Consider the following 222,678-nt stretch of genomic DNA (forward strand, 5'->3'; position numbering starts at 1 on the left):
CAGTTGCTTTTCCAATTAGATGTTATACATTTTCTTCCATCTTTTCATTCTTTAAATTCTGTTTGACTGATTCTTAATGTCTCATAGAGTCATTAGCTTCTAATTGCCCAATTCTAATTTTTATCAAATTGTTTTCTTCGGTTAACTTTTGCATCTCCTTTTCCATCTGTCCAATTTTTCCTTTTAAGGAGTTATTTTATCCAGTTAGTTTCTGTGCTTTCTTTTCCATTTTTCCAATTTTCCCAGTTAGAGTTTGTGTTTCCCTTTCCATTAGCCCAATTTTCCTTTTAAATTCTTCCATGATTTCTTTTTTCATATTTTTAAAATCATTGGCCAGTTCTTCTTCAACTCCCTATTTAGCTTTTAAAATCCTCCTTGAACTCTTCCAAGAGTGCTCTTTGGACTTGAGACCAGTTCATATTGCCTTCTGAAGTTTCAGATGGGAGTACAGTCTCAATGCTGACCTCTTTGGTATTCGTGTTTTGATCCTTGTCCTCATAAAAAGATGCTATGGTCTTATCTTTTCTGCTTTGCTTCTTGCTCATGATGATCACCCTTTTCCTGGTTTTTAAAGTGGGTCTCTGCTTCTGGGGCACAGGAGGCACTGTTCAATGGATCTTGTGCTTAGAACTTGAGGCTTTGTGTATTGTGGCCTCTGGCTCTTTCATCTAGAAGCCAGAATGCTGTAGCTTACCTGGTGCTGAGCTGCCTGATGTGCCAAAGTAGAGACCAGGTGATATCTTTCTGAGTTTCCCCAGAGTTACCCTGGAGCTAGCAGCTTTAAGTGTGGGGGAGGGGTGGTCTGGCCATAGGAATTCTCCTGTCCTGAGCACTGGCAGGCTCAGTGGTTGGTGAACCATATTTGCACTAGTGTCTTCCCTATTCTCCTGGCTGTGCTGAGGCACACCTGGGGTCCTGTTGTTGATGACTGCAGGCTACATCTGCCTGGGGTTCAGGATCTCTCCCAGTTTGCTGAGGTGGGACTGTCTGGGATGGCTCTGGTCCTGCACTGGTCCCCTTTAGCCACAACAAGAAGGACACCCCCCTCCTTTGCGATTTTCCTAGCCTCATGGGCTAAGAGACTGTTTACCCCTTTGCCTCATCCCACTGTTCTAGGATTTTTCCTAGGGAAATATTCTCTGAGTTTTTCAAGGTCAACAAGGGGAGGGGTAGAGCATTTACCAATCACCGTCTAGGCTCCCAGAAGTTCAAGTAGATGACTTACAGACATTTAATCTGTGAGCTGATAGTCTCAGGCATGGCTGCTGCAGTTACCTGGGTTTCTGCAGTTCTCTCTTGCTCAGTTCCACTGGACTCCAGTCCTAGGCTGATATGTTTAAGATTCTTCAGGGCTGTTGCTTCTTTAGACCACCTGGGGCTTCCTGCTTGGCTTTGCTATGGTGGGGTCTGCACTGGTACAGCCTGTGTACTGTGTGCTCCTCCTGTCCCATGCAACAGATCCTTCCTGTAGACCTTCCAGTTTGTTCTGGGTTGGAAATCTGCCACACTCTGTTCCCTATTGGATTCTGCCACTCTAAAATTTGTTCAGATTCTCTTTTTAGAGGTATCTGAAGGAGTTTGTCTTAGAGCTCAGGTAAGTAGTTGCTCTCACTCTGCTATCTTGGCTCCGCCTCCCTTAACAATTATTTGTTAAATAAAAGTATGATCCTTTCTATCACATTATAGATTTAGGTTTGCAAAACTAACATTTTGTAAATCTATTCCCTTCTAGTTACTATCCCTGCAATTAGAGTAAATTGTGACCAAGCATATCAAGTCATTGGTCTTAGGATCTGAGCAGACTGACTTCATGTAGGTATGATGAATGTACTGAGGTCGAATCCTGTTACAACAAATACCATTGGAACAAAAATATGAAACATGAAAATCATTTCCAAGCCTCAGTCAGTGACCTTTTCATTTCAGGCAAGTTTTAATTTCACAAAATTACAGCATAATAATAAATCATATAGAAAATATTATAGCTGAAAAGTATATCTAGTCTAATTTCCACTCATCGCCCTTCTCCCAGTTATACAAATGAGAAAATTGAGTCTCAAGAAGGTTGACTAAGATCACACAACATTTAGTAGTCTTTATTCCTTGAAGTATATTTTACTGAGATTTGACCTCTTTGGAATAACTTCTTGCAACATTTGGCAAATTTATGACCAGTAAGCTTAGGATTCTCCACCATCTTCATTATAAATCTCCACATGCATAGGCTGACTATAGGCACCCAAACAGCATTAACCTCCAAAATCTATCAGTCATCTCCAAGAGATGATTGAGGCAAAAGTCAGGAAAAAAATAAGGTCTCATCAGAATGATTTACCATTCTATGATTGAAATTTATGAAGATCCAGACTTGGGGATTATTAATAGGAATCGTTCCCAGAAGCAACCTGCACTATAGTAACAATCGTAACAGCAACACCAACAACTAATAACATCTGAGAAGTGTAGTGCTTTAAGGCAGCAAAGCTTTAATGCATTATGTCATTTGATCTTATAATATCCCTGTGAAATTTACATATGAGGAATCTGATGCTAGGGAGAATTTAAGTGATTTGCCTAAAGTCATGTAGCTAAATGGGAATAAGAAATGGCTTTCTTGATAATATGATTATATATTTAAGACACAATTATTGCAAAATAACACAAACATAGAAACTATGAAATTATGAGAAAGTATATTGAAACAAGGGAATTGACAGGAGTTCAACAGATTCTTTAATTGATTTATTGACTAGAATGACAACTATGAATGGGGTAGCAGTCATTATAGAGTCTAGAAAAGAAAAGCTGGAGAGTAAGAATTTATCAGGATTTCAAGCTTTGTAGGATATAAAATGTTCTTTGACTGAGAAGGCTACCATGAAAATATCTCTTAAAAATATCCAGTTCTCTCTGTTCTGGCTCTATATTTATCAAGAAGTTAAATTTCCCAAGTAGGTTTCACTTGGGTAGAAAAATTCTCTGACTGTTCAGACATTCCTATCTGTTTGATCATATTCCTTATAAATCAATTAATTCATTTTCTGACCAATAAGCCATTCCCTTGGGAGCTCACTAAATTTGAATCTGTTCACAAATCACCTTGGAGTGAATTGATAAAAAGCAACCTCATGAACCTGAGAAGATGAAAATTAGGTAATAGTGGAGCAGAAGGCAAGACAATTTGTGAAGTCCAATGTGACCCAACAAGTCTCCCTGTGTATCTTACTTCACCTTTGTGTTCTAGAGTAATAGGAACCTAGAACCTAGTTACATTGTTGTTATTCAGTTGTTTCAATTGTGTCAAACTCTTTGTGATCCTATTTGAATTTTCTTAGCAAAGATGCTGGAGTGGTTTGCCATTTCCTTCTTTGGTTCATTTTACAGAGGAAGGAACTGAAGCAGAGTTAAGTGACTTGCCCAGGGTCACACAGCTAGTAAGTGTTTGATGCGATATTTGAACTCAGAACCTGGTTATAGGAACCTAGAATTTAGAGTTGCAATAAATGTTAAAGGTAATCTAGTTCAATCCCTTAATTTTACAAATAAGGAAACTGAGACTCATACAAGTGAAATGGCTTGCCTAGGAGCACATCATTAGTAAGTGGCAAGTCAGGATTCAAATTGCGTCTCTTAATTCTGAAGTCCTCCCCTTATTTTGGTATGCTGTGTTTTTGTCCTTTGTTTTTGAAGAGGATAATGACATCAGGGAAATGATGACATGACTTGCAGTTGACTTTGATTTGAGTGAGGGAGGGCTATGCAAGATCACCAACTTCACTTTTTCCTCCTGAGCCATCTGGATCCAGCAACCAGATATTCATCAAGATGACTGGAGATGGTCCAGGATGCAAGGGGAGACCCTTGACCTTATAGGATAAGGCCTTTTCAGGTACTTACTTAAAGTGAGGTAATGCCCATTCAGGCAATAGGTTTCATCTCTTTAAGAAGTGAGTTAAGGGTTGGCCCCTTTAATGAAAAGAAAACAAAACAAAAAAATCAAGCTGGGAGGGGAAGACCCTCAGGGTTGGTGTTCCAAAGAGAAACAGTTACCATTGACATTTACTGTAAATTCACTCAAAGTCAGGAGGGTTCAAAATACAGTCAGGAAGGAAAGGAAGGAAGGAAGGAAGGAAGGAAGGAAGGAAGGAAGGAAGGAAGGAAGGAAGGAAGGAAGGAAGGAAGGAAGGAAGGAAGGAAGGAAGGAAGGAAGGAAAGAAGGGAAATGTAGAAAGCAACTGGAAGGTATTGAATGATGATGAGGGACTTATATTCTAATGTAAGAGATTGTATCTCTAGAGGAAATAGGTGTGTTCTGACTTCAAGAGAGATGGACAGTAGCTGCTCTCTCCCTTTCTCAAAAGGCAATCAGGATTAAGTGACTTGCCCAGGTCACAACTCAGATCCTCTGACTCCAGGGCTGGTGCTCTATTCACTGCGCCACCGACCTGTTCCTTTTTCTCTATTTTTTTTTATTCATTTTTCCTACAAGTTCCCCTACTGGGAAGAGAATACATCTGGCTAACACAAACATTCCCATTTACTTAGTTATGGCTTATGTTTCATATATCATAGTTCTTTGAATATGTAGCCATGATGTTCCATACTTATTGTTTCATACAGAGTAATATGATGCAGCTCCCAGGCTGAGGATGGAAGCTTTGTGAATTACAGAGCAAATTAATTTCAATAAAGATTTTCACTTTTAAAAAAATTAAATGAAAATAGATGTTAGAATTTTAATAGCCTTCAAGGGAACAAATTTAGAGATTCTGCACATCACAATATTCTGTTCTTACTTTTGGCACTTACACAGGATAGCAGATGTATTACTGTAGGTCCATGGAGTGGTTCAAAACTTTCCTCTCATGTGGTGGGCACATACTTCATGTCTTGGACTTCAGCTTTATGGTTCAATTTGTGTTCCCTAGAAACCATCTTCCTCTAGCTTCAGTAACCCTACTTTTCTGAAATAAGACAGGCATATATTACTCAAACCATTCCCCACCCCACCCCAATTCTTGCCTTATTACTCCTTAGAAATACCATGCAATTTTTTGTAGTAGCCAATGATCTTAAACAAAGCAGATGCCCATGAATTGGGCAATGACTAAACAAATTGTGACTTTTAAAGTGCCTATCACACAATTTTGTAAGGGTAGGCTTCTATTTTGGCTAGATTTAGTGCAGTACACTGAGAAAAGGAAATATCTTATTATTTTCCTTTAGAACAGAGAATACTGAGAAATCTGTCAGCATCTGATGAATCAGGCCTCAGAATCAATAGGCCAATTCAGAGAGAAAAATATAGTGGTAATATAATCTGCCTGCCAGCAGTCCATCCTACTCATGAGTGCTTTGTTAGTAGGCCCAGAGGTCACAAACCTCACTGTGTACATTAAGGGTTGATTGAGCATGGTGGATTTCAAAAATATAGTGACCAATTGGTCATTTTCTAATTTTTTAATTTTTTCCCTAGAGGAGGCAGCATAGTATAAGGAAAAGAGTGCTGACCTTGGGGTCAGGAGAGACCTAGGTTCGGGTCCATCTGATTAGATGTGTAATTTTGGACAGTGCTTAACCTTGACATCTCAAACTCAATGTGTCTAAAACACAACTCTATCTTTCCCCTTTTTTCCAAATTTTTCGATTTCTGATTCTTTCAGTCTCCTAAATCTCTAATTTGGCATTTTATTCAAATCCTCACTCTCCCTAGACAGATGTATCCAATCAATTGTCAAATCTTGCTATTATTAACCCTACAACATCTCTTCTATCCAACTCCTTTTGGGGGGCTACGCATAGAGACACCATCTTAATGGTCTCCCAATTTGTCTCTCTGCTTCGGATCTCTTTCCATTCCAATCTGTTTCCCCATACACAATTGCCAAAGTAATTTACCTTAAATGGAGATCTCATCATGTTACTACTGTACTCAATAAACTCCAATGGCTTCCTATTCCCTTGAAGGTAAAATATAATATGTACTTGGATTGCCTTCACAATCTGACCCCATCCCACCTTTTCACTCTTAAACTATTATATCTTTTTCCTATAAAGATGTGAGTCACTGAGTCAGTAGATTAATTACCCCCACCCTACCTAAAATAAGTAATAATATGCTACATACTCCCTCATACCTTAACAAAGTGAAAACATGTCTCAATCAATCCCTCAGTCATAGGCTTTGGACAGTGACCAACTATGACTTTGCACAGGAAGTATATTCAGATTGGCTGAGGGAACTTGGTCAGCATCATAAACTTCAGAAGTCCAGAGGATTTTAGACTTCCCATATTCTCATTGACATCCTAACATGAAAGAATAGCTGAGGGCAGTGTCTTCATTGGGAGTTAAGGACAGACCGACTCAAGTTCAAGGCTTCAGAAAGGGCCAAACAGAAAATCTACACCATACCTAACTGGACCATCTTGAACATGTTCTTTCGTCATTTTCCACCAGACTGCACTCCTCTGGCCTTTTCCATCATTCCCCTACTCCTGATCCCTTCTTCCCCCAATCCCTTTCCTCTTCCTTTATAAAGTATCTTCCCCATTAAAATGTAAACTACTTGAAGGCATGGGCTCTTTCTATTTGCTTGTATTTTTTTTTCTATTTGCTAGTATTCCAGAACTTAGCATAGAGCCTGGCATGTAATAGAAGTGGTTGACTAATTGATAATTAACTAGTAATCATGGCAGGAACTAAATTGGTTTTGGCTAGTGAGCTATAGCTTAGTTAAGACACCTCACTCCCACTCTCAAGCCTTCAGGATGAACCCTAGAGCTCTGAGAGGACTAAGTTGGGATGCTCACCCTAAAGCACATGCTACACTGCCTTTGCCACACTCTAAGGTCCATCCAAACTCACCTTGTCTCTGTACTTCGTAGATGGAACTCTATCTCTGGAGATAGTTGTGCAGAATATTCATGGCATTCAGGAAGCTCAGAACCTCCAAACTAAGCAAAATATTTTACTATCCGTAGCCACTGAACAGACTGGTCTTTCTATTCTATAACACACACACACACACACACACACACACACACACACACACACACACACACACACACACACACACACCTCTGCTCACTAATGTTTTCCCTTACCCATTTCTCTATAGCAAGCACTTGTTAGAATACAATAAAAGTCAACTTTTCTTTATCTGAAGACAAAATTCATTATAAAACTACACACAGGAAATACACACGGTTTAAAAGAGCAAGAAACTCCAAAAAGGTATGAAATGGCAGTTCATCAGGAAGCAACTAGGGGAGTGGAGGAGGAGGAAGTAGAGAGCAGATGAGTTCACCAAGACCCAGCAGCTCCGGAAGGCAGATATCTTGAAGCATACAGCAAGTTCTATTCAGGCACATCACTCCTTAACCACATCAGCAAACTCTACTTGATCAACATTATAGAGTGGCAATGCCTTTCACTTGCAATAAGCTTCCAGCGCAAGCAGCTATTGACTCTGTGATATTCCATAAAGCTCCCTGCTCTAACAATCCTTCAGCCTGTTCTTCAAGCTGGCAAAATTATATTTATCAGCAGATCTTGTTGCAGATATAGGGCTACATTCTTTGGGCATTTTTACCACACTATAACCTATTCAGCCAAAATATTTCGGGAAATGATACAAATATTCACTGGTGTTTTGAAATTAGACCCCCTGCGCCCAAAAAAGCCTTTTGAGAAAGTGATACAGAGAACAAGTAGTAGGTATGTTTCTTTGATATTATTACTTTCTGTGACCATGCTTAGTATACTGCCCAAAGTCTGGGATACAGTCTTGTCTTAGATAGTCTGTGATAAGTATGTTTCAAATTTACTGAAAGCTGCTTATCTAATTGAAAAAACTCCTTCTTTTAGGATATACTCATAGGGGTTGAGGGGACATGACAATTAAACCAACTCTTAGGATGCAGATTTCTACACCTTGTTCCCCAGAAGATTTAGCATTTGTTATCTAGAGACTAGAGAAGCAGTTGCAAGATTTGTAAGCAATGACCATGCACCAAAAGAATAGTGTATATATATATCACATTGGTAAGTCTGGCCTATAATAGGATATAAGCATCAACACCTCTTATTTGAGCCCACTACAGCAGCCCTGACTATCTCTTGGGGACATGGGATTAAAGATCCAGCTTTACTTGGCTAGTATGATCTACAATTTCACATGTATCAGGTCAATCTGAGGGTACTCACTTTTTCAAACACTACTCATTGAACTTCCATTACACTAGTTGTCCCATCTTTCCAATTTATCCTTTTCTATTGCCTTTACTAGTTTCTTCTTTAAAAAAAAACAACTTTTTTTAGAAATGTCTGTCATTACCTAGTAATTATCCCTCCCCACAGAACTGTCCATTATAACAAAAAAAGTTGAGCAAAAGGCCAACAAAAAATCCACTGACCATGTCTGACATCATTTCCCTCATTCCATAACTATAGTCCACCACTTCTCCACCAAGAGGAAGGTGGTATTTTTTGTCATTAGCTTTTTAGATTTAAGATAAGTGTTTTTATTGATTTGCATTATAGAATATTTTACAAAAATTGACCGTGTATTAGGGCACAGAAATATTGCAAACAAATATAAAAAAAGACAGAAATGGTGAACACGAAAATATTGTCTCTTGGTTTTGTTTATGTCACTGTCATCGGTTGCTTTAATTCCCTCAGGTTTCTTATTTCACAATATTTTATTCTTTCCTCTTTTCCTCGCATCTGTGTGACTGCTCTTTCTCAGTATCCTTTGGTAGCTCAATCATGTTTTACTTTTCATGTATGTATATCTCCCAAGGCTTCATTTTCAGCTTTCTTTTCTCTATACATATCGTCTCTCTCAGTGGTCTCATCAACTCTCATACATTCAGTTATCATTTCTATGAAGATGACTCCAGATCTATCTAGCTCTAGTTTCTCTCCTAAGTGCCAACTCCAAATGACCAAGTCCTATTGGACATCTCTCCATTGACATTGGGTGTCAAACTCAAATGGAAACACGGCCACTAATCTGTATGTAAGTATTCCTACAGGTCACATATTGACTTAGTTTTAAGTGTAATATTATCTATGTTTAAGTGTATTTTTATTCATTTTGTTAAATATTTCCCAATTACATTTTAATCTGGTTCAGGTTGTACTTGTGAGTGTTGTAAACCATTGTAATTCCATAAGGAATGCAGAGAATACAGAAGTAATAAGTATAAGAGCCATGAGTCAAAGATTAAAAGTCTAAAATAGACTGGGAAGATAAAAAAGAATGAGAAAGCGAAATCTTTTTTTAAAGGCTCAGAAAATTAAATTTAAAAATTAACAAACAAAACAAATTAAAGAAAGAAGAGAAGACTGAAGATTTTACTTGACTACTTAACTGAGAGAAAAAAAAGAAGAGGAGAATTAGGTCACTTGACAAAAGGAAGAAATAAAAAAATTAATAAGTTAAGCAAAACTCCATAACTATGGAAAAGGGTAACAAAAAAGTAGGGAAGCAGCTTGTAGGTGAGAAAAAAGCCTGTGGGAATAGGGTTGCCTCCTAGTAGGAAGCTAAAATAACTGAAGAGACAAAGTACTGTCTTTACTGAAGAAGAGAGGACAATATTTAATACAACCCTCCCCCCAAAATCCAACCCAATGTTAGAGATAAGTGAAAGAAAATTTAATCCTAAACCTCATAACTTTAAATGTGAATGCAATAACCAACTCCTCAAAATGGAAAGAATGACAGATTGGATAGAAAAACTAAAACTTTATACATGTTGCTTATAAGAACACACATAAAAATAAAGAAATACATGGATCAAAAATGAAAGGCTGGGACAAAATTTACTATGCATCAAGTGAATAAAACAACAGAAGTTTCAATCATTCTATAAGACAAAGCAAAAATAAATGTTCACGACATAAAAAGACATAAGGAAACTCATATGCAACAAATAAATATCAACATTAAACTTATATGTTCCAAATGTCATCAAATTCATGAAAGAAGCATTAACGATTTCAAGAAGATAAGGACAATGATACAATAGTAGCAAGAAATTTCAATGTCCTCTCAGTTTTGGACAAATATAATAAAAAGATAAACAAAAGAGAAAATAGAGAATTGAACACTTTGCTGGAGAAAATAGAACTTAATGATTTATAGCTTCTTTTAAATGGGACTGGTAAAGAATATACATGCAACCACACGCAACTTTTACAAAAATTGACCATTTGTTAGGGCACAGAAATACTACAAACACATATGAAAAAAGACAGAAATGGTGAACACAAAAATAGTAAACTTTTCAGAGCGAATAAACAAAAGACATAGACTCAAATGAAGGCTTGACAGTAAAATCCTAAATTATAAATGATCAAACAAAAAATAATAAAAACAATTAATAATTGTGTTATAGAAAATGATGATTAAACAACATACCAAAATATCTATGTACTTATCCCACGGGGCTGTTGGGAAGCTGGAAAGATAAGCTGGGGCCAGGTGGTATATGGCCAAACCCAAAGCCACCTCCATGCCATGATAAGACATTAGAATAGGACTTTGGGGGTGGGGCAGAGCCAAGATAGTGGAGTAACAGCATGCACTTTCTAGAACGCTGTCCCCAAGCCCAGCCAAATACCTGTAAAAAATGGCTCCAAACAAATTCTGGAGCTGCAGAACCCACAGAATGATGGAGTGAAGCAAATCTCTAGGCCAAGACAACCTGGAAGATTGTTGGGAAGTGTCTGTCACACCATGCTGGGGCAGGATGCAGTCCAGTGTGGGCTGCACAGTCCCAGATAGGATATGAACAGGCCTTGGGGAGACTGAATCTCTACACCTGTGGCAGTTTCCAGACTTCAGGACCCCAAAACGCCGAAGACAAATTAGAAGGTCAGTAAATAAAGCCTGTGGGACCAGTGTGGGAGAATGGAGTGGTCCAGCTCCAGACCCAGGGCAGCAGAGGGAGGAGGGGACAAAGAAACCCACTGCAGCCACAGCAGCAGGAGACGCAGAGACAACTACTATTTCTGGAGCTCTAGACCCCACAGATTGTTTGTGGGGGGATCAAGCGACTGACAGCACACCCCCCACACCCACTGAAAACAGAGAACTACCTTGACAAAGAGCTCGAAAGTCAAGTAAATGGCTGGGGAAATGAGCAAAAACTGGAAAAAGAATCAGACTATAGAATCTTACTTCAGTGACAAGGAGAACCAAAGCATGCAAACAGAAGAAAACAAAGTTAAAGCACCTCCATCAAAAAGCCTCCAAGAAAAATATGAATTGTGGTCTCAGGTCATGGAAGAGCTCAGAAAGGATTTTGAAAATCAAGTAAGAGAAGTAGAGTAAAAATTGGGAAGAGAAATGAGATTGATGCAAGAAAATCATGATAAGTGAGTCAACTGCTTGATAAAGGATACCCAAAAAAGTGCTGAAGAAAATAACCCTTTAAAAAATAGACTAACCCAAATGGCAAAAGAGATCCAAAAAGCCAATGAGAAGAATGCCCTAAAAAGTAGAATTGGCCAGATGGAAAAGGAGATCCAAAAGCTCACTGAAGAAAATAATTCCTTAAAGATTAGAATGGAGCAGATGGAAGCTAATTACTTTATTAAAAATCAAGAAATTATAAAACAAAACCAAAGGAATGAAAAAAATAGCAGACAATATGAAATATCTCATTGGAAAAACAACTGACTTGTAAAATAGATCCAGGAGAGACAATTTAAAAATTATGAGACTACCTGAAAGCCATGATCAAAAAAAGAGCCTAGACATCATCTTTCATGAAATTATCAAGGAAAACTACACTGATATTCTTTTGCATAACTACACATGTAAAAATTACATTGAATTACTTGCCTGCTCAATGGGGATGGGTGGAGAAGGAAGAAAGGAGAGAAGTTGAAACTCAAAGTTTTAAAAATGAATGTTAAAAATTGTTTTTACATGCAAATGGGAAATAAGAAATACAGGTAATGGGGTATAGAAACCTATCTTACCCTACAAGAAAATAAAGGAGATAGGCATAAGGGAAGGGAGGGGTATGATAGAAAGGAGGGCAGATTGGGGGAAGGGGTAATCAGAATGCACAGTGTTCTGGGGTGGGGGGAGGGGAGAGATGGGGAGAAAATTTTAAACTCAAAATTTCGTGGAAACTAAAAATAAATAAATAAATTTTAAATGTAAAAAAAAAGAAGCTTCCTAGCTGTGTGATCCTGGGCAAGTCACTTGATTCTGTTTACCTCAGTTTCTCCATCTCTAAAAAATGATCTAGTAAAGGAAATGGCAAACCACTCCAGTATCTTTGCCAAGAAAATCCCAAATGAGGTCATAAAGGAGTTGGATATGAATGAAATGACCAAACAACAAAAAATAGGAATAATAACTAGTACCTATTTGCTGCATGAATTAAATAAGATATTTGTAAAGCACTTTGCAAACCTTAAAATGCTAAATAAATGCTATCATTCTCATAAAAAAAAATAGAATAGGACTTTGTGAAGGACAATTTTATAACATCACTGATAATTTTATTAATTATAACTAACATTTAGGTAATTGTAACTTCACTTTAAGGTAAACAAAGCTCTTTCCCCAAAAGAGCACCATGAAGTAAGGATTTTTTTTATCCCCACTTTACTGGTCAAGGCTTACAAAGTTTAAGTGGTCACACTTATGGTCACACAAGCAAATATCAGCGTCAAAATTTGAGCATATATATATCCAAGTTTAGTATTTTTTCCATTTCACCACACTGCAAAGTGCTAGCTGAGGTCTGAGAGAGAAGTTTATAGTCTAACAGGGAAAGACCTCACTTATGTAAAGTAAATATAGAGGATCCTAGGTACCACTTAAACATAAATTTTAAAATGAAGGCAACTCATCAGACAAATAATATATTCTTACTTTTATTTGAAATGTAAGTAATCTGAGGTTCTTGGTTGAGTAGTTGTCTTTTTCATTTCTTTCTTTTCTTTTCTTTTCTTTTTTTTGCCATCCTCCCCTCTCCAAATACAATGAGTTTTAGGTCAGAGGGGTGGAGCTATGTTCCAGTGTCTATTGCCAGCATTACCAAGATAGACTACAGGTATCCTGGCTGCCCAAAGCATAGTTTGCTCTCTTTTTTCCTTTTTACTAACAAAAATCAGTCAATGTCTAGCAGAATGGCTAGTATACCTGGGAAATGGATGTCATTAATTGGAGTCAGTCTCATCTGTTTTAAGATGGTAAGTTCAATTAATTTCTTGTTGCAGTTATTTTTGTGGTAAAGAAACATTACACATTATTAATTTTTTTAAAAAAGTGATTAGAACACTTTAGACCATTCTAAGATCTTACAATATTGTTAGTTGTTTTTTTAAACTCTCTTAAATATTACAAATACACTAGAGAAAGTAACATTATCATTTTATCTTTAGAACAAAGAATGTTTAAAAAAAAATCTTTCAGTAACCACTGACTCAGGCTTCTGAATCAATAGAGAGATTCAGAGAGAAATGAGAAATTGTAATGTGATCTACCCAGCAAGGTCCCCTCCACCTTGTGATCGTTTTGTCAATGGATCCAATAGTCACAAACCAATTTGTGTAAATAGATGCATTGCATTGATTTAGGGTACAAAGTATGTGAGAAAAATATAGCAGATCATTTGCATCATCTCATTTTATTTGATGATTTTCCTCAAAATGGCAGTCTTCTTTGTGGTTCTAATCTAATTTTCTCTTTTCAGATTGCTTCATCAAATGCAGGTAAAACTCTCTAAAAAGCAGGATCTCCCCATATATTGATTTTAATTTCAATTGTTTTCTTTGTGGACTCACCTGAAACATTTAAATTATATCAAGATATGAATTCAACAGCTGGTAAGATAAATTAACAAATAAAAGCAACAAGATCTGTCCAAATGTAATATCCCTAGTAGTGCCATTTCTGAAGTAACATAGAGCTAGTTATTTCTTTATCTACAGGTTAATTCATTGGTATGACTTGAACCAAAAAATGAGTTTTTATGAAAATAAGAACAATTCAAGGCAAAAATACATTTTAATAGCCCTCAGAAGGATGACATTATTCATTGGAAATGTTAATCATTGTTGTATTATTAACCAATTTATTTTTTTATGAAAAGAAGTAGGATGTTGTCTCATTCACAATTGGTTAAAAAGCTAGAGTATGAGATTTTTTTTAATCATTTGCGGAGAACTGGAGGAGTAAATTAGAAATTTTAGTCTCTGATCATATTTTAAAATGTTTAATTAATGCTTTTAAAAATACAACTATTACTTCTTGAAACCCCATTCCCCATAATATGGTCCCTTGTAAGAGTAAAAAAGCACAACTGATCAAAACAAACCATTACAACACTTTTCAGGATATGTAATATTCTCCATTTAATAATAGCTAGCATTTATAAAGTCCTTTAAGGTCTGCAAAGTGTTTTATATATATTATCTCATTTGATCCTCAAAACAGCCCTAAGAGGTAGGTGCTTTTATTATACTCATTTTACAGATGAGGAAACTGGGGCACAAAGAGGTTTAGTGACTTGCCCAGGGGAAGATTCAAATTCAAGTCTTCCTGGTTCAAATCCCACACTCTATCTACTGTACTGCCTAGCTGCTCATTTATAATACTATCTTACTATATAATAATTATATAATCTTATAATATAATCACATAATCTTATGGTATGTCACTTCTGTACTTCTAGGAGAGAAATATGTTTGCTCACTAGAGATCTGAAACCAAAATCGGTAAATGCATTTGATCATAATTCTGATGGCTTCTAATGTTTTCATTTATACTATTGTACTCATAGTATATTGTTTCTTGGTTCTGCTTTCTTTGATTTGCATCAATTCATATGAGTTTTCCCACTTTTCACTAAATCCATATATTCATTGTTGTGGTGGTCGTTATAGGATGCCATAATATTCCATTATACTCATTAACCACAATCTATTTAATCATTTCCAACTCTGGAAAACATAAAGAAAAAAAATAGATCATTCTCTTTCTTAGATAGTCTCCCCATTAGGTTTTTTCCAAAGGCAGGAGATTGAACTAGATGATTTCTCTTGGTGTATCTTATATTTCTAAAATTCTACAGTTCTAAGGCATAGAGCTGAAACTTTAAATCTAGAATGGCTCGGTGATTATATGTGACTTTCATATAAGCTTCACTTTCAAATTTTAAAACTATATATATTGCAGTTTAAAATTATAAAGGACAACATTTTGGTTTATCAACAGTGACTATAGCACAAAGTACAATGAAAAATTAGCAGTTATTGAATTATTTGATCAGCATAGATGGATAGCCAAAGTACATAATTCAGTACCCCCCACAAAAAACACACTAGCTTTCTTCTCTCTGTCTCTCTCGCTCTGTCTCTCTCACTCTGTCTCTCTCTTCTTTTCTTCTCTCTACTTTTCCTTCTCCAGAAGTATTAAGAGTTGACTACAATAATGATGGCACCTGGCACCACTAGGTTAGGAGTCCATACATCTACTAATGACTTGACACTCCTAACCCAATGCTACCAAAGGCAATTGGGCACGGATCCCAATTCACCCTGTAGTAATCAAGGATGTTCCTTAAGCCTATAATACTCTTTTAGCTTTGGGCAGAAGCTCTTTGTTTACCAGCGTGTGTGCTTGAATGTGTTTATGTATCACAGGAGGCTTCTTGTCTAACACATGTTTTATCTGTATAAACCAGATTTTCCTACTTTTCCCCCGAAGTATAGCTATGGAAGGAGAGGGTCATAATCTTTCCCTTGTCTATATTATTATAGCTCTTATTAAAATTGGTATTCATTGTATGCTACCCATGTTTCAGAGAAGATAGAGTTTGGTCAAGTTGTTTGTGTTCACTCCCCCTTTCTCCCCAACTATACCCTACCCCCAAGATGCAATACAACTAAGAAAGAGCAGTAATGGCTTATTTCATTCTGATGGAGGGCAATATTTTTTGCTTTGAAGAGTCCAAAACCACAAGGTATCAATGTCAATGAAGAAGTAAACAGTTAAATTGTCAATACATATCATTCTTCTTGAGGCAGCTAGGTAGCATAGTGACTAGAGTGATGGCCTTGGAATGAGGAAGATAAATTCAAATCCTGCCTTCAGTTCTTACTAGCTTAATGACCCTGGTTATGTCTTTTAACCACTTATGGTTTCTTCATCTGTAAAATGGAGATAATAGCATCTAACTCACAGTATTATTGTGAAGATCAAAGAGGTACATGTGTATATATATATATATATGTGTGTGTTATGTATACTTGTGTGTATATGTATGTGTATATGTGTGTGTATGTATCTTAGTTGTAATTGTCCTTCATTCTCAAAGAGAACCATGACCTCAAGATGATGACATGACTTGCAGTTGACTTTGATTTGAGTGAGGGAGGGCTGTGCAAGGTCATCAACCTCACTTTCTTCTCCTGAGCCATCTGGGTCCAGTGGCCTGATATTCATCAGGATGACTGGAGATGACCCAGGATGCAATGGGAGACCCTGGCCCTTTCAGGCTAAGGTCTTAACACATTCTCACTTTGAGTGATATACACCCATTCAATGAATAGGCTTCTTTAAGTAGTTACTCAAGGCATGGATCCTTTAATTAAAAAAAAATCAAACTGGGAGGGGAAGACCCTCAGGGTTCCTGGGTAAAAAAGAAACAATTGCTATGTACCTTAGTAAACCTTAAAGCTCTATATAAATGTTGGCTATTATTATTATTGACAGATATATGGTCAGCTTTGCTTCAAAACATCTTTCACAAACAAAGATAAGGCCCCATACTATATCCCATGTCCCAAACTGTTCCTGACACCTCAATTCTGGGTTCAAATTGTGGGTAATTTTCAACATCAAGTTACCTGTTTGGCTCATTTTTTCTCCATCAAATTTAAAAATTGAAGCAGTTTGTTCTTATTGCTCTTCCTCTCTTCTCTTCACTAAGCCCAAACTCCAGTATATGTTTCTTATACTTTCTCTCATTTTAATCATCCCTTATAATTACTCCTCTAAAGTTGGTTTATCCTGTGAATATTTCCTCCTTGTTTCTCTTTTCCCTCTTAAATCTTCCATTCCCTTTTCGAGTTCCAGGTTATTTCTTTGCATGTAAGTATAATATATTTTTTCCATACAAACTCTTTGTGAGTCTGTGTGTGTGTTCAACCCTCCTTTATCTGGTTCATATTGGAGTGACATCTTGCGATAATCAATCACTCCTTTTACCTACCTTTTAGCAATAATAAGTTCTTCTCCCTTGTTCTTCATTTCTTCCCTCATGCGTTCCTTCCCCCTTATTTTATTTATCTCATAAGACCAAAAGTAACAACAATAATGACAAACCCAGACCTTGTGTTTGTCTTAATTAGTTCTCTCTGTTACCCTTGAAGACATTAGACTTCTGAAGAAACACATCTCTTCAAATTCTCTTACATTAGAATATAAGTCCCTCATCATCATTCAATTCCTTCCAGTTGCTTTCTATATTTTTCTTCCTTCCTTCATTCCTTCTTCCTTCCTTCATTCCTTCCTTCCTTCCCCCACTTCACTCTGAAGCTCATATAATTGACCACAGAGGGTCCCTGACCAAGCTCCATTCAATGGCTGTATTTTGAACCCTCCTGGCTTTCAGTGAATTTAGAGTGGATGTCAATGGGAACTGTTTCTTTTTGGAACAGCAACCATGAGGGTTTTCCCCTTCCAGCTTGATTTTTTTGTTTTCTTTTCTTTTAATTAAAGGGACCAACACTTAACTCACTTCTTAAAGAGGAGAGGCCTATCCCTTGAATGGACATTACCTCACTTTAAGTGAGTACTTGAAAAGGCCTTATCCTAAAAGGTCAAGGGTCTCCTGTTGCATCCTGGGTCATCTCCAGTCATCCTGATGAATATCTGGTCACTGAATCCACATGGCTCAGGAGGAGAAAGTGAGGCTGGTGACCTTGCACAGCTCTCCCTCACTCAAGTAAAAGTCAACTCCAATCATGTCATCATTTCGCTAATATCATGGTCCTCTTTGAAAACGAAGGACAAATACAATATTTCTCTTGACTCTAATGTTTGCATTTCAAAATTTCAATTCTGCTTGGATATTTTTTTTGTCAGGAATGCTTGGAAGTTCTTTATTCTATTTTTAAAAACTTCATCTTTTCCCCCAGTAGGATTGTACTCTGCTTTGCAGAATAAATTGTAATCCCTTATATTTTGCCTTTTAAAATATTGTGTTCTAAGATTTTCAATTTTTTATAGTAGTTGCTGCTAAGTCTTGTAGATCCTGACTGATTCCTTGGCATTTGAATTATTTGTTTTTAGCTATTGCAGAATTTTTTTCTTTGACTTGGAAGCTCTGGAATTTGACAAACAATGAGTTTTCCTTTAGACCTCTGGTTCTAATCAATCTGAACAGTATTGTCTTAAGTTATACACATATATATGGGTGGGTGTGGGTGTGGGTATATATATATATATACACAGCATCTAGGTTTTTTATTTGTTTGTGGTTTTCATGGAGTCTGTTGATTTTTAAATAATCTCTCTTCAGCCAGTTTTCCAGGTCAATTGTTTTTGATAGTCAGTACTTTATATTTTCTTCTCTTTTTTTAATCTTTTGACTTTATTCAAATATTTCTTGTTTTCTCAAGGAGTCATTGAGTTCTGTTTGCTCTGTTCTATTTTTGAGGTAATACCTTACTTGAATAATATTTTCCATCTTTTGTTCTAAACTACTTTTAAAGAGTGCACTAGGTGGCTATCCACTTTGTAATTAGTAGATACTTCTCTTACTCAGCACCCTGGCTCTTGAGTCTTCATCAGTGCATTTCTATTTATACAACCAAGCCCTCATAAGAATGACATTAAGATAATAAACATAACCATTTACTCTACAACAGGGCAAGAAAAATAATATTATAGGTACTTATGATAAAGCATATGCATAAATAATAAATACATCAAAACCTACACGTAAGTCTGGGTCACACTTTTCTACCATGAGCTCAGGATCTGTGTGGGAGAGTAGGTGCACACTTAAATAAACTTAAATAAACCTATCGAAGAGACAGGAATGAGTTTATAACTGGACAACAAAATGAACTCCAGATACTCATGGTTTACCCTATGTAAACTGGTTTTTTCTGTACCTTTTTCTTGTGCCCCACCAATCATTTGTAGGTTTCTGGGAATGCTGCCTTTAAGCCAATCTGGTCCCCTTTCTTACCTCTACTAATTTGCTAAGGTAATTCTATTAATTAACCCTCCTCACTGACTTTTGCCTACTATGTATGAACCCACCCTCATTCCAGAAATTCTAATCATACCTAGAGTTTATTTACAGGAAATGGGAAGCTAACTGAAGTATTTCTTGGTCTTTCAGCAGACTTCACTGTCTCCGTATGTAATGTGACTTCCACAAGCATTAATCTGAGGTGGGCCAAGATTGCAGGTGCTATGTCTTACAAGGTCACAGTCACTCCTGTCAATATGTTAGGCCCTTCCATATTTGCCCTTTTCAATGATGTCACGCTGCTAGGCACAGTCGCCTCCCTCAGACCCAACACCGTCCATACCATTAAAGTGGATGCCCTCAATAAGAATGGGATGTTGATGGCTGAGGCACTGAAAATGCAGTTAACAGGTTAGTTCTGAGTAGCTTACACCAGTGGTGTGTTCTGTTACTACTACGGAAATGGGTGTTTTCCTGGTTAGGGGTTTTATAGTCTGTGTTAGGAGCCACAGGGATTCCATCACCAGGATCATATTTTTGTGTTTATTTTTTTAAATTAACCAGATTATTTCCAGTAAAAGCTGAATAGAACATATAAACGATTATCTAAAAACATCAAAGCAGTGGATCGTAGGACATATAAGAAACACAAACTCAATCTTGTGGCAGACTAGATAAAGCCTTGGGCCTGGAATCAGATAGATCTGAGTTCAAATATATCGTCAGGCACTTACTAGACCCTAGGCAAGTCACTGAATTCCTATCTGCCTCAGTTTCCTCATCTATAAAATGGTGATAACAGTACCTACTTCCCAGGGTAGTTTGTGAGAATCAAATAGATAACGTTTGTAGAGTGCCTGGTGCATAGTAGAAACTTAATAATACTTGGGTTAGTTTTTTTTTTTAAGCCTAAATTAGAACTCAAAACTTTTTAAAAAAATATTAAAAATTGCTTTTACATGTAATTGGGGAAAAATAAAATATTACTTTTTTTAAAGTCCAGTAAGTATATTAAACAAAATGAGGGGATAATCAGTTATCAAATACTTATTAAGAACCTACCGTGTGCCAGGCACTGGAGATACAAAGAAAGGCAAAAACAGAGACCAGTCCTCAAGGACCTCACATTCTAACAGAAGGAACCGCATGCAAATATCTACGAATCTATTTGTACAATACACATTAAAGATCATCTTAAAGGGGGCTCTAGTTGCTACGGGGAATCAGGAAAGACATCTTGAAGAATGTGGACTTTGGGTCAAGTCTTGAAGGAAGCCAAGGAAACTAGGAGATAGAAATGAGGAGGAAGGAGGGCATTCCAGGTATGGAGGACAGAGGGAGGTAAAACACAATGTGCAAGCAACAGCAAAGAAATCAGTGTAGTAGAAGGTGGGGGAATAAGGTATAAGGGGATTGCAAAGGTAGGATGGATACATGTTGGGAAGGGCTTTAAGTGCTAAATAGAGGATTTATATTGGATCATAGAGGCAATAGGGAGCTACTGGAGTTAGTTGATGGAGAGGTATGACATGTTTAGGACTGCTCTGAAAGAAGAGCAAATCCTCCAATTCTGTGACTTTTAGCAAGTCACTTGACTAGTCTTCATCTTACAAAATGGTTATAATGATACAGAAGCATCCATTTTTTCTTTTTGTTAGAATTATTCATGACTGGTCCTTCAGGCAAGTTGTGAAGTAAGCATATTTTTACTTTGGTAGCCATCCATGGTATAGCTCAAAGTCTTGAATGAATCCAATGGCTTTGATTTAAGTTCCAAGCTGCCATTTAAGGATCTGACTTTAACAAATCACTTGTGCTGTCTGAGTTCAGTTTCTGCAGCTGCAGAATGGGAATAATAGTTCTTATTCTGCCAACCTCAGAGGGACGTTGTTCTCTTCAAATCCGATACTGTGTGAAGAATAAAGCACTACAGAAATGCCAACCTTACTGTTCTTGTTATCATTACAGTCATCACTCTCTCCCTCTTAGCCTCCAGCTCTTGGCATCTGTAGATCCCCTTAAGGCTCACGTCAAATGCCACCTCCAAGAAGCCTTTCTTGATTCCTCCTGTTGTTCAGCCTCCTCAACTCCTGTTCTATTCTGTTTTTATTTTGTTATCTACCTATATGTGTCTACATACCTGTGATCATATGCACCTCACTCCAGCCCCAGCTCTCATACAAATTCCCTGGGGGCACCTGTCTGTAAGTCCAGTGCCTAGCACACTACTCAGGACGTGCTGGTGCTGATGACTGTGGATTGATTATTTTTTTCTGTTGTACCTGACAGTTTAGGGATCTCCATTGTAAGACCCCTTCTGAGAAGTGCTATATATTCTGAATGTTCAAAAATCTCCACTGACACCTCCTTCTACTTGTAATACTCTATTAAAAATGACTTACCCCATGTTCTGTTCCTATAGAGCTCTGCCAGGTAACTGGGTAGCTAGCCAATCTGGAATTAATTTAATAAGGAGTTAATGAATTATAATGGTTTAATGTGTCACCCCCTCCAAATTAATATTAACAGTAGCTTTTATTGCTTTAGCCTAAAATAGTAAGTAATGTGGGAATCTAGGGAAGATATTTATAGGGGAGAAAGGAAGGCCTCATATCACACCATGTAGCCAGCTGCTCATTCTGCCTATAGATAAGGACTGAGGTTGATTGTCGCTCCTCAGAGGCAAGTATTCTGCTCCTTAGTAGCTCTAAAATTTTATATTAAGCTTATAGCCATTCTTAGTATGGCCATGATTGTGCTAGTTCATTGAAGAGTATGTTCTCTTTTTAAAAAATAATATTTTCTTTTCCCCTCATTACAGATAAAGACAATTTTTAACATTCATTTACAGAAATTTATTTGAGTTCCAAATTCTCTCTCCCTCCTTCCTTTACTCAACACCCTGAAATGGTAAACAATTTGATATAGGTTATATATATGTAGGTTTTCACACTCCTCCTGGGTAGTCTTTCCTCTGATCTAATCCAACAAGCATTTATTAAGAAAATACTGCATTCAAGGCACTGTGCTAGAAAAAAAAAATGCAACCCTTCTTCAAAGAGCTTGCCTTCTCTTGGGGGATACAGTGTATAAACAGATAGGTAAAGATAATTCAAGGAGGGAAACTACATGAGAAACTAGGAAGATCAAGACAGGCTTCCTGGATGGCAAGAACTTTTTAAAAATATATTTTGATAAGTATTTCAATGTAATGTTTCCTTTATAATCCTATGTGTTTTATTTTATACGTTTAAAATATGATTCTAAGAAGGGGTCCATAGGTTTCACCATCCTGCCAAAAGGTATCACGAAATGAAAAAGTTAAAGAATCTCTATCCTTGGAGGTAGTGCCAGAGCTGAGCTTTGAAGGGAGCCAAGGATTCTTCTAAAAGGCAGAGGTGAGCAGGGCATGTGTTTCAGGCATAGTGGGAAATAGAGTACCAAGTTTGGAAAAGTTGGGCTAGTTTTTGTGCAACATAGCATGTGAGGGGGAATATGTCTGGAAATGTTGGCTACAACCTGACTGGGAAAGACTTTGAGTTCATATTACAGAATTATAGTATATATTTTATATTACTATTATTATATTTATATTATATCCTAAAGACCTACTCTTTACCTAAAGGGGAAAAGTTCCCCAGCAGGGGAGTGATATGGCCAAAGTTGTACTTAAAGATTATTTTGACAGCTATCAGGAAGAGAAGGTTTGGAAAAGAGAGAGAATGGAAACTAAAAGTCTAAAGGGGAGGTTGTCATGCAAGAGATGACAAAGGCCATGACTAAGGTGTATCATTATTAGTAGAAAGACATGAGATATGTTCCAGAGATATAAGTGACGAGATGACAACTTAATGGGTAGAGGAAGGCTGGGGAAGAATCAAGGATGGCTCTGAGATTGTGAGCTTGGGTGACTAGAAGAATAGTATTGTTCTCGATAGAGACAGAAAAGTTTGGAGAGAGGGAAACAGAGGAGGAAAAAAGGCTGTCCTCCCCCATGCCTTGAACGCATTCTTTTCCCACCCCTTCCTTTTACAATCCCTGACTTCCTTCAAAGCTCAGTCAACAAGACACATCAATAAATACCTACTATGTTCCACGTATTGGGTTAAGCCTTAGGGACAAAAAGAAAGACAAAACAAAAATAGTTCCTGCCCTGGAAGATCTCACAGTCTAATGGAAGAAACAAAATGCAAATAACTATGCACAAAAAAGAGAGATATAAATTGGAGATAAGCTGGATTTGAAATTTGGAAGACCTAGGGTTCAAAATCTCTTACAAGCTGTTGGACCATGGAAAGAAGTCACTTAACTTCTATAAGCCTCAGTTCTCTCATTTGTAAAATAAAGCATCCAACATGCCTTCCAGTCCTAAATGTATGATCTTATGATTCCCCTTTAAAGGATCAACTACCCCAGCTGGATGATTCAATATAATTAACATCGCTACAGAACTCTGGGGTATCTTCACCACACTGTTAGGCAGGTAGTAGAAGCAACAGGCTTCATCTAGGCTTAGATATTTAGAAATGTGAAGGACTTTAGAGTTCATCTAGTATAACCTCATTATTTTTTTTAAATACTGAGGATGCTAAGGCTCAGAGATAGTAAATGATTTGCTGAAGTTCATGCAGGGAATATGTGACAAAGCCAAGATTTGAACTCAGGTTTTCTGCCTCCAATTATCAACTTTTCCCTACTATAGAGATAAGTAAACTGAGGTCCAGAATGGTTCAGAAACTTGCCCAAAGTCATACAGTTATGGAGTGGCTGAGCCAAGAAGTTTCTGTCCAGTGAGTATATTCTCTCCTATGTTACATTGTCCGGTGAGTATACTCCCTACTACATTACACTGTCCAGCGAATATATGCCCTATGATATTACTCTGCCTTCAGTTAAGTGCTTCCTTTCTGGCAACAGAATCACTCTCATAATTTTTAAAGAGATGGCAAGAGAGAAACATACCTGTATAATGTTGAAAGAATGCTTGGCTATCACACAGCAGGTATATTGTTCATCTCTCTAGAACTATTATTCTTGAGAGGCTGCCAAATCCCTAGGCCATTTGTACAGAAAGAAATGGTTGTCTGTGAACCAAAACAGAAGAATTTGGGGTTTTAAAAAATTCTCTCTCTCTCTCTCTTTTTTTTTTGCACTGGTGAGTTATTCTATACTTAGAGGAGAAGGCAGCTACAATAAAGTTGTAGGATAAGGAAGAACTCTTATTTTGGAAGCTTCATTAGTTTTCCCTCTCTATAAAATGACAGTGTTGCACTAGATAATCTCAGTTCTAAAAGTCCATGATTTTAAGTTGGAGGCAGTGGGTTACCACAAAGGCAGTCAGGTCAATTCCCAAGGTACCTGGCTCCAGGAAGACTTCCCACAGGCAGAAGGCCACTGCTGATCTCACCTTTCACCTGTCTCCTCCTCACTTTCCAACCCTTTGTAAATCCTTTTCAAAGGGAACATTTCTCACACTCCCTCCCTCCTCCCCAGCCACTGCCCCTCCAAATCCAACATGAAATGATTGTCAACAACTCTCAGCTCTAATTCTCCCTTTCTTTTGTACTTTCTAGATATCTCTTTGGGTAAATCATTTTGCCTTTTTTCCCCTGTCTTCATCTAAGAGATGGTTAGGTAGATAAAACATTTATTAAGGACTCCCTCAATGCCAGGCACTAGCATATTACTGGGGATACAAGATACCAGTCCTTGCTCTCTAGAAGCTCCTATTCTAATGGGAGGAGACAATACAAAAAATGGGAGAGGAGATGGAGTAAGACCTTGTTTTCAGTGTGGTGAAGAGCTGGCAGAGAAGTCAGAGGCCCAGATCTTGGCAAATTAAGGCGAAAGCTCACCAAAAGACCAAGGGGACCCCAGGTCAAAGTCCAGGGTTCTGATGGGGAAGGAGGTAGGAGGATGACAGGAGCAGAAAGAATGAGAGAAGGGAACAATAATGATTAAGTGCCTACTATGTGCCAAACACTTTACAAATATTATCTCATTTGTTCCTCATAATAACCTTGGGAAGTAGGTGTTATTATTATTTCCATTTTACAGTTGAGGAAACTGAGGCAGAGGTTAAGGGACTTTCCCAGGATCATATGGCTAGACTGAATTTGAACTCAGGTCCTTTTGACTTCAAGCTAGTGCTCTATCCACTGGACCATCTAGTTGGTGAAAAGAACTTGTTAGCGGTGTAATGAGAAGGCATGCATTTGAAAGGCAGAAGGGATGTGGGAGGTGGTTATTGCCAATAATAATACAATGTTTGACCATTGATTTTGGTTTTTAGCTCCAGAAATACCCATTATTGATCAGGCTTATTCCAAACTTAGCAACAGCATCACTGTGGAATGGGCACCAGTGCCAGGGGCTACCAGTTATCTCCTCACAGCCCAAGATGGAGAGTCATTCGTTGAAACAATAGTCACCAACTCACCAGGCACAGTGTCAGGCCTGAAGGCAGCTACCATGTACAAAATCACTATCAGATCAGTCAATGCTGGAGGGAGAAGTCAGGAATCACCTCCCAAGAAGGCAAAGACAGGTAACTATCAATCGTGAGGCAACTTAATCAGGAAAAGAACGTGAACTTGTTTGGGAATTGGCATTGCCAATATGCATTAAAATTTGGTACAGAATGAGTTCTTATCTGAGGTCCAGGGCATAGAAGAATTATGAGAAATAGTACTGCTTGTGAAGTTAGATGTACTCAGGAAAAAATGTAACTTAAATGTCAAATGTGATTATCCAGAATTAGGACATTATGGAACAGAAAGGTTTTCTTTCTTTTTCTCTTTTGTCCCAAAGTATTAGATTCCTTAAATTAGGGAAATATTTTTAGTTGGTGCCAGGAAGGCCTGGGGGTGTAATCCTACTTCTGATCCAAACCTACATGACCCTGTGCAGGTCACTTAAACTCTATCTACCAAATCAGAGAAGGTTGCAATCTTCTTCAACTGGCAAAATCACTTCCCACACCAGAAGTTACCTGTTCCTCCCCACTGACACCTGGCAGACTTTAAGCCTGACTGAATGCAAGTGGATAATCTAATCCTGCCTGGAACTGACATGAAATTGGGGAGAAACTGTATCCCTGCAATGTCCCAACTCTTGGTGGCAATTTCCTATAGTCAAAAGGTTTGAAAGCTTAATACCAGATCTATTCAATTATAGATTATTGGTAGGGGAATATCCAAGGTTAAGTCTAAAATTAAGCTATTAGGCATAGGACTTTAGACTAACAACAATAAGCTAGGGTCCTTTAATTCTTAGTAATACTGTGGAGACAATTAGGTCACGAGCTTGTGTGTGAAGTTAGCAACATAAATATTATTTGTGTCTCAGTTGGTTAATGTTTAAAAAAAAATTCTTTTGTGGTCCATATTGTAAATGCTTTAAAAAGAAGTATTACCTGACAAAAAGTTTGAATTGCTTTATCTGTTATAAACTGTGTTAAAAATAAAAAATAAAAATTAAGTTACCTATTCCTAATGGAATCACTGATCCTTCCCACATATCCACATTCCCAAAGACCATTGGTGAATACAGCACAGGTGGATGGGATTTTGTAGTAGTTTGACACATATTGAAACACATGCCAAGACTTACTCTTATTTGACTTTGGGTGGCAACATTAATTATTAAATATCAATGTGTACATGGACACCTTGATATGAAATGAGTGTTCTTGAGAAGTTGTGTCTAAATCAAATTATATTTTCCCACTGACATATTTGTGTTCCATTGTTGGTGTTCAGTCATTTTCCAATCATGTCTGATTCTTTGTGACCCCATTTGTAGTTTTCTTGGCAAAGTTACTGGAGTGGTTTGCCTTTTCCTTTTCCAGCTTATTTTACAAATGAGGAAACTGAGGCAAACAGGGTTAAGTGACTTGCCCAGGGTCACACAGCTAGTAAATGTCTGAGGCCAGATTGAAAGATGAGTCTTCCTGACTCCAGACCTGGCACTCTATTCATTGTGCCACCCTTTGAATTCCCTAGATCCTTCAATTTTCATTTCTGACTCATCTACAATAGTCAGATACTATTGTAGTCAGATAGTCAGATAGTCAGATACAATCTAATAATAATTTCTCTCTTACCAGGATCTCAGGGGAGTAGTTAGCAATCTGTAAGCAAATGCCTAGATATACAGTTACTATTTGAAAGAACCCTCCTGTGAATCTTTTTGTAAAGCAAAGAATTCTTTGGCAATGTAAATGATCATCCCACGTTTACTTGCTTTTTTTAAGTTTGTACTGTGCTACATTTGGTTTTTCTAAAGCAATTTACACGTGTAAGGTATCAGAGAATGTGACTTGTTTTCTACCTTTTCAGTCTTGGCTGCCCCTGTCTTGGACGTGAGTTCTCCTAGTTCTGACTCGATCCTGGTACAGTGGGAAGCTGTGTCCATGGCAGTAGGATTCTCAGTGTCTATCATGCGTTCCAATGGCTTGGGTAGGATGTGGAAAGAGAATACCACCAATACCTCTTTGACCTTCACTAGTTTAGATGCAGGAACTCTCTATACCATAAAGGCATATGCTTGGAATGCTAATGGGATCCCTGGAGATGATTCTACTTATAATCAGAGAACAAGTAAGTTCATTAAAGAAAGGTCATTTAGCTCAGCATAATATAACTAGTCATTTCTAACAGCTGGTAAAAGAGAATATGAGTGCCCACATGTAATGCAGACCACCCTGGCCGCCACCACATGAAAGCCAGTTAGGTTATATTTCACCCTACCCCCCAGAGTTCCCTTAAGGGGGTTGGTGGGTAGAGTATCTAGGCTTTCTGCACATGGCTCCAGCCTTCATGGATAGTGTTCCACCAAGTAGAGAAGGGGTGCTCCCAGTTTCATTAGCTACTAACATTCAAAATTAGTTTTTATACAGAATTATTTACTTCAAAAGGTAAAATGACAAATATAAAAACTTACTTCCCCATCATGTGGGAGGCATAATCTTCTTCCTCTCCCTTCTACTACCTCAGTTTCTGGGAAGGGGAAGAAGATCAAATTCATGGCCTAGATCAGTTCCTATAGAGCAAAGACCCAGTTCCAAGTCCAAAACCTCCCTGAGGCTTGAGTTCCAGGAGCACCCTGGCTACTCAATCCTTCCATGCCAGGCTGGCTGACTGCACTACCCCACCCACAATCCTGGCTCCAAGATTTTCGTAGCTTGACTTCCCAATTCCATAGAGATCATCTCCAACCCCTAAAACCAAGGAGGCCCAAAACACAGAACACAAACACCCCCAGGCTGATTTCTCAGAGCTGAGGTAAGAGAGAGAGAGAACAGGGGAAGGAGAGTCCTTCCCTTCTCAACAGTACAGTTCCTATCACCCATGCTGTGACTAAACCAGGATCTTCAGCCTCAGGACTCCATAGATAAGATTTTTAAATCTTTTTTGGAAGGGTCAGGCAGCCATTTGCAGAAAGCTACCTCTCCCCATATTGTAGGGAATGCATCGGCCTCCACATCAGGCACATTGGGCATGTTCAAAAAGCCCAAGGGCACCTTTGCTTTAGGAGAATTAGACATGCCCAGTCCAGCTTGGGTTAGACCTGTAATTACTGGATATATTTACATTTATTATTATATAATCAGCATTCTTGGATCTTCCTTGTAAGTCTTAAAATGGTTATTTTATGTGGTAAAGAAAGGTTGTTCTGAATAGAGATGGACTATCACCAATCCCATTTATAACTTTTTAAATATATCACATAACCAGTACCACACAGCAAAGGATGATGTTGTTCTGGGAAGCCAAAAGCAATTGTGAATTTAAAATTCAGTATATATAAACGACACACATATGCATATATGTGTATGTATGTATATATACGTATCCATATATACATACACACACATATCTATATATACATAAAGATGGTTTGATACAGATATTTTGAGTCAGAATAAGAGGTTCTTTGTGGACACTAGGATGAAGATCTAATAAAATATTATTATTTTTAAAGGAGTTTATTCTTTGTTTCCCATTTCAAATCATCCATTTTCATATTCTCAGGAAAAAAATATATGAGTTACAGAATTTTTCCTGTAAGACAGTTGGGTCTACTGAAAATTCTAAAACAGTTAAAGAAATCATATATGTGCATTTATAGTCCATGTGAGAGTGACTTTTGGCAACTACAAAGAATTACATGCCTTGCTTTAAAAGCATTAAAACAAAGAGGAGGCATGTGTGTTTTGGAGTCTTTTGATGTTTCTTTCTGTCATTTGGTAGCCATCTGGTGGTGCTTTAGGTTGATGAGGGGAAGAGGAGCTGCCCTCTACAGTAGGGCTTCTTAAACTTTTTCCTCTCAAGACCCCTTTTTCTATTTTGGCAACATTTCTAGGCCTGAGGGCATATGCAGTGCAAAGTGCAAATGCTTTGTGTTCAGAGCCAAGGCTGCAGTGAATTATCGATGCTACACAGGCAAGAGCTGTCAGAAACACCTCGGATTCGTTATGAGTTTGATTTTTAATTAATTTTTGGTTGTTGCATGTTCAGAAACCTTTTACTATTCCCAAATTTTTCTTGACTCAATGGGGTCATGATGCACAGTTTAAGAAGCACTGCCTAGGGAACTTAAAAATTAAATTCTTTTCATTGAAGGTTGGCCATTGAGTCAAAATTGTAAGTGCTTCCTTGTGTTGCTTCAGGAATGAGACTAGGATCTTCATCAGTATCATCTCCAGAGAAAAACTGAAATACTCATATAACCTTTGAGTAGGAGATCAATAATGACAGGAACTACAGACATTTTAGTCTGAACTCATTATTTTACAGATGAGGAAACTGACTCCCAGAGAGGTAAAATAATTTATCCAAGAACACACCTTTAGTTAATAGCAGATCCAGGATTAGGTTTCAGGAAACCTGAGTTCCAGTTTTTGGCAATTGTCAGAGATTCCTAAATACTTAAATTTTTTCTTGAACTACCAGACTTTCTGTGGTAGTAAGTAATCTTTAAAAAAATCTACTACTCAAATAACTTACGCTTGTACCATGCTTTCAGTTTGTAAAATAACTTGCAAGACTATCACTTAATTTGATGTTCTCAGCAACTCTGATAGGTAATTAGGGGTGGCATTATAGTATCCATTTTACAAATGAGGTATCACAAGTTATGTGACTTACCCCAAGTTCCATGGCAAGGTAAAATTTTTCTGGAATTCAGATACTTGGACTCTGAGACCTGTGGAAGGAACTAATCTTCAAAGCTTGTTCTTGAATATATTTTTTAAGACCGTTGTTGTTCAGTCATTTCAGTTGTGTCTGACTCTTCATGATCCCATTTGGGGTTTTCTTGGCAAAGATACTGAAGTGGTTTGCCATTTCCTTCTCCAGCTCAATTTACAGATAAAAATACTGAAACAAACATGTTTAAGTGACTTGTCCAGGGTCACACAGCTAGGCTGTGTCTGAGACCAGATTTGAACTCACAAAGATCAGTCTTCCTGATTTCACGCCTGCACTCTATCCACTGCTCCATGTAGCTGTTCATTTTTAAAGACTAAGTTTCCCCATTTTACTCAGGGGAGAAACTCAGGAGTTAGTCATCCTACTTAGGATTAGATCTGATCACACTACTGATTAACACAGGACCTTTGACCTACTGTTTCTGACCTGGACCATTTTAGGCTTCTTTAGGCAACCTCTTGGCCTCCTGCTCCCAAGGACTCACCATATTTATGTCAAACTCATTGTAATCTCCTGATCATCATAGTCTACTACAATTCAGAACCTCAAGCTCAAGAGATCCACAATCCTCTGCCCTCCTATTAGTGGGGGAACAAGTCATCACACCTGGGCTAGGTCCTGAAATTCTACTAAATCTTACCTTGATTCTTGATGGAATGTAAAACATCATAACAAATTATTTCTCAAAAAAACAACTCTCTAGGTCCTCATGCCCCAGCAGATATCCAAGTCTCTTTTGATAGTGGGACTCAGAAGGCAACTGTTTCATGGATGCCAACAGAAGGAGCTTTCAGTTACACTGTGATGGCCTCCAGTGAGACTTCAAAGCTGAATTGTAGTACTGAGTCTACTTCCTGCACTATCTCTGCTCTCCAGTGTGGAACCGAGTATGCCCTTTCCATTTTAGCAAGTAATGATGCTGGGTCTAGTCACTCAACAGCAACAGTGAACTTAAAGACTGGTATGTAAAATATGTCATGACTAATGGGTCAAGGAGCCTGTATGTGTGTGTGTGTGTGTTCATCCTTTGTCTCTAAAGAAGATCATACCATCAGAGAAATGATGACATGACTTGCATTTGACTTTGTTTTGAGTGAGGGAGGGCTATGCAGGTCACCAGCCTCACTTCTCCTCCAGAGCCATCTGAATCCAGTAACCAGATATTCATCAGGATGACTGGAGATGACCTACAATGAGGCAACTGGGGTTAAGTGACTTGCCCAAGGTCACACAGCTAGTGAATGTCAAGTGTCTGAGGTGAGATTTGAACTCAGGTCCTCCTGACTCCTGCACTGGTGCTCTATCCACTGCACCACCTAGGTGCCCCTCAAGGAGCCTATAATGCTCTTCCAAAGACGTTGTGCATCAAGGCCCCTTTGAGTGCGCCGGAAGAAGCAATTTATGAAATAGAGGCCTGACTATCATTAGAATGTGAAGCCCATTCTAAAGGGCACAAAGTGAAGAGATACACAAAATGGGAGAGAGTTTTGGCAAAATTGAAAAGTATTCCTGTCAGATACTGCAATCTCTAGCAAGCTTTAGCTACATATAGTCCTGATTCTACTAATAACAGCCAATTATTCATAGGATCACAGATTTAGAGATTAGAGGAACCTCAGCAGCCACTTAGCCCACCTCTCTCATTTTACAGATGAGGAAACTGAGGCACAGGTAGTAAGATGCAAAGAAGATGGGAATTTAAAATCAGGTCCTGAGACACCAGAGACAATGTTCCTTCCTCCTTACCACAGAATCCTGACTGTCTAGAACTGGGTTTTATGAGGATGATTTCTTGATTAAAAAGTGGGCTCTGTATCACAGAACTTCAGAGTTGTGGAGGGACCTCTCATGTTTGAAAAGGCATACTCTCTATATCTTACCCAATAAGTCATCTTATCTGCTTGAAGACTTCTAATGAAGGGGAAAAAACCCTGATTTCTTCCAAGGCAACTTGTATTTTGGGATAGCTCCAACCAATAGGAAATAAAGTCTTAACTATACATATTGGAACATTTCTATATTTCTATTTTTAAAATTTTTTTATTACTTTTTGCACAAATACAAGATAAATACTAAAAGCCTACTTTGATGTTACATAATGGCATGGAAGTGATCCTGAAGACTATACTAGTGATATAAATAGGGAGAAAATGATGTCCTCAAAAAAAGTTAGAATTAAAATAGTCTGGGGACTTAAAAGGGCAAAACTTCAGTTGCTTGGAAAATTCATTCATCCAGGACACTCTCTTCCCTGATGATGTTGGATAATGAGGCACTACTTAAAATCAGACATAACAATAAACATTAGCTACTTCTATTTCCAGTGTGGTTTGCTATGAATTATTTATTAGAAATTCTCATGACATTAAAAATAATACATCACTTCTGATTACCACTGAATAACACTTATCATACAAGGTCTCTGCTCTGTCTATTGTGGATGGTATCTTACCTTCCTTTCTAAGATTCATTGCAGAAGCTACAAAAAGTATATTCTATCAGTTGCTACCTGTTGTATGATCTGGAGACCAGAAAGTAGAAATTTTTTCCTTGTCTAGAAATTTTTCATACTTTATTTTCATATTTTATTTAAAATCTTCCTTAAAAAGTATGACAACAATAGAATAGTTACCCATTGCACTTCCTTCTTCTTTATACACAGTCTAGGATTGCCTCACCTTTGGTACAGGCAAAATCCAATATAACAAATGAAACCAAAGAAGATTCAACAATGAGGCTGGAGAGTGTCCATAGAGAGCAACCAGTTTGATGAAGAGTTGAGCTTGTGTAACATAAGGACTAGTTGAAGAAACTAGAAATGTTTTTACCTGGAGAAGACTTTGGGGGAAGAGGGAGGCTTGTAGTAGGTGTGTACAAGTATCTAAAGGGTTGTCATTTGGAAGAAGGTATAGATTTGTTCTGATTTTCCCCAAAGGACAGAACCAACAAACCCCATGAAGAAAACCAAAATAAAACAAAACTAGGAGCAATGAATAGAAGTTGCCAAAAAGATAAACTGAGGCTTGAAGTAAAAATGTAATTAGAGCCATCTAAAAATGTAATGATTTGCCTCCAGTGGGGTTTCCCCTTACTAGGGGTCTTGAAGCAGAAGCTGGGCCACCTCTCAGTGATACTGTAGAGAGATTTCTTGTTTGGGTATGAGTTGGATTAAATGTCCTTCAAGGTCCTTTCCAACTCTGAGATTTTTTATTCTGACTCAGTAGTGTGGCCCCAAAAGTCTTTAAGCTATTAAAGTTTAAAACTGTACTGAGACTTTTGGGACACCTAGTATTATATTGAAAGCATTTTGTTACTGTTGCGTAGTCATGTCAGAATTTTCATGACCTGGGGTTTTCTTGGTAAAGAAACTGGAGTGGTTTGTCATTTTCTCCTCCAGTTCATTTTACAGATGAGCAAACTGAGGTAAACCGGGTTAAGTGACTTGCTCAGGGTCACACAGCTAGTGTTTGAGGCCACATTTGAACTCAAGTCTTCCTGACTCTAGTGTTTTGCTCTATACACTGCACCACCTAGCCACCCCATTGAAAGCAGTAGGGGATACAAAAGTTGTTAAGGTGAAGTCTTATGCACTCTGAGTTCTCCAATCTTTAAACCTTTGCCTTCAAGGACTCCTCTCCCTCATCTTTCTGCTGAAGTTCAGCCCTTCTTTCAAAACCAACTCAGGCACCCTCTGATCTTTGAGACTTTCCTGATCCTCTGGTCTACACAGGCAAAGAGAACTCTCCTTCCTCAAACTACTTACAGCACTTTATTTAAATCTCTTTTGTGCATACTTATCACTCTCCATTGTACCTATCTCACTTTTCCTAAAATAGCTATTTTAGCATGTGTATTCTCTCTCCTCCTACAGTCCATACGCACATACCATCAACACTGGATTGCCAGTTCCTTTATTGCAAGTTAATAAGAGTGTCTTTCTTCATATCCCCAGCACCTTGCACACTGTAAAGACTTAATAAATGTTGGTTGAATTAATGCTTTCAGTGCTATGAAAATTGCCCTATAACCAAATGTATTTTAGATCCTAATAAATGTCCCACATATTTCAAGTAATATTTGATGTATCTCCCCCCACCCAAAAACATCTGGATAGTTCATTGGATTTCATCCAATTGGAAATTTATCTGGTGGTCCCTGGAATCTCTTCTAATACTGATTTATAATATACTGCCACTCTTTACAACACAATTTACTATACCTGGTCTATAATAGAACTCAAAAACTTGCTACCTTGCATTGCTCTGAAGTCCTATATAAAGAAGCAGATGAAATCTCTGTCTTAAATGTTTTCTTAGTTGCTTGTGCACCCAGAAGCATCTTAATCCAAGAAAACAATCCTGGATACCTGTCTGTGTCATGGTCTGATGTTGAATTTGGAGATTACTATGTGGCCTTTGTGAAAAGTGATGACGGTTTGGAGGTGCATTGTAACACATCATTCACCCAATGCAGTTTCCCATCTGATTGTGGCTTCACATACTTCATTAGTGTCTTTGCCTACAATGAGGCAGGGCAGAGCCCTCTGGGTGATGTGTTCAACTACACAACAGGTAAGCAGCATGGGATACCTACACAGGGGGTAAAGATTCACCAGACATGAGAACATCACAGATCATTCATTCCCCTGCAGAATTCACTTGGAGTTACTCAAAAGAGTTGAAGAAAGAGTGGAAAATTTGACCATTAGTGATACTGCTAACCCCCTTACTTGATACAATTAAGGATCAGGTGCTGAAAATCTCCAACTCAACTCAGTGTTAAAGTGTGCCACTCAGCACCAGAAGGTCCCCAGGGGAAATACAAAGCTTTTTATGGTTCTCAGAAATCTGGGGAGGCTTGTATTACTCTAGGCTGTATGATCTATGTTGATTTATCTAATTAGTTTCTTGACTCAGCTCCTAACCACTGGGAAAACTCGACATTGTTTTCTTTGGGGTGTATTTCAAAAAAGTCACATTAGCATATTGATCACATAAACATGGTTTCTCTGTATATTGTTATTTACTTATAGAAGCAAAATAAACAAAATCAAATATGTCAAAACATCTACCAGGCAGGCAGTAGGTCTGCAACTTTAGTTAGACCAATGCCATACACATGCCCCAAACTCCTGAGTTTCTGGAAAATAATTAAATTTCTTACATTCAGACACCTCCATCAGTCATTTCCCTCAGGACTAAACAGGAATCTCCAGCACTTTTTCACTCATCACTTTCCAGAGAATCAATCTCTAGTCAATTGAGGGAACTCAGGATCTTTGGCCATTGATGCCTCCTCCAGATGCTTTTTTCTCACTCGTTACTCTGTTAGTGGCTAGAATCTCTGATGCTTCCCTCCAATAGCTTCTCAGTACAACTGTATAGGATCCCTCATACGTACCTTTACAGCATCATTTTCCATCACATGCTCTAGAAAATTGGACTACTAGACCAACCTAGAACACACTCTGGTCTTTCCTTCTACATCTTGATTTTCAATTTTTTTTGGACAAAACCACTTCTCCCATGATGAAATCCTGACAATCCTGCAAGGCCAGATTAAATGCCACCTCTTCCTTGAAGCTTTTCCCGGTCGCTCCTACCAGAAATGCTTACGTAGTACATTATATGTCTCCTTCTATGCTGATCATTTTCTATATTACATAGAAATTTTTTGTGTGCATGTCTCACCCTTCCTCAAAAAAACTTCTTAAAGGCAGGGCCAATGTCTTGTTCATCTTTCTAACCCCTACAGTGTTTAACACAATATCTTGTACACAAATTGCTTAATTGATACCTGTTGAAATGAAGTAACATAATGAGAGAATCAGGGCTGTAGTCATTCAAAGAAGAGACCAATATGTGCTGGAGCAATCAGGGAAAGTCTTATGGAGAAGATAAGTCTTGGGTGGGACCTTGATGGTTCAGTAAGTTTGACAAAGATAAGGGGGAAAGGTTTTCTAGGGAAATTCTGGATCTTTCCATGGGCAGAGCCACAGAGTTGGATTTTTACCAGAAATCTTCAGTGAAGTTCTTTAGAGTTTTCCCAGGCTCTAGTTATATAGTAATACTTTTTTCTTCAGTTTTGTCTGACTTGACATTTGTGGGGCTAAAAAAAAAAAAAAAGAAGGAGGAGGAGGTTAAAACTCCCTCCACCACAGAAAAACAGGTTTATGAAAGCTGACCAAGGACTTTTGGGACAAAGAATTGGATTTATTTTTCGATATTTATGATATCTTATTGAGTTAAGTATATTACAGGTATTATTTCCATTTTATAGAGGGTAAAACAAAGACCACATAATGTATCATTGGCAGAAACAGATAAATTAAATCTTTTGATCTCTACTCCCACTCTAGAATAATGTCTCAAACTGACCATCATTATTCATGACAAATATTATTGACTGTCCCTCTCTGTGCTTATATACTTTAGCTCCTTGCTGTCCTAGTGACATTAACCCAGTGTTCGTGTCCAGTGATACGGCTGAGCTGGTCTGGTCTCCTGTCCGTGGTGCTGAAATGTATGAAACAAAAGCTGTTGATGGGAACCATGTAATTGAGTGCAATGACACTGCTAACACCTGCACCCTTTCTGCCCTGCAGTGTGACACTGTGTACAACATCACTGTATATTCTTTCAGTGAAATCAGGGGGAGCAATACATCTTGTGCTCCTCAGTGGGTAACAACAGGTACAGTATAGCTTCTATTCCAGACCCTGTCAGAGTTTCAAAGCAGAGACAGATCTTTACTGACCCTTTTTAGCAAAAGAAACAGCAAGTTTTTTTTTTTAATGACTATGTGCAAAATGATGCCAACCAGTGCACAGGATGATGGTGATTATGATTATTTCAGTACTACAGGGATATGTGATTTTGTCTCTGTAGATGTACCCTTCATAGATCCAGCTCAAGATCCTTTTGAGAGTTTTCATGACCCCATGGTCAACTTATTGAGGAGCTTCTCTGAACTTAGATAGGATGGTAGTCTGATGACAGACATACAGTCAATCGAATGCTGAGCTCTTATGCAGGATCTTTCTAACTTTGCAGGGTGGGACTTAATTTGTGCTATTGCTGACATAGCCTTTGAGGTCCCAGAGTCATGTCCATGCCACAACAAAGGCACTGAATGAATTCATAAACAATAATGATGATAATGATGACAGCTGGCATTTTTCTTGAATTTTAAGGTTTACAAAATTATTTACATGCATAATCTTACTTGCTGCTCCCAACAGCCCTGTGAGTTAGAACTTAGCCTTAGTAAGGGGAGGAGAAAAGAGAAAGAAATTCAATTCAATTTAACAAACATTTATTAAGAATCTATTGCAAGGTCCTGTACTAAGTACTGGAAGAAAAATAGAGGAAGAGAAGAAAAAGAGAGGCATAAAAAGAAGAAAAGAGAAGAAAGGCAAATAAGAGAAAGAAGAATGTGGCTATGGCAGAGAGTAAAAAGTGGCACCAATAACTGGCATAAATGCTATTCAGGGCTACTCATGTCTTTCATGGGTTGTCTAACTCAATTTTAATATCATAAAGGCTAAAACTTAAAGCTTTTAAGAGGTCTAAAGGTTAGATTTTTTAGAGGAGAGAAGAAGAGAGTCCAAGATGCTCCTAGACTTTCAAGCTGGTACAATTCTTCGTAAACCAAATACCATCATCTTAAGCTTAACATTTTAATACATTGATGTGAAATCATCACCCAAGTATTATTCACCCTAGAGTGGTAACATCTATACTCATGTGGTACTTGCCCCAGAAAAATTTCTAGCTCTGCTTTGTCTTATGCTGGTTAAGTAAATAACTCACTCTCTCTCTCAGCTCCTTGCAGTCCAGAAATAAAAAATGTGTCCAAGGACACTTTCCCCATCATTAATGTGCACTGGCAAGCCAATAACAATGAAGCCACTTACATAGTAACCGCCAAAGGGGAGGCTGGGCTCTACCACTGCACAAGCTCTGGAGAGTTCTGTACAATAGCTGACCTGCCCTGTGGATCCTTTTTCTCCATCAGTGCTGTGGCACACACAGAAGCAGGACAGAGTTTGCCAAGCTACAGTGTGCCTTTAGAAACAGGTATGTTAGCAAAAATCAAGTGTTGATTTTGGTAGAAACTATGATTTGTCTTAAGATTTGTGCTGTTGTCATTCACCATTCTCAATACTATGCAAAAGAATGAGTTGTGGGAAATGGGACATAAGAAAACATTTCAAGAGCCCCTATTCTTTTAGGGGGGAAATGATTTTCATTTAGTAAATATAAAAATAGTATACAATAAACTCCTGCCAACACAAATAGGTATTAGAAGGACATATGTATAATTGAAATCCACCTATTTTAGCCAATAATTCTTATCTTTTCCTTTCTCATACATTTTAAAAGATCTACTATCAAGTAGTAAAGTGGAATAATTCTAGTTTCCACTCCTCTGCCCTATATTCATCCATCTTCTTTCTAGAAGTGTCAACCAGTCATAAAATGCCTGAAAAAGCAATAGAATAAGGAAGGGAAGAAGAAACCAAAGCTTCCATAGGTCTCTGAATAACTTAGGGCTGTCTCTAAATATCTTAAATGACTAAGAGAATCTCAAATTATGATAATAAACTGCATATTTTGTTGACTTCTTAGTGAAAAATTAATATGTATACATGTATATATGTTTCTATGTATATAGCTGTAAGGTATCATATGGAGAAAAGTCTAATTATTCAACAAGTCAGGAAACTTGGTAAAGGTCCCCTTTGTCAGAAAAAGTTATATTTGTACCACCTTTTTTGGATGGATAGGTATGTCAGAGGATATGAAAAGGAAAAGAATGTTGACTAACCAATTTTTAAATTCGGGATACATAATTTAATTCAATAAGCATATATTAACCTATTATTTAGAAAACATGGTACTAGGCACTGGAGGTACCAAAGTAAAAACAAAACAATCCATGTCCTCAGGGAGTTTACATCTTTTTGGAGAAAGATTTGTTTATAGGTAAGTAAATACAATACATATGCAAAGATAATGAAAATAATTTCAGAATGAAGGTAGGGAGGAGAACACTAGCAACTGCTGAAATTAGGCCAGGCTTCAGGTAACAAGGGAGAACTGAGCTGAGTCTTGAAAGGTAGAAGTGGATGTAGAGTATTCTAGGAATGGGAGACAACCTATGCAAATTCATGAAAGCAGGAGGTAGTATGTCATGTATAGGGAACAGCAAATATGCCACATTGAATGGAATATCAAGGATGTAAGCAAAATGAAATCAGTGTAGGAAACTAGGTTGGGACCAATATATGAAACAAGAGTCTAGAGATGGGATTGAGTGTGGCCAAACCCACTTTGGTGGAGTGTCAGTTTGGTGGTCAGATGAATGATGAAATGGAGAGGGAAGAACTTGAAAACTAAAAGACTAATTAAGAGGCTATTTCAATAATTCAGTTGAGAAGTTAAAATCTACAAGATTTGGCAAATGATTTTTTTTTTTTATTGGTTGGGAAGGGTGTAGTTAATGAACCAGAAGAGTTGAGGATGATTATGAAATTTCAAAGCTAGGACACTGGAAGAACAGAGGTATTCTCAATAGAAATAGGGAACTAAAGGAAGAGAAGAGCTCAAGGAGAGATTATCCATTCTGTTTGGGACATTTTGATTTTAAGATACATAACAAAGCGTGAGCCTAATCCCTGACCATTTTAAAGACGATAACTTAATGAACGTGAAATCAAGTTATTCTCTCTTTGTGTTTCATTTTGAAGTACCATGTTGCCCAGCAGACCTGAGAGTAATTCAAGTCACCCAGTCTGTGACCAATGTAAGCTGGACCATTGGAACTGGGGCACAAACTTATGTGACAATTTTAGAGTCTCACAAAGGACAGTCTAAGTGTCACACTTTGCAAAATCATTGTATCCTGGGATGCATCAGTTGTGGCACCAATTATACCGTGGCTCTGAAAGCTATCAGTGCTACAGGACTGACTGCTTTTTGTACCTACCAAGATTATTCTTCCAGTAAGTATTTGCTAAAATCTGACAGCAGATTTCATTTGAATCAATGAGGACCCTACCTCTTCATTCATTCAATAAGCATTTATTACATGGCTACTATGTGCCAGGCACTGGAGATCTAAAAACAAAAATAAAGTTATTCCTGGCTACAAGGAACTTGTGTTCTATGTGTTCTATTAGAGGGAAACAACATGTACAAATATAAGTATATATGCTATATGTAGATATGTGTATACATAGCATATATGTGAATATATATTTATATATGAAAGAGGAGGAAGAAACCCTTTCTCTTTAATTATATATGTATTTATAATGCATATATAAATGTATGCTATATTTCTTTCTATCATGTACACTTGCATTGTAAGTTAATACTCCCTAAAATGTCTACTTTTTTGTTTGCAATTATTTTTAATAATTGCAATTATTAATTGCAATTGGTCTGAAGTTTCAAAGGTATTCTGTTGGAAATTAATAAATTAATTGTGCTGGAAATGCCAAGACATTTTTATCCTGAAGAGAAAAATATTTTAATAATACACAGGTCCATGCAGTAACATAAAAAATATGACATTGGAAGGAATTGTAGAGGTCATGCAATTCAATCCCTTCACTTTGCAGATGAGGAAACTGAGGTTCAGGGAGATTAAAGTCTTTTTATTGCCCCCTCATACAACCTTTAGCTTCTTTCAAAGCTCAACTTGGGTGCCCCTTCTTCTATCTGGCCTTTTCTGACTCCTCCCAGTTGTTAGCACTATCCTTCTTGAAATAATTCTGCATTACTTTGTATTTACTTACTCATGTACATGTTTTATGCCTCTAACCCATTAGGAAAATGTCAGCTGTTTGATAGCAGGAACTGATTCGTTTTTATCTTTCTCTTTCTAGTACCTAACAGTACAGAGTAGAGTCATTTGATAAATGATTGTTGAACTGAACTGAATTAAGTGGAAGTTAGGTAGTACATTGGGCCTGGAATTAGGAAGATCCAGCATCAGACACCTACTGTGTGACCCTTTCACTTAACCTCTTTGCCTCAGTTTCCTCAGCTGTAAAATGGGAATAAATAATAGCACTTATGTCTCAGTATGGTAGCAAAGATCAAATGAGATAATAATTGTAGCTCCCTTATCGCGCGATATCTGGCACATAGTAGGTGCTATATATATCAGTGCTTATCCCCTTCTTTTCTCCTTCCACCTTGATAGTAAGTGGCAGAGTTGATTAACAAAATGCTTTCACTCCAAACCAAATCTTTTGAACACACCAGGCTGCCACAGATGCGGCAAAAAATGTGCTCATTGTGGGATTTAGCTGCTCTACCCTGGTGGCTTCTTTTCAGAAGTTGTATTTTATCTCATGAGTTGGCCAAGGTCATGTAGACATTAAATGGGCAGACAATTTTCATTTTCTAAGAGAAAGAAAGAGAAAGAGAGAGAGAGGGAGGGAGGGAGGGAGGGAGGAAGGGAGAGAGAGAGAGAGAGAGAGAGAGAGAGAGAGAGAGAGAGAGAGAGAGAGAGAGAGAGAGAGAGAGGGAGAGAGAGAGAGAAAGGAAGGAAGAAAGGAAGAAAGAAAGGAAGAAAGGAAGAAAGAAAGGAAGAAAGAAAGAAAGAAAGAAAGAAAGAAAGAAAGAAAGAAAGAAAGAAAGAAAGAAAGAAAGAAAGAAAGGAAGGAAGGAAGGAAGGAAGGAAGGAAGGAAGGAAGGAAGGAAGGAAGGAAGAAAGAAAGAAGGAAAGGAAGGAAGGAAGGAAGGAAGGAAGGAAGGAAGAAAGAAAGAAAGAGAAAGAAAGAAAGAAAGAAAGAAAGAAAGAAAGAAAGAAAGAAAGAAAGAAAGAAAGAAAGGAAGGAAGAAAGAAAGAAAGAAAAAGAATTTTGATACAGACTTTACCTTTCAGATGCCTGCTGCCCTTTGGGGGTGAAATTATATCGACTGGGCAATAATGGTATTCAGATCTGCTGGCGAGCATCTGTAGGGTCTGCAAACTACAGGGCAGAACTTTATGGATCTAAAGGTGTTTTCACTTGTACCCCAACCTCTGCACTTAGTTACTGTGACATCACTGAGATACCCTGTGGGGATGTGTATACAGTCATGGTGTCTCCAGTTGATGAAATGGGATCGAAACTTACCTTCTGCCCTCAAAAAATATATTCAGGTAAACTGAGACCACTCCCATGTCATTCCTGTACACCAAGATTCATTGAGACTAAATTTATTTGCTATTTGGAAAGGTTATGGATAGGTTAGAATAATAATAACTGCTATTTATAAAGCACTTTAAAGTTTACAAAGGCATTTATGTGCATATTTCTTGTGAACTTCACAATTATCTGAGGAGGTAAGTAGTAGGGATTAGGTTTGTTCTGATTAGGTCCAAGACTGGACATGTGATTGCATTCATATAGAGGACTTCTGAGTGAGGAAATTCCTTCCTCCCAATACAAGTCAGCAACTTGTATCAGAGAGTTGTCTAGGGCATTGAGAAGTTAAGTTCCTTACCCAGGGTTTCATATAATCAGTCTATGTCAAAGGTGAAACTTGAACCCAGGTCTTCCTAGTTCTGTGGCCCACTCTTTAGACATTATACCAAACTACCTGTCTTGGTTTAGGGATATTAAGTTTCTTGCTCATAGCCTCACCCCTAGCAAGCATCAGTGGTAGGATCTAAACCTAGGTCTTTAGGATTCCAGGTCCAGAATTCTATCCACTATGAAGTACTGCTTTTCAATCTCCTCCTATAAAAGGTTGCTTTGATAAAAAGAACATAAATTTCAAGTTAGCCAGCTTTGGCAGTCAATGATCTCCAATGATTCTGGTGTCTCCATACTCTCTCTGTATTAAATTTTGTGATACCCCTCCCCTTACCTTACTCACCCATACCCCAAAAGGGCTATTTTGTATAGCACTTTGTTTTCAAACTGGGGGAATGATTTTTTATATACCCTCAGAGCTAATGGGAGATGGGATAGGGAGAATAGGCCCGGGTGAGGGATAAAAACATAGATTTCAAAATAGGGCAGTTGGTGATCACAAAATCTGGGTATTGACATCTTTGGATCTCCCTCTACGTCCAGCACAGAGCTTTGCACACAGTTTAATAATTCTTCCTTGATTGAATGAAGTATTATTCTTTCTAGAGATGACAGAAAAAAACAGAAAAATTCACTAACCTTCCTTCAAACCATAACTACAATCTTATCCAGATAACTTTCATATGCTTTCCATCTATTTTTAAATAGGCAAAAAAAAACCACTTGAAATTTGCAGATGAACATACGAACAGAAACAAAATTCAAGGGATTTAAGATAATTCATGTAAAGAACTAGGGTCAAGTGCTCTTGAAAAAGCACTTGGCCCTAGCTTTCTCTCTGTGTAGCTACTGTCATTCACAGAGTTTATGTTTTACTCTCAGGGCAAGATAACTGGAGAGCATCACTCCTGAGAAGGTGCCTGGTTGAGTGAAGAAGGAGATAGCTTAAGAAAAGGTGCTCAAAACGTCATTAGGAATAGAACTTTATTCCATAGAGTCATGAAGACGTTTTAGTCCCCAATAGTTCCTCTTATTAAAATGTAAATACTCAAGTAAAGGATAATCATTTAAATCTACATTGAGAGCTTAGTATAGTGTTAGATGGAAAGATATGATCCAAATGATGATACAGTTTGGTAGGTCCAAACTGATAGACCAGTAAGACCCCCAAAATATTGATTAACTAACCATTGTCTACTTGGAGGGAGATCTCTCATGGAATACAACAGGACTCTATCTTTCCTTCCGTTCAGTGCATTGTTCATCAATTATTTAGATGAAAGAATAGAGAGGATATTCCTGCATTCTGTAATCATTAGGTAGGAATGATCCCTAATGCACTGGGTACAGTATTGGAATCCAAAAAGATCTTATCCAACTGGAACAATGGACCACAGCTATTAAGGTGAAATAAACAGAAATAAATGTAAATCTTATACCTAGGTTCAAAAAATCAGCTACAAAAATATAAAATTGGTGAGAGATGTCCAGGAACAATTCTCATGAAAAAGACCTGAGAATTTTAGAGGGATACAAGCTTAAGGTGAATGAAACATGATAGAACGGGCAGAAAAAGCTATTAACATCTTGGGCTGAATTAATGGAAGACCAGAGTACAAAACACGTAAAAGAATAGTTACACTATCCATTATGATGGTCGGAATGCATCTAGAGAATTATTTCCAGTTCTGGAGGTCATATTTAAGTAGATTCATTGATAGGATGAACTGTGTTTAGAGTGAGGCAAATAGGATGGTGAGAAAAAATAACAATGATAAATAATTATAATAGTTAACATTTATATAGCACCTGCTATGTGACAGACACCATGTTAAACACTTTACAAATATTATCTCATTGATCTGCACAGCCACCCTGGGAGGTAGATGTTATTATGATCTCTATTTTACAGTTGGGGAAACTGAGGCAAATAGAGGCTAAGTGACTTGCCCAAGGTTACATAGCTTGTAAGTATGTGAGGCTGGATTTGAACACAGGTTTTCTTAACTGTAACCCCGGAGCTCCTTCCATTGTGCTATGCAGCTGCCTTAGGAGACTTGTGGAAACTTGAGGCTGTAACATAAAGATCAACTGGTGGAACTGGGGCTATTTAGCTTGGAGAAGGGGGAAAAAAGTATGAGGCACATAAATTCTGTCTTCAGATATTTTTTTTGAGGATTTTGAGGATAGAGTGATGGCCAATGGGATAGAAACTGTAGAGAACCAGATTTAAACTAAATTAGAAGGGACAGCTAGGTGATACAGAGGACAATAGAGTACTGGCCCTAGAATAAGAAGGACCTGAGTTCAAATCTGGCCTCAGATACTTACTAGCTGTGTGACCATGGGCAAGTCACTCAACCCTCAACTGCCTCTAAAAAAGTAAAAGAAATGAAATTACAGTGATAATCAAGTTAATTTCTGTCTAGGTCATGGCCTTCTCACCCTCTAAACCAAATTAGAGCTGTCTTAAAATGGAATGGGGTGTCCATAGAGGTGATGAGTTCCCTGTCACTGGAAACCTCAAAACACTCATTGGAGATGTTGTGTGGCAGGGATTCTTTTTCAGGTTCAACTAAGAATAGATGACCTCTGAAGTTCTTTCCCACTCTAAGATTTTTAGATTCTCTGATTATTTGGTGAGATTCATATTTCCCACAGTCACAGGTTAAGGAACCAATGTGACATGAAAATTAAAAGCCCAAGGTCCAGCTACCAGTAGTTGTCAGGAAGAGAAACATTCAGTATTTTCCTTATAAGGATTCTACTTTAATTTTTAAATTAAGTTTTTTTCAATCTACAAAAATCCACTTTCTTTTCTTTCCCCAGCCTCAAACACCACTTTGCCCATTGAGAAGTTAAGAAAAACCCAAACTCTGTTACAATACATAAAGTCAAACAAAATAAATTCCTACAAATTTAAGGACACACAACTCAAAAAGGCCTGTTCCTCTCACTCCCTTATGTGCTGATCTACTTTAGTCCTGTGATTCCTGCAGTTTTTATTTCCCTGTTCTGTTGATTAAATTAAGTTCTTCAGAGTAAAATTATTCAGTGATTTATGGCATCAAGTTAAATTTGTTTGTATCCATTTAAACTTTTATGCATTTTTATTTATTACAGTAACCTGCTCTGGCAGTTCAGTAGGAATGGGTAAGTCCCTACTGCTGATTTTTAAAGTATGTGTATCTATATGGATATAACCAGCATGGCATTGTGGCTGGAGCACTGGACTTGGAGTCAGGATCAAGTCCTGCCTCTGATATTAGTTGTGTGTCTAAAGGGAAGGTTCCTTAACCAATCTGAGGCTTAGGCAACTCTTTAAGACTACAAGTTATAGATAAGTTGTAATCTAAGTTGGTGGAGCTCCCATAAATCATTAAAATCATAGGCCTATATAAAGATATATGTATGTATATGTGTGTATACCTATATATAAATATATTACATAATATATAAATTGTATATAAATGTATTACATGTAAATACACAACATATGTGTGTGTGTGTATATATATATATATGGCCAAGCAGAGAGAAAGCCAGCCCCTGCCTTCATGGAGTCTACATTCTGATGAGGGAAGACAACACATAAAACAAAGTTGACAAGGAGGGGGTGGGAGAGAAGAGATGAAGGTACCTGGGCAAAGGACACTGTAGACAAAGTCTAGACAGTCAGGAGTACAGCCTGGAGAGGAATGAACACATAATAACCAGCCTGGGCATCCTCCTTCAAATGGAGGTTCTGAAAGGAACCAGCCAATCAAAGGGAGAAGCCACAGAGGCTGAAGGTACTTCCAATATGAGAAGTCCAGGGCTAAAGTGGGTTTTCATGAATTGGTTTTTATGGCTTGGTAGAGAAAATCTAGATAGGCAAGAAAGAATGCAGCCTAGAGAAAAATGAAGACATTGTTGACCATGACACTATGACACAAATTCACATTTTCCTAATCCAACTTCTCTGAAATCAGCTAAATATGGGATTCTTTTGGAGAAAAATGGATCGGAAAGAATGGAGAAGGGGAACTTCTATTAACCTTGGTAAAATACATTCTGCTGACTCAATCCCTCCTGGAAGATGGAATTGTTCTGCTAGCCTCCATTTCCTGTTCAGTTGCTATGGAGTTCTATAAAAAGTTTATTTTGAACCAAAAATGTTGATTCAAAGGAGATTAAAAAAGAAACCCCACTGCCCAGCTATTGTTTTTAGCTAAAAATTGCTATTCTCTTACTTTCTATGTCTTTTATTCAGTGATTTTCAGAGGAAAAAGAAATGCAGAATAATATATCAAATTTTGGATGGAAACAATGATCCAGTACAGCAAGTAAGTAGTTTGGATTGGAGTTGGGGAGTTTAGGTGCAAATGGACTATTTTTTTTTAAAAATTTTTTCTATCCTTTCTTTGCAGAATGCCTTGTGCTTGTTTGATTTTAGAGTTGCAAATGATATGTGAGAACCGGAAAGCTAAAGAAAAAAGGCAGTGGAGAGAACCAACACTCTGTTCCTTCCTCTTTAGATGAGAAACTTCAACTCCACCTTTCTTTTAGCAAGCCCAATTCCTTGAATAATTTCATACAATCAAGAGGATCCCCTATAGAAAGAAGCTTTAGAGAGAACCCAGTCAAGAAAGTCAAATAGTTCTTCAGGAGACTGGACAAAGTATCAACCTATAGAACCTCTAACCTTCAGCACTGGACTGTCCCCAGTCTTCCAATGGCCCCTTTTTTCACACCACTGTGTGTGCTTGTGTATGTGTGTGTGTGTGTGTGTGTGTGTGTGTGTGCATGTACATATGTATACAGAGACAGAAAGAGGGGTGAGGGGAGGGGGGGAGTCTGGGAAGAGGAAAAAAAATGTAAATGGTAGGTAGTATGGTGACCATGAATATAAGTGCTATAAACTTCAGTTGCAAAATCTGAGTTTGAACTCAATGCTTTGGACCATGCTAAAGGATTGTAAAGTGCGCCTTAACTTCCTATAGGACTGTGAAATCCAAAGCTCTCACCAACTTCTTTAGCTGTTTCATTCAGTTCCTGAGCAGCAAGTGCCAGTGCACATCTGCCTGCGAGTCAAAACCCTGCAGTGAAGTCAATCATTGTGAGCATCCCCATGTTGAAGTCCTGCAGCATAGATAATTTACTGTCCTTAATTTACTGTTCTATGCAGTAATGGTTTTTGGTGAGGCACAAAGATAGAATAGGCTATCTAAACATCTGTTCTTTGCTATCACAAGCAGGGAGTCCAGTCAAGTCAAGAAGCATTTATAATGCACTTACTATGTAACAAGCCCTTCCCTAAGCATCTGGAAATAAAAATCTAAGCAGAAAGATAGTCCCTGTCCTCAAGGAGCTTACCTTCTAATGGAGAAAGGCAATATATAAAAAGAAGGTGAAAAGTGTGGGAGAGGGGAAGAAGAAAGTACCTCCGTGGGGGCATGGAGAATAGTCAAGACAGGTGCACAGAGAGGAATGAAAACATGGCTGCTCTGGGAACTTTCCTTAAAGTGGAGATTCTGGGAGGAATGGGCCAAATGGAGGAAGGGGCCACAGGAACAAAATCTACTTCTGATGTGAGAAGGTCAGGAGGACAAAGAATCTCCAAGGTGAGGATGCTGTGTGGCGTGGAGGAGAAAGTTGGGAGATTTAGGAGTAGAGATCACAGAGGAATACAGATGGGAGGGTAGAAGAGACATGTTAAGGATTCATTGAAACATGGCCCTTTAAGTGTCCATTGCTGGCAAAAACCCAGAAGCTAAGAGGTCTTCTAGTCTGGGAAGAACGTAGCGTCTCTTCTTGGAGGAAGATTTCCCAAAAAAAGAAAGACTTCAGAGTCAGCTTCTCAGAGAGTGGAGAGCTTTCTGAGAGTGACTGCAGATACTAATCAGACCACACACTTCACAAATTCTCTGCTGGAAAAAATTTGAAGCCTGTTCAACCACACAAGGACTGCTGTCAGTTCAGTCTTTTTTTTTTTTTTTTAAGAAGGATAATAACACACAAATTAATACAAAATTGTTGGGCACCACAAAGAGTATTTGTCCTTATATTCTTATAACAATGTACAATTACACAATCTCTGGACCATGAGAAGTCAAGTACATACACCATGCCTGCACACAATTTACTTATATAAATATATGCATATCAGTCAATCAGCCAGTAAGCATTAACTATTATGTGATGGGCACTGTGCTAGATTTACAAAGACAAAAGCAAAACATTTCCTACCCTTGATGAGCTTATAGTTCATCAGGAGAAAAAAGCAGGTGCATATGTAGGTGCACACAAAATCTATCAAACATATTTGGGGGAATAGGAAAGGTTTCACTTTGAAGGTAGCATCTGGGCTCAACCTTGAAGCAACCTGGGGATTCTAAGAAGGCAAAAATCTAACAATCCATTACTGTCTTATCTTTGATATTCTCTTTTCTCTAGATTTTCATGACATCACGCTTTACTAGTCCTCCTACTTGTGTAATTATTTCTTCTCAGTCTCCCTTGCTGGATCATCTAAATCACTCCCAATCACTATGGATAAGGAGGAGGGGATAAACATTTCTTTAGCACCTACTATTATGTGTCAGGCACTATGCCAGGTGATTGACAAATGTGATTTCATTTGATTAGGGATATTAGAAATTTGGTCCCTCTAGACTCTGTCCTCGGTCCTCTTCTCTTCTTCCTCTATGCTACCTTAGTGGTGATCCCATCAGCACCCAAGGATTCAATTTTTATCTCTATGCACATAATTCTGATCTATTTAGTCAACTCAGAACTCTCTCCTGATTTCCAGTTTCCCATCTCCAACTGCCTATTGGACATCTCAAAACAGATGTCCTGTAGACATTTTAAATTCAGCACATTCAAAACTGTATTCATTATTTTTCCCAAAAACCCTCCCTTCTTCCAAATATTCCTGTTACTGTTGAGGGTACCATACCATATATATGAGTGTGAGAGTGTGCATGTGTTTGTGTTTTTTCCCCCTCTCCTCTTTAGCTACTTGACCCAGAGAGAGTTAACAGAAGAGATAAGAAACACATCTCTTACTAAACAATTTTCTAAGAGCAGATAGATCTAGGCAGGGAAAAGTATTTATTGAAAGAAAAAGAGGGTGTTAAAATTGTTACAAAAGACAAAATGTATCCGGGGGCAGCTAGGCTGAACACTGGATAGGGTGCTGGTCCTCAAGTCAGGAAGACCTGAGTTCAACTAGCTCTGTGACTCTGGGCAAGTAATTAACTTCTGTTTCCCTTAGTTTCCTCCTCCGTAAAATGGGGATAATAATATCACCTACCTCCCAGGGCTGTTGTGAGGATCAAATGAGAAAATACTTACAGAGTATGGCACCATGTCTGGCATGTAGTAGGTGCTATTTAAATGTTAACTACTATTGTTGTTATTGGAATATAGTCATTTACTCTAGACCAAAGAAAATCTGTCCTTCTTTCTCAGGCAGTCAACAAGCATCTGCTAAGGGTCTACTAGTGCTTTATCAGATAAGATAAAAGAAAAGAGAGCAATCCTTGAGTGTTTAAAGTTCTCTGAGTTTATTAAAGGAGAGGGACATTTTGCTGAGATATCACAAAGTAAAATTCCCCAACAAATATAGAACAAAATCGACTTCCTTATGATAATTCTTAGCAGATCATTCCTAGCTCTTTAAAAATTCTCCTTCAGAAATATCTTGTTTGTACATAGTTGTTTGTACGCTGTCTTCCCTATTAGACTGAGTTCTTTCAGATCAGGGACAGTTTTTTGCCTTTTTTTGTATTTCCAGGGCTTAGCACTTTGCCTGGTGAATAGTAGGTGCTTAATAAATTCTTGTCAACTTGACTTGTTGACTGAACATTGAAGATAGTCCGGGATTGAAAGAGGCAGGAGTGAAAAAGCAACGTATTTGAGGCATGGGGAGTATTGGGAGGAGGATGGCCTACATTCATTACTTTCCCTCCCATATTTTCATTGTTGTTTAGTCGTATCTGACTCTTCATGCCCCATTTTGGGGTTTTATGGGCAAATATATCAGAGTGGTTTGCCACTTCCTTGTCTAGCTCATTTTGTACAGATGGGCAACTGAGGCAAACAAGGTTGTGACTTGTCCAGAATCACGCAGGTAGTAAGTGTCTGAGGCCACATTTGAACTCAGGTGTCCCTAACTCCAGGCCCAGCACTCTATCCTCCGTACCACCTCTCTGCATCCCCACCTCCCTATCACTTCCCCTCAAAATGCCTAAGAATCTAAACAGAGCAGCTCATTTACACTGTGACTGATAGACTCAGTTTCTTATCCCAGGAGTGTTTGCATTTTAATGAAGAAATAAAAAGTTAAAAAGGGGACCTAAGATAGTGAATCTCAATTTGAATTGAGAAATTCAAATTAGAGAAAGTGGGATCATAGGATTTAGGGCTGTAAGGGACCTTAGGAAACCATAGAATCACAGGAATTCTGAGTTAGACGTGATGTTAGAAATATCATTTAGTTCAGTTATTCATTTTATAGATAAAGAATTGAGACCCATAAAGATTTATGTGACTTGTAAAACATCACACAGGAAATAACAAGGAGAGTTGGGATTTGAATTCAGGACTACCAGCTTTTAGGTCTAGCATTCTTTCCATATGTAAGTAGGTAATTTTTTGGTGCTTCTAAAGTCCTACAATGCAGAGGACCACACAACACATAGAGTCAGCCCTCCAAAGAAAAGCACAATGATGATTGGAGGGGAGGAAATCAGAAGGGCGTGATAGTTCCAATCTGGTTTAAGTACAGCTTTTGCCTCCGTGGGCATCATTAAGACTGATCTGAGCCAAAGACAGTCAAGAAGACTGAGCCTTGGCACCTAGTACAGAATCAGAGGACTGAAACCAAAGACTCAGAGGAGATCAAGCTGGACCCCTGAGCATGGTCAAGGGGAAGGATTAAGGCAGATTCGCAAAATTCGGGAGTCCTGGTCACTTGTGGCAAAACTATCTGGGTGAACCAAGATGTTCAGAGATGTTCAGAGGCAGGCCCATTTTGAGGGAGTAAAGGTGACTTTCCCATGGTCACAAAGCTGGTGAGGGACAAAGCTATGAGTAGAATCCAGGTCTCTTACTTCCCAGTCAGTTGTCTTATGGTCATAGGGCTTTATGAGCTAGAAGAGGGGAGGAGGAAGGGCACAAGCATTTCTTTAGTGCCAGACACTGTGCTTAAGAGCTTTACAAATATGACTTCATTTGAGACGTTACAAGTGATATAGTCTAGTCTTTGTATTTTCTACATTGTCTCAAAGAGAAGGGACATAGCCATGGTCACAGAGCTAGTAGGTGTCAGACTCAGGATTCACAAAGGATTTAAATTTCAGTGCTCTGCTCACTATGCCAAGAGGCAACCTGCTATATGTCTCTTGTAAGCATGTTGCAAGAACCATTCCATTGAAGGGAAGAAAATCCAGCTGCTTAAAACTTCCTTGTCATCAGTCCCACTGCACTCACACCACCAACCCCTAGGGAATACTTCTCATTGAAATATGATTAGTCTGCATTTGACATGGCAGAAAGATCAGTGTCTAGAGCAAGAGGACCTGGGTTCAAATCTTATCACTATCATTATTCCCTTTATGACCGTGAAAAGGCCATTTAACTTCCCAGGTCCTCTATTTTGTCATCTGTAAAGTTAAGGGGTGAAACTGAATACCCTACGAAATAGCTTGGAATCTTTGATTATACAAATCATTTAGTTCAGGGCATCCAATGGGATGTATAAACTGGGAGAGTTGGACAAAATTGATGAGCCAGCAAGGAACACAGCAAACCAAATAGTTGTTTGCCGTGCTGCATGACTGAGGCAAGGCTGATCCTGGCAGAATCCTAGGGGTCCTAATTTGGGCCAGCAGAGTCTACTGAAGGGGCAGGGAAATGGAAAACTTAAAACCGATTCAACACAGATCCAGAGGGGAGACAAAGTCAAAAGAATGGTTCAGATGTGCCAGTGTACGACATCTCCAGTAGATGTTATCTTTTGATTCTCTTTCATTTATCCCATCTATATCTTGTTTGTATACAGGTGTTTGTAGGTTGTCTCCTCACCCCAATTGTATGAGCTCCCATCCTTTACCGTGTCCAGCACATTGTAGGTCCTTAATTGCTGGGGATGGAAGCTCAATTCCATGTGGACAGTCTCGGGAGGGTAAAGGTGGGAACTTCTAAATCTTAGAGTTCTCACGAGACCCCCCAGGAAACGACTGGGAATCGAGGTGAACCGAGCTATCTCGTGTATTTCCACCTCTTCCCGTGAGAAACGTGATGGGAGAGAGCTCTCCCCGCCCTCGAGATTGTCCCGGATCTGGGCACACTATTGTTATCTAACAGCACGGTATTCAGATGCAAACTATGCGGCTGGAGAGCTTAAGTAGGATCAGGAAAGCCTGAAAGTTCTCTTGGGCGGAGGGGCCACGTGTGAGGACACAAGGCTCCGCTTTTCCTCTCTCCTCTCTCCCCTCCCCCTCTCTCCCCACTTATACTTCTACTTCCAATCTCTTATTGTAAGATCTTTCCCTCCTTGGGAGATCTTTCTCTCTCCCTCCTAAGGAAGAATTCCCTGCACTTGTAACCGAGACCCTGAAATAAAGCTCAACCCTTGTTCGACTCTGGAACGTCCTTTCTCTCATACGAGCATCCGGTTTGGCCAGCCGAAGACCTCGGGAGGTGAGGTAAGAAGACTCGGGTAGCCCTCAGGCCTCTAGGCCTGGCACTTAATGAATGCTTAATAAATGGGCAGCTGGGGGGTGCAGTGGAGTGTTGGGCCCAGGGTCAGGAGACTCTGAGTTCAAATTCCACCTCAGATCCTTACTAGCTGTGTGACCTTGGGCAAGTCACTTAACCCTGTTGGCTTCAGTTTCCTCATCTATAAAATGAGCTGGAGAAGGAGATGGCAAAGCATCTCTGCCAAGAGAACCCCAGATGGGCTCCTGAGGAGTCGGAAAGGACTGTAGGACAACAACAGCGGTGGCAGCATGTGCCAGGTTCAGGAAGGCTGGAGGTGAGGCACGGTCTGGGACCAGAAGAGGCTTCTCCCTTTGCTCCACAGGTGCACCCCCACTCTCTCAGGTCTCCCTGCTTGTTCTTTCTCTCTCTGGGATATTCATTGGATATTCAGAATTTTCCAAGGTAAGGTGCTCATGATCATTGTGGATGGAGGGCCAGGCTCAGAGTCCCGAAGATCTGGGTTCAAATCCCACGTAAGAGGTCACTTAACCGGTCTGAGCCTCAGTTTCCTCCCCTGTAAAATGGGAGTAATACAAAGGGCTCCTCAGACCTTAAAGCAATAACATCGCTTTGTTATCTGAAGTATAGACTTATAAAGCGCCAAAAGACAATAGGTTCCAGTAGGGGGCGCTCCACCTCCCTTCATCCGCGATCTCCACCCACTTTAGTCCGGGGGTGAGGGGCGGGAACCCTTCCTGAACGCGATGGCGTCACGAGGAGGGGCCAGCGAGGGCGGAGGCGGGCCGTTCTCGGGTGACGCCTCCAGGGGGCGGGGCCTTCCCGTCAGTCATCCCGTCAGTTCGTGCGGTTCGCCGCTCCTTCCCGGGACCGGAGGTTGGTGGGGGCAGCGGCTGCTGAGACTCGCGAGGGAAGATGGCGCCGCCGGCGGAGGAGCGGGGACTGAAGAGCGTCGTGTGGCAGAGTGAGTGCCGCGGAGGCCGGCGGGGCCTCCTCCTGGTCCGCGTCCCGGGGTGGGGGGAGTCACTTGTTGCTTCGGGCCCTCCCGCTGCCCTGCTCTTGTCGGAGCGCGGCTCCTCTTCCGCCGGCGCTCCCTTCCTCGTCTGCCCTGGGCGGCTCCACCTCCGCCTCCTCAGCCCCGGGAGTAGAGGGAGCTCCCCTCCCCCTGCACCCTCGCCGCCCCGCCCCCTCCCCAGACCTCCGCCTCCCGGCCCCTCCCGCGCGCTGCCGGGGCTGCAACCCCAGAGCTGCAGGTCCTGCCCGACGGGCGGGCCGGGGAAGGGAGAGGAGGGGCGGGCCGGGGAAGGGAGAGGAGGGGCGGGGCTGGGCGGGGCGGCGGGCCGTGTTGGTGTCTCACTGGGGGAAAATGTTTCCTAGCTGGAGAAGGCGTGTGTGTGGTTTGTGTACACATACGTGTGTGTACGCACGCACGTGTATAAGCATGTATGTACACACGAAGACATACACACGGAGGGGCACCAGGAGAGGAAGTGAGGAACGGAGAAAACAGACACACACATATACGCAATACCTAAATATATGCGGGTACAGGTACAGGAGATGTAATGTGGTGGGAGGAACAAAATAAAGAGGTGTGTACGCGTTTAGATTTGTAGATACATTTCTGCATCTAGCTACGTACTGTGTGTGTACATATATTCTATGTGTATAATACATATATATGTGTGTATATACATATATATATATATAAAATCAAAAGCTCTTGATGATTCATAAATATGCTTCTAAGATGAGAAGTTTAAAGCCAGACTGCGGACGGAAGCCTCTGCAGAATGGCCCCTCCTTCCCCTTCTGCACCCTCTCTGCCACTCCCCCACACTTAGCTTTTGAACTGTGCCAGGCAGCAGCAAGTACTTAATGAATAAATTCTTGTTGACTGACTGGACAATCCTCTGCTGACATCCCACTTGTGGATGTGCTATTGGGGCACCCTGTTGCCCCACATCTAAGCCCAAGTTAGAAAAGGAACACAATTAAGATAGGATGAATGGTTGTTATCAGATGACCTAGTTCAGCTGAAACTCACTTGAGGGCTGATATAATAGGGACAGTGCATTATACAAAGATTTGTTAAGGACTTCCTGTGTGCCAGTTACTGGGAATACAAAGACCAAAAAGGGAACCAGATTCTTACTCAAAGAGTTTTAATTCTCTTGGGAGCGTGGTACAGTGTACATATAGGGAGCTAAGTAAATCAAACTGGGAGGGTTAGGAAAAGATTCATGTAAAGTCTGATAACTCAACTGAAGCTTGAAGGAAGCTAGAAATTCAAAAAGGTGAGGTAGAGTATCCTTGACATGGAGGACAACCAGAAAAAAGTCACAGAGACAGGGAGATGGAATGTGGAGTCAGGAAACAGCATGGCTGGAATGTAGAGTGTATTGTTGAAGGGATTAGCAGGATATAAGTCTGGAAAATTGAGTTGGAGCTAAATTTTACTAAGCTTTAAATTCCAGATTTGTATCTTAGAATAAGTATTGTTTATATAGCACTTTGAGGTTTGCAAATCATTTTGTATATGCTATCTCATTTGGTCTCACACACTCTGTGAACTCGATGCTATTATTATCCCCATTTTACAAACAAGGAAACCAAAGTTGTGATTTTGCTCAGGGTCACATAACTAGCTAGTATTTAAGGCAGGACTTAAATTCAAGTTTTCCTGACTTGGTTAAATTCAACATTTTATTCACTATGTCATCAGTCCTGGAGGAAATAAATAGTAAATATATACAAAGACATTTCAGGGTGGAGAGGGCATCATTCTGAGCAGAACAGGAAGAGCCTCCTGAAGGAGCTGGAGCAGGGAGCACTGAAGGTTCCAGGAATTCTAAGGCAGAATGAAGAGTGAGTGCACTCTAGGTATGAGGATGGGAGATAAACTTTTGTGTCTAAGAAACTGCAAGTACGCCAGTTTCACAACTGAATTCCTGAAGAGAATTGTCTGTTCTTCCTGTAAATTGCATCGGATTGAAAAGTATATAAATGATTGGCTTTGTAAGGAGCTATATTTGATCCTGGAGATATTAGAGAGCATTCTATTGTAGGCTACTGAGATGTGAAATGACACTGTCAGACATATTTTAAGAATACTACTTCAACATTTGGAAAAGATAGATGAGTTGGCAAAAGGAGAAACAAGGGAATTCCGGAGTCTGTTGCTGTAGTCCAGGTGAAAGGTAGATTCCCTAAACTAAGGTGATTGTGTGAAAGGAAAGAAAGTTCATGAGAGATGTATAGATAGAACTAGCAAGATTTGGCAACTTGTTGGATATGAGGAATTCTAGAGAAAAGAGGGTATCAAGGAGAAGACTGTCAAAGGCTTCAGAAGGTTAAGAAAAATGGAGACTGAGGAAGAGCATTAGATGTGGTAATTAGGAGAAAATTGGTAACTTCAGAGAATGCAATGTCAGTTGAATAATGAGGTTTGAAGCCAAACATCAAGAGAGTTAAGAAGAGACTCAGAAAAAGAAGTGGAGGAACTATTAGCAGATGATCCTTCTTAAACAGGTTAGCCAGGAAAGAGTAAAGAGATATGGAACAGTAGGTAGTGGAGATGGGCGAGCAAGTGAGGGATTTTTGAGTCTGGAGAAGACGTGGGCTTGTTTGTAGGCAGCAGAGAAACATCCAGTAGAGGGGGAGAAATTGAAGATTTAATGTCTCATGATCAGGCCATAAGCATTTATTAAGCACTTATTATTTCTCAGACACTGTGCTAAACACTAGGATCCAAGGAAAGGACCTGGCAGAGACAACATGTAAATAATTAAGTACATGCAAGTTCTATACAGAATAAGTAAAAGGGTCATCTAAAAGAGAAGGCACTAGCAGCTCGAGGGAGCAGGAAAGACCTTGTTTAGATTGGTAGGATTTTAGCTGAGTCTTGAAGGAAGTCAGGGAAACATAATAAGGTCGAGGTGAAGGGATAGAGCATCCCAGATGTGCCACAGAGTAACAGAGATGGGAAATTCAGTTTGAGAAATAGCAAGCAGGTCAGTTTAGGGAGGGAAGGGGGGAGGAAAGAGAAAGAAATAAGCATTTATGTAGTACATGTTATGTGCCAGGCACTATGTTAAGTGCTTTACAAATATTATCTTATTTGATCCTCACAGTAACCCTAGAAGATAGGTGCTCTTACTGTCCTCATTTTAGAGTTGAGGAAACTGAAGAGCTCAAGTGACTTTTCCAGCAACACACCATTTATTGAAGGCAAGACTTGGACTCCGGTCTTTCTGATTCCAGACCCAGCCTTATTGACGGTACCACCTAATTGCCTCAAAGCACGATTATAGAGTTCCTTAAGGGGGAAGTAAAATGTAAGAAGAATGGAAAAGTTAGGGACCAGTTTATGAAAAGTTTTAAATGTCAAACAGTGGTATATACATACATATACACACACATATATGTATATATTTTTTTACCCTCTGGTGACATTAGGGAGTATTGGAGCTCTGAGAAGGGGGTGATATGGTCAGAGCTATGTTTTAGGAAAATCACTTTGGCAGCTAAGTGGAGGATGGCGTAGAGAAAGGAGAGCCTTGAAGTAGAGAGACGAACCAGAAGACTTGTAATAGTCACAGTGAGAGGTGATGAGGGCCTGCATTAGGGAGATGGCTATGTGAGCAGAAAGAAGGGGATAGAGATGAGAGAATTCTTTGACTTCCCTGTTAGTGTTAACAGGCTCTCAAACACCTCATTGTCTTCCTTGACTCCTCCCTCATCCCACATATTCTGCCTGTTTTCATTTCTGTCTTCACAGTATCTCTCTGCATATGTCCTTTTTTCCCTATTGACATCATCACAACCTTATCAATGTTTGTCTGGTCTATTGCGATAGGCTTCTAGCTGGTCTCCCTGCCTCAAACCTCTCCCTGTTCCAATTCATCTTTGATTTATCTCCCTAAAGTGATCTTTAAGGTGCTGTATCACTCCACTCAGTAAAATACAGTGGCTGTCTCTTACTAAGAGAATCAGATATAAAAGAAAGTCCATTGGCATTTGAAGCCCCTTGCTACCTTTTCTTTTATATTTTAGTCTCTATATTTTCTACTATCCCTACACTGGCCTACTTGCTATTCCTTGAACTTGACACTGAATCTCCTATCTGCATTCCCTTGCACTGGATGTTCTCAGTATTTAGAATGTTCTCCTTCCTCATCTCTGCTTCTTAATTTCCCTGACTTCCTTCAAAGGTCAGCTCAAATGGTGATTTCTTCAGGAGGTCTTTGCTGATCCTCGCCTGCTCCTTTCTTAAATTACAGGGAAACTCTGCCTGTACTTAGGAAGAATTCTGTTCTGACCATATTTCTGTTTCCACATAATAATCTTTTAGTAAAGATGAATTAGTTAGAAAGTACCCATTCTACAAGTGTTTCTTCATAGTGAGTATCAAGTATTCTATATCTTTCCTTAATTACTGTACTCATAAATCAACAAAAGCTTCTTAAATGTTGGAGTTACCTAGTGATTCATGGGGCATAGGTACAGATATTTAAAACTTTTTAGCATCTCTCTATTCCTCTCCCTTTATTTTACAGACAAGGAAAAATAATGTTCTTTTTCTAAGTCACTGGTAGAAGGAAATTTTCCTATTTTCCACATATAATTATTTTTTAAAACATCATTGTGGGAAACTAGTGAATAATATCTATTGTATTTGGTATATTGAAAAAAATTCCACCTATGTTATCCTTTATTTTGGTTTTGAATTTAATTTTTTTAATAAACAAAAAACCTAATTTTTTTATCTCCAACCACCCCTCTCCCATTAAAAGAAAAGCAAAACCTTTGTAACAAATATGCATGGTCAAGACAATTCCCACATTTCTGATGTCTAAAAAATGTATGTATCACTCTGCAACCTTTGTTCATTACTTCTTTGTCAGGATGTGGACAGCATTTTCATTTTAAGGCCCCAAAGATTGCTGATTGATCATTTAATCATTGCATTGATCAGAGTTCTTGATCTTTCAGAGTTATTTGTCTGCAATCTAATTGTTATTTTATAACTATATTTAAAAATAATCAATGTTCAGAGTGGCATAACTTCCTTATGAGCATGCCATTTACATTTGTGGAATCAGTTTTTCTTTCTGATATTAATCATTCACTGGAATAATTTTAGGTGACACAAAGCTAGATGTGAGAGGGTAGAGAACGGATCAAGTATTTACTAAGTGCCTACTTTTTGTACCTTGCACTGTGCTGAGCACTTTATAAATATTCTTTCATTTGATCATAGGTAGGGATAGCTAAAATGTTTAATGACTGGATTCAAAAAGATCTCAACAAACTAGATCATTGGGCCAGGTCTCATAGAATGCAATTTAATAGATATGTATGTAAAATCTTATACTTGGATTCAAAGTGTCAAATTCTAAGATTGGGACATGACTAAGTAAAAAGATCTGAAAGTTTTAATGGATCACACCATCAACTAGATGACACAGTGAGTAAGAGTGCTGGAGCTGGACTTGGACAGTTAGGAAGATAAGAGTTCAAATCCTTCCTCACACACTTAGTAGGGATGTGACTCTGACCAGGGCACTTAACCTTCCAGTCTTACTTTCTTCATCAATAAAATTGGGATAATAATAGCACAAAGTTGTTGTGGAGATCAAAGAAGATCTGCACATGTGCACGTGTACAGTGGTTTGCACACTTTAAGGTGCTGTCATTAGCTATTGTTGTTATCAGTGTGAATCACCAGTATGAAGTAACAGTTAAAAAAGCTAGCAACTTAGGCTAAGAAGGGGGTAATGTCCAAGGCTAAGGAATCTGCACTATCATCCATTTGAGAGTTGCCTCTAGCAGCACAGACCACAGTCCACTCATCCTGTGCATTCTTGTTCATTTCTGTTCGTTCAATTCTATGCTCAACCCCACATTGTAAAACCATAAGAGATGTGGGACATATTGATCTGGACATAGGCTGTACTTGTCTTCTAAGTCTAGTTTTCATAAAACCTAAGTGTGGCCTTTATTTGTCTACTTGTTACCATAGACAGTTTAAATCTTGCTGGTCTCTGTAGCAGCAGCAGAAACAGTTGCAACAACTTTCCCAACAACTGCCATAAGCAAGATGAGTCTTGTCCTATGGGTTCCTGCTATGCTGTAGGATAAGGGAAGCAGATCGTTTCTGCTTACAGTAGAAACACTTAATGAGTGTTTCCTCCCTTATAGGGATCTTACTGCCATCTGCTACTTCTCATTCCTTCCACTCCTTCCTCTATGTATTCCTATATCTATTTTTCCATTCAAAGATATGCCATTTTATGGTTGCTGTCTCTATTTTGAGATCACCTGTAATCAGATAAATATAATAGTTGCCATGAATTTAGGCAGTCCTTGAAAAACTAATGAAGTTGGGTTTCATTCCCCATAACTATACACTGCCATGTACTTATTGCTGTGGACCCCAGTCTTTGCCATTTTCAAAGCAGTTGATTGTTACTCAAATACATACCTACTTCAGCCCTGTAAATAATTAACAGAGGTGTGTCCCCACTCACTTATTTAGATTTATACCCTGGCATATTTTTCAAGTCTACTTGGCTCCTCTCCAAGGCCTTGAAATCAGCCTAAAGTACATCATTACCATTAGAAACCTGGAAATCATAATTTTTTGAACCCAAGTTTTAACCATAATAAAGATTTAAGTGAAGTGGGAAAAAAATCCAGAGATACTAATTCATAATAAAACATTGTTAAGTATTTTCACATATATTATCTCATTTGATCCTTACAAAAGTTTTAGCGAATAGAAAGATAGATATTGCCATTTTGCAAATAGGGAAACTGCCGCAGGAATCTCACAGTCCATTACAAAGTAATTAAAATTCAAGTCTCCTGGTCTAGTCTCTTCCCAGTAACCTTCTTCTGATTCAGATGTTACAATTATATATTTTTAAATGCTCACATCAGTTGAAAATTCCAGTGATGCCTCTGTCTGTGGGATAGCTAGAGATCTACTTTATAAGAGTTTAGACTTGTTGGAATTAGTTTCTTTTTTTCCATCTCTATTGTCTAAAGCAAATATTCTTACCTTGAGATTTAAGTGGAATTGTAAAACAGCATCAGGTGATAGTTTGAGAAATATTTTTCAGATTAGTTCACAATTATAGTCTTAGTTACATACTTTTGGTTTTAATAACAGATTATAACTTTAAAAGTATAATTTAACTGAGAAAAAAATGAATCAGCAGTCCATTTAAAAAGTCATTAAAATATCATCTAACAATTTCCCTTATTGTGAGAACCACTTTTTAAGTGGTTCTTTAATTTATGTATGTCTTTTTTTTTGCAGAAATTAAAACAACAGTACTTGATGACTGTAAGAAGGAAGGAGAATGGAAGGTAGAAATTTCATATTTTGTTTCCATATTGTGTCTGCAGCTGGCAGTTATATTTTTAAGGGAGTTTATGTCAATCATAAGCAAAAATATATGTTTGAATAAATGAAAAAGTATGTGTTTAATGCGTATTATGTATGAAGCACTGTGGTTTTTTTACATGTAAAATGTAAGGAAATAAAAACTATACTTTTTTAAAACATTTTGGATCATAGAATAGAAAAAATATAAATATATTAGGTTTCACAGAGGCTATATTGTTGAACATAGTATAAATTAAATTACTAAATGTTCAGAACAGCATTGGAATTTTCCATCATATTTCTGCCTCTAAAAGATGTTCCTTAGCCAATGTGAAATTATAGTCATATCTAAAACATGGTTATCGGAACTTGCTATTTTAAGATGCTATGGGACTATTAACTGACTGTTCTTCTGAGTCTAACTCCAGGTATAGATAGCAAGAAAGGCAGTCTGAGCCTCCAATCCATGATGCCAGTAAGCCTGTGAGATGCTGGTATAAACTGAAAAAGGTGATCTCATGGGAAGGGTGGGAGAGTGGCTGTTCAGCCTGGGCTGAGGTAGGATTCTCCTGAGTCAACTTCCCCATTGACACCTGGCAGACTTTAAGCCTGATTGAATACAAGTTGACAATCTGCTGCTGCCTGGAATAGTAATGAAGTTGGGGAGATATTGTTTCCCTGCAATGTCCCTGCTCTTAGTGGCAATTTCCTGTAGTCAGAAGGTTTGTAAGCTTAATACTAGATCTGTTAAATTATAGATTGTTGGTAGAGGAACATCCGAGGTTAAGTCTAAAATTAAGTATTAGGCTTAGGACTTTAGATCAACAACAGTAAGTTATGGTCCTTTAATTCTTGGTAATAATGTGGAGACTATTAGGTCAAGGGCTTGTGAAGTTAGCATACATAATTATTATTTGTGTCTTGGTTAAAGTTAAAAAAAAATTCATTTGTGATCTATATTGTAAATGCTTTAAAAGAAATAACATCTAACCAAAAGTTAGAATTGTTTTTTGTGATATGAACTGTTAAAAATGGAAAAAAAAAAAAAAAAGCAAGAAATTTTCCATCATATTTCACAGAATACTTGCTTTTAAGTTTAGATGAATTTTATTAATAAAGTTAATGGAACATATTTGCTTCTTATAACTATTAATAGTCATGAGTTATTTAATTTTTAACTTACTTTTATTTTTAGATAATGCTTTTAGATGAATTTACCACCAAGCTTTTGGCATCGTGTTGCAAAATGACAGATCTTCTTGCAGAGGGTATAACTGGTGAGTGTCAGTAACACCATTGATGTCCACTTTGATTATTTGGAGACATGTGAGAGGTTTCTGGATCTTATTACAAAAATTTGAAGGTTTTAAGTTTTGAAAAGATTGATAATCATCAAAATAGGCATGTTTTTCACCATGTTAATGATAATCTAATTTTATATTTATATAATTTTGCGTCTGTGCTAATCTTCAGAATGTCCTTATGAAATGAACAAGTATAATAGTGCCTTTTGAGTGATTTACTTGTGAAGAAGTAGTTGCACTGTCAGACCCAGTTTTGTCATTTGGCTTTGCTTAAATGTTTTTCTTTGTTATAAGGAAGGGTTCAGTGGTGTGTGTGTGTGTGTCTGTGTGTCTGTGTGTTCTGGTAGGAAAGATGGGCCCAAATGATATTAATTGGAAATGACTTAAATGGTTTAACAACAAAACATGATGATAAAACTGAAAAAGAAAAAGTTCACCTAGTCATGACAGCAAGTCATTTACACTCTTTGTGCTCAGATTTCCTGATAACATTATGGCATTTTATAGTTAGTTCAGTGAAGCAGATGTTAACCATGTACTATGTGTGAGGTGCTGGAAATGTGCAGACAGAATTCGTAGGTCATAGGATAAAAGCTGAAAGAGGAACCCCAAAGGCCACCAAGTCCAATGTCTTCATTTTACAGGTGAAGGAAATGAGGCTCAGAGATACTAGTAACTTACCCAACTTCACACAGGTAGCAAATAGCAGAACCAGGATTTGAATCCAAGTTTTTAAAATTCTAAATCCATTACTCATTCTCCAAGACCACAATTTCCATAGTTGCATTGCTCAGGCCAGGAAATTTCTCTGAACCAAACAGTATTATGTGTAGGTGGAAATGCTATTAACTTGTATCTTTTCCCAAATATCAATAAGCAAAATAGAAAACTCAAAGTTTACAGTGTCCATTTCTCATTTTGGATTATAGCATCTATTCCTGTTTACTTCTAAACAAAGACCAACTTCCAAGCACTAATTTAAAACTCCTGATTACTTTTCCCTGAGAACCCCATCCACAAAACCTCTATTTTATGTAGTCCAACTTTGCCCCTGGGCCTCGATACCAGGCATGCACTTGTTACTTAAAAGAGTTGTTTTTTTTTTTAAGTTTTCATCATTCTGAATTGCCAAAAGGGCACATTATTAAGGATTTCTGAAGGTATGTAGTACTCTTTACCATGGCTCTTCCTCATTTATCTGTTACCATACAGTGCCTGACCCCAAAGAGCTTGTACAATACTGGAGAAGCTGCAACATGCACACAGATAAATATAATATGAGGTCATTTGAAGAAGGAGAGGCCACTTGGGGGCTTCTGGGAAGTCCTCACATATTGAGGTAACAACTGAGCTAACTATTAAGGGAAGGGGTGGGGTACCTTCTCTGGGGAGATAGTGGAGAAGCCAAAGAAGTTGAAAATGAGTACAACTAAGTAGGAAAATGAAAAAAAAAATATTTGAGGAGGTCTGTTTTGTTTCCTCACCTCAAAAGGAGGAGTTTATGGCTGTGCCTTCCAATCAGAAGGACAAAGGGTAAGGATTTTTAAAGATAGTGATGACAAGGGAGCATGTTTCAGACATGGAGAACAACCTTTGCAAATGCATTAGGGCAAAAAAATAAAGTATTCAATTGAGGAAGCACCTAGTAGTTCAGTTTGTTTAGAACTTAAAATGTATAATGGAGAGTAGTGTGAAATAAATCTGAAAAGGTAGATTAGAGCCAAGTTGCAGGAGATGACGTAGAAGAAAGAGCCTAGGATGATTCCAATGTTTAGAACCTGAGTAACTGAAAGAATGGTGGTGCCTATATTAGAAACAAATTTGGAAGGAGGTTTTAGGGTAGAAGATGATTAATTCCACTTCAGACTCAATGAGTTTGAGATGGTAATGAGGCATCCAAGATATTTGTCAGTAATTGGAGATTCAAAATTGGAGTTCAGAGAATAATTTAGGGCTAGTTGTAGCTTTGGGTTTGGGAGTACTCTGTATAGAGATAGTAAGTGAACTCATGGTTGAAAATATAGAGCAAGAGGGTTCTTGGGTTCTATACAAGAGCCAGTTTTACCTTGTTTTTAAAAAATTAACACTCCAGGATCTCAGAAACACAGAATTTGAGAGTTGGAATGGACGCCAGCAGCTTTAGTCCGTGATAACATACCTGACAAATGATACAGCTTGAAGACCTCCAAAGAGGGAGAACCTACCAATTCTAGACAGTCCATCCCACTTTTGGGTAGCTGTAATTGGTAAGAAGCTTTTCAGGAAGTCAGGCCTAAATCTGCTTCTCAGAAATTTCTACCCCCTGCTTCTGCTTTTTTGGGTCCTTCTGGAGCCTACCAGAGTCAGACTAGTCCTTCTTCTATATGACAGGCCAGTAGATACTTGAGAGGAGCTGTGAGGTTTTTTCCGTTTCTTCTCATCCCCAGGCTAACTATTCCCAGTTTTTTCAACCGGTCCTCATATGACATAGACTCAAGGCCTTTCCTCATCCTGGTTGCCCTCCTTTGAACATGCTTTAGCTTATCATTGTCTTACTTTAACAGTGGCACCCCCAAGTGAATACAGTACTCCAGATGAAGACTGATGATGGCAGAATACAGTGGCACTCTTATCTCCCTTTTCCTGAAAGCTGCATTTAGCCCAAGACCACATTAGCTTTTTGGGCTACAATATCACGCTGCTGAATCATTTTGAGCTTTCAGTTCACTAAGGCCCCTGTTTTCAGAGTGATAACTATATTGGGGCAGCTGGCTGTCACAATGGATAAAGGGCTAGGCCTGGAGTCAGGAAGACTCATCTTCTTGAATTCAAATCTAGTCTCAGACACTTAGTAGCTGTGTGACCCTTAGCAAGTCATTAACTCTTTTTGCCTCAGTTTCCTCATCTGTCAAATGGGCTGGAAAAGGAAATGGCAAACCATTCTACTGTCTTTGCCAAGAAAACCTCAGAAGGGAGTCATGTAGAGGTAGACACGACTGAAAAATCACTTACACGATATCCAGCTTCTTTCCCCATCTTATCCTTGTGAAGTTGAGTTGTTTGTTTTTTGTTTTTGTTTTGAGGGGTGTGGGGTGGAATATCCAAGGGTAAGACTTCACATTTATTCCTGTTAAATTTCATCTTACTAGATTCATTCACTGTTTTGGGGGTGGATATAAATTTCCAAAACTTCCAGGGTCTCATCATCAGTGCAGGCATTGACTCTGTTGGAGCAGATTGCAATTCATTGGTGACTCAGGAATAATTTTGTATCTTCCAAAAACATTTGTTGTATATTTGCAAATGTAAATGTTAATGTTATAAATGCATCTGTTTCCTGGATCCTGGAAATGGAGGAAATTTACTTTCATATATGTTTTATCAAAGGAATGTATTTGGTAATATGTGATTGATTGAGTCATTTGTGTACCAAATACATAAGCTCAAATAAGAGAACGTGAGATATTTAGTCATAAAAGAATTACAAGGCTTCTTCACAAGGCTTCATGCAAAATTGCCCTTACCCAATCTCCTAATTTATGCAGTCCTTCTTGAAAAATATTGGAATATTTAATAGCCCTCATTGTTAGGTACTCTGTCCCTAACTCAGACAGATCCTTTTCCTGTTTTAAGCTTCTTATCTCTTGTTCTTGGTGAAGATAAAGATTAGTAACTTGTGGTCACCTCTGCTGCATTGTTTTAAATGTTGTAAGATTATTTAGTCCTCTTCAGATCTTTTATCCCAATGAAATAATCCTAATTCTGTCCTGCTTTTGTTGTGGAGCTCTTCTTGGAATCCTGTTGAAGTATATTCTATGTCATTTCCAGGTAGTGAGGCCTCAGATATATATGATATTCTCATAAAGCCTAATCAGAATTGAATGCAATAGTTTTAGTGCAAAGTTTTCTTAATATGTGGTCCTGATAATAACAGCTTCTTTTCAATAAAAAAAAAAAAACTAATATGGATTACTTATTTATAAGTTAAATATTAAACTAACCTTTTAGCTTATAACTTTCCATGAACATCAGAGCAGTAGACTAAAATATAAAAGACCTGGATTCTAATCTTAGCTCTGTCACTTAATAGCCATGTGACCTTTAACAAGTAACTTATCTTCTCTAAGCCTTTTTACTGCTCTACAAAATAGGGATAATAGTATCTGCCCTACCTATTCTCTATTTCATCATCATAGCCATTTATCAAAGTTTTTAAATAGGGTCATGACTTAGGAAATGGTCTGTTTTTTATGTTGTTACATATTAAACAAGCATAACTTTTCATTTATATTATTTAATAAATCAAATACCCATTTTACATAGTAACTAGAAAATATATACTTCCCATCATTAATAAGTTAAAACATTTTTCAAGTATTTCCAGAATATTTATCGTTGCATTTCACAGTGGTTTTCTAACCGTTTCCCAAGTAGAAGAGTGTAGCAAAGAGGCAGAAATCAAAATACTTCACTTTAAATATTCAGTAATGAAACTAAATAGTGACACCTAATGGGCTCTCCAAGATAAATAAATTGAACTTAAATCTGATCTTGCAACTAAATAATTGGGAATAAATAGCAAATTAAATGATCAGTGCAATTTGAAAACCCTGTCTCTTCATCTAATAATATAACTTTATCCACAGTGTTACTTTAAGAGGTTGGACCTGAAATCAACCACAGATTGCTTCAGTATTTTGCTTATCCAGACTTGGTGGGGAGAGTAGGGGGGAAGCGGATATCCATTTTTAAAAGAGAAGTCAAACAATAGCCTTCCTTGCTTGTCAGCTTAAGTGTTTAATTATGGCTGGGGTTTCCAGGCTTTTTGCCAATAATAACATATTCCTAAGATGTGGTATTCTTATTTATAATACAGACTTTTTCAGTACTGATTTGGAAACAGAAATTTTTAATCTAAAAGTAACTGTGTGGTGGTTTTGGAAAAAAAAAATTAATTTTATAACTTTTTTTTAGTACTTTAAGTATATTTTATGTTAGTTGAGATCAGTTAATTGCAAAGTTGTAGAATGACTGATGAAAACATGTATTGACTGAATTCTAGTAAAATTTTCATAAAAATTTCCTGAAAGCAATAGTAAAATGTCATTTTTAAAGTATTGAACTATTTAATGACGTATAAAGAAAGGTTTTGAGAAATGATAGTCAAATGCATTATCATTAGACATTACCAAATGTTATAATTTAAAATCTGTTTTTGTTTAAATTTTATTTTTTAATGTGCTTTTTTTTCCCATTGTTCTTTCACCTTATTTCACATCCCCACACTCCCCATTTCACTATGACTATTTGAGTATTTTATGCCACCATTCAGCATTGCTGCCAAATTGCTGTTGCTTGACTTTTCTTCATAATGAGGAGGCAGCCTCATCCAAGGGTTTTTGAATGAACATGCTACTAATGGTTCATTGGTTATATTCAGCGTACATTTTCGAGACCTCTTGTCTCATTTACCAAATGAGGTAATATATTTTGAAGGAAGTTATAAAAGTGGTGAGCATACTATATCCTAAATGCTAATTTTATTGTAAGATAAACACAGTATAAAACTTATTTTTCTAGGATTTTGAGTATGCAGACATATGTGTATATAGAAAATTTCTCTTCTTTTTTCCTAGTTGTGGAAAATGTTTATAAGAATCGCGAGCCTGTCAGACAGATGAAAGCTCTTTATTTTATCACTCCAACATCAAAGGTTAGTGTTTTGAATTTTTCAGAAATTAACTTACGTATATTTTTTTTTCTCAGCTTTTTAGGATCATAGATTTAGAGCTAAAATGAGCCTTAAAGATCATGTAACTTAATCCCCTTATCTGTAAAATGAACAGCAGGCTCAAAGAGCTAAGTTACTTGGTCACTGAGGTCATAAAGTTTATGAGTAGCAGATACATGATTTGAAATCATGTTCTTTGACTCCAAATCCATTGCTCTTTCTATTGTACTATTCTGTTTGTAGTTTTTCTTGTTGAAAAAAATGAAATATTAAAATGTTCTATGTCAGAAACATTAAAATGTGCCATTAAACACTGCTTGGCACATAGTAAGCATTTAATAGATATTTGTCCATTAATTGATTGGTAGGCACTTTGGATTTTAGAGTAGATTTTAAAGGGTCTAGACATTTCAAGAATGAAAATTTGAAGATTCAGAGAGAAACAATTCAGACAAGAAAGAAAGAAGAACTGGTCTAAAGAGATTGTGGATGTACAGGAGATTAATCAACCACTTCAGATTTTTTAAAGATAACACACGGAATATAGAAGCAAGGAGAGATAATAGAGGACATATTTTAAAATGTGGCATGGTCCTTTAAGAATAGTGTCAGCAGTGCTAAAGTTGAGAATGAAAGGAGATTAAGAAGAAACCTTGAGGACAACTGACAGATGAGAGAAGGCAGGGCCTGCGTAGTTCTTATTTTCTTCTCTCTTCCTATTAAGGAAAATTACATTTGTATTAGAAAGAAGGAGGTGAACAGAAGTCTAATGAATTTGTCCAAGACAAATTGGAAACAGAAAGTACAAAGCTATCTTTTGATAAGTTCAAGTCATCCAGCCCCACTTTCGGGGCATTGAAATAGATACTGATCTCTGAAAGGTCATGGAGAGTTACTGTGGTGCTATAGGACTGGAGATGGGTGAATGTCTCAGTTTTCAAAAAGAAGAGGTTGGAGTCACCAAAGTACGGACTAGTTCAGCTTTGAATCCTTGCAGAATTCTAGAAGATATTATTAAAAACATGGTTAATGAGTAAGTAGACTAAGGGAGCAGTGATCACAAGAAAGCTTTATTAAAAACTGGCTATGCCTATTACAACTTAAGTTTCTTTTTTGGGGGGGTTATTGGCCTCATAGGTTAAGGGAATGCTATAGATACAGTTTGCCTACATTTTAAGTAGAATATTGGATGAATTTTCTCATACTCTTGTAGAAAACATGAAAAGAAGTAGAATAGATGATCGTATGGTTAGGTACGTTCTATATTGGTTGAATGCCTTAACCCTAAAACAACCACTGTGTCAACTTGGAACAAGTTGGAACAATCTCTCTTTGAATTCCCAAGGATTTGTCTTTGACACTTTGCTTTTAACATTTATATCAGCAGCATGAACAAAGGCATGGACAGAATTCTACTCAAATTTGCAGCAGTCCCAAAGCTAGGAGGCAACATCTTGTAGCATATAGATCATTTGCTAGATGTAGAGTGAGGAAGACCTCGATTCAGGGCCTGCTTCAAATGTTTATTACATGATCCTCAACTAGTCATGAAACCTCCTCAGTTTCTTTATCTGTAAAATGGGAATGATAGTATTTGTCTTCAAACATGGACTGGATGACCATTTCCTAGGGATGTCATAGAGTGAATTCTAGTTTAGATACAAGTTAGATAGATTATTTCTAAGAATCAATTAGGGACTACTTATTAAGCATTTACTATAAGGCAGACACTATCCTAGGTATTAGGGATAAAAAGAAAGACAAAAACAGCCCCTGCCTTCAAGGAGCTCCCATTCTAATGGAGAGATGGCATGTATATTCCTGGGTATATACAGAGTATATGTGGAGTAATGATGGGAGGTAATCTTAGAAGGGAAGGCTCTTGGAGCTGAAGGAACCAGGAAAGGCCTCCTGCAGTAAGTAATGTTGATGCTGGGTTTTAGTGGATCTGTTCTGAGCCCTCTTCTTCTAGCCCTTATCTCACGGGTTCAGTTATCTTCTTTACATAGATGATTCCCAGATCTGTGTATCCAGTCCTGATCTCTTTCCTGAGTCCCAGTCTCACATCATCAACTACCTTTTGGACAACTGAAACTAGATGGCATCCCTTGGCGTCTCACACTCAGTATGTCCAAAACAAAACTCATTATCTTTCTTTTGAAATTCTGTTTGTCTTCCCATATTTCCTATTACTGTTGAGGCCACCTCCATCCTTCCAGTCACCCAGGCTCTCAACCTCAGTGTCACCTCAGCTCCTCACTTGTACTCACCCCAAATATCAACAAATCTTGTCATTTCTGTTTTCATACCTTCAGCAGTTTGTGTCCCCTTTTCTCTACTGCCACCTTCCTGCTGCAACCCCTCATTATCTCATATAGAGCCTCTTAAAATAGCCTGCTAGTTGGTCTCCTTGCCTCAGGTCTCTCCCCACTTCACTGCACCTTCCATTTAGCTGCCAAAATGATTTTTCCTGAAATTCTAGACTTAAACATGTTATTCTCAATCAACTTAGATAGTCAACTTCAGAAGCTCCCTGTTACCTCTAGGATGAAATACAAAATGCCTCTTCCTACCCACCTCATCTTTTTATACTTCTCATCCCTCTGTGTCCTCTTCAGTCCACTGCCTTGGCCTTTTTGCTCTTCCCCTGATGTCTCAACTTCACTGGTTTTCTTCAAGACTGCTCAAATTCTGCCTTCTATACGAGCCCTTTCCAGTAAGACCCCCTCTCCAATACTAGTCCCTTCCTTCTAAGATGACTTTACATTTACACTATACCTATACATGATTATATGTACATTGTCTTCTCCATTAGAATGTGAGCTTGAGGGCAGGGACTGTCTTTATATCCCTGGCATATAGCATGGTGCCTCATATAACCCCTAATAAGTGCTTGTTGACTGACTGACTGACTGAAGGAATCCAGTGATTCTGAGAGGTAAATAGAGCAAGGAGAGAGCAAGTCTGCCAGGCAGGTTTAGGGGAAGGGATTAGACTGTGAAGAATTTTGAATGACAGAGGTCTTTATCCTTGGTCCTGGATGGAGTAAGAGTAAGGGGTGACACAGTGAGTCTTGGGCTTTAGGAAAATGACTTCCAATTCTGAGATTCTCTGTGTATGATTCTGTGTGTATTTTAAAAGTTAAATATTTAATGAGTTGTAGAGAATTTTTTTAGTTGACTCTCCCCTATTTATAACAAAGTTTTCCCTCTTAAATGAAAGTCCAATTTACTAGTATACAAAAAAGAATTTTAATAATAAATTTCTTATTTTTATAGCTATGTTAAAATATGAATTGATCTCTGTGTAGAAATTTAGCTAAAAGAAATATTGAATCACTTCTGTACACCTTTATGCCTTCAGTGTGGCCAGAAATATTTGTATGAATCTTTGACCTTTTGGAAATACTATTTTGTATTTGCTTTGAACCTGACCCTGGTTCTCATTTGTTACTTTAAAAGCAAATAAGAGGTGTATCAGGCACCTCTTCCCTTGAACAACAACTCTGTGCCTCCTTTCCTCTTTCCTGCCTAAAATATTATTTAGAGCCACGATTCTTAATTTCACTTCCCTGCTAACTCAAGCAGAATTGAGCTTATGGGCAAAAGAGATACGCATGCATGGTTAAGCATCTGCTGCTTACTTTAGGAAGTTGAGAATTATGTACACATAAACCTTCGTACACATGTATGTAAGTGATATCTGCTGGCTTCTATTTTTGGTTATTTTTGGTTTTCACAGTAAATATTTTCTAGTTTTCTTTTGGATTTGCTCAGTTGATCCAACAGTGCCTGTAGCATCTACTTGTTTTCAGTCTATTCAGTTGTTTGTTTTTTAGAGTAACTGATGTCTTCAGTAGGGGCTACTAGCTCATTCAGTTCAACAAACATTTGTTAAGCATCTTTTTGACATAGTAAAAGCCCTTAAGGACGATTAAATAAACAAATCTCTAGGTTGCAACTAGTCCTGGCTACCAGTGGGTACATCTAGTAATGCTAATATTTCTTAAATATGTGCCAGGAATTTTGCTAAGCTGGGGATACTAAAACAGGAAAAAACCAGTTCTTTCCCTGAAAGAGCTTACATTCTAATGGAGGAAGGCAAGCAGAAGGAATCTGAAAGGGGGTGTGGCAAAGTTTGGAGAGTCAAAAGCACACCTGGGAGCCATATAAAGCATGATGAATCTGGTCTATCTGTACTCAAAAATGGAGATCCCCAACCAGCACTTGCTAATGGGAGAAGGGGGCTCTAGCATAGATTTCCAGTGATTTTTCAAAGTGAGAAGTTACTAAGTCGTGAGTTGAGTTATGGTGGCTCAGTCTAATGACTCAGAGGCCCAGCTGGGAGGAGAATAAAGCAGGACTGGCCTAGGCGATTCTCCAGTGTCTCTTAGTAGATATTAATGTTTGCTACACCTGTTGTATTAAATGGAGAGCTGGCCTAGAGTCTGGAGCTGAGGAAAACCTGGATTCAAGTTCAGCTGTGTGACCCAGGGCAAGTAAGTCACTTAACTGCTCAGTGCCTGCAGCAACTCAGACTGTCAGTTGTAGAGCAGCTGTTGATCTGTGATGATAGAGAAATCTCCCCATAGTGAACTGCCAGTACTGATCAAGTTTCACAAAATAAATTTTTATGAATAAGTATTGATTAAATGCAAATGAAGTGATGATAAAAAAAAAAACCATACTAGGTACCAGGAAAAACTCTTGAAGTAATATAACCCCAGTTCTCTAGGAACATATTTTATTAGCCATTTATCAGAGTGCATATTTCTATCTATCTGTGCATATACATATGTGCTCACATGTGGGAGTATATATACATCTGCATGTACACAGGCATTTATTCTTTAGATTGGTAACAAAATTTGACAATACCCTATAGAGAAACAGAGGTTTAGTGGTTGATGTCAGGAAAAAATGGGTTCAAAATTCTACTGTATAACTCAACAAAAGTCACTTCACTTCTCTGAGCCTTAGTTTTCTCATCTGTAGATTGAGTTGAGCTAGATGTTCTCTGAGGTCCCTTACAACTCTAAATCTTATGATCCTATAATCTGTGATCCTAAGTTAACAATATTTTTATTTTTTGTTGATATAAACAATTTGAGAATAATTTTAATGTTTAAAAATTAAAGTACAATTCAATTCTTGCCATCTATAAATATTTTAAATAGGTTTTATTTACGTGAAATGGTAACTATTTAGAATTCTTCCCCCCCTCCATCCTCTGTACAGTTTTTCTGCTGATTCTGAGTATATTGTTTTTTTCCTCATTGCTTTTTCATACTTGGAGTCACTTATTAATAAATTAATATCTTTGTTTACTTCTCTGTCTTTTTTTTTTTTTTTTTTTGAGAGGGCACCATGACCCTCCAGTCTTTGAATAAAAGCAAGGTAACATTTTTGTGTTCAGGGTTGTTTTTTTTTTGGTTTGGTTTGGTTTTTAGTGTGCATATTTTTCTAACCACTAACATGGATGATTTCTTAATCTTGAAGCTTAAAGCATTTGTTTTTCTGATTTCTTATTTGCTTATTTTTCTAGAGGAACTTTTCTGCTATCTGATATGCATATCTGTTGCTCCACGTATCCTATTGTAATAGCATGGAAATTTAACACTTCTAGGTGTTAAAGATATTTGCTTCCTGCTACTTCTTTTTAAGTAGCCATAACCCAAATTTATTTAACTTTTTTTATGTTATGAATCTCTTTGGCAGGCTGGTGAAGGTTGTAGACCCCTTTTCAGAATAATATTTTTAAATCCATGAAATAAAATACAAAGGTTTGCAAAGGAAACCAATTATATTCAAATAAAAATATAGGGTTTTTTTTCCTATCCAAATGATAGACCCCCTGAAATATATCCATGAACCCCAGGTTAAGAACCCTTGCCTTAGTACTTTTCCAGATTAGTGATTTTGTAAAAGACTAATCAAGGAATCTTTATTTCTGGAAATTTGATTTGTTTTTATCTTTTCAATATTTATGGCACAGAAAGTTGTTAAGACGATATTATTACATAAATGACAAATGTTCTTTGATGGACACCTCATATTCCTCAGGAATATCTGTAGAATTATTCCCTGAAAGAGTCATTGTTTGTCTGCTTAGCATCAATCCCAGTTCTGAGTGATACAAGCACAATGATCAATTCATTAATTCTTGTGTCATTTTCCAGTTATGTATTCTACTGTATTTCATTCTGTGGGTATTCTTATTTTCTTTGATTTTGAGTAAGAAGTATAAGTCAATTGTTTCTCTATATTATAGTATTGTTTTGCCTAAAGCCATGTAAACTACAAAATTTCTTGTTTTACTACATATGCAGTCAATGGTTCTTTGGATATGTTAACAGTAGGTAGACAATGGAAGACATGTTGGGAGGCAATTAAATTAGCATTTCGTTAGTATTTACTGAACATCTAATCAACTCCTAATAAAGCTTATTTTTTCAAGTCTGTAGATTGTTTTTTACGTGACTTCTCAAGTAAATCAGAGGGCAAGTACAAAGCAGCATATGTATACTTCACTGACTGTAAGTAAACTTTTTTGAAGACTTGTGTTAATGTGTCATAATCAAAGTTGCCTGGGAAAGCAAAGAGGGGTGGAATGATTAAGGGTAAAGAATTGGTGTAAGGATAGGGAATGAAACATAGGGAGGGACAGAAGGGCAGGAAGTTATGGAGATTATTACAGATAGAGGAATTTCAGAGTTAAGGATTATGGAGGTGAAACATTGTGGATGATGAGATCAAGGACAGAACTATTCCTCTGTGTGGCTGAGATGTGCAGATGAAAGTGCAAATTATGGAAGCTGAGATTTGTGAACTGGGAAGCAAAAGGATTTGAGGGGATGTTTGTGCAAATTAAAATAGAAAGGCCAGAATTAGGATAGAGAAGAAGCCTTCAAACTACTTACCAAACAGCTTGAAAAAGGGAAGGGCTTTGGTAGAAAATAGCCACCAGGAGGTGGATGAAGTAGATGGTGATGGTACTACAAAACAGGCCTAAAAGTGACAGTAACATAAGGAACGAAAAATATTTCCTCCTTTGGCTCACACTGCATCCAGTGGGAACTTAAATCTCCTCCTCCAAGACACCCTCGTTTTTAAAGGTAAAGTTTTACCTTATTGGGTTTGGAACCAGACCTATGTAGCATTCTGGTTCTTCTGTCTTCCCCTTGCATATTCTCAGCAAGCCCCTCCCCAGCCCATCTCCCACCTGTAGCTCCTTTGTGTGTTTATCTTGCCCCGTTAAAATGGCTCTCCGTATTTTCATCTTTATCTTTCAGTTTGCCCTGACAGTCTGTTTAACAAAATTAAGTCTTCCTGTTCCAAGTCAGTAAGAAGATGTAAAGAGATAAATATATCTTTCTTTCCACTCGAGTCTCAAGTAAGCTTTCCATTTTTATGTTCTTTAGTTTTGAATGAATTTTTTACCTCATTCTTTTATGAATTTATATGTGAAAATAATAAGTACATTCACTTGAATTTTGAATGAGATTAAAACCTAATAAATATTCCATACAAAGGTAAGAGATTAAAATTGGATCATGGCATTAAGAATGAAAAGTGATGGTTATGTTTCAGTTACCAACTTCCATGAAGGTCAAATCACATCCCATCTCATCTAAGAAATTTAAGTGATTTACAATCATTTCCTAGATGATTCTCAAAATAAGCATTTCTTATTCAGGACCTATATGTTTATATGTAAGAATAAGTATTACTACCATTGTAGCCAGAAACTTACTATTAAAGTTTTGGTATTTTATATTTTTTTAACGGTCATACAGTAATTTAATGTGCAGAGCTGAGTGGGTTTTTTTTGTAATTTAGAGCAGTAAATGAGTCCCCTGTTAATGAACAGTTGGGTTTTTTTTTTATTCTGCCATGTCTTTTTTTTATAGAAGACTTGGTATTTTGCTCTGCTTTTAGATTTAGTTTAACCCTGGTTAGTGAGACCTGGAGTTAGGAAGAATTACTACTTCAGAGAATAGGAGCATCCTAGAGGAGAATCTTCTCTGTCAAGATTTGATTGTTTTCTAAGCAGTATTTCAGCTTTTTAAAATGTAGGGCTAAGAATAGGTATTGGACTTACGGTTTCATTGATATAGAAAACTCCCAGAAAGGAATTCCCTCTACCATTGGAGATAAGCTTAACACAGTCTCTGCCATTTTTAGTCTTTTTAGTTGCCTAGAGCACTGAGGTTAGGTTAGTTGACCAAGTTCACACAACCAATAGGTGATAGAAGTGACACTTAAACCCAGATGTTCTTGATGCTGAGGTAAGGCTGTTCTTTATCCACTATACCACACTACCTCTTTGTTATTTTTAATGAGAAATTTTAGAATGTGTTTTCCAGAAATCATCTTTAGGGATTTTTTTCCTTAACTATGCTTTGTAAATATCAGAGAGTACAGGTGAACTTTTAAAAATAATGTGGAATATAAACAGAAGGGAGTATTTGGTCAATAGAAGCAGATTCATTTGATTCATAAAAGATTGTAAATCAAATCTTTCCTAACCTCATTGTCAAACTCTGCAATGAATACATGAAAAACAAGGCAACAGTAATAATAACTAACATTAATGTGTACAGTACTTACTATGGACCGGGCACTGTACTGAGTGTTTTACAATTATTATCTCATTTGATCCTTACAACCCTAGAAAGTAGATGTTATCCTCATTTTACAGAGAGGAAAATGGAGGCAAACAGAGATTAAGTGACTTTTCCCACAGCTAGTAAGTGACTGAGACCAGATTTGAACTCAGGTCTTCCTGAGGCTAGATAGTCTGATACTTGATTGCTAGTGCAAGTAAGCTTCTGCCTTTACATGTGTAATGTCGTGATTTATGAAACTTGTATGTAAATGTTTCTTACATACCAGAAACCACTCTAGAACTTATGTCCCTCTCTCTTCTACCTTGAATTGCCTTCCTATTTTATCTTGGACCACCTCTTGTACCTCAACACCCAACCTGCCCCAAGATGAGGACAGGATTAGCTCTGAGGTAGCAGAACTGGTAGAGGAAGGGAAGCAAATGCCCATTATGAATCAGTTTTATCTATTCATTAAAACAATAACCTGCAGGTCTCTAACTAGAAAACCTGTTGTATTGTTTCAAATTATTTTATATACTCCAAAACAATAAGGCTGCATATATTTTAAAAAATATTCTGTAATTAAGATTTTACTAATTCAGACTAGGTTTCCCTCCACTCAGTCCATTTAGATAGGACATGGTCCCCTCAAATTCAACATATATAAAACCAAATTAATAATCTTCTTTCCTCAAACTTGCATCCCCTCTTCCATTCTTCCAATTTCCCTGTTTCCATAAATGGAACCATCACTCCCCTAATCACTTAGGCTTGAAATCTTGAAGACATCTTTGACACGTTATCTCCTTTCAAGTCACTACTTCTAAACAGCTACGTATATGCCCCTGTTTTCATTCCCACTTCAGTTCTAACCTTCTGAATTTCTGTATGCACATCTTGACTGGTTTTCTATCTCTTCTTTTTCCACCTTTCAATCCTTCTATAAAGTACTAGTAGATTAACCTTGATCTAGATCAATGTAATCATTTCCCACCCTTACTTAGAAATCTCAAATGGCCCTCCTTTGCCTATAGGATAAAATCTAAGTTCCTGAACCTCAAATTAAAAGTCCTTTACAACCTAGTTTCCCCTTACCTAGCAGACCCTATCTTCTGCTGTTTCCTAACAAAAACTTTACATTCAGGCCAGCCTAGTCTGCTCACCATTCCCAGAAGATACTTTCTTCATTCTGCATTCCATCCCTTGCTTATATCATTTTCTCCACCTGGAATGACTCCCTTCTCGTGTCTGACTAACCCTATCTTGTGAATTCTGCAAAGCCTACTACTGGTTCTGGAGCCTTCCTTGTCCATTCTGGTCTATGTTCTCTCTTACCCCTAAATCCTAACATTTGTCTATACTAGTCATTTAGACATTTGATTAAATACTTGTTACATACCTGTTTTTATGTATGAATATCCTGTCTTCCCATTCTTGAGGTCAAGAATCCTGCCCTGCGATTCTTTTCTGTCTCTCTAGGTGCCTAGAACAATGCTTTGCTCTGAGAATGAATGAGCAGATGAACTATTGAATGGTGAAGGGCTTAATTATTGGTACATATAATTATGTTTATACTTTTTTATAGGAGAGTATTGAAGAATATTAAACAAATGAAGAGTATCAGCTAATGATTTTAAATTACTGTATTGAATATAGAGTAATTACCATAGTGGGTTAAGATTTTTGATATATTGCTTACAATTTAGGCCAGATTTTGGTTTTGCTTTGTATTTCTCTCAGCCTAATATTAGGCAGTTTACTAGTTTGTCTACCTCAGATTCCTCCATTTGTTATGCAGGTAGTGAAAAGCGTGCAATACACTGTATAAGAGACAAGACATGGAAGGAGGTAGACTATCAGGAAAGGAGAGTAAGAAAAGGAAAAGAGGATGAAATCAAGATAACAGAGAAAATGGGATGTGATTGAGGTAAAGATACAATTGTATCAGGAAACCTAGCATATTTAGCCATGAGGGTTTTTTTTTCTTTTTTAAAATGTGGGCTCCAGACAGTGTTTCCTGATACATTTTCTTTATCCAAATGCTAGCCACTAGTATAAATGCATTAATTTAAATGTCTAAATTACTATATTTATTTATTTTTCTTATTTAGGTATTTACTCTTGACATACCAGATGCATTCTATTATTGTTACAGTCCGGATACAGGCAATGCAAATGGCAAAGATGCCATTATGGAAGCAATGGCTGAGCAGATAGTTACTGTATGTGCCACTTTGGATGAAAATCCTGGAGTCAGATATAAAAGGTAAAACACTAAACATTAACTATCTATAATAAGTTGTATTATTATTTGTTGACATCTATAAAAGACAGTAGGGCATAATTTCTGTTATGTGATTTTTTTTTTGGTTTGGAAAAATGCAAACTAAGTCATTGTTGTTTACTCCAAGTAAATTCAGTCTCAGAGACTAAAAGCGTAAGTTTATATTGTATAGGGTCTTGGATTTAGAGATTTAAGTTATCTTAGAAATCATCTAGTCCAGCCTCCTCATTTTACAGATGAAGAAGTTAAGTCAAAAAAGTTAGATTTATATGCCTGAGTTATAAACATTTAAAAATGTTTAAAACTTATTACTGAGTTTCATGGCCTGTACCTTTTTCATGGAAAAAGATTTTGATTAGCATTCAGGGAAGGGGCTGATGCCTAATACTTTTGTTATTATAACTAATTTAATTTCTGTGTTGTTTTAAACTCTAAAATTAGAGATCATTATTTCCCAAACGAAACAGCATAGCATAGTGGATAAAGAGCTGGACTTAGACACAGTTAGGTCTGTATTCACGTCCTGCCTCTGGCATAGACTAGCTTTGTGACCATGGGTAGTAATTTACTTGACCTGTCAGTGCCCTAGGCAACTCAAGTTGTAGAGAAAGTGCCAATCTGCATTGGTAGGTAGTTCCTCCATCTGGGAGTTCTCTGTACTAATGCCATCTCTGTACCAATCCCTCTCTCTATATCTTACATATTATAAAGAATCAGATTTAGTGAAATCTCATTAACTCCAACTGCAAATTCAGAATTTGGAAAGGGTTGGACTAGAATGTACTTAATTTTTGTCTAGTACCAGTGGCTAATAATTCCAAAAAAAGTATTGGTCAGGAGGAGAACATTTTAGGTAGAGAGCCTGTGCAAAATGCCTGCAGGTGGAAGATGGAACATCACACACATAAAACAGCAGTTTTATGTATGGGGAGCATCAAGTGGGCAAGTGTCTAGAACATAGACTTTAGAGGTCCCAGGGATAAGGTCAGGCTATTTATGAGGATGACATGTTAGGGAAAGAACTTACTTGGAAAAATTTTGCTTGGGACCTTCAAATTTAAATTACACTTTTGAGTATTAAACAGATATTTACACTAAATCTTTATAATTTGATAAGATATAGTGATTTTTCAGATTTTTAATCATCATCATGCTAGCCAACATTAATCTAGCTCTTTCATTCCTTAACTTCTTGATCTCCATTGCTTTGTATTGCCCATGGTGACCCAGCCTGTAAGTATCTGTAAGAATTGGAAGCTCGATCTTCTTGACTCACAGTCCATCACTTGCCTGTTGTATTCCTCACAGAATGACTTAGAAAGATATGTTTTTCAGTTCATTTTTAATTTGTTATATTATAAAATGTTGTAATTTTGTTTCATAAAGGAAATTTTAAAATTTGTTCAAACATTTTTCCATTTTCATAGCAAACCTTTAGATAATTCCAGAAAACTTGCTGAACTAGTTGAAAAAAAACTTGAAAACTACTACAAGATTGATGAAAAAAGCCAAATAAAGGTATAAAATGAAAAGCAAGTAGTCATTTTATGTATGTCTCCTTCTCCTATTAACAAAAGATCTGTATTGTTCTCTCTTAAAATTTAAAATAATCTAGTGTCTTTTAAAGGAATCAAATACAATTTGGTGCTTTTTTAAATAAATAAGATAAGAAAAATGGTTACATATTTGAAGTAACAAAGCAATACCTGTTTAACCCAGTTTAAGTTACTACTGTACATACTTGAAAGTAATCTGTTTCCTTTCAAAAGTTGTAATTTAGACTTCTTTTTCTTACTATCCATCCTCTAATTCTTGATTATTTTTGAAAATAACATACCCTTATTTTTTTTGTCAAGAGATCCCATAAACTGCTTACTTTGGTTCAGGGGCTTGAGATTCATATTAAAGAATAAGCACACATCTTAGCATAAAGATTTGCATATAGTGAGTATTCAGTATTTTCTGACTACATACTTGAATTACTACGTACCTTGAGATAAATAACAAGTAAACAGCTTTAGATATATTTAAAGCTTTAATTCTGATTACATATGTTATGCTGATAGGGGATAAAAGTCTTTTAGAAATTAGTTTTGGGAAACCCTTCCCTAATTAAAGTAGTCTTTTTCAGGGACAGGTTTATAAATATTGTAATTGTTCCTCAGCCAGCCTTAACTAACTTGTATAGAATTTAATTTTAAGAAATATCTAGAGAATAACTAGCCATCAGAGATTCCTCTTTTAAATACAGTAGAATGGAAAGTCACGAAGAAAAAATGTCTTGCAAATTTCCCACTATCTGTGGAGTAGTGTAGCTATGTAGCTTGATTGTCTTCTTATTCCTGTCTTATATTTTAAAAAGAGATCAAGAAATATAGGAGCAGAAAATGGAACAGGACACTGTCTCCTTTTTTCTCCTAGGTAGAAACTGGGGACAAAAAATGAGAATACTTAAGAACTCCTGTCTAACAAGAAAACCCTTGACAGTCAGAGGAATTTGAGTAAAAAATTCATAGCCAGTAGCTTTGAGAAACTGCAAAGGCTTTTGACAACAAATTGACCTGATGTTCTGAAGTTGTGTATTAATAGTTCTATGATGGTATAGACTCAAAGGTCATCATGTAGAGTGAAGTCAAAAGCAGCATTCTAATCAAGTCTATGGGTTGAGTAACTAATAATAATTAAAAATAGGTGGAAATGAAAAAGGCAAATGATGCCTAGGCTTTAATTTTTAAACTTGTTCTTGAGTTTCTACTGTATTGTTGCTATGTTGATATTCAGCACTTAAGAATATTTAAATAGCATGAATGGAAAAGCATGTTTTTTTTTCTTTGAGTTCAATTCAACTAGTATTTACTATGGGCCCATGGTCTGCAAAGCATGGTACTAAACATTGAGATAAAAAATTTAATTAACACATGATCTTTGCAGTGATTGGATTTATAGTCTCATGACCTCATCTGCAGCTCATAGCAATCATCATATCTCAAAGGTTAACTAGAAAATGGAATCCATCAATTGAGTGTGTGGATTAAGTGGGAAAATTAATAAATGGGATTATTCTAGAAAAAGTCCTGAAGGAGCTAGACTTAAAAACTATAGTTTAAAAGAGGAGAAAGACATAGTATAAAGAAGTTCATTTCAAATAATTTGAGTTATTTTTCTTAAGTAAAGTATATAAAGTAATTCTAGTTTTTGAGGGTTTCTTATCTCTGTTGGTCATTTACCTCTTTGGTAAACTGAATTTCTTCATGGTTAACATAAAGATTTTAGTCTACTGTTTAGGATCATTTTATGAGTTAGTAATTATAAATCATTTTAATTTATCTCAGCTATCTCAGCAGAATCTAGTGATATAAATGAATTCAGAAATGTTGTAATAACATTTTCAGTGTTTACAGAGCCTATTACACAAGGGAGGAGATATGATAGGAGTTAAGTTCTGGAGTTGCTTTGAAATTCCCTGATGGAATTTTTTTTTTACACAGATTTTGTAATCATCATACTGGTTTTTAATCATTTAATATTCATTTTAAATCATACTTTTGTCATGCTGCTACCCTGATTGCATTTTTTCTTAGGGTATTTCCTTTTCAAGTCAAACTGTTAAGACACTGTGTTAGGGTTTTAGGGCCTTTGGGGATGGGCAAGACAGAAAGACACTTTGTTTCCTTAAATGTTGAATGTATGTTTCTCAAAATGCTGTTTTTTAAGACAATTTTATCTTGTTATTTCAGGGTAAAACTCATTCCCAGCTTTTAATAATTGATCGTGGCTTTGACCCAGTGTCCACGGTACTTCATGAATTAACCTTCCAAGCAATGGCATATGATCTGCTACCAATTGAGAATGATACATACAAGCAAGTATAATTGGGGGACATAAAGTACAAGTAACAACATAGAAGGGCTTTTTCTCCTGAACAAAGTATTTATCATTTTGTATAAACAGTCATTAGTAGAAATCTAGTTTTATTTATTCAGATATTTTCTTTTTGGTACAGTCTCCCTTCTCTTTTTTACTCCTTTTACTTGAAACAAAAACATAATTTTGACATTATAAATTAAATGGTTAATATGACCCCTTTTGGAGAATTTTTGAGTGTTTTTATTCTTTTAAGTCCTATCCACTTTGAGAGCACATTTAGTAAGCTTGCATTTTAATAGTTTTGTCTAGTTTAATAATTTCTGTTAAAAAAATCTGTACCTGTTCCTAGTCTTATTCAATAATTTTAGTTTTATTTTCCTTTAAAGTATCAGACTAATAGGAAATAAAATAGCAAGTTTGCTTGAAAGATAGAATTTTACTCTCCTAGTAAGCATTATAATCCTAATTTTGAATTTAGAGGTTAGTGGAACATATTTACTCAGAAATAGTGTGAGATGAAAACTTAAATGAAGAACAAAAGTTATAGCATTTCCATAAGTGGACAACTTTGTTTTCATACCATATTTCAAATTTTCTCAGACATATTGAATAGCTTAAGTTTTATTGTTAAACAACAAGAGTGAAAATAAGTAAATTCTTCTCAAGTAATTTCATCTTTTTAATGAGTTTAGTGTTTTATATAACAGTTGCATATATACTTTATGAACTTTACTGATTGTAAAGTACTTTCACATGTGTTATATCATTTAATTTAGATGAGCAATATGACTTTGATTTTGAAAGACTTTATTTTAAAAATATCTTTAAATAACTGCAATTTTATTGTATTTTTTTATTGCATTCTGGTCAAATCTTGGTTTCTGTAAGTTTTCCTATGCATTATTTGTATTTAAATATGACTAAAAATTGTACAGGCACTAACACTGAATGATAATTTTATACACATGTAAAGTATATAATTAATAGATATACCTATTTCTATTTGTATGAAAAAGTCTCAGATGTAATAGTTTTCTTTATCCTTATGATTTCTAAAAAGTACCTATGTTGTTTAAATTCTTTAAAAACTTACTTTACGCAATTCGTAAAAAGGAATGAGGAAATATGAGGAAGCAAATTGAATTCATTTTAAGTATCTAATTATAAAGACAATTCATTTATATAGTGGTTTAAGGTTGCAAAGCATTTCACACTTTTTTACATTTTCTTATTTTTACGCTTAATCTTCACAAGCCTTTGAAAACAGGACACTTTTTAATCCCATTTTACAGCTAAGGTTCAGAGGGATAAGTGTCTTAGTGAGTTACAAAGTTAGAAAAGTAGTTATCCCTGACCTGTCATTCCTGGCATCACCCCAGGTTATCGGGGAACCACAGGACAGTCAGAAAAACCAACTAGTTCCTGCTGTGGAGGAAACTTGGAAATACTGTCCTATGTGTGCTGTCTTAGGCTTGTTTATTCACCTAGAGTTGCTAGCAAAATCCTTGCCTATGAGACTTTACTAGGAGTGAAAGGGCCTAGAATAAGCCAGTTCTAGGTTTTTTTCCTTTGACTTAAGCACAGTCACAGATAGCTGCCTCAAGAAAGGCTCGGCCATCTCATATTTGAACTAGGTCAGAATCTTTTTAAGGTCAGCTATAGCGTAACACTGGAAATGGGCAATTTGGAGTCCTCTTGCCCATACCTCTTGCTAACTGTTTACTCTTATAAAACAGGAACTTTTGAGTATTGTTAAATTGCTTAATGACTTTATAAATTACTTTTAAGTTTTTGGATAAGTATGCTGTTAAGTAAGATATATAGCTGCATTTCCAGCTACTGGAAAAACTTGTATAATTGATAGGTTTTGTAATTAATCACTGTCAGTCCTTGATGGACACTTACAGTCAGGGTCTTTGAGATGAATAAGTGGGTTAAACAAGTTGATTGGGCCTGGACAAATAGGCTTCTTCATGTTGACAGTGATAACTGAGTTTGTTTTCTGCATCCCTGGATCTCTCCCAGCTCTTCTGGCCACCTTATTAGTGCTCCTGTAGCTCTGCTTCTTGCAAAAGCAACATCACTTCTGAAAAGTACAGCAGTGATCACCTTAATTATAGCTCATCCTAGCCAAGGAGTGGGGAACCTGTCCTACCTAGCCCGTGGCACTATTGGCCCAGAGGTGGGTTAGCCAGTTCCAGCTGGAAGGAAAAGCTCTACTCCAGGGAGATGCTTTTCTGGAGAACAGGAAGCTGAGTTCACAGGTGTTGATGTGGCTTCTGGTTACATCAGGGAATCTATTAAAGCCATAGTTAGCAAAGCAATGCCCACATAGAGGGTACACTATGCACTTTGGACTGGAAGTGGTTTTAGACCTGAACAGAGTGATGAGGGATGAGCAGTTTGGGAATAGGGAATACACACACCTTATGCCTTTTGTTTTAACTCTGATGAAAAGAGGTGTTCTGTGTGACCTTGGACTAGTCATCTAACTTTTCTGGAGCTTATTTTCTTTGTCTGTAAAACGAGAAGTGTACAAAATGATTTCTAAGGTGTCTTCTAGTTCTAAATCTTTGGTTCTTTGTCCTGTAATTGATTAGCAGATTAATAGATTTTTGCCTATCATAACACTTTAGTTCTCAATCCAATGATTTTTTAACTAATGGTATTAGCAGATCCTCACTCCACACATCAAAATAGTGTTTAAGTCTGACAGCATGATAAATTGTGGTTATGATTACTCTTATTATTAAGTCTGATTGTCAGGTGTTTTGATCATTTATGTGCCAGGAACATTCCTGTTGATAGTTACATAAATTATTAGGTTGAGAACTAAAGGGTCAGAATAGAAACAGTCCACCAATTTGTCAGTGCACCAGATGATGGTTATAGGAATAAATACCTACCTTTTATAGCTTTTAGTTTAAGAATAAATGATGATAAGCTGCAATTTAAGACTTAATAAGCACTTTGCATGCATTATTCCCTTTGATCTTTTCAACAATCCTGTGAGATAAGCACTACAGCCCTTAACGTCCCCATTTTACAGAAGAGGAAACCAAGACTCAGAGAGCTTAAATACTTAATTATGGTCTCACGCTTTATTATGTGTTGGAGGCAAGATTCCAACTAATTTCTTTATTGTCTAGAACTGTTTCATTATATCATGCTGCCCCAAATTTAATTAAGTATCCTTTATTCAGATAAAATAGTTGACTACTTCTCAGAAAGTTCATTTAATTATTAAAATATATTTGTGAATTAGCAGACTTGATGGTTGCTCTTGCTTACAGATATAAAACAGATGGACCCAATGGAAAAGAGAAGGAGGCAATCCTTGAGGAAGATGATGACCTTTGGGTCCGAATTCGACATCGGCATATCGCAGTTGTATTAGAGTATGTGATTACACTTAGCATTTTTGTTATAAATACTTGTTAACATTTTTATCTTTGAAAATATTTTAAATAGTACATTTCTCAGAAATATAAACACTCTCTCTCTTTCTCTTTCTCTTTCTCTTTCTCTCTTCTCTCCTCTCTCTCTCTCTCTCTCTCTCTCTCTCTCTCTCTCTCTCTCTCTCTCTCTCTCTCTCTCTCTCTCTTACTCTCAGGGAAATCCCCAAGCTTATGAAAGAAATCTCTTCAACAAAAAAAGCAGCAGAAGGGAAGGTCAGAGAATATTTTAATTTATTATGAATAAGGGTCAAGATACTTTTAAAAATTTTATTTTTAATGCCATTTGGCCACTGATGAATAGTGTTCTTTATAAAGAACCAAGCAAGATACATTCATCAAATAATTGCAGATAAGCATCTGATACCTCTAAATTCATAAATCAGTTTTAGTAATACTTAGAACCAGAAAACCTTAAGATTTTCTCATAGAAGAAGATTATTTAAAAGAGCCAACTGAAACAGCTTAATTTAGAATATTTCCTTTTTCTCTAGACATCCCTTAGTGCTCTTACCCAGCTGATGAAAAAGATGCCTCATTTCCGCAAGCAGATTACTAAGGTAAGTAGTGTTGTGTACCATTGGAAGAACATGACAAGTGACTCCAGTTGTTCATTTGGCCCAATAGTCACCCTTTAGCAGGGACACCAAAGGACATTTTATCATTAATTTCCTTGCTCTCCTTCACTACATATTTATACACCATTGCTCTGCCACATTGGTCAGTATTCTTTTTTCCTCCAGAGTTCTTGCTCTGTCATTATATTGCTTCCAAATCTTTTGACTTCCAGGTCACCTCCTACCTTTTGAAGTAGTTTTAGCACTTGACTCATGGACTTCTTTTCCACCTCATCCCCTACAATGGTTCTTAGTAACTACAACACACAATACATTGACCAACCTTAGAGTTCTTCAGGCTGTTTGACTCTCATAACTTTCACCTGTGCCCTTCTGTAAGGGTACATTGGCCTATCTACATCTTAGGCCATGTTGTCATTTGGGATTTCACCACTTCTGATATCCTGAACTCTGAAATTCTCCTCTAATCACATAGTTCCTCCCTTTCCTCATCTCCTGTCTAAGCATGGATTAGTCAGTTGCTTACTTTTCCTTGTTGCAGCCCTACAATCCCTTATTCCTCTAATCTTCTACCATTCTCGGCCTGTTTAACCTAATTTTAGGTAATTTCTGCCATTTGATTTCTCCACTCTTGTTTCTGGGTTATTGAACACTACTGATTTCATCAATTTTAAATGCATGATGTCTGATTTGACTGCTGCTTGGCTAACCTTTTGTTCCACTTTTATTGACTGTTTACCATAATTTCTTCTATTACTTGTAAGTAGCTGGGTGGCTTTGGGTAAGTCATTTAACCTCTTTGTGCCTCAGTTTCTTGACCTATAAAATGAACAGTCCTGCTCTAGATGATGTCTAAAGTCCCTTCTAGCTGTTAGGTCTGTGCTCCTATGACTTTTGCTTTTTTCCTCACATTCCCAATGTATCTACCCTGTTCACCCACACTTGTAAAATTGTAGCTTCTTAGAGTGAAAACTGACGTTAAAGGTCATGTAATCCAACTCTACCCAAAGCACAACACAATTCATTTTCAGAAACGTTAACTGAGTACTTGAGTACAAGGCTAGCTGGGTACCAGGGAAATAACGACAAAAGCAAATGAGTCCTTGTTCTCAAGGAGCTTAATACACAGTTAAGTAAATGCAAGGTAATTTGGGGGCCTGGGGGTGGAAAAAGGACTTAAAACCTGTGAAGAGATTAGGAAAGGCAAAGGTGATACCTGAGCTGAGTGTTGAAATAAACAAAGGATTCTAAGAGGTGCAGATGAGGATAGGGGAATGTATTCATTTCTGATAAATCATTATCCAGCCTCCACTTGAAACATTTTTAGCAACAGAATTTATTACTTCCTGAGGCAGTCTGTTGTATTATTAGAGAGCTTAACCTCTCTGGGCATTAGCTTCCTCAATTCAAAATGAAGGGGGAGGAGGGAGAGGAGGAAAAATAAGAAGGAAGTGCCTTCTTTGTGTCAGGTATTGTGCTAATTGCTTTAAAAATACTTTCTCATTTGATCCTCACAACAATCCTGTGAGGTCAGGTGTTATTATTATCATTTTACAGTTGAAGAAAAATGAAGCAGTGATAGATTAAGTGACTTATCTAGGGTCACCCAGCTAGGAAGTATTTGAGGCTGAATTTGAATTCAGGTCTTATTGCCTCCAGGCTTAGCAGTCTGTCCTCCGTACCAAAGAGGCTGCCTTTAGCTACAGACTACATCCTAAGGTCCTTCTACCTTTACATCTATGACCCTACAATTTAAAGTTCTTTTATGCAGCTGGAATTTACCTTCTTGTAAGAAATGGGAGAAGTATAAATGTTTTGTTTTGTTTTTTACCTTTATATCCCTTGGGAGAATAGATTTTTTAAAAATGTTCTAAGTAAGTAGAGCTCCCAGTTCTATCTTTTGGAGTCTAGCACTATAAGACTATCTTCTTTTTTTGTTTGTTGTTTTGGAGGTGGGAAGACAAGGCAGTTGAGGTTAAGTGACTTGCTCAGGGTTGCAGATAGTAAGTGTCAAGTGTCTCAGGCCAGATTTGACTCCAGGGCTGGTCTCTATTCACTGTGTCAGCTGGCTTCCCCAACTAACTTCTCTTCTGCATGATGACCATTTAGATAGTTTAGAGAGCATCATCCTCATCATTCCCAGGCACCTAGGTGGTGCAGTGAACTGCTGGACCTGGAGTCAGGGAGACATCTCCCTCAGACACTTACTAGCTGTGTGTCCCTGGGAAAGGCTCAGTTTCCTCGTCTGTAAAATGAGCTGGAGAAGGAAATGGCATACCACTGCAGTTTCTTTGCTAAGAAAACCCCAAATGGGGTCATGGAGAGTCAGATGCAACTGAAATGACTGAACAAAAATATTCATGATCCATATGAATTTTCTCTTCTGAGGACTAAATATCCCCAGTTCCCTGCAGTTGATATAACCTGATTTCAAGTTTTATCACTAGTCTGCTAGTCCTGTTCTGAACCTTCTCCAGCTTATCAATATCCCCCTTAAAATATGGTACCTGAAAATGAACAGTATTTAAACTTGGGTTCTGACCAGGGAGGGTATAGTAGAACAATCACATTCTTTGTTCACGTGATTGCTATAAAGGCACATCTTCCCCCTCACTTTTATGCAGTTGAAATACAGGACTTCATATTTATCCCTATTAAATTTTATCTCATTAAATTCAACCCACCACCCTATTCAAATTTTGCAAATTTGATAAGTATGCTATGCCTTAGCATATTCTGTTTTGTATTATTATTTATATTATCTCTAACTAAATTATAAATTGCATGTGACCAGAAACTGTGTCTTATTTCTCTCTGTATATGAATAGATTATAATCTCTCAATTGTGGAGGAAGAGTGCCCATATGGATGATTTAGTGCACCAATATCTGCATAGAAATATTTCCCATTATTCCCACCTCAGCCCCTTTATTCTATGTAAACTGGCCTCTTCATGGCTCCACACAAGCAATATTATGTTTCTTTTTTTTTCTGAGGTATTTTTGCTGTTCTTCCTTGAATGCTGTGGTTCATTGCTTCATTCAAAGCTCTAACTCTAAATCATCTGGGCTTCAAGATCAGCTCAGACTTCTTGTGATCTGTTACCTGCACAAAGAGAGTATACAAATATTTACCAGGGTTTATTTTTTCTGTTCTTACAGCAAGTAGTACATCTTAACTTGGCAGAAGATTGCATGAATAAATTCAAGCCAAACATAGAAAAGCTGTGCAAAACGGAGCAGGTACATCTGAGTTCTCACTAGACTTCAGCACTGTTTCATCTTTTAAATTCATGCCTATCTTTCTGGTGTACACAGAGGGTAGATGGGGCTGAATGCCAGGAGCCTTTTCATCTAGTGCCTGCTACTACAGTTGAAATTAGTTGTAGATGACTTTGTGACTGTATTGCTTAGTAACAGGTCTCTGTTATTAGAGATGGCCTACCTCATGGGCTCAAGTTTTAATTTTTGCATTCTGCCATGTTTCAGAGCTTTGTTTGTTATTGTTCCCTTATTATTGGTTTGTCTTTTTGACTGGTTACATTTTTCAGAGTCAGCTTATAGACAGTACCAAGTTTTTAAAAAGATTATACTCCATTTAAAACAATTCAAGAGCATTTACTTCTTTACAGTAGTCATACCATTACAATTTTGTCAATACTTATGAATAGAATTCTTAATTATAGAAATGAATTTTGGTTACAGATCAGTGACATTTTGTTTTAATCAAGGACCTGGCACTTGGAACTGATGCAGATGGACAGAAGGTGAAAGATTCTATGCGAGTGCTTCTTCCAGTTTTACTCAACAAAAATCATGACAACTATGATAAAATCAGAGCTATCCTACTTTATATCTTCAGTATGAACGGTATTGAAAGTTTCATTTAATTTTACAATTAGCTGTAATGTTTAAATTCAAAGTGCAAACAGTAATTAATTCATGTTAGATTGTAAAGTTTAAAAGGTCTCAAAGAGGTTGTTAGTACATGGTTTACTATTGACTGTCAGAGGAGTTTAGAAAACTCAAAGTAAAGTGAAGAAACAGCATGATATAATGTAAAAGCACTAGATTTGGAGTTGGTAGATTTGAAATAAATTTTTAAAATGAGAGATTACCAAATAAAGAATAAAAAATTAGGATTAAGCTAGAAAAATGTAATTTTGAGGATTTGAAGAATCATTTCATTAAAAAGTCTAGTGTTTCATGGTCAAGGAATATTTTAATTCACATTTTACCCTTTTTTTTTGCTTGTTTTTTGAGCCTAGTCCCTCTGTCTTACCTAGACTGGAAGCATAACAGACACTCATAGGCCCAACCCCACTGCTGATTGTCACAGAAGCTGCTGGGGGCTCACTGGGGTACTGGACTTATTGTGGACATCCTCACAGTGTGAGCTCAGCTGTAGCTCCAAACTCTAGGGCTCAAGTGATCCACCAGCCTTGGCCTCCTGAGCATTTAGGGGCAATAGGCGAGCTCTGCCACACCTGGCTTTACTAGTTAATGTTGTAAGACAGAGAAATTTGCAGTAAGACTTAGGATATAACTCGATCCAACAAATATTTATTAAGCATCTCAAATGTTCCAGAACATTGTTGAACATTGCGGGTGGGGGAGATAGAAACATTGGTAAGACCCAGACCTTCCCTCAAGCAGCTTTCAATCTAACAGAGGTAAGGCAAGTTACAAGCAACTTTTGCCTTAAGCAAGATACAATGTGCTATGGGGTGCTAGAAGAGGGAAAGAGTTAATTTATTTAAGGAAATTCAAGAAAGCCTCCATAAAGGAGGTGGAATTTGAGCTGGGACTTGGAAATTGGTTAGATTTTGGTAGGAAAGATATGGGGGGAGAGGGTGGCATGCATTCTAGGTGAAAAGACAGTAAGGTCCCTTTGAACTCTAGATCAATGATCCTGTAAATAAACTTTTGTCAAACACCTCTTATGTGCAAACACTGGTAGGCAATGAAGGAGTCACAAAATTTAGATAAAGTATGAGTCCTGCCTTCCTAGAATTTATAATCCAGTAGGAGTGTGTTCATATGACACATACTCAAGTAACTATAATATAAAATCAGATCTAAATACATTATAGTAGTGTTAAATAAAGTGTTGTATGAACTACAAAGGAAGGACTATCATTACTAACAGGGATAACAAAAGGTTTCCTGGAAGCATTGTTCCTTAAAGGAGGGCTAGGAATTCAGCTGGGGATGAGAGGACATTCAAGCACAGGGAACATGAGCAAAAGAAGAAGGATTTTATTTTGAGAAAAGGGAACAGTTTGGATGTAGTAGAAGGTGTGTAGTGGGGAATAAGCCTAGAAAGTAAGAGAGATGCCAGATAATGGAGGGTCTTTAATACCAGACTGGAGAGATTCAAATTTACTTGGTAAGGCAATGAGGAACCACCGAGGATTTTTGAGAAGAACAGTGGAATGACCTCACTCAATCATGTATTTATTAAGGGATTACTATGTGTGTATATGCCAGGCACTCTGCTGGGCACTAGGAGTGCACTGGGGCACAATGAATGAAAAAATCCTTATCACAAAAAGAACTTGCATCCTAATGGTAGAGAGGAGGGTAAAGAGATCGAGAGATAAAATATGTATGATTATATACAACAAAAATAAAGAGGATAATAAATACTTATTAGTTCAACACCAGGTAGTTTGAGAGGGAGGGCATTGTAAGTTGTGGGGATCAGGAAAGGCTTCATGTAGAAGGTGGTACTTAATCTTCAACCTTAAAGGAAGAGAAGGATTTGATGAGGCTTAGATGAGGAGAAACCACATCCTAGATCTGTGCAAAGGCAGGGAAATGAGAGGTACAGTGTCTTGCGTGAGGAACAAAGACAAGGTCAGTTTGGCCAGCTTGTAAAGTGCAGAATGGAAACAAGGTAAAGTAAAGTGGGAAAAATCCATTAAGGCAAAGCATGAAGGACTTTAAAAGTGAATTGATTGCCAAAAGAATAGGAAGCCACTGGAGTTTATTGAATATGTGACCCTGGGTGAACCCTGAAGAACTCTTGTTGAACTGCGTTGTGCAGGGATATTACAAACATGAAATAGATGGGACTTGGCAGCAGATTGGATATAGAGGGTATGTGTGAAAGAGAATGAGAAGTCCAGAATGGCACTTGGGTTGTGAACCTTGCTAACTTAGAGGCTGGTGGGACCCTTACCAATAATAGGGAAGTTAGGATGAGAGAGAATTTGGGGTAAAAAAAGTACTGAGTTCAGTTTTGGATATTTTGAGTTTAAGGCGTAGTTCAAGATAAACAACAGGGAGTTGGAAATATGAGCCTTGAAGTCAAAAGACAGGTTAGGCCTGGATAAGTAGGTTTAAAAATCATCATAATTAAATCCATGGATGCTGATGAGATCACTAAGTGAAATGGTGGAGAGGAAGAAGAGAAAGAGGTCCCAGGTCAGAAACCTGAGGGACATCTGTAGTTAGAGGACATGAGCTGGATGAAGATCCATCGAAGGAGACTGAGAAGTTCAGAGGGAAGAGAAGAGGCTCTTCCTAAAGAGTTAGAATGAGCTAGCAAAGAAGACAGAGAAGGTTGGAGAGAGGTAGGAGAATTAGGAGAGTATTAAGTCTCAGAAGTTAGATTCTGAAAGTATATTCATAAGGAGAGAGTGATTGTCAGTATTAGGAGTAGCAGTGAGATAAGAAACATTAATCTTGGAATAAGACCATTGGATTTGACATGGATTTGATCATTGGTGACCTTCAGAAGCATAACTTAAGTGGGGGCAAGGAGTGGGGGAGCTAGAAGCATCAGGTACTCCTAATTTTTGAGTTTTGTGTGTTTTTAAAGTTTGATAATGAAGGGAACAAGAGACACAATGTTAGTTGCATGAGCTAGAAAGGTAAGGAGGATACTCTTTTTTTAGAACTTGAAAGACCTCAACGTGTTTATAGGTAGATAAAAAGGAATAATTGGAAATCAGACCTGTTCATTCACAATTTTCTTTTCTCTAAGGAACTACACAAGAAAATTTGGACAAATTGGTCCAGAATGTAAAGATAGAAAATGACAGTGACATGATCCGTAACTGGAGTTACCTGGGTGTTCCTATTGTCCCTCAAGTAAGAAATAGTTCATTTTATATATACTGTGCGTGTGCATGTATTTTATGTTATGTTACATACATGTTACAATATGTTACATGTACTGAATTCTAAAACTTGGTCACTTGTATTTTTCCCTAATTTTTACAGTAAGTGTAATTTCCCAGAGGGTTTATAATGTTTTTTGTTATTCTTTTAATATTTGTACACAGAAGCTGTCATTCTAATAATATGTTTATTGACTGGTTCTGAATATAACACAGAAATTTAGTCTGCTTTCTTTAGAGATTCAAATTTTTATGAACGACATAGTGGGTCATTTAGTAAATCTGCACTCTTTCCATCAAAATCCACTGTATTTTATCTTAGATAAATATTTACTAGATGAAGCATCGTGTCGGTTTTACGAACAGAAACACTCAAATCCACAGACATGGAGTGGCTGCCAGGCAAGGTTCACTTCCATGACTTAGCCTTGACCTGAGCCCCCAATTACTAGACTGCTCTTCTTCCTGCTCTGCCAGGCAGAAGGGCCTCAGGGACTCTGCCCATTGCTCTATTGGGGAAAAGAGACCTACAAGTCCAGGCAAGGCAAAGATTGCATACCTGGATGGCTGATGCTGGGCAGTCTTTCTGAGAAACTTTATCAGAGGCTTTTAAAAGCCCAGGGATTTTCCTACCTACTGTATCGGGGGATTGAAGATGGCACAGCAGGCAGTGTTGTATAAAGAACATTGGATTTCAAGTCAGAATGTCTCTGAGTGAATCCTGGTGTTTATACTTTGAAACTGACCAAATTACTTCTCTTTGGGGTCATTTTCCTCATCTGTAAAATGAAGGATTTAGAAAAGATGATATCTAAGTTCCCTTTCGGCTTCAAAGTCCTAGGACACTTTAAATGAAGGAGAGAAGAAAGTTTTAGCAGTACAATTTTCAACTTTAAAGCACAAGATATTTGGTTGTAATGGAAAAGAAACTGGTTTTGGAAAATTTGGTTTCCAGCCCTACAAACTAGCTTTGGACTTATAGCAAGTTACTCAATTTCTCTGGGCCTCAGTTTCCTCATCTGTAATATTAAGCTGAGAATTCCTGACAAGTCTATTTATTTGTAAAGGTCACATGGCTTTGTGTTACAAAACACACTGAAAGCTACAAAGCATCATGTAAATATAAAGCATCCTTGTATTGGTAGAAATTGAATTACCTCTTGACTGTATTTTTGTAAGTAGACATCTTTATCACTGTTGTCAATAATATTCACTAATAATAAGAAGAAGCAGCCAAGGGTAGCGGGAAAAGCCTTGGTCAGAAAGCCCGAGCTGTATTCCCAGCTCTCCCACTGGTTAGCAGCCTAACTCTGGGTGCATTACTGAATATCTCAGAACCTCAGGTCTTTTCATCTGTAAAATGAGCCACAGGAGCAGGTGGAGCTCGAAGGGCAAGATCTCAGGGGCCCTAATCCAGCCCACCTTGGTTTTCTTTGGAGGAAATTAAGCTCCCTGGACTTGAAGTGAGACACCTGTTCTGCCTCCCTTACAGAATGACCGAATCTTGGAGTTAAAAGAAATCAGGTAGTGCAACGTTCTCATGCTACAAGTGAGGAAACAACCCCAGAGAGAAGTTTCCCGCTCAAGGTCAAACATAGTTCATTAGATCTTCAACAAAGATTTTCTGATTAATCTCAAATTAGCCTGAAAATTTTCTTAATCATAAAATCTGGTTAATCAAGTATTGTAGGTAATGACGTAAGCAGACATATATCCCTTTTATTTTGAAATACCATCAATAACCCTCAAGCCTAGATCCTATTTAAAGGAATGCAGGCCATCACTAGCCCTCAGAGCACAGAACATGTTGATCAAAATGTAGCCTAAAAGATACAGTATATAACAGTAGTGTGACTTAAGCCCAGGCTGTTTCTTGCAATATATATATAAACTGAATAAATCATTGAGGACAAAATATGAATTGTCAGCTACCTTGAATATACCAAGAATTCAGAAGAGTGACATCCTGTAGCAATAATGGCAGAAACCAAAAGAAGTTAACGATTATTCTCACTTTAAGAAGAATTTGAAATGTGCTGTAAGCTGTAACTGATCACATTAGGAGCAGGATGATTCCTTCTGGCATCCCATTGTATTCTAAAGTACTGGTTGTGAAAATAGTGTTTGCATGTATTTTTTTTTTATATAAAATTCAGCTTAGTATTTGAGTATCAAATGCTTTTTGAATAAGCTGTAAAGCAAGTGTATGGCAGCCAGGTGACACAATGAATAGAACATGAGGTTTGGAGTCAGGAAGACTTGAGTTCAAATTTGGCTTCAGACACTTACTAGCTGTGTCACATAAGTCACTTAACTTCTGCTGGCCTCAATTTTCCCATCTGTAAATTGGGAATAATAGTAGTTCCTACCACCCAGTATTGTTGTGAGGATCAAATAACATAATAATAGTAGAGCACTCAGCACAATGCCTGGCACTTAATAAATGTTTAGTGAATGAATGAATATACAATTATAAGATATAATTTCAAGGCAGAATCTTCTACAGATTAATATTCATTTTAGAAAGACATACCAGGAGAGTATCACTCAAAATTCCTGAATTTTTAAATTTTCTTCTCTTTGTATTAGTCCCAACAGAGCAAACCATTAAGAAAGGATCGTTCTGGAGAAGAAACCTTTCAGCTCTCTCGGTGGACACCTCTTATCAAGGATGTTATGGAGGTAATATAGCCAATCCTTTTGCTTGGAAATGCCCTTCTATGGGTCACACTTAGTTGTCTATGTTTACTGTCATCATGGTGCTGTAGGCCCGACCTGAGCCGAGTCAGCCTTGCTATTCAAGTTTGGAACTGAAGAAACAAGTAGACCATCAAACAGTAAAAAAAGCAAGGTTACTTAGCCATAGCATGGAAAGGTTATTCAGTAAAGATCCAGCACTGATTCAGGTAGACAGTACCCTCCTTGTATCAGTCAGCAGAGGATGTCAGGTCAGATGGATATGATCCCTCACATCTGACAAGTCTGAGTGGCACTGAGCCTTCCTTGAGTATTCTTATGTCCTAGGCATCCAGGAAGCCACTTTAGTGGCTTAAGCCTTAGCCTTGTGAGTCAATCAAGTCTTTTTTTTTTTCATTTTTGACACAGTTCATATCACATAAAACAATTCCAACTTTTAGTTGGTACTTCTTTTAAGGCATTTACAATATAGACCACAAACGAATTTTTTTTTTAACATAAACCGAGACACAAATAATAATTATGTATGCTAACTTCACAAGCCCTTGACCTAATAGTCTCCACATTATGACTGAGAATTAAAGGACCATAACTTACTGTTGTTGTTCTAAAGTCCTAAGCCTAATACTTAATTTTAGACTTAACCTTGGATATTCCCCTACCAACACGCTATAATTTAATAGATCTGGTATTAAGCTTACAAACCTTTTGACTATAGGAAATTGCCACCAAGAGTAGGGACATTGCAGGGAATCAATATCTCCCCAACTTCATGTCAATTCCAGGCAGGAGTAGATTGTCAACTTGTATTCAGTCAGGCTTAAAGTCTGCCAGGTGTCAGTGGGAAAATTGAGTCAGGAGAATCCTACCTCAGCCCAAGCTGGACAGCCACTCTCCCACCCTTCCCATGAGGTCACCTTTTGCAGTTCATACCAGCATCTCACAGGCTTACTGGCATCATGGATTGGAGGCTCAGACCACCTTTCTTGCTATTCATACCTGGAGTTAGACTCAGAAGAACAGTAAGTTAATAGTCTCATAGAATCTGGGTGAAACTCCCACACTGACCTTTGGAGCTTTCTTTGTCGCTTGTGGGTTGAGGTATCTGGGACCATCCCTGCTGGGAACTCTGCCCCGGAAGTCTGTTCAAGTCCTGTTCCTCCTAGTGCTGCGTGGCCAGGGCTGGGCTCCACTCTGCTCAGCATCCAGTGAGATAGACTTTTCCTGTCAGCCTTCCAGGTTACCTTTGGCTGAAAACCTCTTTTGCTCTGTTGTTCTGTGGCTTCTGCTGCTCTAGAATTTGTTGAGAGTCATTTTTGCAGGTATTTTGCGGGCTGTGGAGGGAGCGCTAGAGTATATGTGTCTTTCTACTCTGCTGTCTTGGCCCAATCAAATCTTTAAAGACAGTTCTGCTACTTTGTATGCTTCTGCATACAAAGGCATAACTTAGACCCAAGAAATTCCTGCAATTCTCAGAGGGATCACAGAATTGAGGGAATCATTCTTGCCCCAGGTATAGAGTAAGCATATTGTGGGGATTGAAGGAGGCTTCCTTAGAAATCATTGAAGTTGTTTTGTTTTGTTTTGTTTTGTTTTGTTTTTTGGTGACCTGGGATGTTTATGACATAAATTTATGCCAGTACCTGAAAAAAACTTGTATATATTAATGGAAAATAATATGTCAGACTTAAAGCTATTTAATTTAGTGTTTAAAATGCCCATTGTAAATTGAATTTGTGGAGAGAAAGGTGCCTGGGTATATGTACCCCAACTCTATTTTCCCAAGGAAAATTTTCCCAGTAGAACCCTATTATGTAAGATATAAATCTGTATATAAATATGAGCTTCTAGGAACATGGTTCCCTCAGACCTCTGCTCAGTAATCAAAGATTTAATAAGAGCAGACACTCCTCCACCTAAGAATATTTCCCCAAGAAAACTCAACTTCCAAAAGATACATGGTACTTTCAGTAAGGTCATGGTGCTATTCTTGAAGATTGATCTTGTGCTGTTACTGGTGAAAACTTGCTTCTTCCCCTAAGATTTGTGTAGTAACTTTGTTACTACAATTAGGAGAGGAAATAGAGATTCTGCAGTTGGTGGCATAGGGATGATAAGTGGATAACATTACCAAGTGAGAAAGCATAGAGAGAAGAGTGCCAAGGACTCATGGAAACCAAAAGAGGGGAGAGGGTCAGGCAGAAATGGGTGATCATTGGCATTAAATCCTACAGAGAGATAAATTGTCTAGTGATGGGAGGTCATTGTGATTTTGTTAAAAGGCATTTCAGTTGAGAAGGAAGAACCAAGTCAGATTGCAAGGGTTTGAGTACAGGAAGAGTTCAGAATTTAGAGTTTGAATCCTGGCTCTCCTAGTTACTACAGGAAGGCCTTTGGCAAGCCCCTTAATCTCTCTGGGCCTCAGTTTCCTCTTCTATAAAAAAAAATCAATGGTTGAATTTGATGACTTTTAAGGGTCCTTCTAAGTGAGGGCAGCAACTAAAGCTTTAAATTTCTAGAAATTGCAGTGAGGAGGGAAAATAAAGAGAATGATAATCTGAGGGGGTGGCAGTCAAAAGTTTTGGTGATTGTTGGGTTTCTGTTTTGTCTTTAATACAAAAGGTGAGGCAGAAGGCAAAAGGGATTGAAGCCAGAATGAGGAAAAAAACTAAAAGAGAAGTTGTGGGAAGGGGCAGGAAAGGAAGATAACTTTTCCCACCAAGTGGTCTTAGAAGAGGAAAGGGATCAGATCAAAGACCCGGCTGGAGGAGTTAGATTAGTCAAGGAGTGGCCACTTCATCCTGGAGTTCCACTGCACATGGGAAGATAAAAAAAATAGCCGAAAATAAAGTTTTTGAGGTGTAAAGGGGGAAGGTTTGAAGGAGTTCATTTTGGATGGCCTTGAACTTTTTTGTCAACTAAGAGGCAGAATCATCTACTAAGAGAGAAGTTGGGGATTTGATGAGAGATTTGTAACTACAGATAAATGAAAAAGTGAGTAAAAGATGCACCTAATCCTATAAAATGTCTATCCTGAGCTCATTCATTTCTCTTTCTCTTTTCCTCAAAACCTCTCTGGATTTACCCAGTTTTCTTTGCATACCCTCTGAGTCTCAAAGGATGAACTGTCATTTTTCCTCACCAAGGGCCTTCTGCTTAATCACTTTATTCCCTTCTGTCTCATTTGATGCCTCATTCACAGAATTTCAAGGGTTGGGATTTCAGAAGTCATCCAATACAACCTCTACTTTAATAGAAATCTCTTGACATCTCTAACATCTAGTGATGGGGTAGGAAGAGTGGGGAGGGAGAGAGCTTATTACTTCATAAGACAGGACAGCACATTATACTTTCGGATAGCTAATTGTTGGAAATTTTTTCTTGTGTGCACCCAAAATCCACCATTCTTCAGCTTTGCTCCATTGCTCAAACTTCTGCTTTCTGGGACCAGCCCAAAACAAATCTCCTTCCTCTTCATGTATCAGTCTTTCAAATATTCGGAAAGCTTTGTGTTTCTGCTCCATCTTTGCTAAAGCTTTCCAGCTAAGCATTCCAGCTTCTTTCAGTCAATTCTCTTACAGTATCATCTACCAGTTTTCTCACCGTCCCCTTTGCTTTTAATCTTTATTGACCTTTTGGCCCAACTGAGGTATATCTAGAATCACTTCATGGTGAGTTTGTAAAACTAAGTGTGCTTACTTTTAATTACTTGTAATTAATAACAAGGGAAATAATTATGAGAGCTTGTTTGAAATTTTTAATGATATGAACTTTCTTCCTCCACAGGATGCCATTGATAACAGGCTAGAGTCAAAGGAATGGCCATATTGTTCTCAGTGTCCTGCAGTGTGGAATGGCTCAGGAGCTGTAAGGTAAACAAACTGTTGGGATGCAAAAGCACAAATAAAATGTCCAAAACTGCACTTTTAAAAAAAGGCACACAAGAACTTTGGTGATTTAGTGTCTTTCTGTTGAGTTAGACCACTATTTAATATGCAATATTCCTTTAAAAGGAACCACTATAAATAATATTTAAATGGATCATTTTCAGTAATCTAAAATTTTATTTGATAAAAAAATTGTTTTAGTTTTTCTGAGGAATTTAACTCTTAATCAGAGAGTATAAGCCCTATCCTCTGTAAGGCTGCTTTCCAATATGTCATTGGTTTTAGAAAAATCATTTTTAAAAATGAAAAGTAATTGTTATCATGTATATTATCTGCTTTTTCTTATAAAGTAGCAACTATGGTGATATGTTCTTTCCTTTTGTGTAAAAACAAAGTTGAGTTCAATTTTTTGTTCAACTTTTCAGAATCTTTATTTTCCTCCCCAATACTTTATGGTGGTAAATGGAATTAGTATTATAAAATTAAAGTTTAGACCCCCAAATTGGTAAAATTTGATTAGGAAGCCTTGTTATCAGAAGTGACCCTAGAAGCTCTTTTATCCAACCTCCTTTCCAGTTCATTAATCTTTTTGACAATTCCAATTTTTTCTACATCATTATCTTAAAATTAATGAGATAAATCCACCCCATCGTTCTTGAAAGCCTTGAAAAATATATTGTTTAAAATAGCCAGCTAGCTTTTATGTAGTGCTTTAAAGTTTGCAAAGTGCTTCACATATGTTGAGCCATTTGATGCTCGTAACAACTCTGTGAGATGAGGTTTAGCCCATCTACTCAGACAGTTTACTGGGTTATGATCACTGCAGCAGGTCTTAGATCCATTGGTGAGTTAGGGTATGTCTGCCCCAGGCATGTGAAGACTTCTCCTGATGGAATGGGCAGATGAGAACAGTTTATTCCAGTGTTCATGAAGGAGGCTTAAGCAGGTGCTGTGGAACCCTTAGAGCTTGACTAGACATCAAAGACGCCAAGGTCATCCAATGCATCCCAGGCCATCGCCAATCAGCCTGACTTTTGTCTTGCAACTGACTCTGGAAGAGAGAATGGAGCTGACGACTTTATGCAACTCTGCCTCACTTAAACCTATTTCACAAGCAAGTCCAGATATCATCTCCCTCCCCTCCCCCCCACCACACACACCCCCGCCTATGATATCATTGCTTCTTTTCAAAAACAAAGGACAAAGAAAAATAACAGTCAGTGAGGGAACTGAAACTGAGACTTGCCCAGAGTCAGACTGCTAGGTTGGTGTCTGAGGTTGAATTAGAACTCAGACATTCAAGTCCAATACTTTATCCACTTCACCATCTAACTGCCAGTTTAAAATTTATATAATACCTTCCTCCTAAGGAAACCCAATGAAAATGAAAGAAAAAAGCATTTATCAAATATTTACTGTGTCAATATTTCTATACAAATGGAAATGTGAGACAGTCTCCACTTTTAAGGGTCCCATTTTTTTATGTGCACATAGGAAGGTGCAGAGCTGCAGAGTGAATGGCAGGGCCTGAAGGTCCTTAGGCTTTACCCTCTGCCCTGTCACTCTACCCTAAGGGATAGCTAGACTTCACCAACTGCCTTATGATGTGCCCTCAGACCCATAGACGTTGTCCTCTCTCTGCCACTGTGCCCTCCAGACCATTACTACTAAATTAGTGGTCCCTCATAGGTAAAAGTTGTTTGGTTTTACAGGTAAAAGATCTGAGGCATACAGAGATTTAAGTAAATTTTTCATACTGAGAGGGACAAAGATGAAACTTTCAGAGTGATAGAGTCTGAGATTTAGAAAGATCCTCAGAATCTACCCATTATACCCCTCAACAAACCCTTGACAAGTAGTCTTTTGACCTCTTCTTAAAGCCTTTACGCACAGGAACACTTCCCATCACTTTTCAAAACAAATCATAGCTCTAGTATTTAGGAAATTGCTGGAAACTCCCTTTCTGAAAATTCTGTTAACTGTTTACAGTTTTGCTTTCTAGAACCAAATAGGATAAGCCTACTCTTTCTTCCATAAGACATCCCCTTTTAATTATTCTGTCCCCACCAAGACTTCTGTCTCTAGGCTAAAGCTCCTAGGTCCTTTAACCTAGTCATATGGAAAGGTCTGCAGTCACTTTACTAGATTGTTCTCTGTCCTCTCTATAAACTTGTACACATCAGTGTCCTTCCTAAAATGTAGCTCCCAGAACTGAAAACTGTTCTGAATGCCGACACAGGGAGAGCACCACAAGCCATCACCTCCCCTCCACTGGGCAGTGCCTCACTCTTCATGTAGCTTGCTAGAGCTCATTCTTTTCCCACACAAAGCAGATAGTCCATTAAAACTGAGATATTTTCCACAGAGAGTATTATCTGAATACCTTTTTCATTTTGTTCTTTTAAAGTTGATTTTTTTTTTTTAGCCCAAGTGCAGTATTTTGTATTTGTTCCTACTAAATTTCATCTTATTAAACTGCGCTTTTGGATCCAAACTGTCATCCAACATGTCCTCTCTTTCACAGCTTCCTGCCATCTGCACATTTTATAAGCATCATACCTATGCTTCTGTTGTTAGATGAGGAGATGTGAGTTCTTGTGACCTTGAAAAAACCATAGCTAAAATCCCTCATCTTTCTAAGTAGGTTACCTATAATACACTTATTTTTGACAAAATAATGAATAATTGCTGTAATATGTGAATGTATAATAGGCCTTGAAATGTGTAAAGCAAAGTGGCTTTAGAACTACAATACAGCTTTGTTTTTTCTTTCAGTGCTCGTCAGAAACCCAGAACTAATTACTTGGAAGATCGAAAGAATGGCTCAAAACTGATTGTCTTTGTGATAGGAGGAATTACATATTCTGAGATGCGCTGTGCTTATGAAGTTTCTCAGGCACACAAATCTTGTGAAGTTGTTATTGGTGAGACGTTTTTCTTTTAAGTGAATTACTATTCTAGAAAAACAGAAATAGGTTTGAAATGCATCTTGTTTGGGACACTTAACAGTGAAAAATACTGGCTGTTGGTTTCTTGAATTGAAGGTAGTTCATAGGATCATCGATTGAGAGTTTGAAGAGTCTTTGGAGGTCAAGTTCAGCCAATTCATATTAAGAATTAGAAACTGAGGCACAGAGATATTAAGTGATTTGCCCACAGTAGTACAACTAGTAAGTATTAGTTCTGACTTCAGGTCTAGCACTCTATCCACTACTCCACCTGGAATGCAAGTTTCTTGTATTTTTGACCTGGAAAACATTCCAGATTTGGTTTTCTCCTTTCCCATTGACTGTGTACTCATTTTATAATCCATGATAGTAAGAAGTAATTTGGGCTGCATAAGCAAATTGTTGTCCAGCAAATTATGGATGTGGAATTGATGGAAATCTTATTGGAGGCTGTGGATCTGCTACTGATATTAATTGGGCAAAATTTAGCTTAAGTAATTTAACTGAGTACTCATCTGAAAAGAAATATTGGAATACTAGGGGAAACCTCACTGCCTTTTGTGTTTGGCTAGGTTTCACTATAATGACACATCTTGAAATACAGGATCTGTACTGCAGTGCACAGATCAGAGGGAAGCCTCTAACAGCTGGGGGTAGTGACCAAATCCCATTGCCCCACAAGAGGATTTTCAGGCCTGGCCCTCCAACATTGAGGTTTTTCTTTGTTCTGTTAGGACACAACTGTTAGTCAGCCTTTGCTCTTCAGGAAATGGTACTACATGGAATAAGATAGTCCAAGACCCCAGAAGGGGCAGCATTTACATTGATGATTATTATCTGTCCTTCTTGGACGAAAGAAAATTTTTTTATAATAGGACAGAGACAAAAATATTAGAAGGCTATGATACAGAGAATTTGTCATTGTTAAATTATCCAGCATTCTTCTGGGCCTCAGATAGAAGTCTCAGAATAACTTTGAAAAGGCAGATAATTGCTGATTTTTTAAACATGATTCCTTTTTTTCTCACCAGGGTCTACTCATATTTTGACACCTAGAAAGCTGTTGGACGATATAAAGACGTTGAGTAAACCCAAGGATAAAGTCTCCTTTATTAAGGAGGAATGAGATTTTATGCTTGAGGAATCTTATGTATACCTTCAACTAAAATGTACTAAGAAAATATTGCTGTCATATAATTTAAATTATGTAAATACGTGTATTCAGTAACTTTCTAAGACTGTTTCTTAAGGGCTTTTTAAATAGTTTAAGTATTGCTGCTTTATAGGTATAGAGATCAGATAAGGTGTAGAAATGCTTTCTAAAATGGAAAACTTTTCACCCTTGAAATAATGTTGGACTTGACAGTGAATTTTCACATCCACCTGTGTATATGCTAATGGACTTGATAAGAGTAATCTATGATGAAATTTAGTTTTTGAAGAGAAAGGAGTAAGTTTTTGAAAGGCCTAGATAATAAAAGGTTGCAGAGGTTATGGTGTAAATGTGTGTGGTAATATGATTTCCTGTGAATGCAATTTTCTCATTTGACTAAAATTGAAATAAAAGTAATCAGTGAAATCAGTTTGTAGAAAAAAATCTCACAGTTGTTGAAAAATACTAAGGTTAATAAGTTGTACAGAATTTTGAAATCATCTGTGTTTAAGTTAGAAAGGGAAGGGGAAAATAATCATGGAAAGACATAATAAAATAAACTTTTACTTTGAAACATGTTATCTTTGTGTATCAACTACTTTTGGATTAAAAAAGGTTAACTACATTGTCAGTTGTCTCTTACAGCTCATTAACTAAAAATGAAATTCTCTGAAAGCTGAAATGTTCAAATTGGTACATAAGTGTATTGTTCTTAGCTCTAAAAATTAGTCATTTGGAATCTCTACTAAGATATTTGTAAACTGATGTCAGATCAACCCATTTATCCCTTTTTTTTTGTAGATGGGGGAAAATAGTTTTACCTAGAACCATCAGAGCTTCAGTTTTCTTCCTCAGTAAAATGAGAGGGTTCAACTTGATGACCTCTAATTTCTTTTTTCCCAATAACAAGTAAAGTATTATCTTATTCCCAGACACTGTGCTAAATGCTAGGGGTATAAAACCACAAATAAACAGCCCTTTCCCTCAAGGAGCTTGACATTCTTTTCAAAGAGATGCCCTTAAACAAAAATTAATGCAGGGTATTAATTTTTTACAAAAATAGTTATTAAAAATAAATATTTTTGCAGCATTGTATTTTGTATATGGCTGCATACAAAGTAAATACAAGATAATTTGCAGGGAAGACAGGACAAGCAGCTGAGGGGAATCGGGAAATACTCTTTTTAGAAGGTAGAACTTCAGCTGAGCTTCAAGGGAACATTGGGTTTCTGACAGGTGAAGGTGAGGAGGAAGAGCATCTTCCTGGGTTATGGTAGACAGCCTGTGAAAAACAGGGCCCAGGAAGCGACTGCTGACTGTGAGGAAGTGCAGAAGGCCTCATTTGGATGGGTCATAGGAATGTAATTGGGCCAGGAAGGTAGACTGGGATTTATACCAAACGGACATTTGTAATTTGATCTGAGAAGTAACAAGGAGACACTGGAAGTTATTGAGTAGGGAGAATGACCTGGTCAGAAAATGCTTTGGAGAAATCTCTTTGGCAGCTATGTGGAGGACATATTAGAGAGGAGAGAAATCTGATGCAGGGAAACCAATTAGAAGACTTTTTCCATTAAATACAGTCACGATATTTTAAAATATTATGTAATTACCACCACCTGTAATGTAGCAAAGCATTAGCACATGAATTTACATGGAACTTAGCAAGACTGAAACTAGCCAACCAGTAAACTAATATTTATAGTTTCCAAGAGTACATAGTACTGTTTTATATTTTGCTATTTCTCTTCTACACATGGGAAAAATCTGGTCTGCTTACCGTTCTGCAGAGACTAATATCAGTGCTAGCATCAACAGTAACTTTATAGGAAAAAGTTTGTGCTAAAGAAAACGTTTTCTCAAATATCTCACTATTTGTGATTATCCTAATCTCTGACCAACTTCTAAAATTAAAGAACAAACCAGCAATTTGCCCAGTAGAACCCTTTTGATGTTTATAGCTGTCTCCTTAACCGTTTTTACTTAGAAGTCAGCAATTTCTCCTAATTTTCATTTTCTTCTGCGTGTCATTATAAAGATTTCTACCTATTGTCTCAAATTTACTTATTCTTTAGCAGTTGACCAAATGAAATAAAAATGTTGAGTATTTCCTAAACTTTAAAAAGTAACATCCTCATTACCTTATTCATTGCATTTGTTAGTTTTCAGTTCTCTCACAGAACAAAAAAAGTAGCCGTAACTTAACCTTATATATATTGTCCACTTGCAACTTATGCAGCACAATTTTTGGTAGTAAAATTTGGTGAGTTGTCTTAATTTCTGTTGCATGGGGAGGGAAATATTATCAAGAAAATCCATAACCATCATTTGTAAAGGCTTTAAATTCCGCATTATTTTCTCAAATGTCTTTGGGAGCGAAGGAAGGATGAGAGAAAAGAAAGAAAGAAGGAACGGAGGGAGGGATGGAGGATGTCTCTCCCTTGCAGGCAGAAAGGTCTCCAACAAGTGGAAAGACAGCCTCAGAGACAGGTTCGGGATAGAAAGGTATCTCTCAGGCCTTCTGCAAGCAGGGAGAGGGAGGACGAGGAGACAAGGCACACTCTCTGCCCCAACAAGTTCTCATGGCTAGTTCATTTTCTGAGGTTGGCTATTCTCTCTGGTCGTCCTGACTCCATATCTAGTGCTCTATCCACAGCGCCACCTAGTGTCTGCTGTCATAATTTCATGAGGCAACCCGCCCTATTTTCAGAAAATTCTCATTTTTTGCCTTTTCACATTCCTCCAAATATTTAAATAATTTTGTTTTTGTTTGCCAAGCCTCATACCAGATTAAGTATGTTTTCCATGTTAAGTACTTCCATTTCCTCAAACTCTAGCATCAGAAAAATTTAAGTCCTAATCATCAGCATCCTCTGGGCATACTCTAGCTTGACAGTACCCTTCCTAAAATCTGGCATGTGCAGAACTGACCAGTATTCCAGTGTGGTCTGGCAGGGAAAGATTACAGTAGAACTATGACTGTACAGTGAGGATAAAGCACAAGGCCTGGAGTCAGGACAGACCTGAGTTCAAATGTAGCCCCAAACACTAGCGGTGTGACTCTGAACAAGTCACTTAACCTCAGTTATGAGGAAAGTGTTTTGTAAACATTAAAGTGCCATATCCGTGTAAAATATCATCACTTCCCACCTGGCTGTACTTCCAGATCTATCATTTAAAGTACTTCATAATAGTGGAGCTTGAAAACATGAAGGACTTCACCTCCTTGAGGGACTGCTAAGATCTTGGAGCCTTGGGCAAGTACAGCCAAGAGGGGATGCAAGGAGGGAATGATTAGAGGGGGAAAGAAAGGAAAAAGAAGAAAAGTATCTTTGTGATAAAAATATAGGGGGGGAAAAACAATACCACAAGCTGAATCCATTGAAATCTTCCTCCGATACATCATCATGATGTGAAGACCAGTGAAGCCCAGCCTCTGGAATGTTCTGCCAAACTGGGAAGGCCTCAGTCCACCATTTGTCCATTTCGGAGAGGCTCCATCACGAGGGCTGGCCACCAGGTGAGATTTCTTTTCAGACACAGTCATTCAGGAAGCCATCCAAGGTGCAGAAAGCTGGAAATCTTTGAAGTACGGAAGGATCAGATTTGTAGAAGTTGACTATGTGAGCTACTGGACATCTGCTTAATCACCAGTACTCATCATTCAGAAGCAAAGGTATTTGCAGTTTTAATAAATGTTTAACCACCATTTTCCACCATCATAACTAGATTTATGCTTCTGTCTGGTGGAGAGGCTTTTTTTCTAGCTAGTACTGATTTTCATCAAATACTTGTAAAGTGCACTATTTTGGTTTTTAGGACAAAAGATTAACATTCTCCCTCCCCCCACCCCGCAGCAAGTATACTATCCTTTCCCTCAGCAGAGAGGCAGCTCTTTGTTAGAAGCCCAGTTTCCTTACTTACTAACAGTGAGTAACACATCCTTTTAGGAAGACAAGGTTTACTTCACATTTTTTTTCTTTTACTACATTGGCTGTGTTATAGCTACAACTTCTGGTGGCTTCTTCGACCCTGAGCTTTGGCCAGGTCCTTGGCAATCGCTTGTATCATTTGCTCAGTCGTTTCTTTTAAAGTGATGGCAGTCCTTAGAGCACAATCCAAAGCAGAATTTAAAATCTGTATGAGGGAAAATCCATATGTTAGATAAATATATGAGGAATTCTTTCTATTGTGTTTCATAAACACCATTGTTTAAATGCTTTATTTTAAATGAGTGGTTGGTTGTTTTTGGTGGAATTGGTTTATTTTTTCATAGGCAATTTCTGTGCCTGCAGTTTGGTTTCCAGGGAAACCAGCCAAGGATGTTAAGTTAATAGCTAGAGGTTTGAGCAGAGACATTAATGATGAGCGTGCCCCCAGGAGATCTAGACAGCAGGGTCAGGCCAAGTTAGTCCCTACTGAGAGGAAAGAAGGTTGAAAGGAAAAGGGGGAGAGAAAGCAGGTCAAAGGAGAATATCCAAATGATAAAGAGCCTGGAAGAGAAGTGTACAAATGTGAGGAAAGCTATCTGAATGTGGGCCTGAATGATGAGAAAATTCCAAGTTCTGTTGAAATAATCAGAAGTGGTTAAAGAGCTAGCTAGTGTGAATGCACCTAGTGATTTTATCTGAAACCCTCACACAGACATAGCACATGGCCAAGGAAAATGCCAACAACAACACCTCCTAAAAAATTCAGGTCAATAAAGTTATCAAGTAGCAACTATGGGAAAAGTCCTATGCTAGGCCCTAAGCATACAAAATGGATCATACAATTCATTGCTGGAAGGAACCTCAGAGACTATCCTAACAGACTCACTTTGTAGAAAAGGAAGCTGATATTCTGAGAAGCTAAATGATGTGTCCAAAGTGAGATCAGGAGTAAACAGAGCCTGCTCTTTCAACTCCAATCTAAGACTCTTTCCAATAACACATTCCACACAATACAGGCCCTGCTCCCAGAGTTTGCAATTCAGTGGGAAGAAGGGACAATTACAAAAATAACTGATACAAAAAGCAAAAGGTAAAGAAAAGATCTAAACAAAATGCTGTGGAAATGAAGGGTTAAATAAGGAAGGGAGGAAGGAAGGAAAAGAGGGAAGACTTTATTAAGTGATTGCAATGTACCAGGCACTATGCTATAGTAGGAGATTTCTTTTACCTAGAAGTGAAGGAGGGAGTGGAAATGAGTAAGATGAGACTGTAAACTCTTGGGTTTTTGTTTGTTTGTTTTGCCTCTTTTTGTATCCCAGCACAGTTCTTGGCACATAGTAGGCACCTAATAAACCACTGGTGGCTGACTGAAGGCTTCCTGGCAGAGATGGTCTCTGAGTTGGGTTTTGAAGACAAGGAAAGTTTTCAGCAGGTGGAGGAGTCCATTCTAGGAGTGGAGGAGAGTGTGAGCAGGCACAGAGACAGGAGAAGACCAGAGACAACAAGGGACAGAGAGTAGTAGTCCAGCTTAGCTGGAACAAAAAATGCATGAAGGGGAAGAGTATAAAATAGGTTGGATAGGTAGGCTGCATAATAGCTAATAATAACCAGCATTTATATGGTGCTTTGAGGTTTAAAAAATACTTTAAAATATTACCTCATTTTATCTTCACAATGACCTTGAGAGGGACATGCTATCTTTATTCTCATTTTACAGATGAAGAAACTGAGGTGGAGAAAGGTTAACTTGCCCAGAGTCATACAGCTAGTCAGTGGTTAGAGAAAGATTTGAACTTAAGACTTTCTCACTCCACATCTCACCCTCTTTCTACTGTGCCACCTTGCCAAGAATTAGTTTTTATTAATTTTGGTAGACAATGGGGAGCTATTGAAGGCTTCTGAGTAGAGGAGTGATATGATCCAAATAATTCAGACATATAGACAAGGGAGTGGAATATGGTTAGATGGCACAAAGAAGGAAGCAGGAAAGACTTGGAGACTAGAGGAGTTTAGCTGACCAGAGCAGATGGGTTGAATGATGGTGGAGTGAAGTGGAGAAGTGAAGAAGGACCAGCTGCAAGTGATACATTGCAGAGGTAACAAGGCAGGTCAGGATGTGACAAAATCCCTGAAAGAACACCTCTATGGCTGATTGGTCCAAGCAATTTAATTTCCCTTTAAATTTAATTTAAATTCAATTCCCTTTAAATTCAGTGGTTCGCCAAAAACTCAAGGCAGTAGTGCATTTTCTATCTCTTTACACAGCGGGCTTGAAATCTGAAGTTTGTTGTCTCTAAACCCAAAGGAAAACAATAGTGTGAGCTTGGAGGACACGTAGGTGTCCACAATCCAAATCCTCACCTCAGAATCATTTCTGTTGATGTTTTGGATGCTGTACAGGGCTTTGCTTCCAGAAACCCTACAGGAGTGGTAACGGGGAGAGTTTGCAATTTGATCGCAGATGCCTGGATGATATTTAGAAGACTTAAGATTCTGTCTGGAAAAGAAATGCATGAGACAGACACCGTTGCACATCAATTTCTCTCTAGAATCAAGCCCCCTCTCTCATTGCCTTCCAGCTTGGTGGTTTCTTCTTCCTCTATGTCAGAGTCTTGATTGAGTGGGGCTCCAGTGGTTCCCCAGACTAGGTCATTCACTCAGTTTCTCTTGCCCTTAGAATTCTATTGTGGCTGATCACAACCCAGAGCTTCTAAAAAAAAGTCACTTGCAATGACCATAAAGAGTATTTCCTCCAGGACTGTTTGCCCCTTTCTCTTTGGAATAGACAGAAGGGGAGGAATTCTAAAAAAAAAAAAAAATTTAATATTCATCTTGGTCCAGCCCATCCTTCCGTCAACTGCTTATTCACAAAACCAAGAGAAAGAACCTGCCAACTATAGTTACCCCAGGCTGATGAGTCTAGTAACTGAGAGATAGCAGGGTTTGTAGAGAGGAAGTATCTCTGACAGCAATTAAACAGAAATCTCTTCACCTGTCTCTGTCTTAGTGGACTCCCCAGGATTCTGAGGCTCATGAGCCCTGCTCATGCTGGGCTCTATATGTTACAGGTACAGACAGCTGCCCATAGCATGTGAATTGAGGCTACAAGGAGTTACTTATCCCTGAATTCTCTCCCCATCCCTCTCCCCCATTTCTGACCTACCAAGATATCACCCTTAATGCCTCTCTGACCAGAAATTCTCATCTTTTGAGATGTTTCTTTTGTTTAGACAACAGAAAAAAAAGTGTTTTTACCTAAGACACCCCTCTTCAGTAGCTAACATTTATAAACGCATTTTAAGGTTTGTAAAACGCTCTACATATGTTAACTCATTTGATCCTCATGACAACTTTGTGAAGGTAGATACTATTATTATCCCCATTTTATAGAAGAGAAAACTGAGGTTAAGGAACAGTCACATAGCTCTTTCATTTCAAACTCAGGTGTTCCTGATTTGGGGTTCCATCCTTTTCACCACCTAATTGTCAAATGGGAGCTACTTCTCCCCTTAGTTCATCAGCCTACATGAGTTTTATCACATTAGGTAATTGTCAGAAAGACACTCCCTGAAAGGCACATACCAGCACCAAGGAAACAAGCTATGTGATTTATTTATCCTCATATTCTTTAGATAAATGTTAATGTCCATAAGAACATGGTGATAGTAAGTCTTGGGTAGCAAAGCACAGACTTTGTAGAAGGAAATAGCAAACCACTCCATTATCTTTGCCCAAGAAAACCTCATGGACAGTGTGGTCCATGGGGTCACAAAGAGTAGGACCTGACTGAACGACAACCAGACTGAAGGAGACAGGGCTCCAGTCAGTCAACAGATGTTTACTATGTGCATACTATGTGCCAAACATTGTGCTAAATTTGGGGGATACAAAGGAGGGCAAAAGACAGTCCTGTTCTCAAGAAGCTCACAGCCTATCACAATAATTACCTTAAGTAGAAGCATCTTCCTGTGACAAATCTACAATCTCCTTGGATATGATCGTGCAAAAAAAAAAAAAAATGTCCCTTGCTCTGTTTTCTAATTCTTTGTACTTGTTGAGACGGTAAGGATTTCTGAGCTTGAAAGGCTATCCACGTACTCCTTAATGATAACCAAAGACATCTGAGGAGAAGAGAAGCTTCTAATTTTCATACTAATAAATTATTTTCTTCCTGTGTCTTCATCTCTTTTTTGCTGCTGGTGTTCATGATGACTTTTTTTTAACCAAACTCAAGGCATTCATCCCCTGCTATAAAACCACAATCCCCAAAGATATTATGAGTCTAAAATATCACTTACTTCTCAGCAAGGATCATTTCATCTTGACCTTGGGAGGATTTAGCAGTCATTCTCAGGGGTTGGTGTTTTTTCTGTTGTGAACAGACTGAGATAATGACTGAGATTAGATTCAAAGTATTGATAATAATCCCAATAAGAAATTTCACCTAGGGTTTAAATTCTGGAAAGAAATACTTTCAAAAAGTTTCTCCGTCAGTAACAATGACTAACTACATGGTTACCAAGATAAATATATGAAATGAAACGCAAAATAAAATATAGAAAAAGATGAAAAGAAGGCTCATCTTTGTGTAAGACACTATATTAGGTGCTAAGGATATAAGGATGAAAGGGGCTTACATTCTAATGGTGGGGAGGAGTATGCAATATGTACACAAATAATTTGAGGTGGGAGAGAACATGAAGGGGATCAGAAAAGGCTTCCTCTAAGAGGTAGCACCCACCTTTAGCCCGTTAAGAAAGATAAGAATTTTAAGAGGTGGAAGTGAGGAAGGAGTCAGGAGGAAAAGGGAGGAGATAGTCTCTACAAATGGATGGAAACAAGAAATGAAAAAAAGGGGAGCAACTAGGTGGTGCAGTGGATAGAGCACTAGTCCTGTAGTACAGAAAACCTGAATTCAAATCCAACCTCAGACACTTATTAGCTGTGTGACCTTGGGCAAGTCACTTAATCATGACTGCCTCCAAAAAAAAAAGGAAGGAACAAGAAATGAAGTGCCAAATTTAGAAAACAGGAAGTGGGCCAGTTTGAAACACAAAATTTTGTAAAGAAGAATGATGTGAAAGAAGCTTAGAGAGGTAGACTGAGGTAGACTCTGAAGAGTTCTGAAGGTCCAGCTGAAGAGTTTGGGTTGTATTACAGAGGTGACAGGGAGTCACTGAGATTTCTTAAGCAAAGAAGTGACATTGACAGAATTGTGTTAACTTAGGAAGGCTATTTTCTTAGCCATTTGGAGGATAGATTGGAGAGATGAGAAAGTGGAAATAGGAAGAGCAATTAGAAGGCTATTGCAGTAGTCCAGGGGAAATGCTAGGAGGACCTGAACAAGAGACATGAGGGAAGTCATGAAAAGGAAGAAAGATCTTGGAAAGATCAGGTGAGTAGTTGAGACCAAAGTCATCCTCCATGTCTTCTTTGTCCCTATCTACCTTCACTCTTCTTTCCTTCTTTCCCCTCCCTTCTTTCTCTCTTCAGCCTCTTCCATTCCCTACTTACCACCACTCCTACTTCTCAAAAGGATCCCATTTCACAACTAAGAGAAGTTTACTTTCAATACAGAGGCTTCAGGCAGGAGAAGAAGAGGGAAAACTCATAGCAGGTCATGTTACTCTCCACGGTTCAACTAACAGCAATAACCAGATTGGCAAAGGCAATCTTTCCCTTCATGATCTTGGCCAATAAGGAGACCCCAAACAAGCATTTGTTGAGCATTTACTATGTGCCAGGCATTTGTGCTAAGCACTGAGGATACAAAGACAAAAAGGACGTCTCAGTCTTCAAGGAGATTGCATTCTAATAGGGGTGACATGTAAATAATTATATACATACAAGATATATTCAGTGTAAATGGAAGGTAATCTCAAATGAAAGGGACAAGCAGTAGGGCAGTGGGAGAGACCAGGAAAGATCCCTTGCAGAAGGTCAGATTTGAGCTGAGGACAGCATATTACATCCCCCCACCCTTTTCTATACTACCTCAATAAATGTGAGATCTTTATCCAGTGAGCGACACATTGACATGCTACTGGCAAAATTAGATGATATCAGTATTGGCATTTCTATGATAAATGAAGCCAGAAAATATGAGGAAGCTGGAGCTAAAGTGGAAGGATGACTCACTGATCCTTTTAGGAGAGGTAAATAAAAGAGTTGGCAGAGTTGGTTTTATTGTATACTCAAAAACAATGAGAAGTATAATTTCATGGGAGACTTGATCAGCACATCTTGCAATACTCCTGATGTGCATAAGCAAAAATAATACCATGAAGCTTATATATCAATATCTGTTACATAGAATGAAAATGTAGAGAAATTCTTCAAAAAAAAGTTGAAAACATCTTCCAAACCAAGTTAACATATATCTTTTTTTAAAAAATATGTACTTAATGCTTGGTAATTTCAGTGTGAAGATGAACATGAAGAATGGTGAAAATTATGCTGTAAAATATGATAAGAAATGAAAGAAGCTAAAAGATTATAGACTTCAGGAACTTCACACTTTTATGTAATGAATAATTTAAGGTGAATCAGAAGCTACTAAGGTGTGGTGAGCAACATAAAAATGAAATTCATTTCAGGAAGTAGATTAACCACAGAATAAGTGAATTGGAGAATTCAGAGGGACCTTTGTGCTTATCTAACCCAACCCATTATCAAAAGGAATCTCCACTATGACATCGCTGACAAGTGGTCAGGCATCGACTGCTTGAATGCCACCAATAAGAAGACCCCTACCACACCCCAAGGTAACCAATTCTACTTTTGGACAGCTCTTATCGTTAGGAATTATTCCTGACATCAAGTCTGTTTGCCGCTTTGCAGGTTTCACTCATTGCCCCCATTCTGCCCCTTGGGGGGAAATGGAACAAGTCTAATCAATTTCCCCCCACCTTCCTCCTCTTCCCCCTCACCCGTCCACCTCCACCCCACTTAATAGTCCCAATTCCTTCAACTGATCTTCATATAAAATAGACTCAAGGACCTTCAGTATCCTGATTGTCCTCTTCCAAATCCTTTCCAGTTTATCAGTGTCCTTTTAAAACTATGGCACCCATAACAACACAAAGCTCCAGATGTTGTCTGACTAGGACAGAGTACAGAGGAACTATCGCTTCCTCCTTCTTGGAAGCTATGCCACTCCTAATGCACCTCAAGATTGTGATAGCTTTTCTTGGCAGCCACATCAAACGGCTGACTCATGGGAGTTTGCAGTTCGAGAAAGTCAGATCTTTTTCAGACAAAATGTTTTCTAACTACGCCATTCTGTACTTGTGAATTTGATTTTCTGAACACAAGTGTAAGCCTCTACATTTATTCTTCTGGGATTTCAGCCCAATGTTCTAGCCACCAGTTTAAAAAATATGTATTGATATCTTCTGTTTGTTACATTATCATAGTTATCCCCAGTATCTCTCTCCCTTCTAGAGAGCCATCCCACATGGCAAACAATACTTTTTAAAGACCAGTAAAAATGGGGGTAGGGATCAGCACAACTGATCAATTGAATGAATCCTAAAAACATGTGCAATGTATAACGCCTATGGATCTCCCACATCCACAAAGGGGTAGATGGGGGTGTTCTCTTACAGCTCTTAATTCAAGATGTTACATGAACTTTGTTACATTCACTTCTGATTTCATCACATATATAATTTCTTACAGCATAGTAATGTTCCATTGCATACATGTACCACAATTTTTAATCCATTGCCGAATCAATGGCATCCACTTTGTTTCCAGTTCTTTTCTATCACAAAAAGTGCTGTCATAAATATTTTAGTGTATATGAGGACTTTCTTCTTATCAGTGGTTTCCTTGGGGTATTGATTTTGGGTTCAAAGGGTACAGACCTTTTAGTTTAGTTGCAGCTATGAGTGAGATGGCTTGCTTAACCGACCCTTACATTTAGTGGTGATGAATGGATGACTCATCAGACTTGCTTTTCTCAAATCCCTTTGAATGTTCATTTTCTGGTTGTTCAACAAGATTTAAAGCCATCCACCCATTTCAGTCATGACAGTTGGTGAGAGATTAAAATTCAATTTAAGTTCTTCCCCCCTCCCCAATATTCTAGTGAACATATCCTAGAAGGGTTTTTTAACATTTTTTATGTCATGGACCATATTCCTGTTCCCCCACCTTTGGCAATCTGGTGAAGCCTGTGAACCCTTTCTCAGAATAATGTTGTAAAATGCATAACATAAAATATATAGGATTGAAAGGAACACATTTATATTGAAATCCAGTTATCCAAATATCATGGACCCCAGTTTGAGAGCCCCTAACCCAAATAAGTTACTCAGTTGGTAGTGTTTCCAACCATGGGATTCTACCAAAAGCATCATATGAAATCAGAAATCAGTACCAACACTACAAACATGAAATTTTAGATTGGAACCAGCTAGCAAATTGATTGTGGAGGGGTGCCCCATGTTTTGGTGGGTGTAGATGACAAGATCTGGTGAGTTAAAACTTGGCAGTTACAATGTCCCAAGCCAAAAAGATACATTTTTTGGAAAACTGAAAATAAGGTATTATCACATACTTTCCCCTTTGTATTAAAAAAAAAGTCAAATCACAACAGTCAGTAAGTCTGTTTTGACCCTTGATTTGTCATGAATTCCATCTTTAGCTATAACATCAATTCAAGGCATGATAGGAATGATCCTTCCATGTCTTTAGGACCTATGATTTCCACCAGTACAGATACTCTCTTCACTGATACAGATTAAGACTACTTTATGACTTAGCAGATAGTCTTTGGGACTTTGCTATGGCCAAAATATTAATTATCTTATCTCCAATTTAATGATTATATTTGCCCAACTTAGGTGGGCTGGTGTTCCACACTGCATCCAAGTCTGAACTCAAACACTCTCCAGCATAGTAAGACCTACCAAAGTAGAGGCCCCATTGACAAGGTCTTAAAGAATTCAGGTTGCCTCCACCCCATGATGAGGCATCAGAGTAAGACTTTAGTGAATGAATAATAAGGTAGCAGGAATCCCAGTAATGATAAAATTCTACCTTACAGTACTACTGTACTGTGCTTTTAATTTTTGAAAGCATTTTCACATTGACCATTCCTTTCACTCCACCCCAAGACAAGCCCAGAAAGTACTTCCTATCAGCCTGGGGTTTAGAGTCCATACCAGGCAGGTATAGTCAGAAACCAATATCTTCAGAGAGTGAAATATTAGGGACTAGAAAGAAACTAAAAGGGAAAGGGGGTGGAGGGCTTTCCAAGGAGAACCCGAGGTGTAAAATGTATCGCACAGCACCTTATCTGTGCTGTCAGGCATATTGATATATATTTTTAAAAATGTAACCTCACAGTCCATCAAAGTACTTACAAGCTGAAGTAAAACTTTCATTTCTGCTTAAAGAACAGAACCGGATAAAGCCATCACATTCATTGAAATGTAAAGGATTCTGACCTGTGCAGTTGTATTTATAATGGAATTCTGAAAACAGGAGATAAAGAAACATCCTTTAGGACCGCTCATATCTGTGCCCCCACACATTTTTGGGGGAGCATTGAATCCATCTTACCTTTTTTCTGTGATTTGGGATGTTTACTCCTACAGTTTATACATTCACTAGCTTTTGAGGTATCAGAGGAGTCCGAGAATATGCTATCTCCTGCATCTGTACCTTTAAAAATAAAAAAAAAATTAAAGCCATATCACACAGGGCAGAGATCTGGAAAGGGCTTCAGAAGCAGCTAGTCTAGCCCCTTTATTTTATGGATGAAAAAGCTAAGGCTCAGGTATGCTGCTCTCCAAAAGTCACTATGATAGCAAACCTCAGAGGCAGGATTTGAACTCATGTCCTCTCTGACTCTAGAGTCAATGTTCCTTCTACTGCATCACACTGACTTCCTCAATGAGGTTTATTTTTCTGAATTTTGTATATATATATGTATGCAAAAAAATTCTGGGAAGAGATTTCCTAATAGTAAGAAATAGACAATCAGAGATAAAAACTTTGCAATTGTATGTTACGAAGGCAGACTGACTATCATCTGACTTATATGGTACAGAAAGGAGAAAACCGAAGACTATTCACTTGAATCATCTACTGAATATGGAATAGAATACTAAATATACTAGTTGGCGCAGGGGATAGAGCACCACCTGGAGCCAGGACAACTTCAGACACTTCCTAGCTGTGTGACCTTGGGTAAGGCACCTAACCCTCTTGCCTCAGTTTCCTCATCTATAAAATGGGCTGGAGAAGGAAATGGTAAACCACTCCAGTATCCTGGTCAAGAAGACAGGAAATGGGAGCCTGAAGAATCAGACACAACTAAATGACTAAACAACAAAAACTGAATATAAAAGGGGCTTTTTTTAAGTTGTGGGATAGGAAGCCCCTAAGATGTGTCATTTGTGAGCCTAAGGAGCTCTTATAAAAAAAAAACCAAAACTTTCCCCCTAAAACATGTATTGCCAGATTGACAATCAATAGAACCGGGGTTATATACGCATTGACTAGGTACAATGTGTCCTAAAAGTTTTAGTGCAACCTAAACTGTGTTAAGACTTTTGGGACACCCTGTATTTTATAAAGAAAGGAAATAAATGGAAAAGAGGAGAAGAGAAGAAAGGAAGGGACCAGAGAGGAAGAGAGAGGGAGGTAAAGGGAGAGGAAAGACAAAGGCAGCTAGGTGACTCAGTGTACCCCTTAGGGCTGTTGTGAGGATAAAGTAATGGGATATTTGCAAGACATTTCATAAACTTTAAAGCACTGGATCAATGTTATCTGTATGCATGTTCATTCTTCATTGCTGAAGAAAACCATGCCATCAGATAAATGATGACATGACTTGCACTTGACTTCGTTTTGAGTGAGGGAAGGCTGATCAATGCTATCTATTACTAAGATAGAGGACCATAGGGGAGGATGGAAGAACTAAAAGAGGGTAGAGCATTTTCATTATTTGTTGTGTGTCAATTTGTTTGGATCTGCTTTGTCAAAGGCTAAGGGTTTGGGTTGATTCTACTTCCTTTTCTGTAAATCTATTTGATGGTTTGTAATTTTTAAATGCACATAGATAGATATTTCTATGCCTCACCCTACTCCATAAGTGCTATTTTTTAGGCTGAAGTAGTCAGCAAACTGAAATAGCAACAGAGACATATGAAGTGCTGAAAGGGTCCCACCAATCTGAGAAAGGCAAATATTCCTGCGCTGGGGGCATTTCTACTTACAGTAAGTGGAATCAGACATATTAAGATTCACTGCTTTTTCTTGAATGATGACTGAAAACCTCCCGCATTTGGACTTTCTACAGTCATTTTTTTTCTCCGTTTTTTGGTTCCTAAAAAGGGAGATAAAAGCCCACAGGCTTTTAAGGGAAAGTATTGATCAGGTTGTAAACTGCCTATTTGGCTTTCCACTTCATTGTGGAAAACTGAAGGAGTGGAATTTTCCATATCTGTGTCCTGACCATTCTACTCTCAATTTAGTAATTAACAAGAAATTGTACCCTATGCTATTTGACTTTCTAGAAAAAAATCTGTCCTACAGTTAAAACCCTCTACAATGCTCTACAGAGGTAGTAACAAAAAAAGAAAGAAGGAGAGAAAGAAAGAGAAAGGAAGAAAGAAGGGAGGAAAGAAAAAAGACTCCATTATTTCAAAATTAGGATTTTCATTTTGTATACTTTTAGGAATTAAAACTTGTATAAATTGAAGAATTGGCACATACACCAGGATTATACATGCCCTTTTGAACCACTGATGGCTTACAATCCATAGACATTAGCAGAAAGAAAAAGAGATTGACAAAGAGGGAAGTTTGTGTGTGTGTGTGTGTGTGTGTGTGTGTGTGTGTGAGAGAGAGAGAGAGAGAGAGAGAGAGAGAGAGAGAGAGAGAGAGAGAGAGAGAGAGAGAGAGAGAGAGAGAGAGAGAGAGAGAGAGAGAGAATTAGGTTCGAAATGCACTCTTCCCAAGGATTTACAAGTAATTGTAGAGTGGTTTCTTAATGATTTCAAAAAGCCACTGGAGGGCACTAGACAGTAGAAGACATCACATGTGAAAAACAACTGCCTTACCATTCTCAACCCTCCTAGATGGGAGAATTACAGCTTTGTTCTCACCCCAACTCTTTCCCAGGAATAGCAATTACTTAGTCCAATCTGTGACCCAATCCCAGAGATGTAGACCTCTTGTATGAAATAAAAAGGGACTGTAAACCCATTCTGTAATATCCCTGGCCTTTCTTAGGGGCCTTCTGTGGTTCACAGGGACTGCCCGAGCTGGACTGGGTTGTTAGCCAACTGGCCACTAAGGATGGAGTATCAAACTGTCAGACTCTTCCATTTTTCCTTCTGAAGTCTTGTTCATCTTAAATTAATTGAGAATCCTCCTGCCCCCCTTTCAGTGCCTAGCTCAAACACTACCTTCTGTATGAGGCCTTTCTGATCCTCATCAGCAAATGGCCTTCTTCCCTGACTACCTTGTGCTTAACAACCCTATACTTATTTGTATGGATTCTCTTGATATTTATTCTGTACATACGTTTACTTATCATGTTCTTATTGTGGTTGTCAGTCTCCCCCATTAGAACTTAAGATTCTTGAGAACAGGAATGGTTTCATTCTTTGTCATCTGTGTCTGCCCCATACAGGGCACTTAATAGATGTCTGTTAATTGATTAATTGATTGACTGGGTAAGATTGCCCGAGGAATTATTAATGATTATGAATTATCACTGATTATGAAAGCACAAAGAATGGATGGATTGTGGAGAAGAAACTTGGGATGGACTATAGAATTAACTTGAGAGAAAAAGTTGAAGACATCCAGATGGTCTGACATCTTAGGTCCCTGCAACCAAGTTCTGACTTATTTATATTTTTTATTTTAAATTTTATTAATGCCTTTTAGATAAATGTTTTCCTTCTTCCTTTCTCCTCATTTCCTTTCTTCGTTTTCCTTTCTTTTATATACCAGAATCATTCCCTTCCCCCAGACACCTTATTCCCCAGCCATTGAATCCTCCTATATAGTAAAGCAAAACATTTAAGCAAAACCAACATAGCCATAGTGACCATGTCTGACAGGACAGATCACATTCGACATGTGTAGGTCCCCACCTCTCTTCATCTCCTGGTTAGGATAATAGATAAAGGCATGAGGTAATGAGGAGGCTTCAGATAGCAAAGGGGCTGAGGACAGAATTCCCTGGTCAGGCTGGTTAATAAGGTAGGATGAAGCTGAGACAGATCATCATTTGCCCTACTCTTTTGGTAATTCCCTTTCTCCAATACCAGACCCTTTCTCTGCCCTCAGAAAATTCTTTCCTCCTGAGTCACTTGTTTTCACGCTCTTCATTCTCTGTCTCCACCTCCTTCCTTTTGGGCATTTGAGAATACTCTTCTTAAAGGAGAAAAGACTGGGAAACACTGAACTGAGGCCAGTCCAGAATACTCTTCTTAAAGGAGAAAAGACTGGGAAACACTGAACTGAGGCCAGTCCAATGACCTCTGTCTCCATCCTCTGAAACAAGGCATGGCCAACCATCTGACTCTTTTATTTTAACATCAAACATAATCTTCTACTTGGGAAAATGAGGTTTTCCAATATCAACAGATAGTCTTTAATATCTACTATAATTTCAAAAATAGCATTATCTGATTCCCCAAGTTCACATCAGAAATAATGGAGAAGGATAACAGAATTTAGTTTATAGCCTGAAATCAACCTGCGAATGTCTTGAAAATAGCATCATCTACATAGTTTTACATTAGACTGGACAACTTGGAAGTAGGTAGCGGCCAAAATTAAAATAATCTAAACTTCTTCAGGTCTCAGATAGGTTATACCAGACAGACTGATGATGGCTGGTTGCTGTAGGACACGTGACAAACAGGAGAGAGTGTGCAGTGACAACCCTACATTTTTCAGGGATGGCGTGAAATCCTTTGGCAGGCCATATGTTGTGCAGCCCTGCATTAGACCCTACCCTATCAGACAAATCTAATCTTTTATGACTAAGGTCTTGCAAGTTGAATGACTATGAGACTATAATCTATTTTGATTTTGTTAAGGAATCCCCCCTCCCACTACAGATATATTTACCAGCTAATGGAGAAAATAGTATCAGCATCACAGCCATGATAAATTAGGATTTAACTTGTAGCATCAGAAATTGGAGTCTGACACAGAAAGTTCCCGATGGATTAGGATTTTGTAATTCTTATCCAAATTTTTTGGAATGGGTTACTAAGGCAAACTACAGAAAAATACTAGACTTGGAGGTGATTAATCAATTAATCAAGTATTTATTAAGCATTTACTGTGTGGCAACTCCGGTGTTTGGAACTGGGGATTCAAATACAAAGAATGAAACTGTTCCTACATGCAAGAGGCCCACATCTGAATGGGGGAGACCACAAGTACACATACATAAATGAACATATACAAAGTGAACAAATACAAACATTTTGCAAGTAGTATAACAGAAGATATTCTGCGAGAGAAGGTACTTGTGTCGGGGGCGGGGGGAGCGGGAAGAAAGGTGCCATGCAGAAGAATGTGCTGGAAGGAAGAGAGGAGCTTCTTGAGGCAGAGATAAGAAAGAAGTGCTTTGAAACAGGAGATAGTATCATATGGTTGTTGTCCTTTGTTCTTGAAGAGGATCAAAATGACATCACTGTGATAAACTCAAGTTTCACTGTGTCGACTATGGCTGATCAGACCAATACAAGCTCAGAAAACTCTACTGCAGATTGGGCACAGATAGTCCGAGTGAATATTTGGGGTGGATACTCCACATTTGCACATCCTACATTTCCTTTGAGCTGTTTCAATTCTGCTTTGTTCATAGAGCACAGCACCCTTTCTGATGTGGGCACGCCATGCTGAGCAGTCCTGTGCCAGTGTCTCCCACATTGTACAATCAAATCTAAAGTTCTTGAGAGAGTATTATATAGGAACAGAGAGAAAGCCCGCTTGACTAGATGCAAGAAACAGAATGGGGTGAAATGTCCAGTGAGGATGGAAAGACAGATGAGGGCCAGATTGTGCAGGCCCTAGTGGATAAAAAGCCCTGAACATGAATTCAACCTCAGACACTTGCAAGTCATAAGATGCTGAGCAAGTCTCCGCTTGCCTCAGTTTTCTCATCTGTAAATTGTGGATAATAATAGCACCTACTTCCCTGGGTTGTTGTGAGGATGAAAGGAAATACCATTTGCAGAGTGTTTTGCAAACATTAAGGTGCTATATTAATGCTAGCTATTGTTAGTGTGATGGTGATGATGATGAGGATGATGATTTTGACTTTCAAAGTCAAACGCAGGAATTCACATCTCCTCACAGAGGTGATTAAAAAGTTACTAGAGCTGCCTAATTGGGGGAGTCACATAGTTGGATCTAGGCTTTGGCAGCTCAATTCCTCTTAATTCTAGGGCCTTCCCTCTGTTAACGATTTCCTCTTCCTCCTGTACATAGCTTGCTTTGTATATATTTGTCTGCATGTTGTCTCCTTCATTAGACTGGAACTCCTTGACGTCGGGAATTAGTGTTTGCTCTTCTTTTGTATCCCTAACACTTAGCTTGGTGCCTAGTGAATAGTAGCTGCTTAGTAAGTGTTTATTGATTAGTTGGCAGCAGTATGGAGGATGGGCTGGCCTGGTGAGGGGCCCAAGACAGGGAGATGTGTGGCAGCAGGAGCTGGCTGCAATGATTCTGGTGTGAGGCGATAACCAAGGCGATAGCTCTGTGAGGGGAGAGAAGAGGGTCACATTCAAGAGACAATACGAAGGCAGAAATGGCAAGACCTGGAAAAGGATTGGATATGGAAAGTGAGGGAGAGTGAGAAGTCTAGGACAATGCCAAGGTTATGAACCTGGGAGGACAGAATAGGGAGTAGCGGTGCCCTCGGCCAAAAGAAGGAGGAGGGAACGGCCTGAGGAGATAGATTCAGATTCTGGCCTCAAGTCTCAACATTTATAATCTCTGGACTATCCGCAAGAGACTTCATTTCCCACAGGATGACAATGCTTCCCCCATGGGGGAAACTACCCCCACAGGGGAAAGCCTAGAACACTATAGTGATAGCAACTGTTATCACGATTTCTTCTGACCTTAATAAATAGAGACATTCATTAGGTTCCATCTCACTAGGATGGTTGAAATAGGGCTCTTCCTGAATGGAGGAAGGTACCTTCAAGGTTACCTCCTGCCCCAAGATGCTATGATAGAAAATATTCATTTAAAATTTGTGTTTCTGAAACATTAGATTTCACCATTCAAAGTTACAGATTCTGGTTTCTTTCCAATAGGATAGTAATAATTCTGGTTATTGAATATGATTTTCAGCTTTTATTCTCCATCCCCTATCACAGAAAGACAGACACAGAGAGAGAGAGACACAGAGAGACACACAGAGACAAAGAGACACACACAGAGAGACAGACACAGAGACAGACAGAGACACACAGAGAGACAGAGAGACCCACAGAGAGAAAGAGAGTTCAGTTTAAAGATTGGAACTAACCTGAGGTGTCTGTCCCAATCCTGGTCCTTTTTCAGTAATAAATACTCTGTATGGTCAGAACTAGAAATTTGGAAGAGAAACAGTCATGCAATTCACTGAATATCTAACCAAAGCATCAGAGAAATATTCAAACCATATTTATAGGTGATGAAGTATATCCAAAAAAAAATGAATCAAATGGGTCTCTTCATTAAATAAAAATATAGGGTGACTCAGTAAATTGCTATTATTAATATTCATATTCCAAAGTATGGCTCAGCTGATTCCTGTCATGCTGACGAAGGGCGACCCCAGATGACACATGGCTGTTTTTAACCCAATAACCATCTTGCCTCTTTTTAGAGGAAGTACCTCGATAGAAAACTTGTGACATCAGCAGCCCATTCCAGGGTTGGAATGTTTTCTAACAGGAATCTTCAGTCTTTCAAACCTGGTCACATGCCTCACTCCTGACCTTTCATTGGACAATTAAGCTAAACTTTAGTATTAGTTCATGATGCATCATTAATTAGGTTTCAGGAGGTGTACCTGCCTCGGTGGAAGACCCACACAAACAATAATGAACCCACACATTATAATAATTTGATTACCCTAATGCATATTTCTAGAATGACAATAAGGATAATCTTAACTCAGAAACACAGAGCCTTTCATTTTAAAATTACAGTCTCTGACCCATCTTCTCTCTGGAATCATCTCAATACTGGCCAGTGTCAACCCTTGCTTCACAGAAATGGGGAAAGAAAATTTGAAATATGATGTTGAAGGCCTAGTGTTCAAACGGCTGAGTTGAGAAGAGAACTTCAGGCTTGACACTGAGATTTATTCTATTTGCTGTTGCACAACTCCCTCCTCATTGGTGATTCATGGACCAAGCCCTTACCTTTGAGGGAGTTCATGATCAGAGTGCCAATCTTGCCTCAATATAGATTGCTTAATGGACTCCAAGCTTCCAGGATCATCATCAGACTCCAGAGAAGAGAAGGCTCTCTGCACCCCAAAGCAAAATACATTGGTTTTAAGGACACTGACTCATTCCCATTGCTTCATGCCTTTTTTTTTTTTCTGAATAACACTGACTCATCTCAATTCATAGGATCATGGGATTTAGAGCTGGGAGGCACCTTAGAGCTCTTCTAGTACAACCCCCTAATTTTACAGGTGAGGGAACTGAGGCCCAGAAATGCAAAATGACTTGCTTAAGATCAATATAGCTAGTTAAGTAGCCTGTGATTACTGGTAGATGGAAGTGGAAGGAAAGAGAATAAGCATTTACATTATACCTATTTTGTAGCAGCCCTTGGTCCTTACAAAAACTCTGTAAGGTATGTGCTGTTTACTAGCCTTTTTTACAGTTGAGGAAACTGAAGTTGTGATTTGACCAGAGTCACACAACTCTTAAGTTCTGAAGCCTAATTTGAACTCAGGTCTTCCTAACTCTGGGCCCAGTTCTCTATCCACTGTACCACCTAGAAATTCCAACATGTTGTCTTGAATCAAAATCATCCAGCCTGAAGATCTATGGCAGGTAGGCTTTGTCAAGTTTTAAATGTCATTACCATTGCCAAATCTACCACTTCTGTTTAGAGGTACAAGATTCTCCTGCCACTAGAAACTCTGACATTTGGCTTTTTGGGAAAAAGTCTTGGCAAGGCCAGGAACCTCCATTCAAGTCCAATTCTGACGCCTCATGGGGGCACCCAAAGTAGGTTCTGTGTTCTTGAAGGTCAGACCAGCAAACCACAAACTCTTATAGTTCTTATCCAACTGTACCTGCAGGAACTGGGTCAGACTGCCAACTATGGACCATGCTAGCTAAGCACAGAAATATTTATCACTAGAGGATTAGCTGCCAGGTGATGAATATTTTTTATAAGAAAATCAAACTTCAGGATTCTCTAGTACAGCAAAGGATCAGTGACTTTTTTAACATGAATATTGCCTCCAACCACATGGTGATGACTACCTTTCACCAATCAATCAATTAACAAGAATTTATTAAATGCTCACTATGTGCTCAGTGTTGAGGATACAAGGAAAGGCAAAATCAATGCTTGCCTTCAACGAATTCACACACTAGTGAGAAGAGTGAGTTTTATTAAAAGCTTATGTTATCCAGGCCTGCCTATCCTGTATAACTTCCATCCATGTCCTCGCCTCCCACAGGGTACCCATCCAACACATTAGGGGCCTTCATCAAATTCCCTTCAGTTCATGAGGATACCAGTGGAGAGTGTGAGCTGTTTGTTGATTATTCCTCCCTTGTGACTCATGACCAACCCAATTTCTTTTTAACTAACGTGTTTCTTTGATGACATCCTTTAAACCACTTCTATCAGATTCCTCATTTGTCATGGTTTGCTGCTTCTTTGTGCCCATCACTTTTCCTTTCCACTGCCTTTCAAGTAATTCTCAATTTTAATTCTTCAGAGACTTTAACACTCCCTTGCTTGCAGTCATGTAACATCGCTGGAAGAATATTGGTATTAAAATGGGATCTCTAAAAGAACTCCAATTTCCCAAAAGAAATCAAACCTACTTTCCTCCTGTTAAATCCTAGGTCCAGATCATTTTCTATTTGCAGTGTTTCCCTAAGATACAGAAACTGAAAGTTTTGCCTTGAAACTACATGGCACCATCTAGATGATGGGTATTCTTCATTCATTTGGTTTTTTTCCTGTGTGGTTAGTTCAAATTCTTTTGAGTAATTATGTCTGTCATCTGGAAAGCTCTTAAGTGTTTTGGCATTGTTGTGATCAGTCCAGTATCACCCTTAATAAAGATCATCTGGACCTCTTCACCATCTCTAGGGAATCTCCCTTTGATATGGATCCCCAATGGATCTCTCAATGACAATGAAGGATACATATAACTCAATTGTTTTCTGTCACTTGATATTAATAACCAGGAGGATATGAAACAGGATTCCCATTATATTTTTATATGCAACATTACACAGGTAAATGTTACAATTTGGGGAGAAGGTTTGCATGGGACATACTTTGTTGAAAGAGAGTCTTGAAGGCAATGTTTTACTCTTTTTATAGTCAGCAAGCTATAAACATGGTGAGATCTTATATTGTCTATACCTTGGAAGGAAGTCTGGTACGGTGGAAAAAGAAATAGCTTTGGAATGGCTAGCACTGTATTCAAACCCTGCCTCCAATGCTTATTGCGTATAAATAGTGACTTTAGACAAGTCACCTAACCTCCCTGTGCCTCAGTTTCCTCATCTGGAAAATGAGGAGGTAGAACCAGATAATCTTTGAGATTCCTTCTAGTCCTAGACCTATGATCCTTTCCATCAATTGCAACTTGATAAAGATGTGTTTGTAATAGAATATCTCTTGTAACAATCTGCCTGGCACCTGCTAATCTCATTCAAGATGTCTTCAATGCATGTGTAGGTTATTCTCATAAGAATGTTATATGGATAGAAAAATATACTTTACCTTTTTCTCTTTTTATCCTTCTAGTTTTGTATTCATTTGAGTTTTGTTCTTTAAAAAAAGGCAATGATCTGACTGCACAGAGATGGCTAATTCAGGAATGATGCTCACTTTGAGTAATGTCACATCTATTTGTTAAAATAGAAACAATTTCCTTTTTTGATGTTATTCATTGTCAATCATCTCTCAGGTCTTTTCTCAAATAAAGTTTTCATCATGTATAGATGTGAAACTTTTGTGTAGTGCACAAATGTTCAGTTTCTCTCATTCCTCACATTTGAGCCACTTTTTCCAAAATATTTGTCACTGGGCTCACCTATATACACTATAAATTGAAGCCCCCAAATATCAAAACATATTCAGTTTGGAAGGTCTTTCTTCATCCTCTTTGAGAGATGCTTGTGTAAAAGCTGAAATGATTTTCATGAGGGAGGGGTCTTTTTTCCAAATATTGATCATGAACAGCAAAATTCTGTGACCAAGGGTGAACAAAAATCCCATGGCATGATATTTCTTGACCTCCTACTGAACTACCTTGATTTCCTGACTTTAGATTCCATTTGGGGAAAGGTAAAAGAAGCACAATTGATCTAAGACTCTTCTGATTACTCCTCTTCCAGTGAGGCTGGTGATAGTAGCTACCATGTCTCCTGGGAGATGATGAGGAAGCTATACCTCAGATGGAGATGATAGCCCATCCATTTCAGTCTTGTGACTCTTGGCCATGTGCTCTCCACACAATGTGCCAGAGGCCTTCCTTACTTTCTCTCAACATCTCAAAGTGTAGAAGAACCCTCTGGTTGTCCACCTGCCGTTCCTTGCTCTTACCAAATGATCAGTTCATCTTCTCTTCCTATCAGACAATCCTCTAATGACATCCTTTACTCCTTTTCATCTGCAGGATTTATAGTTCAGTATGTATTACAGCCTGTTTACACTCACTGTACACCTGTTTTCCTAGGTGTGATACTTATTTTATTAATTGTTTTTGAAGGCAGTAGTGTTCCATGTCTTGCTTCCATACATTGACACCCATAAAATGTTACTATTGAAAAGATGGACTTTTGTTTTTGTGGGAAGCTTGAGGTAATTAAAAGTTTTGCAGTTTTCTGAAAGCAATCTAGCCTGATGTCCTTCTATCCCCCTGCCCCATATTCTTCACTTATCTTGAGGCCCAATTCTCTGTCCATCTGTACCATCTGTCCCCAATGCGCGCACACACACACACACACACACACACACACACACACACACACACACATACACGCACACACGCATCATTGGACAAGTCAATTGACATTCTTTATCTATTTGATCTTTCCTGTGTGGATGAGCAGGTCAAACTCCTTTTAGGCTCTGGAAAGTTCTAGGACCTGATGCAATGAGGACAATGTTATCTGTAAACAGGACCATCTGGAGGACCTCACTATTCCCAGGGCATCCCTCTTTGACTTGGACTCTGTACTGGATCTCCTTCATCCCAGTGGCAAATACTTTTGATGAGCATACTCTCTATGTCTTATGACTCATCTGATGTTATTATCAAAGGGTCATTGAATAGGGTAACTTTTGTTCTTACATCTTCTAAAAATTCTTGAAATAGTTTGATGCTTGAATGGAAGACACCTTGCTGTAAAAGAGTCTATAAGGATGCCTTTTTTTTAACTGAATCAAATGCTTTGTAATCAACAAATGATAAGCACATTAGGATCTTCTAATCTTTACATCTTTTAGTTACTACTGAAAGGATAAAAGTATCATCCATTGTTGCATATCATTTTTGAATAAGCCTGTTTGTTTCCCTACTAATTTCTTGAGGATGTTCTCAATTCATGTATATATGATTCATAAAAATGTTTTGTTGCTGGAAAAAAATGAGTTGGTAGTTGATTTCTAAATTATCTTTTTTAGTATTAATAAAGTTCAAGATTCCTTCCACAGCTTCTGTACCTTGCCCTTCTTTAGATACCATGGGTATCAGTCCCCTGGCACCCTATAGACATTATCCAGTCCAGATGCCTTTTCTCTCTTTGTTCTCTTTAGTGCCATTTTCTACTTCCTTCATGAGTGTATCTGGGACTGTGATGTTAATGTCCATATGAGATGGTTTCACCATCCTTGATGGAGAAAATAGTTTGTTAAAACAGCATTTGTAAATCTTTTCCATTTGTCTTCTGTCTGTAGCCCTCCTTCCATTTTCACCCTTAAATGTCCTTAGTATGACTTTGCTTAGTTACTTTTTTGCCAACCTTTTGTCAATGGTCTTTGAGTGCTTCTGTTTCTCTATGAGATAAAATTGTTATTCTTTATCCTTCTTTGTAAAATTTTACAAATAACTTTGTATTTTAACCTAATGTTGCCTTTGGCAGCCATCTTCTCTGGTAAATAAGTAAGGTATTTGCTAAGAAGATTTCTAGGGCCTTCTAGTTTCTTTGTTGAGGTAATTCATTTACATTTTTTAAATTTCTGGATGAAATTCTTATAGTCAGTTTCTATGCGATTTCTGTTGCCTATTTCTCATTTTTGATTAGACTTTTGTTATTAAGGATGATTTAAATTAGAAACCTGAGATTTTTGTTCTCACAAATTTCCAGTTGGCCCAGTTGGTTGGAGAATGAACTGAGCTTTATGAAACTTATCTCTGAGATGTTTAAAAGCAAAAAATTGTTAGCAATGGGTGGTACAAATCATCAAGCCTGTCTGTTATTTTCTAATGTTCTCATCCTTAATACCAGAATATCATCAATGCTTGTATTGGCTATTCTTATAACCCAACCTTAGTGGCATGGAGCACTAGAAACACTTCCTATCTATCTATCTATCTATCTATCTATCTATCTATCTATCTATCATCTATCATCTATCCATCCATCTATCTGTAAGCTCAGGAGGGAGGAGTTTGAGTAGGTATAGTATGGTGGAAAAATTGATGAATTTAAAATCAGATGACCTTGTCAAATCACAGCTCTTTCATTTACTACATATATGACCTTGCACAAGACATGAATACATCTTTGGGCTTCTCTTTCCTCATTTATGAGTAAAATGAGAGAGATAAACTTGTTGACTTCCAAGGTCCTTCTCAACTGTAAGACTATGATTCTGTATAACTCTATGACCCCTGAGGTCCATTTTCCACTTTGGAATTACATGAATCTGTGACTAAATTATCTTAATTACACCAACTTCAAATTCACATTCCACAAAACCAATTGTAGTTACAGAGTCAGTTTGGAGAAAAGGGAGTCAAAACAAGCCATGCCTTGGGAACAACTGAACTAACACATCCCACTAACCGACCTCCTACCATTAAATCTGATGAGAGCTTCACCGCCAGCTGATTTGTCTCTAGCCGAGACAGCATTACAACTTCTCTCTTGGAAGCAAGTTTCGAAGTGTCTTCATTGAAAGCAACGTCCCTTCTGGGCAACCCTAGGTAGCTAACAGAAAAGTATTTGGAACTGTGTTACTGGTGACTCCTACAGAAAGATGAACCCTGATAGTTGAGCCCATCCTTTGGAGCCTCTGCCTTTGACCCTGCTTCACTAACATCTCTACTTTATGGCTTCATGACTAACTCCAAAATGTCTGAAAGGCAACGAGATTCTAATTCTCTCGATAGGGGCTGATCTGATGCTTCGCTTCACTGGGGGTGGGATATGAGATTCTCACTCCTACCAGATAGAGAAGATGCCAAAGTTTCCCTTGAAGAGGGAGAGAAGTTCTGGGTCCCAGACCAAAATCCTGACTCCCATGCCTTCAAGTTTATGAAGTGCTTTCCTCTCAACACTGGAAAACAGGTAGTGACATTCAGAAGGATCAAAAGACCCTCTCAGGATCATTTAACAATTAAATGTTATTAACCAACCTCCCAGGTGTGTCAAAGATAAAATGAGATAATATTTGTAAAATGTTTGGTACATAGTAGGCGCTTGATAAATGTTTCTTCTCTTTCCCTTTGTTTGTGACATTTCCAAATTACAAATGGCCTTAGGCAAACTATCCACGCCATTTTCAATTTATAACACATCAAAAAAATCTACTTTGCCAGTTTGGACCCTCTTTATGTACTAGGGAAACACTATTTGAGGAAGTGAGTCTCCATCTGAACTCCTGTCAACCTGAGCAGCTGAGGAATGAAATACTCACATCTGTGGGTAGAGTTCACAAAGGCAATCTTTTAAGGGTGTCTCCTGGGTCTTTGCTGGAATGATTTCTTTCTTATTAACACTCTCAGCCTTTCCCTTGAGAAAAGGGATGAGAGTGTTTCCTTGATCTTCTTTCCCAAGGTCAACAACTTTTATTTCATGCTCAGATTTTTCTGAAGGATTATGCCCATTTTCTTGTATTGAGACCTGAACAATAACAACAAAGACAATAACTATTAGTCATTGGATCAATAGACTATTTAAAGATGGAAGGTTAAACAAATGAAGCCAATCAGACTATTCTAGAATTAGAACTTTTTTAAAAATATAATTTATTTAATTTTAGTTTTCAACATTCATTTCCACAAGATTTTGAGTTCCAAATTTTCTCCCCATCTCTCTCCTCTGCCCACCCCAAGATAGCGTGCACTCTGATTACCTCTTCCCTCAATCTGCCCTACCTTCTATCACACCCCTACCTTCTCTTATCCCCATCCCCTCTATTTTCTTGTAAGACAAGATAGATTTCTATACCCCATTGCCTGTATATCTTATTTCCCAGTTGCATGTAAAAACAATTTTTAACATTCATTTTTAAAACTTTGTGTTCCAACTATTCTCCCTTCCTCCCTCCCCACCCATCCTCACTGAGAAGGCAAGCAATTCCATATAGGTTATACATGTGTAGTTATGCAAAAGACTTCCATAATAGTCATGTTGTGAAAGACTAACTATATTTTCCTCCATCCTATCCTGCCCTCCATTTATTCTATTCTCTCTTTGGACCCTATCCCTTCTCAAAAGTATTTACTTCTAATTGCACCCTCCTCCCATTTGCTCTCTCTTCTACCATCCCCTACCCCCTGCTAATCTCCTCCTCCCCTACTTTCCTGTAGTGTAAGATAGAGTTTCATAGCAAATTGGGTAGGCATGTTATTCCCTCCTTAAGCCAAATGTGATGAGAGTAAGGTTCATTTTTTTCCCTCTCACCTCCCCTCTCTTCCTTTCCATTGAAAAAACTTTTCCTATTTACCTTTTTATGTTTCTCTTGATTCTTGTGTTTGAAATTCAGATTTTCTATTCAGCTCTGGTCTTTTCATCAAGAATGCTTGAAAGTCCTCTATTTCATTGAATGACCATTTTTTCCCCTGAAGTATTATGCTCAGTTTTGCTGGGTAGGTGATTTTTGGTTTTAATCCTAGTTCCTTTGACTTCTGGAATATCATATTCCAAGCCCTTAGATCCCTTAATGTAGAAGTTGCTAGATCTTGTATTTCCACAATATTCGAATTGTTTCTTTCTGGCTGCTTGCAATATTTTCTCCTTGACCTGGGTACTCTGAAATTTGGCTACAATATTCCTAGGAGTTTTCCTTTGGGGATCTCTTTTAGGAGGCACTAGGTGGATTCTTTCAATATTTCTTTTACCCTCTGGTTCTAGAATATCAGGGAAGTTTTCCTTGATAATTTCTTGAAAGATGATGTCTAGGCTCTTTTTTTGATCATGGCTTTCAGGTAGTCCCATAATTTTTAAATTGTCTCTCCTGGATCTATTTTCCAGGTCAATTGTTTTTCTAATGAGATATTTCACATTGTCTGCTATTTTTTCATTCCTTTGGTTTTGTTTTATAAGTTCTTGATTTTTCATAAAGTCATTAGCTTTCATCTGCTCCATTCTAATCTTTAAGGAATTATTTTCTTCAGTGAACTTTTGGATCTCCTTTTCCATCTGGCCAACTCTGCTTTTTAGGGCATTCTCCTCCTCATTGGCTTTTTGGATCTCTTTTGCCATTTGGGTTAGTCTATTTTTTAAAGTGTTATTTTCTTCCATATTTTTTAATGGATCTCCTTTAGCAAGTAGTTGACTCATTTTTCATGATTTTCTTGCATCACTCTCATTTCTCTTCCCAATTTTTGCTCTACTTCTCTTACTTGATTTTCAAAATCCTTTTTGAGCCCTTCCATGGCCAGAGACCAATTCATATTTTTCTTGGAGGCTTTGGATGGAGGAGCTCTGACTTTGTTGTCTTCTGTTTGCATATTTTGGTCTTCTTTGTCACCCAAGTAAGATTCTATAGTCTGATTCTTTTTTTGGTTTTTGCTCATTTCCCCAACCAATTGCTTGACTTTGGAGTTCTTTGTCAAAGTAGATCTCTGCTTTCAGTGGGGGTGGTGGGTGTGCTGTCAGCTGCTTGATTCCCCCACAATCTGTGGGCTTAGAGCTCCAGAAATAGTCACTATATCTGCCCCTGCTGCTGCTGTGGCTACTGCTGGTTCCTCCACCCCCTTCCCCCTCTGCTGCCCTGGGGCTGGGACCAGACTACTCCACTCTCCTGAACTGGTCCCACAGGCTTTTCCACTGACCTTACAATTTGTCTTTGGTGTTTTGGGGTCATGAAGTCTGGAAACCACCACAGGTGTGAGAGATTCAGTCTCTCCAAGGCCTGCTCAGGCAGGTCCAGTCTGTACTGGGGCAGCCCATACTGGATTGCACCCAGTGCAATAGACACTTCCTGGTGACCTTCCAGGCTGTCTTGGGCTGGAGATTTGCTTCACTCTGCCCTTTTGTGAGTTCTGCATCTCCAGAATTTTAGAGCCATTTTTTACAGATATTTGGCTAGGCTTGGGGGCAACATCCTAGAAAGTACATGCTACTAGTCCCCCATCTTGGCTCCGCCTCGTTCCCCCCCCCCCCCCCAGGTAGGACTTTTTACATGATATAATCAACGATTCTTAAGTGCTGACCAAAGACCACACAACTTTTAAATTTTAGTGCAAGACTGTATTATTAAATATAAAGAGGAATGCTGACCTTAACCCATTTTCCAGGCAATTTAGAAAACAAAAGTGGGTTGAGATTAAAATAAAAGGGCAGTCTGAAAGACCAGAACCCTCAAAATGTAAAGAGCTCCAGAGGAAGACTTCCAGAATGACAAGTATGTTCTCTGTGAAGATTTGGTGAGAGAACATGGACAAGAATCACACAAGAAGAGAAGGAACAGAGGGGCTGGTACTTGTACCTGTGAAGGAAGTGCCCACATCAGTAAAATCACAGAGCCATTGAAGAAGTATCCAGATGATTCAAGATTCCTAATTCCAATTTAGGCTAAAATTCTCAGGTAATTGAAGCAAAAGGGTGGGGGAGGAAATGATGAAATAAGCAATTGAAGCAATTAAATCACTCTAATTCTCCATTTCATTTTGCACGTATGGTTACATACATGTCTCAGGGAAAAGAACTGAGAAAATGAAAGATCAAAAGGAGATTCTTGGGAAATTATATTTCCTTCTGATCCTTTGTCTTGAATAGCTAAGGCTACCACAAATACACAGAGAGCCTCTGACAGGTTCTTCTCAGTGGAAAAGCTGAGGATGTACTCTAACCATGTGCCCTTCCACACTACATTAGTTTGACTCTACTATAAAATTGTTTCTTCTAGGAAACTTCCACAAGAAAACTTGTTACTGTTCTCCCTGGTTGGAGGGTGGGAGACAGGAATAGCCTTTTTATTGGTATTTCATCTGCATGAACTGGATTTGGTTTCATACTAGTTATCCTAAACCCATGGGTTTTTTGAAGGCAAACATTTAAAATAATTTCCAAGACCCCAAAATGGCTCTGTTTTAGACAAAATGATTCATGGGACATCTGAAAGTTAAGATCTCATCACAAAAAATAAAATAAAATAAGCTCTGGCAATTCCATGAATTAAGATATTACAACATACAAAGATAATTTTTCTAGTAGCAAATTATATAATAAATCACCCAATTACCTCATCTGGTAGGGGATATAATATAAAGTCCAAGATATCCACAGTATCAGAGGAACATGCATGAAAACAACTGGATGTACTTTCATCAATTTTTTCTTTGACATTTTCAAGAAGCATTTCAACCTTAAAAATTTCACCTTCAACTTTTCTAAAAAAGTAAAAAACCAAATATTACATTTTATAATGCAATTAAATCTGATATAACCTTAATATCATTATATCTGATTTAAGTCTATATATTGAGTATTCTAATAAAAGTAGTTTATGAACATCATACAAGTTTTATCATGGTTCATACAGATGTTACAAGTCTGTAGAAAGAAATTACAAATTAGCCCATCCCCTGGTTAGGGCCCTATTTGTAGTTCTGTTGCAAAGATCAGGGCTCCACTCCTCACTGTAGCCTCCACCACTTACTACCAAGTCACTTCATCTTTCTGGATCTCAGTTGCTTAATTTGTAAAATAGGTATAATAATATCCTATCTGCCTGAAGGTAGAGAGCTAGATCAGATTCTTTGGATGATAAACTTTAACTCTAAGACCTATCATTCTTCAACAAATAATTTGTTAGCTTAAAACTATACCTTTATTACAAATGTCCATAACATGAAAATATTAAATTAACATGGGTCCCTGACATGAAATGTAAGACTGAACAATTCACAAGTGTGAAATTGAAGCATTTCACTCTTACTGACATTAATGATAGTAATAAACTAAAATAATCTTAGTTCAAACATCAAACAATTATGAAAACACAAGTTCCAAGACTCTATGTATGTGTGAGTGGGTGTGTATATTTGTATATATGTGTGTGTAAATAATATACATACATTTGTATATATGCGTGTTACACTCATCTGAGTTACTATCAAATCCACAAATCCAGGTTCTATTTATATTCCTATTCAAGAGCTATTGTTATTGTTCATTTATTTCAGTTGTGTCTGACTCTTCGTGACCCATTTAGGGTTTTCATGGTAAAGATACTGGAGTGGTTTGCCACTTCTCTCTGCAGCTCTTTTTATAGATCAGGAAACAGAGGCAAACGGGTTAAGTGATTTATGAGGGATAACCATGTGTTAACTTGGATGAGACTCTACCTTTTGATTACTGTTATGAACTATTGTAAACAAAATTAAACGAGATGGAACTCTATTCTCATATGCAAGATAAATGAAAGTCAAATATACTTGTATTGTCCAAAATATTTTCTGTTACGTAAGCAGAGGAGGGAATGGCTGTAATAAGGTGGACTAGGTGGATAGAGGAAAGAATATTGAACTAGAAGTCTAAAGACCCTGGGTTTCAGCCTTTCTGCCATTTATGTGTGACCATAATAAGTCATTTTAAATTTAACCTCTCTAATATTCAATTTCCTAATTTGTAAAATAGTCTCTTACCTATAAGGGAAGCATTTCCAATCCCCCAGTACTTGCCTACTAATTCACCTCATAGATGCAAGATGTTGTTTGTCCTCAGTTCTAGAAAAGGACCATGACATCATGGAGGTGATGCTATGATAAAAAAAAGTGAACTGGATTTAAGTAAGGCAGGGCTGTGCAAAGTCATCAGCCTCACTTTCTCCTCCAGAGCCATCTGAGTTCAGTGTCAAGATATAGATCAGGACAACTAAAGATGCCCCTGTATACAGTGGGAGACCTTGGCCTTTTTTAAGCTAACGTCTTTCCTAGGTCTCAGTTTAACTGAGACAATACCCATTCACCCCAAGATATGAGGTACAGAACAGAAGTTCTGAATGAAGACTCACTTACTTACTCTGCCTCTGTAAAGAGTATACTTTAAAAATTGGGGACTGCCTAGGAAGAAGTCAAGAAATTCAGGCCATGAACAAGCACAATGACATCTTTGTTGCCATTTGCTGCCCCCAGCTCTGGGAATACACAGATTAGAAATATCTCACAGACCATCCCCCCATCCCTCTGCCCCAGCCCAAGAATATGAAGGCAGGCTCTTGTCTCAGTAATGTGAAGAGTAACTTTTCAAGGTCAGCCTTACAGTATAAGTGAGAATCTACCTCCTCCCTTTCTTTTCTCTTTCCTTCATCAATTATCACTTGGAAGGGCCCTAAAGTATAGATATGGGAACTGAGGCAACAAATAGATAACACCTTGTTTTTCTACCAATCACTGTCCTAGCTAGAATCCCTGGGAAGTGAGGTAACTAGTTAAGCCTCTCCCATTCAAGTCATTGAACCCTTTCTTTATATAAAAGGAAAACTGGAAAACAACTTAGATGCTGACATCCTGTGAGATAGGTCTCCACTTGTGGTACTTCATGGAAGCTGGGTTACCAGCTGATGTAGGATGAGGCCACTCCATGATTCAGAAAAGTACCCCTCTTATACAAGTAATCACTGAAATAGCCAGTAGCCACTTTCTCAGCCTCACCATCCGTGGTCATTTGTAACTCCAAGTATCTTTCAGTAAACTTTACTAGAACTTGTAAGTTTGAGTCAGAGTTGATTTCTTTGACATTTAACAGACTTACTATAAAACCATTCATTTGGAGAGCATTTGTTACTGACTAGTGGAAACAATTACAAGAAACCAATCAATCACCACACCCAGCTCTAAAAGTAAGTAGCTTGAGAGCAGAGACTCTCTTTGACCTTTTGTTGTTTTCCCAGCTCTTATCCTAGTACATATTAGGTGCCTAATAAATGCTTACTGACTACCACCATAAAGGACATTGTCAGGCTCAGATGAAATAATGTACTAGAAAATGCTTGGGTAACTGTAAAATGCTAGGAAAAAAATATGTGAGAGAATGTGACTACAAACGGAAAATGTATATGTATGGAACACGTACAAACTGATCTTTAGGAGGAAGATATGGATCCAAAGCTTTAAGAATGCCTCCCCTGACCACAAGCAGGTGGAACTTTGCAAAAATAAAAGCATCCTGTTCTCCTGTTGGCCACTCCCAAGGACAAAGTAGTTTCAGATGAAGAGTATAAAGCAACTGTGTTCAGGACACCCCTTGCAGGGTCATACCATTAGCTTAGCCATTTGGGGAACGCTGTCTCTTGCTGTACTCCCTTTGCTAAAAGCTGCTTTTGTACATGGGCTGTAACTGCATTGGAAACCCTGTGATTTATGTTGGTGCTGAATGTGGTTAGTTGTAACCAGGTTTTAAATAAGGCATTATGTTATCTGTAGCCTTTTCTTCTGTGAAGAGTTGTTTGCTTTTAAAGGGATGTCTCAAATAACTGAAATGCTTAGAGAAATAGATTATTTAATGATTTTTAATTATTACTGTGAACATTTTAGGTTATTTTTTGTTAAAGAAACCAAGGAACAATCGATGCCAAGACAAAATCCCTTGCTTTCTAGCCAGCTAGCAAAACATTTGAGGTTTTGCTGATTTTTTAAGGTTTAAAATTGTACCTCCAGAAAAGAAAATGCCTAAGGAGGCTAGTATCCAAATTTTAAGAATCAAATTATTTTTATATCCAAGATGTCTTTTGTTGAAATAGTTGTTAATGCAAGTATTGAATGTAGAATTTAATTTACTGAATGACTTCTTCTAGCATATACCAGGAAGTTCCTTAGATATAATTGTAGCTTCTGGTTCGAACCCATATTTCTCTTTGTATGTTTGTATGTTGGTGGAAGGATACTGCATAGTGGATAATGCCAGTTTCACATTCAATATGTATTTAGGTCAAAGTCTTTCAAGCCAACTGAAACAAAAAAAAGTCATTTGGCTTGAAGTCTTAAACTTTGCTCTTCGCCCAAGGTTTAAGGCACAGTGATTGGTTTCCCTTCCTTCTTTCCCCACCCCGTATGCTTCCTTCTCAACTTCTCACTTTGGACTTTGTTGTGGGTGAAAATAGAAAAGGGGAGAAAAGAGATCATGAGAAGAGTAAAAGAAAGGAAACAGTAATGAGAAGACTATAAAAGGAGAAGGAAAGGAGTGTAAGAAAAGAGGGTGATGAAGGAACTCTCTTATATCTGGTTTTGCCATTATTCAGGAGCAAGGAGAAAACTGAAGCTCAACTCTTCTCCATCTCTCTCCCTCTTCTCTCCGCCCCTCAGCAAAAGACATAGAGCAATCTTCCTCACATTTAACTCAGAATTAAGTGTCATGAAATATGACAAAATGCAATATGGCAGAGGCTGAAGGATAGCAGCCAATATTTCTTCTACACATTCTCTTTTACTATAAATCCTCCATTCATAGGTAGTTCCCTTAATCAAAGAAGAGGTTTTCCAAAATTGCAGGTGGGACAGGTTTTTCTTACCCCAAACCAGAGGAGTAACCAAGAATTAAGTCAACAGATGGCCTAATCCAATGAAATCCATCTGCTTTAAATAAATCTGACCTTTCTGGATCAAACTCTCCAAATGCTGCAGATTTTTTATCATGGTTCTGTAAAACTTGATGTTTCTCTTTGGTAGACAAATAGTTTTGCTCCAGTACATCGAGGTAACCCTGCAATTTCTTCAGTACCTGTAGCAATTCAATCCAATCACATAAATTTATTCATTCCTGTTTTCCTAATTCCCTTTCCCCCAAAGCTCAAATGACCTAACATCCAGAAGTTCATAATAATGGCATTCTCTATAACAACACTTCTTAAACTGTGGTTCAGGGACCATTTTGAGGGGTCCATGAGGTCAAAATTACTTTCATTTTCAAAAACATCATGTCAAGATGTTTTGATTTATAATAAAGTAAAAGCCAATAGATTTTTACAATCAGAAATAAAAGCTCCTTGGGGAAAGGGGTCCTCAGTAATTTTTAAGAACGAAATGGAGTTATTTTTTTCACCCTCAGTATTTTATTTTTTAACATTTTTATTCAAAGTTTTGAATTCCAAATTCTATCCCTCCTTCCCTCCTTTTCCGCCTCAGAGATAGTAAGCAATCAGATATAGGTTATACATGTACAATTACATAAAGCATTGTCACATTAGTCATTTTACACAAGAAAACTCAAACAAAAGAAAAAATGAAAGTGAAAAATAGTATGCTTCAGTCTATACCAAACAAAGGGAATGGTTTCAGAATAACTTAGGAAGATATCTATGAACTGATACAAAGTGAATGAGCAGAACCAGGAAAACAATTCATACAGCAACAGCAATAAAAAAAACCCCACTATATCTAAAAGAAATATCAAGTTGTACATAGTGGATATGCAATTTCAGGTGCAATCCTGTCTTTCTGTCCCACTTTGCTACAGAAATGCTTGTTTTATTTCTTAAGTTCAGAATAAAATAAATAAAATTTAAAAACAAAAACAAACCTTAGTAACTCTGATCAGCATAGTAATCAACCACAACGCTAAATGACTCATGAAGAAACATGCTGTCCACCTGCAGAAAGAGAGCTGATGGACTCAGTAGGTTGAAGCATGTTTCCCTCTCTTTCCTTTTCTTTCTATTTTTAGATATGGTTAATGTAGGGATTTGTTTTGTACCACCATACATATTTCTATCAGGTTTTGTTTATCTTGTCTTCTCAACGGATGGGAGAGAAAAAATTCAGAACTGAAAATGAAATTGAGTTGTTGGGGAAAATGTTTTTTAATGAAAAATAAATATACAAATACCTAAAATATAAATGCATCAGAGAGATTTGAGAAATTCTATTTATAGCGGTGGGGATCAAGGAAGACTTCAAGGAAGAGGGGAAACCTAATTAAGGTCTTAAAAGGAGGAATGGATTCTGATAGGTGGAGGTGGAAGGGTAGGGGGAAAGTTAAGGAGAAAGAACATTCCTGTCATGAGGCATATTATACACAAAGACTAGAGGCAGGAAGAGCATAGCAAGTACTTTCCTTCAGAGATTATCTTCAATTTATCCTGTAAAAAAATCCTGTAAAGTTGTCATTCCCATTAGATTGTGAACTCCTTGAGAAAAACTATTTTTTCCTTTTTTTTTTGTATCTCAGCACTTAACATCACATCTGGCACATAGTAGGCAATTAATAAATGCTTGCTGACTTGAATCAGTATATAATTTTGTTTTGCCGGCATTTGGAATGTGTCAAGGTAATAATGAGCACTAAAGCTAGAAAGGTGGGTTGGTATCAGCTTGGAGAGATGACAAGAAGGCTTTGAATGCCAGACCAAGGAGTTTATGTGTCCAGCACCTACCTCATCCCCTACAAACCCAAACCGTCTTTCTTTCGAAAGCATCAGTTCACTACATTGATGAAGCTTCCTAAGAAGGGCCTAGCAACTGAAATATACTTGGAGATACAAGGACAATTTTCACAAAATCTTTACAGGACACAGCTGATGACCGAGTTACCTCTTTGTTTTCCACATGACTCAGATCTCTCCAGTTGTTCATGCTCTTTCCCTCTTCTCTTTTCTATGTACAATATCCATGTGCGTACATGCTGTATCCTTCTAGTAAAATGTAAGCTCTTCGAAGGCAGAGGCACTTTCATCTTTGTATTGGCAGTACCTAGCACAATAACTTGCACATAGTACCTGGTGCTTTTAAAAAATTGTCAAACTGGATTGACTTCTTTAACAAATTGGCTTTTAAAAATTGTATTCATCACTCATTTATTGAGCATGCACTGTGTAAGTACTAGGAGTACGAAAGGAGCCAAAAGACAATCTCTGCCCCCAAGGAGCTCACAATCTAATGGGAAAACAAGCAAACATGTACAAACAAGATATATACAGGATAAATGGGAAATAAGAGAAAGAAAGGCACTAGAGTTAAGAGGGATTAGAAAACTCTTTATGTAAAAGATAGGTTTTTAGTTGGCATTTAAAAGAAGCCAAGAAGACAACAGATGAGGATTTAGAATTATTACCTGTTTATTATCTTCTAATGGGGCAGAATCCTGATTTATTCTTTTAGAAAATTCTTCTATCTATGACAAAAAATGAAAATCAACTTTGTTAAAAGCATGAAGTTTTCTGCATAGATATCTATATTGTTCTATCAGCAACATGAAGAGTTTTTAAATATTACTTTTGTTTTCAAGTTCTTGGTCTGTTCTGTTAGCTCCTGACACATGTTATCTCCTTCTGTTGTTTTAAGTGAGGGACTTGCAGGCAGCTGTTCGTCAGTAGTTGATAATTTTAAGACATTTGTCTCAGGTGCTAATCCTATATAATAAAATCAAGCATTAGTCATTATTCACAAATTTTGCCCACAATGTCAGGATGAAATGTAAAAAGAAATCTATAGTAACAGTCACAGACACTGGCAATATGGTAAAAAAAAAAAAAATTACATCTAAAAGAAGTTTTTAAATGTCTACCTGAAAGAGTTCTTTCTGAAACATCCAGGAGAGGCTCTACATTTACCTGTACAATTAGAGAAAGAACATTTTTTTTGTGCATACCAGTCAAGGAGAGACCTACCAGAGACACACAAAAGGTATTTCAACATTAGAGGAATCCAATTGAAAATTCAGTTAGATGTTGAAGATATAGATCATGGGATATATATCTATGTATGGAGCTAGATTTGAAAGGGACCTTGGAGTTTGACAATACTCTCATTTTACAGGTGAGGAAATTGAGGTACAGAGTGAAATGACTTATCCAAGATCATAATGGTGTTAAGTGACAGAACCAGGATTTAAATCCAGGACCTCTGACTCCATGTTGAGTATGGATTGGAATTATTTCATGTTCTTTAAAAAAACAATATATTCAAAAAACCCAACCAATAACAAAATAGAAATTCTAAAAAATGTTTAAAATCAAAGAAGAGATAAATAAAACTTTAAAAAACTACTATTGAAAAGATAACTAAGATCAGTTTTTTAAAAAAAATAATGATAATTTAGCTACAATATTTTGTCCTCTTAACTAAACATGTACTATTTGATGTTAAGTAAAGATTATGAAATAAACTGCTATTCAATTCCCGTGAGTTCAAGAATCTCAGAGTATCTTTACTGAATCTCTCAACCAAAGAATTCCTGCCCCTTTCTCCTTTATTTAACTTTCAAAGAGTTCATTTATTTTATCTTTTTCCTGCTCCTTTCTTTTAGCAATTTTTAAATGTGTATTTTCCTAAATTATTTTACTAAAATATCTCTTGAATATTTCTCCTCAACTGATCCTCTAAGTCAGTGGTTTACAAAGCAAGAGCCGAGCATCACCTCAAGGGTCCTGGCATAATTCCCAGAGGGTATAGAATCAACCAATCATAGGTTGAGAAGATGGATTCTATCTCACCTTCCTAAATGTTAGTCAATCATGTGGCAGGTCTCCAAAACAACCACATTTACCCTAATCCCCAACACTCTCCTACTGTGTTCCCTCCCTCTACTATTCAAGCTCCCAACTTCCCCACTTCTGGACTGAATTCCCTTCAGAGAACTTATAATCTAACCCCCTATTGAGCATTCACAGCACAAGGTGTGAAAATCAGGAGCCACTGGGAAGACTTCTCCTTCAGCATGCCCATATTTCATATCATCTTGCAGCTGCAACAGGTGCCCCTCAGAGATCAGATGTTTGTGCTTACTGAAGAGCAGGAACCCCCCCATCAAACTTTCTGTTTTGGGTGCAACAGAGTGGTACAGGATAAGCAGGCATGCATGAGCTGTGATCTGTCCATCTTGCAAATCTCATTCCATTATTCCCTACTACCACCACAACCAACCCCTCTTCTGAGCTTCTCATTTTCTACAAGAGGGCACCAGCATCCTTCCAGGCACAGGGTCAGAACCTTGGTATCATCTTTGGCTCCATATTCTTCTTCATCTCACAGATCCAATTGGTTACCACATCTTGTCCTTTCTCCATCCACTATATTTTGAGTTTGTCACCTTCTCTCTACTCACATGGAGATTAATTCAGATTCTCATCACCCCTCATTTAGTCTGCTAATTGGTCTCACTTTCCTGGGTATCTCCCTTCTGCTAAAGTGATTTTCCTAAAGATCCCCCTATGTCACTCCTCTTACTCTAATAACCTCAGTAACTCCCTATTGATTCCAGGATCAAATATTTCATCTTTATCTTATACTCTTAAATAAATGTTTATTTTGAATAAATTTTATGATTTACATAATTATTAGTATAGTAGTATGTTATAAATAAATATACACATTTGGAGGGTATGTATATGTTCAAAATATTTTTACTGATAGGACATGATCAAAAAGGTTTGGAGAATGATTCTGTAGGTGATCTAAGGTGATGTCCTATAGTGTTACAGGAGTACAAATATATATTACAATGTAAATTATATATTCCCTACTTATGTAATGTATATCTATATAATATATAACATAAAGATAATATATAAAACATAGCAATGTAATACATAAATAAATGTTTATTTATTTATAAACATATAAAATATAGAAATAGAAATAGAAATTTTATATATACACATATATGTATATACACATTATGTGTATAGGGAGCCAGCCTCAGAGTCAGGAAGACCTGAGTTCAGGTCCTATTTCTAGCATATAATGGCACAGTGATCCTGGGCACCATTTAACTTTGTTGGTCCAGGCGACTTTCTAAGATTACAAATTGCCTGGAAGATGCCAGTCTGTACTGGTTCCTTACTAAGAGCTCCCTATGTGGATGAAATCACTGGACTGGTTTAAAAAATTGTGCATTGTAGGCATCTAAGTATGTGTTTTATCCCTGCAGCAGACTAAGCTCCATGAAAGCAGAAACTATGTTTTTATCTAACCATGGCATCTCCAACAGTACCTAAGTTAGAGTAAGTGCCAAATGAATTATTTGTCAAATGAGCACCCTACCTCTCAGACCTCAATTTCCTCATTTGTAAGAGGAAGGGCTTGTATTAGAGCAGCAATTCTCAAAGTGTGGTCTCTAAGACCCTTTCAGGTAGTCTGCAGTATCAAAACTATTTTCATAATAATAAGACATTATTTGCCTATTAAAATACCCTTCCCTTTTCCAAGTCCATATCTAGCAGAGACTGGATTTTATTCATCAGCTTCAACCAAAAACAACACCAGGAACGCAGAAGCAGATATGAGAATTCAATTGTCTTCTATTAGGACAAATGTTAAAGAGATCCAAAAAAAAATATGTCAAAATAATGCCACTCTTCTAACTAAATTTAGTTTTGTTTTGGAAAATAAAGTTTTTTTCATAAAATGTATTTATGTTAACATGTGATAGGTTTATGATTGTCATTTATATGAATAAATGAATGTTTTAAAATTTATCAGTTTTAATTCCTAATATGGTATCAATAGATATAAGGGCATCTAGGTGACAAAGAGGATAGATGTATCTTTGTGTGTTCAAATTTGGCCTCAGACACTTACTAGTTGTGTGACCCTGAGCAAGTCACTTTAGCCTATTTGCCTCAGTTCCTCATCTGTAAAATAAGCTAGGGAAGGAAAGTTCAAAACACTCCAGTATCTTTGCCAAGAATACCCCCGATGGGGTCACAAAGTCTTGGACATGACTGAAACAACTGAACAACAACAAAATCAATAGGTATAGCCCACATAAATAAAAGCTCTTTGGGATCCTTAATAATTTTTAAGAGTATAAAAAGATCCTAAAATCAAAAAGTCCAAGAACTCCTCTTCCAGAGACCCTCTAAGATTTCTTCTGGGTCTAAATGGATGATCCTATCATGGTGTGAATCATTGTTTGTAATAGGCTTATTGTTGGTACTTTCATTCCTGGAAGAAAAATTAATGAATTAATTATGTTATTAACTTGTGACTCAACCAAAGAAGTCAAGGCTGTTTTTGCATTGATCAGAGTCCTTATGTTCTTCAAATGTTTTCCTGAATATATGTCATGGTCCTTGACTACATGGTCCTTGACTTAAGCACTTTGGTACCCATCTCTCAAAAGCACTTACAGATGTATCAGAATTGGTACCATATCATATGTTGGACGGGATTAGTTGATTTTCTTTTCAAACTCAGCCATGAGCTTAGGTGAAGCAGAGAATTTTGAAATAAAGATTAAGATGTGGAAAGATAGGTTCCTCCCTTTCTCATCTCTGAACAGTGTGCTGTTTTCACTTTTCAGAAACAGGGGAATCAGTTGCAGAGAGCTTTGAAGTCAAGTGGGCTTCATTTCACATGGGTGTGAGAAAGAGAAATCATATAGCTCTACCTAGCAAAAGGCTGAACAACTAAATCTATCTCATGTAATTACATGCACAATACATTTACCTTAGTATTGAACCTTAGATGGTCAATGAGATTCTGGGCCTCAACATTTTCAGTCGTTGACTTTTATTCACATAGAATTAGAAAATGCAGGGAGGGGAGAAAAGAAATAACATTAAATAACATTTAAAATATCGTAATTAAAAGTTTACTCTGCTAACACAAGAAGTTGCTTTGCAATATATATGCAAAGAAATATTATAGACCGGGAGCAAATTATTAAGAACTTAATACAAATAGGATCCATTAATATCAATAGGAGCTATGTGCCAAGAAAGGTTGGGCTAGACACATCATTCTGTAGTAGGAGTTAATGTAATTATAATTACAGACTCCAGAACAGAAGAGATATTAGAGATCATCCAGCCCAACTGCCACATTTTATAGATGAGAAAACTGAAGCCCAAAGAGAGGAAGTGACTTGCACAAGGTCACACAGGTAAGAAGTAGAAGCCAGATTTTGAACTCAAGTCTACTGACTGTACATCCAGTGACCTTGCTACTATAGCACACCTAATTCTGGTATCACAGTGACATTCCTCACCAATGAGAGCTTTTCAAAGAACTTTTCAGAGAGCATCTAATAGTCATAAACATACTATGCAACTATTTAATTCCACCCCCTCAATCTGCAGAGGAAGAGCCTAAGGACCAGTGAGGTAAAGTCCCCTAGCTCAAGGCTGTACACAAAGTCAGTGGTAAAGGTTGGACTTTGTCTGTGGGTCTCCTGACTCTCCCTCCAGAGGTCCTCCCACTAGCTACACTCATACAGGTGAAACGCATCAATTGCACTATCTTCCAGAGTCACGTTTCATTTACCTGTAAGTGTTGCATAAACTCAGTAGTTTCTTCTTTCTTCTCTTGGGGTTTTCTGTCGAGAAAATTCATAGCCATGCTTTCTACACCATCTTGCACAATAGCTGATTTCTCACTCAAGTTAGGAGAGTATCTGGTTTGTTGAACTATGGTTGCCAATCTATGATGGACATTAGGTTTAGACATTCTGATGTGGGGAGCAACTTGAGAAAAATCAGGAAGATCATAAGTTCGATCTTGGCCATAGGTAAGTCCACTGTCTGAGCTAAGTCTTTCAAACAGACATTGCTGCGGTGTCTGCCTTCTGCACATTGTTTGTAGATAATTTGGGCTTCTGCTTTCAGCTACAAAATTTGGAATTCCTTGAAAGCTGTCTCTAGGAGCCAATGATTCTTCAAAATCAAAATCAAAAATATTTTCATTCCTTGTGAGTTGTCTGTGACTTGATTGATTGCAGATGGCATTTCTTTTATGGAGGAGCTGGTCAGAGGGTTCTGTGTTTGGTTTTCTGGACAAGGAGCTCTCACTACAATGCAAAATGAGGCTTTTAACAATGGTTTCATCAAAACTTTCAAAAGATAGCTTAGGGAAAGTTTCACAAGCAACAGGCTGGATGTCATTTGAAAACTCTTTTTTGGACAGATGTTGGAGTAAAACATCAGAAATTTTTGAATTTGAAGGCCCCTCATTAGTAATTGGAATGTGAAAAAGTTCAGTGTATAGTTCTTCTTTATTGTACCTTTTAATTACAGAAGGTTCAGGAAAAGTGTCATTTGCACATCTCAGATGTGCTTCTTGAGGCATTTCTGTGTACAAAATGATTGGCTGTTGGAAAGCCTCAGACATATCCTTTATTAGGGGAAAAATCTCATCACAGTGGGCATGGAGCAGCTCAGTTTTCTCTACCAGGTCCCCATCATAAGGCAAGTCTTCCTGCTCCTTAGTTGTTTCTCCAGATAAATCCAAATCATCCATGAGTGTTCAGTTTGCTCTTTTCCACTCTTCGGCCTGCTGTCCTGACTAATGGTAATTAGATGTCCTCCAATTTTCATTGATCCTTTTCATAGAATGCTTTATTATACATATATATCTTATTCTGTGGGATATGAAAAAACAACTTCAGTTAAGTACATAAGAATCCATCTTTGCAAACAAGATCAAAATAAAAGTATTAATGGATCTGCTTAAAGAGAAGTGCATTTGCCAATGGGGAGGAAATGATCTTAACAAAAGTCTAATCCATTATCAGCACTGTATTAACCTCTCAAATGTATAAAATGAATATAGAATGAGAAAGGAAAAAATGCCCTGTCCATCCCTGCCTAAGGTTTATTTTCCTTCCTTGAATCTTGACTAACACTTACCCTTGACTAAAGAGGGAAAAAATTATAAATATTTGCCATCCTGTTTTAGGAAAACACTCCCTGAGGGTATGATTTCCCAAAGCATTTTAAGAACTCTTTTATTCAAATATTATTTGAATTATATTATTCAAAATATAATATAATTATATTATTCAAAAACTAATTATGAAAAATGTTCACATTATTAACAAATGTCAATAAACCTAAATTTTATTAACCCTCTAATTTATATTCCTTCCACACACAGTTGTATGACCCTTTTTATTCCAGTGGAAAATCACCACTGGAGTCCATGTCCCCATCCTTAACTCTCCTTGACCCTAGTGTCTCTTCCTGACACACTCTGAATGACTAAGGAGGGCCCAGAAAAGGAGAGAAATAATAGTCTCATCATCCCTACTGTGCTGAATGTGCTGAAACTATCTGAACCCAAGTCTTCCTAAGACATACATCTGACATTCTCACTCCCCTACTCAAAAATCTTGAAATGCCTTTAGGATAAAAAACAAACTTTTTTGCTTGATTCAAGGATTTCCACAATCTGCCTCCAATCTACCTTTTCAGATTTATTTTACATTATTGCCCTTCTCATGATCTGATGACTCCTCATGTTTGCTATTCATCTTTTTCCTCAGCACATTTGTAAAAGGCATCCTGTGTGCCTGTCATGTACTCCATCTGTCTATGCCTTTCAAAATTCTTAACTTCTTTTCCAGTTTATCAGCTCAGGGACCATCTCCTCTGAGAAGCCCTGCCTAATTCCCTTGCCATTCAGTGCTCTTTCCCTCTTCAAATAAGATTGTATACACACACACACACACACACACACACACACACACACACACACACACACACACACACACAACGTAGCATCATATCTTGAACTTAGTGGGTATTTAATGTTTGCAAAATAAATTTGTCGTTGAAACTCTAGTCCAGGGGTGGTGAACATCCACATGTGGTCCTCAATGTCCTCTAGAGCAGCCCTTTGACTGAATCCAAATTATTTGTTTTGTGAAGTTTGGATTCAGTCAAAGGGTCACACTTTAAGACCTAGAATGCAACTTGTGGCCTCAAGCTCAAAGGTTCCCACACCTGGACTCTAGTCAATAAGTGCCCTCCATACACTCCCTTTGGTCTATCTCTATCTTCACCCTCTACCTAGGGTTGAAAATGTTGAAAAAAGCTTCCTTTTGGTATCTCCCTTACAACTGAAGAAGCCTTCCAGTACTTCTACAAAAGCATATAATAATAATCTTAGTTTATGTGGTGAAAGAGTTGAGTGGTTCTGAAAGTCAGTTTTATCGTAAACCAGCTGAGGCACCAAGTCAACCTTTGTGGGCCCATTTTCCTCATCTCTAAAATTATAGGGTTGGACTAGATAAGCTCTTAGATTCTTTTATCTCTAGAATTCTGTAAGAGAATTTGAATATTTGAGTGATCTGTTAAAAGCCATAACTTCAAAAACCAACAAGGCTAAAACTCCTGCAGAAATGATATTAAATTCCCAACGAAGAAAACCAAACTAAATGTGGTAAACTAGAACTAAGCAATAACTGAGACATAACTGAGATCTTAATGCAGATGTCCCTTGGCATATAAGAAAACTCAACATACAAAAACCAGATTTAAAAAGCAGATAAATTAGGGAGTAACTAGTTTATTAACAACAACAAAAAAGATAAAAAGGGCTAAACTAACCACAGATTGTCTTTAAATGGAATGCTCTGTTGGCACATTTTCAAATTATTCTACTTACAAAACTTTTATTTATAACTTATGGGGAACATATTGACTTTAAAACAAGACCCACCTAGATAAAGTCAGAAACTACAATAACTGAAGACTAAATGACAAAAAAAATCAAGTTTTCCCTAGTTTTTGCAGGAGACACAAAGAAAGTAAATTTCAACTTAATTCTGGGACAGGGCTAACTGTCGTCTGACCCAAAATTACTTTATTTTGTCCCTTACCAAAAGTTCCAGAGTCAGAATATTCAAGACAACAGTGAAAGTACAAATGGCTCTATCTGAGTACAGGAGGGAACAACCATAAGTGGGCTGGTGAAAAAAAGATAAAATGAAACCTACATTTAAATTCTCTTTTCAAATACTATACTTGATTGTAAAATTGAGCACCTATAAAAAAAACTTTAATATGAAACTTTTTTTATTCCTAAATAAAAAGCCAGACAATGTCAAGGTAGATTAGTTTCCTTTTGTCAGCTTTCTCTCAGGTCAGGTTACAGCCCACATCTTCCTCACCATGCCTCATGTCCTTGTACGCTTATTCTCATTACTGTAAAACTTCTTACTGGGTAGGATAGAGTACCTGCCCATTTTGTGGAAGGTTTCAACTATCCTAAGTATTCGTATTTGACATCTTCAGACTTCAGAAAATATTTATATTGGAACTAATAAAAAAACTATCATTTATTCCTATACCCGTTTTGGGGGGATGGGGGGATGGGGGGAATAGGATGTCTAGATAAGCCAGATCACAAAGGTTTCCTTTCATCATTTACATTACATTTCTTAAGTCAGTGCTTTTTTATCTTTCTTTTACATTTTCTTTCTGAACCATCCACATTTCTAAGCACTGTAATCCTTACAGTTATCTGGAAAGAAATGAAGCATCTCTTCAGAGTTGACAGCTCAACCTTGGAATTCAAAGTATCAGTAAAAGAGATTCCACCCAGAAACTGAACACAACATTGTCTAGAAATCCAATACATTATACTGAAATCAGGTGAACCCTTTTGATATGCTGACTGCTCCAGCAGAGGCATTGGCTATTATGAGCTCAGCAATAGCTCACAAATCTCTCTGAGCATAAATAACTGGTCACTGGGAGAGTAGAGGCCAAGGCAGCATAATTACATAATCTTATAAAACACTTCTGACTTTACCAAAGAGGGGGAACAAAGTGATAGCCCTGTTGATAACTATCCCTTAAATACTTTTACTTTGTAATGGCATTGAAATTTGGTGTAACCTTTGGAGTAGAAAAATGAATCCTGATGAGGTATTATTACAGTGTAAGAAGATACCTAAGATGACTTAGAAATCTGATGGGATCAATTAGGACTGTCTGTGGAAGAGAAAATCAAATTTAAGTTGAAGAGGGTCATTGAATAATTAATTTGTTTGTGCTCAGTAGAAAGGTTTTGTATTTTTTTTTTTTTACTCAGTAAAGCTAATTTGGTAAGAATATAAAGTTCTACCTTAGGGGATTGGTCTTATCATTGAAAGAACTACGGTGAAGGACTATTTAAGTAGTCCTATGGTCTCAACTCCACCCCACTACAATCAGTTCTGAATTAGAACACCAACTGCCTTCCATTCAGAGTAGAAGGAGCCCTTTGCCCAAGAGGGAGGAGAAGAAATCAGACCTATTTTGTTGCCCCCCACCCCTTGGAGGATGCCAGGGTGTCCAGGTTGTACTGCAAGTGCTGTCTTGTCCTTACATTTAGGGGTAGTAGTATATTTCCAAAACCCATCCCTCCTACCTTTTTAACCACATTAAAAGGGAAGCAGAAGATAATGACCCAACAATGCAGATACTGCCACCTTTGTTGGTAGATCTGTGACATCTAATACACAAGCCCACTTTGCTTTCTTCCAGCTTAAAGTTATATACTACACATTCTCTCACTTTTTAGGTCTCACTAGAGCTGAGAGAAATGGGTGGTAACCTTCCCAGCAACTGGGAAACTCACTTTACCTGATTTATAGAGGCTATTGGCTGATCTGTTTATTGGACCTTTTGAAAAAGATGAACCTTCTCTAATTATATGACATCTTTTTTCCCCTCATGATTGGCAAATTTGTGAAGAGGTGGTTGTTCATCCTTCATTTTTTAAGGACACCGAATGACATCATTGGAGACCTACATGTTAAATGGATTTAAGTGAGGCAGAACTGTGAAGATGACTGGCAATAGGTGGTGCAGACTCATCGTCTTGAATTCAAATCTAACCTCAGATTTGACTTACTAGTCCTGTGACCCCGGGCAAATCACTTAACCCTGTGAAGAGGTGAATGGCAGAACAAAGAAACAGAGTTTCAAAATCACAATGATTCCTTGTTTCTTCCAGGAATCATCAAATACAAGAAAACTACTCAGAAGGGTCCAAATATGCAACTAACTTCTGATTTGATCTGAATTCCTGCTGCATTTTAAAAAGCATTCAAAAATACTTGAGTGGACTCTCTTTTTATCTCTATATTTCCCTTCTCTATTCTTATCTCAGGATTTCAACCTAGAGAGGAGAACAAGGGACTGTTCAGTATAACAGCATCCTAGACTACACCCAGGAGTCAGATATCCTTGGATGTGGTATCTAGTGTATTGCATTCAATTTTCTAAATTAAAATATTTTCAAATGTAAGATGATCTATGCTGCTTCTGTAGTGACTACATTTGATTACTCTCATGTAATCAGACCTGATAACTTTATCTCTGAATTGTAAGTTTCTTACAAATGCAGTGTCTTTTTAACTGTAACTATATACCTTTGAATGTAGTATTAGTTTCATCTGGCAATTGTTTTAATGTAATAAGGAAGGCATAAGAAACCTGTTCTATACTTCAGAGAGAGCCAGATGGATGTGTTATTTATAGCTAGTGTAAGAAATAAAAATATTTCTTCCATGCAGATACATGGATTTGGTGACCAGCTGTTACAAATTTATTTACATTGGTTCTATTTTTAAAGCCAGGAAAAAAATTTTGCCAAACCAATGAGAGTCATTAGTTAAACAAATTTCTCCATGAAACTTTTAAGAGAGGCAAATTTTCACTTTAGCCCTAACAATAGTTTCCCTTATACTGTAAGAATCTGAAATTGACTCTTCTACCAAATTTAGCCAGGAGGCATACGTATAATTAGTATGTAGACATTCCATAAAGCATAGACCAATCCTATTTTATGGAATGCTTAGTGAATTTTTGGCAGCTAGTAAATGGTTTATTGTGATACTTAGGACTGCTAAAAATTATTAACTTGAATTATGAAATAAATAATATATTGCTGAGAGGCAACATAGACTCTTTTGGAGACAGAGCCAAATTCAAAGCCAAGAAGACCTGGAGTTTGATCAAGTCTGGTCTCTGACACATACTGGTTGTGTGACTATGAATAATTAAATTAACCTCTCGGTGTTCCAGGGAGTGCTCTAAAAATATATCATTTGCAGAACAGTTGCTGATATCCATTGATAGAAGGAGTTTCTTTACTAAGAGTTCCCTACACCAGTAAAATCACGTGTCCAAATCAAAAAAATATACTACTACCCCTAAACTCTTTTGGTTTTACTATTTTTAAGTAATAATGACACTACTTGTTTTTTAAAAAGCTCCATTTATTCCTGTGCTTTCTAGTGTTTTTAATTGAATATAGCAATAACAAAACCAGCAAAAATCATATGATTACTTCAATAGATGCAGTAAAAAGCTTTTGACAAAATGTAACACTCCTATTAAAACACTAGAAAGCACAGGAATAAATGGAGCTTTCCTTAAAATGATAAGTAGTATCTACATAAAACAAGAGCAAGCACTATCTGTAATGAGAGCAAGTGCTGTCTGTAATGGCTATAAGCTAGAAGACATCCCAATGAGATCAGGGACGAAGCAAGGAAGCACATTATCATCACTATTATTCAACATTGTGCTAGAAATGTTAGCTATAGCAATAAGAGAAGAAAAAGAAATTGAAGGAATTAGAATAGGCAGTGGGAAAACAAAATTATCCCTCTTTGCAGAAAATGTAATGGTATACTCAGAGAATCCTAGAGAAACAACTTGAAATAATTAACAACTTCAGCAAAGTTGCAGGATGTAAAATAAACCCACATCATCAGCACTTCTACATGTTACCAACAAAGTCCATCAAGAAGAGATAAGAGAAATTCCATTTAAAAATAACTGCTGATAATATAAAATACTTGGAAGTCTGCCTGCTAAGATAAACCCAGGATCTATATGAGTACAATTAAAACAATTTTCACATAAATAATAAGATAATAATAAAATCTAAACAATTAAAGAAATATTAATTGCTCAGGAACAGGTCAAACCAATACAATAAAAATGATCATTCTACCTAAATTAATTTACTTATTCAGTAGTAAATCAATCAACTACCAACTACCAAAAATTATTTTATAGGTCTCAAAAAATAATAACAAAATTCATTTGGAAGAACAAAAGGTCAAGTGTATCAAGGGAATCAAAAGGAAAAAAAGATGAAGGAAGGTTGCCTAGCCATACCAGGTTTCAAACTGTTACACAAAGTGGTAATCATCAAAACAATCTGGTACTGGCTAAGAAATAGAATGATAGATCAGTGGAATAAATTAGGTACACAATACACAACAGCAAATGACCATATTAAACTTGTGCTTGATAAACATAAAGATCTAAACTTCTGAAATAAGAATTCATTATTTGAGAAAAATTGCTGGGAAAACTGGAAAGAATTTTGGCAGGAACTAGGTATATGCCAACATCTCAAGGTAAGGCCAAAATGGGTACATGATTTAGACATAAAGGTTGATATCAGGGGAGCAGTTTACCTGTCAGATCAATGGAGAAGGGAGGATTTATGACCAAACAGAAGATAAAGAACATTATGGGACATAAACTGGATAATTTTGATTATATTAAATTTAAAAAGTTTTGTATAAACAAATACAATGCAGCCAAGATTAGAAGAAAAGCAGGAAACTGGGGCAATTTCCTCAGATTTTCTCAAATACAGAAAGATCTGAGTCAAACTTATAAAAAAAAAAAGAGCCATTCCTCAGTTGATAAAGGATCAAAGGATATAAACAGGCAGTTTTCAGTAGAAGAAATCAAAGCTATTTATAGACATTTGAAAAAAGTGCTCTAACTCTATTGACTAGAGAAATGTAAATTAAAACAATTCTGAGGTACCATCTCACACCTATCACATTGGCTAATATAACAGAAAAGACAAAATTCAAATGTTGGAGATGTGAAAAAAATGGCACACTAATGTATTGTTGGTGGAGTTGTAAAATGATTCGACCATTCTGGAAAGCAATTTGGAACTATGCCCAAAAGGCTATAAAACTTTTCATACACTTTGACTCAGCAATACCACTACTAGATCTGCATTCCAAAGAGATAGAAGGAAAAGGAAAAGAATTTATGTGTACAAAAATACTTGTAGTATGGCAAAGAATTAGAAGTTCAGGAGATGCCCATGAATTTGAGAAAGGCTGAACAATCTGTGGTATATGATTCTGATGAAATACTGTTATGCTATAAGAAATGACAAGCAGAATGCTTTCAGAAAGACCTGAGAGAATTTATATGAACTTTGATGCAAAAGGAAGTGAGCAGTACCAGGAGAACATTGTACACAGTAACAGCAACATTGTATTATGATCAATTTTGAATGACTTAGTTAACCTCAGCAGTACAATGGTCCAAGACAATTCTGAAGGACTTTATGATGAAAATTGCTAGCCACCTCCGGAGAAGGAATTGATGGAGTCTGAATGCAGATCAAAGCATACCTTTTTTTTTACTTTCCTTTCCTTTGGGGTTTTTTACTTTTTTGGCAACATGGCTAATATGGAAATGTTTTATATGACTCTACATATGTAATCTATGGCAAATTGCTTGCCTTTTCAAGGGGGGAGAAGGGAAAAAGGAAGATAATTTGGAACTCAATTTTTTTAAATGTTAAAAATTTTTAAAAAGGAAAAGGAAAAAAAGAAAAGCTTTATGAAAGAGATATCACCTGACTTGAATGGACCTTGAAGGAAGGAATAACTTCAATTGAAGATGGGAATAAGACAAAAACAGGAGACTGAGTGACTGGAATGCAAAATATGGAAGAGGGAACAGTATGAAGACTGAAAAGGCAAATTGGAACTAGCTTGTGAAGAGCATTGAATGAATGCCAAGAATTTAGATTTTGTAGGAATGGGGAGATATTAAAAGATTCTGAACAGAGTTGTGACATAACTGGAGTGGTGCCTTAGCTTGTGAAGAATTGGAAGGGTATAAAGTTGTTGCCATTTTCCTTTCCTTCTCTCATAGAAGGTGGAAATAGAACCTGGCTCTTCAGTAATAGGTGAATGGAGTTGTGTGGAAGATGAAATTGAAGGATAGACTGGTGGTAGGAAAACCAGTTATGGGAATCTAGAAAAAAATGAGGAAAATTTGAAGGAAAACAACCTCTATTATCTAGAGCCTCCTTCTAGACTCTGTAGGGAGAAAATCTTGCATGAAAAAGGAGCAAAACTAAGGAATGGAATACACCTAACAAGAAGTATGAGAAGATTATTCAGAAGCCAGTTGGTCAATACGTCTTTATTAAGCATCAAATGTGCCAGGTACTGTGCTAAATAAGGTACATGAGGTAAGTAAGAAAATGTAATTAAAACATTGATAAAGTAACTGGTAAGTAAAACAAACTTGTAAAACAAGAAGTTAGTGAGAAAAATTAAAGGAAATAGGACAAACCATAAAGTTGTTGGGACAAAAGGAAGTGAGGAGCAGTTTTCAAGTTGTTAAAAGGTGATAAAGGTTATAAGATTCTTAAGGGGATGCTTAGGAGGTGGGATATAAATACTCATGGTAAACCCTCCCCCCCAAAAAAAACAAGGCTGAAATGCTCTCCATTCAGCATGGAGAGTAGGGAACAATTTGCAGTGACTTTACTAAGTTTCCAATGTATGTATTTCTACCCCCACCAAGCAACTGCTATCTCTATGTTCCAACTGTAGGTGGAATAGAACAGAAGGTGAAGCACGGTTGGAATGCCTCTCCATCCTCCAGGCAATCAGGGACAATGAAATGTTTAAAACAAAACTCAGAAGTGGGGTTTCACTGCAGAGAAGGTGGAGGCAGTGGAGGATTGAAGTCATTGAGGAAATTTGACCTTTATTAGGAGGGTAGAGAGCAGAAGAAATATAGATGGAAAAGGGAAAGGAAATTATGACAACAGGACACCAGATTTGAGGCTGTTTCTAAGTAGAAAGCAGCTGCTTATCTTCCAAAGAATGATAAATTCTATAGCCACAGAAGCTACAATTGAGAGATCATCTCTCTTGTAGATGGGCACATCTATAAAACGCTATAAGGAGTAAGCATTTATATAGAACCTACCATGTGCCAGGCACTGTCCTAAGCATTTTTTACAAATATTATCTCATTTGACCCTCACAACAACCCTGGGAGGTAAGTGCTATTAATTATCCCCATTTTACAGTTTAGGAAACTGAGGCAAAGAGAGGTTAACAATTTGTAGGGAGTCACACAGCTAGTGTCTGTAGCAAATTTGAACCCAGATTTTAACTCCAGATCCCCAGTGCTGTATACATCGCTCCACCAGCTGTCTCTATTCTAATCCAGTAGGGGTTAAAGCAAGAAAAAGAGAAAAGTAATGGTGGTTGGTGATTTCATACTTAAGGATAATGAGGCAGATTTGTCAACCTCAAATGATGAAAGGTCTGTTGTCTTCCTGGGCACACTTCCAAGACACGACAGAGAACCTCCCCAGACTTGCCAAACTGGATGACTATTACCACCTCTGGTGACTCACGTGGTCACAAATGATACTGCCAGAAGGAACCAAGAAAGTATTTCCAAAGATTCCAACATCTTGGGAAAGAAACTGAAGTTATAGGGGCTTAGGTTTGTGTTTGCTTTATGGTTTCCCTTTAAAGGTAAAGAGGCGCAGAAATGAAAAATTGAACTGAGAATAGCTTAAAAGGTGTTGTCTGAAAACAGAATTTGAATTTCTAGGCAACAGCACATAGGGATGAAAACCTCTTGTAGTGGGATGGAATATGCCTAACAAAGCCTAGTTTAAAAAAAAGTACCTGTCTGGTATCTTGCAAATTTAATCAAAAAGGCTTAAAAATCAAGAGGGTGATAGAGGCAGCATGGCACAGTAGAAAGAACACTGGTTTCTGAGTCAAAGAACCAGGGTTCAAATCCTACCTTTTTAAAGCTAGAATTTATATAGAACTTTAAAGTTTGCAAAGCGCTTTGTAAATACTATCTTATTTTATTTTTATCTTATTTCATGACAACACTGGGGGGGTAAGTGCTATTATTATCATCCCCATTTGCAGATGAGAAAATTGAGACAGACAAAGGCTAAATAATTTGCCTTGGCTCTCATTGCAAGTAAATGTCTGAGGCTGGATATCACCGTAGGTCTACCCTGACTCCAAAGGCAGCTCTCTATCCACCACATCACCTAACTGCCTCTAATACTTATTATTGGACTATGAGCAAGTCTACTCTTCCTGGGCCTCAGTTTCCTTATATGTAAAAATAATCTGTAACATAAGCATATAGGCCTAAATGGCCTCTGGGATCCCTTCTAGCTTAATATCTGCTGTATGTTCCTATGACTTGAGCTTATGTCCACCTTTCTAGCAAACAGATTAGTATGCTTAATGTCCTCTAGAGTCAAGACTGAAAATCATTTCAGTGGGGTAGGAAAAACAGAACATGTCAAAAGAAACCAATGTGGACATTTAGGGAATTCATCAAATGATATAAGGCAGGTAACAGAGGCTGAATATGAGTATGGTGCAGTTTTATAGAATAATGTCATGAGGTCAAAGCCCAGAATGAGCTCTGAGGCTGGCAAGGAAAAAAAGTCTAGTAGGGAAGGAGGTGGGTTAAGCTCTATATTCAAGAAAGTTCTTCAAATTTTCCTCTTTAAGACCTTCAAAGAAAAGAAGATTGCTGCTTGGGTTCAATGGGATGCTGATAACTGACAACATAGAGATAACAGTTACTCAATACTTCATTTGTTTCTGTTTTTCTTGCTAAGGAGAATGACCTTGGCACTGGAAAAGACGGAACAAAAATGGTGAATGGGGAGTTGCTACCCAAGATAATAAGTAAGAAAAAAACATCACTGAACTCAGTTGCCTTGGCCAGATTAACTGTTTAACTGCTCAAAGCACTGGCTGATGTTATTCCTGAACAGCTCTATCCAAGGTATTTGAATGCTCATAGACATCAAGGGAAAGACTAAGGGACTGGAGAAGGAAAAATGTCCAGATTTTCAAAAAAGGGAAAAGAATGGTTAGGAAATTAAAGGTCTATGAGCTCAACTCCAATTCCTGGGGAAATTCTTAAACAAATTATTAAGGAGATGGTTAGTGATTAGAAAAAGAAGTTTAGGAAAAAAAAAAAAAAGGAAAGACCCAGCAGGGCTTCATAAAGGTCCTGACAGCTGAAGTTTGGTTTTTTTTTTTGACAAGGTTACTAAATTGATAGATCAGGGAATGATATATACACACATATATGCATACATGTGTGTGTACATATATATATAATAGCATTTACATAGCCCTTTGAGTTTTATGAAAAGTTTTACAGACATTATCTCATTTGATCCTCTAACAACACTGAGAGAGAGGTCCTATTCTTATCTCTGTTTTATAAACAAGGAAATTGATGTAGACAAATGGTCAAGTGACTTGTTCAGGATCACACAGTAAGTAAATATTTGAAGCTGGATATGACTCCTGCTCTAGTGTTTTATCTACTGTGACAATGGGGAGGGAGGAAAAGGGAGAGGGGAGTGTTGAAAAGGAGGAGAGAGAGAGGAAAAAAGAAAGAAAATAGGAGACTGGTTAGAGTCTCATACTATTTTTTTGGAAGAGGTGGACAGATGGGGGTGATAATACAATTATATGACTTTAGATTTGTTTGAATGGACAGACTCAAATAACAATAAAAAAGTTGGTAAGAGGACTCCAATGATCTATGCTTAACACTGTGCTAAGTTTTAACATACTTACCAATGACTTGGAAAAAGGCTTAGATGGCATGCTTACCAAATTTGCAGACAACGAAGCAATAAATAACCTGAATAGTAGAATCCAAAAGTCCTCAGCAAGCTAGATGGAGCACTCAGTTGAATCCAACAGGACGAACTTCAGTAGGCATCAATGTAGTGTTACATAGGTTCAAAAATTCGATTTCACAAGTATAAAATGAGGAAGGCATAGCTAGTTTGTAGTGTGAGTGAGAAAGATCTTGGGGTTTTAGTTAACTGCAATCTTAATATGAATTAGTTGTATTTGGGGCAGCTAGGTGGTGTGATAGGTAGAGTACCAGCCCTGGAGTCAGGAAGACCCGAGTTCAAATGGTACTTTTTGTTATATAACCATGGCCAAGTCACTTAATCCTGATTGTCTACACACACACACACACACACACACACACACACACACACACACACACACACACACACTAGCTGTATGAAGATGTAACCAAATTAACTTTGCATTGAGACATAGCTTCCAAGATTAAGGAGGTACGGTAGTGCTCTTACATACTCTGCTTTTTTTTAAACAAAATCCTTGAATTCATGGCATTTGAGGATTGGTTGAAGGAACTGGGGAGGTAAAAAGGAATTATGTTATTTTGGTTTTAGTGTGTGCAAGTTATGTCTATTCCACTTTTGGACAGCATTGTTAGGAAGGTATTCTTCATATTGAGAATAAATCTGCCTCTCTAACTTTCAAACATTGTCCTTAGTTCTTCCTTCTGGAGCCAGGCAGATCAAATCTAATTGATGCCAAATTGATGACAGCCCTTCAAATAACAGAAGAAGGCTACCATGCCCTTAAGTTTTCTCTTTTCTAGGGTAACCTTTCCCAACTTCCTCAACCAGTAGAGTCTCTGGTCCTCTCACCATCCTGAATGTACCCTTCATCTCTAACACAAAACTATATACCGATTGACTAGAATAGGCCAGGAAAAATCCTGAAAGCCTAGAAGAGACAAAATTTTCTGTACATTGCCTCATACAGAGTAGCCATTCAGTAAATGTTGAATTTGTTAAATGCCAAGGTCACAGAATCATAGAACAACAGTTGAAAGAGACTTTAGATGTCATTAGTACAATTCATACCTGCATAGGCATTCCCTCTGCCATATCCCTTATAACTGGTCAGTTTAACTTCTGTTTGAAATCCCCCCAGTGTCAGATTTGTGTGTGTATATGTGTGTGTTGGTGTGTGTGTGCATGGGCACGCCTGTGTGTAAACCAATAATCAGACAAAAGAACCCATTTATGCTGGAGATGAAGACCTAGCACCTTTCTTCTAAGTATCACAAAACTCTTTATAACTAGCAATCAATGAGGCCTCACAGTATGCATGACCTCAATCTAGCAGGTGAAGTAGTAAACTTTTTTGGAATAGTATAGGGTAGTCACCATTTCAACAACACAGGAAGTAAAGAAGATGTTAATGATAATTTACTCTTATTCTTTTATGATGGGATGCCAATGTGTTGTATAAACACTAATTAATTAAGACTCACAACACCCAGGTGAGGTAGATATTTTTTCACCCACTAAATAAATGTAATCACTTCAGGCATGGAACCCTACTAGTTGCTGGAACAGCATTAGCATAACTCTAAACAACAACTAAAGGCAGGAAGTGGAGCATTATGTGTGCAAGAGATAATAATGCTTTACATCTAAATAGTACTTTTAGTCTAAGGCTTTTAAGCCACATTACAGACACTAATTAGGCACCTTCCAACACCATTCCTTTAAGGCAGTTAGTAAAAATATCACCAATTTATCTGAGACCAAAGGAGAGTAATTGACTTGTCCACAGAAAATCTGGGAGTTGGGCCATAGAAGTCAAGGTGTATAGACTGTTAGACTTTGCTCTAACACAGACTAGAGAGGGAAAAAATAGAGATGTCACAATTGTCAGAGAAAGAATTTGGGCAGTAGAATTGGTAGCCATTTCTATTTTCACAGTCTTAGGGTACTCTAGTGGTTAAGACCTTTACCTAATCTTTTCATCCCAATCACACTCTTTCTAATAATTATATCCTAGGATACATCAAAACATTGGCATCATTTCCTAGCGTGGTTGATGCTTGTATTCTTTCCAGATTAATGTGTATTATTTAATGAGATCTTGGCAAATTCTGTAGGAAAGGCATCTTTGAGAAGCATGAAGTTCACAATTATTGTAAATTATACATGGATCACTGAATCTAGAGATAGAACTTGGTTTTCATCTTGGGCAAGTAATTTTACCTCTTTTGGTCTCATCCGTACTTCTGTACCTCTGGTACCATCTGTATCTCTTTTGGTACCTCATCTGTAAAATCAAACGGTTTGACTAGGTGACTTCTAAAAGTTTCTTCTGACTCTAGAATCCTATGATCTTATAAAATACTTAGGGATTGCATATACTCCAAGGCATACATAGATTTATTGATGAGATGGTAGGAACCTTGCTCAAAATCATCAGAAGACTTTGAATGTCTTTCACATAGATTCTGCCATTTTGCATCTATGTACTTGAAGGTTTGAGGATTTAACTCTCTTTAGGAGGGAGGAGATGTGCCTTCTGAGGAAAATATTGAGATGGAGCCACAGCCCCTACACAGGAAAGACATAGTTCCTTGGGGAAGATACCCAACCCTGTTTGGCAAGGAATCAGCAGGACACTAGATATTCACCTTAACTACAGAGTTGGTGACAGAGATACTGCTGCAGCTCAGGATGGTAGGAAGTATTAGAGAGAAAGGGATGCATCTGTTTGTATTGACAAAAATAGCCCATACTTCTAGAGCTGAGGAGGGATTAATAATCAGGTTGAAAGACCTGAGGAGAAAGAAAAAAACCCACCACTTACCTCCCCTTTCCAACAGCTTATTTTAAAGAGCAGGCATCTCCTGAATCCACCTATTTCTCTTCTCTAACACTGCTGCCATTTTGGTGCAGGTCCTCACCACCTCATGCCTGGCCTATCACAATACCTTGCTGGTGGATCTTCCTGCCTCAAGTCCTTCCCCATTCCAATCCATCCTCCATTCACCCACCAAAATGATTTTGTTAAAGCAGAGGTCCGACCATGTCACTACCCTACTCAATCACCTCTAGTGGTTCCCAGTTGCCTCCGTGATCAAATACAAAATGCTGTTTGGCATTCAAAACCTCACTCTTCCATCCAGTGACACTGGCTTTTCCTCCAACAAGACATTCTATTTCTCAGCTCTGGGTATTTTCTCTGGCTGTCCCCCATGCCTGCAACATTTTTCCCTCTTCCACTACTCGCTTCCCTGGCTTTCTTTAAGTTCCAACTAAAACCTCAAAGATGGAATGTGAGAATGAGAAAGGCAATGTGTAGCACAGAGTGCTAGACTGATCATATCCTCTTCAAGCTAAATATTCGAATTCAACAAAAGCAGAAGCCCCAAGGCAAGACAACTACCAGAAGACTTAATATCAACAGATTGGAACGCTTCTTCAAGCAGGAACAGTTAGTTGCTAACTTGGAGGGAAAGCTGAGCCAACACATGGTTGGCAACAGTGGAGCAGAAAAGGAATGGGCACCTTTCAGAGATTTGGTGTACGGCACCACATTCATTCATCTGGACCAGAACACTCACAAACATCAAGACTGGAATGACGAAAATTATGGGAAATTCAGAAACTGCTGAGAACTCCACAAGGTTTACCAGCAGAATATTTCATTGTCTCTGAGAAGGCATCATTTAACTCCATCAAAAGTAAAGTACAAGCAAAGCTTAGAGAGATGCAAGATTCTTGGCTCAGTAAGAAGGCAGATTAAATTCAATTTTACACTGACATTAACAATCTAAAGCACTTTTACGATGTTCTTAAGGCTATTTATGGGTCAAAGACCTATGGTGTATCTCAACTACTCTGTACTGATTAGTGATAAGGATATGGTACTGAAGAGATAGGTTGAACACTTCCATAGTGTTCTCAACAGACCATCATCAATCAGTGCTGAAGCCATTAACCATATACCTCATATTGAAACCAATCTCTCTCTAGCAGAATTTCCAAGCAAAGAAGAGGTTTTGAGGGCCATTAGGCTCCTCTACGACGACAAAGCACCTGGTGCTGATTCTATTACAGTTGAGATTTACAAGGCAGGGGGTTCACTGTTCGTACAAAAGCTGCCTGAAATTTTTGAGGTTATATGACAAGAGGAGGTTATCCCCCAGGAGGTCAAGGATGCCTCCACTTTCCATTTCTATAAAGGTAAAAGAAATAGATTGTCCTGTGACAATAACAGTGCCATCTCTCTTTTAATCATTGCTATCAAAACTCTTGCTAGAGTCCTCCTTAATAAGCTGATCCTTCACCTGGAAGATGGTCATCTACCTACGAACCAGTAACAACTTCAGAAAGGAATGGTCAACATAGTTTTTGCTGCCCAACAACTCCAGGAGAAATGCCAGGAGCAGAACAGAGAACTGTACGCGACATTTGTTGATCTGACGAAGGCTTTTGATACTGTCAGTTGTGAGGGCTTGTGGAAAATTATGTCAAAATTTGGTTGCCCAGAGAATTCATCAGTATTGAATGCCAGTTTCATGGTTTCATACTTGCTCAGGTTCTGGATAATGGGACATGATCTCATTCTTTCCCAGTCACCAATGTAGTGAAGCAAGCCTGTATGCTTTCTCCCATGTTTTTAGTATGACATTTTCAACAATGTTGTCAGACACTTTCAGTGAGGATGAAAATGGCATAAATATCAGCTACCATTCTGATGGTAAATTATTTAACTTGAAAAGGCTACCAGCCAAGGCTAAAGTGGAGGGAGAGTTGGTGCATGATTTTTTATTTGCAGATACTTTTGTACTCAATGCAGTCTGTGAAGCTGAGATGAAACAAAATATGGATCAATTCTTTGCTGCTTATGCTAATTTGGGCCTAACAATTAACATCAAGAAAACACAGGTTCTCCACCAGTCAGCACCATACCATGTATGTATGTATGGAAGCATGTTACAGCAAATGGAGAAATTTTGAATACTGTGGATATGTTCACTTACTTTGGAAGTATACATTCCAGGGATATCCACATGGATGATTATATATTGCCAGAGGTAGCTCATTGTTTGGGAGGTTCCAAAGGAAAGTGTGAGAGATATTAGACTGTCTACTACCCTGGAGATCTACAGAGCTATTATGCTGACCTCATTTTGTATCCCTATGAAATCTAGATAGCATACCAGTGCTATGCCAGAAAACTGAATCACTTCCATTTGAATTGTCCTAGGAAGATTCTGAAGATCACCTGGCAAGATAAGGTACCAGACACTGAGGTCCTTTTTAGAGTTAAACTGCCAAGCATTCAATTTCTATTGCAGAGGGTGCAACTTTGACAGTTGTTTGGGTGCCAAATGTCTATTTGCCTAAAAGACTATTTTACAAAGAATTCACACAAGACAAGTGCTCATGTGAAAGTCAGAAGACACAATACAAGAAAACTCTCAAGATCTCTCTGAAGAACCTTGTAACCAATAGCATGACACGGAAGATACTGGCAAAGGATTGTCCAGCATCAAAGAAGGCACTGTGCTCTACGAGTGAAGCAAAATTGCAGTAGCTCAAAAGAAACGCGAGGTGCACAAATTTGGAGACACCTCCACTCCAAATGTTTATGTGGACTGTTTGTTCCCCACTGGTAGAGCCTTCCAAGCTTATATTGTTCTGATGGGCCACAGTCCCACACATTGTACCTCAACTCCAGTAAAGTGACATCATTTTGATTCTTTTCAAGAATGATGGACAACAACTAACCAAGCAAAACCAGGCAGGGAAATTGGACTGTCATCACTGCTAGATTTACATAGTATTGGGTTATCCATTTGATTATTAATGTACTTTTTCTTTATTTGTACATTATGGCAATGTAATTGCCGGGATACATCGGGGCTCCAGGTGGATGCCTGAGACAACTGAAGTGGGGGGGCCCTAAATAATAAGCTGGCCCTTCATGCCACAAGTCTTTCTGATGCAGAGTTACAGGGAGGCAACAGCTAATGCAACATGAGAGAATGGGCAGGGTCAGACACATCTAACCTGAGCTGCTGGAGTCTGACCACTAAGGTAGACAGGGCTTCAAATGACAACAATTTAGATTCACTTGATATGCCTATGGAAGGAGACTTCTGGGCACACTGCGGTCCCAGACTGAATTCGGATAACAGCATCGTAAAGTGACTCTTCAGATGAGAATGTTTGAGTAAGCTATCCTGAAGGCAAGTCCTCTAGCAGGAAAATATCTTCGTGATTCCCTGGGTAGTCTTCTACGCAGCATAATGTTCTGTAAAACGTGGATCATAAATAGACAACAAAACGAGCTTCACTTAATAACCCGTCCAGAACCTCTTCTGAGATTACCTAGGCAAGTCACAATTTCATTTTCTTCACCAGTAAAAGTCGGGTTTCTGACACATACTGGCTAAGTCACTAAATTCTCCATGCTCCAGACAGCTGTCTAACTGAAGAGAAGGTGCTAAACTGTACCAGTAAAGAGGATTTCCTCATTCTTGAGTCCTTTATAAGAGAATCCCGATTGCAGCCCCTGTGGACCCTTTACAAGGCTCTTTGCCAAGCACTGGACTCAGTTCATTCTGGGGGTGGCATAACCACTTGTGGGAGGCTGGGAGGAACGAATGGAAGGAAGAGTCTTCTTGTCCCTGGGACAAGTGAACCCCTGCAGTCTCTAGACCCAAGCCCATTTACCACCTAACAAGGCTGGAGGCCAGCCTTCCGCTCTTTACGGTGAGCCCTGGCTGCTCCGGGACTTTGGCCAGCCCCCGTGTCTCCACTTGATCCCGGACACAGTGGTTTGCAGGCTGGGAGGTCCTTGAGAGGAGGGTTCTGCCTGTCTCGGCATCCCCAGAGCTCTGTACAGTGCCTGGCACCTACGTGCCCTCCACACTGGGCAGACTAGCTATTTCTAAACTGTCCAGTTCTCTTTATGAAATGGGACAGCATTGATCAGGAAGCGCTTGTCTGTGCTAAGCCCTGGGAGTACATGAAGTGGGGCAATGACGAGGGTCCTACCCGCTCACGGGGCTTATACTTTTGGGGAAGATTACTGGGCACACGGCAGGTGGCCAGCTCCAACGGATGCGCCGGGACCGTCAGGCGACCCCCGGCTCGGATCAGTCCCTGGGGCACGAGGGGCTTTCCGGGGCAGAGGCACTAGCTCGGTCGGTCCCTGCAGGCCCTGCGCCGCTTAGGGACAACGGGGATTTTTCAGGACCAGGGAACAAGGAGTTCAAGGGCCGAAGCGCGGAGTCAAGCACAGAGAAGAGAGTCCTCGAGTGCGGGAGGGGGAAGGATAGAAGACCCGAGGACCCGACCAGGGAGAGCCCGTCTCCCCCCGCCCCGCCCACGCGCCCTCCCATTGGTCGGTACGAAAAACGCGGGGGCAGTACCAGTTTGAACGCGGAGGGCCCGGAGTCGCGCAGGCGCACACTGCGCCAGGGAGGGTGGCCGGCTCTGGAGGCGTTGAGTGCGGCCGCGGCGACCGGCGCTGCTAAGGGAGACCCCATTGGTGGGTTTGGGTGAGGGGCGGGCGAGGGACGCCCGAGGAAGCTCTGGCCCACTTGATTGGCGGGGGGAAGGGGGCGGGGGCGCGAGCCAGCCTCCGGCGCTGCCCCTCCTTCTGCCTCGGTGCGGGCCCCCGGAGCTCCTCCGCGTCCCGGCCTGGGGGCGGGGCGCCCGCGTTCTGCCTGGCCTGGAGGCCGTGGCCGCATCGACGGCGACGGCAGCATCAGCAGCGGCTTCGGGACGTCCCTCGCTCGCGGTCCTCGGAGGAGAACGGAGGCAGGTGAGCTCCGTCGCGGAGCCGGGAGGGGGCATTCGGTCCGCGGGGACGCGCGGGCGCCGTGCTACCCCGAGGCCGGGGAGGTCGGGGCCTGCGAGGGGTCAGCCCCACGCCTCCCGGGGTGCGCGTGCGCGGGCCTCGCGCCCCCAGCTCCGCCGCTGGCCGGGGCGCGAAGCCGCGGGCCCCCGGAAGGAATGCGTTTGGGGTGCTGCGCTCGCGTGAGTGTTTTGTAAAGTCAGGGCGCAGCCCGGCTGCCCCTGTGTGTCACGGAGCTTTGTCTCTCTAAGCACGGGCTCGGCAGGTGGCAGCGGCGGGGCTGGGGAGCCCTTAGGTGTGCCTGAAGTGCGGGGGGCCTGTCCGGGTCTGCGCGGCCGCCTTCTCCTTTCCTTCGGTGACCTGTTGTTTTATCACCAGACAGGAACTGCATTAGACATTTAACTCTTCTCAAACATAAAACGTTAGGTCACCCACCATAAAGAATTAACTGGATTTTAATGACTGTGCTTCTATTTTAAAAAGGAAAAAATTGGTTAACAAAACAGGTAATTGAAGCTAAGTTATTTTGACTTCTGCACATAGGGAATACATTTTCTTAGAGCAAAATTTAATTCATCTGCATTTTTCGAATAAAATATTTCTTTAGTTGACATTGAAATGAAATGTGTGTGAGATTGAAATTTGTTTAATTGAAACTGTCGACCTTCCATTCTATCAGTGATGTAGATAGAGCTGCTAGTGGTTATGGGGGAAATCACCATACCCACAGAGAACTGTATTAGAATACTGTATCTGAGATCTCAAACCTGATATGTGAGTTTTGAAATGTTAAGCAGGGTGATTGCGTCTGATCAATACTGCTTCTATTCTCGCTATTAAGAAAGTTCCGGTTGATCAAGAAAGGCAGAGAAGATCACTGGTCAGGTGGATTGGAGAGTTTTAGCACTGGAACCTTTTCCTTCATTTCAGTTCACAGGCACCTAACATGTGTCAGGCACTTTGCTAGGGAATGGGGGATGTTAAGATAAAAAATGAAATAGCCTTTGGCCCTTGAACTCTCATCTCGGGAGAGACCACATGAACATATATGCATATATCAACGCAAAGTAATTTGAGGGAGGGGGGAATTCTTCACATCTTAGGTTGAGGAGGGGGTGCATTCTAATAGTAGAAGACAGCCTGTGCAAAAAGCACCCGCCCTGGAGACTGAACTGTTGTGTGAGGGAAGCCGAAGCAGTGAGTGGCCCAATTTGGCATGAGTGAGGGAGAACAATGTGCAGTAGGTGAGCCAGTGTGTAGGGCTTTTATGAACCAAGCACAAGAGTTTTATATGTTATTCTAGAGACAAGGGGGAGCTTTTCTTTCCATGGACTTGATTCTTTGTGTCGTTTTAGTTTGGCATTTTTTTCCTCAAATACTATTGGACCGCATGAACATTTTACCTTTTCAGTATTAATTCAGACATAGATCTATGGGAACTGGAGAATACAAATTGCATTCCCTTGTGGGTCGTATCAAAGGAGGTAGAATCATGATCTTGTGAAAAAATGCATTGGCCTTTGATTTGACAGCTCAGTATTTGGAATGTTAACATGCCTGCCAATTTGGGGAAACTGGAGAACCAGCTTCAGGTCCCAGATATCCACTGGCTTTGAGGCCTTCATATCTCTTATCACTTGGCTTTTCTGGGTCTCAGTTTTTTCATCCACAAAATGAGAGTTGACCTAAATGATCTCTGGATTATCTTCCAGCTTAAACATTCTGTAACTATCCCTTTACCTTTTGTGGCAATATTGACTTCACTGCCTTGAGTCATCTAAGTCACATGGTTTTCTCATTCCTCCTTTAACAGTCTCTAAAAATATTGATGATAGTACATTCTCCAGATTCACTTCATTGATTGAATATGGGTAAGACATTCTCTTTTGAGTCCACTTTCCCCAAAGCTTTCAGCATTCATTGCTGCTGCTCCCTTCATAGTTTACAAATGATCTTGCAAGTAAGATATTAACATGTCTTTTGAGTTCATACTATGTGCAAGGTAGTATGGTAGGGACTATGAAGTGAATAAGCAAACAAGAAAATAACTTATTTTGAATAAAATTTGAATTTTGAAAAAAACAGTAATTATTTGCCATGGTTAAAAGGAACTTTTAAGGTAGAAAATTGTCACATCTATCTTTTCCCATGAGTGATAATCTAATTATTGAATGGTACTATGATATAAGAAAGTAGAATAGATCTCTTAAAAAGATATCTGTGAGGCAGTATACATACATGTTTCATGCATATCTTTTTGTACATGTCACATACATATGTACATTTTATATGTAAATATGTGTATATATTTTAACATTAACTGCAGATAGCTTTTCTGCAGTAATTTTCTAATTAGGGTTTATAACAGCAGCTTTAGTTTAACATCCATTTTGTGACCTGATTGAACTTGTAGGTATGGTGCTAATATAAACCAGAAAAGGGAAAAGCCTAGTTTCATTCAGTGTGCTTAAGAATAAGACTTAAGTGAAAAAGACTTTTTTTCATTGATTTTTTTTTTTAGCACTGTCACATATTTGGTAAGTGATGGATTTCAGTAGAAAGCTGACGAGCATTGATAATAAATAATTTTGAGTCATATACTATGGCTTCATATATTGCTCCTTGAAATTCTCATTTTTCATTACAAGTAGTTTTTTTAATACAGCAAAAATATAAAATCACTTTTTAAATGATGAAGTGCTATACAAATGAAAATTACATATGTTCCAAAATATTTTGGGATTTTGTTTGAAATTTAATTATTTGTTTGCTTGTGGTAAACAACATATTCTTCAGTCAGTTAGTATAAACAAATATCGTCCAGAATCAAAAAGGTAAAGGACCTAAACAAATAATAGTCCTTTTTCCTTTTTGTGGCTTTCTCCATGAACATTTGAATTTCCTGGAAGAACTCAGAATTTTTTTTCATTACAAGCATTTGTTTATAGTATCAGATATAGTTTGCTGATCTGGTTAGCATTAGCAGCAGATGAAGTTTTTATTGGTAAATGTGAATGAGATTGGTAGAAAGAATTGAATGCTCTTATATTTTTAACATTGTTGCATTTCTTCTCTAGCCTTGATTTTTTAATACTTCCATGTAACTATGTGTAATATATTCTAACTAGAAATCATTTTTATATTTTGGTTAAGTTCCAAGGAGCTATTTGCAGGTTTCCTGAAGGGTTGGAGAATATTAATCTTACTAAGAACTTAAAATAGATATTATTTATTTCTTAAATTGTCCTATTCTTAGAGGAAAGCTAAATGTATTTTTTTAAATCTCTGGAAGTAATTTTGAGCAAGTACTAGTAAAGCTATATTTGATGCTATATTTGTTTATCTGATCCAGGATTTCTTAATGTTTTTTGGGTCATAGACCCCTCTAGCAGACTGGTGGAAGCCTATGATCCTTCTCTCTGTTTCTAAATGCGTAAGAAAAAATACTTAAGAAATTACTTAGAAGGGTTGCTGATGTGTATTCTTTTGTATCGTTATTATATCATTACTAAATATTTAAATTCCTACATCTTAATAGCTAGATTTTGTTGGAAGTCTCTCAAAGCAGAAATATGCCATTAGCTTATTAGAAGTCAAATTAGTATTGTCCCTGCTCTTAGAGACTTTTGAAATTTAGTTTCTGCTGCATTTTAGAATTCTGTCTAGTGTGGTATGCTAATATTTGGTTTATTGAGAAAAATAAAACCCAATATGAAACAAGTTTATAATGCTTTATCCCAGTAATTTTTTTCCTGTTGATTGTCATAAACAACCATTCCATTAAAAGGGGATATTTTTATTTTTAACTATTTGATTATATTCTTTGCTTCATCCAGTTCTTTGCATGTACTTGTCATGTTTCCTCAAACTAATGTTTGAATCTATTACGTAGAAACTTTGTGATATTTGGGGTTATATTGAAAAACAAAAAGTTAGAATGGAATAAAAATAGATTTAAGCAAGTACTGAGTGTTTGTATTTGGATGGTGTCAGGATACAACAAATATGGAGGTGGTATCGATGAGACCGTAGTAACAGATTAAATAATGGGAAAGGTGAAGAGTCAAGTGTTCCATGTCCCAAAAACTAGGAGGGGGTGGCCCTGGACTGGTCTCAGAAATAGTGAAAGAAATAGTGAAATCAGAACTTGGAGCAAGTTTAAGAGGGAAAAATGAGGTCATGTTGATTTGAGGTGCTGGTTTATGTAGTTGCTTGTTTGGGGTCTTGAAGAAGTCAGTAATGAAGAGAGAATTGGGAGTTATCTTAAAAGAGGTGGTAGTTAAAGCTTTGGAATGAATGAGATTGCCAGGGGCAAGACTATACATAGATGGATAAGAGAGACACAGGCAGACACTCAGTGAACTTTAAGAGGTTAGGAAGATGAGGAGCCAGAAAAGAAAAAAAGAGAAGAATTTTAAGATTTAGATCTGGAAAGGGTATCAGAGATTATCTAGTCTAGTCTTTTCTTTTTATAGATGAGGAAGCAAATCCAAGTGGTGAGGGGTTTGTCTAAGGCCATGAAGCTAGTATTTTGTTGTTGTCTTTCATTCTTGAAGAACACCAGTGACATCATGAGGGTGATGTCTTGACTTGCTAGTGAATTGTATTTAAGTGAGCTGGAGCTATGGAAAGTCTTCAGCTCACTACTCCAGAGTCATGGAAGATCAGGGGCTGGGCAAAGTCAAAATGACTGGTCATGGCCCAGGATACAGTGTGTGACATTTCTAAATTAAGGTCTTTCCCAGGGCTCAGTTTGTCTGAGGCAGTGCCTCACCATCAATGACTAACGGCTAGGTAAGAAAGTGAAAATATCAAGAATCCACCAGTCAGTTCCTAAAAGACACTCCAACCTGAAACCAGGAATGCCATAGCCCAAATCAAGTAGTAAATAGCAAAATCAAGATTCAAACTCAGGTCCTCTGATTCCAGTCAGTGAACAAGCATTTATTAAGTGCCTTATCTATTTATGGTCCAGGTACTATTCTAGTTAATTAAAATTTATGTTTTTATTATTTTTATTTGTCAACAGGATCCATATAGATTAAAGTATTTTAGTTGTTTAGGAGTGTAAGGTGGTAGACTTCAGCTCACTATAACTATTTGAACTATCTGTAGATGAATTGGGCTTCCCTGGAAAGTAGCAAGTTTCAGTACCTAGTCCCATGCAAATTTTAGATGACCCCTTGTTAGTGATATGGGGGTAATTCATGCTTCTTATTTCCAAAAATTGGATTAGACCAATGAGGTTCTTTCCAACTCTAATTCTATGACTTTCTAGTCTTTCTTAGGGTTCCTACACCAAAAACCAACCCCCAAATATTCTCGAATAGGTGCTTCATGATGGCACAAACGGACCAGCACCAGCTGTTTTTCACTGATGTCCTGTGTAAGCCATTCATGCTTTTCATATGGTGCACACTCTGTGCTGACAACATTTGTATGTTATTTTCTGGCTTCATTGAACATTTCCTCCTAGGAAGGTGTCTTCCATAATTATTCTTAGGTAACATTCCTCAACTGAAACAAGATTGAATTTTTAAATTAGTATGTAATTAATAAAATATATCTAGCATAGTTTTAATGCTGAGTATAATTCAGTCTGGCTTGGATTCATGGAGCATTTAAAGGTCTTAAGAGTCATTATTGTATGGTGCTAAGAAGAAAATTCTGCTTTGAGTTTTTTTCTTGTTTGAATTATGGATAAATTGGATGTAATTATTCTACCTATTCTCTATCCAATTGGAAGTTATCCAGTTCTACCACTGACTGAGTGTAATAATCAACAAATTACTTAACATTTCACAATTTCTCTTTACCTACTTATAATTGGGAGCTCTATTTTTGTTTTAAGTATGTTGGAAGGAAACCTGATTTCTTACTGTGTCCCCCTTGTACCCTCTTTTAATTTTGAGCTGTTTTTACATCACTTCATCTCACATCACTTCAACCTTAATATCTTTCTCATTCATTAATTTTTAAGCACTTAGTGTGTGTATATGTGTGTGTGTGTGTGTGTGTGTATACTTTTCTAAATGAAGATTGTCTTGTTCTTTCCTCTAAAGCATCCCCCTGATCATCTAGGTTTTCCATCATTATGATTCATCCTAACATTTTTGCCATCCTTAAGGCACAAAATCCTGATGAAAGTTATCTACTTTGTTTACTTTGAGCCTTCATGTCCAGCCACTTGTCAAAACCTTAAGCTACTGCTTATAAAAATTTTGCCTTTATCAAACTTAAGACTGTAGAGCTGTTGAGGACTTTTAAAATGACCCATTTTGTAAGAAGCATAGTTTTTTTCCTCTGGATCTTATCACTGGGGACTTTATTGAAAATTTTGATAAAGGCCAGAATGACATGATGAGTTCTGCATGTTGTGGAAAGAAAATTCAGGCAAGAACATAAATAGAATTAGTTTGAATGAATCTTAGAGAACTTTTTTGAAGGTTGCTGTGGATTTTATTGTGATATCTGTAACAAAGAGTTGTTTGGAATCTAAAAGTTATGAAGAGTGGGGATTTGTGGAAGGAATGGATACTACCCTTTCCTTTCATATTAGAGATTTAATCCCCTCCTCTACATTACTCAGCAGCCAATTTCCTAATTAAGATGTTGAGCATATTAGAGGTAGGGAGGAGAAGGAAAGGGAATAAACACATATATATGTACATACATATTTATGCATAAAAGTACCTACCTTGCAGGATTGTTGTGATGATCAAATTAGATATATGTAAAGAGCCTAGGACATTGATGTACCAGGCATTTTCCTAGGCTCTTTACATAATCTAATTTGATCATCACAATAATCCTGCAAGGTTGGTACTTTTATTATCCCCATTTTACAGTTGAGGAAACTGAGGAAAACAAGTTAAGTGACTTGCCCACTATGTAAGTGACTTACATAGCTAGTAAGTAATCTGAGGTCACATTTGAAGTCAGATCTTCCTGACTTCAGGCCTCATATTCTTATCCACATTACCACCTAGCTGTTTCAAAGTATTAAATTTAAAATATTTCTAAATATTATGCCAGGCTGCTTTGCCTCAACTATGATTTTTCCTAAGTAAATCCTTTATTTTGTTGCCAAAAAATCTATTACACCTCCACTTTAACCCAGTCTTTCCATGTAAGAATCCTACATTTGCTCCTCATCATCCTCAGCACCAAAATCTCTAACTCTTATTTTTTTGACTTTAAAAATCTTCAATTGGGCCATTCTTTTCTCTTCATCAAACTCTCTTAATTCCTTCTGGCTTATTATGATTTTTGTAATCTATTCTTCCCACTCTTGGTTATCTGTGTCTCTATGCTTCATCTCTATCTCTTGCCACTTCTACACATAAGTATAATTGCTAGACACAATAAGATAAGAAGTTCCTGCCTACTTTGAATGGTAGTAGGGTAGATTTTTTTATTCCCAGATGTCAATCTGCTTCTAGATAATTTATAAACATAGAAATATTTCTGAAATAGTGCTAAAACAGAATGATTGATTTCTTTCTGCTTCTCAGATGTATTTTGCTATCTAACTTCTGTGATATGCATTTTAAATATGATATGCATTTTTTAAAATCACCTGTACCTTAACATCATAGCTTTAGAGCTAGAAGGAACCTTAGATGTCATTTAGTTCCATCTCTTAATTTATAGATGAGGAAACAGAGTCAGAAAACATAAGTGACCCAAGAGTGATAAAATGAATAATTTTTTTTTAAAATTTACTCCTCATTCCACTGTTCTTCAGACTGATAATTATTGTATCTGGTCTGATATACCACATTCTAGAGGAATTTAGAGAGTTTGGATCTAATGGAAATCAGCAAAAATGGTTAGGGTCCAGAAAATTGAAGAAATTTAGCAGGAAAATAAATTTAAAGGATATTTAATGGCTGCTTACTAAGTATTTTGAGTTTATGCTGAAAACTGATTCAAAGGATTAGTGAATTTTCTTTTAGTGCTAGCAAAGAATAACCAGTTTAGATATAACAGTAGTCAAATTACTCATATTGCAGTGTTAATAAATACCATAAGCAAATAGAAATATAATTATAGCTTAGGGACCAACATCTATTGCAGTTCTGCAAGAATGCCCAACAATGTACAGTATACCTTAGTCCTTAGAAGCATGAATTTGAAGGTTGGCATAGACAAGAACAGTGAAAAATTTTAGACAATAAGATTGAAGCAGAAAAACGAAAGAAGCAAAAAGATTGTAGACAACTAAAATATCATGAATACTTTATTCAAGAAGAGAGTCAGGAATTGTTGGATGGGATCAACATCGATCACCATTACATTAATTGAAATTGTCTGTATCTTAACAGATGACAATCCCTTGGCTACTTACTAATGTGAGAGCTATTTCAGAATCTGTTGTTAATATGAACAAATAATCAATAGGTTAGAGCAGAGGTCAAAATTAACACTTAATCAGTAAAAAAGAATAAAATTGAGAAGAAATTGTGAACAGTTAAAACAATTCCAATCCGGCCAACCTGTTGATTGAAAGAAATGAGAAATAGACAAAAAACAAAGACCAACTCTAATTATCATAATTTCTTAGAGAAATGTAACCATAATGTAAAAGCATTTGCCACTTCAAGGAAGAGGATGAAAGAACCCAGAAACTCACTTAGGTCTCACTTGGATTTCCTGTCCACACAAAAAAGATATAGCATCTTAGATCATCACTGCTTTTAGACTACAGAGTCAATTTGCTAACCCTTCTGGAAGAGGTTGGTGGTTTATTATTAGCAGTCCATCTCACAAAATCATGGAAAGCAATGAAGGGGAATGAAATGGAACATATTGTCAGCATCTTTAGTCCAATATTATTGTCATCACTGAGGACAGTGAATCTCCACATTTGAACTTTACCACATAAGTCATTTAGGTGATTATGTAAAGAGGTCAGAATGGCATTAAATACCTTAGGTCAAGATTAGGAGCTCTTTCCAAATACATAGAAAAAAGTTTTATGTTAGAGATAATTTTTAAGGCAGGGTTTGATTATTCAAGATACCTCAAATAGACAAAGATTACAAAAGACTACATAAAATCTTTATAAGAATGGTCTGCTTATATGTTGTTAATGAAAATATGAGAAGAAAAGCAGGCTTTCACAACACCCTGCAGCAGAGCCATCCCAGGGTAGTGGGTTGGGATAGTGTGAAGTAGTATTTGCAGAACTGCAATAGATATTGGTCCCTAAGCTACGATTATATTTATATTTGCTTATAGTATTTATTAACACTACAGTATGAGTAATTTAACTACTGTTATATCTAAATTGGTTATTTTTTTGCTAGAAAATTCACTAATCCTTTGAATTGGTTTTTGGCATAAACTCAAGAATACTTCAGTTCCAGAGTTGGAGTTAAATTTAAATTCCACCTCTGTGAGTAAAGAGAAAAAGTTGGCTGTAAGAGATGTTGTAGAGGTTAAGGTTGGATATGGGGAGCAAATGAGAGTGAGGAGTTGATGCTGAAATTAGAAACCTAAGAGACTGGAAGATGGTCATGTCTTCAACAGAAATAGGCAGGTATGTGCATGGTGCAGTTCTTCAGATTTTGCCTTGTAGTTCTATGGGGCTTCTCCTTCCAGGCCAACCTCCAGGGGAAGGAGGGAAACATTACATCACTCTTAGCCTGCCGAGTTAGGACTAAAGAAAACACTATTTCCATTCTGCCCCTCTTTCTGGTATTCCCCCCTATCCTCTCTCCCTCCAGCTGTACCCTGTTGCCTAATACCCTGAAAGGACTCTACCCTGAGTCCAAATCCCTGGGTGTATTGATAACTTATGTGACCTCTTTCCTCATTGGTTTACAAACTCCTATTCCATCATACCTTCCCTATCCCAGTAATTCTGACCATTTCACTGACTCCCAATAACTTACTCTCTCATTCCCATTCTTTTCACTCCACCCCACTTTCATCCTATCCTATTTCAAAGCTTCCATCCCTTCCAGTGACTCTTGTTTTGTCTTAAACTCATGCCTTCCATCTTCTGGCTCTCCCTTTTAGTGGGAAACTTTGCCTTCTTCCTGGTGACACAGTTTCCCTGGCTATCCTTTTCTAGCACTAGGTGTACTTTCTCTCATATCCTCTCACCCAGTGTTTGAAGTAGGGGAGTTTCAGTATTCCTTGCTCCCTATTGAGACTTTCAGGATTTCCTACCTCTGTCATTCAATAACTTCTCATTTGAGGTTCTCTCGATTCGTAATTGCCACCCAATGAAGAGTTTGGTAGCTGTTAACTTTTGACCTTCAAGGACATTCTCTTTTCCTCAACAAGTTCAGTATCTGGTTCAGTCTTACAATCTTTCCAATTTCCTGCCCCTTAATTATGGAACTTCAGCATACATATTCATACTTCCTTAAATACCTTTACTTCCCAGTTTCTCAAAAAATTTACACATTTTCCATGATCTGCTCCTCCACCCTCCCTTGACTACACAGACATGGTCATAACCTTGCTCATGCCATCACCCACAAATTCTCCACTTCCATGTTCATGCATGAACTCCAAAATTCCCTTATATGATTACAGTGTGTTGTCATTTCACCTCTTCCTCTGCCTTACAACACCAAACTCTGTTTTTTTCCCTTTATTTGACCTCTAATCCCTCCACTCCTCAGTCCTTTCTCAGACTATCATCCTTGCATTGGATGCACTCTCTTTTTCTTCCCCTCTGGACTCTTTGGTGAACGAATTCAACTCTACACTGTCCTCTTCTCTCAAATCCCTTGCCCTCTTATCCTATTACCAGTTACATTAGCCAAGTTTCAGCCTTTGATCACTCCTCCATGTATCATCTTTGCTGCTTTTGCTTCTGTACAAAAATGTAGAAAATCATGAAATCATGCTGAGTCAACTACAAATTTATGTTACATTATTTCAGATGGGCCCTCACTTTGCCAAGGCAGTCGACTTACACCAAAGAGCCTTTTTCATTCTTCCTCAAGCTTCTCATACCTCACCTTCTTCCTGTCTACTCAGCTGAGAATCAGTCTTTCAATTTCATTGAAAATTGAATCCCCTCAATTGAAAAAAAAAATTGAGAAGAACTCTTTCTGTTCTCCTCATCTCATCATTCAGATGCTTTCTGCTGCTATCTGCTTCACCCCTATTTCATATGGAAAGCTAGCCTTTCTCTTTCCCAAGGCAAAACACCTCTACTTGCAAAATTGTACTCAGTTCATCTGGTCTTCTCCAATGTATTGCCTCCTCTATTGTCCCTTCCTTTTCACTAATCTTCTGTCTCTTCCTATTTGCTGTATCCTTTTTTTCTGCCTACAAACATTCCTGTCTCCCCAGTCCTCAAGAAACCACTTGATCATCCATCTGTGTGAGTTATTGTCCCATATCTCCTCTCTTTTGTGGTTAAACTCCTTGAGAAAGCCATCTACAGTAGGTGTATCTACTACCTTCCCTCTCATTTTTAATTTTTTGTAGTCTTGATTTCTGACCTCATCATTTAACTGAAGCTGTTCTCTCCAAAAGTTACATGTGATATCTTAATTGCCAGATATTATGGCCTTTTCTCAACTGTTATCCTTCTTGACATCTTAGCCAACTTTGATCACCCTCTTCTCTGGGATACTTATTACTTTCTCCGTTTTTGTGACACTACTTTCTTCTGATTCTCCTCCTATGTGCCAACTGATCCTTCTTATTCTCCTTTGATGAGTCTTCATCCCAATCATGCCCACTAGCAATGAGTTTTTCCCCCAATACTCTATCCTCAGTCCCTTTCTCCCACTGTACTATTATATTTCATGATCTCATCAGCTGTCATGGTTTCATTTATCATCTTCCTGCAGATAATTCTCAGATCTGTTTATCTAGCTTTAATCTTTAGATTTGCATGTTCAACTGCTTATTAGACATCTAAAGCTGGATGTTTTGTAGACATCTTAAACTCAACATATTCAAAATAGAACTCATTATCTTTCCCTCCCAAATTCTCCCCTCTTCTGAATTTTTCTATTAATGTTGAGAATACTATGGTATCCCAGTCTCACAGCTTAGTTGTCATCCTTGACGCCATACTCCTCATCCCTGTCTGTTGCCAGGTCCTATGGATTCTACCTTTGTAACGTCTCCGACCAGTGAGTTGATTTGTTTTGCTTAACTTATTTTGTTGCAAGAGAGGGTCTTATTTCAAGGAGAAAGGTGTAGTTATTAGTTAAGAGAGAAAGAAAAATTCATCAGTGAAACATTTTTAAAAATAAGAAAGAGAGGTATAGTAGCCTAGATTCCCTAGTGCTCTCAGGACAAAGTGCTTTGTCAAGGACATCATGTTAATTTTTCAGTAACACATTTTAGAAGGACATTGATAAACTGGAGAACATCCAAAGGAGGGCAGTCAGGATCATGGGATCATAGATTTAGAGCTGGCAGGCACTTTAGAGGTCACCTAATACAACTGCCTCATTTTTTATTGACTCAGTATGTGAGTTTGTAATTTGTGTTTGGTATAAGGTGGTACTAGAAAATTATTTCAGTTTATGTCTCTTTGATTATTAGCGATGTAAAACATTTTTTTAAATGGTCAGTAATAATTTGTGTTTCCTCTTGAAAACTTCCTATTTCTAATGTTTAACCATTTAGCCATCATGGACTGGAAATTGCCGCTATGATTTTTCAGATAGCTCTTTATATATTTTAGTTTTCAAGTTCTTATGTTATATTTGCCACATTTTCCAAATGTGATTTTTCTTTTAATTACTGTTTTGTTATACAGAAACCAGTTTTTTCAAGAACATTTAGACAGCTATCAGATTTTTTCCTTGGTGGTAAAAGCATTATAGAATCATAGATTTAAAACTAGAAGGAGTCATGGAGGTCTAGGTTAGTCCTTTCATTTTTCGAATAAAATAAAGTAAAATAAAAAACTGAAGCTCCTAAGTGATCACCAACTCGTCAGCCTCACAGATCCCTCTAAATCCAGCAGTCCTTCGACTGTATCATACCACCCTTTTATTAGTTTCTATTTTCTATAGCTTTACCAAGCACTGATATTTTCTATACATTTGGTTAGATGTTCAGACAATTCAAATGAGATAATTGAGAGAGACCCAGTGAACTTAAATGACTTGCCCAAGGTCACACAGTGGCATTGTTGAAATTTGAACCCAGGTCTTTTGGCTTCAGATTCTGCACCCTTTTTCACTGTACCCAGACTGTCTCTGGTATTGTTGAAGGGCTTAAATTCATGGACTGTGAGTTGAAGGAAATGAAAATATTTAGCCAAGAGAGGAGACTCCTAGTATAAGACAGTTATCTTTAAGTATTTAATATGGAAGAGGAACTAGACTTGTTCTGCTTTACCTCAGAGGACTCAACTATGAGTAATAAGTGCAAGGGTCACAGAGTCAAATTTAGGTTTGATTTAAGGAATAAATGTTAAACAGTGAATTTAAAATTTAAATTTAAAAAAATAAAAAATTTAAACAATGAGTTCAGATACGGAACCATAGTATATCTTGGGAGGTAGCAGTTTCCCCTCACTGAAGATCTTTAAGAAAAAACTAGATGACCACTTGTCAACTATAGAGATGATTCTTCTTTTAAGTATAGAGTGAATTTGATGGTCTCTGACATCCCCTTCAGTTGAGATTCTTTGTAGGGGGAAGATGAGTCACTACATGTAGGTTGACCATCCTTGCTTAGAAGTTATCTCCTGGGATAAGCTGGTCCTGTTTTTCTTAACTTTTTCCTGTATTTATTTAAATTTATTTAAAATAAATAAATTTATTCATTTATTTAAACCAAAGATTGCCTCCACACTCCCCTTCCTCCACCCCATTTTTCTTTCTTAAGGGCTAAGAGCAGATTGTTTCGTTGGGATAGAGGACAGTTATTTGATTCTTAGATGGGGTAGAAAAGAGAGCAGCAGCCACTTGTACAGGTTATGATATATAAAGGTGAACTGGTCATGTGATGAGTAAGATATAAAAGCTGGACAGTGTTGAGTGCTTTACTGGTATCTCCAGGATGTCATGACAAAGCAAGAAAGCCTCCATCAAGTTGGGTGGGACACCCTATGGCAAACTTGACATATCATTCAGATCAGAGATCCATTCTCATACTGCCTATATATGAACACAGTTAAAGTGCAGTGAAAATATTTGGATGTTAAACCATTATCAGCTTGGAAAACTCCAATGATGAAGTAAAATTGTAACAGCAGAGTTTAGTGGTTTAGAAGCACTAGTTATAATAGTTATTAAATCATCATTATCTTTATAATGATATAAAATACCTTGTATAAAAGTTGATTTATTCTTAAGTACCATACTAATGCACTTATGAACATAGCCACCTATAATTATTTCTGACAAAGAATGGTGAATAAAATAATTCTAATTCAGACAGAATTTACCTGTCAAGCTAGTGACTGTTCTCAGACAAACATTTGTCAACAGATGCCTACTTAGAGAGTCCCATGGTTACAGCTAAACCCTTTTATTCTGATCTCTTAAGGGATTCGTGAGACATCAAGTCTTCAGAGCTAGCTATATTTATGCACAGCTCAGGCTTACTATAGGTTGTTGTTTAACAAGGGGACATCAAGCCAAGCATCTTGTATTCCTTTTGCAGAAATGCAGCTGAAGTGGAGCTGAAAGGGCCACAGATGCAAGAATTGGGGACCCATTTCTGAACCATTAAGCTGTGTCTGACATTGACCTCCTTTCATTAATAATGAAGAAGAATATTACAGCAGGAGCTTAGGATGTATTAACACCAACTCATTAATATACTAACTGGACCATGTTCTGAAAACAAGTCTACATATTAAAGGACTTGACCTGGACACAACAAATTTATTTCTTTTTTTCTCTACTGATAATGTGACTCAATGGAGGAAAGTGGTGTTTTGATAAGCATGAGAGAAGATCATTCTTTTCATGTCCGTTACAGGTAAGTCTCTTTCTTCAGAATATTTTTTAAAATATCAATATTGAAACATTAGATTTCTTCAAATTAAACTTAAATTAAAAGTAAACCAGACTGATAACTAGTATCTAATGTTAATCTTGGATTTACTAATACTAATTATAATAAGCTGTAATACATCATAGCTTTTTTATAGGTATATGTCAGTGGAAACTAATATAAACTCAGGTATTAAAAATAGTTTGGTTCTCTGGAAAAGCTATAAAGAAGACTTTTTTATGACTAATATGTTTCTAGCTATGAAAATAGAATTATTTCAAAGGCTTTTTTTTCCAAAATGGGGAACTGTGCATCTTACATGTGATTTGATTGAATGGCTACAAGGCTGTTTTATTCTTCTTAAGACTTGATATTAGAAGATATTAGATATTAGATATTAGATATTAGATATTACTCTAGTTAAAAAGCTATTTTAACAGTATCAGGGCACTTTAATTTCTAAAGTTTTTCTTTTTAACAATATGATTTAAAATAGTAATGCATTAATTAGTGGTGTTTTGTGGTAAAACTAGTATTTATTAGAGGGCTAACCTACTTTTTAAAAATTAAGTAATTGGTTTTTGTTCATTTAGCTGAAAAATTAATCTTCCAAAAAAGTAGTTTTTATAGAATTAGATTTCATTCAACTATAAATTTGAATTTACATTTAAATTTGAATTTGAGAACTGTAGTATAATTTGTGAGACTATTGATACATTCTAGTCACATTTTGGGGTAGTTGTTTATTTACAGCTTCAGTGCTTTTCCCATTTGGTAACAGATCCTAAATATACATACTGGAATACTATTTCAGTTTATTGTGGTATTGGGAATTTGCACATTACCACAAATTTCCTTTTTTGTTTTCCTACAAAAGATTTTTCTTAAAACTTCTAGCTCCTATACAGTGTATTGATATGAATATAGCCTGTACTTACCTCCAAAATTTCACTTGTATAAAACCTGAAAATAATTGAGAATTGATGTTAACTTCAATGTGTAGATATACATATATGTACACACACATGTGAAATATGTATATAATATTTTTCCTTTTCAAAGAACTCGCATGTTGAGGGTATCGTCTATATTCTGGGGCAGCCTATAGTAATACAAATGCAATAACTGTTAAACATTGAAACTTTATGTAGGATACATATTAGAGCATCTTATTATTGCTGTTTAGTTGTTTTAGTCATATCTGACTCTTTGTGACTTCATTTGAGGTTTTTTTGGCAAAGATACTGGAATGGTTTGCCACTTTCTTCTTCAGCACACTTTACAGATGAAGAAACTGAGGCAAACAAGGTTAAGTGAATTGCCCAGGGTGATACAGCTAATAAGTGACTGAGACCAGATTCGAACTCAGGAAGATGAGTCTTTTTGACTCCAGGCCCAGCACTCTATCCATTGCATCACCTAGCTGCTGTTAGAGCATCTAATATTATATAACATCTCTAGTTCAGCAAACATTTTACTAAGCACTTACTATGTGTAACCCATTGTCCTAGGTACAACTGGTGCAGATTTAAAAAAAAAAAAACAGCCCTTGCTCACAAGGATTTATTGTCTAATGGGGATGGGGCTCTGCTTTTCTAGAAATATGATTCAAGATAAAATTAAGAGCCAAAAATGAGCTCAAATTAATGTATTTTAAGAAAATTTGAGAGAATAGTCACTTACACAAGTAATTAGTTGAAAAGTTACTTTGAAAGGCAGAGCTAATTTGTTAGAGTAATAAGTAGGAAGCAGTACCTCTGAGAATCCTTCCACAAAATTCTTCCCAGTAGAGAAAGAAAATGCACCAGGCTGAATAATTTTGGTGTTATCCAGAAAAGTCATAGTAGGTCATTTGTCCAGCACACTTTGACTTAGGGAGATAAATGAGAGTTCTAGGGACGATGGAGACAGTGTTAGGCCAGGAAATTGCTGCAAGAGGAGCAATTTAGTGCCCAGGGATAGGCTGTGTATCATTATGGAAAGGCCCTAAGCCAGAGGTTCCCAAACTTACTGGCTTAATGCCCTCTTAAAAAAAATTACTCATCCCCCCTAGAAATCTACTTTCTTTAACTCTTACAGTTTTTTAAAAATTTGTGTCATTTAAAAATATATATAATTTTTTTTAAAGATGCATCTTAAATTTAGTAATGTTTTGTAAATTTATGGGTTTTTTTGCATTGAAATTTTGATGATGCAATATTGCATCATGTAACTGTATAGTATCATATTGTGAAAAAGTCATTATGTGCACATGTTCCTTCCAATGCATTCTGGACTTCCAGCTTACCTGCCAACACTTGCTTGTTAAGACCTGTTGGGAGACTTAACCACTGATTGGTTATAACTTGCATTTTGTGTGTTTATTTGGAAAATAATGTAATTGCTGTGATTTTAACTCCGTTACAGAAAGAAACATGTACAGAGAGGTTTTCAAAATTTTCTTCTCTTCTTTCCTTATGCTTGTACCACTCCCTTCTTTTTATTCATTGGCCCCCAATTGTGCCCAAGGCTACTATCTCACACGCACACACGCACGCACGCACACACACACACACACACACACACACACACCCCCCTCTACCTTTCGGCAATCCCCCAGGAGGTGCTATCAACTACGTGAGAACCTGGCCACACTGTAATGCCTACAGTTGCAAAATGGTTGCTTCATTGTTCACTACTCAGTTCCACTTTACAGATACAGGGTAGACTGAGAAGGACACCTATGTGGGTGGTGGTATTACCTCGTTGTGGTTGTTGATCTTTCGTTCTTGAAGACGTAGGGAGGCCCTGGGTAGTGCACTGAGAAAGGAAGAAGTTCGGAAGTAAGCAGCAGCTGTTTGACTCAAATTCTAAGTGTAGAGAGAGGTCTTAGTCCCAGCATGTCACCCAGTTTGCAGCAGCATCACCATAGCAGAAATCCTAGACCAAAGGGGAACATAACAATTCTGCCATTCTGAAACAACAGATTTCTTCAGCTGTCTGATAGTAGCTGAGTCTCAAAGAAGTCTATTGTTGCTCAGAGCCAAACTCAGGTCAGGAACTTGTAGAGTTCAGATTAGAGGGTGCAGCAAGACTTTGCCCCAGATCAGACTACTTTGGAAGCACTGAAATCTCCCTGAGACTCTGGAATAACATAACAGTCATTACCCCAAGAAAACAATAATAGGACCAGCCTAGACCTTCCCTCCAAAAGTGTTGCAGAGCCCAGTCCGAATGCTGAGTATGAAGTCAAGAAGTAGGCTGGAAGAATGAGCAGAAATAAAAAGAATCCCCTCCACAGAGAGCTGTTATGATAGCAAAGAAACTCAAAAACAAACCCAAAAGAAGAGAATGACTCCAAAACATTTACAAGCAAAATATCAGATAAAACATATCAACTAGATTCATTCAACTAGATTTCCTAGAAAAGATGAAACAAGTTTTAGAAAGTTATAAATTGTCTTTACAAATGAAATGAGAGTGCTTGAGGGAAAATAGTTAGAAAAGATATGATAGATATGGAAGAAAGAATTAGAAAAGAAATTAACTGCCTGGTGTAAGAGTTAAAAAACCTTGCCCAGGCAACCTTAGAATGAAAATTTGAATGGACCAAATAAAGCCAGTGACTCCATGAGACAACAGGAAAGATTGAAACAAAGTCAAGAGATTGAAAATGTTAGAAGAAAAGCACTGGAAAGAGAAGGGAGACCAAGTGTGAGGATGTTGTTGCAACCCTGTGGTGGGCAGTGGAAAAGAGGATACTAAGTGAGCACAAGGTAGGTGTCAGTTCACGTGTTTTTCAAAGGATGACGTCTTTATTTAATATTAGTCAATTGAAAAACTAACCAGACCATAGATATTTCATATCTCTTAATTTAAGGGATAGAAACAATATAGAATAAAATGTTGTTGAGTCATTTGAGTCGTGTCTGACTCTTTAAGACCCCATTTGGGGTTTTCTTGGCAAAGTTCCTGGAGTGGTTTGCCATTTTCTCCTGTAGCTGTTTTTACAGATGAGGAAACCGAGGCAAACAGGGTTAAGTGATTTTGCTAATAATTGTCTGAAGTCAGATTTGAACTCAGGAAAATAAGTCTTCCTGACTTCAGTCCCAGCCCTCTAGCTACTGTGCCTCTTCTTAGCTCCCCAGAAACAAAGTAAAAGCATATTATTGTATTAAAGAAAGCAAAAATAAAAATATGAACTTGTAATCAGTCATTAAAGAAATATGTTTAGGCTCTAATTTATGGGAAGCCTTTCTCTTTGCTAGTATTTTATTTAACATTTTACAGCAGTATTTATTAGGGAAATTGGTCAGTAGTTTTCTTTTTCGGTTTTTTATTTTTCTGGTTTAACTATTACCATAAAAAAAATATGGTAGGACTCCTTTGCCTGTTTTTTTATATAATTTATATAGTGCTGGAATTAATTGTTCTTTAAATGTTTGGTAGAATTCACTTGTGAATCCATCTGACCCTAGGGATTTTTTCTCAGGGGGTTCATGGATGGAGTGTTCAGTTTATTTTCCTAAGTACTCTAAAGTATTCAGTTTGCTCCTTTGTTAATCTGGACAGTTTGTGTTTTGTAAATATTTATTCATTTTGCTTAGATTGTTAGATTTATTGGCATGTAATTAGGTAAAATGTCTCCTAATAATTGCTTTAATTTCCTCTTCATTGGTGGTGAATTCACCATTTTCATTTTTGATACTGGTAATTTGGTTTTTTTTTAAATCAAATTAATCAATAGTTTATATTTTTTCTCCCATAACACCAATTCCTGATTTTGTTTATTAGTTCAGTGATTGTCTTACTTTCAGTTTTATTTCTCCTTTGATTTTCAGGATTTTCAATTGGGTATTGAATTGGAGATTTATTTGTAATTCTAGCTTTTTTAGTTATTTGCCCAATTCATTGATCCTCTGTTTTATTAACGTAAGCATTTAGAAATATACATTTTTCCCCTAAGTACTGTTGTTTGCATCCCATAAATTTTGGTGTGTTGTTTCATTGTTGTTATTCTCTTTAATGAAATTATTGTTTCTCTGATTTGTTCTCAGGAAGCCTTTCTCAGTCCCTTTTAATTCTAGTCCTGTAGTTGATTTCCTCATTTCCTTTTTAGAGTGATTTTTGTGATTCTTGGTGCCTATAATTTTAAATTTTAATTACTTATTTGACCATTAGGTAACACCATGAAGGACTTGAAAACATTTATAGCATGTTACATTTTGTACCCTTTTGGAAAGGAGGGAAAAAATGACATCAGAAAGAAAATAGGCTTATAATTTCTTGCTTTCATGTCATGTGAATTCAGTTTAATCCAGTAAACCTAAACCTTTTAAAATCCTCACAGTATAATATGCAAGCCACTGAAATGCTTTCCAAAGTGATTTTTTTTCCCTCTAGGAAATATGCCATTTTGCACATTGTTAGTGATGTAAAACTCAGTAGTTTATGAATTCTAAAGATTAGACCATTTAAATTAGTTGAATTATTTGAAACTACAAAATTCTGTTTATGGATTATATGTTTTTCTACATGGGAAACTTTCTTGACTGCAGAACTTATAATGCTCCATTTCATTCTATAAACAAGGAAATTGAGACCAGAGAACAGATATGATTTGTCCAAGTCATGCTGGAAATAACATCGTTAAGATTTGAACCCAGGTGTTCTGACCCCTAATCTAATGTGCTTTCTGCTACATTGCATATCTCCTACCACCAAGGGTTGTTGTGAGGATCAAATGTAAAGCACCCAGCATAGAGCTTGGACCACTGTAGGTGCTATAAAAGTGCTAGCTATTATTAATATTATTATTGAAATTCAGGGAGGAGAGAGGGTGGTTAGCAGTGTCAGATGCTGTAGAGAGGTCAAGAGGGATGATAATTTGGCACAGGTAATTGTGTTTGATAGTAAAGAAGTCATTAGTGGCGTTATAGCAATTTCAATTGCGATAATATAATCCACATTGTAAAGTTTTAAAGAAGTGAGTAGGAGGAGAAAAAGTGGAGGCAAGGAAGTAGACAGCTTTTTTTCTAGCAGTTTGAATAAAATGGATAACGGTAGGTTGAGGAAATAGTAGGATCAAGTGAAGGGTTTTTAAGGAATCATGTTCATAAGCAGTAAGGAATGAGCGATCCTGAAGTTGAAATGGACTTTAAATGTCATCTGGTCCAATCCTTGACCAATTGTATGTGGATACCTTTCACAACATCTCTGACATAGTCATCCAGCTTTCCTCTTGAACACCAGTGATGGTATATTCAGTCACTACTTCAAAAGATAGCTTTCCATTTAGAAACAGTTCTAACTGTTGTTAGGGCTTATGCTTTTATTTGGAGCTGAATCAGCTTCCGTGTAACTTGAGCTCATTGGTTCTAGGTCTGTCATTTAGAATTTTGCAAGATTATATTGAAGAAGATTCTGGACACTAGAACTGGTGCCAAAACAGGACATACAGGGGGAAACGAGGCATAGAGTCTAGAGTACAGACAGAAATATTGAAAAAAAGTTCAATGTTTTGCTGCTGATGAAAATGGAACATACCTCTTTCTGAACCTGTGGTTCCAAACCCCTTTGTATATGCCTAGCTTTGATGTTTAATTCATTTCTTTTGCTAGTGAAGTACAATGAACACAAGCTGAAAAAGCTAACTTTTTAAAAATGGCAGGTAATAGATGATTAACAAGAAATGGAAGATTAAAGACTATATGGAGAGATGGGTAAAGGTTGATATTAAAAGAGCACCAAGTAATATTAGCAGAGTTGTGGAAAGACAGATAGGCATATTCATACATTGTTAGTAGAACAGTGAATTGGGGCTGCCATTTTGAAAAATGGTGGAATTAATACAAGAAAATGACTAAGTGTCCATACCTGTTGACCCGGAGATCCCCCTGCTAGGCATTTGTCTCAAGGAAGGTCAGAGATGGAAAGGGTCCTGTAAACACCAAAATATTTTTAGCAGTGCTTTTTCTTAATGGCAGAGAACTAGAAACAAAGTAAAATATTCATTGATTGGGGAAATGGCTAAACCTGAGTGTGGCATGTGAATGTTACTTTGAATATGAAGCATACAGAACTTGTGTGATCTGAGGTAAAGTAAATAGAAAAAGGAAAACAATGTATACAATCACAAAAACACTGTAAGTGGAAAGAACAAAAAATCACAATTGAACATTATTTGTAATGATCAAGTTTAGTTTTCAAGACCTGAGAAAAGGCACCTCTCTCTTTTCTTTGCAGAAATGGGGAACTGTGGATATTGAGCTATACACACCATCAAATTCAGTTGATGTGTTGCTTAGTTTTGCTAAACTTTTTACCTTTTAAAAAATTCTTGTTTTATAAGGGATTATTCTCTGATGGAAGGTGAGAGAAGGATATATTTGAAATTGAAAGAGGTAAAAACAAATTATGAATAAAAATCATAGAGAACAAACATGGGCTAGAATAAAATCTCAGTGCACTAGTATGTGACTTAAAATATGCATAGAAGGTTGAGAAGCAGAGATTACTATTAGGTGCATATATATATGTGTGTGTATATATATATATATATATGTACATGTATATATATATATATACACATGGAAACATTTTTGTCAAGGCAAGCAGCATTTTATTTAGAATGTATAGAAAATCCCTTTCTTTGACATACACAAATTAAATGCATTACTCTCATGAACAGATACTTATGATAAATAAAGGGAAATGTACCCAATTTTGTATCCTGTTATTTTATGTCCTTTCTTTGTACTTGGTCTCTTAGTGAAGTAATGTAATTCTCCAGCTGGCACAGAGGGATTATGAAATAACTTTCTGTGTACATGTTTAATGACATTAAAAAATTCATAAACTGATCAGCCCCAACTACATGTTGTTAATTGTGTTCTGGTGTTTAAGCTTGGCTGTGGTGCTGAAGCTACAATGAGAATGTTTCAACTATAATGTAACTGTTTATTGTGGAGTAGAATTTTATATAAGGTAGCCCTTGGACCTTTGTCTAAGGGACACTGTTACTGAAGTTACTGAAGAACTTAAGGTAGTATAAAATCAAGTATGGTTTTTTTTCCAAATCCATCATTTCATGTAGAAATGATATTTAAAATTGAAGTATTTAATTATTATAAAAATCAAGATAGGGATTGATTTTGATTTTTGATTTGCAAGAAATTGTGCATCATAAAAGTGCTGGTAATCTCATTTTAAAGCTATGCAAAGTTATGTTTAAGTTCATAACAAAAAAAAAAACATACTTTTTGGAAATGTCATGGAAAAAAACTTTTTTTCTGATCATATTTGTGATTTTATTGATTTAGAGGAGAAACTCCCTCTACCATTGCAGAGCAACAGCTATTTTGACAGATTTGTCTTGATTGAGGGAGAGAAAGAAGGAAACGTGGAACTGAAAGGAATGAGCATTTATTAAGCACATACTATATGTCAGGCACTATACTAAGCGTTTTACAAATATCTCATTTGATCCTCACAACCCTGTGAGGTAGGTGCTCTTATTATCCTCATTTTACAGTTGAGGAAATCGAGGTAGGCATGATTAAGTGTCCTGCCTATGTTCACAGAACTAGGAATGTCTAAGAATGGATTTGAAATGTTTTCCTCTCTCTAGGCCCTGCTCTCGAGCCACTCTATAAACTATGCTACCTCGCTGCCTCAGTTTAGCTAAATAATGGAGAGCTGTATGTTTAAAGGACTTAATACCCTACAAATATTTCTACCATTGTTGAGAGACCTCTGATACTTTTACTTGCTGCCGACTGTTCAACTATGGATGTCCTATGGTGATTCACTGGCCTTTGAGATGATCTGTTTCTTTCCGCTGAGCTAAGATCTTCTGATTATCAATTCTCTCCACTAGACTGCTTGCTAATAAACTATATGTAGCTATAGCAACAAGGGAGTTCAGACCCTTTAAATCAAAACCTTTAAAGAGACGTTTTAGCTCTTTGCTGATTTCATACCCCAGGCCAGCTAACTAGAGAAGTCCTTAGCCATTTGAGACTGTCTTTTACATTTTTTCTTTGCTGCTGTTTGTACTCCCTTGGTCACTGTATGTCATAAGAAAACTTTCAACTCCTGGCCACTTGCCTATCATCCCATATCATCCCATAAACTCTACTTAAAGCTTCAAAAGAGCTACGGTGAAGAAATTATTTTCAGTCTCTGTCATGTGGTAGGTCTTTGCCAGCTCTACATGCATATTTCAAGACTAAAGAGATTTGGTGCAGTGTATAACCTATATTGGATTGCTTACCATCTTGGGGGGGAGGGGAAGGAAAGGAGGAAAGAACAGAATTTGTAACTCAAAACTTTAAAAAAAAGTTTGAAAATTATTTTAACATATAATTGGGAAAAAATAAAAATATTTTTTAAAAAGAATGGCTTTTTAAAAAATAGAAGATTTGGTGCAACTGACCAGCAACATTTTCTGTATCCCCATTTCCAGACCTTAGTAACCAAATCCCTGTACTGTGGAGCTGGAGACATCACTTAATCTAACCTTTTCATTTTTATCGGAGAGGGAACTGAAATCTAGAGCAGGTGTGACTTGCCCAAGGTCACAGGTGATGTATGACAGAACAGGCATTTGAATCCAAGTTCTCTGACTTCTGTTTACTCTTGGCAAATAAATCACTGTACTTCCTGTGTGTGGTTCTTTAGTGATTTGAAGTATTTTTTCATGTGTTGGTAGATGGTATGTAGTTTTTCTTTTGAAAAAGTTTTTTTGCCACTAGTCTATTGGGGAATCTGAAACAGAGAAGAAATTTGTTCCATCTCTCCAGGCCACAAACCAAAAGCATGATTTACCATGTTCTAACTCTGTATGTGGGGTCCTATTAGGAATCTATAGCAGCAATAGCAGGACTCAGTAGGAATCCTGTTTTGTTGCCTGAAGCACAGATGACTTAACCAGGATTACACAAGGAAACTAGCAGACTTCAAGAAGTGGGATTCTAGGAGTCTAGCCACTGTGTGCTTTTACACACTAAACTATTTTAGAGAAAAAAATAATAACTCACAGTTCTAGAATTCTTTAGGGTTCATAATTTTTAAAAGCTATTTTTAGAGAATTTGGAGAATAAAAAAAGGAATTTTAAATGGTCTTTGTTGCTTCTAGTCAGAGAAGGATAGAGGTTATTAAATTATTTGAAGCATCATAAGGGAGAGAAATTAACCTTGTTTTGCTTAACCATGCAAATCTAAGGGAAAAAAATGAAAGTTGCAAAGGGACAGATTTAGGCTTTGAAGTATAACATTTTGGTCAGTAAAAAATGTCTTTAATACTACCGCTTTTCTCCATTTGTGGGGTTTTTATGCCCTAATACAAGGTCAGTTTATATGCACAACCGTTCTCCAATATTCTAACATAATTTACTTTCCTAAAATTTTATCCAGGTCCTTAACCACTTTCTTGTTTAATTTTTGTTTTATCTAGGTATGAGAAGGGTAAATTGAAGTCCTCTACTTATACTTTTATCTACTTCTTCCTGTAACTCATTTAACTTTTCCTTTAAAAATGTAGATGCTGTACCATTTAGTGCATGTTTAGTATGGATATTCATTCGTCGATAGTACCTTTTAGCAAAATATATTTCCTGGTATATCTTAGGTCTGTTTTTGCTTTTAATTTGTCTGAGATCATGATTGCTACCCCTGTCTTTTTTACTTCAGCTGAAGTGTAATGAATTCTGCTTCAGAATCTTATTTTAACTCTGCATGTATGTTTCTGTTTTGTGTATTTCTTGTAAACAACATATTGTTGGATTCTAGTTTCTAATCCATTTTGCTATTCTTTTCTGTTTTCTGGGTAAGTTCGTTCCATTCATATTCATAATTATGATTACTAACTGTATTTCCTTCCATTTTATTCCCTTATACTATCCTCCCCCCCCATTGTGCTTTTCTTCTTATTACCCCCTTTTTCTTTAATCCATTTAGTCCCTATTTTCTTGTTGTGGTAGGTAAATTTCTGTACCCACTTGTTTGTGTGTATGTGTATTCATCCCTTCATTAACCAATTCAGATGAAATCTTCCCTTTTTTAACTTTTTGTTTTGAACTCAATCAGGAACTTTGTTCAGAATAGTTTGTGTTGGCAGTTGGCTCCTTTAATCTGAGGCCAGTGTTTCGTTTTGATTTCAGCATACTTTTTTCTACTCTACAATATAGTTTTTGGTCATGGCTGTCTATAAATATGAAGTTGTAGGCTAAAAGTCATTATTTACAGAATCCTAGTAACTGACTTGATGCTCCCCACAATTAAACACTGACAAAGTAATGATAAAATGAAAATAATTTGAAGACAAATAGCTTGCATTAGTATCATATAATAATTTTTTCTATTAATTTTTCCCCATAGGTAACAAAAATCTATTTACCATTACTGCCATTTCCCCTCTTCACTTTGGAAAAAATGAAGATAACAAAACTTTTGTAGCAAGCAAAACAAATTTTGACATTGTCCATAACCGAAAAATATGTCTAATTCTGTACCCTAAATCCATAATTTCTCTTGTCAGGAGGGTGGATAGCATGATTGATCACTTGCCCTCTGGGATCATGGTTGGTCACTGCCTTAGACAGAGTTCTTAAGTCTTTCAGAGCTGTTTATCTGTAAAATGTTATTGCCATATAGTTTGTTTTCTTGATTCTACTCACTTCATGCATCAGTTCATACCAGTCTTCCTAGGTTTCACTGAAACTACCGCTTCCATAATTTCTCACAACACAATAATATTCCATTATATTAATAGACTATAACTTGTTCATATATTCCATGATTAACGAATAGCCCCTTAGTTTCCAGTTCTTTACCACCACAGAAAGAGCTGCTAAAATATTTTTATACATATGGTTGCTTTTCCTCTTTGACCTTTTTGGGGTTTAGCTCTAGTAGTGATCTTACTGGGTCAAAAGGTATTTCTGGTTTAGCGATTTGGGGGTTATAGTTCCCAAATAGCTATACCACCAATGTATTAATACACCTGTTTTCCCAAAGCCCCTGTAACATTTGTTACTTTCTTTATCAACTTTGTCCATTTGATGTGTGTGAGTTGGAACCTCAAAATTGTTTAAATTTCTATTTTTCCAATCATGAGTAACTGAGTATTTTTCATAAGATTGTGGAAAGCCCAGATTTTTTTTCTTCGAAAACTGCTTGTGGGCTTACTTTAGCAGCACTTATACTAAAATTGACAGAAGGAGATTAGCACAGTCCCTACACAAAGGATGACATGCAAATTTTTGAAGTGTTCCATATTTTAGTGGAAATCTGTTTTGCATGACCATACACATTTGTAATGGATTTTATTTTTGTCTTCTTAGTGGGCGAGGGGGGAGGGAGAGAATTTGTAACTGAAAATAAAATAAAATTTAATGATGATAATAATAATAGAGAAAACTACCTGTTCATATCCTTTGACCATTGTCATTTGGGGACTATCTCTTATTTTTACAAATTTAAATCGGTTCCTTATGTAGCTTGATAGATCTTTATAAGAAAAATCATGTGAACTTTTTCACAAATTGGAATGTTTTGGTGATTAAGTGGTGGGTATACATTAAAATCTTAGCTGGCTCTCAGATTTAGTTTTGGTTTTTTTTTTAAAGAAATATTTCCCTTGGATTTTTTTGTTCCATCTTTCTCAGTTCTGCTTCAGGGAAACAAGAGTTACAAGTATGCTTTTAAAAACTTGACTGCTTTTTTCTGAGCACTTTGTCTTAATATTTCGTTCCATTATTAAAATGTCCCTGATATGTCATTATCTTGTATTTGCTCATTTCATGTCATAGAGTGGAAGATCAAGGTGGTGGTAGCCATACTGGAGAAGTCAGAAAGCTTGAATGTCATACTAATGTGTAAACATATAATAGCAGAGAGGGATTTTGTGGATGGACAGAAGTTTTTGCTCCAGAAGAAACTACACTTGATACACCTTTTCTTCCTGTCATTCATTCTCTAGGTCCAGGTGTCACAAGGTGATAGGGGATTGGCCGACAATTGCACAAAGGACTCTAGAGCAATGAGGTCATAAATGATAACCCACTAAAAATGATATCCATGTTTTAACAAATTAGGGCTCTTAACTATGTGATAAAAGGTCACTTAATATAATAGACTCTGTGGTTCAGGGAAGTATGATAAGTATATTAACTTGATTCTGATTGATACTGTTTACAGTTGTCGTTACTGTTTGTGCCTAATTCTAGAGGCAGCTATTTTGAACGAGAAGTAGGTGACTTTGTCATCATGTATTCTACATTCAGTTTATTAGAATTCTAGAATTTAGAGCTTGAAAGGAACCTTAAAGATTATTTTCAAGTCTAACTCCATTTTAACTTTCAGTACAATATTGTTCCGTTTGTGATGTAATACTGTGAATGTCTGTACTTTTGATAGAATGGAAGCTTCTTGCCTGGAGCTGGCCCTGGAAGGAGAACGCCTGTGTAAAGCAGGAGATTGCCGCGCTGGGGTGTCGTTCTTTGAAGCTGCAGTTCAAGTTGGAACTGAAGACCTAAAAACACTAAGTGCTATTTATAGCCAGCTGGGCAATGCCTACTTCTACTTGCATGACTATGCCAAAGCTTTAGAGTATCATCATCATGATTTAACGCTGGCCCGGTAATATCTTTAGACTTTTATGTACTCTTCTTGCATTGCCTTTGATTGAGAAAACTTATTGCCGATGTTTAAAAAATGTATCTGCAATTAATTATAGTCTTTATAATAATTATAATTATAGCCTTTCTCTGCCTGTCATTTAATGCAGAATCTGACTTTCCCCTACCTTTTCAGTGTTATTTCATATTTCTACCCTTCACACTCTCAACATTCTAGTCAAATAGACCTGCTTACTGTCTCCTTAATTCAGTGTTTCATCTCTCGTCTCTGTGCCTTTACACAAATGGTGATAGAATCTTCCTTGACTCCTTCAGAGCCTAGTTAATACATCACTTCCCATATAGAACTTTCTCTGGATCTCCAAGTTATTAGACTCTCTCCTTCTTGAAATTACTTTTTAAATAGTTTATGTTTATAGTTTACATTTTAGGAGTATATGGGGTGCTCAAGGAGGACTAGCACCTCTGGTTTGAGGGCTTACTGAACCCTTTTCAGGGCTGTTCATCCACTTTCAGTGTCTATCCATCACCCAACTCTAACCTGTGGCTCCAAGAAACTGTAGCATGTGCAGTGGCCACACCATGGAAAAACCATGTTGGCAGACAGGGCTAAACCAGATTAAGGTTAACTGTTGATGAGTTAGGGGGATGTCTATCTGAAGCATGTAAAAATTCCCCTTGGCCAAATAGGCTGATAAGAACAGTTTGTTCCATTGTCCATGAAGGTGGCTGCAGCAGGTGCTATGGAGCACTTAGAGCTTGGTCAGATATCAGAGATGCCAAGGTCATCCACTGCATCCCACACTTTACCAGTCTTCCTGCTTTTGTCTTGCCACTGGACTTCAATGACTCTGGAAGAGAGGTTGAGGCTGACAACTTTGTGCAGCTCTGTCCAGTTCACCCACAAGTCAAGATATCACCCTGTGATGTCATTGATCATCTTTGAAAACAAAGGACAGACAACAGCATTTTCTTACTGGTGTACGTGCTGTTTTCCTCCTACATGGTCAATCAATAATCATTCATTAAGTATCTGGGTGCTAGGCACTGGGGATACAGAGACAAAATAGAACCATCTCTATCCTCTAGGAACTTACAATCTATAGAGGAAGATAATACATACATATAAATATATAGAGAGAATAAATGCAAACTAAATTGAAGTCATTTAGGAAGGGAGAACACTAGAATTTGGAATCAGAAAGTTCTATGTCAGTGATGGAGCCTGAGCTGTATCTTGAAAGACATCATGGATTCTGCTAGGCTGAGGCAAGGAAGATATGAATCCCAAATATTAAAAGTGGTCATTGCAAAAGCACAGAGGGCAGGCAGTGTGTCATGAATAAGGAGCAGCAGGGGCAGTTTGAGTAGACTGTTAGGTATGAGAAGGGGTGCCAGTAATGTATACTGAGTCTGGAAAGGGCTGAAGCCAGATTGTGAAGGGCTCTCTGTTTTACCCTAGGGATAACTAGGGTGCCACTAGTGTTTGAGATAGGGGAGTGATATAGTCAGAACCTGTCCTTATATTTCCTTTGTTAGCCATATAGACAATGAATTGGAAAAGATGTGGAATGCGAGGCAGAGGGACCAATTAAGAGGACATCATAGTAGTCCAGAATAGGTATCAAGGCCTGTTTTGCCTTTGTCTTCCCAGTGCCTAGTCCATAGGCACTTAATGATGTTTGTTGTTTTAAATTGAGTTGTAGTTCTAAGGCTTCATTTTATAGCTAAAACCTTATTTTGCTTGAATGCAACAAAAAATGGATATAAATTAAGTTTAACTAAAAAAAATATACAGAAGCAGCATGATAAAGTGAATAAAGAGCCAACCTTGGAGTCAGGAAGACCTGGGTTCAAGAAACGCTGAGCAAGTGACTTAACCTCTCAGTACTCTGAGCAACTCTCTGACTAAAGGTTTAAAAGAAGGTGCAATCCTGCATTGGTTGAAGGAATTTCCTCCACCAAGAGTTCCCTCTAAAAGATATCCCAGGTCCAGTTCCTTTTGCTGTCCTAAAGAAATATGAGATGGGCCATTTAAACAAGGCTTATGAGTTTAATGGATTTTAAAAATGAAAACCATCTGTCTATCATGTTGCTATGTTCTCATCTTTTACTGTTGACCTTCCCCAGCCCCTCTTAATTCTAGAACTTTTCCTCTGTTAATTCTTTCCCATCTTGCATGTTGACTCCACTGTTATATTGGAAGCTGCTTGAAGGCAAGGATTGCCTTTTGCTTCTTTTACATCCCTTGTGCTTAACACAATGTCTTGCACATAGTAGGCATTTAATAAATATCGATTGACTTTTTTCATTGTATGAGGATTTATCCTCTGGAAAGCAAAATACTTTGCTCTAAATTCTTTGATTCTACTCTTATTTGAAAGGAACAGATTTTGCGGATGAAAGCACCATTTTTGAAATAGTTTGACATACTCTCCTATAATTTCAGGACCATTGGAGATCAGTTAGGTGAAGCTAAAGCCAGTGGTAACCTGGGAAACACCTTAAAAGTTCTTGGCAACTTTGATGAAGCTATAGTTTGCTGCCAGAGACACCTAGATATCTCCAGAGAACTTGATGATAAGGTAAAATTGAAATACTAAATGGTGTGGTGCAGTGGAAAGTGTTCTGGATATGGAGTGTGTGGACCTGGGCTTGGATCCTGGCTATCATTCTCCACCTCTGCCACGTAGAGCAGATATTTAACCTTTCTGAGCCTCAGTTTCCTTCTCTGTAAAAAAAAGTGGCAAGGTACGATGACAAACAAGATCCCTTCCCAGCCTAAAATTAACAATCCAAAAGTTGCTAATAAGAGATCGTATCACTTTTTTACTCACCTGAGATTTAATAACAAAGAAAATATTTGAAAAGATCCATGGATGCTAAAGAGATTATTTTTCTTAGCTGTTGGTACCTAGTTTATGAAAAATTCATTTCCTCCCTAATTGATAAATAGTTTTTTGAGAAAAAAATCCAAGTTAAAAAGATCTATATGAAAAAATGTAATACATTACTAACAATTAGAGAGATGCAGATTGAAGCAACTCTTAGGCTCCGCCTCACTCACACTCATCAGATTGGCAAAGTTAACCAAAAAAAGGAAAATGACAAATGTTGGAGGGACTTCAGGAAAACAGCACATTAATGTATTTCTAGAGCTATGAATTGATAGGCATTTTGAAAGGCAATACTTTAACCCAGCAATACCAATACTAGACTTATACCCCAAAGAGATGAAAGAAGAAAAGGACTCATAATATTTAGCAGCTCTTTTTGCTGTGGGAAAAAATCTGGATGAAGAGCAATTTGGTACTATGCCCAAAGAGTTCATAAAAATGGGAAAAGGATCCACATGTACAAAAATATTTATAGCAGCTCTTTTTGTGGTGGCCAAGAACTGGAAATCGAGGAGATGCCCATCAACTGGGGAATGGCTGAACAAGTATATGATATAATGCAATACTATTGTGCTGTAAGAAATGATGAGCAGGCAGACTTCAGAAAAACCTGGAAAGACTTACATGAACTGATGCTGAGTGAAGTGAGCAGAACCAGGACAGCATTGTACAGAGTAACAGCCACATTGTGCGATGACTGACTTTGATAGCCTTAGCTCTTTTCAGCAATGCAAGGACCTAAAACAACTCCAAAAGACTCATGATTGAAACATATCATTTGTTCTGGTTATTTTTTTCATGATTCCTACCATTCGTTCTAACTTTTATACAATATGACTAATGTGAAAATTAAAAAACAAAACCTGGAAACTAAGGGGGAGTCCTTCAGTTGAGGAATGGCTGAACAAATTGAGGTATATAAATATGATGGAATACTGTCAAATGATGAAAGGGATGATCTTAAGAGACACCTAGGAAGATTTATATGAACTGACGCAGAATGAAGTTAGCACAATCGTTTTATGTATTAATAACTTTGTGGAGTCAAACAACTTTGGAAGACTTAATCAAGGTAATCACTAATCCTGATTCCACAGTACTGATACATACTACCCACCTCCAGGTGATAGATTTGGGGCAAAATGAGACATAGAGTTTTGGACCTGGCCAATGTGGAAATTGTTTTGTTTGATTATCCATATTTGTTGCAAGCTGTTTTGTTTATTTTTTCCCTATCAAGGGATAGGACAGAAAGAAAATAAATACTTGCATTACTCTTGTGACTTACAAGTTAAGAATGTTTCTATATTATGTTTATTCTAATAGCTGGCTCATAATTTTTAAGTGTAACTAATTTGTTGGCATCCCAATTTAGGTTGGGGAAGCAAGAGCACTTTATAACCTTGGAAATGTATACCACTCTAAAGGAAAAAGTGTTGGCTGTCCTGGCTCTCATGACCCAGGAGAATTTCCAGAAGAGGTGAAAACTGCGTTGCAGAAAGCAGCAGATTATTATGAGTGAGTAGCCATGGCACCCTCCTCCTTGTTTTCTGCTTCCCCTTTTTCCTCCTCCTCTTCCTTCTCATTGCTGTTCACGTCACCTTCCTTAAGCCCTGAATCATATGTAAGCACTGACCTGGGTGATTCCTGGTAGGCATGCAAAGACTTTTAAGAGTAGAACTACTAAAGAGGCAAAAATAAATTATGAGAATAATTTGTTTGTTGTGGTGTTTTTTCCCTCCTCTGAAACCTCAAGGTGGACCAGTGCCACCTATTGACAAATATTGGTAATGTTCTGGGTTTTAATGTAAAGCAGTTCCATCTGAACACACAGAAAAATAGACTTTTGCTAAAGGTTGATAGACATGTCATGCTATGAGAAATGTAGGTAGTAGATAAAAAATAATTTTTTTACAGTTTCTATACTCTTTTACTTTATTGTTGAAGAGTCAGATTCCTAATGTAATCATGGATATTTGCTACCTTTCACAATTTGTTACTAAATCATAATTTTACAAAATTCTTTAGCTGGAAAGAGAGCTAATGAAACAAGGCAGCATTCTTTTGTATTTAGTTTGTCAAAAATGTGGAGTATTTTAGCATATTACTTTTATTAGAATTAAAGTCGTAATGCAAGCAAAACCAAGTATTTACAACTATATTTCTTCACAATCTTTATTGTCCTTTAGGGAAAATCTATCAATAGTGACTGCTTTAGGGGACCGAGCAGCCCAGGGCCGTGCCTTTGGGAATCTTGGAAATACACATTACCTTCTTGGCAACTTTAGAGATGCTGTTGTGTCCCATGAGCAGGTATGATGATGAAATGTCCTGAAGCAATGTTTTTTTCCACCTGAACTGTAATCAAATCATTTATTGTTTCTCACTTCCTAACTGTGGGCTTTAAGATGGAGAGGCAGATTTTTACTTTCATGTCTAATTAGAATTCTCTCTTTCAGCGCCTCTTGATTGCAAAAGAGTTTGGAGATAAAGCTGCTGAGAGAAGAGCTTACAGCAATCTTGGGAATGCATATATATTCCTTAGTGAATTTGAAACTGCTGCGGATTACTACAAGTCAGTACAGTAGTTCTGTTGATAAATGCAAAGTAAATATTTGTGAGCTTATGAATTTAGTAATGTTTCAATTTTATAATTTTTCTAAGATAAAGGAGCCTAGACTTTTATGTTTATTTGGATGGCATCGTTTGTCACTGAAACTCTAACCTGAAGTCTTTCAAATGTATTTCACAGAGAGACACTTAATCAGATGTTTAAGTGACATATTATACATATATTCTTAAAATATATTTTTATTGCTGTCTTTTATTTTTACATCACCTAAATTTCCCTGTATTCCTTTCCTTCTCTCTTCAGAGAGCCATCTCATGTAAGAGAAGGTATTTCCTCTTCTCATTCTTACTCCACTCTCAACTCGTACTTTTTTTTCTAATTAAATTTATTTATTTTCAGTTTTTCAACATTCATTTCCACAAAATTTTGAATTCAAATTGTCTCCCCATCCTCCCCTCCTCCCCACGCCAGGACAGTGTATAATCTGATTACCCTTTCCTCCAGTCTTCCCTCCTTTCGATCTCCCCCTCATTGCCTCTTATCCCCTTCCCTTCTGTTTTCCTGTAGGGCAAGATAGATTTTCATACCCCGTTGCCTATATATCTTATTTCCTAGTTACATGTAAAAACAATTTTTAACATTTCTTTTTAAAGCTTTGCTTACTCATACTTTTTATTCCACTCTCACCTCCCACCAGTAACTGAAATCTACTCCTAATCCAGTGATAAGTGAGCTTTCCAGTGATTCCAGCCTAGTTAAAAAAAAAAATTCAGTGGTTTCAGGATTTCTTCTCACAAAATAACAATATCATTGTTCACTTGTTTCAGTTGTGTCTGTTTGTGACTCCATTTGAGTTTTTTTGGCAAAGATGTTAGAGTAGTTTGCCATTTCCTTCTCCTGCTCATTTTACAGATAAGGAAACTGAGGCAAATAGGGTTGTGATTTATCCAAAGTCACACAACTAGTAAGTGTCTGAGGCCGGATTTGAACACTCAGATTTTCCTGACTCCCAGTCCAGCTTTCTATCCACTGCACCCAGCTGTCCCAAAATAACAATATGCTACTACTCCATTTAATCTTAAATACTCTTCTTTAAATGTTGATTACATTAATTAACATTGGCTGGATGATAAAAATCCCTCAAAAGTAAATAAAATGTATCACTTTATATATGGCATGTTTTGAATTGGAATTTAAATATGAAATATCTTCTATTCTGATGTCAGAGGGCATAAAACTGTTCTCATGATTGGGCTAGATAGCATTGAAGGCTGCAGAGTTCTGCTGTGAAGTGAATACTGTGTGTCAGTCAAATAAGATAAATCCACAATGATGAGAGCCTATTTTAGATTTCCTTTTTAAGTTAAACATATTGGAACTTTTACATATAGCTGGGTGACATTCCTTCAGAACTTCTATTTGAGGGTGATGCTGTCCTTACTCAGAACAGTACTGAAAAACTCATTTGGAATTTCCTTCAGAGCCTATTAATGATCTATACTAAGAAATCAATTACATTGTGAAGTAACATTGTTGTGATAACTTAGTACCCCAGGGATGGGGGCTGAAGAGCAAATACTAGCACTCAGCTTGGTCTCACCTACCTCATTCACCAGACTTGATCTAGAAAAGACTTTTAGCTAGTGCCAAAAATGAAATCCACCACCTGTGATTTGCCATCACCAAGAATATTCAGAAAACTGCTGCAGTTTCTGAAGATCATTCCAAAAGTATTTACATTGTCACTTTCCATGGTGATTCTTTTGCAGGGGATACTAACAATCCACATGTGTCTAAGAATATTTTTAAAAATCACCCTTGGCTCTTAGAGTCAGTTATGTTTCATAATTATGTTTTTGCTATGTAGGAAGTAAACTTACTTTGTAACAAAGAACTTATTTAAGATCAAATCTAAAATCATGAAAACTGGTGATGGTGACACATTTGATCTGTGAAATTTAGCTATGTTTTTATGTGTAAATATGCTTGTGTTATCTATAATCACCCATTTTATTTAGAAATTATGAATTTAAATATTAGCCTTAATCAACTAAACATTTTAATTTAGGTAAACAGTAAAGTTGAATTAGATGAACTAGAAACAGCCTCTTAATAGTCACCAAAGTAAAGGCAATATAAAAAACACATAAATACTGAAAATTAACATGCTAATCATTGTGATTTCTTGATCTTATACATCAGTACACTTTTCATATTTTTGTAGGATAGCCATAAAATAACATCTTCACTGTTATTCAGTAGTCTGAACTTGCCATTTTAGTTTATTTTATTGTTTTATGCTTAACATCTTCATTTAAGGATCTTTATTGTGTATGTGAAAAGCTTCAGAGAGAACAGAATTTTTGAGTTAACAATTTTATAATTGTAGTATTGTAATTTATAATGAAATATGGCTGTTTTACAATGGACTTTCCTTGATTTCAGGAAAACACTACAGTTGGCCCGGCAGCTTAAAGATAGAGCTGTAGAAGCACAGTCTTGTTATAGCCTTGGGAACACTTATACTTTACTTCAGGACTATGAAAAGGCCATTGATTATCACTTGAAACACCTTACTATAGCTCAAGAACTGAATGATAGGTAAAAATGATCAACTCATTTTCTGTATCTTTGGTAAAATATATTAGATAATCAACCCAGAAACCTTTATTTTAATGCTTTAGAAAAATTGCTTATTTTAAATTTTGCTTCTTTAATAAATGTAGCTTTGAGTTCTGGTTTCCTTAGTTGGGTTGATTCTTTAGTAATATGTGATTGTAGTGTGTTCCTTGAATGAAAGAATAAGTAAACTCAGAGTATTCTTGATGTCTTAAAGTACTGCCAGGTAATCCTGACCTTGTATATTAGAAAACTTCATTTTGGAATCATAAATGTTTGCTTGGATTGTGTTGCAGAATTGGAGAAGGAAGAGCATGCTGGAGTTTGGGAAATGCCTACACAGCATTAGGAAATCATGATCAAGCCATGCATTTTGCTGAGAAGCACTTGGAAATTTCAAGAGAAGTAAGAAACTATAAAACTTCCCTATGAAACTGCTATTTTGATTTTGACTTCAGGGAAGGGAGGATGAGACGGGGTGGAGGAACACATTTCTTCCTTCCCTTGTCCAAACTGCTTCAGTGTTGCTGATGAGTTTATTAATTATGTGATACTCATTTGAGAAAATTAAACTGTGACCTTTTGAGGTTTTGAATCATTGGCCATTTTAGGCAAGATAATACATGGAAGGAGAATAACATTCCTTAAATATAAAAAACATTGTTTAACCCCACTATTCTCTCATCTGCCCAATCCTAAAGCATTTTTCTTTTTCCAGAAAAATTAAAATTAACTTATCAAAGAGAAAACAGGATAGTAGGAAGGACACTACAGTAGGACACTGAAGTCTTGGAATCCAGTTTGAGCTCCTCTACTTGCTAGTTTTATGATATTAGGCAAATCATTTAGTCTTTTTGTTGTGGATATTCAGTTGTTTCAGTTGTGTCTGACTCTGTGACCCTATTTGGAGTTTTCTTGACAAAGATACTAGAGTGGTTTGTCATTTCCTTCTCCAGCTTATTTTGCAGATGAAGAAACTGAGGCAAACAGGGTAAAGTGACTTGTCCAGGGTCACACAGCTAGTAAGTGTCCGAGGCTGGACTTGAATTCAGGAAGATCAGTCTTCCTGACTCCAGGCTAGGGACTCTTATCCACTGCACCATTTAGCCTTAGTGAGTCTTGATTTCTTCATCCACTCTGACCCAACAGACATTTCATTCAGTGCCTGTGGTGAGCAAGAGTTCAGAGAGAGAAAACAAAAAGCCACCCTCTTCCAGGAGTCTGCACTCTCTTAGAGAGGGCACTTAGTCTGTGTGCAGATCGCACTCAGACACCGTAGATACAGATGTAAACATATTTGTGTCTAATGTATCTGTGTGTAGATATACATATGTACAGTACTTGTGTGTATATAGATAGATAAAATTGAGAGGCGTCATGGTGTGAATTTGGGCTTGAAGTCATGAATATCAGGGTTCAGATCTCGAGGCATTGAGGTAGTAAGTGACATGAACGATGGCCTACTTGGGACTTAGGTCTGTCAGGTGTCATAGGTAGTTTGAAAAGGGAATGTTTGCAATAGCCACTAGGGGGTCAGTTAGGGAAGAATGGGAGATTGTCATGCACCAACAAAGGCCTGGTTGAGATTAGGGAACATGAATTTCTGGTAGCCCTAACTAACCCAGTTGGATGACTTCCTATAGTATAATGCCAGTAGAAACAGAGATGAAGGGGATAGTGAGGATAACTCAGAGTGGGGATGCACATCATTAGTGTCAACAGGGCAAGGGATTTGGGAGGGGATTTGATGAACTATAAAGTCAGGCATTTTCAAGGGAAAAAGGGAGTCCAGAAGGCAGTGGACCAGGAGTGACAAAAAATTTCATTGACACTGAAGACTAGTATTAGGAGAAATGAGGGTAGAGACAGAAGTAGAACAAGTTGTGGTCAGAAAGAGAAGTTTCAGAATTCTGGGTCATGGAGTGGAATACTAGTGGTTGGGAAGGTGAGGTGAGGGGATGGGGTTGAGTAAACATCAAAGTGGGCTGGTTCCAGGAGGTAAAGGTTGATAAATTTAAAAGGATCCTCAGCATCTATATTGAAGTTCCTAAGTGTGAGGGCAAGGGATTGGGGATGGAGGGAGAAGATTGGGTCATGGACCAATCTCCTTGTGATCTGCCTTGGGGTTGGTAGATAACTGCAGTCAGGATCCAAATAGGAAGGTAGAGATGCATAAAATGAATCTGAAGGAGAAGGGACTGAGAAAGAGTAATGGACGGAGTGACTTTTAGTGGTAGTGAGGGTTAGGAAGTATTATTTCACCTGATTCATGTCTGAGGCACTTGAGGAGAGTTTAGTTTATTGAAGCACTAGAGAGAGTAAAGAAATCTGGACCCAAGGATAATTGTGTTAATGATAGTATAGAAGCTCTGGAGAGCACAGTGGAGTAGAAGGGCAGGGTGGGATAGGGCAAAGGTAGATAGGAATGAAGGATTATCGAGTGGTAGGAGAAGAGAATTTTTGTGTAGTCTTGAAAATAAGAGTATTGGAACATTAGATTTACTTTGTTATCCAGTGTTTGGTTCTGTTTTTTCTTTCCAAAATAAATAATTGTTTTAATAATCCTTCAGATCACACTATTTTTAGATAAATGTGGAAAATAGTATATTTAGATTACTAATTAGTTGGAATTCTGTCAAATTATTGACCCTTCAAAATAATCAAAAATGTATTCTTAATCTTTAATATCCCTAATCTTTCAGTAGTGATTCTAAAATTGCAGTACTTGTTGGTTGTAGATTGGGGACAGAAGTGGAGAGCTGACAGCGAGGCTGAACCTTTCGGATCTTCAGACGGTGCTTGGTCTCAGCTATAGCACAAATAATTCAATGATGTCTGAAAACAATGAAATTGACAACTTGTGTGGTAAGTGCATGTTTTGTGGTAAACCAGTTTTATTATCTGGAGTTATGTATATAAGTGTAAGAGAACGTGATAAAAGTTTGAAGCTTATATTTTCCATATGATGAATTTTGATGCTTGGTAGGATCATTTTTGCTTGTGAATAGAAAATGCAACATTCCATGTTTACATAGATATGTCTAATTTTTACCTGACTTTTATCAGTATCAGTGTCAAATCAATATTACTGTATTTTTTTATATTATAGTACATTATGTGATTGAGTTGTTTTATTTTTGTTTTTTTCCTAATCCATGTTTCACTTTTCACTTCTAAAATACCTAGCATGAGAATTTTGTGATTGCTTTAGAATGTTTGAATTGGATATTATTCCCTTCCCCCCGCCAGGGAATCTAAGAAACTTCTGTTTGCGAGATGATCTGGCTGACATTAAAACTCTTAGGGGAAAAAAAATTTGTCATTTTTACATATTAAAATTATTAAACAGAAAAGCTCTGTTCTTGATGAAGACAAGCTCAGCCTCACATTTATTGAATACCATTTCTGTGTTGCTCTGCTCGAGATTTTCCACAAAGAAGTATTTTTTAAAAATTTAGATTCAGTCCCTTCCAAGTTCCAGAAAGGAACAATCACTTGGGAAAATGTATTGTAAACTTTAAAATTATTGAAACTTAGAACTTTTTCTTCTAATTCCCTTCCCTGAACCTGCTCTTCCACTTTGAATTATCTCCTGTTTTTTGCTCTCTTGCTTTTTTTTGTGCTACTTTTAGCTACTTGCCTGTCTGTTACTTTCCATTTTTTACAAAGTAAAAACCTTCATTATCTTCTGTTGAGTTCTGTTCAGCTCCATTCATATCTTTAAATCTTCCTAGGACTCTGTTTCAGAATTCACACTTTTTTCAGTTTCTCTAGAATATCTGTTATTCAGTTAAGTGTGTCTTTCAGAATTTCTCTTTTTGCTTCTTATGCTGGCTCCATGTTCATTTCTCTGTGTTTTCCCCCATGTTTTATTAAATATGTTTATTGCATCAGAGCTTTTCTCTAATCTATTCTTTATCATTTTGATGAATTCTTTTTGGTATTTGTATAGCTATTTCCATCTTCTTAGAAGTATCCCAATATCCTTTTCTTTAGTTTCTGCATAGTTTGTCAGTTACAAGCATTTATTAAGCGCTTACTATGTTCTAAGCACTGTATGAAGTGCTGGCATTTAAAAAAGGCAAAAACACTGCTCCCACTTCCAAGGGTCTCGCATTCTAATGGGGAAGACAAAATCTAAATGACTGTGTACATATAAGAAACATACAGAATAGACAGAAAATTATCTCACAGGGCAGGCACTGGCAGTCAAGGGGACCAGGAACAACATCCCACAAAAGATGGGATTTGAGCTGAGACGCCAGGGAAGCTAAGAGTTCGGGTCAGTGGGCTGAGGATTGCAGCAGTGGGGACAGCTGCTGCAAGAACGTGGGAAAGGGCTTTGTCTGAGGAACAAATAGACCCATAAAGGTGGATCATGGAGTGTGCATGAAGATGGGAGGGAGGGAGCTGGGAAGGGCTTTAAATGCCAGATAGAGGACCTTGTACTGATCCTGGAGGTGAGAAGGACTCTTCTGATAGTCCAGTTGAGAAGTGAGGAGGGTATATGTGGAGAGAAGGGGACTTTGATACAGATTTAGATACATCTGAGAAAAGTGATCAGCATGGGTGACTGGCTTAAATGAGATCATATTTCTAAAGTACTCAGCATTAGTACTTTGCATATAGGAGGCACTTCTGTTTTGGACATGTGAAGTTTGAGCTACCTACAGAAGATCCCAATTCAACATGTCCAGTTGTAGCTGATAGTTTGTGACTCCAAGTCAGGGAGAGACTAGGGCTGGGCATAAATCTGGGAATCGTCTGTAGAAAGGTGACAATTAACCCTTGGGAACTAATGGAATCATCAAGTGAGATAGAAGGAGGGAGAAGAGAAAAGGGCCTAGGACAGAGTCTTTGGGGACACTCATGCATGACTGAATGCAGAAGCAGACGGGTAACAAGAGAGGGCACTCATGAAAAATCCGAAGAGAGACAAGGACGATGGATCATGGCATATGTTTCAGGAAGGTCAGGAAGGATAAGAATTGAGAAGAAGCCATTAGATTAGATAGTAAAGAGATGGATAATTTTTTAAGAGATGGTAGTGTCAGGGAAATAATTAGGTCAGAAGCCAGACTGCAGAAGGCTTGAGAAGTTAGGAAGAAGAGGAACCTGTTGGAGAGACCCTGGTTTCTGAATATCTTGACTGGTTTTCTGGTAGTCACTGTCACCATGTGAGATCTGATAGTGGAAAAGAATAGCGCAAAAATGAGTCATGACTTGGTAATGCTTTATTATTTTAATTCTTTTGCTTTTCTCAGATGAAGTTTTCAGCCCCTTTTCCTTCAGAGTTTCCTTAAATGTTAAAAAGTTAACTAAAACCACTATAACTCATTTTTTTAGAAACAATATGTATAATGTTATAACCAGTAAAATGCCCTTCTAAATTAGAGGGTAAATTTTAGAGGGTGGAGTTTCAAGTCATAATATAAACTCTCCAAATCAAAGCTCTTGAGAGGGAGTGAACAATCTATTTTTATGTAGTTAGAATACAAAATGATTCTTCTTAAACCCTCTCAGTTGATTCATACACATTCGCTTTCTGATATTCTGGAACCTACATCATTCTTGAAAGGTGAGTAGAACTGGTGTGCTGAACTTACACTGTGAAGGGCCTTGCTGGAGCCAAGTTGGTTTATTTTTATTTTGCATTTTTTCCCCCAAAGATACACGCCCTAAAGTAGGACGCCGACACAGTATGGAAAATATGGAACTCATGAAGTTAACACCAGAGAAGGTTGGCAGTTTTTTAATCACTTTTTTTAGTTATGAGAATTTTGGTAATGACAGTGCTTAATAGAGTAAATATTCAGTTTAAGTAACTTCAGTGAATTAGCAAAAAAATAAAAATTAGGATCCTATGCAAATTTACAGCCTTACAACTGTGATTAAAAATGTGTCCTCATAAAGGGGTTGTCAACTAAAAAAAACACTTTAGTGACGTAGTTGCCAAGGTTTTTCAAGAATTGAGGAGTTAATACTACAAGATTTAAATTTGTTATATAGCAATAGATATTTTTAATGAAAAATAACAAGGAAAAGACAGTTTGCTTACTTGTATTTTTAGAATGCAACAACTTTTAGTGTTAAAAATACTTTTCAAAATTCGAAGTACATCTTGAAAAGATAGTTTCCTATATCTTCCTTAAGGCAAGTTTACTTAGAAGAAACTTTACTTTGGGAGATGTTGTTGCTAAAAAGTAATCATGAGAAAGGTGTCTGTAAACTACAATGTGTTGTTTCCTGCAACATATTTTAAGATTAGTAAGAAAATGACTATTCGTTAGGTTTTTTTCAAATTTTCATTGATATCTTTTGGTTTTACATCACATTTATTTCCAACATTATCCCTCTCCCACCTCTACCCAGTGAGCCAGCTCATAATAAAAAATTAAAAAGAAGCGAGGAAAGGGAGTTTATTAAGGCAAAGGAGATCATTATCAGTTAAGTCTGATTTGGTTGACTGTCTCTCTACTCTCCATGGTTATGAAATAAGGATAGTTAAATAGTGCAAATTATCCAAAGTAAAGGTTACTGTGGCTGGATTACAGAATGTGAAGGGAGGAGTAATGTCCAGTGCGGCTGGAACAATAGGTTGAGATCAGTTTGTAGAGGGCTTTAAAAGTATTTTTTCTTTTTTAATATTGGTTGGTTGTTATCCTTCATTTTCAAGGAGGATCAAAATGATATCACTATGGTGAGGTCAAGGTACAGTGTGTCCATCTGTGGCTGATCAGACCAAAACGAGCTCAGAAGGCTCTACCACTGGTTGGGCATAAATAGAAACATGTGGAGTGGAGGTCTCGAACTCTGCTCATTTTTTAAATGTGTATTTTATACAAAAGAAGATAGGAAGCCAGTGGAGTTGGTTGAGGAGGGGGATCATATGGTCACATCTGCACTTAAGGAAAATGAATCTGGCATACCTTTGTATAAGGTGGACCAGAGTGGTGAGAGGCTTGATGCAGAGACTAGTTTGGAGGTGGTTGCAGTGATCTTGGGAGGGGGATGAAAGGTGATGTTTGCATAAGTGGACAGAAGGGGGCAGGTTCCAGAGATGACCTGAGTAGAAATGGCAGCTGATTAGATTTATGTAGTAAGGGAAAAGGAAGAGGCAAGGACAGGGACAGATTTTGCACCTGAGACACTAGAAGATTGTTGTGGCTTCAGCAGAAACAGGGAAGTTGGGAAGAAGGGGGTAGGTTTAGCAGGCACGGTAGTTCAGTTCTCACGTGCCCAGAGGGGTGATTAGTGACATGGGACTGCTGGATATGTAGCTGTGGGAGCCATCTGCATAGTGATAATGGTTAGACCCATAGGAGCTTAGGAGGTTTCCAAGAAAGATTAGAGGGAGAGGAGCTCAAATACAGTAGCAGATAGGTCAAGAAGGAGGATGACGATTATTGGTATTAAAATGTTTATAATTTATATATGTAATGTTAGCATTTATATAGTGCCTACTGTGTGCCAGGCACTGGACTAAGTATTTTACAAATGTTATTTCATTTGATTTCCCACAACTCTAGTTTGTCTTCTGCATTACAGGCCTTAACATACTGGAAGATAGCTATCATGTCTTAGTTGTTTTTTCTCCTGGCTAAACAGCTGATCCTCATATGACATAAATTCAAGGTCCTTCCTCCTCCTAGTTACTGTCCATCTTGTTAATGTCCATATTGGCTGTGGTGCTCCTAGCACTGGAGGTCATAATCTCGATGCCCTTTGACAAGGGCAGGGCTGTGGGAGCTGCCGCCCCCTGACTCCTGGGGTCTCTGCCTGTATTAGCACATCTCAAGTTTGCCTTAGCTTTTGTAACTGCACTTATCCCTCTAAGATTTCACAATACTAGATTCTGTTCTTTTTTATCTCAACTATAGTGGCAAACCTCTCCAGAGAGTGTTGTATGCTCTGCAAATTGTATAGTTATGCCACTTCTGCCTTTATTTAAGTCACTGATAAACCTGTTAACTTTGATTTAAAAATGGCAAAAATAGCCCAAGGTCAAACACACATTTTTCAGCTACTGTCTTAGAAATTGACAACCAAATTGATATTGAACCATTAATGACTATTATTGATTCAACAAAATTAATTATAAGGCTGCCATTGTATGAAATTAGAGCCTACTTTTTTTTCTTAACCTCTCATCTTTATGTTTAATTTTCTAGGTTCAGAACTGGAATAGTGAACTTCTTGCTAAGCAGAAACCTCTTCTTGCCAAACCATCCGCAAAGTTGCTTTTTGTAAATCGACTCAAGGGGAAAAAGTACAAAAATAATTCTTCTACTAAAGTTCTGCAAGATGCTAGTAATTCTATTGATCACCGACTTCCAAGCTCTCAAAGAGTATGTTTATAATGACTTTTGGTTTGGGCAGAGATAAAGATGTGTGTTAGCTTCACTTCTGTGAAAGTCTTTTTGGCTTGGTTTTGTTTTGGACCTGTGATTTCATTGGTCTAGGAACTGCCAGAGAGGAAACATCCTCTATCAGTACAGATCAGCAGGTCTTAGAAGGTTACTTGGGGTACTTGAAGGTTAGTTGCCTTTGGTCACATTACTAGTAGGTATCAGTGGTGGCACTTGAACTCATCTCTTCCTCACTCCAAGGTCAGCTTGATCCATCATGCCCCTCTTTCTCTTAACTGCTGTTAAAGTCTTACTACATTAGCCCCTGGTGGCATGGAGTAGAGGCTGGGTCTCAACCTAAATAAAGACTGGACTCTTTAGACAGACATGGTGTTTTCTGGGACCCAGCATGGCCACCAGAATGCTAACTGCAGTTTTGGTCACAGTGTGAAGGTTTACAAAGCACAGTGTGGTGAGCCAGAGACCTCTTCTCCTTCTCCTTGACTTCTCTGGAACACTTTGCCTCTCATCTCTTCCTTTCTTGGTTTTTGTAACACATTGTCTTAAACTCTCTCTTCTTTTCTACTGCCTTAAGTCGCCTTTCTTTATCTTCTCACCAAAACCTACACCCTGTGAGGCCTTCAAAAGTCATTAAGTTTAGTAAGTAACAGCTGAGATTTTATCCCAGGTCATATGACTTGAAATCCAGTATTTTTTCTGTTGTAATCATATATGACTATTTTACATAAATATCTTCTTATTACATAGCTCTTTTTGTGGTATGGAGGTTAAAACTGAACTAAGACAGCATTTTACACATTACACAGGGCTTTATAGTTTGTAAAGTGCTTTATAATCATCTTGTATGAGAATGACTTGCTTGTAAATGGTTACCCAGCTACCAAGTGTCAGAAGCAAAATCTAAGCCCAAGGCTTCCAAAATCCAGCCTTCTGCCCCTGCCCATCAGTCACAAGGCCGTCAGGAGAATACTAGCTCGGGCTGGTCCATCAAGGCTGTAAAGTCTTTAAGCACGGACCCAGTGACAAATATAGGCTTGGCACCCGAACGCCAGACAGCCTATGTAAGTTTAATCATCAGAAGATTGCCTACGAAGTAATAAACTTTTTTGGACACAGCTGCTCATGCTATTTGCTACACCATTTGCTAGAAGGGTGGTAATCTGTAATGATGGAGGGAAGCCATTATTCAGAAGCCAGTGAAGTCATGAATTAATATTTCAAAGTCAATGAAGATCAAGATTCTAATACATCAGAATATTTTAAAGACTGGGTAGCAATCTATGAATAACCACATCTTAAACATATTTCATAATCCAACAATAATAAAAAAAATTCTTTAGAAAAGGGATAAAAATTTGTATTTTTTCTTATTCACACCTGTGCAAGAAATTTAAATTTGTTGATCTTCAAATTCTTCATCTATAAAATGAGATTAAAAATAATAGCTACTTCACAGGATTCTCATAGGGATTAAGTGAAAATAATCTGTGCAAAGTACTTTCCACACCTTCAAGTGTTATGTAAATGTGAACTACCATTACTATCAACTCTCGTGCAGAGAAGGTCTGGAAATAACCTCGGTAGGGAGGCTTGTTTCTGCTTCTTGAATAATTTTAACAGTATTTTTCTGAAAGGTTGAAGCATTTAGTTCTTATATCAGGAGATTTGTAAAAACTAATTTTGAGTCAGAAATGTAGATCTTTATGCTGCATTTATACATTAGTGGGTTTTTTTAGTATATTTCTCATATAAATTTTTCTTGTATAAAAAAAAGCACGGAAATACTTGTTAGGATTGTAATGATACTTTTTATTTTGTTAATACTGATAGAACCAACTTGATCTGTCCTCCCAGGGATGGAAAGGTATACTTTTTGTACCTTTTGCATTTTGGCATCAGAGGCTGGCAGGGATGGCGGTGGGGAGTGGGGGGTGGGGGGGCTGGTTCCTGTTTTAAGAAGAATGCTGAATTCTAAAGCTGCATTTGTTTTTCTCTTAACCTTTCAGAAAATCAGTGCTGATACTATTGGAGATGAAGGGTTCTTTGATTTGTTAAGCCGATTTCAAAGTAATAGGATGGATGACCAGAGGTGCTGCTTAAAGGACAAGAACTGCCACCCAGCTTCAGCTACAACTTCCTCCACGCCCTCCAAAACAAAGAGAAAATGTAAATCACGTAAGCTGTTTCCATCACATCGCAGTATTCTTAGGTTTAGGAAAGGAGGCTAACAATAGAGGCGAGACACCTGGGGACAGGACTCTTATTTCTGCATTGGAAAGAAGGAAAACGAGGGACACCCAGAAACCCCCAGGAAACAAAACAGAAGGAAAAGGCCAGCAGTGAAACCATAGCCTGACATTTCATACACAGATGTGCAGAGTGTGGGTAACAACCACTGTGACCCAGGGGCCTGAACAAGAGTGTCTCTGAGACCTGATAGGATTCCATGATTGGGATGTGGTTCTAGAAGAGAATACCTCCTTTAAAAGAATGGGATACATCAGAGGGTAGGCATTCTGGGTTTTGTGAACGCATATGTATGTGTATAAACAAGGAGCAGAAACAAGATGGACATCCTTTCTGGGAAGGTCACTGAAAGGAGAAACAAGCATTTTTTACAGTGGAGTATATATTACAGGCTTCTTGGACAGCAAGAGGAAACATGAATTTAAGAAACTGATCACCAGCCTGGTTAAGATTCATGACATAGTGGTAATAGGGACTTCAGCAGTGTCAGATTTAAATAGAAATGGATCCCTGTGGGCTTCATATTAAGAAAACCACAAACATTATCTATATTGTATTTTCAATTATTCTGTTAAACATTTCCCAATTACATGTTAACCTGGTTCCGTGACCTGAGTTTTAACACCTCTGGCTTCATAGCTGAATCTTCCTCTCCACTCAAAACAGCACCTGATGATTTCTTGACTTGCCTTAATGATACCTAAGAAGGTAGAGGAACCAATGAGGCAGATTGCTATTCTGGATGTGATTTCTACCACCAAGCAGGCGTGTGGTTGCTGGAGTGGAAAGGATGAGAACATTACGAATTGAACACTATCTTAGAATTTGTGGCATCAAAGGATAGTGAAAGTAGGGATAGTCTGACAGGCACTGCCCCAAGATTTTAGAAGAGCCAATTTCAGAGGATTCTGTGGCCTCAAATTAGAATGGGAAGCCAGCCCAAGAAGAAATACACAGAGAACAATTCTGATGAGGAAGAGCAGGAATAGTTGTTTTAGGGAACCCTGGATGCACAAGAACTAATTGGCTAAAAATTTTAGGACAAGTACAGAAAAGCATCTTCTCAGGTAACAGGACAACTCCAGAAGCATGACACAGTCTCATACACACAGTGTCAGGACCAATGAAAATCACAAGGCATTTGGAGTAGGCAAGGAAAGCCAAGGACACAAAAGGATTTTAAAGTTACATTGTGGGGAGACAGGCCCACCCAAGAAGGGTTCAGGACCATTGTTTGGAGGGGATGAGTGAGGAAAAGCAGAAGGCTGCACTGTTTAGTTTATTCTTTTTTCTCTGCTGCCAACAAGAATGATCTTGGGACAAAGAACAAAAATGCCTAAATAGGAGAGAGCCCTACACTGCCCTGTCCTGTCTGAGGTTAACCTAGAATACAGTATCTTTAGAAAAGATCTGGGTTTTTCAGTTTCACCAGCACAGCCCCCAGCTCAGCTCTGTGACAGAGCAGTTAAGTCCTAGAGAGCTAAACCCAGGTCTTCCTTGTCCCCGACCTCAGCATTCAGTCCGTTTCCCAGACTGTTTCTCAAACCCAGAGAAGTGATTCGTCCCAGGTTGATGAACAAGCATTTACAAAGCACCTTACAGGCACCATGCAGGTGCTGGGGATACAAAGGCAAAAGTGAGACGGCTCTTGCCTTCGGTGTATGCTTTTTGAGGGGGATAAGGCACACATAAAGGTGTGTACACAGCAGGTTTTTCAGGAGGAAGGCAATAGTAGCTGGGTCATTAGAAGGGCTTCCTGGAGAAGATTGTGTTTCAGCTGAATCTGGGAAGAAACAAGGGATCATCTAAGGAGAGGTGTGGAGGGTACTACAGGCATGAAGGGAGGGGCAGCTAGGGCAGAGGTTCAGAGATGGAGTTTTGTGTATAATGAAAGCTAAGGCTGGGTTGGCTAGATCTTAAAGAGTTCAGGAAGGGCAGTAACGTAATAAGACTGAAAGGGTCTTCAGTGCTGAATAGGAATGTAATTTGTACCCAGGCCCTTTCTCCTGCAGTGGGTTTGGAGTGATAATCTTGTCCCTTTTCCCACAATCCCTAATTCAGGTTCTAAGAATTCAGTGCTGCAGCTGAGCACAGAGCAAGGCTATGATCAGGTCTGTGTCTGAACATATTTTACTATATTCCAAAACCAAATGTGAAGAAAGATTTAGGTTCCGATTAGCCACACCTTTTCTTCTGTCAATTCATTGGGATAACTGATGTTTGGCTCCAGGCATATTTTGAGAGGAATATGTTCCTAGAGGGAAGTGACCATATTTTTGACTCTTGTACTTAAACGGTTTGTGTTTGCTTTTACCTTCCTAGCTCTGTCTGTTTCCATCGTCTCCCCCCATACGGATGAATTTTTGGATCTGCTTGCTAGCTCACAGAGCCGTCGTCTAGATGACCAACGGGCCAGTTTTAGCAATCTGCCAGGGCTTCGTTTAACCCCCAGCAATAATCAGTCAGTACTTGGCCACCTGATTGCCAATGACAGCAAAGAGCCAGATGATGACTTCTTTGATATCCTTGTAAAATGCCAAGTATGTCTTTTTTGTTGTTGTTGTTATGTACTTAGCCCTTTTATGCCGATATATAGACAGAAATATTACAGCTTTTATAAATTATTCAGGACACTAGAAAGGACTGGGTGTTTTTTTGATTTGGGTTGTTTTAGGAAAAAGTTACTCCATTTGACCTCTAGACTCTCTGAGCATGATGCAACTGAATACTCAGATTGTAAGGTCATAGACTCAGAGTCAGAAGCAACCTCATTTTACAAATGAGTAAACTGAGGACCCTACCTTGCCCAAAGTTACACAAATTAAAGTGATTAAAGTGTCCCCCAGCCCTGTAATGTGTGGTTTTCCTTTGCCATGGTAACATTTTAATCCCCTTTTCCTGTATTTTTAGGGCTCCAGATTAGATGATCAAAGATGTGCTCCACCACCTGCTGCTACCAAGGGACCAACAGTACCAGATGAGGACTTTTTTAGCCTTATTTTACGGTCTCAGGCAAAAAGAATGGATGAACAGAGAGTTCTTTTACAGCGAGATCAGAATAGAGACACCAAATTTGGACTAAAAGACCTTTTGCAAAGCGGTGCCTTGTTAGAATTTGAAAATTCAGAAGGAAAATCAGGAAACCATTAGTACTGTACATTATTTCATAGTTACTACAGGGAAAATAAACTTACCTTTACCTTAAAGGGAATTTTTGTAGCTCTGTAGTAGAATCAATTATACAGCTTAAAAGTTTTTTTTTTTTAGAATTATGTAAATATTTTTTAATGGTACAGTGACGAAGAATTAACATTCCTTTGATTATCTTTTTGAACAGTGCTTTAGTGTACTTGTAAGGTGCAGTATCAGCATGTGGTCACTGCTTAGGTTTTGTATTTTTTTTGACTTGCTGAAATTTCTCTGTATTTTTGTAAAATAGGAAGTTATAGATTAGGAATTTATCTTCTCACTAGAGATCTTTTTATTTTAATGATTGGCAATGGTACTTTTTTATACTTGACTGTGTTGGGGGATTGTAGGGTGCTCCTTCAAAATAACGTACTTGATTAATGGAAAAGATCATTTGTAAGAAACATTGTTTTGTACAGATCTTGAATTTTTTTTTCATCTCAGTTTGCCCCATTATCTTTACTTTGTCTGAAAGCCAGAGCTGGTACAAAGGAATCTCTAGAGGAATAAACTTTCCTCTCATATTAAGTGTTGGGGCCTTTTTTCCATGTTTGTGTACATTTGTGACAAATACATACTGCAGCATCCCTCCTCTGCTAAAATCCTGCTGGAACAGAAACTCCTGTGTAGGCACCGTATTCAGAGGTTATGTGTGTTTAGGTTCACTGTCTTCAGATCCCAGAAGGGCTTTTATAACATGCAACAGTTGTTCTTGACCCCAAAGTTGAGATCTAGAATCAGTGGGTTTTAATTGCAGGAAAACAGCTCAGAGTGAAGAACTTGCTAACAGAGTGAGGTGCTCTTAGATGCTTACTAAGTTCTTGAGTGACTGAATGAATCCTAAAGTAGGAAGCTGTGTGGATGAGAATAATGAATGAATGATATGTATATGGTATTTTAAGGTTCCCAAAGAACTTTACCACATTTTTTCCTTCTCAAAATCCTACTGGGTAATACAACTACCCCATTTTTATCAGTTTTATGTATGAAGAAATTCAAACCTCAGTACATCCTCTTTTCTATTACACCATGTCTCCTCATCATCTGAGGTTTTCATCTATCCAGGTAACAAAAGTTCTGTGAGGTCTGTTGCTTGCTCTGTATGTGAGCCTCATCCCCTGCCATACTGGGACAAAGTCACAAAACTAGCACTGAGAGGTGGGCTGATTACTGGGCGTTTACTGATCCAGATGGTCCCTCCCATACCGAAAATTATTTTTCCGCCTCCATGCACTGCCTCCAGCCTCAGCTTCACAGGGTTTATTTGAAGTGATAAGCCATCCTGTACCAGTTCTACTCAATCGTTACAAAAAGTGTTGAGGATTTCAATTAACCCATTCTTTTCCCATCCTCTGACTAGCAGACTCCTAACTCCCATTCCCCTTTTCTTTGTGACTGAGTCACTGAGTCACCTTCTGAAGTGAAAATCCTTTCTTTCTCCCTACACTTGTCTCTATCCCTGACCCATTTCCAAATTCTTCAGCACCGCCTGCTGTCTTAGATCTCATCCCAGGCTCTCCAAAAGCTGTCACACACCACTGGCCACCCTCCCCTGTGAGAATGACTTGTTCCACTGGTCCAGGAGTCATCCTCATCATGCCCTGACATTTTAGACCTTCAGTCATTCCATCCTCTAAGTCTAAGGTTCACTCCATCTAATATCACTGTT

At 37.7% G+C, this 222,678-nt stretch overlaps 4 protein-coding genes and 1 non-coding gene across 13 annotated transcripts; 4 read left to right on the plus strand and 1 right to left on the minus strand.

Annotated features, from left to right (window-relative positions):
* The first annotated feature begins 19,354 nt into the window (after positions 1-19,354).
* FNDC7 (fibronectin type III domain containing 7) lies at positions 19,355-47,276 on the plus strand. The gene is made up of 11 exons (XM_072638486.1): positions 19,355-19,652; positions 25,534-25,788; positions 27,581-27,841; positions 31,158-31,415; positions 34,771-35,025; positions 36,889-37,146; positions 38,278-38,532; positions 40,206-40,460; positions 42,356-42,616; positions 46,116-46,145; positions 47,245-47,276. The coding sequence occupies exons 1-11, from the start codon at positions 19,466-19,468 to the stop codon at positions 47,274-47,276; spliced, it is 2,307 nt and encodes a 768-aa protein (XP_072494587.1). The 5' UTR covers positions 19,355-19,465.
* Positions 47,277-54,486: 7,210 nt separating this feature from the next.
* STXBP3 (syntaxin binding protein 3) lies at positions 54,487-106,292 on the plus strand. Its single transcript, XM_072644220.1, has 19 exons — positions 54,487-54,663; positions 62,026-62,075; positions 63,290-63,371; positions 69,014-69,090; positions 75,565-75,643; positions 76,400-76,500; positions 79,828-79,982; positions 81,428-81,518; positions 83,738-83,862; positions 87,161-87,265; positions 87,481-87,538; positions 87,817-87,882; positions 91,062-91,142; positions 91,631-91,769; positions 94,891-94,997; positions 97,616-97,708; positions 101,510-101,595; positions 104,386-104,534; positions 105,590-106,292. The coding sequence occupies exons 1-19, from the start codon at positions 54,615-54,617 to the stop codon at positions 105,682-105,684; spliced, it is 1,788 nt and encodes a 595-aa protein (XP_072500321.1). The 5' UTR covers positions 54,487-54,614; the 3' UTR covers positions 105,685-106,292.
* AKNAD1 (AKNA domain containing 1) lies at positions 101,589-170,202 on the minus strand. Of its 6 annotated transcripts, none has more exons than XR_011974772.1 (20): positions 153,475-153,595; positions 149,503-150,595; positions 148,687-148,746; positions 144,803-144,848; positions 144,511-144,647; positions 144,350-144,409; positions 141,894-142,021; positions 137,544-137,691; positions 133,770-133,975; positions 132,928-133,060; positions 127,055-127,161; positions 126,172-126,231; positions 120,875-120,984; positions 119,214-119,315; positions 119,015-119,125; positions 113,942-114,026; positions 112,005-112,136; positions 109,636-109,848; positions 109,078-109,293; positions 101,589-102,661 (listed from the first exon to the last, which is right to left on the minus strand). XR_011974772.1 is itself a non-coding variant. In XM_072644204.1 (18 exons), exons 2-18 carry the CDS (start codon positions 150,472-150,474, stop codon positions 109,717-109,719), a joined length of 2,733 nt encoding a protein of 910 aa, XP_072500305.1. In that variant the 5' UTR covers positions 150,475-150,595; positions 170,127-170,202; the 3' UTR covers positions 109,587-109,716. The 6 variants fall into 6 exon arrangements, 4 of the variants coding, with proteins under 4 accessions (XP_072500305.1, XP_072500304.1, XP_072500303.1 ...); XR_011974770.1 differs by having other exon boundaries at positions 112,005-112,140; XM_072644204.1 differs by lacking the exons at positions 101,589-102,661; positions 109,078-109,293; positions 153,475-153,595 and adding an exon at positions 170,127-170,202 and having other exon boundaries at positions 109,587-109,848; positions 112,005-112,140.
* Positions 170,203-170,304: 102 nt separating this feature from the next.
* Positions 170,305-221,537, plus strand: GPSM2 (G protein signaling modulator 2). 4 transcript variants are annotated; one of them, XM_072644206.1, is made up of 15 exons: positions 170,305-170,521; positions 185,162-185,482; positions 198,896-199,117; positions 201,566-201,701; positions 203,389-203,531; positions 204,203-204,326; positions 204,473-204,588; positions 207,031-207,186; positions 207,501-207,609; positions 209,943-210,069; positions 212,874-212,944; positions 215,376-215,552; positions 217,580-217,748; positions 220,143-220,360; positions 220,731-221,537. In XM_072644206.1, exons 2-15 carry the CDS (start codon positions 185,421-185,423, stop codon positions 220,968-220,970), a joined length of 2,070 nt encoding a protein of 689 aa, XP_072500307.1. In that variant the 5' UTR covers positions 170,305-170,521; positions 185,162-185,420; the 3' UTR covers positions 220,971-221,537. The 4 variants fall into 4 exon arrangements, with proteins under 4 accessions (XP_072500307.1, XP_072500308.1, XP_072500309.1 ...); XM_072644207.1 differs by having other exon boundaries at positions 170,326-170,521; positions 217,580-217,739; XM_072644208.1 differs by lacking the exon at positions 185,162-185,482 and having other exon boundaries at positions 170,326-170,521.
* Positions 197,658-197,759, plus strand: LOC140530567 (U6 spliceosomal RNA). The gene has a single exon (XR_011976002.1). It is a non-coding gene; the product is annotated as a U6 spliceosomal RNA (small nuclear RNA).
* Positions 221,538-222,678: the final 1,141 nt, after the last annotated feature.

The sequence above is a fragment of the Notamacropus eugenii genome, chromosome 2 (assembly GCF_028372415.1).
Source record: "Notamacropus eugenii isolate mMacEug1 chromosome 2, mMacEug1.pri_v2, whole genome shotgun sequence".
Classification (NCBI taxonomy): domain Eukaryota; kingdom Metazoa; phylum Chordata; class Mammalia; order Diprotodontia; family Macropodidae; genus Notamacropus; species Notamacropus eugenii.

Bases quoted from the DNA above. Each gene is read 5' to 3' on its own strand.
- FNDC7 (XM_072638486.1), top strand. From the start codon at position 19,466: ATGTCTTACAAGGTCACAGTCACTCCTGTCAATATGTTAGGCCCTTCC. The intron at 38,533-40,205 runs GTATGTTAGCAA...TTCATTTTGAAG, and splicing joins CAGTGTGCCTTTAGAAACAG to TACCATGTTGCCCAGCAGAC. The intron at 46,146-47,244 runs GTAAGTCCCTAC...TCTTTTATTCAG, and splicing joins TGGCAGTTCAGTAGGAATGG to TGATTTTCAGAGGAAAAAGA.
- STXBP3 (XM_072644220.1), top strand. From the start codon at position 54,615: ATGGCGCCGCCGGCGGAGGAGCGGGGACTGAAGAGCGTCGTGTGGCAG. The intron at 79,983-81,427 runs GTAAAACACTAA...CCATTTTCATAG, and splicing joins CCTGGAGTCAGATATAAAAG to CAAACCTTTAGATAATTCCA. The intron at 91,143-91,630 runs GTACATCTGAGT...GTTTTAATCAAG, and splicing joins AGCTGTGCAAAACGGAGCAG to GACCTGGCACTTGGAACTGA.
- AKNAD1 (XM_072644204.1), bottom strand. From the start codon at position 150,474: ATGGATGATTTGGATTTATCTGGAGAAACAACTAAGGAGCAGGAAGAC. The intron at 144,410-144,510 runs GTAATATTTAAA...TTTTTGTCATAG, and splicing joins CCAAGAACTTGAAAACAAAA to ATAGAAGAATTTTCTAAAAG. The intron at 133,061-133,769 runs GTGAGTATTTCA...CTTTTCTGTTAG, and splicing joins TGTGAACTCTACCCACAGAT to CTACCTAGGGTTGCCCAGAA.
- GPSM2 (XM_072644206.1), top strand. From the start codon at position 185,421: ATGGAGGAAAGTGGTGTTTTGATAAGCATGAGAGAAGATCATTCTTTT. The intron at 185,483-198,895 runs GTAAGTCTCTTT...TACTTTTGATAG, and splicing joins TCTTTTCATGTCCGTTACAG to AATGGAAGCTTCTTGCCTGG. The intron at 210,070-212,873 runs GTAAGTGCATGT...TTTCCCCCAAAG, and splicing joins TGAAATTGACAACTTGTGTG to ATACACGCCCTAAAGTAGGA.